This window comes from Podarcis raffonei, chromosome 6, assembly GCF_027172205.1.
Source record: "Podarcis raffonei isolate rPodRaf1 chromosome 6, rPodRaf1.pri, whole genome shotgun sequence".
NCBI lineage: Eukaryota > Metazoa > Chordata > Lepidosauria > Squamata > Lacertidae > Podarcis > Podarcis raffonei.
The window spans coordinates 70,030,474-70,318,831 of record NC_070607.1 but is presented as its reverse complement, the minus strand read 5'-3'; the positions used below and the strand labels follow the sequence as shown (position 1 = coordinate 70,318,831).

The following is a 288,358-nucleotide window of genomic DNA, read 5'->3' as shown; positions in this document are numbered from 1 at the left end:
GAACAAGAGCCAAAATTAAGTCACTCAGGAATGACAGTAGATTTCACTCTGTGTCTGCAATGCAAAGAAGTAAATGGGACACGTTTGACCATGAAGTTCTGGTGCCAGGCAGAGTAGACCACAGCAGGCAAGATGAACCAGTGGTCTGATCATGTCTACAGCAGCTTCCTAGGAAGATCATGGCAGGGGTGATCAACTGGAGGAGTGAACAGAGATTCAGGAGTGAAGAGGGGAAGAGGACCACCAGGTCTTGATCCAGCCTTCCCTAGCCTGGTGCACTGATGACATCTGGGTGTCATCAGACTGGGGAGGACAAAACCTTAATCAGTTTCAGAATTTAGTACTGGAGCCTAATTTTAGTACCAGGATTCATTTTTGGAATGGTTCAACTAAATAAAATAAAAATAATAAAAATCTCTGACAATGTACCAACTATGGTGTGTGTGTGTGTGTGTGTGTGTGTGTGTGTGTGTGTGTGTGTGTAAGTAAAAATGTCTTCCCTTGAAAAAAGAATCCAAGGTGTCTAATAACAGTGCTATACACATAGCACTAATCAAACCTATCCATTCTGAAAGAAATCAGCCCTGAGAGCTCACTGGAAGGACAGATCCTGAAGCTGAGGCTCCAATACTTTGGCCACCTCATGAGAAGAGAAGACTCCCTGGAAAAGACCCTGATGTTGGGAAAGATGGAGGGCACAAGGAGAAGGGGACAACAGAGGACGAGATGGTTGGACAGTGTTCTCGAAGCTACGAACATGAGTTTGACCAAACTGCGGGGGCGGTGGAAGACAGGAGTGCCTGGCATTCTCTGGTCCATGGGGTCCCGAAGAGTCGGACATGACTAAACAACAACAACATGCACATATTTAGGATTGTGCAACAGGATATCCTAGTGATGTAGCTCCCAGGCAGATTCCTGTTCTGTTCCCCTCTTTTTAGAAATTAACAGGGGGTACCAGGAGGTCTGGCATGGTGAAAAGAATGTGTGCAGAGCCCTAGACTGGAGATTGTTCTGGACATTGTCAGGTCAGGACTTTGATGCAGAAGTCCAGGTCCCACACAGCAGAACGAGCAGAAAGACCCCCAAATGCATCAGGGTTATCTTACCCTATGTTGAAGTATGTGAAGTCATGCACATTGGCATTTAAAGGAGAGAGGGGAAGGCTCTGCAATATCATTAAGCCCAGGGTCTAAAATTTCTTAGCCATGCCACTAACGGGAGACAAATTCTGTCCCTAAGAGTATGGGTGCAATGGCTGTGTTGGGCACTGGAGGGCAGCAAAGTGCCTATGGCAGGCCCTCAGAGAAAGAGACAATGAAATCTCTGATAAGGTTGTCCTGCGCTGTTTGCTTACTGCAGCAGTACAGCATTACCCTGGCAATATCACTTGTACTTTTCATTAGTCATTTGTGACCTTTTACTTCTGTAATCAAACAAGACAACCTAACACTTAAATCTGAGCATTTAGGCCTGACATTTACAATTGGTTCTCAAGTTAGGGAGAACCAAATGAAAATTTCCTAGCAGGCAGCACACAATGGGGGGAAGGAAGCGCCAAATAATTCATTTGCTGAGTAACATGTATGTCATCCCTATTCAATCATCTGTATCTGACTGAATAATATCAGTTGATATTTGTACTGGAGTGGCTGTCATTAAACAGTCAATATTCATCCGGAATTACTGGCACACCGAGGTATCCAAGATATCGCATCTCTGCTGCTGAGGACATGGAGATTGCATTTGATTAGTGTAAAGTGCGGCTGATATTACAGGGGCAATGGCATTATAGCACTAGGCAGAACATTTCCTTCTTTAAATTTATGGGAGCCGGAGAAGCAAAGGTATCATTCTCTGTGTTTCTGTAAAACAAGGTTTCACATTAGATCTGGAAAACAGCTCTTTCCCTGAAAACGAACAGTTCTCTCCTTCCTTTTGAAATGTTTTATTGTGGAAGGAAGAAGAGCTCTGCTGGACAAGCCAATGACCCATCAAGGCCGAGATCCTCTTCACAGAGTGGCCGCTCAGCTGCCTACGGGAAAACCCACAAACAGGAGCCAAGCACAAGAGGTTTCTGAGGTTTCTGGCAACTGGAATTCAGAAGCCTATTGCCTCAGAGCATAGCCACAATGGCTAGTAGCCACCGATAGCCTTTACCCTCCACGATTTTGCATTATGTTTTTAATCACTGGTGTTCTGTAATGTGTTTTTGATGTTGTACACCACTGGTCCTTCTGATAAAGGGTAGTAATATAAATTAAAGAAAGAAAGAAAGAAAGAAAGAAAGAAAGAAAGAAAGAAAGAAAGAAAGAATTTGCCCAGTCTTTTTTCAAAGTTTGTGGCCATTACTGCCCCCCTGCGGGAGCAAGTTCCACAGTTCAGCTATGTAAGGTAATGAAGAAGTACTTTCTTTTATCTGTCCTTCCAACTTTCAGCTTCAGTGAATGTCCACAGGCTTTATTGTTGTGAGGGAGAATTCCGCCCCCCCATCCACTTTCTCCATGCCATTAGTGAGCTACAATTCGTCTCTAAAAAGGTTATCGTTTTGCAGCCCAATTTTGTAGGTTATTGGGGTGGGACGTGGATGCATAGATGAAGCCCTAGATCCCAATCTGGACTCAGTGACACAGAGGAAACTGCTTTGAGACAGAGTCTAACCATTAATTCATGTAGCTCGGTATCACTAACATAGCAAGGCAAATGTAGAAACACCAGGTGCAAGATGAGGTGGGGTGAGGGACAAGACTGGTTGCTGATGCTGTTATGTATTTTAAAACCATAATAATAGCATGAATTTCATAGATTTAAAGGTGACTTACATATTTATTTCATTATCAACAAGGCAGAATTACCCACATGTAATTAATAAAACCATTATAAACAGTCAATAATAGCCTTATTAATCCTATGTGGGTAATTTTGATTTTTTGATAATGGAACAAATATGAAAATAATATTTAAATGTATGAAATTAGTTCAATTTAGATCTGGTTTACCATTAATTAGTAAACTGCATTAATGTGATTTTGCAGAATGCTGGGGTGTTTTTCGGAGCTTCAATTTAATTAGAATTAACTACCTTGCTTTCACAAAACATTAGCTGGATGTTGTAACCAGTGGGGGCTCGTCCACTTGAGCTACTGGGGCACAGCCCTCCCAATGAGAATGTCAAGCAATCTGAAAGTCACACACTCTTTCCTGTCCCCTACCCCTCTTTTTATACTTGCATGAGTTTGCAGAGGCTTGTGGAGGCGTTTCTTCAATCTCCTCTCCTCTCTATTGGGAAGGTTATCCTGTAGGCACCATCCCATATTAGGGAGAATTGCTGGAAGAACAGCCTTGCACCAAGTGGCAGCCTATTGGAATCACACACCAGTTCTGAGCATGCTCAGAACTGTTTCCTTGAAGGCTAGATTTCCTCATGGTTTGTAGCATGTCCTGGTAACCAGAGAAGCAACAGGGAATGTCTCCTACTTTGCGGAGAATTTTTTGTTGCTGTTCAGTATGTGTTTTGTGACCTTGCTAGAGAGTGAGAACAAGCAAGTGGCAGTGGACACAGTGTGAGTCTCTTTCTGTAATAAAAATCTACTTTTTTTTAACCTATTAATAAACTGGCTTGTGAGTGGGTGTACTTGAAACTAGAAGGTGGGGCCACGAGAGGATCTTGTCATGGATAAGTACCCCAGCCTGGCGCCTTTAAGCAGCAAGCTGGCACTCATACCTGCTAGCAGAATTGCCTTTCTGAGACAGTTCATTTCATTTGCGGTCTGCAAATATACACATATCAGCACATCCCAGAACTCTGAAGTGCAAGTTATAAAATGCTATCAGGCACTGCTTCAAGGCGGATTACCTAAAGTGAATTTCAGTTATGTATGTTGAATATTGGGTTGCCAACTTCTCAGTCAGCCTCTGTAGCTGTGGCAGCTGCTTTTTTTCTACAGCATTCAGCGCATAATGTATTTCTCTCCAGGTATCAAAAAGCTTCAGCTTCTAGTTCCTGCATGCCAAATTGCTGTTAAAGGCATAATTGCAAGAGTCGGTGGAAAATATTGGCAACCACTGCTGAATATTAGCCAGCTCACTGGTGGAGTGAGATTGGGAGCAAAGGATGGGATTGCTGCCCTAATTCAGCATAGGAAATATCACACCTGCTGTGGTATATTTGTCAACTCCCCAGTAATAGTTCCAGTTTTTAAAAAACGCAGCATCTGCTTGGCTGTCACTTGCCTCCGTTTCCATTTTCTTCCTTTGTTTACGAAAAATATTTGTTTTCTCTTTCTCCTTCTCCTCATCGCGCCTATCTGCTGTTGTATTAGACTTCCAGCTCCCATCTTACGTGTGTGACATTTCCATGGCAACAGCCTGTGATGTGAAATTGAATGGATAGACCAAGAAATGAGTCATGAATAAGCTTTTTGTCCTCTCCCTCTCCCCCCTCTCTCTTCCACCCACCCCCACCCAGCCTGATATTAAAGCTAAATCACATTTTGATGAAATGTGCTTTAACTGGGCGACAATGTTAAAAAAGAGATTCTAAAAAAGGTGTCACGTGTGGGATGAGACCGTTGCATCGCCAGTAGCCCCAAAATTGCTGGGAGCATCAAATGTCAGGGCAAAGGGTGTTCTTTGGATTAGAAATCAAATAAACTTCAGATTGATGGAAGTGTTGCCTACTGGTAGGAAACCAAGGCTAGTCACTCCTGCACCCGCTTTTATTGGGGATTGCTAACACCCCAAATCCCTGTCACTTAATTTGTCTTTTCCTATCAGTTACCTTTGTCTAGTTTCTCCACAGCTATGAATTCACATTTGTTAACCAATTGCAGTGACAAGAGGAAGCAGCTTCAGCAGCCTTCTACAGCCTGGAACTGTCCAGATGTTTTGGTCTACAATTCCCTGGTTCTGGGGATGTTGAGAGTAGCAGCAGAGGCTGGTCGATCAGGGAAAATGGGACACTGCCCTGCCAAGCTCAGTCTCTCCTCAGCCAGCCAGCCTGCACCTGCCTGCATTCTTACTTCCTGCTGGTTCATGTTAAGTATAATTGCTTAATCGTACATTGAAAAATAACTTTGTATATGCCTATATGTGTATTGCTAACTGGACAAATTCCATAAAGCAACTGGATAGCTCAGCTGGTTAAAGCATGGTGCTTGACAACGCAAAGGTTGCAGGTTTGATTCCCCATATGTGACAGCTGCATATTCCTGCATTGCAGGGGGTTCAGCTAGATGATCCTCAGGGTCCCTTCCAACAATACAATTCCATGAGCACCTCAATGGGTTGATAATTAACATAGGATGTTCTCTGCTGGCTCTCATGTGGTGTAACTTGAGATCAAGCATCCTCAACCTGCGGCCCTCCAGATGTTTTGGCCTACAACTCCCATGATCCCTAGCTAACAGGACCAGTGGTCAGGGATGATGAGAACTTTAGTCCAAAACATCTGGAGGGCTGAAGGTTGGGGATGCCTGATTTAGATCATGTGAGAGGTATTCAGTTGCACATGATGCTATACAACTATTTTGATGTATCATTATCTGTTTTTGTATCTGTTTGGAACAAGCTCAGCTAGTAAAGCTTTGTGTGTGTGTGTTGTTTTTTTTAAAGATATTTATTGAAATTTTCAAAAAAATAAAAACAAAACATAAAGGAAAAAAAACATTTAAACACACATACAACTTACATTTCTTACTGTCAATGACCAATTTCCTTGACTTCCCCACACCTCCCCTTCTTGTATTCCAGTTCCAATTTTTAGCTCAGCAAGTTCTTGTCCCCAAACTTTACCTTATTTTCTCTAATTCATTTTAGTTAACCAATTTTAACTTATAAACCTTAATCTTTATAAATCAATACTTATTCTTCAAAATCTTTTTCTAGGTTCACCCCCTCAATTTAATTAACCAATTTTAACTTATAAACCTCAATCTTTATACGTCAATACTTATTCTTAAAAGTCTTTTTCTAAGGTCGGCCCCAATTCCCTTCCCCGAAATCCCTATTTTTATGTTAGTGGCAAAACCAAATTAATTAAAACAGAATATAGTTATACACCCTTTGGATTCCCAAAGCCCCACCACCCCCTTTCCCGGTTTCGAACCCCAACAAAAAGTCCATCAGTCCATCTGCAGTCAGCCTGGCGACCTCACGTCCGAGGCTCTCAATTCTCTCTCAATTCCTTTCTGCTGGTTTTTTTGATAGTCCTTTATATTAAACTCCGAATCTCGAAGGAGCTCTGTCCCAATAAGGTCCATGTTTCTTCCAGCCAGGCCTCCGTATTTAAAAATGGAGCCAAAATCTTGTTTCCTACTTCTCTTAAGTCCAAATGTCCCAAAAGCTCCAGTTTCCACTTTAGCCAAGTTTGTATTCCATAGGTCTTCAGATCTCCACATAGGGAGATCTCTCCATTCTCCATTCTTCAGTTCAAACCAAATTTTCATCATCCTGATCTTATTTTCCTTTATATCCATCTTAACCGGCCTCTGGCTCTCCTCAATCATCTGTGGCATCATAGCTCCTCCTCCTTTTTCCTTCGAATCATCATGTTCCTCTTTCATCACATTCTCAGATTTCTCAAATTTCTTTTCATATTCAGCTGCAAAAGATTTTAAGTCAACTGCAAAACTTTCCTGTTCAACTGCAAAATCTTGAGTCAAGTCCCTCCCAGGCTCAGCAACTTTATTTACTGTTCCATTCAGTATTATCACATTTGTTGCCAAAACATCACTCTGTTCTTGCAACTTTCCCAAGAGAAAAAAAGTCTTCTCCAGTTCAGCCAGTATTTTTCCACTTACAGCCATTTTTGTAATGTCCTAAACCCCCTCTAGAGGGATTCTAGTTTCTTAATCTCTTCCAGTTCCAACCCAAAAGTCAAATTAGCCTTTTCTTCTTTATTTTTAACAATTTGTTACCAAATTGTAACGAGTATAACCAGCAAAGACAGCAGAAACAAAGTTCTCCTTTTTTCCCAACTTTGACAGCTAGTTTGACAGCTGTCAAAGTCTTTATGTCTCTTCCGCAGGCTCTCTCACCGATCGCTCCCGGGTCTTGGGGGAGGGGTGAATTCCGTTCTCAATGTTAGCTCTTATCCTCCAGCACAATCACTTAAATTGCCCCAACGTAGAGTTAATTGCTTTTCTCCACAAAGAAGAAAGGTATTCTCACAACCTTAGTAATAAAATCCTTGCTTTACGATGTTTACAAGGCGGGTAGGCGGACTTCCTCTTTACACCTTACCCGGTCATGCCTAATTCCCAAAGAAAATTTCCCTTTTAAGTCCAATTTCCGTGTTACTCACGGGTTGTTGCTTTTAATCCAAATGCTCAGAGAAAGAAGTCAGCGCTCTCCGTCCATGGCATGCGACTTCACTCAGCAGGGGAAGCAGTCGACTCACAGCACCGCACCGCTCTCCGTCCCCCGTTCCAGAGCCTTTAAAAAGGCTCCTTTGCGGGTCGGGGGGGCGCAAATGGTGCCCGCCGAGTCACCAGGTCCACAGGCTAAAGCTTTGAAACCATATTATGGGTCTGAACAACTTTTGACAGTTTTTATTTATCCGACTGCTTCAAGCTGCTCAATAATAATATCTGCAATAGTTTAGGGCGGGCATAGGCAAACTAGGCCCTCCAGAAGTACAATTCCCATCATCCCTGACCACTGGTCCTATTAACTAGGGATGATGGGATTTGTAGTCCCCAAACATCTGGAGGGCCGAGTTTGCCTGGTTTAGGGGGTGACACTGGCACTGCAGGGAGGAGGATGGGAATAAAAACAGGATTAGTTGGCTCTGCCAATCATTGGCTCCAGTGCAGGCATCCCAACCTGCAGCCCTCCAGATGTTTTGGCCTACAACTCCCATGATCCCTAGCTAACAGGACCAGTGGGATGATGGGAACTGTAGTCCAAAACATCTGGAGGGCTGAAGGTTGGGGATGCTTGCTCTAGTGCCACCAGCCATTGGGCTCAGGCTCCACCTACTATTAGCCACCCTGCCTTAAACCCTATCAGCCTCAACGGGTACTAGCTGCCATTAGAGGGTTGTGGTCTAAAATATTTGGAGGGCACCAGGTTCTGAAAGATATACCATATAATGTTCCATGAAATTTTATGCACTACCAGCAGAAGGAGCTTTGCATAAGGGCTTACCCACACCTCCTCTTGTCTGTATTTATTATCTTTCAACATTATATAATATGCTAATTCCTATGTAGGTCCCAATTTTATCATGCCATTCTTTGTGATCGATGCCCATCTCCATTTACTAGCGTAAAAAATTCCAGCAGCTTCTAAGATGTAAGAAATCATTTCCTCACATTCTCACTTTATTGAGCCTTCCAAATAACTCAATAAACATATGACTGGATGCAGAGAAACTTCATAACCTCATATTCTTACTAATTGGACATTAATTCCCCCCAGCCCCCAGAATTTTTCTGCACCATTTGCCACCCACATCACATGCAAAAGAAACCACCTTTATCCTTCTGGCATTTCCAACATATGGGGGAATATTTTTTGTTTATTTCCTTTCTCTTCTCAGGGGTGCTGCGCCACCTACTCACTATTCTGTAGCAGATTTCTCTCATCCCTGCATGTGGTAATTTAAACGTATAGATGTAAATTAAGTCACAACTGCCATAATTTAAATAGAAAAAACAGTGCTTCAGACCTTAGTGGAAAGACTGATCCGGGGATTTGTGTGTCTGCTCGCTCTGCTGTCCAGGCACTAATGGCTGATGGGTAACCTCAAGGCCTATAATGGATCTTTATCTTTGATGGGGCAGCCTGTCAAATTACAGGACCACCATCTTAAAAATAGGACGCATGGCCTCTCTACACCAGCTGTCTGTGATTTTGCTGGGCATGCACAGAAACTGATCTACAGGTAGTTTCGTTCTCTTGATAGTAATATTTTCTTGTTGTTGTTTAGTCGTTTAGTCGTGTCCAACTCTTCATAATCCCATGGACCAGAGCATGCCAGGCACTCCTGTCTTCCACTGCCTCCCACAGTTTGGTCAAACTCATGCTGGTAGCTTCGAGAACACTGTCCAACCATCTCGTCCTCTGTCATCCCCTTAGCCTTGTGCCCTCCATCTTTCCCAACATCAGGGTCTTTTCCAGGGAGTCTTCTCTTCTCATGAGGTGGCCAAAGTATTGGAGCCTCAGCTTCAGGATCTGTCCTTCCAGTGAGCACTCAGGGCTGATTTCCTTAAGAATGGATACGTTTGATCTTCTTGCAGTCCATGGGACTCTCAAGAGTCTCCTCCAGCACCATAATTCAAAAGCATCAATTCTTCGGCGATCAGCCTTCTTTATGGTTCAGCTCTCACTATTTTCTTATTATATTTTCTTATTATATTTTAGTTTGAGCTGTTGCTACCTGCCCTGAAATCGTTTATGATGAAGGGCAGGGAAACAAACAAGATATATTCCTTTTCATACTTTTTTTTTCTGGTCAAATGGCAAGTCGTTAGATTTAGTGATGAAACAAGAAAGCTGCTCTTGGGGAAGAGAAAACAGGTGGGCTGAACATGGGAAGATTCCTTACATGAAGTGAGACCACTGGTCCAACGTGCTCAATGCTGCCATCTCTGACTAACGGCTGACAGGGTTCTCAGGCACAGGCCTACTGCACAGCATTCCTCCCTGAAATTCATTTAGCCTCGAGGTGTCAGATTGAAACTGAGGCCTTGAGCCCCACTCTAGGAATGAGGTGGGATAGGTTGTTGTTGGCATCATCACCTGTCTGCCTCAGGAGAAAATGGAAGTGTGCCTTTGGGAGTGAGGTCAAACTGCTGGAAGGTTGCAGCACCTGCTGATGCAGTAGAGACCGAAGCGGAAAAGGCATATTTTGTTGCAGCTGGGGCAGATGAAGGTATCTGGTCGTACCAGATGCACCGTGACATTTCTTCTCTCTACTCTCCCTCCCAGTGGTCATTCCTCCTCTGGTCCTTGCTGTGGATACACAACTTAACTGATTGTCTCCAGGTGCTGCCATCATCTGCAAGGGTTAATGCTGCAAACTTTCTTGTCTCATTTGCAGACATCGTTGTAAGACAGGGTTGATCTGCCAATGGGTCTGGTGCCTGAAGCCAGCTCCCCATAGAGCACATCCTTGGGGTGGGATGGGATATTAATTAAGTAACTGATTCTTTGACTGACTGACTGATTGATTGATTAATAATAACAATAAATGGAGCCTTCCTACTTAGCAGAATTAAGATTAGGACTGCAATTGAATTATTTTAAAGGAGGTTAGGGTTGCCAACGTTTTTTCCTGACAAACCTCTTTTGTCTTTAACAACACACAATAAGAAACTCATAAGACTGAATCTGAGACAGGAGGTAAACATCAAATGCTGATTTTCTGCTTAGCACACTAGGCAAAAAGGTGGCAACCCAATATGGAACTGAATCGGCCACTCCTGCAATAAACAAACTGGCGCAATAAATAAATCCCATTGCACCAGTGGCAATCCTTGCTCTCGCACAACCATTCCGCCGACTGCCCCAAATGTGTGCCATTTCTTCAAATGCGCCCCCTCACCCAATTTTCAAAGGTTTTGAGAAGACTTGGCTCTACTTTAGAAAAATACCAAATGCTGTTGATTTCTTTCTTTTAAAAAAGCATTTGCTTTCCTCTTTAATGCACATAATAAATAAGTAAATTGCAAATAAGCACCTAGCTGCCTGTTGAGATGGCACAGTCTGGAAATTATAAAGTAAATAAATAAAGAGCAAATATATCCACCTCACTTTCTCTGCACTTCTAGATAGATTAAGGTTTAAAAAGGCTGTGGAACTGAAAGCAGACGGGCTGACAAGTGGAAGATAGAGGCTGGAAACCACAGAAATTGGAATTCATTTTATAACACCCATTCAAAAGTCTTGAAGTCTGGGGATAGGATTTAATGTATAATATATAGAGAGAAGAGAGACAGATGAGGCCCAGCTGGAGTTTCCCATTTATTACTATTTTTATGTTGTTGCTGTTTTTGTGTGCCTTCTCTCCTTCTCTCTCTCACCCTCCCTCCCTCCTTCTCTCTTGGTATTTTTGGGTATGTGTGTCTTATGTGTAAAATGAAAGGGGAGGGGTGTGTGGAAATAGCAGAATTTAAAACATCCAAAAACCTCCTATTCCAGCAGTGATGTAACTATGGCAACCAAGAGCCTCACTGTCATGATTTTATATATATATATATATATATATATATATATATATATATATATATATATAAATTTTCAAGAGCTCTCAAAGGAGAAATATACATTTTGTTGAGGTGTATGATGAAATATTGGGCAGCAGAAGGGGAAATGATGCTGAGAAGTCAGGAATGTAATCCCAGCAATTCTTCAGCTGGAGTAGGTGCTGAAAAGGAGCTTGTTGGTTCAAAGGCTACTGGGCAGATATAAAATTCATTCAAGTCTCAACACTTTTAGCTGCAATCAGAGTAAGCTGGCACCTGACCGCTGGGACATGGGTGCCAATCTCAGAAGGGTACTTTTCAATGAAATGAAATGAAGTGGAAATCTTGATTTGTTTGGACCATATTGTGTACAACACTAAAGGGAGAGAGTTGCCAACTGATCAGAAAAAGAATAGCTTAGGCTTACTTCTATGTTTTTAACAGCAACTCAGTTTACAGAACTCTAGTAGTTTTGGGGTTTTTTTCATGCTGTGAAGATAATTATCACCTGCTCATGTAATGTCTGCACATCAAACTAATGTTAAAGACAAAGAAGCAGGCTGGTTTAAAAGTTGGCAAACATTTCCGAGACTTCCAGGTTAGCGCCATCAACTAATGGCGGATTCCCTCTGAGCTCCGGAGGGAATCGGCTCTGCAGGATCAGGTCTTGCCGCTGCGGCAACGCGGGGACCCTCAGAAATCACAGGCGCTGAAGCCTGTGAACCTGGTGACTCGGCGGGCACCATTTGCGCCCCCCGACCCGCGAAGGAGCCTTTTTAAAGGCTTCGGAACGGGGGACGGGGTGAGCGGCGCGGTGCGGAGAGTCGACTGCTTCTCCTGTGGAGTGAAGCTGCATGCCATGGTCGGAGAGCCCTGACTTCTTCTTGTGAACAATTGGACTCTAAAAGTAACAACCCGTGAGTACTACAAAAATTGGTACTGTAAAGAAAATTTTGCTTTTAAGAATTAGGCACGATCGGGGAAGGTGTAAAAAGGAAGTCTGCCTCCCCGTCTTGTAAACAAGTTAAAGCAAAGACCTGCTAACTAAGGTCGAGAGAACCTTTTCTTCTTTCCTTCTTTGGTAAAAGACTTTAATTTCACGATTTGGCAGTATAAGAAATTTTGCTGGAGGATAAAGAGCTAATTTTGGGAACCGAAGTGCCACCCTCCCGGACCCGGGAGTGTTCCGCGAGAGAGCCTGTCGATGAGGTACTAAAGAGTTTGACAGCTGTCAAAGTAGCTGTCAAAATGGAAAAAGAGAACTTTGTTTCTGTTGCTTCTGCTGGTTATATATGTTACAATTTTTGTTATAATTTGTTGAAAACAAGGAAGAACTGATACAAACTAGTTGGATTTTTGGACCTGGATTGGAATGAACACTAAGAAACCAAAATCCCTCTAGAGGGGGATTTGGGACATTACAAGAATGGCTGGAGAAGGGAGAATTCAGGCTGAATTGGACAGAGTCTTTGTTCTCTTGGGAAAGTTGCAAGGCCAAATTGATGTTTTGGCTATAAATGTTACAACTCTGGACTCAACTGTAAACAATATCATTGAAACTGATAAGGAGTTGAATCTGGAAGTTTATTCAACTGAACAGAAAGAGAAACTTGACAACTTTGAGAATTTGGAGGAGGAGACATATGTTGTCCCTGAAGAGCTGCAGATGATGAAGGAGGACTTGAGGCCTGACATGATGGTAATGAAGGAAAATAAGAATTTGATGTGGAAAATCTGGCCTGAATTGGAGATTGAAGAAAGGAAAGATCTCCTTATGTGGAGATCCGAAGACCTAAGGATTATAAATTTGTTCAAGGTGGAGGTTGGAGCCTTGGGGACATTTGGACTTGAAAGGAGTAAGAAACAAGATTTGGGTTCCACCTTTAAGTATGGAGGACTGGTTGAAAGAAACATGGATCCTGAAGGGCCAGAGCTTCTCTGAGAGTTGGTGTTTAATTTTAAGGACTATCAAAAAGACCAGCAGAGAGGAAATGAGAGAGAATTAAGAGCCTCGGATGTGAGATCTCCAGGCTAAATATTAGATTAAGACTGATGGACATTTGTTGGGGACTGGAACCGGGAAAGGGGGGTGGGGTTTGGGAATCCAAAGGGTACATAAGTATAATGTGTTTTGCTTTTATTTTTGTTTTTGTAATGTTTATGGAATTTAGGAAATTCGTGGAAGGGAATTTGGGTCGACTTTAGAAAGAATGTTTTAAGAATATGTATTGATGTATAAGTATTGATGTTTAAGTTTGGATAAGGTAAAATTGGTTTTTTTTAAAAAAATGAACTAAATTAAAGGAAAATAAGGTTAGCAAAAATAAATTGAGGAAATGGATGAAAGAGTAAAAGTAAAATAATAACATGTTAATTTATTAGGTTAAGAATTATGGTTAAGGATTTGCTGAATCAATAACTTGAATTGGAATACAAAAAGGGGAGGTATGAGGAGGTCAGGAAAATATGTCAATGAAAGTAAATTTTGGTGAACTTAATGTGTTTTTAATTTTTATGTATTTTTTCTGTTTTTTCGTATTTCTTTTTCTTTTTCTTTTTGACTTTTTATATTCTTACTGTATTAATTTTGAAAATTTTAATAAATATCTTTAAAAAAAAAAAGTTGGCAAACATTTCCTTCCTGGAGAGTCACTGATTCCCTGAGACAAAAGTGAGAACATGCATGAACCTCCCCACCCTCCACTGGACAGATTTAGCTAATACAACTCAAAGAGAGAAGCCTCATTTTAACCATAGAGAAGCTAAGTGTTAAAAGATCCAGAAATCCCCCAGGGACACTTAAAAAAAATATCCATACACCAGTGGGGATTTTTGGTTAGGAAATTGACAGGGAAATGTCATGTAAAGTGTGGGATGGCTGACTGAATAATGGGAAGATGTATAAACACAGTACAAGCAAATCAGACTGAGGTCAGGATGGTGCTCATTGTTGTACAACCTCCCAGCAAACAAATAAGAATGAATGTTCAATATATGCCACATATAGCCTAACCCAATTTTAACCCAAACATGCATTTGGAGACTCACTTCTTAACCTTTTACCATATATTTGCATGGTGGCAGTGCTCCTGCTGTGACTCACCTTGGATCAGGTCATGACCCACTAGTGGTCCCAACCCACCAGTTGTAGATCAGAGATCTAACTTCATTGTAAGCCTTGCGCAAGCAAATCAGGATGAATGTGCAACAAACATTCATCCGGAAGAGCCATAAGGCACCCCATCATACGTTTAAAATACTGTAAGACTCTTGGCTGGTCTTGCAACAACACAACTCCTCTTCAATGTATTCATTTCCACTGCTAAGTGTAGAAGCCCTATGGGGTGAGAAGTGCAGGTGGGTTCCCACAAGTCAAGACATAGTGATAACAGCAAGAACCTTTATTGAACTACAGAACTGGACAACAGGGGCAAAGCACCTGCTTATATACATTTCTGGAGGCCTGGGCCACTCCCAACATGATTGGCTGTCTAAACTTCCAAGCTGCGAATCATAAGTCAGAGTTTAAGGGCCAATGGCCGAGGCCCAAATCCTGAAATGTTCTGTGATTGGATATCATGTATCGAATCAGAACACAGGGGTTCAGAATCCTTAGTTCAGATTCAAGCTCAGGCAACACAGACCACTGAATACATAACGGGGGTGTGGACAGGAAATGTCAAAGCTCTGAAGTCCTTGCTAGAGTTATGCAAATGCATTTCTCTCAGCAACCAAATATTGCTGTTTTGAGTCTTTGAATGATATGACATCCCAGAAACAGAAGTACTTTTACATCACATCTTTGCACACACACAAACACACGGTTTCTGGCAAGGTACTTAAAGTACTTGGCCTGCTTTTGCCTAGAGGCACCTGCTGCAGTGAAAGATTTGCCAGCCTTCTGACGTCTCATGGGCCCAGAGGAGGATTCCCTTGCTTGCAAAGATTGCGTGAATAATAAACACAAGGAGATCATGCAGTTAAACATGCGGTGTCCTGCTGCTCATTCTCATTCACAGCCAGATTAGAACTGCGGGAAGTTAATGACTTTCACCACTTCACACCACTTGGAACAAATCCAGCACTCTGAAACTCTGGCAAGTGGGGGGAAAGCAATTTTAACAGGAGATCTCCTCTCTCTTCCCCATCAACATCCAGCATACGCATTAATTCTAGAGTGAACCGATACACACAATGATGGCCCAGGATGTTACCAAGCAACGGACAATTCACATGATATCATGTAATATGGCACAATATTTAACTCCACAGTAAAGCACATGCATTTTGATATGATAATCACAGTGCGGTCTGCTTGAAACATGCATTATATGTCAGCCGGAAAAAAAGAAAAAGACTTTCATTGTATTAGTCCAAGCAGAGTATATTTTGAGAAACATAAGAACATACAAATTAAAATTAACATGCTGGTCCCTGGCCAATAATCAATCTTGCTTAGATGTCTATCAACAGGTTATAGCCACCCAAAAGCCTCTGTGAAGCTTTGTCTCTTTTTTTAATGAAGGAACAGCACCAGGAAAATGTGCAGTCAATTCAGCCTTCAGCCAATGTAACTTCTTCTGATGTACAAAAAGGAGCTTGCAGTGGATCCATCTCCATCTGCATCTGACACATTTCTCCCATGCAAGTTCTCTGAATAGCAAGAAGATGTATCTCCAGCCAGACAAGAAAGTTACTTTTGAATTTGGCTGGTGATGTATATGATAACATCCACAGCTGCTGTAAGGGAGGTTTACAACCACAACAAAATGACAATATCCATTTCCTTTAATCCCGGCATCTAGTAGGACTGCCAGCTGTTTCTTTTTTTTGCCAGGACTCATGTGTCTTTAACAGCTATATTGCAACAGAAGGATTTATTTTGGATTCTGACTTTGGCCTGGGGGTAATCGTGACTCTTCTTATTAAGATATGAAGAGCAGCATTTGCCTTATCAAATATTCTTGTCCATAAATATAGAAAGGGTAAGTCTAGATTTTCTCTTTAAATTCTTCTAAGTATAAGCCCTTTCTGTAGTGATTAGATTTCTGGGTGTCTTTGCAATACCTGCACTTCTAACAATTGCTTTTAAAAGTGCAGATGCAATTGCTGGAGATGATAAGTTGCAACTCTTTATGGAAGGACTCCCTAATAATTTTAAACTTATTTGAAAAAGAGAAGGACTGTAGTGGACTTTACTTCCTTGGTGAAGCTACAGTGGACATGAATTGGCCTATGTGTTTCCAATCCTAAAGTACTTCTTAGGGGTGTTTTCATCTGTTTTCATCTCTATGTGCTTGCCATCTCCAAACTACCATATGGCATAGCTTGACCACAGTTGGCCACGCATTGATAGCCTTGTCGCTGGATTACTGCAATGTGACCTATGTGTGGCTATCCTTGAAGTTAGTCTGGAGGTTCCAGATGGTGCAGAACATTGCATCTAGGTTGCTTATGGGAGCACCTAACACTAGCATAAAACATTTTGAATGTGGGGCTTGCACATGCGAACATGATGCCTGGATTTTCTTGTCTTCCTTCTTTTGGTCCCTTTTCATGCTTGGATTCCACCTATTGAGTTATAAGCCATTGTTTTAAAATGTGAACTATTGGCAGAAATATTGTAGGGGACGCGGGTGGCGCTGTGGGTAAAAGCCTCAGCGCCTAGGGTTTGCCGATCGAAAGGTCGCGGTTCGAATCCCCACGGCGGGGTGCACTCCCGTTGCTCGGTCCCAGCGCCTGCCAACCTAGCAGTTCGAAAGCACCCCCAGGTGCAAGTAGATAAATAGGGACCGCTTACTGGCGGGAAGCTAAACGGTGTTTCCGTGTGCTGCACTGGCTCGCCAGATGCAGCTTTGTCACGCTGGCCACGTGACCCGGAAGTGTCTCTGGACAGCGCTGGCCCTTGGCCTCTTAAGTGAGATGGGCGCACAACCCTAGAGTCTGTCAAGACTGGCCCGTATGGGCAGGGGTACCTTTACCTTTACTATTGGCAGAAAGGCGGCGAAAGAACAAAAACAAAATAATTCCGGGAAATATTCTGCATCCATTACAGATCTCCCTCCCTCCCTGCCCCCCCTCCCAACACTCTCCCTGCCTTGGCAAGGATTCTCTCCCTGTAACCATTTCCTGGCAAACATAAATTCAACAGGGGCACCATTGTGTCACTGCATCTTCATGCTGGGAAATGGATCTGCAGCCGTCAATGTACACCTATCGTGTATGCAACAACTGTTTTATGCTACTTAAAATATTTGTTAACCTCCCTTCATCAGAAGATTCTAGGTCAGGGTACAACAGTGGGGATAAATCTAATACACCCGCAGGATAAAAACACAATTTAAATTAAATTATAAACATTGTCCATGGGGGGTATTGCTGTCAATGGAGAGAGACAAAAAAACCCCTTTTACTTCAGCAGTTTTTGAATTCAGCGTCTACTCTGTTTTCCAATGATAAAAAGGTTATTCCATTCCAGGTGAAAATGAGAGCTGGGCTGCTATTGCACCTTCAATAGTCAGTATTTTTCCCCTGGGGGGGGCACAGGGGGACACATACCCCTAAACTTTTTGTGAATCTAATGGGAGAAGAAACTTTTTTTTTTAGTTTCTTCTCTAGCCGGTTGAATCATCAGTTTCATTGAATAGCACAGTGAATCGTCAGTTCCATTGCTACTCCCAATGGCGGCCTTATTTCCTGTCATGGTGTTTCCTGAGTCTCAGTACCCCTAAACATTTTAAAAGAAAATAAGCACTGTCAATAGTTATGTAGAAGAGGGAATTTCAGCAGGTGGAGTTTACATCTCACCCTACACCCAGAGCAGGGCTGGTACCAGTGGCTCTCAAATTTCCGCAGTGCCCAGTTTGATGCTAAAATTTGGCACCCTCGGCTCTCACACTCCACTCTGCAGCATTACTGTGGTGCCCCTTGCAGCATGCTGCCCAATGGAACCGAACCAGTCGCGCTACCCCAAAATCACCCTTGCTGACACAAAGTACTTCGTTCTCTGAAGAAAAGCAACAAAATCCCTCCTTCTAGCTCTGATTTTCTGAGATAAAGGCTGTGTACACACTCCCTTTTACTCTGCATCTATTGTGCTGCCACCACTGGTTTGGGAAGTGAAGGGTACACAGGACCTCTCTGCTTTTCTGCTTCTCCAGTCTCAACCAACCTGTTCTGAAGCAGAGTTCATCTCTCCAGCCACAAATAAAGATAGTCATGCTACCATTACAAGTGTCGTTTGGCCTTAAGACGTTCTTATTAAAGTAATCAGTGGGCCGTGGGTGTTTAATTTATTTAGTGTTAGATGTGACCTATTGATTTCTGTGTTGCTCCATGAATGTTAGGCTGCTTTGATTAACTTGCACCCTTGAGTTTGAGAAGAATTGGTGGGGATCAAATGAAATGGAACAGCCAGCTCTGTTTTCTCTTACCACTACAGTTCTCCAGAAAAGAAGCCCAAAGCTACCACAAAGCACAATTGCTGTGAAGTGCACTCTATTTCAAAAAGAAGGAGGAAAAAAGTACTAGTCTGCAATGAAATAGAAACTCCTGGAGCTATGAAGTTGCATGAAATAGACACTTGGACACAGGCACTTAAAATTTCCCCATTCTTCCAAAGACCGCTTTGTTGCACAAAAACACAGCACACACTCATCAGTACAGTATTGCTAAACTCTTAAGTGGCTAGCTTACAATCCTCCAAAAGTTTCTGGATTTCAGTTCCCATCATGCCTGATCATTGGCCATGCTGCATGGGGCTGATGGGAGTTGGAGTCCAACAACATCTGGAGAGCCACAGGTTCCCCATCCCTACTTTACGGAAATACAGTGGTACCTCGGGTTACAGACGCTTCAGGTTACAGAGTCCGCTAACCCAGAAATAGTACCTCAGGTTAAGAACTTTGCTTCAGGATGAGAACAGAAATCGTGCGGTGTCAGCGGGAGGCCCCATTAGCTAAAGTGGTACCTCAGGTTAAGAACAGTTTCAGGTTAAGAACGGACCTCCAGAACAAATTAAGTTCTTAACCCGGGGTACCACTGTATGTTCTTCCTTGTTGTTTCTAATCTAATTGACACTGTAAAAAACCTGCAGGAGGAAAGCGGTTCTCCAAAATGCGTCACTCACTCCTTAATGTTGAGCAACAGCTTCATTATCCCCTATGCTGACAAGTCAAAATATTATTCAGTGATATTTGAAATATCATCCAAGAATCAAACCCCAACAGCAAACCTCTTTCTGGCCTTTCTATCTAGGTGACTTTTCCTCAGCTTTGTTTTAATTGCAGTCACCACATTTCAATTTTGTTTCCTCTGTTAAAAGCGACCCCAGCTTTGTATTTTCCTTTTAAGCTGATTGAAATAAAGTATTTGAACAAATGTCACCAGCACTTAGAAATCTCTATTTACTCTGCCTCCTGCTTTTATCCTGTCTCGGTACTGCCGTGCCAGCTCTTAAGGCCCTGAGTGCTGTCAATCTAAATTAATGTACCTCGTAGCCAGGATACCATACAAAATCATTAATTGTTGTCTTTTCAAAATATGCCTTTATTAATTTTCTAAGCTTGTTCTTCTGGTTGTTGAACAGCAGAACCTTTTGTAAATCAGCTGCTGAGAGTTCAGAGCTCCTTGAGATCCATTAGGTACTTACCTCTGGGATTGTATTATTCATCTGACAAGTATTTACATTCATTAAAGGGAGAACAGGACTCAGTATCTCCTGGAAAATGGCTTGTTTTTCTTCCAAACTTCTTGGCATCTTATTATATGATGACTGTGATCATTATGAAAGATGGAAGACGATGTGAGCAGAGACTGATGATTTCTACCAGGGTTGGTCGAATCCAAAGCTAAGGACTTACAAGACAGTAAGTGTTAAGGAAGTGTGGCGAATTTGTGCATAATGCCAAGCCATAGTTAAAGCCCGCCAAGATTTGTAAGCAAACAACAGACCATTGCTTCAGACCATGCTTTGCCTTTTCTTGCAGAAAGGAGGCGGCATTCATCCTCTGCAAAGAGCTTTGGTTGCACATGCCTGTTCTCAGCAGGGAAACACACGAGTAGACAAACAGAACAGGGTTGCTCACCAGCTAGTGAGTGAAGGGTTTGAGCCTGCTGGCTGCAAGGATCTGCTGCGCAAGCATGTTCGCTTCAGGGAACACACTGGTGAAGCAGCACCCAGCAGAATTAAAACCTCTTGATCTCTCCAGGGTGGCTGGGATAGTTGGAAGGAAGAGTTGCAGTGGCTCCTCCTTCCCCTTCTCCTCCAGTGGTGCCAACTTGAATATTATTATTACAATATTTTAATATTTTTTGGGAAGCTGCCCAGAGTGGCTGGGGAAGCCCAGCCAGATGGACGGGGTATAAATAATAAATTATTATTATTATTATTAGGATAACTGTGCCGAGGGCCTTCTGGCAGTTCCCTCATTGCGAGAAGTGAGGCTACAGGGAACCAGACAGAGGGCCTTCTTGGTAGTGGCACCCACCCTGTGGAACACCCTCCCTTTAGATGTCAAGGAAATAAGCAGTTATCCTATTTTTAAAAGACATCTGAAAGCAGCCCTGTTTAGGGAAGTTTTTAATAGTTAATGCTGTATTGTTTTAAACATGTGATTGGGAGCCGCCCAGAGTGGCTGGGGAGACTCAGCCAGATGGGAGGGTTATAAATAATAAATTATTATTATTATTATTATTGAATAAAATATTTGAGGGGCCAGATAACCCCCCCACACACATAATTGATCACATGACGCAGTGCACGCACACCATTTGAATGGCAATGCCCATCAACTTTGGGAGGGCCCAACCCCCTCAAATATTTTTTTGGGGGGGGGCTGAAGACCCCTCAGCCCCAAGGGCTTCTATGTTCCCCTCTCAAACATATGTTTGATTTGGATTTTTAAAACTCTAATTAAACATCAGCTCCACCCCCCAATTGATTCCAGATCCACAGCAGGCGTTTCCTGGGTTGGCCAAGGTTGGGTTTGGGAGTGGGGCAGAGGGTGTACGCAGTCCTAATAGTGGTTTACTAATTATGTGGATAAATATCCAGGGCTGTTGCACTGGCATATTGCATTACAATGCAGTCAGCTTGCAGGTTCTTCCTTGACTGCCTGTTCACAGAGACATCGGATATTAGCAAAGAACATCAATAGTACAAACTGGTCTTGAAAGGGCGGTGGATTGGCGCGGGAGGGGGGTTACCTTGTACGTCTGTGATGTATTCATTTTATAATGTGCTTTTGTTTATTGAGTTTACACTTGCTCTTTCCGGAGGCGAGCTAATTTATTTCTGTCCTTTCATAAAAGTCATTGTATGACAGATGAAATGTCAGCTGTAATTAAACAGAATCGCTGGGGTATCCCCTGAAAGAAGCAGCGCAGAGAGGAGTCTGCACTGGAGGGAAGGGGGGGGAGCGGAAAATGAGCACATACTCAAAGGCTTCATGGCTGGCACTGCTTTCGCTTGCTTTGTTTCTCACTGTGCTTTAGTCACAGTGAGTGGACCCACTGCCACCCAACGCCGCAGCCATCTATCCAGCATCTCTGCCTGCACCAGGTTAGAATCAGAACCACCTTTGGAACTGCAGCCCAACCATAAACACTTGGCTGGGATGTAATACTGGCTGTATTAATGCAGGAAAGCGCTGATGATGAGGCACAGGGGACAGGGATAGTGGTAGCTTCCATTTAATGGGTCATGCTACATGTTCACCTAAGCCTGGTATGGGGAACTTGAGGTTGGGAGCTGAAGGCAGCCATCTAGGCCTCTCTACCTCAGATGTCTTCCCAGGCCACCCCCCTCACTTGCCCTCGTTCACACCCTGAGGGTTTGTACCTGGCTAGAATGCACCCTTGAATTGTGATATAACGCCTCATGTCGGCTGGATGGAGGATACAGAAGGATGTGCATAGAAACCAAGTACCAACTACCTACAGTACAGTGGTACCTCAGGTTAAAAACTTAATTCGTTCTGGAGGTCTGTTCTTAACCTGAAACTGTTCTTAACCTGAGGTACCACTTTAGCTAATGGAGCCTCCTGCCGCCACTGCCGCATGATTTCTGTTCTCATCTGAAGCAAAGTTCTTACCCTGAGGTACTATTTCTGGGTTAGTGGAGTCTGTAACCTGAAGCGTATGTAACCTGAAGCATCTGTAACCTGAGGTACCACTATTCCACTTTTGTCTCTGGCCCTGTCTGCCACTGGCATGTTGCGCAGAAGGGAATGGAGCCCTGCCTCAGGTCTACTCTCTCAGTCACTGTCTTGGGCCTCAATGGCAGAGGTCTCTTTCGCATCAACTGCTTCTACCTCATCCTTTTAAGTGGAGATGCTGGATTGAACCTGGGACCTACGGCATGCAAAGCTTGCGCTCTACCCATGAGCCATCGCAACAAGATATTGGGGCAAAGACGAAGGATATTGGGGCAGCCATAAACACCTTTAGAAAGAATTCCACCTCAACTCATATCTTCCAGTGTGGATTCCCTGACCACTTAAGTGGCTGTAATAAATTAATTGAAAACAGAAAGCCACATTGCACATGCTCCTGGGTGCTCTTATCTTCGTTATTATGTCATAGGCTCTGTGGCTGAACCTTAGTACTGAGCAGGGGCTGGTCCAGTGAAAGGAAAGCATTTTTGAAGACTCACTGATGTCAGTGGGCTATCTTAAAACACTTGTTTAATTAATCCTTGAAATCAGTGAGGCTTCTAAGTATATAGCTTTTGGCTGGGCCATGTCCTAAATGTGCATCTGCAAAAAGCAGTATTTTTATTATTATTCTGTGAAACGTTTCTTATAGACAAACCAGCTTTTATGCTTAATACATTGCATTTGTATTGTTAGCATCTGATACACGTGTGATCATTACAGTCTTGATTCCCCAACCCCTATGGAAATCATATTGCCATTTCTTGCAACACAGTGTAGACTTAACCTATTCATTTCTACCTTTTATTCCAGAAAGTGCTCCATAAATTCTTATTGTGTTTTAGTGGATTTTTCACAACAGCCATTTTAGAATTTTTTATGTGCAAAGACAACTTTATCTTAAATCTCTCATCTCCCATTGGTTGTAAATAGATAGAAAATGTGATCTTTTTAAAGGCATGTGTAAGCTGGCAGCATGGACTTGGTGCATCTACTGTTGTGCAGTAAAACCTGCTTATGATTTGAGGAAAAAGAAGACTTCTCAAAAGAACATTGAAACTGTAATAGAAGAAAAAGCAATTATTTCCAAATGGAGTTGGAGAGTCTATGAGCTGTATTCATGCTCATTGGAAACTCCGCAGCCTGCTTCTTTTATGAACGTGCAAATCAAAGCACTGAAATTGCTGGTAATATGTAGTCAAAACTTGCCTTGAATCTGCCTTAGTTTGCAGATTTCAATCACATTTATATTTCCAAAATAGAGGAGATAACACAGCTCAAGAGAACAGTTCTTCCTGTCAGAAAAATAGCAATATGCCTTTCAAATCATAGCAGTGGAGAGATGCCAGCTCCCTTCACATCCATAGCAGCTGATTTGCAGCTATCAGCAGGGTTAAGGCTTGCCAAGCCAAGCCAGCTAGCAGAGAAGACAGACACATTTTGTACAGAACTGGAGCTGTTCTGGAAGTGCCATCACTACGTTCAACACAAATGTACCTTTCTCTCTAGCATCAAGTGGTGGAAAAATATTGTTCTGCAAATGGGCAGCACCCATGATCAGGGAAGGCTGGTCGTTAGAGCAAGATGGGTCAGAATCCTAATGCACCCTAAAATCCAACACTAGCCCAGCAGCCCTGAATTCCTCCACAGTCACGTTCAGAAATATCCTCTCCTTCAGGCACTCCTAGGAGTCTTTTCCATCCCTCTTCTTTGATGGCCAGTCACAGTTATGGACAGTACAGTCAGTCACAAACTTCACAATGGCCAGCAGGTCCCACTCTCCACCCTTTTCTCCAGGGAGATTTAAACTCCTGGAAGAGGAGTCTCTCAGCCTCAGGATGGATGCTAACATGGGTGTATTGGGGGGGGCAGGGGAACAGCTGCCCTCCCCAAATCAATAAAAATAAATAAAAATACATAGCTAACTATGTATCCCCCTAACAAAAGGCCTGCCTCTCTCTCACAAAAATCCTGGCTACACCCTCACATTTTATTGTATTTTTAAAATAAGGCTGGCTGGTTGGTTGTTTTTTTTGAGGAGCACCTTGCTTTTCCCGTGTTTATTTGTTAGGGTACTAAATATTTTTTGGGATGCAGGTGGCGCTGTGGTCTAAACCACTGAGCCTCTTGGGCTTGCTGATCAGAAGTTTAGAGGTTCGAATCCCCGTGACGGGGTGAGCTCCTGCCCACCTAGCAGTTTGAAAGCACGCCAAAAAAAAGTGCAAGTAGATAAATAGGTACTGCTCCAGTGGGAAGGTAAACCGTGTTTCCATGTGCTGCTCTGGTGTCGGTGGCCACATGACCCGGAAAAACTGTCTGCGGACAAATGCCGGCTCCCTTGGCCTATAAAGAGAGATGAGCGCCACAACCCCAGAGTCATCTGCGACTGGACTTAACTGTCAGGGGTCTTTCACCTTTTTAAATATTTTTCATGGGCAGGGTTCTGAGCACCAGCATATTTCCTTCCATGAAACGGGTACGATAATTTCCTAGAAATCCAGAGACCCATCACCAAACTATTGTCCCGAACCCCTGGCTTACCTGGCAACAAGTCAGCAGGCCAAGTTCAAAGTCCACACAAGCGAAGTCCAAAAGCCAGGAAGCGAGGTTCAGGGTCAATCCAAGTAGCCAAAGTCTGCAAGACACAGTCCAGAGTCAAACTGGAAGCACAGTCCCATGGAGGTCCAGGAGCATCCAAGTCAAGGTCCATCAACATGGACAGTTGGGCAGACAGAGCACCTCAGCTCTGCTGCCCTGTTATTCTTTGCATGCTGATTGCAGCATCTGGGCTTGACGAGGCATGTGACCCTCACCTGTTCCAAGCTTACTTCAGCTGAGGAATCACACTCCTTCTCCCAGAGTTAGCGAGCTCCACCTGGCCAGTGAGGGAGCTGTGCTGTGGGCCCTTGCCTGTTTCAGTCTCCTAGTGCTCCCTATGCCCCAGAGCATGCCATGTTCATGGAGAAAGGGGCTCCTCTGGCTCTGGTGAAGAGTCCTGCTGCTCTGGTCACCCCGTGAGTACTTCCTACACCAACCTCTCTTTCCCCATCCCCAGTTTGCCCCCGTGTGTCCCAGTCCTGGCTGCACCCCTCACTGGGATCCTCCTCCCCGTTGCTCTGCCAGTTCATTACAACTATATAGAAACTGAATATATGCAAAACTATATACAAAACTGAAACTGCTAGTAAGACCATCTTAGCTTCTCTGCTGGTGTCACCCATAACTGATCCCCCCAATACAGCTATTTCTAAATCATGTTAGTTCCTGCTCACATTACAACCCCTATAAAAGGATAAACCTGTGCATATGACAGAATGGGTAGCCCATCTGAAGTGAAAACAAAGTCTGGGGGCTGTACATCTGTCATGCAAAATGTGAACCCTAGCAGGAAGCAGGGCTCACACTACAAGTAAAGAACTTGCTGGGGCTTCTCTTTCAAAATTGCATTTGTTGTGGTCCTATGGAACGAAGCCTCCAATCCAACACAATGGGGAGTAAGCCCATCAAATACAGAGGGACTTACAGCTAAGTAACCATGCACAAGAGTGTGCTGCACCAGAAGGAAATGGGCATATGAATTTAGCTGATCATCCTGCAGTAGATACTTATTCATTTTGTTAACACCATATTCTGGCATCCCTTAGACTGTTGCTGATGTCTGCAGCCAATTCCTTGCAGATCAAAGGATATTCATTATTAAGTGAGGTCTGTGAGGGGTAGAACTACCATTGCCACACTTGTGAAAGTGACCAGGTTGACTGAATGTGTAGCCTCCAGGGCATTAGACCCTTAATTATGGGCAGGGTTCCCCTAGCAAACCCTGTCAGCCCTGCACAAGGACTTTTGCCTGCACAGTGGATCTTCTCCCCTTCTCCACCCCCCGCCCCGCAATTGGTTCAGTGTGAGGCTAGGAGAACCCCTAAATAGCACACAGGGTAGAGGGGATTGTTTTCTTTGCCAAGCTGATATGCTTGCACAGACAAGGGCAATGATGAATTCCATGCTAAGTATTCAGAGCTATGATTCAGTGAATGCATTGACTGTAATCTTACACAGAGTAAGGTACATTGCAGAGTACTGGAATCAATAGGTTCAAGCATGCTTGTGCTGGATTATGATCATTGCATTATTACTGACTATTTTACTGCATTTGGTGTATATTCCATCTTGTGTTTTACATTAATTGTGTATTATATGTATTGTGTTTTGCATCTTTTTTTTTAGAAAAATGCCAAGGGCTTTGGCTTGTGCATTAATAAATTTGACTGACTTGCATCATAAACAAATGCTTTGGGTGAACCACAAGAGGGAGACAAACACCTGTGATCTTGGAATGTGAGAGACATACATAGCAACATTGCTACATTTTTCATGCACATATGCTTTGTGCCATAGAGAGCGAGATGTGTCAGTAAGATGAGTGATGAGAATTAATCACAACGAACAACAGGAAATGGTAAATGGGTATTTTCTAGAAAGCTGTATCTAGACTAACTGCAGCTCTGCACTGTACTGCAGTTAGGCAAAAATTCAAAAATAACAGAACTTACCTAACCCTCATCATACAGGCATTAATTCAAATTTCTAGCTTTAAAGTTGAAATAGAAGATTGTTTTTCACTTAGATCCCTACCTCTCAAGCTGTACACATGCGATTTGTAATTCATTATTGTGTACCTGCAAAATCCACTGATCTAGTGTATTCTTTGAGTGTTTACAGTTTACTGTACAAAATGCTGGTGTGTGGGAAACCCTGTGAAATAAGCAAGTTTAGGCTGAAAACTAGACACTAGGGCACACAATTATTATTTGCTTCCCAACTAAGCACTAGATTTTGTAGTCTCTAAGCTGTGTAGATCAAGGGCATCTTATAAAAAAGATTACTTGAAGGAATCCATGAAATGACCAGTTGTCAAGTGAATAGTCATCACTGGATCCCTTCTGAGAATATGCTTTGGGATTACAAAAGTGAATGCACATTGAAGAGGAATAAAGCTAGTTGTCTAAATCAGTACACATTCCACACTGGCTTGAGTGGAATGCATGATTTACCAGAGACCCATAGAGCATTTCACAAATCAAATAGATAAGCTAGCAATTGTTCCAATAGCCGACCCAAATCCATTTAAGATCATGAGATTTTTGCATTAACTGATGGTGTATTAAGAAGGTAGCCACAAGACGCTTCCTGTCACAATGTATAGATGGCCCCTCAAGCTGCACCATATGCTGGGGACCTCAGCCAACATACATTTGGCCAGCAGCTTGCCAAACATGTTGGGTACCTCCCACAGCCCAGTTCCATGGTGATCTCTACCGTGAGAGGACAGCAATTAATCATATGGCATATGGGTTGTGGGGAGAGGAAGCTGTTGTGAGTGCTGAACCTGTATTTCCTCTGAAGCCTTGTGTCAAAGGTGCTAAACAAGCAGTCAAAAATCACCCTCAGGTTTTTCCACTGCTATTCATCTTCTAATAGCCTGTTGCTACGTTGACATCTTTTATGTGGTTCCTCAAGTATAGGTATTGACCAGGGGGGAAATGAAGGTAGAAACAGAACACCCAGGAACATAAGAAGAGGTTGTTGGATCAGGTCAATGGTCCACCTTGTTCAGCATCCTCATTGTGGCCAACCAGGAAACATGCAAGCGGGGCCTGGGTTTCGCTCCAGAGGTTTCAAGCAGAAACATACTGCTTCTGGCAGTGGCCTCATAAAAAGCCAATGGCTGTTTTTGCACAAGACATTAAACTATAGTTAAGTTTAATTGTGGGTTGACATGAAGAAGCTGGATGCTGGTACGCTCTGCTCCGAAGTCCCCACTTTGTTCCTCCGCCATGCCTGGCTGTGTTGCAAGCCACAAAGCACATGCCTTAGCGTGCTGTGTTGTCAGAAATCAGTCATGTGCTTTAAAAGGTGAACTGACTCAAATTTCCTCCCCATTCGAACTCCTGGTTCCCAACTCCTGACTCCTTTTAGACAGCTGCCTACAGGCCAGGCCTAACAGACAAGTGGGGAGAGAAGGAGTTTCAGTACATTTTTAGGCGCATGCCAATGTGAAAGAGAAATCTGGATGGAAATCATGGAACGTGCTTCCTGATCACCCTTTAAAGACTTTGCAGGCTCTTTATCTTTGCAAACACCTACACTCTTCCTGTTTCCTTCAAAACCCCAACTGAATAAGTTACGTGAGTAAGTTATGTGAACGGCAAACCTCTGCAGACCTTTTTCAAGTGCAAATGATTCTGCAGCAATGGTTAAGGTGGTCTTTTACACCACCTCCAGCCCAACCCCCTTCCTTGAGAATGTCTTGCCGGAAGCTTGTGGCCTTCCTGTAAGGCAACCACAGTCCCTCCTAACACCTAAGAAATGTGTATTGAACAAGCAGAAGTTTCTTAAAGCTCTTGCCATTCATGGTCATTTTCTCCACCTAAGCTTCTGCAATCTCACTTATGTTTGGAGGCCCCAGCTGCTCAGCAGTCTTGGGCTGGCCTGGAGTTCCTTACAATTATCTCACGATGGCCTATTCTGAGAAAGAGAGAAACACCCCCTTTCAACTCTTCACTCCTGCTACATCTGCATAATGTACTTGCACATGATCAGCTGAAATAAAGGCCGTTGAAGAGCAGCTGAACTCCACCATCTATGCCAGTCTCTTTCAGACTTTCTCACATTCACAGCAACTAATCTTCTCAAGGCCTCCTGGACATCTTGCTCAGACCCTCTCCATGTTGCAAGGGGTCCATGGGTAGCCACCCCTCCCATCAGTTCCAGCCAACTTGGCCAGTGGCCAGTACAACAAAATCTCGAGGGCACCATAGTCTACAATAATATAATACTAAACTATTATAATATAAGAACATGCTGTTGCCCCATACTGTGGAATGCCCTCTTCTCTGCAATATAGGAAACAGCAACCATCACTTGCTTCAGTACCTTGTAAAGACTTTTTGCCCAGGCTTTTCCTTACCCGTAAGATTGGACGTTGTTTTGTGCATATCAACCCCCTGAATCTCTATTGTCTTTTATGGGCATTCATCTGTTCTGATTGACCGATGAAGCAATCTCCAGTCTCCTCCTCCTGCACACTGTTCTTGGGGTTCTCTGGACACCTTCCCCCACCAAGTGGATTTGGGGGAGACAGGGTTGCTCAGAGAAAATAGAGGGGAGAAGCCCCATTGCACTATTTGCAGTCTTTGTGTTGGCTTCTGCTAGCAGCACGGGATAGCTGAATCCATCCCTAAATGTTTCTATACTGTTTTATTGGTTTCAGGTTGTACTTCTGTTTTAATGGATGTTAAAAATGTTAAGTTTTTTAGAAATGTTTTTAAATAAATGCAGGCCTATCACCACTGACCTATGATGCCTCCTGTCAATGGTCATTGTTATTGTTTGTTTTGTTAGTACTTATCTCCTTTTCTACAATAAGTACCTAGAACAGTTTTTAAAAATTAAATTTTAAAAAACTATATGTAAATTCATGAGCTGGACCTAGAGTGAGTGAGTGAGTTTGTTTGTTTGTTTGTTTAACTGAGCATAACACTAAAGCAGTCTTGTAATAAGGACATCCTATCCAAATCTCAGTTTGCCATCAAGTTTTAAAGTAAAAAGTGCCTGTCATGGAGTTTGAATATATTATTCCCAAATGCCCCACTTTGATTGCCTGACTCCTTCACCAAGTGTTCATCAGCAGATGCGTCATAGTGGACTACAGAAAGCTGCTTCTCCATAATACCTGACTGCAACATCAGCTCACAGCCATCTCTTCTAACAAAAGTCACCTCTCATTTGCAGCCTATGTTGGATGCCTCTGCTGCTCACCCCAAACCAGGATGTTAAGTTCATTTCCTGCTTAGCTAATAAATCCTCACAGGGTTACATTGACCCACCCTCCTCTCCACAGAGGGTGGAGGAGGAGGAGGAGAAGAAGGAAAGGGCACTCACAGATTCTCCACCTCTCTGTGTTGTTCCGGCTGTAGGAGGTGCCTTAGAATTCAGCTGTACATCACAGGTGGATGCGGGGGGAAGCTATATCAGCCTTTTACAACACACCTGGTAGTCACAGGCAGCCAGGCATTCCATACAGGAGTTGGCAGAGAATGGAGGATATTCCTTCTTGACCAGCCCGCTTGGCTTCCATGCTGACTGCAAAAGAAGGAATATCTCTTCCTCCACAGTCAACGTGGAAATGCAGTAGGTTGGCAGAGGAGACACAGAGTGATCCACCCTTCTTCCCCCTGACTGCTTTAGAATAAGTCGTTTTAGCAAAAGAATTTCCATGCTGGCCATGCAACTTGCATAGAAATGCAGGCTTCTAGTCCCTGAGCAGGCTACTGAGATTTTGCAGGCTCGTAACTTCTGCAGACTGGATTACGATGCTGAATATATGCTGATATATCTATATCTATCTATATCTATATCTAGATACCTATATCTAGATCTAGGCCTATGCTGATAATATACTATAATATACTCTATGGCTGTTTGTTAATGGTCCCCATCAAAACATAGAAGCAGAGAATTATGCACCTGAAAGCATCAGAATTAAATTCAGCCACCAAGTTCCTGGGCATTGGGAGAAATTGGTCCTTTCTTTTTCTCACCTGCTGATGTTGTCATAAATATCAGATGCAAAAGTAGCCAAGTTTCAAGCAAATGTTTTTCTTTTCTTTTAAAAAGCAAAACATTGCTTCCACCTGTTTTAGGGAGATGTGCTAGGATCACTTGAGTGGGCAATAAGGGGCAAATCCAATTCGGAGCAGGAAGTTGGGGAAGTGAGATTAACCCTTTTGCTAATGTCATTTTCCTGAACAAAATTACTCACCAAGCTGCTCTTGGCATTGCCAAGAGAAAATGACAGGTGGTTACATAGCTTCCAGCAAACTTTCACCAATGGGGCAAACACCAACTTTCAGTAGGGGAATTTCAATCAGAAAAATGGGAGGTTCTACAGACCCAATCTGCCTCACCTCCAACTCTCATTGGTGCTATATATTTTTAAATAAAGGTGGTTCTAATCACAGACTTCACACATTCTACTTAGTTGCACCCAAACCATTGTGTATTTCTCATATGCTTTTTCTATAAACTGTGTACTTTATTAGCATTTAAATATGTAAATTTGAATTACATTCTGACTTTATATAAATAGTTTATTCTGTTTAAAGGGGGGGACACTGGAGTTGATTGTGATCAGGATTTGATATAATGAGTAGGCTATTTTCCTAGGATAAAATGTCAAATGGTTTTGGATGATTATATATAGTAAGCCTCATCTTAATTGTTTTTGGTCTGCATGCCATATTATGGAATAGAAAGCAGGTGCTTCTGTTCTGCTTTATCACAGCTTAGTGTGTCATGTAAACCCTTAACTGTGGTTAATCTAAACTATGATTAGTTGGAACAACACAGGTTCATATTCTATGGTTGTTTCTACTAATCAGAGTTGAGATTAATCACAGTTTGTCTATGTTTGGGCACCATGGCAAGCTATGGTTAATCTAAAACCCTTCCTTGAAGCCAACACATCATGTCAGCCACACAAAAGTCGCTGTGATCCAGCAGTTCTGTAGGCTAGCACAATAAGCTTGACAATCTGGAGGTTCCATGTTTTAGTGCAAAGTGTGGTTTAGGGTTACAAACCAGCTAACTGTGTCAGATGTGCTTGTCCATATAGATTTTGCAGAAAATAAAAGATCCATGAGAGAGAAAAGAACACACTGCCTATGTTCAGAAGCAGCCAGTGGGGCAGTGCAAGCAGAGCTCTGATGCTCTCACAGCTTCCTAACACCACAGGTCCCTGGCGCTTACTGAGAGGGAAAGGGTTGAGGTGCAGGGATCTGGGTGCATTAAGACACATGGTGGCAGGAATGTTGAATTGGCTCCACCACTACACACCAAGCTGCCTGTATTTTGTCCCTCCCCCTTTCAGGAAGCAGCAGTGACCCGCAGTGTTGGGAAACTGGGAGAGCAATGGAGCCACACCAGCCACTCCTGCTTGTGGATCTTTCCTGACAAATAATATGTAGCGTTTATATGCATCTACAGGATCATGAAAAAGGCGTTTGTGAATAGTTACCACAGTTCTGCGCAGCAATTTATACCAAGGGATCAAGGGGAAGATCACAGACTCTAGCCAGTTGCTGCTGTAGGCAGAAGAATCCAGTGTTTATTGCTACTCAGCACTGTGTGAGTTCCTTAGCCTCATGTCCGTAGATTATAAGGCACTTCAGCTTCAAAGCCCAGAACATATTTCATGACTAAAACATCATAATTAGGCAGAAGAGGGAGATGCAGCCTGCACAAAAGGCTCCCATGAATCTCCAGTAATTCTGCCAGCTGAACACAGGGAGTTCAGAGAGACAATATATTACTGCCGCTCTGAGGAGGCTCTTAACTTGGGTTTCTTCACACTGCAGGCCTGCTTAGCATCTGCATGGCCAGAATGAAGGGGATACAGAACATGGATGTGTTACAAACAGCCAAATTTATTTAGTTGTATTAAGTCAGGGGTAGCTGGCATTGTGCCCTCCAGACGTTGTTAGACTACAACTCCCATCAACCCCAGCAAGCATGGCAATGGCCAGGGTTGTTAGGAGTTGCAATCCAAAAAGATTGGGCTGTACAAACCAGCCTGACTTCAGTGTTCCATTTTTATGTCCTGTTTTCCTTTTTATCTCTCCTAGAATTAGTTCCCCGCCCCGTCTTCTTCTTCCCTTCCTCTGTTCACCTTTCTGTTATCATCTGTCTCTCCTTACCATCTCCTCCATAAAGGCCCTGGGTCTCTCCATCTCTCTCTTTGTGGAAACTCAAACACTCCTCCCTTGAGATCCATGCCTCCAGTCAAAGCATTTATTTCCTCTTGCATTATGGCCTCTGGCATGAATCATTTAAATATTTGCCTTTCATTATGACGTGGATGTAACTCGTTGCAATTGTGAGACTTCTGACCTACAACATGCAAGAGAGGAGGAAAGAGAGAGAGAGAGAAGTAATAGAAGAGACTACCAGCAACAGCATCCAACTGCAGTTCTTGCTTTCTGACTGCTTTTAGCAGTGTGGGGTGTGCGACTCTTAATTTTTGTTCTGTGCTGCTGACTCCATCTTGAAATAGTCATCCCATGAATTTTGATGATTATTTGCTACAGAATTGACAGGAACAGAGAAGCAGACTTTCTCAAATCTTATTATCCTGAAGCCATTAAGTAAAATTGCTTAGAGAGGGATGACATTTTAGGAAAATGTGCCAACAACAGGCACTCCCCCCCCCCAAGATCCTGCGTATTCAATAGGAATGTGGTTATACAAGTCTCTCTCCACCCCACCCCCCACTTCTTTTCACAGAACGGTTGCCGTACGTAATGGTGCTAAGTGTTTTGGAGGGGGAAGGGATCCCTCATGGCAGATGTTTATGATTCATTCTGCCATTTTGCTCTTGCTATTTTAAACCATTAATTTGAAAATAATGTACTTTAACTCAAAATAAAGCCATTCAGTTTTCCCTGAATGCAATTACGTTTGTCATGAGGAAGTGAAATCCTGATACAGTGATAAATAGATATAGTGATTCATATCCACTTCCACCCCCACAGCACACACTTTCCTATATTATCTCTGAATAGATCTCCACGCTTTCAGCATTGCTTCAGGCAGGCCCACTGATTTCAGTGAGAGAGCTCCTAGCCTGAGTCCAGGCTATTCTGCAATGCACCTGCTACCTTACCAGTGGCACATAGATCTAAACAGCATAGGCTAGTGGGTGTGTTCAGGAAAGGCTGTCAGGAACATCGATGGATGGCCAATCCTGCCTCGACAGGGGACAGGGCTCAATGGCCATTTGGTCCCTTCCAGTTCTGAGTCAAAAAGCCCAGTTTTATTTATTTTAAATGTTTTTAGTCCACACTTACATGAGAAGTATCACAAGGCAGTATACAACATACAAAATTATAGTAGAAGCATCAGGAGAAACATCAATAAAACATCAGTGAATATTGATTGGTTAAAAAGAAGAGAGAGAGAGAGAGCGCGCGCGCAAAGGCCTGTCTGAACAATATAGCTCTCAGAAGATTTCTAAAAGCATGCAGGGATCATTCCTGTCGAACCTCTATTTCGTAAGGAGTTCTGCAGGGCAGGCCCCCATCAGTGATCAAGGTGGAATACAAGGAATCAAACATTTCTTTGTTTATAAAGAACCAGGGCTGTCTTTAGCATATGTGCCCCCCGGGTACAAAGATCCGCCCAGCGCCCCCAAATTTAGTTTAGCAGCTCCCAAATTAACTTTTATTGAGCTTTTTTGGGGAGGGGGGTGAACTCAAAGTAGTTGAACAACGATGCAGTGGAAAGAACTGCTTTTGTTTCCTGACTTGTTGGGAATATATGATGCTACAGAGTAACAGAGCGATGGAGGAGGGGGGTAGGGACTTTCGCTCCATTGCTTATCACTACCACCGATTGAGAGGGACTGATAGGTATACATTTGCCGCCCCCCAGAATTCGGCGCCCGGGTGCCCCACACCCCTTGCACCCCCAAGTAAAGATGGTCCTGGAAAGAACTACTGGTAAATCCAAGTGATTTCAATGTCAAGAATTAGATGCAATACTAAGCATATTTACCGGAAGGTAAGTCTCACTGAAATTGGTGGGACTAACTTCTGGGTAAGCATTTACTCTGGTGAGCACATTTAGAAGCCTTCCCACATTCAAGAATCCTGATAATGCAAGGTTTCTGATTGCAGGAAGGCTTCTAAGTGGGTTCAACTCAACACACTTAGCACCTCCCTTCGGACCTTTGCATTAAACATGTGAAGGTCGGAAGTGGTGCTAGCATAGAGTTGCCATATTTCAAAAACGCCCCAAAACTGCGATTTTCTGATTGACTTGCCTAAGACCCAGGAGGTCAATTCCACCTTTGAAATCCCAGTAATGCCTGGACATATGACAGCCCTACGCCTGCATGCATGAGGGTGATGGGGATGTTGGGGCTGGGTGTTCTTGCATATGCTCTCCCCACTTTAAGCCCACATGTTTTCATCAGAGCAAAGGAACAGGACCAGAATGATAAATTTGGAAGGGACCATAACAAATCATCTAGTCCAGCTTTCTTCTCAATTTAGGATCTGCAAGGAAGGACACAGATATGGCATCCCTGTTAAATGATGGTTCAGCCACTGCCACTCCAAGCAAGGATGATGGTTCATTGTTCCCCATACCTCTGCTCCAACCAAGGCGAGCCCACCATCTCCCCACTCCATTGTTGAACAGGTCTTATTGTGAGGTGGTTTCTTGTTTGTGCCTCAGTGTGAGGAGGTGAAAGATGCTTAAAGGAGGGGGAACAAAGTCTCACAGTAGTCTGTGTTGCAGGACAAGGAGGACAAAATGGGATTAACACTCTTGAGCTGATCAAATATTCGCAAAACTTTAAAAATACATCATTTGCTCCAAAAGTGCAGAGTAACAAAAACCTTCCCTCTAATGTGCTTGAAGCATAATAAATGAGCCACAGTAGTAATCCAAGCAATTACTGTGCAAAGCAATATGCTGATTTATCAAATTGTGGTAGGAAGTCACAAAGAGCTGAGGATACAGCAATAAAACGTCTCATCTGAAAGCTGATACTAAATGACCCTCCATGGCCTGGGCAGTTTTTCTTCCAGAACAACTTATATGGCTCTGATCTCTTCTTTGCTGCAATTATCGCTAAACAGACAATTTTGCACTTCTCATAGATTTGAATGAGTATTTTATGTGCACTCACGGCTCTATAATTAGGTATTAAAGGGGAAACCCTGGGCCTTTTTTGGAGAACTGCGCCTGCAGGACAAGCAGCTGCCGAGTCAGAAAGTGAAAGCAAAACCAGCACATTTTGGATGTATGACTCTTGTTGGAAATGTCCTTGAACTCACACATAAGGGGGAAATGATTGGAAGAAGCAAAAAAAGATTGAAGCCGCCTTCTGCCTTATCAAACCACTGATCCATCTAGTTCAGTACTGTCAATAGTGAATGCCACAGCCTTGCCAGGAAACACCAGCGACTGAACCTGGGACCTTTTGTGGGCAAGTATCTGCTCTACTACTGAGTTATAGCCCTTTCTCCCAAATGATGTGATACTGATCAACAGCTCCATCAGCAGTTCAAAGGATGAATCAACAGGATCTCAGTTCTCATTGCATGACCAGGCCGCGACAGCCCCAGCCCCCAGGGATCATAAGGAAGGAATAAAGACTCTGACAATGTTATATGGAATTAAAATTAGGCCACAACATTATTAAACTTCCGAATGTAGGAAGACCTTGGCTTAGGCCTTGGGCGTGTATCCCTCAGCCGGGGGGAACTGGGGCTCATCAGGGTAAAGGGGATATGGGGGTGCTCTGCGAGATGTAAGTGTAGCAGGGAGCCAAGCCCATATCGCCGCACGCAGGGTAGTTCACTGACGACCTTTCAGTGTATGGCCAGTGACAGCCATATATAACCCCTTTAAGAGGGGGACCCTGGAATTGCCGCTGCAGGGGGGGTGAGTCACTACTTCATGCCCCCCCATATAGGGAAGAAAAGGCTAAAGGATTCTAACCAAGGCCATAACCCCCAAAATTGTGATGAATTGCTATGGGGAAGACAAAACCTGCCAATGCAGGAAAATTTCTTCCTGGTTCTTCAACAGCAACCAGTCAAAGACCATAGCAGTGCCCACTAAACAGGAAGAAAAAGTTAACCTGCAAGCAAGAAACATTACACTAAGGGAGGGTAGGGAGGGTGAATCTCCAGAGCAGACTACCTGTCTATTGTCGGCTCCACCCCCTATTTATAAATGGGGCTGGCCCCACCTCCCAGCAAGAAACTTGATTACTGAGGCTGGGCGTGAACCTCCAAAAATTAACACTGAGAGGCAAGCCAGCCCCTGTTTGCCAGTAAGCTCCTTGGGAACTGTAGCACCACACACGATCCCGCAAAGGGCACCCACAATATAAAGTGTGAGTGCTCACTGCGGTACAAAAATTGTCCAGCATGTTATCACCACAGACGTCATTTGGAGGAGGAATGATATGACTGAATGCTCTTTTGGGCAAAACAGTTCTCCCACATACAAAGGATAAGGTTTTTCATGCAGCCTTCTCCTTAATATGTTAGCTTTTAACATGTTTCTTTTATGTGCCGGGGGCAAGCATTTGTGAGGAGGAACGTTCCATTTTGCGAATCCCCAACTGGAATCTGGAATGGGGCAGCCCAAACGCATGTTTACCACCTCCATCATGAAAACTAAACCATAGTGGCAAGGTTGAGCATTTGTCAGTTCTCATTTACTGGTAAATCTGTTCAATTTGCAGTTTCCAAAATAATGAGGGTTGAAGCTCAGCCATCCCCCAAAGTTCACCCTTATATGAATTTAGCGGTGTAGTTTCCCAACCATCCAATATTTACAAAAATGCATATATTAGGGAAATGTGTGCATAAAAATGCATATATTAGGGAAAATAACCTACAAAATAAATAATAATGATGATAACAACAACAACAACAACAACAACAACAACAACAACAATAATAATAATAACAATAATAATAAATGCTATTTATATCCCGCCCTCCCCAGCCGAAGCCAGGCTCAGGGCGGCTAACAACAATAAAACAGTACAACAGTACAACACAACACAACACTGTAAAATCATTCATTATAAAATTAATTCAAATCAAACCAAAATGCATTATGTTAGGGGAAATAGCTTGCAAAATTGTCTGTGTATTCAAAACTGCATGCAAAAATGTATTTATTAGGAGAAATGTGGATGGATTTTCATGAAAGATCTTGCTGCAGAAATGTGGACAACTGAGGACTGGAAAAATGAGAAACAGAGAGAATCAAAATGGACAGATTCTTCCATCCCAAGCACTGATCAAGAAACCATATCCCACCTAATCATAGGTCATATTGATAGACTATGAATTGACTAATCTGGGTTATAAACTGGCAACTTGCCTCTCAAATAAATGGTTAATCAACAGCCACAACACACTATTGTATGTGTTAATGATGATGATGTTATGCACCCATAACATCCTAGCTTTGAGTTTTTTTAAAAAACCAATTAAAATCTCAGAAATATTTGCCGGTCAGCAGTCCAATCATATAATTCTTGAAATCAGAAAGTCACCCTATGTTGATTTTTCAGGGTATGAGGGTTTTCAGTCTTACCTCATGGAAGTACTTTCACAAGACCACTTCCCTCTGTTATGTTCAAGGGCAACCTGTGGTGACTCCCCACCACCACACAAAAACGTTGTACGAATCAAACTTTACATTGCCCTCAATTCTCTTCTTTGAGCCCTGTGTAATGTCCAGCTTCCAGGTGTTTAGAATTTATCAAATGAAGCTTCTTGTTTTTGGCCCTTTCTGCATAATATTTTCAATATGGCTTGTCAAGACAGTTTTCACTTCCGTTCCATCACTGTCAAAATAATAGCAGAAGCATAACAAAGACAAAACACTCCTCTATCAGGCAGAGATTACCCAGCTGCAAGTTCCCAGAGAAAGCTCTGTGGTAAATGCAAGACACAACATGGAAGAGAGCTCCCCAGTAGTAGGGCAAGAGCCAGAGAGAAAATCTTTTGGGGGTGATGTTTCTGGAAACTGGTGCCAGAAAGTGAAATATACTTGGAGTCCTGTAGTGATTTCATGCTCTTTATTGCAACTTGTAAAACAGTGATTTAATTCCCCCCACCCCCAAACCTCAGGCTTTTATATACATTATTTACACAATGAGTCCCATCTGATTGGTTGATTCTGCTTCCCTCCTGGAGCCTCATTGGTCTTTTCCTGCAGACCAATCAGTTGTTGCATTCTACGATCCTACCAGCCTAATAGGTTGATTAACTTCCTCCTGGAGCCTGATAGGTCTCCTGCAAGCCAATCAGTTGTTGCATTCTAGGATCCTAATTGCCTATTGTTCTGGGATCCAAGCTTAGTACATAACAGAAAGAAAGGGAGAAAATATGGAAGGACGGATGAGATAGACCAGCCTTCCCCAAGCAGAGGCTTCCCAGGTATTTTGGCCTGTAACACCCTTCAGCCCCAGTTTGCTTCTTCACATCTGGTAGCTATGTGTTACAGGATAATGGCTCCCATGCCATGTGTATATATTGTTGTTGTTAGTTTTATATGTTAATATATACGCTGCCTCTGACAGGAGCTCAAGGCAACTTACAGATATGTGAACTGCAGGAGGTGCCATTTCATATTTTGAAATAGAAGGTGGGGAGATTCTCAGAAACTTTGGAAGGCCCACTTCTGTATATATTTAAAATCAAACAACATTACCAAAACTGGGTTTTGAGAATGCTTCTTTTTCACACCTCATATTCAGTGCTATTTTATAGAAGAAGGGGTACTGGAACTCACCATGAACACCTCCCTTGTTCTACTGTAATAGCAATGGTGCCCACCTGAGATGTGCCGAAACTGAGTTCCGGCCGAAAAAGCCCTACTCACATGGGAAATGTTTGCCGTGTTTGTTAAAGCAAACCTACCTAGCATATTTTGGCCCATGCCACGTTGTATTATGATATTAATTCAGCATGCAGAACCCAAAAAGCTGCATCAGAAACATGGGTGCTCTCGAAATTGTACCTTCCAGCAGCCTTTCCATCTGGCTGCATCAGAGACAGACTTTCCCCCTTCACTGGTCTAGCTGGGACTATCTGCTGTTTGTTTCCTTCCCTCTCCAATCTGTGACATGGTTGCTAAATTTGTATATTTCCTTTTCTTTCCTGTCCCTTTTTCTATCACATCTCTTATTTTGTAAGACATTATTTTGAAATGTAAATTACCTTGAGTGCATTGGCAGAGTGGCAATATATAAATGCAGTTAGTGTGAAAGCAAACAAATACAGTGCCGGCCCTACCATTAGGTGACTTGGGGAGTCATGAAATTATTTAATGTCATTATTTAATGTCATTATTTAATGTATTATTGTTGTATTGTTATTTCAAGGAGAGGCACTTGAGGAATATTTATTCCTAAAGCAAGGCACTTTTCTCAGGTGCCAAAGTAATGGCTAGCTGTGGGCAATCTATGCACCTCCCTGACAGGAACAGTAGGGAAGTGCTATTTGCTGCTCTGCCTCGGGCAGCAAAATGTATTGCATGTGTCATGCATGCATGCATACATAAAGGTGGGTACATTAGGGGTAGTCAGTGTGGTGCCTTCCAGATGTTCTGGAGTACAACTCCCATCTTCTGGATTACAACCCCCAACATCCTTGTCCATTGGCCATGCTGGCTCAGGCTGCTGGGAGCTGTATTCCAAAACACCTGGTGGGCACCATGTTGGCTACCACTGTCATGCATGGTTTGGAGCAGGGAGGTGGGGTGAGTTTAAATGGTGCACCTGATCAATGAACTGCTGTCAGTGTAATGTTGCACACAATATGCCTCTAAGATCTGTGTAGTAGCATAATCAGGGCTGGAAGAACTCAGACACCCAGCAGCCAAAGCTGAATTCCACCCTGCCCTGGTGATCCTCACCTGTGCCCCCTGCAATCCCTGCTCAACAGGTGTGGTGTTCCCCCTTCTTTCTGTACCTGGCAATTAAGAACAGCTTGGAACAGGACAGCGCCACATTCTAATAAGGATGCTTCTGTCTGTTCAGGAGCAGCAGCTTGGTGAATAATGAGGAACCCAGCAATTCAGTGCACCGTGACTTAAACAGTTTACTTATTGCAGCAGAGCCAGCAATGAGAGTTGTTAAATCCTGCATGACATTTACCTTAATTCCACAATATAATTAATTAACTCTCCATAATCCAAATGCAATTAGCAAGATCTCCGACTGCGCCTCTTAATTGTTCTGTGTGCTATTAGCCAAGTGACTGCAAGTGACACTTTTCTTGCGCAGTGTCGTGCCCTGGTGTCCTCTGTGCTGCCGCCTTGCCTGGCTCTAGACTTTGCGCATGGACCTTTCTCCTAAGCCTACCATGTTGAAGGAAGCCTTATTGATTGTAGTGGGATTTATTTTCATGTAATGGTCTTAGGCAGGAGGCATAAGAAAGTGGTGGTCTGAAGCTAAGATGGGAGATGCTCTGCATCACATTGCCTAATTCTATACTTTACTAACTGCATTGCTAACATTGCTAACTGCAATTTTGTAAATTAAGCAAGCCAGGCTTTTGGAAGTGAGGTGGTGTGATTTGTTTGAGGTCAGTTTTGTATATGGTACCCATTGCTATTTTAGAGTTTTGTTGTTTTTATTTTAGTTTGTGCTGGGTTTGCTTTCTGCTGGTGCTCTAAGTGGTTGTAGAAATATGTCTTGGTAGGTTTTAATATATTCTGCACTCCCCCTGTCATGACTATATGGTGAAGGATAGCACAGAAATATCTAGCTAGATAAATAATTTTTAAATGCAGAATTTCTGTTGGTGTGTTTATACTGAGGCTGGGCCAAAATGCTCCCCCACCCCTTTGCAATTCTACCATTCCATTCCATATAGTCAAAATGCAGAGGAAAATGCTATATGTAGCAACATTTAAGGGGGATTCTATGGGGAGGGATGACCCAGAGGAATGCCACAGCAGCAAAAGTCAAGCAGGGGACAGTTTTGGCCCTTCTTTGTTGCTGTCTCAGCTCCTTACCTTTTGAGCCCTAGTAGATGCCATGACCACACTCTATTTTAAAATTCAGTTCAACAAGCAAACAGAAGCAAAATGCGCCATCATCATAGACAAACACAATGAAGGGAGAATATATTAATTCCAGCTGATAAATCCCTGGAGGTCAATATGACAAAACTAGTTTAAATCTGTATACTCCAGCTTTAGTGAAGCACACACAGCAAGGACGGTGCACCACTAAGTTAAGTTGAACTTAGTTCCCATTGAAATCAATGGAGCAAGTGATTTATGGCCTTAGTCCATTTGATTTCAGTGCAATAAACTTAATCTGGAGCTATGCCATTCGGATTTTCCAGTTACTTAATCCACCTTGAGCATCATTTTTAAAAGGTAAAGGTGCCCCTGACCGTTAGGTCCAGTCGCGGTCGACTCTGGGGTTGCGGCGCTCATCTTGCTTTACTGGCTGAGGGAGCCGCCATTTGTCCACAGACAGCTTCCGGGTCATGTGCCAACATGACTAAGCCGCTTCTGGCGAACCAGAGCAGCGTACGGAAACACTGTTTACCTTCCCGCCAGAGCGGTACCTATTCATCTAGTTGCACTTTGAAGAGCTATCTAACTGCTAGGTGGGCAGGAGCTGGGACCGAGCAACAGGAGCTCACCCCATTGTGGGGATTCGAACCACCAACCCTCCGATCGGCAAGCCCTAGGATCTGTGGTTAAAACCACAGCGCCACCCATGTCCCTTGAGCATCATTTACTCCCCTTTAATATTTTTTTTTTAATCCCGTTTTTTAGACAGCCATTTGGTACCTGCTGGTTACCAGGAGTTTCTTGCAAAGATTGCGCTGCTAGGTGGACCTTGACAAGACTGCCTATATTTTTAAGCAGGAGCTCATACAAACCACAGATGGTGGGCTACATAATTATTTTTTAATTGAGAATATTTAAATGCCTTTCAACAGAAAAGCAGCTTGCATAATAAAATTAATTGGGTAACCATTGACTCATCTTAAGTTTTTGCTAGTGCTTATCTACCATTATTTTCCTTGAGCAGGATGCTTCTTGAATCTCATGGACCTCACTGGGCAAATAGTTTCAACAGTTCTCAGCTCTGCAGCCCTCATCACAGAGTTTCAACTAAACTAATTCAGATTAACTAATTCATTGAATTAATTAAAAAAGCAACCCTCTGAATTACACATGAAAACAGTTCCTGTAATTTCCAGGTAAACTGAAAGTGGAGAAAGTCTCTTCCATGATGAAACTCTGGGCATTTTTAAATTCAATTTCAATTCAATAATCTTTATATGTAGGAATTTCATTGCACTGCACTTTGCTTGGTTGTGGCCACTGCATTTTACTATTTGTACCTATCAGAAAAGGGATGCTGTCTCTTAAGTTAAATATACATGTATCATAAATGCTGAAATAAATAAATATGAAACAATTGCTTTATTTGGCATCAGCCTGTGTAGGAGCTTTGATGTTCTCTTTTTCTTCTCACGTATATTTTTTACTTTAGATTTTAAAATCCTGAAAGCTGGGGGGAAATGCCACAGGCGACATGAATTAATTGTGAATTGAACTGTGAATGGAATTAGTTCCTTCTTGAAGGAGGTGAACTGGAATTGATTCATTTTTAAAATGTACTTTCCACATGCTGCTCATACTTGGGACTTGCTGTGGTGTACTTCCCAATAGCCACCATTGCAAGATTGCCTATTTCACAAGAACCACGAGCCTTCTAAGTCCTCTTTCCAGTACACATCCAAAGGTTTGGACATCATCCGTGGCTGTCAGCAAAGGTCAAAGCCATTTTATGGAATTTCCTTAATCAGTGCCTGCCTCTGTGGCCTGCCTGCTTTTCCATTCCCGAACAGCTAAGGATTCTTCTGTGCTATCCAATCTATAGCAGACTGATGAGTCAATCTATTGATTCATTCTACACCTGAATTCCTCCAAACTTGCTTGATTTGGCTTGGGTCTTGGCCAAATCCAGTACACAACTGCTGGGTATTGGAAATGGGGAAAGTGTTGTTACACTTAGGTCTGACTTGCATCTGGTTGGCCACTGTTAGAGCAGGATACTGAGCTAGATGGGCCTTTGGCCTGATCCTGCAGGGCATTTCTTATGTGATTGCCTTAAAAGCCTTAAATGGATTAGGACCTGGGTACCTTCTCTCTTATGTAACCCCATGTGTTGTGTTCAAACATCTGAGGCCCTTCTCCATATTCCCTTGATGACTGAAGTATGGTAGGTGTCCATGAGGACTAGGGACTTCTCGGTCATAGCATCAGTGCTCTCCAATGAAGCTTGAGCCTGAAAACTGAACTCTTCCAGATGCTTGGTGAACATCTGCTGATTTTTGTTTGTTTTGAAAGAGAGTAGGTATGGTATCATAGAATTACAGAATTGCAGAGTTGGAAGGGACCATGAGGAATATTTTGCCCAACATGGGCCTTGAACCCACAAGCCTGGGATTAAGAGTTTCATGCTCTACCAACTGAGGATCTATCAATCTCAGTTCTTTCAGTTTCTCATTTTTCCAGGCTAAAATTCAGTTCTCAGTATTTCTTCAACAACATCCTTTTTTTTAATCCTTGGGATAATCTTCAGCATTTTAGTGCAATCTTCTCCTAATAAACACATTTTTGTATGCAGTTTTGACTAACGTACACATTTTTACAAGCATTTTACCTTAATATAATGCATTTTAGTATGTTATTTTAACCAATGTTTTCATTTTCAATTCCACTTTCCCTTAATATATGGCTTTCCATGAAGAGATGCATGACAAAGTTCAGGTAAGTGTGAACTTCAAAGGGTAGTTGTAGTTTGGTTCTCAAATCATTTGGGAAAGTGAATTTGATAAATTCAGCTTCAAATGCAAACTGAATTTCTCTCCCATCCCTAAAGGAAAGGCCTTTATCAGTGACTGCTTTATGTTTGGTTTAGCTTCTCCTGCTTCTCTATTATTCCCATTTTCTACCGATCTGTTGCTGCTTCTTTCCTCTTTATTTAACTGATTGTCTAAACAGTTGCAGCCTGCTTTTGTTCACTGCTTGATAGATGTTTACTGTTTTTAATGGATTTTGTCATTAGCTGCTTTGAGTTCTTACAAAAGAAAAGGTGAGGGACATGCATTTTTACAATAATAAAATAAGATGCATCTCCATCAGATCATTTGGGTCACACTTTTTTTTAAAGGACGTAACAACCACTTGAATTAGAAACTAGTGGTGCCACTTTAGCCTAATTAATTGTATGTTCACAAGTTATTTTAAGTGCTTGAAACAAGCAAGCAAACAAATAACAATTCCTGTGAAAACAGCTAAAGAATCCACAACCCACTTCTCCTTTTTGGTTTAATTTTTTTAAAATACCACTTTCTATGCTGCCCCATAACATCAGGTTCTCTGGGAGGCGTACAATAAATATTGAAACACAAAGCCCTAAAATCAAAAGCAACATAAAGACATGGGTCTCATGCCATGAAAATCCCAAACTATGGGCTCCCATGAAGGAGCTTTTGTAGGGTGTTTTGAATGCTGCATTAAGCTGAGCTAAGCAGTAGTTTGGCTTAGTGCATCATCTGAACTGGAACTCATGGCTGCAGCCTATGGTTTATGAGGAGGGAGTTAAATCCCGAGTCTCCTTTTGGATGGTGTGCTAAGCCAAATTTTGCTTTAGCTCAGTGCAGTGTGGCAGTAAAAAGGAGCAGGGAGGAGCAAAGCTTGTATGAGTGTCACTCCAGAAGTGTGCATGTTTGCATTGTTTGACTCACTGCACTGTGCAAAACAGGACAAGAAAACAAAGCTAACTGGAACCCCAAAGTTATAGCACAGATTTACATGTTACATGGGATGTGCAATGAAGCCTAGCATCACAGAGATGGCACAGAATACTGTAGATGAGTGTGCCAAGCACTCAAAGCTATTCTTCAATAACATGGACACACTCATGGAAATAAAACAGTTTTAATAGGGTGGTCCATCATGCAGCCCAAGAGCCTCATGTGGCCCTCAGTGCCTTTTTGGCAGCCCTCAGCAACATTTGACATCCCCCTCCCCACCAGCCCTCGCTCTGCCTTCCCAAAACTGGATAAGCAAGGTGCTGGGCTTTGGGAAGGCGGCTTGATGGCTCTGACAGGGTCCTGGAGTCCTCCAGCCTCTTTCCCAAAGCCTAGTTAGCACTTTCTCAGCTTTGGGAAGAAGATGGGAGGGCCCTGGGACCCTGCCAGAGCCTTGCACCTCCTTAGGAAGGCAGTGTGAGGGCTGTGGGGCATAAGAGTTTGGCCTCCCTCCCTCGACAAGGTAACGTGTGGCCCACAGGTTCTGTGCTGAAAGTACTCTTGTAACCCACTTGGTATGAAAAGTTGGGCTGCCCTGAAACAGAAGATTTCACACATCTCTAAGGTGAATTGACTTCCTTCCATCTTTTTCTGAATCCTGCTTTTTCAGGGAGAAACACATCCTTGGTTAAGATTCATGTAGAAAATATACAAAAGAAGTTTCCTTTCTTCTTTTAAAACTTTACCATCCATTTGAGACATTCTAAGATGGTTCTGCTACAAAGAACATGACCACTTGACTTTCTACTTGTAGTTCAATATTCAGCAATCCTCACTTTGCAAATGGTATAGCAGAGTTTGTACTGAGTTATTCTTGAAAAGAAATTTAGATTGCAACAACCCATTTATCAATGCATATGGAATGCTGCTGCAGTAACAATAAGGATGTGCCCTACTGAATGTATCCATTGACCTTTATTGATGTTAATAATACAAGATATCCCATGTTATATAAAGGAAATCTTATGGGGTTAAAAACAACAACAACTAGGAAGCAAGAGCAGACAATGATAATAGATCACAGCTCAGCCTTGCTCTACTATGAAAAATAGCTGGACTCTATAGATATGTAATGATTTCTCCAAACCCTCTGTATAATCTGGATCTGCTTTTCTGGTGCTGAGCTCCATAGCAACAGAGCAGCCTAGGGACACAGACCAAAGCAGTCCATGTTGACAAGCTCCGTGTCAACTTTGTCCGCTGCTTTTTCTAATCCTTTGTTTGCAGCCTTTCTGTCAACTGGGACAAGGAAGCCAGGGGCCATCCAAACAAACCACCTTCACTTGAAGGTTGCAGAAGCAAGGGCTTTTCTTCTTTTGGAAATTGCATTGCTATAGAAATAATGCAGACTAGCATAAGAACGACACGGGTGGCGCTGTGAGTTAGACCACAGAGCCTAGGCTTTGCCGATCAGAACGTCGGTGCTTCGAATCCCCGCAACAGGTTGAGCTCTCATTGCTCGGTCCCTGCCCCTGCTGAAAGCACGTCAAAGTGCAAGTAGATAAATAGGTACCGCTCCGGCGGGAAGGTAAACGGCGTTTCTGTGAGCTGCTCTGGTTCACCAGAAGCGGCTTAGTCATGCTGGCCACATGACCTGGAAGCTGTACGCCGGCTCCCTCAGCCAATAAAGCAAGATGAGCGCCGCAACCCCAGAGTCGTCCACGACTGGACCTAATGGTCAGGGGTCCCTTTACCTTTAGCATAAGAACACAAGAAAGGTCCTATTGGAGATGGTCAAAGGCCCACCTAGTCCAGCATATGGTTATCAGAGTGGCCAGTTGACTCTAGGAAGCCCACAGGCAAGACCTTTCACCTGAATGATTCCCAGCAACTAGTATACAGTATAGACAGTATGCAACAATGGAGGCAGAACATTGCCTTTGTGGCTACTAGCCATTGATAGGCTTATCCTCCACAAATTGATCAAATATTCTGTTAAAGCCATCCAAGTTGGTGACCCTCTTGTTTGAGCAAATTCCACACTCTATGAATTGTTTGGAAAAGTGCTTTTCACTGTGTAAATAAGCAGCAAATGATGTCTGTTAAGTTGTGGGCGAACATATCAGATGACACAGCGATTCTTCCAAAGCAGCTCTTTATTTGTAAGCTGGAGCAGAACTGAACTGAGGAGCTCAGTCAGCCTGCTTATATAGAGCTCCAGAACAATGTAACTGTTGCCATTTTCTAAAACTATCCAATCACTGAACATCACTTTTCGATCCTTCATTTGCATACAAACTATCCAATCACTGAACGTCACTTTTGATCCTTCATTTGCGGGCCCAGGGTAAGAACTTCAGTACATAACAATGTCTGCTTAAAATATATGTATATACTCAAGGATTTCAGTTTTTTTGCCCTGGCTGCAATTCCATCCATCCTTGATGTTTAAGTTCATGGATTGCTTTGGCTTAATGATAAGTTCATTACCAGACCACACATCTCTATGTAGATTTTAACTTCATACCCATGTTTTACTTCAGTAAATAGACTCTGCAGTTAACACATTTAATTGCTAGATGCATGAAATTCTACTGCGTCTGAATGTAACTGCTCACAGTTTTGCGGTAGCATTTATTACCTTTCCAAGTTCCTGGGTTTTTTTAATTTAAAAAATGGGATTCGGATCAATAGCGGTAGAGGGAGGGGAGGTGTGATGCACAATTGCAAGCTTCACTGGCTATCATTTAGCATCCAAAGGGATTTATGCCTTTTTTGCTTAACAGCTTTGTCTTCTGCTTGCAAAGAATGGGGCTCCACTACATGGAGGATGCCCTTAAAAAAAGAGGCTCTGCTATGATGGTTCTGCTTGCCTGCTCTCCTGGGGCATGCAAGTGGATTTCAGCCACACAACACTGGCCAGTCTTCTAGGAAACTTGCTTTCTGGGGAAGCTTTGCTAATCTGAGATCTCTGCAGCATTTGAGTGCATGTGTGTGCTGTTGACTGCTAGCTATACCATTGGCCCCACTTATTTATTATGGAATTTGTATTGCCAGCTCTTAACCTATATATATGCTCTTTGAGTGGCTCACAGAGGCAGGCATTGTTTACCAGGTACTGATTCAATTTCTGTGGTGAATGAGTCATACGCCCCTCTTTTTTTGATGGAGGAAGTAATACCAGTTGCTAGGAATCACTGCTGTGCTCATGTTCAGCTGGCAGGATTCCCATAAGCATCTGATTGACCCTTGTGAGAACAAGATGCTAGATTAGATAAGTCTTTGGGCTGATTCAACAGGGCTCTACCTAATGTTGTTTGTAATGGGGACACTTGAGCCTGAGTTACTTATGAATCTCCTCTCTGGACTTTAAAATTCTTAAAAACATTGAAATAGATTTTTATATTGTTTTAACTCTAATATAGTTGATTACCTGTTAATGATTATACTTTGTATATGTTTGGCTTCCTGTGTTTTATCCATATTGTTTTAATTTTTGTCTCAGTTTTTTTGGGGGGGAGTGGGATATAAATAAATATAATAGTACAGCGGTACCTCGGGTTACATACACTTCAGGTTACATAAGCTTAGGTTACAGACTCCGCTAACCCAGAAACAGTACCTTGGGTTAAGAAGTTTGCTTCAGGATGAGAACAGAAATCGTGCTCTGGCGGCGCGGCTGCAGCGGGAGGCCCCATTAGCTAAAGTGGTGCTTCAGGTTAAGAACAGTTTCAGGTTAAGAATGGACCTCCAGAACGAATTAAGTACTTAACCCGAGGTACCACGGTAGTAGTAAATAAATAAATAAAAATTTGAGTGAATGAGCACCTGCATATTCAGATATTCATAGGTCATGGCTGTGTCACACATTGCATTAGCAATGTGGTTAGGTGAGGTGGTGACAGGTGCCTGGAACTGGATTACTCCTATGGAGGTATAACATGTCATTCAAAACAATGTTGATCTTAACAGTCAGGTGGATTTACTTGGATTTGCCTGTCGTGCATCATGCTTTATTGACAGGCCTCTTATGAGCAAAATGTTTGTTTGCTAATAATTATTTGAAATTAGGCTCAGAGCCTGGGAGCATATATTTTTGTGCTGTCAAAAGAAATGAAAAACAGAAATAAACGTTTCAGACAATTGTGAAAATAATACTCGGGTATGACCTCAGTGCTGCTTTTCTTTTTCCTTAGAAAGCCCAACTACGAAGGTTTCCAACATTGGCAAGAAAAAAAAAAAGAGGCTTGCAAGAAATTGATGTCAAAAAATCAGGATAACATTGATTTTATGTCAAAATGACAGCATGAACAGAGCTACTTAAAAGAAGGGGGCTCGGTTTAATTACATGTCTAAGACTGAAACCCTGTATAGACTAACCTTTGATTTAAGCCCCTTTGAACTCAATGGACTTACTTCTGAGTAAACATGTATAGAATTGCGCTGTAAACCCTTAGTTATACTGAAATGACTAATGAAGTGATTTTGATAGCTCTTGCTTTTGGAGAATGAGACACAACTTAGGCATGCTAAATTAACTGTAGTCAAGTGACTCTTATTCTGACTCCTAGAAGACTCTCATACATAAATTCATCTGCATCCCCAAAGTGCTGGAGGGAGTTCAGAAATTGGATTGTACCTCCACCCATAGTGAGGTTGTACTAGATTGCAAGAACTTTGGGCAATGGTATTCCGAGAAAGAAGTGCCACATTATACCAACTTCTCAATTACGTAGCACTTATCTATATGTATCAAGCATAACAAAAAATTGTATAATAAAGACTTGATAGTGCACCTGCTTATAGCAGCTAGAATTACCACCAGCTTTGGAAAAATGTAGACAGGGCCAATCTTACTACTCAGTACACTAAAGTGTGGGATACTGTCCTACCAGAAAAAAAACTAACTAATAAGCTGGGAGTCCTTAGGGGCTAAAGGAAAAAGGATGCTTTCATACCTGTTTGGTCTGACTTTATTTTGTTTGCAAGCAGGGAGAAACATGGCCAAGGAGCATCCCGTCCCTCCCCCCCGGCCATCAACCTATGACTGAATATGGCTCATAAAGTGACTCAGGACATTTGAATACTTTAATTACTTTCCCTCAGTATAATAGGGTTCATGTTTTGTAAGCGTGTCTTGTTTTACCATTATGTCCGTTATGAATAGTTCTAGTCACTACCTTTCTTGCACTCACATATCTGTTTATTTATTTTGGTTTTATTTTACGTCTGTATTTGTTCAACAGTGATCTATAATTGTATGTGGTATAGGTTTTTTTTTGTGTGTGCGCGCACGCACACACACCTCTTGTTCTGTTGAAATCAACAGGGCAGAACTGGCTTATATCCAATTACTTGAATCTAAAACATTACTGCTAAACTGAGAAAAGTGGGTTGTGTGGTAGCCGAAAAAAGACCAGGTACAGTGGTACCTCGGGTTACAAACACCTCAGGTTACAGACTCAGCTAGCCCAGAAATAGTACCTCAGGTTAAGAACTTTGCCCCAGGATGAGAACAGAAATCACATGGCGGCAGCGGGAAGCCCCATTAGCTAAAGTGGTACATCAGGTGAAGAACGGTTTCAGGTTAAGAATGGACCTCCGGAACCAATTAAGTTCGTAACCAGAGGTACCACAGTATAGGCATTATACTTTCTCCCTGATTTTGGCAGATAAGAACAGTGCATTATTCAGCAGATGACTATATCTATCAGTTCATGCTATGTAGAACACAAGTAAACAAGTAAACATTGAATTCTCCAACTTGTGAATAGTGCTTAATTTAGAGGCTTATCAAGTTGATAGTAAGATTGCAACACGAATGCCCTTTTGTTTGAAGTGTGAGAAGTATGCATTGCCACCACAAAATATCAGATAAAAGACTGGTTCTTTGCCAAAAGCATAGTGCCCCTAGATCTTTTTGTGTTTTGGATTCACTTGCATAGGATTCAGATCCTAAACAGACCCAACCATATGCAGAAATCATGTCTTCTCTCAATCCACCCTTTTCAGAAAATCCAAGGATGGCAGGTGTCAACAAAGGATTAATTCGCTGAATTACGGGAGGAGGAACACCATAGCTCCAAGATTTTACAATTATCAGGACATTGAAACTGCAATTAGAAAATGACCTCAAGTAAAAAAGGTAAAGATAAAGGACCCCTGGACAGTTAAGTCCAGTCAAAGGTGACTGTGGGGTTGCGGGGCTCATCTCACTTTCAGGCTGAGGGAGCCAGCATTTGTCCACAGAAAGTTTTCCGGGTCATGTGGCCAGCATGACTAAACTGCTACTGGCACACGGAGGACCATGATGAGTGCCAGAGCGCACAGAAATGCCATTTACCTTCCCGCCACAGTGGTACTAGAAAACTGTCTGTGGACAAGCGCCGGCTTCCTTGGCCTGAAAGCGAGATGAGCGGCGCAACCCCATAGTCACCTTTGACTGGACTTAACTATCCAGGGGTCCTTTACCTTTTTTACCTCAAGTACACTTTCCACACAATGGTTCCAACCAATAAATATTTGAGTGGACTCAAGGTTGCTTTGCCAATAGACAATAGTTGTAGTCCAGAATACATGAACTCCTGACTGAGCAAATGCATCATGCACCTGATGAAGTGGACTCTAGTCCATGAAAGCTTACAGTGGATGCTCGGGTTGCGAACGCGATCCGTGCGGGAGGCACGTTTGCAACCCGCAGCGCCACGTCTGCGCACACGCGGGTTGCGATTTGGCGCTTCTGCACACACGCAAGCGCCAAAACCCAGAAGTAACGGTATTTCTGGGTTCGGTGCAGTGCGCAACCCGAAAATACGCTACCTGAAGCGTCTGTATCCCGAGGTATGACTGTAAATGTGTTATTTTCAAAAGTCTAACAGGACGCTTCTGTTGGTTTCCCTGTTCACTTTCAGTCTGAAGGGCACTAGCTCCTTGCATGCATTTCCTTGTTTGGCATAGGGCTGCCCCTTCCACTGAGGTGAAAATGAAAATTTTCATTGGTAGAGGAACTCCACACATGCTTGGTCATCCATAAGCCATAAGCCCACGAAATTGGGGCAAGTAACTGCAGTAAGATCTCTTAAGGCAGAAAGCAAGTGTCTGTGACCTAAAGGAGGGGGTGGGAAACCATCAAAGTAAATGTGTGGAAGGGCACTCATGCGCATCTCCATAATTTCCCAAGTTTTCTCTTTTACTTTAACTATTTCCGTCCATCTGGGAACAAAACTCCATAGTTTTCTCCCTAGTTTGCATGTGTGTCTGTTTGTGACCTTTGGACCATGCCTTCGGCAGTCCATCCCTGGGACACCCCCCCTTCCAGTCCTACTACTGTTGGAGTAAGGGCAGATGGAGCACGTCAGCTTGGGAAGGTAGCCCCTCTATGATAAGGCAATGTTGATCCTGAACCTATGTTGCCTTGTGGGATATCTTCAGGAGAAGAAAAGGCTAAGGAGTAAACCCTACACAAATCCGGTGGAGTCCCCAGGACGGTTGGATGGTGTCTTGTATGCCTCCTCCTGGCAACTCCTACTGCCCAGCTGGTGCCAAACATATTGCTCTACTTTCATTTGGACCACATCAGTGAAGTTGGGGTGGGGTGGTGGTGGTCTGGTCGTCTGGGACAGCCCAGGACCTCCATACACACTGCCCAGGCTTGTGTCCCAGAGAGATCATTTTGGTGCTGCCAATTGGTTTGATTTGACTGGAGTGTCCCAGAGATGCGCTCCATTGTCTCGTGAGACAGGCAGATGCCAACAAAACAACAATATTGAAATTCCAACATCAGTAGGACGAGGGTTGCAGAACCTTCCAGCAGGGAGGGGATATCTGACATAGGATTTCCTTTCCAGTGTTTGACCTCTCAAGCCACCCACTGCACCATGCTTCCTATTTCCTCCTGGGATCACAGTATTGCAGGACCGCAGGATTGTAGGGCCCCAGCTAATGTAGCAAAGCACACTGGCTGTTCTTAAGCCTATGATCTTGCATTTCATTGTGCAGGTACATCATTAGCCACTCAGGACTTGGCAGCACATGAAATGTAACAGTATTTTGTGTCTCCGAACAGTTGGCACTTCCATCACGGAACCGACACAGAACAGCACCTGTGTGTGTTCCACAAAAGAATGAGGCTGCTTTGTTTCTACTTTTCATATGTTTTATTATAAAGAAAGGTAAGATAAGCATTGTGAGCCAAAATGTGCAGGTACTGCATAAACAGCACCACAAAGAAAATAAAAAAATAATAATTAAAAAAAAAACCATGGAAAACGCACTTTTCATAAACTGTAATCTGCTTTCTAATTTTTTCATAAATAGACAAAAATCCTTGTCAGCAATTTTAAATAGATGGACATATGGCTGAAAAAAATATAATAATGCCATATAACATGGATATAAACTGTCCATTTCTTGCTGTACAAATAATAGAAACGAGTTTGGCAGGGTGTTTTTTTTTGTTTGTTTCTTTTTATACACATCTCCATTCTATGTATAACTAAAAAAATGTGCTACAATTAATATAAAATGTTTTTACTATAAAGGAAACTACTAATTTCTTCCACAAAAAAATCTTAAAGATGTCTTTAGCACAGTTCTAAAACATTTATTAAGCTACTTACAACTATCCAACAAATTATATTTTTCATGGTCTTTTCACATTGTTTCCCTCTCATATTTGCACTTCTGCTTCCCATCTGCTCTGTCCACCTAACCTCCAAACAACAGGTTCTAATTTTTAATTTTTAAATTTAATTTTTTTTTTGCCAGACATCTGAGGCCTTTCGCATGTACAATATTCACAACAGACTTCACATTTGTCTTGCACAAAGGTTAGTGCCATTTAGCAAGTCATCGAAAGAGTGTCTCCTCCTGCTGAGCCAAGCCTAATGCCTCTGAGTGAGCGCGGCGCCTGGGTCTGTGCTGAATCTAAAAAGCAGTTCGCTAGGAAAATGGTCCATAGCTAAGCTGGTGGCAAGCAGAGAAAGGCGCGCGGGGCAGGCAGGTGGGGTTGGGGGGGTGGTCCTTTGTAAATTTTGTTCTTTGTGATTTATGCAAGGTTGGCTTCCATGTACAATAGGACTTCGGAGAAGAAGGAGAAAGGGAGGGAGGAGGAAGAGGAGAAGAGAAGAGAAGGAAAGGCATAAGCTGCTCTCAGAGCCAGGATATGAAGCCAAAGGCGAGGTGCTCTCTTGCCCTTGTGACTTGCTTGATGCCCATCTGGGTAGCCTGTATCACAGACCCTCTTAAATGTCCTTCCTTTTCACCTTTGCGGAATGGAGATGTCAGGGTTTAAGTGAGGTAGAGTGACTTGTCCCTTGGCAGCATGCTGTAAGAGAAACAGAAGGAAGAGGATGGGTGAGATTGTGAAAAATAATATTAATCATAATCATAATACAACCACCAGGCTAGCAGGCACATCTAGAATATATTCCATACTGGTATATAGGTTTATATATTCCCTACTTGCTATATACTGTAATTGCCACAAACTGGATTTTTAAAATGTGGGATACAACTATCCAAGCTTTTGATAGCAGCATTAGGATCGTCTGTGCTTGTAAATTACAAATAGATGGGAAGGCAGATTAAAGGGCAATCCTTCTTTCCTTGGCTTGAAATTCATAATGATTACAGAGATCTTAGGTGAAAAACACAATAATCAAAACCAATGGTATGTATGCTGTTGAATCTAATGCAAATTGAAGTGGCACACTATGACTTCGAAAAAGGATGTTTAAAAAAGTTGCCCTCTCAAAGAACAGAAACAATTTCTTTTTGCCAGATTATGAATAGCCAACTCAATCAAGGTGAGGCACAAACACAAATGTCAAAGTAATGAAAACCTGTTAGGTTAATTTAATGATATCTATCTGTCTGTCTGTCTGTCTATCTATCTATCTAATCTTTTTGCCAAACCATGAGAATGAGTTCAGCTCCTTAGGGGTAGGAGAAGAAGAGGCTACAAGGAAGTAAAAGACTGGAGATTTCAGGGCAATTTAAGCACCCCTCACTTGCATGGCTTCTTAGCTCTTTTGTTTTTAAACTGGACCCCTGCTCTCCATTACACAGCTTTAAATAGATTGGCCCACAACTGTCACCCCAAATTTGGCTCTCTGTGGTAGCAAATCTTTGCTGGTTTGTGCCCTGGAGATTAACTCTCCCTTCAAAAACACTGGAGTAGGAATAATGAGAACAGAGTGAAGCACTTCACTGATATATCTGTTTGCAAAAGAAGTCAGCATCCTATCATGTCCATCACATTCTCTCTTATAATTCACTTATCTGTACTTTTTTATAAGGAGCGTTTAAGATGTTCTGTCTTCCTATCCTCAGCAAAGATTTAATACGTAGACAAAGTAGTGAGGTCTTCTAGTACCAAAACTTCATTAATTTTACAAACTACTCTCCCAAACACATTACAGGCATTGCTATAAATAATTGAATCCAAACTAAGTGCGCTTACTATGTTTTATCTCTCCTTTCTTACGGTGTTTGTTCACTTACTCAAGTGATTTGGAAGACTGAATAATTTGGAATGAATCTTCCAGTCTCCATCATGAATTAGTGTAGTCTGTTTTTGTTTGGACAAACTGACTGTATGCAAGTCAGCAGGTCTGTGCGATTTGCTTCACAGACTAATGCTCTGTTCAAGCTGCTTATCCCAGGGTGCTCCCATGACCACTCTGGACTAAAAGGTTTAAAGAACACAGCCTAAATTACAAAGTTTGATTAAGATGGCCAGAGAGCAGATCATACATGGTGGCATGGAAGGGTAAACAATAATTAACTGTGAGAGATGAGAGCGGCTGACAATTATTCAGTGGTCTAATGTCTGATAAACAGAGAAGAAAAATAAACACAGCAGTAGCCTTTAATGAGAAAAACCCAGCGGTCATGACCATTATTAGGATGGAACAAGCCTGAGTAAAGTAACAGAGCAAATATTGATGGCAAGGTTCTAAGATCTGCTGCTCAGATGCTGCTGCACTTCAGATTTGGCACACAGTCCTGATAGTGCTGAAGCATTTTCACAAGAAGCTCTGAGGATGCAAAAAAGGAAACTGCATCGTATTGAACTCTCCATGTTCCTGTAACAAGCAACAATCTCAAGTAACAATGCATTCAATGCCCTTCCAAAGCCAATATCTGTGCCTCACCAGCTAGAGATGAGGTGCTACTGTTTAAGCCTTCAAAATGTCTGGAGCTTTATGGGTCTGGTTTGTTCCACTAGATAATCAAAATCTACAATAAGTAGAATAGTCAAAGCAACTTTTGTGCTATTTGTGCTCACAAATTATATGATAAACATGCTTCAAATCAAGGTTGCAAAAATTGCAAGGTGTGTGTGGATGGCTCAAAATTTCTGCAGACCATCCATACCACCTCTCTTTATATAAGTCTGCACTATGCTGGAGGTATATTGCAAAAAAAAAAAAACAACAACAACAACCACCAAACACCTCATCTTTCATCAACGTGATTTCTGTTTGTGAAGTTTACAACATGTTTTCCTGAAACTTTTTTTTGATGTGTCTAGATCCAGCCTAAGTCCCAGCCCCTACAGAATCTGAACAAACATATACTGTTTGAAAAAACACACAAAAAGAACACGAATTAGGAAGGAGGCTGGGTTTGCTAACTTTAGCAAGGTAGTATGGTCTAGGGCTATAGCATCCAAGAGCATATGAGAGGCATGTTGCCATTATAATATTTACTGAATAGCCAAGTGCATTTCCTACAATTATGGAATTAAACAATTGTACTATAGTGCCATTCATTTCCTCCTGAATCCCATTATCAAAGGATTACACTGTGCCTATCATCAGATTGACCCAAGACCACTGATTCTGTCCAAGGTGCACTGCCTATGTTAGACCTTCATAACAGATGTTTGAATTATGCTGACTTTAAAAGAACAACGGTGTGTTCATTGCAAGCATCAAATAGTACGAGAAGACTGTGAGCACGATTCGTCCAGGGATGACATTTGATGCAGACTGTCATACATTGTGAGGGAGGCCAGAATCATCAGCAACCCTCACCCACCCCCTGCCAAAAAATATATGCCCCACACTGAATTTTGCTGCAGAAGTTAGTTCACCTCATAATCTGCTTTAATGATTTTCTGTCATCCTTAGCCTAATCTGCATGGTTTAAATATGATTTTCCAGGAATATGAGATAAAACCATGAAATCTGACATTTTCACTGTGACAAAGGCATGAAATGTGAGCGCTTTGATCATGAATGGTATGGGGCACTGTGTACACAATACTGCATCTTGCCAGAATGCCAAGAGCTTGTTTTCCTTCCTTAGAGCGGCTACCTGCCTGCTGCATTCATGTTTCATTAAGGTACTCTAGCATTCTTCAGCATGCCAATACACCTAAATAATGCAACTTTTATATTGGGTTATATATTATTTTGATATTAAGCTATATAATGAAGCTGCACTTGAGAGGCTTCTAACCTACATCAGCCCCAAAACAGGTGTCTCATTACATAACCTGCCTTCTGAAGTGCGTATGTGTGTGAGAGAGAGACACAGAGAAACACAAACACACACACACACACACACACAGAGAGAGAGAGAGAGAGAGAGAGAGAGAGAGAGAGAGAGAGAGAGAGAGAGAGACTTACATGGAATGTTTAAAAATTAGCCCCTTTTTGCTGCAAACAGCATCACATAGAACCAATAGAAACAGCAATATTTTGGAAAGTCCTGAATGCCAAATATGCTTGAAATTGCTTATTTGCCTCCCACATTATTATAAAAATAACATACCACACCGTTTCTTCCTACTGCAAGGTACTATTTATTCCACAGCAAGTTCTGTGTGGATACGTGTAGTATGAAGGACCCAAACAAGCATTTCCTCTACACAAGTTCAAAAAGCATTAAGCACTGGCATTCCAAAACATTTATGCCTTCTCTTGAACTTTCCAGATTATTTAAGGAAGAGCACTTCCCCGCTCTCTCTTTGTAGGAAGGGGCCTTGAAGTCGGGCCTTGAATTTCCCAAATTCCATTTCCACCTAATGGAGGTGAAGGTGAGGCAGCCTTGTTGCAGAAAGGCAGCCTTGTCTCAGAAAAGCATCTTTTGCCACTTTACCTCTTTGTCTGGTCCTTTAATAATACAATAGATAAATGTGCACTCTGGTGCTGGAGGTGGGAAGGCATACAAATGGAACTTAAGAAAAGGAAAAGAAAGAAATTCCCGAGTCTTCTCCTCCACTCCCTTATCCTTTTCGGGAGGAAGCAGTTTGGAAAAGATAGAGGGGATGTGGGTTAGCTTTCTCACTTGTTTCTAGTCAATCAGAGTTGTGCTCAGCAGCTTTTGCTACAAACAGGAGAAATGCGTTTTTGGAAGAAGGATGTACGTCTGACCCAAACAGAGTTGGTATGCTTCCACAGCGGGCTTGTGGATGAAATGATGGACACCTGGATGGATGGAAGGCATTCTCTGACTAGCAGGGACAAGGTCACACCCACGTCATGCATTTAAAGCCATGGTTTCTCCCTCAAAGAATCCTAGGAACTACAATTTCCAGCATCCTTTGGGGGAAGCCATGTATTTTAAATGTGCATTAAATGTACATAGTGTGGCATGTCTTCAGCAAGAGTCTTTCTCAGTAATGCAAAATGAGACCTTTTAACTTGGGATCTTACATATGAAAAAAAACAAATAAAAATAGTTTGCCACTGGGAAAAGGCTGTAGCTGTTTGCCTCTAGCTAAGCACCTGCAATCCCTGGCTATAATTTAAAACGTTGGCCACTTTTTTTTTAAGGTCAGTATTTACCTAAAAAAATCACTTAAACAGTAAACATTTGAAAACAGGGTGCTCAGTTCCTCCTCTAAATGCCAACATTTAAGCACTATCAAAATTTACACAGCCAAGTTGTAACACTTTAGGCCTTATGTGTACAGAACTGTTTTGCCATGGTACTGGAGACAAGTTGTCTCAAAGGACAGCAAGAAAAACTTTTCAGGCTTCCCCTGGTGGCAGGGTGGGGAGGTAGGGTTTACATTCACAAAGAGGACACTGGGCGGGAAATCCCTGCAGCAAAGCAGCTTCAAAACAGACAGAAGTAATCCTCAGGGACCAGTACAATATTCACTTGTGCTACAGAAAGGATGGGAGATGCTCTCTATGCAGAAACTCCACTGGATGACCACAGAGAGTAGAGATGAATGTTGTATTTCTGGATGGAGTGATGCCATAGATAAAACTTGAAGTTTCAATAACATATTCCTGTCTTCTTAAACAAAACAAAGCCCAGTGCTTAATCCACATTGCAACTGACCTATCATGGCACCTCCCAGGGAACCCTGGGAATTGTGGGGCTTCCCCCCCACAAAGGTACTGAGAGATTATAAGACCAAACTGCCACAGAGAACTGTGGTTCTTAGGATCCTTTATGAGATTCTTTATTTGAAGCAGATGACATGTGCCAGTCAAACTGGTTTATGTTTGCAATGGATACAGGACTGAAGGGGGGAAAGGCTAAGCTTCCCCTTCTGTGCATTTCTACCCAGCAATATATAAAAACAGATGTGTAGCCAATCAGTGAGAAGAGCCTTATTCTTACAAATCAAAGATGAGATGATAAACATGGATTTTAGTTACACTGCTTTAGTGGACAGAACTGACTTATTCTTCATACATCAAAAAATGCTCTGTACATAGGAAGCAGGTATCAAGAAGAATGGTTCCTAACTGGCTTTCTTCATGCCATGCTAGTATTCATTATGCAAGGAACTTTTTTTTTTATCTAGAGGAGTATTCACATATCATGCTGTAAGCAATGCTTCATATTCTGACTCAGGTGTCTTGTGGGTAGGAAGCAATGGACTCAACATTTAGCTCAGCCCTACATTTTTTGCAAATCATAAAGAAAATTCACACTGCATATGCTCAGAACTAGATGAGCACCAGCAGGATGGTGGCACTTTGTATGGGGATTCTTGCTTGTATACTGAATGCATTGTTGATGCAATCATGTGCAATTGATTGCTTTAAAAAAAAGCCTAGGGTTGCAATGCATTTGTTCATGTGCATTACTTAAAGAAGGGACCCGCCTCCTACTATTGTAGGACTACAACTCCCATAATCCATTGTCACTGGCCCAGCATGCTAGGGCTGATGGGAGTTGGAGTAGAACAAATTCTAGAGGGCCACAGCTTCCTCACCTGATTTAGATGGAGGAGAAAATAATGGGAAAGAATGGAAGGTTGCAGCAAGAGCAAATGACCAGTTCTGATATTAATTCTAGAAACTATGAACATTTGGAAGGCAGGCAAGTAGAAGACTAGGCACAGCTGATCCACAGAAGATCTGGGAAATTCATTTGATTCAAAACGCTTGGGAAAGTACCTCCTACTTTCTAGTAAGAGTTTTCTTGTAACTCTAAAGAGTGAACTGAAAGCATTGAAAGCCAGCATGCACACGTGCCATTTGATAAAGGAAAAGATACAGATGTATTACTACTTTCAGCTAGCAGAAGTTATAGAAGGCTATGAGGAAATGCAAAAGCAAAAACCTCTGGGTGCAGACATGCTCAATCATCATGCCTTAATTATTCAATCCGACATAATCGGTTTAACTATCACATCACATATCCACGAGAGTTCTAACCATTTTATTGGTACACGTTCATAAGTACAAACTCATAAAAGAAAGGACAGGTAAAGAAAAAAGTTGAGTTTTTGTCAAGTTAACACTGGGCCACTTTAGTCTGAAAACACAATTGTTCTGAAGACAATATAGCATTATTCCTTGGAAAGGTATTGAATAAAAACGCTCATGCACAAAACAAGTATGAATGTTTTTGAAACATGGTGCTTTGATTACTTCCATCATTTAGACAGCCCTCTAAACATGCTGAAATTACTTATTTTGTCTACTGGCCTGCAGTGGTTAATTCCGCACTCTCTGCTGGGGTATTCATTGTCCCACTCGGTATTTCCTGGGGGGTTTGATGCAGCAGGTGATCGCGGCCCAACACTGTTCTGAAACTCAGATGAAATATGAGAGAAGTCCTAAACGTGGAAGAACAGCGGAAAAGAAAATGTTATAAAGCAGGATATGGGCAAAACTGTCTGGCTTTACCTATAACTTCCAAACAGAATCCCAGCTGAGCAAAGTGCTTTAATGTATGGATAGCAATATGTTCAAGAACTTCATTTAAATCAAGACCAAAGTGAAAATATACAACAGGATGTTTATTCTCTAAAGAAATCACCTGCTTTCTTTCTCTTCTTTGTTTTACAAGGTCATGTTTTGAGAAAAATTCCTTCCACATTTATTGCCCATATTATGCACAATGACACATAGATGCTTTTGCCTGCATCTATGTTTTTGTTTTGTTTCTTTGCAATCATAAACACTTTCCCCAAAAGAAATGCGTCTCTCACTGCTCTAAGGCATTAAAGTAGTTGAAGTAAAAGTAATGTGGTGAGGAGAATCTTTACAAGCACTGTTGCTTCATCTGATGACACCTTTTTGACTCCAAAAAAGCTTGAGAGACAGTCTAATGAGAGATGCTGTTGCAGATGCTGGTGTATGGTTTAATCATAATCAAATGAACAGCATCTATTAACTAGGAAAAGATGAGATCTGAACAAGGAATTCAAGCAACAAGGTTTATAAAAAATTTTGGACCAGTGATGCAAAATACTCCATTTCCAAGTTCACCTACTTTAGAGCTCTTCAACTGACTTTAATTAGTGTTAGTTCTACTTCACTATAATTATTTTGAAGCTGGTTTGAAGATTTTGATCTAAATTACTACGTTGCAAACTACCACAGTGATAAACCATGACAAAAATGTTCATATTTGCAGATCACTTCTCACTCTCAATTCCCAAAAGAAAGCTAGGAGCATTATGCTATTATAATATTCAGAATATGGATAACCATGATGTGACATTTCAGAAGGAAGACTTTCAATAAAGCTATTTCTCTCCACCCCCACCCCCAATTGACATCAACCAGGTGCAAATACAAGGCAGCTCAGAATCCAAGGAAAATACCAACTCTGAGAGTTCAGGAACATGGAAGGTTCTGCTCATATAAGTCCATGTATCCAATTACCTATATGACAGACGTCCTGAACACATAACCTGTGGGGAAACTGCACTGCAGATTCACCTTTGAACGCAAAATGATAAATTCACAGGATCCGTCTTGATGAACAAATCCACACACTTGAAAATGAGGGGCATAACTTTGAAATGCTTTTCAATATAAGAACTCCTGACTGCCGAAATCTCCATTAGTTAGCACAGCAGCAGCAATGCTGAGCTTTTGCCACCGGTGCTTTGGTGTGCCTGGCTAATATATTGCTCCATTTGGGGGCAGTATATAGAAACCTCCCACAACAAGGTGGTGCATTTTATTATAGGATTCAAATTATTCCAACCCAGAAAGTAATGACAGTTAATGGCCTTTACGTGCCATTTGAAAAAGTAGTCTTGGGTGTGCCAACTTGATGTGATTCAGGAGGCTCCTGATGGGTAGCCCCTTTGAAGATCAGGGAAATTATGCTCTGGGAGATGTTTAAGCCTTTCCTCCCATGCCTTTCCCCCAGTGTAAATCAGCCCACACTCACCAAAAATTGCTACTAGCTAAACAAGCGGAAAAGACAGCAAAAGATGCTATTCCTGTCTTTTACCCGTTTTGGAGCTAACAGCAGTTGGAGGAAGGGTAGCATTCACATGGGGGGAAAGCCATAGGAGGAAGGAAAGGCTGAAACAGTGGTCTTGTTCACACATTAATGGTTAATGGTTTGTCATGAATGTTTGTTATTTCACTATCTTTGCTCCTCCCATGGGAGAAACAAACCATGACCTTTGGCTTAGCGTCATGTCCAAATCAGGGATCATGTAACCAAGGTTTATTCTAGGGCTTGCTGACCATAGTTTGCTTGAGCAAAACGAAACCACAATTCTTGCCAGGGATCGTGGTTTGCTTTTCCAGAGTGTTAACAGGGACGAACAAAGAAGGTAAGATCAGCAGATTTGTGATAAATCGTTAACTGTAAGGGTGAAGTAGGGCACGCTCTTCCGAAGCACCATTTCCCCAGTGTTCAAAGCAGCCCAGTAGGGGCTGCTGATTAGCAAAACAAATAACCAAGGGACACTCCAATCATGGATCTTTTGAGGAGTGTGTCTAGTTCAGCCACAAGTTCGCAAAACCCAGATGTGCAGAATTGATGGTTAAGAATGGTAATTTAGGGCTCAAGCCACTCACCTGCTGGCCTGGTGGTGAAGAGTTCATTGGGGGCTGTACCTGTAGTGCCATGGAAGGAGACAAGATGGGTTGCTGTGGGACCTGCTGCATGCTGAGGGACTGGTTGAGGATGGAGCTCTGTGGGTGGTGCAAAGACAGCTGCTGATGGAGAGGGGGGCTGATCTGGAAAGAAGGGGGTGGCGAGGCACTGATGCTGGGCAACATGGGTTTGGAATTGAGGGTCCTGGAGAGGCCGGGGTGAGGGTGTCCACGGTAGCTCTGCAGGTCTGCTGGGGACAAGAAGGAGCCCAAGCCAGGATAGGGTGATGAGGCCTGTGGTGGCATCGTATACAAGGGCTGTTTCGGTGGGATCATTTTTGAAGGTTGGTTGGTTTGGGCACTTTTTGTCTCCCCTTGGTCAGCTGAGCTCTGCAAAACGGTGGGAGGAGGAACCACACAAACACATAGAACAGATTGCAAATGAAGGATAAGTCACTGAAATTAAGTACATGCAACTTCGACATCTGAATAACTCAAAGGCACAGTTCTCCTCCCCTTTTAAACTTTGCCCCTCCTATCAGATGATACTAAGAAAGGAAACCTAAGAACGAGTTGTAAAATGCATGATTTAACACATGTTTCCAGTGCTTGAAGTTCAATAACAGTTGGCCAAAATAAATAAATATCACAATGGAAATCAATATGGCATGGAGCAGTGGAGAGGAGGCAACATAGCTCAGTGGTAGAGCACATGTTATGCACGCAGAAGATCCCAGGACCAATCCTTAGCCACTCTACTTAAAGGATTCCCGGGACCCCCTAAAGCAACTGCCAGTCAGAGTAGCCAATAGAGCCCAGGATGGACAAATCTAAGGCTGCTTATTAAATTATGCTGCACTTGTCAGTTGTTTTACAATTATTGCCTTTTTCAAATTCACAACAATCACCATGGTGCTACTGACTGATTAGTTGCAAAATGGGCAGCAGCATCTCAATGGCTACCCAGTAAGTTCATGATGCATTGGAGAGATGAAATGAGGTCAAAACTATTAAAAAAACCAAAAAACTTTCTACTGAACTACAGTGGCTTCAGAGTTGAAAAATACAGGGCAGGGGGGAGGTATCTGGGCTGTGATGGAGATGGAATAAAATAGAGGGGAATATAGCAATTTCTAATTCTGGTGGCCTCAGCATCTAAGTAACTAATGAAGGTGCCCCAGTCCCAAACTGAAGGATTGTTGGTGTTTGCTATCTTCTATGCCACCTGCTCCACTCTGTACAGGGATTTTCTAACATTAAAAAATTACTTATTTATCTATCTAAAGCAATAGACAAGATTTTAAGGCATTTGCCAGCAAAGATAATTGGGTGATGGTGAGGGGTTTTTTTGCTCTCTCTCTCAAAGTCCTCATTCCAGATTTATTTAAATATGAAAGTCACCTTTTAAAACTCTTTTTTAAAAAAGCCCACAACAGTTATTATTGCTGCTTTGCTAAATGCGGCGAGATACTGCACCAATGAATTATATGCAGCATGAGCAGAATACCAATATCAAAATATCCAACCTTAAATACATTCAGCGCAGTTATGAATCTTTTTAAACACTTAAACCAATGAAAGGGACTCGGATTATTTCCTTTTTGACCTTTTTGCCACAGCTCTTAACCTTCAAGCATGGCTCTGTTAACTCCCCAGGCAACGTTCCTCAGTGCTCACTCCACAGCATGAAGTACATGTTTACCCCTATTTTAATTATACTGAAATTAAAATTATTTAATTTTTTTTCAAAGGGAAAAAGTAAATGTAATTCCGCACAATTTTAACTCACTTTAAAATGGCAGCCTTGGCTTGGCCGCTTGTATACTACTGATGCTGGGAGCTCTCCGTGGTTCTGAAGCAGTGTGCCTACCGCATAGGGGAAGAGTGGCGGCTCAGCGGTAGGACACATGCTTTGCAGACAGAAGGTCTCAGGTTCAATACCTGGTTGAAAGAGACTCCTGTCTGAAACCCTGGAGAGCTGCTGCCAGTCAGTGCAGACAGTTCTGAGCTAGATGGGCCAATGGCCTGACTCAGTGCAAGGTGGCTTCCTATGTTCTTGTTGAAGTAGGTTGGCTACCCATCCAGTTCTCTCCCTCACAGCTTCAGTCAGGAGTGCCAACAGGGTTTTCTGGGGCCAGTGGGCTTTCTGACCCACATGCAAGGATTTGCTCTGTGTCATAGGCAAATTTGTGTCCTCTTCTGCAGGTGGAGTGGAGGGTATGGAAGTAAATCAGTGGCCACACATAGAAACCATCTCTGTTTTTAGCCAGAGATTGGATGGCCATTTGTCATGGATGCTTTAGTTGAGATTCCTGCATTGCAAGACCAGATGACCCTCGGGATTCTATGAGATGTGTGTAGTGCATGAATGAGGGGTGGAATGAAAAGTTCTGGCTCTGCTCACTTTTGCTGACACCCACTTTCATTCTGGACCCTTCCATTGCTGACATGCAGCTCCTGGAGGCTTGGCCATGAGGCTGAAAAAAGTCCTTTGTCCCAATATATCTGTTATTCATAGAACACGGTGACAGTGGCCACTGAAGGAATATCTATGGATTACCAGCAGATTTTTTTTAAAAAAAATCATTATTATATCTCAGTGTCTCCTTTGTTGTAGCAGATAATAATTCTTATTTTCCTATTCCCATTGCCACCTGATCAGCCACACCATTACGCGTTATTGCTCCATCAGATGCTCTTTCTCATCTTGCTATAATGCATCTATGTGACATCAGGTAGTGATAGTTGCTGGCTCTGGTGCAGAATACTACTTCAGCACAGAAATGCTTCCATTACTATGGACAAGAAAAACAACCGCAAAGCAAATGAGCCACACTGTATACACGGCAACAGCCACCTACTGGATATATTCGGAAATACAAAAATATTTACAGAGTAAACCTGCCAATCTTAACCCTTCAAGGCCCACTCCCCAATTTCACTCAACTCTTTCCTTTGACACTCCATTTAATAGTGTCTTCTTCTTCTAAATAAATTTATATAAAATTCCAGCTACTTTTGCTTTGCTATGTCATTCATCAAAAGCTAGTGCCTAGTTTCCTTCCCTCTCTACAGTAGCAGAACTAGCCGCACACTTTTCTTCCTCACATCTAGATCCTATTCCTTTGAACAGCAGCAAATGTTGCATGGGCTCTTCAGAGGCAGCATCTTGCTCTCTCTGCCAAGCCCATGTTTTGGGATAGAAGGCATTCCTAACTTCTAATCCTATGAAATTTGAAAAATGAAGTCCTCCACTCAGTATATCAGATACTGAGAATTCACAATCTGCAGGTAGTACAAAATAATATGAAGCATATGTTGGGAAGGAGGGGCCAGTATCGCTTGGAAATTCTTTCTGGGTTTGAGGCAACATAGAGGTCCATGCTTGCCAGCTTTAAATGACCTTAATGATCACATGAACAATTTTACTATCATGACCGTAAGTGCACAAATGAACTGACAACCATGTACAAATATGTTTGATCAAAGATGTCAATCACAGCTGTACATTGATTGATCCCTTCCTCATCTTTGTTTCCTTAGATGTAGGATCCTGCCCAACCCATTTTAACAAAACAACTATTCAACATATATTTCCCACTGCTATGCCCTGGATCTAATGAAAGTCAACCTAGTGCACCATTCTCTTTTTAACAGTAGGCAAGCAGATGCATTTGGATGTCATGCAAAGACTAAGCCAGAGCTTTTCGAACTGTGTGTTGCGACACATTAGTGTGTTGGCTGCAGTGTGTAGGTGTGTCGCACAAATGCTCCCACCACTCCTCCCACAGCTGGAAAGGGGCTAGTTTATGCTCTGGTTTGCTAGTAAAATTGAATTACTGTGCCGTACTAAAAGATTCATGTCTAAAAGATGTGTCAACAACATGAAGAGTTTGGAAAGCTCTGGACTAAGCTATAAAAAGACCTGTAGTGAGCATTGGGCTCACGCACTCCCTCCATCACCCTAGCATGGCCACAAGGAGGAGATAGTAGTATGCTTTCGATTGCAATTAACTACAGTTTAGCATGCTGTCCAAATCAGCTTCATAAACTTGGTTGGTTGAAGTTTAGGATTAACCACAGTTTGTTGGGTTTGGAAGACAAAGCAAGCTGCAGTTAATGTACCTAAAAATCTTCTAAATTCTTCCTTGTGGAACAGAGAGCAAGTGGGCTGTAGTCGCTTCTTCTACAACCTCGTGCTTTCTTTTGTTTACCTTCTGGTACACCCCAGCTGAAGCTGTCTCTCCCTTTGAATCACCTGCTACTACCACTCCTGAATCTAACAAAAACACCAACATTCTACAGAGTAATGCAATATATAAAATGATGGTGATGGGATTTTGATATTATTATTATTATTATTATTATTATTATTATTATTATTATTATATTTAATGCAGAATTCTCTGGGCCCTAATCACCAGGGCTGATCCTCTGCTGCTGCAAATCAGTCTTGAAGGGGTAAATATGTATATCCAGCACATATCAGCTGCATGCAAAGTTCACGAAACCTGGCCTTGGCTCTTCCATGCCATAATGGTGCTTACAAAGAGCTGACAGCTTTGCGAAGAACACGAAACCTCCAGTATGGTTTGACTGTGGACAAAACCATCTAATGAAAGTTATGTTTTGTCTTGCTTTAAGGGGTTTGGGATCGCTCTGCCGATGATCCAATCTGTCTTTGATTATGTGAGTAAACAAGTATTAACCCAGACCTTCAAATCAAAGTTATGACTCTGGTGACAGCAGGGAGCAATCCCAGAAGTCCTGCCTCTAAACATTGCAATATACTACAGTAAACCAGGTGGGTTTTTTTGTTTTGTAAGAGGGGGAGACTGGCATCCCTACAATGTATCCTTGAGCCATGCCACAAAGTATTTCGCTTTGCTCTTGCAGAAGGTAGTTAACACTGAAATCAGTTTTGATAGCACGGTTACAGTGCATTTCTTATAAACTTGCTCCTCCCCAGAGACTTCCACGAGTTGCAACTAATTTATCATTGCCACATCCATAGCGATTCACGTATGAAACATAGTCTGGTTACCTTGGAAACCAAGCTGGCCCGGTAGGCTGCCAGAGCTTTTAGATACTCCTTCTTTGCTGCTTCGGTTTTCCTTTTATATGCCTGAAAAGCCCAAGAAAAGAATATTAATTAAACAAACAGAATAGGATGGTACTTTTCTGACTGTGCTGTGACTTACTCCTTGCATATTCCTGAAGGGGACTGTGACCTGCTTTGATTTGTTACAAGAGGAGACTTCATGTATGACTGATGTGAAACTGCAATTGGTCTGCAATTTCCAAAGACAGAACGCGGGCCTAAATCAAAACCACCATATCTAAACAATTAAAAAGAACCTGGAATCAATAAATAGTACCTGGTCTATTATAGATTGTGCTATCTTGTATTTCATCTGTATGCTTCTGCAGTGCATGAGATAGCTTAACTAGTTGTTTGAAGTGGTCAAGATTCTGGGTCTTGTTCAAAGTGTAAAAAAAATTATGGTCTGAAATGGTTACTGAAAGAACCATCCCCTATAAGTCTAACTGCATGCTGCAGTCATCAGGAGACGTCCTTTCCTATATCCAATCCACAACAGGTGGGTGGGTAAGTGGGGCAGGGCCTTCTTGATGGTGGCACCTGGGTTCTGGAAGAGCCTATCCAACAAAACTCCAGGAAATCCAGTTGACCTACAATCTCCCTGCCTTCTGTAGGAAGGTAAAAATGCTCTTTGCTATAGCTTCTAGTTTACATTAGATGAGTTTATTGTTGTTGATGCTAGAATTTCTTTATTCCTTTCTGTATTGTTTTACTGCTTAGTTGGTTTTTGCATAGTTTTTTATTTGTGATTTGCTTTATTATGTGAGTCATCCTGGGGCAGTTTGCAACATTTCAAGGGACAGGATTCTCTGTGTAACAACCATGATGTTCATAGTACTTGTCCTTCTGGTGTTTTCGAGGTAAGAAAATCTTTGGTGATAAGATAGATTCCTTAAAATACATAGCCTTATGTTTCATATGTCATGATGGCACTCGATTGACAGATAGAACGCCCACCCCATCCAAGACTTGGATTTATAGGCTTGGAGGCTGACAAGCTAGAAATCTCTGAGTGTGAACTTTTTGAATGTTTCTTTTTCAAATAGAGGAGTAAAGCCATCACAGAAATGAGCTATACTGCTTCATGTTGGCAATGATATGAACCCACTTCATTTGCCCTGAAATCAACCAGGGGGCTTCTAGAGGAGTTCCTAGAGAAGTGAAGAAGTAAACTTAACTTTGTAAAGTATGACAAACCATAATGTTACGCATCATTACCATTTCTGTAACTAGAACGGGTATGAATTTCTGTTTAAGCTCATAACTAATAAGGACCAGGTGAGTTAAGAGCTTACAATGTGAATGAAACATGAGCTCAACTTACTGCCTACACTTAAGTCAGATCTGCTTAAATAAATAGGACTAAATTATGTCACATTTATTTCAATGGGTCTACTCTAACTGTGACTAAGCCTGGATCCAAATCGCTTCGTTTTGGACAAATGTAGCTGCCTAATCCAAAGTCAGATACTTGTGATGTCAAATGCTGTACAGCATAACTACCAAGAGAGGAGTCCAACGAAAACTTGACTATTAACATTGGGCAGCAACCCAATGTTAATATTCATTCTGGGAAACCAGACTTTTTATTTAAAAAAAAACTCCTCCAGCTGTCCTCATCTTATTAGAACATCTCAGCAATTGGGATGTTTTCATTTGCATAAAAATTACATGAGATAAAAACTAGATTTAGGCCATTTATATGTAGCTGAAATGAAGGTTTCCAAACTTCTTAACAAGAAAAAAAACTGCTTTGTGGTTAACAAGTGAAGCCAATTTGAGCTTCAAAAACACACCCCAATTTCTTCAGAAGACTCCCAAGAGGATATCAGGTTTGTCAGTGAATAAATTTCCTACTTTTAAAAATTTACTTTAGTTACACTCAGACAGATTTAGCTCCAGGGAGAAGTTGCAGTTTTTTGTAGATAATGATCCTGTTTCTCAAGGTAAAATGTGAGAAGTAGCAGCTTAACAAACATTTGATCTTCATAATCTTAAATTGAATTGAAGTTTGTATGCAGCAAACTCTTAAATCCAGGACAAACAGGTAAATGAAATGATAGTGAGGAATCTATTAATCAGATTAATCATGCATTTCCTTGGGTTCCATGTGCAGTTGCCTCTGGAGAACATTCTCTCTCCTAGTGTAGATAATATTATGACTGTTCAAACATAACAGGGAAAGACAGTAAGAGCAGAGGAATGAATCCTGAACTCCACTGTCCTAAACTGAAACCTTTTGCTCATGTCCCAAATGTTGAAGGAGTAGTGAAACTGACAAGATCTGATCTCCCACAGCTTCTGGTTTATTTATTTATTGAATTTATACATCACTCTATACCTGGAGGTCTCAGGGCGGTTCAGTTTCACACAAAAGGGGATAGCCTTACTCTGGCACATGGGGAAGCTAAGGAGACCATTAAAAACAACAAAATAGGTTTGGTGTATAATGCTGAACAGGTATACTTAAGAAGCATAATGCACTGCCAAAAGAATTTTGTTTAAAAAAGTAAATTTAGAAAATATTATTGAGCTGGCAAGGAACTGGTGTGGGGAACAGACAACTTCAACTTTTGTCTTTTCTTTTCAAAGGGCTACATGAGCCACTCATATGGCTATGGATACTTATTTTCATGTACAAAACCTTCGTCCAAAGCCTTTTAAAGCTCTCAGGGCAAGGAAGGCAAGCATGCTATTAATCTTGATCAATATAAGTGCAGACACTAAACCATGCAAATATCTATATAAGAAGCATTGTTGCACATCTGCAAGTCAGATTTGGATTTTCAAGGGTACAGCTCAAACCACAAAGGGCTGGTTTAGTTCCTTGATATACTTCCAACCTGGAGCAGTCATGTAGATGCAGCTACATAGAGAAAGTAACGCCTACATTTCTTGCACAAGGTACAATACCACCAGCAAATGCTATTTCTTCCACCCAGAAGTGTGTGTATGTCTGTTGAAGGTGACGGGTGGAGGCTGAAAGTATATCGAGAGCCAGGGATGAAAGAGACAATACAAAAATCTTCACTGTTAAAGAATGATCATTTTACTTATTGATTTTTGTAGCAGGTTGATAGCATATTACTGCCAAAATCACATTTTCAACTCATAATCATTCATGTTGGCCTTACAAGAATGTTATGCAATTAACTGTTCATTGCTGTAATGAGCTGCAGAATATCAACTGTTCAGAGACAAAAATTATGATATTTGGTTACTGAAGGATGAAATATTAACAGCCAGCCAATTCAGCAGTTATTGACCTTCCCTTACCTAAGAGTAAGGTAAAGGTAAAGGGACCCCTGACATTTAAGTCCAGTTGCAAACGACTCTGGGGTTGTGGCGCTCATCTCGCTTTAAAGGCCAAGGAAGCCGGCTTTTGTCCGCTTCCACAGACAGTTTTTCCGGGTCATGTGGCCAGCATGACTAAGCCGCTTCTGGCAAAACCAGAACAGCTCACGGAAACACCATTTACCTTCCCGTCGGAGCGGTACCTATTTATCTACTTGCACTTTGACGTGCTTTCGAACTGCTAGGTTGGCAGGAGCAGGGACAGAGCAAAGGGAGCTCACACCATCGTGGGGATTCTAACCGCTGACCATTCGATCGGCAAGCCCAAGTGGTTTAACCCACAGTGGTTTAACCCACAGCGCCACCCGCATCCTGAGTGGCTGTGCAAAGGCTTCCTGATCTGTGGCCCCAGGAACAGGCCACTGCCCTGTGACATCCTGGGGGCCGACCGCCCTGAACCAGATCCATCCCCAAAGCAATTTAGGGGTAGGGCTAAGGCTTCTTAAAACCTTATTCTCAACCTATGATTGAGAGGCTGGGGTAGAGGCATCCTCGCCTCCCCTTTCCAGACGGAGGAATGGGTTGGTAAGCAGAAAGATTCAGCCCTGTGGGATTCTACTCCATTGTGAAGGGCTTCATTGCAGCTTGGCAAGGAAAAGCAACTGGCAGATCAAATTGTTTTGCTAACCAGCTGGGGTGGAAAGACGGAGAAGTCTGGTGGGGAGGAGAGGCTGGCTGAGAAAAGCATCCATTCCCCTCTCCCACGAAGATGCAGCTGCCTACTAGGTCCCTCCCTTTCGTGATTTCTCCTCCCTGCCCCATGCCTGCTTTTTCTTTCTCCATCAAGCCCCCTCCCCTTCAAGCTTTGCATCAATCTCAGAAGCCTAATGAGCCATGTTGACCTGGGGGTCTCTCAACCCAACTTGACCAATGCCCTGATTTCCTGAATCAGCCTTATTTGATTTGGGCCTTGGATGAATCTGATGCACAGCCCTATCTGGGAGTCCTCTTTTCTTCTTCAAGCAAACAGGAAGTGGGAGGGCGAGATTTGTGTTCCATACAGTCAAATAAATTGCAAGTGAGATGTTTATGTTGCACTTGCAAATGCCTCCTTTAGAACATATAGAGCAAAATCCCTAGTTCAGGCACAGAATATGGTGCTCAAGTCTATCCAAATGAATGAAGATCCCATGGAAGCTGTTTTTAAAGCATATCTTAGATTTCTCTAAAATTACTCATTTATCTGCTCCGTGCTGAGACCGAAATAATCAAGATTGGCAAAAGGAAAGTATGGAATTACTGGAATTTTCTGTCCCATAAAATTAATATGCCTTTTGCTCTAGTCATGCTTTTCTTGTGTGCAGGGGAACTGTGCAGTCACTGTAAAGTGAGGCCAACTGTTTAGCCTCATTCCCCAAGACACATCTCTGTCCTGAAATAAGCATGCCATGTGCATCATTGTCAGCAAGGTGTCCCAATTGCATGTAATCCCTACCCATGAGCAGGAGCTTGTCCATTTCACTTCATTTACAGGAAATTGTGAGCCACTCTCCATTTTCCCAGGAAGTGGCTGCAAAGCCAGGGGCAAGGCTGCCCTGCAGGCACTAAAGGAATGTGTGACTAGAACTTTTGTCAAAATAGTATCAGCAAAAATATATGCTTTAATACTCAATCAGTAGCACTGAACTGGGCTTGTAAAACTGAAGCCCTGATCTACAGATCTACTGAAAGACATGCATTTTGTTTCGGATATAAATAAAGTGTTTCTGTAATCTGTGTCCATCTGTAAAGTAAAAATAGAGCTATGAGTCATAAACCTGCCATGGAAGGTGATATGGTTTTAGCTACTAATTTTAGACCTTATAACTACATCCAGGCTGCTCTTAGCAGCTGAATTATATTTGGGATTTTGACCACATTCTCCTTGGGCCAAGTCTCATGACTGTCCATGGTGAGGCTGGCTCCTTTTGCAAATATGGAAGTTTACCATTTGTGTGCACAAGTCAGTCATGAAAACTCTGCACACACTGATTTTTGGCATGCCACTGGGAGTCTTCCACAAGTACCACTATCAGCAGCATTGTAAAAGAAAAGGTGTGCACATGCATGGCATCAACCTGCATGTGGTCACTGGCATGTGGTACCATTGGCTTCAAGCACCAGCTCCCATCCAAGAGGGATGCCCTTCCTGTCTCCATTTAAAAATTTCACTCAAGTAATATAAAACTCTTTTGTTTGACAAACGAGGCCTTTGGGCCTTAAGCTTCAATTGACAATTTTTTGATTAAAGTCCTGAACTATTGATCCTTGTACACAATTACTTACACACACACACACACACACACACACACACTGATCCCATTCTGGGCTGCAAAAAGGGAGAAAGGCAGGGCTAGATTCAGTCCCCACTCTATCCCTTAAAAGGTGGGTGGCACTATTAGAATTAACCGCGCAGACCATCTGTTAAGGGATATTGGTGCGGCCCCAATATATCAAGGATCACTGCTCTGGGATTTCTATTACGGGCAGATTACCTGGACTGCACTGGAACTTAATGCTATAAATATAAGCTAATTGGTGGAGCTAGCAAGAAGCGAAAGCTCCGTTCTCTTGAAGGACTTCATCTCACTCCAGGATACACAAGCACTCCTGTTCCCTCCTTCCTCCCACCAATAGGATGGAACTGAATGAATGTGTGTTGTTGTTGTTTTATTTTAATTGGTATTGAGGGCTACAAGACACTTTGCCTTCACATTTTACTCCTAACAACCATAATCATATGTTTGTGAGCAGGTGAATCTGACAATGCTAACCGTGAACAGCCCCTCAATATGAGTGTCAATATAAATGTCAATATATCTTTTAAACCCACAATACTGACAGGCCTTGATTTTTCTTAATACTGTTTCGACTCTTGCTTTGGTATGTAACTATAGTAGAGAATAAAAGGGGGCATGCACAATAACTCACAGTGGGCTGTGCATATATGTGCTCAGTAAAAGACTGCAACTGCACCAGCACACTCCACCTATTGCAAAAAATAAAATAGAAATGTTTGTGTGTATGTGCGTGCATGCACACACACACACGGTATGCTCTCAAATGCATACAAGTGTCATGCACAAAAAGAACACACAGTATGCATTACACACGAACACATGCGCAACTTGTGAAGGGACGGGGAGGAGGGAGTACGTGTACCCTCCTACCCCTTTTGTGCATGTGTGCACGTACCTCCCACTCTTTCCCTCCTACCATTTCTTCTTAATCTATCTGGCAACTAATGGCAAGAATTATAGGTAAGGAGGAGGTTGGCAGGCTTTCTATGACAAGCACAGCTTCCAGCAATCACCTCAAAGGTGGGGAAGGCATCCGCTGAGCATCTGCTCAGCCCAATCCAACCTCCCACTGCTAGTCTTTGGCAAGTGCTGCGTGGGCATCAGCTACGAGGCTGGCTTGATCCCTCATTATTTTTCTGCAAGTTAAGGGGGGACTCAACTATAGATAGAAATCTTCTCCAGTTTCTCTTCTTTGTTGTCCAAATGGATACAGATTCTGCATTTCAAACCATTAAAAGATTGCCTTCTGTTCCAATAGAACATGCTTTTTGTTTATAGCATTGCAAAATATCCTCTTTCCAGGATCCTCAAAAGGGCACACTCATTGTGGTTTTGTGGTACACTGATTTAAATGTAATTGATTGAGAGCCAGATGGTTAGTTCAAACTGGAATACCACATGAGTCTCTGCAGTACGAAAATGATTCAACATGCAGCACATAGTTTAGATTTTACCATGCACTCAACTGAAGAAAATGTTGAATGTTGTCCAGAGGACCTATATTTAAGGCTTGGAATGAATCAGTTAAGAGCTAGAACACAAGATTCTGAAAGGGACCTTTCCCCCTTTCTGCTTTTCCCCTTCCTGCTCAACCTGCTGAGGACATAAAAAGAGGTGGAGGATGTAGCTGGAGATCGAAAAGCCAGTTGGGTGGGTTTTCCCCACAACAGGCCCACCACCTTTCGCAGTTAAATAAAACAATAAAAACTTTGTTGACAATCTAGCAATGAATATTCTTGTTCTAAGAGTTAACATTCCACACTTCTTTTTTGATTACACAATGCATAAGACAGTTTTGCCACTTCGGATCATTTCATTTCTCCCCCACCCCTGTCTGGTAGATAAAAGTGAAATTTCCTTTCAAAGTCAAACTAAACCCCAGTCAACTGCAAGTTCTATTGCCTTCCTCTCTATTAATATTAGAATTCCAGACTCTAACAAATAAGATTGTTATTGCTTATATTTTTATTTCTATCGTTTTAACCCTTTATGCTATTATATCTCGTCCTTGCCTGTAAGACATATCTGGTAATTTGCTTATTTGACTTCTGTATATGAAAGCATAGTATCTACCTGTATGCCCTTTTAAAACAACTGTGCTGACTGACAAGCTTTCACTTGCAGAAAGACTTACTTGCTTTGTATGTGTTAACATCATTTACCTGTGGCCCTGTTTAGAAACTGTACTTACTGTGGCATCTTATTGACTCTAATAATGGGAAGTGTGTGGCTAAAATCCCACTTGACACCCTGAAAATCCAGGGCAAAATGTGAACAGCACTTCCTACCAGAGCTGCTTAAAAACCATCCGTGTTAAAAGAGCTTTGCAAGGAGATTCATTTAAATACTGACTGAACTAGCCTTCTTTCTAATTTAATCATCTATTCCCCTAGAGATATTAATTCCAGACATTTATCAGATTTAAAGATTTTTTTAAAAAAAATATTCTGCATGTTTCCCCAGATAATCTGCCATGCCAGTGGGTTTATTTTTCTATTCGTCAGCTGGAGCATTCATTAGTCATTAAGGGACTGGGTGGGTGTTGGGAAGGAGCAGAGGGGAGCAAATATGTTACTGATTATTGGGAGGAGGGAGAAATCAGAGTTGATGGAAGCATATGTCAGAGTCGCAATCCTGACGCCTCTGTATCTTAGCAAAGCAACTAGTAATTGTGCCATAATGAAATGTTCCGTTTTGATAACCAGTTAATTAGACAAGACAATTATTCCAAACCCCTCTGACGCCCACAGAACCGCTCTATGTCAAGCGCACATGCTGAACGACAGGAGTAGCTGTTATTGGTAAACTTTGGATTCCAGCCTGCTTGTTTCAAATAGAGCAATGCTGTATAGTGTAACTAATGAATGCTAAGCGAACTGGGCTTCTCACGTTAAAATTCTCCTCCTGTATCACAGGGATTAAGGCAGAACATAAGGTATGGCAGGACATAAATCCTGCCAGCAGCACCTACCAGCTACTGAAAACAAAAAGCTAATTATTGTCACTGACTTTCTAAGAGAACAGAGGACCAAACTAGATGTGATTATTAAATCTTCGCATTTAACATGCAGGTTTTAAAAAGACGCAAAAGAAGCATCAGATGGATAGAGCTAATAGCGATCAGGGTTACGGCAAGTGCAGAGAGTTGGATTTAATCCTTTCCTCCTGGGTTGTGACCTGGAAGTGAAAACGCCCTCCTCTTAAAAGTTCCATCCATGCTTGCTGAAGCCGCAATAATTATAAGCAGCTCTTAGCTGATGCCACATGCATTTTTTAAAACCTGCACATTGAATGGAAAGATGCATTTAACGTCCTGACTAGTTTGGACACGGGTGGCACTGTGGTCTAAACTACTGAGCCTAGGGCTTGCCGATCAGAAGGTTGGCAGTTCAAATCCCCGCGATGGGGTGAGCTCCCGTTGCTCGGTCCCTGCTCCTGCCAACCTAGCAGTTCAAAAGCACATCAAAGTGCAAGTAGATAAATAGGTACTGCTCCCACGGGAAGGTAAATGGCATTTCCGTGCGCTGCTCTGGTTTCGCCAGAAGCGGCTCAGTCATGCTGGCCACATGACCCGGGAAAACTGCGGACAAATGTTGGCTCCCTCGGCCAGTGAAGTGAGATGAGTGCCGCAACCCCAGAATCGTTTGCGACTGGACTTAACTGTCAGGGGTCCTTTACCGTTACCTAGTTTGGACTGCAGACTCTGCTTACAAGATAAATTAGAGGTGGGGATCCTCAAGTTCAGGGGCCAAAGGTATTGCTCCAAGCTTCTCTATCTGGCCCTCAGGATTTTATCCACCCTCTTCCCCTCATCAGCCCTGCTTCACGCCCTCCTTCCATGCTTTCCCCTGGCTGTAGCACATCCTTGAACTCTGGTAGTGATTTCTGCTTGTCCGAATGGAGAATAGAGGAGGATGTGCAACTGTTTGCAGAAACAAGCACACTGCACAAAGGTAAAATTTAATTTGTTGTTTCACCCACTTTTGCCTCTGGCCCCCCGCAACAGTGACATATGGCCCTCCAAAGGTTGTCCAGAAAAGACAGTGACCCTTAGGCTAAAGAAGGCTCTCCACCTCTATGATAAATGTAGTGGTAGCTTTTCTTGACCTCAGGCTTGGTTGTTCCTGCCCACAAACAGTTTCAGAAGGCAAGCTGCTCTGTCCCCAAATTACTTGTTATAAACACACACACCATGTAATATATATAAATTACTGCATATGGAATTGTTTTAACTGTTTTTACATATGTAACCGTTTTAGTGGTGCAGTAAAAAAAACTGCTTGCACATTTGCAAAGCTAAACAGGGTCCGGTCCGATTTCAAATTGGATAGGGGATGGAGTTTCCTGCATTGCAGGGGGTGGACTAGATGACCCTTGGGGTCCCTTCCAGCTCTATAATTTTATGATTCTGATATGCTATTGCTCTATTTTAAATAGCTCTGGAATGCCTCATGGGAAGTGAGACATTCATGAAATAAATAAACGTGACTCTCCTCTTTAACCTCGTCATGGCAGAGTACCTCACGCAGTGGTGGAGAGATGCTGGATAAGGAAGTAAACTTTCAGACATTTCCCCTTCTAGCATTTTGCACACAAGGGACAATTCAGAACCTTGGTTTGTTCCAAGAGAGAACGGAGGATCAAACTGAAGAGGGAGTAACAGCATTTAATTATCCTTAGAGATATTCAAAGAAGAGTGAACTCAAGAACAGTTCATGCTAATGTTGAACAAAGCAGAAGCTCTTCCACCTCTAAGTAGAAGTCAAAAGAAGTGCGGTGGATCCTTAGAGACTAACCACTCAATTGTGAATTTAGCTTTTGCAGGCAATTGCTAATCGTGATTAACATCTGCATCATCCCATGAATGCAAAGAGCGCACTTGGACAACAGGACTTCCCCCTATTCCTTCCCCCTGCCCCCATGTGCTCCCTAAACTTGTTCTGGCTTTCCCCCCAAGTCTCAGGAGCAGATCTGGGGAGGGCTGCAGAACACATGCAGGAAAAGCAGGGGGAATCCAATTGCACAAGTGGAAATCTTTACATGGATGGGACAGTTACTTAGCCCTACACTGGATACAAGCCCCAGTCTCTTAGCCATGACACTATAGCATGCATGATGTGGGATTCATAGAGGTATGCTCTTTCTGCTAACATGCATATTCCTCTGGAGTTCATCTACACAGAAAACTGAGGTGCACTCTGGGTTCTCGCTGGCGGAAGTGTACATAAGGGAGTCACTCAAGTCTAAACAGTACAGAAGCGAAGTGCTTACTTGGATGTACCCTGTTCAGTTTATATGAACACAGCAACAAACAATCGGACAGGGGGCTCAACCAGCCCAAAGTGAGAGATTGAATCTGGGGTCTTCAGCATGTAAAGCACACATTTGACCACTGAACTGCAGGCCTTGCCCTAAAGGGAAATAGGAAATCACCTTGTACCGCGTCAGATCATTTGTCCAGCTACCTCAGTATTGGATTTTTTTGATTGGCAGAAACTCTCTAGGCTCAGGCAGAAGTATTTTGTATCACTTGCTACCTGACCCTTTTATTAATTAGAGATACCATGTGTTGAACCTTCTGGGTCCTGAGTTATGGTGCCTCCCTGAGCATGAGTAATGGGCTCTTGTGTAAGTTTTAAGCAGTGGTTTCAGAGGGGACCATTTCCCAGCTCTACCTGCAGATGCCCAGGACTGAGACTGGGTTCTTCTACATGCACAGCATGCTGTCTACCATTGGGTTATGGATTTTTTCAGTAGCAATGGCCATATCTTTTGCAGCAATAGGGGAAAACCTATCAAGAAAAGCAGTATCAGCATAATTAAATGGCCTTGCATTGCTCCAGGCTACTTCGAGCTAGAAGTAATAAATTTGAGGCTTGCAAATGTAAAAATGAGTGGTATCTTGTAAATGGGAACCACTCTGAAGTTATCATTTAAATAAAACTAGCTGTCAGTAAGCATACCTAAAGGCACAACTGCAGAATGTGGTGATTGACAAGATACGCAGAATGGTTTAAGGATATTTCTGGGATATGCCCAGTAGTACCAGAGCCTTGGGAGAAGTAGTCTGGAAATGAATGGAAGAGTGCTGTCACAACTCGCAAACAATACTTTTCAATCAGCTATTATACAGTAATGGAAGAAACACTTAAAAAAAAGTAATAAATGTGCAAGCATTTCTCTTAGGTATCTTCCCCCAATAATTTCCCATTTAAGGTGCAATGGGAAAAACACCTGCCCGTTTAGTTCCCATTTATAGAACTTCGCATTCTCCATGGCTGCATTTAATGGGACAAACTATAGGTCTTGAATAACAAGCAGTGAGCAGAGGGGCAGGGTGGAAATACAGTGCCTTTGAATGAAACCTTTGGGACAGAGAAGAGGAGCTTGTGGTTCTCCAGATGTTGTTGGACTGCAACTTACATCATCCACAACCATTGTGCTGGCTGGGGCTGATGGCGGTTGAAATCCAACAACATCTGGAGAGCCACACTCCTCCACTTTGCATACTCCATTACTCCCTTGTGCACCCATCCATTAATGGTGTCATTTCAACCCTATATGACATATGCACAGACCCCAGTTCCTTCTATTCCTAGTTTAGTATTATAGCACACAGCTGGAAGCACGGAAAATGTTCAAGAAACATTTCTGATGCTACCCTTGCTTGGTAGTGGTGTGGGCCATGTTGCTGGCAATCATATGCTGAAGTTTTGGATTTCTCCACTGTTTTGTATGGGCAGAGGTGAGAACTGGTGGAGGGGGAAGAAAATAAAAGCTTTGGAAGGAAACAGGAAATTTAATTTCCAGACATTACAAGGGACAATTTGTAACTTAGTGTTCTTCTGCCTCTGTGAGTATGCCCAGGATCTCATTGTTCCCCTTTCATGTCAGTCACAGTAGTGACTTTCTTCATTAGCAAAGAACAATGGGGGGCAAGAGAAGGCTGGTTTCTCACTACACAGTTGGGCAGAATATTGCCTGCGGACTATATTTGTATCTTCAGCTCTCTGAGGGTATACACTGGGCTAAAAAGAAAATCAAATCAAACTGGGAACCAGGTGGCACATCCCAAATCCTGGCAAAATCCATATGGCAATGCTAATTTCAATGCAAATAAGTGGCTCCCAACCCTCTGCTTGCCTTGTAACATCAATACAGGGACATAGTAACTCCCTGACTTTAAGCACAAAGTCTGGAAATAGGCCTGGCTAGGAGAGGGAGAAGGATAACAATCCCTCACATTTCCTGCCAATTTTCCAATGACCCTCCCAATCTCCACATTTGTATTGCCTCAACAAACTTGGATCTAGGAACATGGGTTGAGGTGTCATCAAGTTGTAAACTAACTCTTATTTGTTAACAGACGGGAATCTCAAACCACAGTTCAATCTTAAAGGTAAAGGTAAAGGGACCCCTGACCATTAGGTCCAGTCGTGACCGACTCTGGGGTTGCGGTGCTCATCTCGCTTTATTGGCCGAGGGAGCCGGTGTACAGCTTCCGGGTCATGTGGCCAGCATGACTAAGCCACTTCTGGCGAACCAGAGCAGCGCACGGAAATGCCGTTTACCTTCCTGCTGGAGTGGTACCTATTTATCTACTTGCACTCTGATGTGTTTTTGAACTGCTAGGTTGGCAGGAGCAGGGACCAAGCAATGGGAGCTCACCCCGTCACGGGGATTCGAACCGCCAACCTTCTGATCAGCAATCCCTAGGCTCTGTGATTCAACCCACGTCCCTGTATATAATACTAGTTGGCTGCATTGCCCTTTTAGACACAGGTTTCCTTGGATAAAGTTTGTTACTTTGTGAGGGGTGTATGTGTGTGAGAGAGAGATCTGCAGATAAGATTGCCAACCTTCTGATCGGCAAGTCCTAGGCTCTGTGGTTTAACCCACAGCGCCACCCACGTCCCTTAGTTCAATCTTAGGTCGTTTCAAAATCGTGATACTTGCAACAAATCACAGTTTACATAGTTCAGATGTCACAGAGGACTGTGGTTAATTCTAAAGCTACTGGTCTCCCCCTTGCATATGTGGGGAAGAGGTGAGAGCTTGCAAGCACAAGGCATGTGCAAGCTCGTCTTTAAAGTGCTAAAATATGGTTGAGCATTATGTCCAAACTGAGCCATGATGTGCTTGCTGCATGGCCAGAACGGAGGCAGAAGCTAAACATTTCCCCTGCCCTCACCATTTACAGTAATGGTGGTTTTCTGTTTTTCACGGAAGTTAAGAGAGTTAACTAGAAAGACAGACCATATATGGGGGGGGGGGGAGCATAAAGTGTAAATGCCCTGGAGTTTTAATAATCTCATGTAAGTGATGCAGGATGAGCAGTGATGAACAATTGGAAGTTCAGTGTCAGGGTACACAGTTGGAGTGAGTTGGTTCACATTAAAGGAGAAAAATGAAATAGTCAGAAATGGTCGACTCCATCAATACAGATAAATAGCTCGGAGCCTTTAGGGGAAAAGGTGTCAAAGCAAGATGTGCCTGTCACTTGGTGAAAAGCATTAAGGAGAATCAAATCATCACATCTAGGTGTTGCCAAATATAAGAAATAGGCAGGCAAAGACTTGGGGACAGCTCCAGTTATTAAAGAAAGGGTGGGCTAAGAGACATTTGTCCCTATTTTTTTGCATATATAGGAAGTAATATTAGGAGAGGGTGAGAACTGTAGGCAGAAACCTCAGAATTACCAGAGAATTAAAAAGTTGATAAGTAATTAAATGACCACCAGGAGATCTTAAGGCTTGGGTTAGCAGATATTGGCGTCATCTATCCAATTTCAGTGAAATATACCCGTATATAATGGTGGACAGAGCTGTGGTCATTGCTATAAACTGAAGCCAAGCTAGTCAAGACTCCTTGGAACAGATTTGGACAGTCCCAGTTCCTCTAGATGGTGCTACTGTTAACCAGTTTTAAGCCTCTTGATTTCTGCTTACGACAGTTGGCACTAAAATAAATAAATAAAGTAAAATAAACCCCTATTTCTTGTCCAGAGCAGTGTCATCTTTGTCTGATTAGATGACTTTATTTCAATCTAGAATTAAGATCTGCTACAGCTAATGTCAAATCAGTCTACTTGGTATCATTGCGAATTTAGGGAGAGATTTGTTTTAAGGCAGAGAAAATACACATTGTGGCAAGGCATTCTGTGAGCTCTTAAAGAGGAAGCAGGGAGCTGAAAGCAGATTACTTGGGGCAGGTACTTCGCTGGATGATAACAGCTGAATTAGCATTTTATTTTTTAGTCAAATACAAACTATCTCTACAGGAACAGCTGCTAAACTATCTGCAAGGTTCAAAGAGTAATATAATAATAATTATTTTTTTTTTCTTCACTGGCACATCCTTTAGATTCCTGTGTAAGCCTCTTAGGAAAGGCTATGCCAGCTGGTAAAGAATGAAGATTATAATGTACTCAAAAGCACAGAGGCAGAGTAGTGAAGGCATTCAAAGTTGGGAGCTCCCCCCTCCTCCCACCCCGTCCCCATTTGTGCCGAGTAAGACTAATGCTTGAAAGGGTTAAGGCGAGGGAGGAAATTGTGCAACTTGCAGAACAGGTGTCCTTGTTGAAAACCCAAGGACGGGGAGATTGCTAATCCTGTATTCCACAGCATGATCAAATCACCAAGCAACAGATATAAATAAAAAAAGGCAGGAAATGAGGAATTTAGATATAAGTGTGTCAGCGAGAAAATGAAGATTCATTGTGAAGAGGCTGGGGAGAGAGAGAAGAAAAAGGAACAATATGACAGAAGGCACAACTGACAAACAAAAATATTGGAGAGACAATCTTGGCAAAAAGGCAGACAAAAGGCAGCAGCATCTACATTGAACACAGCCCTGTGTTATTATTGTTATTTTACACACACACACACCCTTTGCATTAGAAAAAAAGATGAGGTTTTCCTCTCTAGGTTTGCTTTGTCATAAATGTGAGCAAGAACTAAACCAAAATAATAAAGCTGCCATGAAAAAGAAGCCAGCTTCACTTTGTTTACTTTGTCACTGGGAGGAAAGTAAATTTGCTTTGTGGGAGCAGCAGCACCTGTTCCAAAGCACATAAACCTCTCTGGCTTTGATACTTCAAGTGTATGCAGCCATTTAGCAGCCCGCAAAAAACTTAACCCTCTGTGTGCTGAACAGTTTGTAGCAGTTTCCTGGCTTAGTGCACATCAAAATAATACGTATCTAACACCCAGCCAGCTGTAGGGAAATATTAAGTGCCCTGGCTTGCCAAGTTGTAGACTAATCATGGCTGCGAGAGGAAAGAGAGAACTCTATGGACTTTCCCTTTGTTAGCCTGTAGACAGTGAACAGTGTGAATAGTGCACTGCAGAGTGAAATTTATAGGGGGCTGCTTAAGAGACTGCCATGCCAAATGAAATTGTGCTGATGAAAAATCAGCTGACATCCAATATGCATGACTCGACAAGACACCAACTCTAGTCTTCTGCGTTCCAAGCCCTGGGTTCCTGACCACTTGTCTTTTTCTATCTTCATGACAATTAAGCAGAACTTCTACGACTGCTAATCCAGCAAACTAGGTACAATAAATTAGCAATTAATCTGCAAAGATTGCTCAGGTGATTAAACTTGTAGTGATTTAACTACAAACAAATAAATCTCAAAATAAATTTATAAAAGCATAAACCCAGCTGCTGAAATCAGCTGCTTCCAAAGGAAGTTCTTAAAACTGTTTTATATCAAGCCTTCCTAAACAAATGGATAATAGTTCAAGGTCTCTTCACTTATAAGGAAGCCAGTTTCCTGATCCGCTGAGGTTGGGTTTACCCATGTGGCAAATTCTCTGCTCATATGGCAAGAAACTGATTGACAGCTGCATGAAAAGCTACTTCATACGGAGCCAGACCACTGGCCCATGTATGGCACTATCATCTACTGGCAGTAGCTCTCAAAGGTCTCAGGTCTTCCATCTTTGTTACTATTTTATCACATTTTATCCCACCCTTCCTCCACAGTTTGTAGCAGTTTCCTGGCTTAGTGCACATCAAAATAATACGTATCTAACACCCAGCCAGCTGTAGGGAAATATTAAGCGCCCTGGCTTGCCAAGTTGTAGACTAATCATGGCTGCAAGAGGAAAGAGAGAACTCTATGGACTTTCCCTTTGTTAGCCTGTAGACAGTGAACAGTGTGAATAGTGCACTGCAGAGTGAAATTTATAGGGGGCTGCTTAAGAGACTGCCATGCCAAATGAAATTGTGCTGATGAAAAATCAGCTGACATCCAATATGCATGACTCGACAAGACACCAACTCTAGTCTTCTGCGTTCCAAGCCCTGGGTTCCTGACCACTTGTCTTTTTCTATCTTCATGACAATTAAGCAGAACTTCTACGACTGCTAATCCAGCAAACTAGGTACAATAAATTAGCAATTAATCTGCAAAGATTGCTCAGGTGATTAAACTTGTAGTGATTTAACTACAAACAAATAAATCTCAAAATAAATTTATAAAAGCAGAAACCCAGCTGCTGAAATCAGCTGCTTCCAAAGGAAGTTCTTAAAACTGTTTTATATCAAGCCTTCCTAAACAAATGGATAATAGTTCAAGGTCTCTTCACTTATAAGGAAGCCAGTTTCCTGATCCGCTGAGGTTGGGTTTACTCATGTGGCAAATTCTCTGCTCATATGGCAAGAAACTGATTGACAGCTGCATGAAAAGCTACTTCATACTGAGCCAGACCACTGGCCCATGTATGGCACTATCATCTACTGGCAGTAGCTCTCAAAGGTCTCAGGTCTTCCATCTTTGTTACTATTTTATCACATTTTATCCCACCCTTCCTCCACAGAGTTCAGGGTGACATAAATGTCCTGCTTTTATCCTAATAACATTCCCACAAGGTAGGTTTGGTTGAATAAAGGCCCCAGGTTACCCAATAAGCTTCAGGGCAAGAGCAGTTACAGGAACAGAGGTCTATGACCAATCCTCCAACTTCTACAACACACTGCCTCTGGCTCTTTTTAACTGGAGATGTGAGGACTGAACCTGGGATCTTCTGCATGCAAAGCACAACCTATCCTGTGATCAGTTGAGCTGTATGGTTATTGCATTTTACCATATGATGGACATGGTTGTGTGAATCAGGACTTGGACAAAACAAAGCAAGCCAGTGACTGCTCTGATTCCCAGCATGAGATGAAGAAGATCAAACAAACTCCCGGAAGAGTGATCTCAGGGAGACCTCCCATGAAAATAAGGAGATTGCCCACCTCCCACTAGTCATCAGCATCCCTTGCCACTCCAGCAAGGGCTGCGTGCATTTCCAGTGACTAAGGAATTGCAGGTAAACACTATGACTCCCAGCCCTACCAATAATCCCCTCTCCGCAAAAATGCAAAGGGGTTGGGAGGGGGCAGGATGAAGCTTCTATCTTGCCAACTTACAGAGATCCAACTATGAAACATATTCCGAGTCACAAGCTCATTGGTCCAGAAAGTCCAGAAAGGACTCTCGGTGTTTTGCCATCCTGTTATTCACTCCACATGATCAAGATTGTGGAGGGATAGAGAGAGAGAGAGCCCAGCCAAGCATGCTGCCTCCTGTCCACATTTGGAGCTTGCCTGCAAAAAGGAAAGCATTCTGAACATGCCCGTGCTCTTTCGTGGTTGGGAATTCTGCACAATCACACACATGGAAGATGGATCAAGCAAACCAAACGATTCAAATTACAAGAAAGGCGATTCTAACTATACATTACTAAGAACGTTGTAACAGTTACAGATAGGTAGCCGTGTTGGTCTGCCATAGTCAAAACAAAAAAATTTTTTCCCTTCCAGTAGCACCTTAAAGACCAACTAAGTTAGTTCTTGGTATGAGCTTTCGTGTGCATGCACACTTCTTCAGATACACTGAAACAGAAGTTGCCAGATCCTTCTATATAGTGAGAAGGTGGGGAGAGGTATTACTCAGAAGGGTGTAAGACCTATTGCAGTCGTTAAGAGTCGTCAACAGGCTCATCACAGCTATCTGCCAATCACCCATTCCCACCACCCTTCTGAGTAATACCCCTCCCCACCTTCTCACTATATAGAAGGATCTGGCAACTTCTGTTTCAGTGTATCTGAAGAAGTGTGCATGCACACGAAAGCTCATACCAAGAACTAACTTAGTTGGTCTTTAAGGTGCTACTGGAAGGAAAAAAATTTTTTTGTTTTAACGTTGTAACAGTAAGAGCTGTTCGGCGGTGGAATGGACTACTGCAGAAGATGGCAGACTCTTGTTCACTGGAGGTTTTAAAGCATACGTCAGAGATTACGTAGTTCTGATTCCTGCATTGCAGGGGGTTGGACTACATGACCCTTGAGGTTCCTTCCAACTCCATTTTCTAATTATTTTTGTATGCCACCTCTCATCCAAAGATCCCAGGGTTGGTCACAACAGAAAAACAATTCTATGACTTTATGGAGAGCTTTATGCATGCTTAGAAGGGTTTCTTTTGCGGACAAGCACAGAATGTATGGACAGGATGGTGGTGAGCTATACCTTGCCTGGGGACAGTGTGTACAGCACCACTCTTTCCATGTGAACTTAATTGTGTGGAGGGAATAATGTTGAATTAGGGATAGGATGAAGGGATCAAATGTCAAATGCTAATCCCAGACAAATCAAAAGCAAAGCCATCCAGGAACTAATCTATTATTCCTTCAACACAATCCAGATCTCAGTGTGCCAAAAGCAGAGATCAACCGCACTGCAGAAATATGGCCATGGAGTATATAGCTCTATATGACTTTAGCAAAAGAAGCAAGACAGACTAAAAGAGGGAATATATACAATACGTTCATAACTTTTACATGTGCTACTGTAAAACATGCACCTAAGATTGTTTTAGGGACTTAGACTGTGCCTCTGAAATGCTTAGTAACTACCATCTGCCATGTCTGAAGCAGCTTTTACAGCTTTTTAAAATTGTTTCGAAGCAGGTAAAAGGCATCTGCTTTCATGTAGCCTTTTATGCTTTCTTACTCTTCAAAAACCACTTTCCCTTGGACTATGCTCAATCTCTCCCGCCAGCAGATGGCACGGGAATCTGTGGTCCTCTATAAGTTGATGGACTACAACTCTGAAAACGGGAGGGGGGGCTAATGGAAGTCACAGACCAACAACCTTTGCTAGGTCACATTTTCCCCACCCCATTTCCTTCCAGCACATTCAATAATGAAACATTCAATAATTATTTTAGAAATTCACCAGACCCCGTGCAATCTGAGCTTTGCTTTAGTCTCTTTTCCTGCTTTGCTGACTTGCATTTCATATGACCATGGGAAGGGGTTGCAATTAGGAATCTAAAACAGGATTTATCCCCTGAAATGAGGTCCTCTCTGGTGTTTATAAGGTCATCGAGTTTCTAGTACTATATCAAAGGGTCTAGTGCCAAGGCATCAGTAAGCGGGGAGGCTAGCCCTACGCTGCTCTACACAAATAATTATCTGTACACAGGCAAAGAGTAACGGAGTAATCATCAATGCTCCATTCAAGTGAGCTATAAAAGTGCAGAAAGTTAGAAAACTACATCAGAATTAAAAAAGAAAGACATTGGCCTCATTAAAGTTAAACATATTCATGGTACTTGTCACCTACACAAAACAATATAAAATGCAGAACCATTTTCAAACACATTTTAATTTAAATTGGTTTCTCCACCTGCTTCTCCTTTCGTAGATCTAACCACCTGGAACTCTTCCAGTGGGAGGATCTAAACTGTCAGGAAGTATTTGACTCTCGTATGCCTGCTCTTTTTCTTTTGGCAGGCTTAAGTTCAGTGCAACCACCAGAGAGCACAAAAGTTGTCATTAAGGACAGTTGGTCTCTGAAACTAAATGGATGAAATTACCAATTAGAGACTTTCAGCCCAGAAATGCTGCTACCCATATCCATAGGGTGAGTGGAAGATTTCTCAAATAACCTGACTTTCAGATATTAAGACTCTCTAGCCTTGTTCAAAGCCTAAGCACAACTGGTGCATAGAGACAGTAGCTTCAGGGATAGGCAACGTGGTGCCCTTTAGATGTTGTTGGACTACCACTTTCATCAGCCCCTCTTAGTATGGCCAATAGTCAGAGATGATGAGAGAAGCTGTAGTTCAGCTGGAAGGTACCATGCTGCTACTCCTGCCATAGCTTATGTCCTCTCAAAATTGTGAATAAGCAAAACTAGGAAAAATACATTTAGATGATAATCACAACACGGTAATATGAAATAGATACGAAGTTATTCACTGCAAAGCAGGTGGGTGGAGATGGGCCTATTTCTCTGCACTAGTCATCCCTTCATCTTTGCACTTCCAGTAGCAGTTACTGGGGTGAACATCGGAGGTCTTTGAAACTTGAAGGAGAAACACTCCCACAGACTGCTGTGATCTACTGGGTGTATAAGGGATATATACTATATTTACTGATGTTTGCAATACCCTGAGTTTTAGTTGTTTTTTAGGCAAGCTTTTGTTGAAGTCCTAGCTTTGAAGAAGAAAAGGTAAATTGGTAATTTATTGTTAAAGAACACCTTGTATTTTTATGCATTGAACCGCCCTGAGATCTACGGATGAAGGGCGGTTATACCAATTTAATAAATACAAAAATAAAATAGACCAAAGCAAAATCGAACGAAAAACAGTGCAGATTTTTTTCTTTCAAAAAAGAAAAGAAAAGCATGGCATCATCAAGAAAAACAAACATACTAACTTTCAGCGGGAAGGTGGACAAGGAATTTACCTGTTTTTGTTCTTCTCCTAAACTGTCCCACATCGATGCAACAATTTTTGATACATCCCCAAAGGTAGCGTTGGGGTTTTGTCCTTTGATAGCGGCTTGTGTATCTCTGAAGAACAGGGCATAAGCTGACACTGGCTTCTGGGGTTCATTGGGGTCCTTCTTTTTCTTCTTCTTTTGGTTTTTGGGCTTTTTGCCCAAATCTGTTAGTGGTCTCTTCTCTCCAGTTACCTGTCAAAAGTCAAGATGGAATTGTTAATTATCACCATTCAGTTCAGTCCTGGTTCAGATTAAAAATTCAAGACAACTTGGAATGATAGGGAAGGTTAGCCAACAACTCAAGAAAACTAAGAACCCTTATAAGTAGCCTTCCGTATAGTTGCTTGTGATCTTCCGTTCTTAAGGAAGTATGATGCCACTGAGTCAAGATAGGCCCATGATTCCTTTTATAGATGCTCCATTCACAATTCTGAATTTTTGACATCTTTACTATCCCATACTTGATCTTTATACAAATTACTGCAAGTAGTTCTGAGTGCCACCACTTTTGCTGTTATGCTAAGGGTAGGTTCACACATGCATGAGTATTATTTGATTTATTGTGCAGCAGCTGGATTTATGAATTTGCTTTATTGGAAAGTCCTTATGGTTCATGTGGCATAAGATAAGAATATCCCTCTTCAGGTACCCTACAGCTGACTTTAGGAAATATGGGAGGGCAGTGGGGACCACCAAACTAGCTCCAACCCCCAGTCACCATTTTAAAGTGGGGAGTCTGCTGTACCCATAGAAACTCCCCATGTGTTTTAGAACCTGGGAAAACTAGGAAAACAATGAGCAGGGGAAGCTCCCTACTACTTCAGGTGTTCATCTTTCAATTCATGGAGGGTAACCAGGACAGGAGTGGGTGTGTAGCTCTTCCCTACATCCCCTCTCATACATTTCCTTGACTTTAGATGCAGAACATCTGAAAAGGGCTAATATAAACATTCTTTCTGAACAGTTTGGTCAGGGATGGCTCATTCATATACATAAGCCATCATTTAATGGCTGGAAGAAGTGGACCATTTGGATCCCTTCCAGTCAGGATTCAGGACTCATCATGGGACTGAAGCAGCCTTGGTCGCACTGGTCAATGATCTCCAGTGGGCTAGGGACAAATGTGAGAGCTGTTTCCTAGTTCTGCTGGATCTCTCAGCGGCTTTTGATACCATTGACCATAACATCCTTCTGGACCATCTAGAGGGGCTGGGAGCTGGGGGCACTGTCATACAGTGGTTCCGCTCCTTCCTCCTGGATTGTGTTCAGAAAGTGGTGGGGGGGGATGAGTGTTCAGACCCCTGGGCTCTCACTTGTGGGGTGCCTCAGGGTTCTGTCCTCTCCCCCATGCTTTTCAATATCTACATGCAGCTGCTGGGAGAGATCATCAGGGGGTTTGGGCTGGGTGTTCATCAATATGCGGATGATACCCAGCTCTACCTCTCTTTCAAATCAGAACCAGTGAAGGTGGTGAAGGTACTGTGTGAGTGTCTGGAGGTGGTTGGAGGATGGATGGCGGCTAACAGATTGAGGTTGAATCCTGACAAGACAGAAGTACTGTTTTTGGGGGACAGGAGGCTGGCAGGTGTGGAGGACTCCCTGGTCCTGAATGGGGTAACTGTGCCCCTGAAGGACCAGGTGCACAGCCTGGGAGTCATTCTGGACTCACAGCTATCCATGGAGGCACAGGTCAATTCTGTGTCTAGGGCAGCTGTTTACCAGCTCCATCTGGTACGCAGGCTGAGACCCTATCTGCCCGCGGACTGTCTCGCCAGAGTGGTGCATGCTCTAGTTATCTCTCACTTGGATTACTGCAATGCACTCTATGTGGGGCTACCTTTGAAGAAGACCTGGAAACTACAACTAATCCAGAATGTGGCAGCTAGACTGGTGCCTGGGAGTGGCCGCCAAGACCACATAACACCAGTATTGAAAGATCTACATTGGCTCCCAGTGCGTTTCCAATAACAATTCAAAGTGTTGGTGCTGACCTTTAAAGCCCTAAACAGCCTCGGTCCAGTATACCTGAAGGAGCATCTCCACCCCCATTGTTCTGCCCGGACACTAAGGACCAGTGCCAAGGGCCTTCTGGTGGTTCCCTCACTGAGAGAAGCCAAGTTACAGTGAACCAGGCAGAGGGCCTTCTCGGTAGTGGCACCTGCCCTGTGGAACACCCTCCCACCAAATGTCAAAGAGAAGAACAACTACCAGATTTTTAGAAGACATCTGAAGGCAGCCCTGTTTAGGGAAGCTTTTAATGTTTAACAGACCACTGTATTTTAATATTTTGTTGGAAGCCGCCCGGAGTGGCTGGGGAAACCCAGCCAGATGGGTGAGGTATAAATAATAAATTATTATTATTATTATTATTATTATTATTATTATTATTATTATTATTATTATTAATTTAATGAGACAGTCATCAAGTGGTAAATGTGCATCCAAGAAGGGGGGAAAGGAAGAACAACCTGCTGCCACAGCAACCAAGGAAGGGAAAAGGGAAATCATAGGTAAGTGAATGGCTAAAGGGGGTGAGTGAGTGAGTGAGTGAGTGAGTGAGTGAGTGAGGCATGGGAAGGAGGGAGTCATCTTCAGCTCATATTACAGTCCTAACTGGGGAAGAAACCTGAGTGATGTAAAGTTCAAATTCCAAGCCAAGGAATGGCAGACTTTTGTGGCATTGTAGGCACTGCCATATACCAAGTCAGACCATTGGTCTATCTAGTTCAATATTGTCTACACTGACTGGCAGAAACTCTTCAGAGTTTTCAGGCACGAATCATTCCCAGCCGTTTTTGGAGATGTTGGGCATCGTGTATGCAGAGTGTGCACTCTTATCACCAAGCTGTGGTCTTTCCCATTAGGTAATGGTGTGGACATTTTGGGAGAAAATGCCCAGTAATCTCCCCTCAAATCTAGCCTGCCTCTTTTGCCGGGCCCCTGCATTTTTAAAGGTCTTGCAGGCAGGGGCCTGTCTTTGTTGCCTGCGTTATTCTGCAACGAACATCTTGGACACTGAAACTGCTGTAGGAATAAATAATAATAATTCATATTGTACTATTAACCTTGCTCACATTTTTTAGAGCTGTATATCGTATCAAAGCCCTCCTGATTAATGGGTTTGCCGCACTCTTTGCTGCTCATATTGTCACTTCTCCAGAGACAGTAATGATTAGGTTAGCTGAGCATGTCCTCCCCACAGTGAAGCCCAGGCTCTGTTTACATGGCTCCCTGCAACAGCTATGTTAGGATTCTTCGCAGCCTGTGGGCTGAGAACTTGCACCGACACTCTGTGAATAAAGGGTGTGTTTGCGTGTGTGAGCAAAAGAGGGAGAGAGGCCCTTTCATTTCTCCTTTCTAAGCGGCAGTCAAAGAGTTCTATTCCAGCTACGCCTTGGCACTGAACTTTAACCTTCCCTGTTCTCTAGCTTCACTCTGCAGTTTCTTTCATTTGTCTCTATGTTGCCGAGATTTACAAATGTCAAAACTGCTTTCTGTGTGGGTGTAGCAATGCTTTCCTTCATTCTCTGTTGCGAACGTCAAGGCTAAAGATCAAAAGCAACAACGTTTGCAAGAAATATCAGATTCTTCTCCTCTGCTTTCCCCCACGGACCTGTAATCTCCCTCAGCGATTCTGGCAAAACATCTCCCTGGGGAGTTTCAAGTTTCTCTCACTAACCAACCCCTCTCACTCTTTTTCTGCCTGTGATCTCTGTAGTCATTTCCAAATCACTGCAGGTTCATTCAACAGTTCATACATTTCACCATAACCTACTGACAGAAGTTTAAACATCTTTCCCTTTTCTTTTTCCCAGACACATCAAGTCCAGCTTTGAGATCACTGAAATTTTCACCATCAGGCAGTCCTTTTTATAAGGTCCAGGAATACAGCAGGAGGAGGTGATAGAATCCTGAAGGGGTAAAACTGCACTGTGCTATGTCAGACTACAGGGGTGTGTGCACCATTTTTTAATGAGCAAACATATAAATATTCCCTGCCAAACAACAACACTAGCACACGAGGGAAAGGGGCTCTATTCCGGCCTGCTCCCTGTTGTGCCTAAATGCAGAACCTTACATTTGTCCCTATTGAAATTCATTTTGTTAGCTTGAGCCCAGTTCTCCAATCTATTAAGGTCGTTTTGAATTCTGATTCTGTCTTCTGCAGCGCTATCCCTCCCAGTTTGGTGTCATCTGCAAATTGGATGAGCACCCCCTCAATTCCTTCATCCAAGTCATTTATAAATATTTTGAATGACAATGGGCCTAGGAGAGAAACTCGTGGCACCCCACTTGACACTTTTCCCCAGGATGACAAGGAACCATGAATGAGTACTCTTTGGGTTTGGTCAGTCAACCAGCTACAAATCCACCTAACAGTGGCCTCATTCAACTCATATTTTACCAGCTTCCTTGCAAGAATATCATAGTGTATCAAAATATACTACGTCCACAGCATTCCCCTGATCCATCAACCTTGTAACTCCATTAAAAAAAAAGAAAAGAAATGGAAAGAGATGCCCACCACTACTGCAAGGTACATGGAGGAAGCCATCTTTTACTTTGTACAATTCCCCAGAAAAGGAAAGTGTATTATGATTTACAGTGGCTTCCTGGGAGTATTTTTATACACTTAGGAAAAGAAAACTGTGCACAGTCACAGAGGAGGTATTAGCTGCTGCAGGCAGTTGTAAAATCTTAAGAATGAAAGAGACAGCCCTTGGACCACCTTGTAAGCACTATAGTTTTTGCAAAACTGGGTGGATTATCCTAAAAGGTCTGCCTGCAAACAGGCAAGATGGTGCCAGTTCTATGAACATGTGAAACCAGCATGGGATGGAAATTGTTTGATCTAACCATCCCATCCCCATATCACTTAGAGGGAGGATTATTATTTCTTACTGATGATGGACAATTTACAAGCTTGCAGTGATACTTTTTAAAAATAAACCATCCATGAAAATCCAAAAGAGAAAACAAAAGGAGAGGGGAAAGAATCACAGAGGAAATCACTGGTAGGAGAGGTCGGAGCATTATGGTTGGTTCTCAGGCAGTTTGACTGACCTCATTTATATACCACCTTTATGCCAAGTCACTTTACAAGTTTAGCTCGCCTTGATCACATCATTTAAAGTATTCTGCAGCTGGCTGTATAGTTCTGTATAGATTATGCCTCCAGGTATTGGAACGCCCTCCTTGGAGACATACAATTGCCATTGCCGGCCTTTAGAATCTAGTGAGAGACTTGTTTATTCACCCAGGCCTTTGGGAATGAAGTGCCTTGGGACCCAGTAGCTGCACAGGTAGAACTAGAGTACCATAATGCCATGCTTTCCATTTTAAATGGAGTTTTTAATTTAAGCTGATGGTCTAATTATGCTGCACATGGCTCTGGGCTCTCAGCTGGGTGAAAGAGTGACTTAAAAATCAAATAGATCAAATAACTTTATTGCCTTGTGCTTATTTTTTTCCAGCTAGATTGTGGAAGGGATAATGCTGGAGGTGGGTGGGAACAGTCTTTGCACATGTGGAACTGCTGATTCGTTCTAGATGATCCCCGGGGTTCCTTCCAACTCTACAATTCTATGATAAATAAAGGAACCAATGAGTTCTAGTGCAGATCGTTATTAACCTGTGCTGTCAACATAAGAACACGGGAAGAGTGCTGCTGGGTCAGGTCAATGACCCATCTAATCTAGCATCCTATTCTTACTGTGGGCAACCAGTTGCCTATGGGAAGTCCAAAAGCAAGACCTGAGCACAACACTCTATTTACTAGAGGGACAACCTATCTCTGGCCCTTGACACAAATGTACATCCACAACCAAATCATGTATATAATACAGAAGGTAAAGGGACCCCTGACGGTTAGGTCCAGTCACGGACGACTCTGGGGTTGCAGTGCTCATCTCGCATTATTGGCTGAGGCAACCGGCATACAGCTTCTGGGTCATGTGGCCAGCATGACTAAGCCGCTTCTGGCGAACCAGAGCAGCACACAGAAATGCTGTTTACCTTTCCACCGGAGTGGTACCTATTTATCTACTTGCACTTTGACATGCTTTCGAACTGCTAGGTCAGCAGGAGCTGGGACCAAGCAACGGGAGCTCACCCCGTTGTGGGGATTCGAACTGCCGACCTTCTGATCAGCAGGCCCTAGACTCTGTGGTTTAACCCACGTCCCTGTATATAATACTAGTTGGCTGCATTGCCCTTTTAGACACAGGTTTCCTTGGATAAAGTTTGTTACTTTGTGAGGGGTGTATGTGTGTGTGAGAGAGATCTGCAGATAGATATAGATATAGATAGATAGAGATAGAGATAAGAGATATAGATAGATATATGCTTGAATATTGGATAGGTAACTAAACACCAAGGCCACACAGCACCACAATCCCCACTTCCCTAGAAAAATAACAGAGTAAAGTCAAATGATGCATTTGGAGTCAACTACTAAGCACACAATGCAACCTAAAACCATACATGCAAGAAGGCAGAGCCTGCTCTCAAAGGGCAGACAGGCTTCTCTGAATGAAGCTGGATTCATAACTGCTTCTGACACCTCGATGGCAGGTACTTTACGCACTTCAACAACTCTGCTGCGTACAGTGGATATAAACTTAAGCAAGAATATGCAATTTGAAAAAAGGAAGGCAAAAAAGCACTCTCAAAAGTTAGGACGCAATGAAATCTGAATACCAAACCATTAAGGGGGGGGGAGTAATCCAGTATGTCAGTCTGTCAGTCACTCAGCCAACAGGAGAAACTTCTGCAAGGGTGGTTTTTGCAAGTACTACTGCCAAAAGTGTTTGAAACCTGCCGAGTGTAAAAGAATTCATGTTTATTGGGAACAGTCCGAGAAAAGTGGGAGGGGCAGGAATAATAATGTTCTCCGCTCACCCAGTCCTGACTGGCCATTAAGCTCATTTTTAATGTGCTGGCATTCGTCAAATGGACGGCTGCCCACTAGTAACAAGACGCAAGAGTTCTCGCCCTCTTTCCTCCATCCCACCCACAATGCTATTAATCGAAAGAAAGAAACTGGATTGGTTTCTTAAAAGTGAAAGTTTCACCCTATTATTAGGGAAGGGTGGAGTTAATGTTGACGTTTTACTTTACAAAAATGTAGATGTATATTGCTTTTAATTGTATCTGTAGAAAATAAAAGGGGAGACAAAAGAAAGAAGATTTGGGTCTAAGAGAAAGCAGCATTCCAAGAAAAGAAGAAGCCAGAATTATCAGGGTCAGGAATATTTGGAACAAGTGTGGGCCCTTCTGAAATCATGGGTTTAGTTGTGGGGAGATGAGTTGAAGGAGGAAAAGAAGGGGGAGCAAAGAAAAAAAAGAGAATAATTTGTTCTCCTTCTTCCACAGTTCCCCCAGCAGGCCTGTCTAGCTCTCCCACTATCCCTCAGAGTAATTTGTCTTGATCAGCATTGGTTAATATTGGTTATACTGGCCAATGCTCCCCTCCCAATACAGTGTTTTCAGGGATGAAGGGAGGACTTACGCTCCCTGTTTTCCTGAGGTGGTTGATGAATAGAGGGACTAGCAGATTCTTGTGTAAGGCCCAACAAGGTTTTCCCAACAGCTTACAACAACTCACCACCTTGTTTAGGACAGCAAGGTAAACCAACCCAAACCCACTCTCACCAAAAACTTTGCAATGTTTCTCAAATGTGTTTTTCAGGCAGATTCTTTTCAATCCCATGCCACGCCACTCAATTTATGGGGAAATGCTGGGTTTGGGAATAGGAGCATTGAAGAGGGTATCTCAGAACCCTCCCTATGGGATCCGATGGAGGGAGTATCTGCCTTCAGTCATCCTCTTTAGGGTCTGGGAGGGGAGATCTCTTGGTTGCCAGTCTTCAAAGGGGGCTCCCCTCAAGATGCAGTTAAATCCCTAGTTTCAGGCTCTCCTCCCATGGTCTCCCAGTTCCTTGAATGCTGCAGGGTTTTTTAAGCCTGCTTCCTCTCTCCACCTGTCACTGGACCTCATGAAAACCAGCTGTGTCTGCCTGCTGGGCTGGCATCTGAGAGAGCCCTGTGCTGCCTGGTGCTTCTGGGCAGAGTCCTTTGTCAGTATCCCAGTTTTGCTGTCAGATCCAGCTGCAGCTACATTGGATCCCAGAAGATCTGGTTGGGGCAGTCATAAAGTCACAGGCAGCATGATGCTATTTGGGAAGGGGCAAGCCCTAGGGGCTCACTGCAGCCACCTTCACTGTTGTCAGCCCTGTTATCAGGGCAACCTGGCCAGCACCTCCCTGCTGCTCTAAATAGTTACTGACCTTGCACTGTGGTTGGATACTTTTGACCTGTGAAAAGCCATCGAAAAAAGGAGGCTCTTTTTGCAGTTACCAAATGTTTTCAAGAAGCCTCCCTCTTTCAGCTCAGCCCTCGTAATAATTTAATTAAGTAATTAGTAAAATACCAAACCAAGTGCATATTGCATTCGGTAATTAAGTATTAAATTATGTGGATGTTACTTATCGAACGTACCTTTTCAGTTCTGCAACCATTAATTAAAAACTGAATCTAAAGTCTTGAGTAATAAGAGAAAACTGGGACGAGGGAGGGGAAACAGTTTTCCTGTGAAAACAGGATTTCAAGTGGTAAAAGCCACAGGCAGAAAATACAGTGGCATTGGGGGTGGGGGGCTCATGCAGCTTTGTGGATAGATTCCCAGTTCTCCTACTGAAGGAGTAAATGCAACAGGGCTAATAGGACAAATTCAAATAAGAAAATGGATTTACGGCAATATTACTTTGGGTGTTCTTGTTAAAAGGTTTGGGCAGATTTGCCCAGGGAGCTTGCTTAGAAAGTCATGCTAACTTTGTAACCACAGTGGTCAACACTTATGTCACATGCAGAAATAAGTCATGTGATGGTATTCAGTGGTATCTGACCACCAAAAGATGGAATCTATCATTGGAACAGGAGAGGGAGGCATCACTGACAATTCCCCCACTGGACTTCTCTCACCCTGCTCAGAGCAGACAGTGAAATGCAGGGAGTTGCAGTAGGGTGATTGCTGAAAATTCTCTTCTTCCTCTGCTCCACTCATAGGGTTAGGTTCAATCAGTGGATGGACACCATTTGATACCACTAATACAGTCCAAATGGCTGTGACTGTGTATTCTGGCATCCTTACACAAATAATAGGGAGGGTATCTGTTCCCAACATGCACTCAGGAATGAAAAAATGCAAGTCCATGTTTCAAAATACACATGTCTTTGTATATGCAAGTGGTTCTGCATGTATAAAAACATAACATGGGGATGAGCCTTAACCATCAGTGTTGGTAGGAAGCTGCACATGTTCCAAAAGACTTGAAATTTTCAGTATCCTATACAGTGAATTAAGTGACTCCAAGTCAGGACCTTTTCTTGCACTGTGCTCCTCCTGTTCTTAGGTTCACATATACAAGACAATCTTGGATCCATTTTTTTGTGTACAACAAGTGTGAGAAAGGCAACTGCACAAGCATATGTCTGCCATGTTTTTAAAGCCTGACGTTAAGAGTATAGCAACAATTGTCAATTGCATGAAGCCATGCAGAGGGTAGGTCAGGTTCCCATCATTGCTGAAGCTTTACTGGGCTGGCAAGAGTTCACTCATCATTCAGTGTAGCCCAGACCTTAAAAGCCTTTATAGCACAAAGCACTCTCGTCATATTTGCTAATGCACTGAGTCCCTGATAACATGCCATGAACATCAAGCAATAATGGATTAAAGTTCACGCACTAGGCTGGCACACAACAAAAATAAAAAATGGACTTTTAGCAGCACTGTTAGTTCTGAACATAATCAAAATTGTTTCTATGTTTTAACTAAGAAGAATTGCCCATATTTTGTTTCAGCTAAGAAGACATACCCAAAACACAGAACAGGGTAATCTTATCAGGCTTGGCCTTAGCTACGAAGTCTAGAGAGGCTCTGCTCTGCTCTCCTGAGTGGCTCTGCATCTCCTTTGCCCTATATTCTACCAGACGGATATCCCCAGCTCCATTTCCCCATTAGTAACATCACTACTAGGACGCAGGTGGCGCTGTGGGTAAAACCTCAGCGCCTAGGACTTGCCGATCGCATGGTCGGCGGTTTGAATCCCCGTGGCGGGGTGCGCTCCCGTCGTTCGGTCCCAGCGCCTGCCAACCTAGCAGTTCGAAAGCACTCCCGGGTGCAAGTAGATAAATAGGGACCGCTTACCAGCGGGAAGGTAAACAGCGTTCCGTGTGCTGCGCTGGCTCGCCAGATGCAGCTTGTCACGCTGGCCACGTGACCCGGAAGTGTCTGCGGACAGCGCTGGCTCCCGGCCTATAGAGTGAGATGAGCGTGCAACTCTAGAGTCTGGCAAGACTGGCCCGTACGGGCAGGGGTACCTTTACCTTTACCTTTAACATCACTACAACCCCCTACACTGCAACTGGTTTCTCACAAGCATGGAGACCAGTAACACTGTGTATTCAGCTTCTTGCTGCAAGATTACTCTCCCAATATTTTTGCTAAACGTGTTCAAATCAAACATCTACTGCCATTCAAAGCAACTTACTGAAAACAAAAATGAAAGTTAAACTTAATTCAAATAGAGAATATTACCAATGCAGCAAACAAAGCAACAGTCACAGCTTGTTCTTTTCCTTCTAGACACCAGAGACCTACACAAATAGCACCTTTTTTCAGAAGGAAAACAAGAAGGAACATTGGTAGATCTGTCTGGAAGGCCATTAAAAGCCCCAGGACAAATGTCTCATCTGCCCAATGACTACAATTAATATTTTTCTCAAAGGAAAAACCATTCCAATATCAATAACCGAAGCAGTGCATTTTTAGAGGGAAAGGATTTTCACTGACAACATTTTACCACTTTATAGGACTAGGTGAGGGTAAACAGTTTTCACTGTTGACTATGGCAGCAATTCTAATTCCCACCTGGGAGCGGCAAGGCTGAGTGGAATGGCAGAGCCCCCACTGCACCCGATTGGCTGAATTTAAAAGAGGGCCTTGTGAAAGAGGTATCAAAATTCAATTCTTCTGCATTACAGTGGTTGGGGGGGGGGAATTATGATATGACAGATTTAAGCTCAGTGATGCTGCTGAGAAGATAGCACAAAAATGAATACAACATGTTGTTTAAACTAGAGGTGGGAAACTTGGGACCCCTCAGATGTTGCTAGGCTGCAACTGCCACAATTCCTAACCATTCCTCATGCTGTTTGCGAGTTGGCAGTCCAACCACATATAGAGAACCATAGGTTCTCCAACCCTGGTTTTGACTATCTGAACAACAAACTTTCACATAAGACACAAACAACACAAAATACAAATATAGAAATAGCAATGTCCAAAGGCTTAACTTGCAGTTTGTTCTCATTGGTACAATTCAGAAATGAAAGTAAAAAATGAACCACAAAGGAACAATAATACATTGAGCATGGTGTCTGAAGTATATTTCTGGAAACATCTGAGCACTGGGGCCATGTTGTTTTAGAATAAAAAGGGCTCTTGGGTCAGTTTATTGATCTTGCAAAGAAGAATTTAAAGGGTAAGGCACAGCGTCATCAGTACGTCATCAACTCCTGTGACATATGAAACAGGAGGTGCCTGACTCAGCAATGGACTGGGTGAAAGCCAATAAACTAAAATCAAATTCTAGCAAGACAGAGGCCAGTGTCAGAGTGGTTCATTAAAAGAGGTAAAATGCAAGGAGAGGGGGAAGCCATTGGGGTAGAGGGGCATATTGGAGCAGGGGAATGGTTGATGTGAAAGTGGTTCAGGGCCCTCTTCTGCTGCTTCTGTACTCCAATGGTCCCCAATGGAAACAGCCTTTTCTTCAGCCACATGAACCACTGGACTATAATGACATAGACTCATATATTATGTGTCTTCTGGATCTGAAGTTATAGGAAGGGAGCAAACTGCTTCGTTCTTCTAGCTCTCAACTAAATTTCCAGCAGGCTTCTTCCAATATGCTGTAGATGGTGCTAGAAGATCACTAGTTTTCATTTTTGTCGGAAGGGACACTTATTTCTCAGAAATATATGCCAAACTATCCTTTATTGTCACAAATTCAACTTTACTGTAGAAATTTACTTTAATACATACAGAAAATTTTCATTCTGCAGCCACTTGCAGTTCCCTACCCAGACTTTAAGGCAGGGTTAGACAACCCTGTGTTCTGGACTATAACTCCTATCAGTCATAGTAAGCATGGGCAATGATCAGGGTTTATGGGAGTTGTAGTACAGAACTTCTGCATGGCACCAAGTTGCCTATCCCTGCTTTAAAATCATGGAAGAGGAGACCTCAAAATACCTTCTAAACATTCAACTCGCCACCTCCTACTGACAAGCTTACTTTTGTCCAGGGGTATACTTTTTGATCATGTACAAGAGCCTCCTACAAACACTCTGACTAGTCACAAACTTCCTTTAAGACTTCTTTCTACTCTTTGGTCTGTCCTCTATTTCCCTCCACCCCGCTCTTTCATTGTTGCTTATAAAACAAAGAACGACCTCTTCTTTTTCTGTGCAGGTCGGATTGATTCTAAACAATGCTGGGGAGGCAAAAAGTCTCAGTGTGTCCTCTAGCATCATCACAGATAGTTTTCCATTATATCAAAGGTGCTACTTACAATGTAGGGTATCTGCCCAGGGCTTGTTTTGATACCCTAGATTGTGAGTAGCACTTGAACCGCAGTTTAACAAACCATATCTTCCTCAAAGCTGGGGTGGAAAGGGAGGGGCAAGGAGGGAGTAGCACAAGGCTAATTCTTGGTGTGATCAACTACAGTTTATACTATAAACTATGCACTGTAATAATTATATATGAACCAGGTAACATTGCATGAAGAATCCAAATGGAAATCTATCCCTCAATTATATTGCACACATTCTATGGACAACAATCTCCCTGCTTATAACAGGATACACAACTAAACATCCAAATCATCAAAGCAATGGGCACAATCTAGTCTAAGTTAAGCACTTCTATGTACCACAGAGGGACACGGGTGGCGCTGTTGTCTAAACTACTGAGCCTCTTGGGCTTGCCGATCAGGTCGGCGGTTCAAATCCCCGCGACGGGGTGAGCTCCCATTGCTCGGTCCCTGCTCCTGCCAACCTAGCAGTTCGAAAGCATGTCAAAAAGTGCAAGTAGATAAATAGGTACCACTCTGGCGGAAAGGTGGCCTTCTGATCCACAAACCCAAGAGGCTGACCATATATATTATGTAGATAAAAGCTACTCTTACAAAGGTTTGTTTCTCTAGGAAATGTGGAATAAAAAACAAGGCTGAGGATATGTATATATATTAGCATGACCTCACAGTCTAAAATACGAAGGGGATTTTTATTTCACAGAATCTTTCTATGTTACATATACTCATTCCATTTGTCTGCTCACTAACATCAACACATCCAGAATCTATTGACTGCTAGCCAAAGCAGAATGGCAAGAACTTCCCCTGAAGCCTAACAGACCTTCTGCTTTACCGACTAACTTAACAATTATTACATTAAAAAAATAAAAAAAAAAATCCAAACCTATCTGAGTTAAAATATAGTGAAAGCTTTCTCTGTTATTTCATTCTGGTGATGAGGTGGCAAACTGTTCAACTGAAACCCCAGCTGGATATCTGTGTTTTCCCATTTTCTTTCTCCAAACAAATATGAGAATTTTGTTTCTACAGAAAAAAATGTTTGCAACTAGCAAAAATTGTGTGTGAGGGGATACTAAGCCATGCATTTATTGTCATAGTCCTAACCTGGAAGGACAGTACAAAATGATACAGTTGGCATCTTCGGTGAGACAGAAAAAGATTTAGGGGGAAAAGACTCTTTCTGAATTAGCTACCTTAATTGCTCTATTTATTATATGCATCAATATAGCACTACTGTGCTTGATATAATTTGCAAATCTGACATGTCTTCCAATTTCTTAGCTTAGAAATATTCTTTGCAGACAGCCTTAGTTATCAAGAAAGTGTCTCTCTCTCTCTCCTTCTCTCTCTCTGAAGGAAAAACAAAATATCTTTGGTTTGACTGCTGCACATTATTTCCGCCATTGCAGGCTGGCTGCCACTGTCAAACACTATGTCTGTCAAAACAGGCATGGCTGCACGTACCTTATAATGTGATTCTGTCTCCTCTTCCTGAGTAGAACTGGAGGGAGATGGTGTAGCAGATTTGCTTCCGGGGGGTGATGGGGAACCATGGGTAACACCGCTCCTCAAACCCATCTGAGAAATCAGCTGTGACTGGCTGAGGGCACTCATGTGACCGGTATACATCCCTGCTCGATTGATCAGGGGAACTTGATGGTTGGACTCATAGGAAGTGGCTTCTGAGTGGACCATCTCCTGGATCTGAGTTAGGAGAATATTACTTTTTAATTAAAATTGTATTATATTTATTGTCTTATAAAAATTATATTATGATGCAGGCTGGGCATGGTTGTTACTGGGAAGTTAATCAACTGGCAAAAACTAATCTGTTCCATGCTGGGTAAAAGTTACTCCTAGTTTAAAGCACTGAGATCTTTCTTCAATTATTTGCTGTTCTCAGAATGGTTTCATTACACAGAACAATGCAATGGATTACACATATTTGTTTTCATTTTATTTTCAATTTGGAGAATATTTGGCAACATTTGGTTGCCAAATAAAAAGGTATACTATGTGGTTAATATTAATATGAAACTTATGGTATCTTAACAGCCTGGCAGTCCATGGGATTCAAATGCCATGCAACTCACAGGAAGCACTACAATGAGAGGTTGCTTGCAGCAGCGCTCCTCTGACAGTTGTCAGCAATGCTCACAGTTGTTGAATTGGGACGTGTCAGGTTTTGGGGGCAACACAAAGCCAAATTGTGTCAGCACAGTGCAGCAGGTTTGCCAATTGTGACATTACTGTTTCCTTTTCAAAATGGCATGCCTTTTTTTAAAAAATCAAACATGATATTGTTTTTATGTTAAGAAGCTAGAGTCAAAACATGTGCTTGTATGATTATAAACAGCAACAATGCAGGACTCTCTTCTTGAATGCTTAAGGAAGAAGAAGAAGAAGAGTTTGGATTTGATATCCCGCCTTTCACTCCCCTTCAGGAGTCTCAAAGCGGCTAACAATCTCCTTTCCCTTCCTCCCCCACAACAAACACTCTGTGAGGTGAGTGGGGCTGAGAGACTTCAAAGAAGTGTGACTGGCCCAAGGTCACCCAGCAGCTGCATGTGGAGGAGCGGAGACGCGAACCCGGTTCCCCAGATTACGTGACTACCGCTCTTAACCACTACACCACACTGGCTCTCTAAGGAAACATAAAGAGATGGAGACTCCAAATTTTGATCCAAAGGACCACAGAATATTTTGTAGTAACAGAATGTTAAACTTGATGTAGTAGAATAGTGAAGTCTGTTTTCTCAGTTGTGTGTGGATATTTAAAAAAAAAAGTTAAATAGTAATTTTAAATTTGATGAACTGGGGGCATGCTTTGAAAACAGAAAGTGAGAGGAGTCTGGAAAGAAGTTCCAAAATCATGGGTTAGAAAAGGGAAACATCAAATTCAATTTAAAGAATGACAATGAATGCCCTATACAATAATTTTTAGTATATGTGTATTCTTAAAAAATAAATTATTGAAGACCAAATTCAGTGATAATAATGTCAATACTAATATTAATTTTAAAAAATTCATTCACTTAATTCAGCTGAAAACATGGTTTTATTCTGTAAAATGAACAATCCTTGAAAATTGCATTGAAGAATTATAAACAACAACATCCCTACTCAAATTTGGAATTTCTGACCCATCCAGAGAATACTGTCTGCCTATGCAACCTATGCAAATACAACCTGCAACATTTAATATTTTAAAATGGGACCATTTTTGTAAAATGGAAATCTGCAGCCAAAGACCACAAAGGGCACTAGCACTTAAATAGCCTGAGGCTAAGCTGTATGAAGTGAACCGGGTGGTGTGGTTTTTTTTAATATTCTCACTGGTAACCGTGTTTCATTTGTATCAGATAGGAGAGAAAAAATAAGTTGGAAGTTATACACCATACCACCATAGGGTTGTCTCTAGCTGGCTTGCTTGGGAATGAGACTGTTCTATATCCAAAGTACTCAATATCTGCTCATTCTGGCTTTTCTTGTAATCCATTTGAAACACCTGGTACTGTCTGCTGTTATAGACTATGTACCAGATTGACTATAAAGTTCCCACCTTTGCTTTTCACAGCAAACTCTCTTGCCCCATTTACAGTCCTTAGTCATATCCACTCTAGTCACCTTCTAGTTTCCCAGGGGTGCCAACTTGAATAAAATATAGGGGGGGGGGCAGGTAAGCCCTTCCCTGCATAATCCATCACATGACACGGTACACGCACACTATTTGAATGGCAATGCACATCAACTTTGGGGGTGCCCAAACCCCTCAAATATTGAATTGGGGGGGCGAAGACTCCTTGACCCCATGGAGTTGGCTCCTTGTAGTTGCCATCTTCCCCTCAATCCATCATTATATCTCCTTTCCACCACATAAGCAGCCTGCTATTTCCCACAGCTCCTTCCTATTGCATTCAATCCTCGTTCTAAGAAAAAACCACCCAACCTTCAATCCATCCTGTCTCTCCCTTTCTTTTTGTGTGTCCTCAGATCGCAGGGGGTGGGGTGGTGAGGGAGAAGAGAAGTTCTATTATGTGATCAGAAGTCATTCTGCTCAGCCAATGGCTGTGTTGGATACAAGCTATGCTGCTTAAGACATCATACTTCTAATTCCACACCATGGCCCTCAAATGTGTGTGAGTGGGTAAGAAGGGTCAGGTACAGGACAATTCTAACAATGGCTAAAATGGAACCTCTATATTCAAAGTCAATTCACCTCTGATGGCCAACGAATACAATAAAATGGGAAATATTATCACCACATTTCTCTTTTCCTTGGGTCTATCTGGCCAACCACTCTCAGGGATAGAATGCTAGGCAACTAGAACTTTGGGTCTGGCTCAGAAGACAATTCTTTTAATTACACAGAATTGAAAATGTGTTGTGGAGCTTCTCTGCTTCCTGAATAACAAATGACGATCATATTCTGAGCTGCGGCAGATTTTGAAGGAGCCAGTGGAAGGAGCAAGATAGCTGCCTACCCAGATGTCTTCTCAAACACTAACAATGGGGATCACTATTTAGTCTGGTCCCTACTCTATAATAATGTTAGTATAAATGTCAATTCAGCTGTTTTCGGCTGCTTGGCCTCCTCCTTTTATTCATTGGGCAATTTTAAAGGAATTAACAGATGGAAATGAGCAACAGACATCTTCTTCCCAAGGATGAATGGGAAACCCTACAATAGACCTAAGATAGGCAGAGAAGAAGAGTGGCGTCAGATTTTGGAATACCCCAGGAATGAAGTATGGTCCCCCAAAATCCCAGAAAAACCCAGTTGTCCTAATTTTGGCTTTCTTTGCTGGAGACAAAACCCCAGAACAACAGAGATCTGTCATTCCCATACTACCTATAAAAGTAATATCAAATAATTCATTAGTTTAGTATGCCAATAGAGAGGCAATGGCATTGGGACAGCACAGTTTCTCTACTCATTTCAGAGATGGAATTAAGCCAGATACTTAGGTACAATCAGATTCTCACACAGTAGAAAACAGCAGGAGGGAAATCAAACACTGTCTTAAACATTTCCCAGACTTTTTTGTGCTTTTTATATTAATCTGATTAATGTTAACATGAGTTTAAAGACCCAGGGCTTTATTTATTAACAATTTTCGTTTCCGATAAGCCCACTGAGGTGCAATCTCTCATTAGCAGGGGACTCCTGCCAACTCCATTAGCAGCTCGTAAAGTAAGAGATGTAGGGAAGAGCTGAGAGGGCTCAGTAGGCTTCAACAGAAATAAATCCAAATGCAGAAGCAGATTTACTGCTACAGGTCGGGAATCAAGAGCTTTTCTACAACACTAGACAGCATGTTGGGCTTAGATATTTAAAAGGCACTGAAGGGGGGAGCTTAAGGAGAATGGGGAACAGGCGTGATTTTTACAAGAGCGGTTCTCATCTGTTCTGTTTAATAAACATGAGGATTCAGTTTACATTTTTAAAAATTGTTGCATTTATATTCCATTTCTACCTGGCTCCAAAGGAGCTGACGCAGCATTTCAGCCTCCTTCAGATTGAAATGACATTCACACTTGCTTCGCAGGGCTCGTTCACACATATCTGCTCATCACTTGGGGATTATTTCAATGAGAGGATGGGAAACCCACCACAGAGAGAACTTTTCTTACCAACTCACATCACACAATGCATTTCAACTGAGATAAGCTGTCAGCTGATAATCATCTGGAGAGAACTCAAGTGTGTACATACATGAGTCCAGAGTATATTATTATATCAACTTATTAGCAATGACTCTATCCTAATGTCTAGAGAAAATGGCAAATTGCTCAAGAGTTACTTTGGATTTTTACTGTTTAATAAAAGCTCTTAATGCTGAAGATGATGGGCCAGCTGCTAAGGAAAATAATGTATTTTCATTATTTTACATTTAAATTAAGGAAAGTTCATAAAATATGTATTTTATAATTGTAGAAATATATAATGTAGATTGTTGGGTTTTAAACAAATCTAAAATATCATTCCCATCTGCAGCTACATTAGTCTCTTGGGCAAATACTATATTAAGATATTTTTAAAAATTCTTATTATGGAGCCAGTAGACCACAACGGCTCCATTTATCCATTAAATATGTAATCATACATTTTTTCCCTTTAAAGTGCATATTATTTATGCAGCAGAGCAGAACCAGTCCATGAGTGTAATTATGGATATGAGACCTGTGCAGAAAATTTCTTATGAAAATTTGCAGAAATGAGTATGTGTTCCATCTAGCAACCATTAATAGCAATGGGGAGATTCCAGCTGAACACACTCAGTTTGGGATTGGGGCCTCACTGTGCTTTATGCCTCATGGTGGGTAGACATTGTTACCGACCCACTCCCCAAATCACTTCTGGAGGGGTAGGGGAAATCCCAGAACAGGTTTAGGAGAGGTGCCAAAGAAGAGAAGGAGGAAATTGTTCCGTTGTGCAAGCATAAATCCTTGCAGTAATGGAGTATGAGGCTTAGTGCTGCTTTGAATACAAGCCATAGCTGCACTAAATCATTTCCAGTTGGTCAAACCTACCAATGTGGAAAAAAATGTTGGGAGGGAGGTGGGAAAGCAGTTGCACCTGGAAATGACTGCAGATTAGAAAGAGTGAGAGAAGAGAAAGACAATGAATATTAACATGGCACCATGAGTACCAGGGTACTTTCTAGCATAGCATAAACAAAACTGCCAGATTGGGGCCCAAAGAGTTTACAAGTTAAATTTTAACCACGTTAAATAATGTCTCTTGGGGAGATAATTAGGGAAAAGTCAATGGTGGGGAAGGAAGGTATAATGAACAGTAGCAATGGAAAAGGTTATTAATGAACCAAGTATGAGTGGTTTGTGTTAAATATGTTTAGGCTCAATTTGGCTTCAGCTAAAGAAGTGGACATTTTGAAACCAGACAGATTTCCTGGTGCACCTACCTCACAAACATGGAGGGGGGGAAGTGTTATCAGATGTCACGTTGAAATGAATACTTGTGCAGCACGAGCACCATTAAACCCATATGTTAAGAAAGGAGAGCTGCATAGTCAAGTATACCAGGAAGTCATATTCTAGAAAATACATGAAGGTGTTAAGGGATTTCCTATGGGAGGTCTGCAATCATGCTTCCTGACTCTGGTGAATATGTGAAAAATCTGCTGAGCATTTTACCATGGGTGAACAGGAATTCTGACTCACTGTGATATCACCAAAGTAGTCCAGGATGATTTATTTCCTTTCCCTTGCAAGAAGGTAACTAACCAACAGAAAAAGTGGTGCCATTCTGCTAAGGCAGCCATTAATGTCTCTCCTCAGTATAGCACATGCTCTGCCCCTCCATTATTATTAGCTACTACTGCATTTCTCTGAAGAAAACATTCTGGCCTGTCAAGCTTGATCAAGCATTTTATATTTCTGCTTCTTTGGTGGACCAAAAGCTACTCTCACCTCCAATCAGCAGTTCACAGGAACAACTTCCTCAATGGTAACAAATCAGAAAAGATATTCTGAGATACCTAATCTATATCTGTCACTCCTCCTAAGATTCTCCTCAGACTTTGCTAGAAATTGATTGAATATATATATATATATATATATATATATATATATATATATACACATACACACACACACACACACACACACACACAGACAGACACACACACCCCTAATTACCACCCACTCCTCCTCCCAATTTGTAACTGTTTCTAATAAACTTTCATGGTGTATGGAAAATGCTTTGGAGAGGCGACAAATTTCTGGTGGAATTTGAGATGTCTTGTTCAGAGTAATAGCTATCTCACACAGGTGCCCAGCTGCTATTGTGAAATCAGTAAGCATTTAATTGAAACAAATGACTATAATAATAGTACATTATCCCTGCAGGCTCATAGCCATAACCGTTTTAATTATTGAGTTAAGAGTCAAACTAATTTATCCTTTAAAGTAACAGCCACCTTTTTGGTTCAACCGATCATCCTGTTATGAACACGAGGGGAACAGTAGGGAAGGATTTAGAGAGGGAGTAATTTATTTCTGTGGGGGTGCGTTTATCACACAGTAGAGGCTTCCTACAGCTATAGCTCTCAATCACTGGTTCATATACAGGCGCAGCTAGTTCACATTACTGTATTGTAATATGGTACTCTCGATGGAAAGCCTGCATTCTGCACAGTGCTGAGAACCTTGCCAAGCAGAATGCAAGGTGAAGTTATTGCAGCATGGCTTCCCCCCTTCATCTTGCATGATGAACATCTCTTCTGAATGTGCCTAATTTTGAGATTTGAGATATTCCATCTCCTAGAACATGTGGTAACTTATGACATTAAAACATTCACCATTAAGCCTGATTCTCACTTCTAAAGAAAGCAAGGCTACTTTAAATTAGGAAATTGCCTAATCTTAAAAACATTCATTATTAGGGCACTGCACACTTTGGAAGTCGAAGAACATCCCCATGCCCACGTTCCCCACAAGTCCGGTTACTTTTATTGCTTTCCCTCTCCGCTGCCACCCCATATTTGACACAAATCTGTTACTATTTTTTGGAGGATATTAGTACAGCAATCTGAATCCCGTGTTTTGACAGGCTATGATCTAGTGTTACGGCACACTATTATTACTGGGGAAAGAGTCATCCAAACACAATTAACACTTCATTATGAAGATGAATCTCCACAGCCTCTGTGTTAAGAAAAGCTGCTGGAAACAACGGAAAATGGTGTTTAACAAATGGGGAACGCCTCGTTAACGTACCAGGCTTCATCCATGTTTTAGAGCCGTAAATGAAACAAATGGCTTGGAGTTTGTTTTCACTGCAGATACCTGTAAATGTACATAAGGGGTGCAGTGATCTTTGATGTATCCCGGTTCCAAACTGTATGGGGCTTTATATACTCAGATTATCTGTATTCACACGCTAACATCAATACACACCAAATTTTTGACACGCAGCTGTAACATGCAATTTTCCCCCATTACTGGTTAGTCACCCTATCTCACCAGAGGAGAGTGTGCTTTGTTACCTATCACTTATTACCATTGAGGCCAGGGTGTGTGTTCTTTGCTTAACTGAATTATTAAGTACTGTAATTGTGATATTTTTATATTGATGTTTTATTCTTGTTACTATGAAACAGTTTCAGATTGTCTTATATGGGCAAGATGAATAGTCATGTGGTGTTGGTGTTGGTGTTTTTTGTCATGCTTCAATGTGAATAGCTTTGAGTGTAATGATGATGGACAAGTAGGGCACTAATGAAGTGACAGTGACTTTGCTTCAGTTTTTGCCTCTTGTGGGATAACCTCTCTTTTTTTCCTTTATGTTCTGTGCAGCCTATGGCATCGTGGAGCAGTGGTGCTCACCTGACCTCACAAAAGGGCATGGCTGCTGCTTACCAGGAAGCAGAGGGGCAAGGCAACAGGGTCAGTGCAGTGCAGATGTGCCAGTGGAGCCAATCTGGTGCTCCTGCTGGTGCATTTAAACTACATTGGCTTCCCTGCTGCCTTACCCCTCCCAGTAAGCGACAGTGACTCATCTGTCCAGAGGTCAGGTGAGTGGCAAACCTCCACCACACTGGCATACCCTTCAACATTTCTCTAATGAAAACAGGGATGTCTTATTCCATGATGGTGATAGTGATGGTGATGGTGATGATAATACCCCACCCAACTGACTGAGTTGCCTCAGCCACTCTGGGCAGCTTCCAACATACAGTGGTACCTCGGGTTACATACGCTTCAGGTTACATATGCTTCAGGTTACAGACTCCGCTAACCCAGAAATAGTACCTCAGGTTAAGAACTTTGCTTCAGGATGAGAACAGAAATTGTGTCCCAGCAGCAGCGGGAGGCCCCATTAGCTAAAGTGGTGCTTCAGGTTAAGAACAGTTTCAGTTAAGAACGGACCTCCGGAACGAATTAAGTACTTAACCCGAGGTACCACTGTACATAAAAACACAATAAAACATGAAACATTAAAAAACGTCCCTATACAGGGCTGCCTTCAGATGGCTCAAGGGTTGGATAACTCAATATCCTCCAACATTTCTCCAGTGAAAATAGGGACGTCCTAAGGAAAAGTGGGACATTCTGGGATCAAATCAGAAACCGGAACGGCTTCTGTCAATCTGGGACTGTCCCTGGAAAAAAGAGATACTTGGAAGGTCTACACTGGCTGCTACTGTGTGCAGCAGAACATAAATGCAACAAAACTCATACGGCACAATCTTAATGTTGAAACAGTTACACAATAGATTATTGCTGCCAGAAGAGATCTTGCTGGGAAGTGTCTGTGGCAAGGTAGTTTGCCCGTGCCCTGCCAATGTTTGTATCCACTCTGCAAAAAGATTTTTCTGCTGTTCCTTCCTTCTCTGTGCCACAAAGCAATAGTGACAAAGTTCATGATGTGTATCCAGAGCTCAGATACATTTTCCCACGTGAGCTTTTGTGTTTTATTGAGCTTTTTTGCAGAGTCCCATCCACCTTGTTTTATGCCTCTTCTGGCCTTTGCTAGACATTTTAGATATCGTGTTGCTATAAAGTGAAAGGCCCCCAAGTAATGACAGGCCTCTACAGTTTATTGCAGGGAGCATAAAATATAGTGATTTTAGAACAGGATAGGAAAAACAAGAAGACAATCTAGAAAAATCACTCTCTAGGGAGGAGCGCGGTGAATTAATTTTGAAAGCATTGTCCCTCACTGCAAAATTTGATCCAGCATTTAAAATTATTTTTTTTTAAAATCCACACCAGGCAGCCACACCAAGCCGAAATATGAAAATACCATTTTACAAATGTATCAGTAATAAATGTAATATTTATTTCTGACACCCCTCCTCCAAATATATCTTTTAAAAGGTATGTTAAGATCCATGCATATCACCCAGCACATATACTGAGGTAAAATCCTAGGTAACACCCTCATATTTTAAGAGAGCAGACAAATGTACAATTGACAATTAATTTGTCCAAGTCTGAGTGTTTTTCGGCATTGCATCTTCCTAGGATCCTTAACTGCTTTAGTGCTAAAACAGATGTGGCTATTATGTGCCTGGGATGAGACAATGCAAGTTCTTCCACTCATCTGAATTGAAGGTGGGAGCATCTGGGGGGCCATGTGGTGCTCAAATTACATCTCATGGATTCCATTCTGCCTTCTTATTTTAGGTTTAAAATGACACGCCAGAATTGTGTAAAAACCACCATATATGTAGAAACATTTATTATTGAAGAGACAGAGAAAGCTCTCTGATATGACAAAATCCATAGAAGGGTCTTGATCAGATGCTGCTTTGCCATTTGGATTTTTTATAAAAGAATAAATGTAAACTTGTGCTGTTTGTGCTGTTTAGGGAAGTTTTTAATGTTTTATGTTTTATCGTATTTTTAATATTCTGTTGGGAGCCACCCAGAGTGGCTGGGGAAACTCAGCCAGATGGAGAGGGTATAATAATAATAATAATAATAATAATAATAATAATAATAATAATAATAATAATTATTATTATTATTATTATTATTATTATTATTACTGCTACAAAAGTGTCGCTCCATTCAGGTTAAAACCAAGATCCTTCTGAACTAGTCCCAGCTTGAAACAGGGTTTGCATCTTAACACTGCTACATGCATATATGCCAGCTACTGCCATTGTGGCAGAAAGTTGGGCCAGTCTCATTGTGGTTGTGTTATACAGTCCACCATGCTATTACATGCACACATGTGGGTTGTGTGCCATTACATTTTAACATTCACACTGCAATATATCAAGGGAGTTTTGTTCAGAAATGTTAAAAGCGATAACGGGTTCCCTGGCCCTTGCAATTACATGTCACACAGTAACATTGGTCATTTAGAGTCTGGTCTTCCAAGTGCATTGTGCTATGGACACAAGTCTTCCTTATTTATGCCCTTCCATTGCTGACTCTGAAAAGTTACCTCCAGGCAGTTGGATCAATGCTACCTATATTGCTGTGTTCTGCTGGCAATTTCAATACCTTTATAGCACCATGTGGTTGTAGTCCTGTCTGGTTGTGGGACAGAATGTTTATGTGGAGGAACATTTGGATGGAAAGTAATACAGCACTGATCTACGACACGATGTAGAATTCAGCCATCGGAATCACTTTACTTCCAATGGATTCTACTTCAACTATCAATATGTATGACTGGTTCAAGGCAAGGGGATGTGGGCGCCTTTGCTCTGGCAACACAGGCACATTCATTCTCTCGTTCTTCTTCCCACACCTTGTGGTTCCTTTTGCAAAGGGGTGGGGTGGGGGAAATCACTGGATATGAAGGGAATATTAGCAACCCTTCACCCCCGTTCTGCCTCAGCAAAAAGTAAGGGAAGGATTGATTCATGCCATGTCTGCTTTGGTTACCAGCAGGTCTCCCAATACATCATGAATATGCTGGTCCTACATGAAAAGGAGCCAGTCATCAATCATGTAGATGCAGCACCTATGATTTTGCATTTAAATTATTCATTGCATGATCACTGACAATTTTGGTCTGCCAAGAACTAAATACTAGGCAGTATGATATTTGACCACATTGTCTTGATGTCCTAAAAAAATGTTGATTAGCTAGAACACATCTTCATCTTCACTTTCCATTACTTCTCTGGCCTGACTGATAACATGGCAGGGCCAACAAAGTTGTACCTCTGAAGTGCACTGGGATTGTTCGGGATATTCTGATGAAAAATTAACAAAATAATCCCTGATTAATCGAGGTGAAGATTGCTCCACCTGGGTCTCTGTCTCTTGTGTGCCAAATATGCAATTCCATCAAGAAAACCACTTAAGCATTTAAGATACAACTATCTACAATTTGCACTCCCTTGAAAGTCAAATATTTCAGCAAAACAAGGGAAAATAAAATACTTTTAATGCTCTACACCGTATCAATAAGTATTAACCAGACATTCTAGCTGATTAGGATTCTCTAAGAACATGGCCAAGCAAAATAAAATTTATTCCTCTGGGGCACTAGGGAAAAGAAAGTAACTTTTTATCTCTTCTCTCTCTGCACTTTACATTTTACAGCCAGCTGCCTATTTTCATATACCAGATGAATCTCAAAGAAAACAGCGCATATTTCAATTAAGCTTTTTCAAAAGCTGCCTCTCTTTGTCTCTGTGTCTGTGTCACCAAAATATTCCAGAAGGAACACTATGTTCAATGCAGCATTTGCATTTTTATCCAATCAGATCTTAAGGACATGTGCCAAGTCAATGTTTATATTACAGAACAAATCAAACATCAGCAAGATCTGATTAACCTAACGACCTGGAATTAAACAATACCACCTGGAAGGGGTGCTCCTTTATTCGCTGGAAACCAAGAGGCTCTTTCAGAATCTGAATGCCAAGGACAGATGTTCTCATGCACATCCGAAGATGTATACACTCTGAAATATTCCTCAATTTTCCCACTATCTAATGAGCTGCACTGTATATTCTAATTAAGACTGAAGTTCTGAAAGGGACATTTTATTTATTTCGGGTACAAAAGGGGTTCTTTGAATGAAGGGAGGTTTCAAAAAGGTTGCTCCCTTTCACACCCCTTTCACACCATTTTGGAACACTTGCCTGTAGACAGCTGAGTATATGGAAAGCTGAAGTGATAATCCAGAGATGACTAGGACTACAATTGGCCAGAGTGCTGGAGCAGATCCAGGGAGCCCATTACAGGCCAGAGTCTCAGCTGAGAAATCCGTCCAAATTGCTGCGGGAGCAAAGATGCAGGCAGGTGGAGGAAGCAGAGTAGGCAAGCAGGGAATAAAAGGTGGGAGGGATAGGCGCAGAAAGAGATAGCAGCCAAACAGCCTTGCAGGTCGGAAAAGGAGAGCTGTTCAGGAAAGGCCAACCTACACTATTCAAGCAAAGACCCAGGAGTAAAGCATTTATATGCCGTTCATGAAGAACCAATGGGATACCTGGGGTGTAGTGAAGCAATATTGGGATCTGGGCAAAACATTCTTCCATTGAAACCATATTTCCATCCTTCCTCCACCCTGAGCCCTAAAACAACTCACAAGGAAAGGGACCATTGCATATTCCACAGAGCATTATGTTCCCAATTGAATCCAAGGCTGACCCTGATAAGAACAGAACAGTCGCCTGCTGGATCAGAGCTTTCCAACAACCGGGATTCAACAGCATACATATCCTGAGAACCACCCTGAGACCTGCAGGTACAGGGCGGTATGTAAATTTAATTTAAAAATAAAAAATGCCACCTCCAGATGTAGAGGCAGGGCATAACAATCCACGTGTTTAGGCACCATGAATTTGTCTAATCTTCTAAAGCCATCCAAGATAGTGGCCATCCCTGTCTCTCATGAGAGCTATTTCCATTGTTTAGCTATGTGCTGTGGGAAGAAGAACTGTCTTTGCTCTGACCTGAATCCTCTAACATTCAGCCTGACAGGTTGTAGTACGATTACAGAGGGGGAAAAAACCTTTTCTCTAGCTGCTTTCTCCATGCCATTTATTATTTTATACACTTCCACCAGGTCCTTTCACGAACATTTTTTTTCCAAAACATAAAGTCTCAAATGCTGCAGCCTTACCCCAGAGGGGAGTTGCTCCACCCCCTTGATCATCCTGACTGCCCCCTTTCGTAACCTTTCCCAGCTTTACAATATCCTTGTGGAGGTTTGGCCAGAGAACTGTACAGAGCATCCCAAATGTGGCTGCGCCATATAACAGCATTTTGTTTTCAGTTCCTTTCTTAATGATCCCCTTTGCATGGAATTTGCCTTTTTCATGGCTGTTGCACACTGGGTCATTATTTTCATCAAGCCATTCTCTATGACCCCAAGGTCTCATTCCTGGTCAGTCACCGCAACTGCAAATGATCAAAAGTCTGGAAACCAGGACTTATGAGGAATGGTTGAGGCAGCTAAGTATGTTTAGCCTGGATAAGAGGAGACTGAGAGGAGATTTGATAGCCATCTTCAAATATCTAAACTAGGGTTGCCACATGGAAGAAGCAGCAAGCTTGTTTTCTCCTGCTCCAGGGGATAGGACCCAAACCCATGGATTCTAATAATAATAATAATAATAATAATAATCAGACTTAGAAAGTGAAAACCTAGAAAATGCCATGCAATTACAAAATTAAAATGGGGGGAATCATCACCTGGGAGGAAAGGGTTACTTTTTAGTTGAAAATTAATGCACTCTATTCCAAATTAACATGTGGGATAATTAAAACCATCTTTCCAATGAATTTATTATAGGATATACAAAGCTAATTATAAATTCTCTGTTGCTAATCCGTTGCAGTTTGCTAATGCAGCGTTGAAATCTCTTTGGCCACACTTGTTTAAATTATTCATTAGACACAGCAACAGTTGTGAACTGTAATTTAAATTGGCATCTCATGAATATTCAATTAATACAATAAACATTGGAATGTTTTACTGCACACTGCTCAATATTTTGCACTCTATCCGGTGTTTACATATTTTTATTAACTCTTTATAAAGGTGTTACCTATTTATGTCACTGATTACAACGAGAATAAAATGTCCCACTCATAAATATTTGTGTCATCTTAAGAGAGGGAATGTAATTAGGCAAAGCTTCAGAAGTCATAATTAATATAGAGCAGATATTATTCTTGTACTCTTTTGCTCGGAGCATGTGGCCTGGCACCATTTCAAATGGAATAAGCTTTCCATACAAGGCAACTACTACACTACAGTTTTTCAAAGTAACCAGGATCAAACCTGCCTGTCTTCTCCCACATTGAAGAAGGCGCTAATTGATGATGAACTGCTATTTCCCCCCTCCTTTTCCTTCAAAAACAGGCTCCAAAGGGACCTCACAGAAAAGTATCACATGTGCTACATTCTAGGGTTTGGGCAAACCTTAGTTTACACATTTCAGAAGTCTGGTCAAATTATGGTTAATGCAAGCCAGGAACTGAAGGAAGGAACCAGAGTATGTGAAGAGAGGATGGGAGCACGTGAGAGTGAGGTGTGGCCCCCAGGCCCATAATATTTATGAGACGCCTCATAAAATAAATTCTCTTGGAGCCATACAAATAAAATGTGAATAAAAGCATAAGGACATAAACCCACAATAAATTTAAAAGACAACTAGTATAAAACTTCAAATACAGAAACAGCACAATAAAAGACCATTAACAGCACAGAACTGAAACAGCCATCAAGTGCCTACATTAAAACCACCAGCTGTACTACAGCGGCTTAAAAGCAGATCTTAAAAGGCTTGAGGATAAAGGAAAACTCTTAATTTGGTGCTGAAAAGACAGCAATGTGGGCAGCAGGTGAGCTTCCCTAGGGACAGCATTGTATACGGTGGGGGGGGCAGACACCAATGTAAAGGCCCCCCTCTCTTTCTTGCATTCATTCTCCTAACTTTAGACTGAGGGAGCACATGGAAAAGGGCCTCTGTAGTTGACCTTATTGGTATGGGTAGGTACATACTGGAGGAGGCATAATGGAGCATGAAGCTGAACTGGATCTTACATGTTTCCTTTTTGTTCTTTTTGCTGTTTTATGAAACAACAATTTATTTTTAGAAGGAGGGGAGTGTAATTTTGGAAACTACATAAAACTGGTATCACCGATAGCCAAAGATTCCCCATTCTTGTTCTAAGCACTGCTGGTTACAAATTTCTCAACGGGAATGTCAAAAAACATAGGTGGAGGCGCCTGATTTTGGAACCCACAATTCCAAAGTGCCATAGAAAACAGTCACCACAGATCCAAATTTTCCCTTATTTCAGCTTTCACCAGCCTGGTGTCCTTCAGTTATTTTGGACTACAATTCCCATCAGACCCTGCTAACATGATTGTATTAGCTGGAGCTGTTGGAAGTTGTAGTCCAAAACATCTGGACGGTACTGGATTGACCAAAGCTGCCTTATTTGGGCAACTTTTTCTGCAGAGTGCCTGTTGCACTGAAGATAACATTTCCAACTGGCTTTAGCTTAAGAAACTCTGAATATCTTGGAAAAACGGATTCACAAAATTCAATTTAACTTGAAAACTGTAGTTGCTAGATACAACTGCAGTTGCCAGCTGAAGCTGGCTCAATCTGCAGATAATTAGTTCAAAAACAAGTAGTAGCTCTTCTGTTTTAAGATGTAATTATTCACTTCTCTTCTGAGGACCCAGCGGAACCAAAATTAATAAATAAAAATGCAGCAGAAAATAGAACTGCTGGAAAATGAAGAGCCTGCTGTATCAGGCATATGGCCCATGTAGTCCAACATCCTTTTCTCACAGTGACCAACCAGATGCCTATGGAAAGTCCAAAAGCAGGACATGAGAGGATTAGCACTCTCTCTACTTGTGATTTCCAGCAAATGGCATTCAAAGGCATAGTGCCTCCAACAGTGGAGGTAGAATATAGCCATAGTTAGTTGCCATTGATAGCCCTTTAATCTGTTTCATTCTCTTTTAAAGCCATCCAAGTTGATGACCTTCACCAATGGAGAATTCCATAGTTTAACTATGTGCTGCATGAACAAAATGATACTGAAACAACTTTTTAATGCCACAATTAAAAAACGAACATTAAAAAATTAAATGATTCTTTTGCCTCATGGTACAAATGTCTGCTTTGTTTTTTCCAACTATATGTTTTATATCCTTTGACACCAGAGTCCAACAAATATCCCTGCTTTATAGCACTGATCCATACAGCTCTGATCCATATTTCAGACAATTTTTAAAACCCCAATTCCATAATGTCCAACGTGGCTGAAATCCAATTTGGTTTAACCACGGTGTAGATTGGATTGCCATTTTTCACTTCTAGAAGTACAGGGGTTCAATTTGGGCACATTTCAGCATAAAAACGTGGGCCTCAGGCCATGTGCAGCAACACTGAGATTAAACTGTGAGGCAAAATCATGTCAGCCATTAACAGTGCTTCTGATGATGATAAATGAAGCCAACTCTTTACAAAATTTCCTACTCTCTTTCTCTTCTGCATATGGCTAACAGAAATAAAACACTGTTTAAAACTTATTTGTGCAAATTTGCAAACCTGATTCGGAGGCCTTCTTGTCAGTATAAAATTGCTTAGGATGGGTGTCTCAGCTGTTATGCCAGCAAGCCACCAAATCAATGTCACAGGTCGTATTGATATTGCTTACATGCACATCTCAGTGGTATCACAGGCTCACATGGCAGTGGAAATGTTTAGGACTGTAGAACGAATCCCAGGAGAACTCTATGTACTTTTCCACTGTCTTTACAAAACAAAGAACTACTTGACTACCATTTGAGTTGAACCAATATTGACTACTTTCAGTAAAAATCTGAAGAATGTGGTCACACCCATTTTTAATACAACTCAAGCAAGCCTAATATACTATCTGTTTCTAGAGTACTTTGATAGGAATGAAGCTAACAAGGGGTGGAGATTCTGTTGCTATATTGACAGTTGGCTGCCAGCCTTATTCAAATATATTTTATATTTCAATTAGGCATCAGGTAACTAACCTACAGTGTTAATTCTCTGAATGAGTATACAGTGGTACCTCGGATTACAAACACTTTGGGTTACAAACACTTTGGGTTACAAACTCTGCTAATCTGGAAGTAGTACCTCGGGTTGAGAACTTTGCCCCAGGAAGAGAATGGAAATCAGCGTGGCAGCAGCAGGGGGACCCATTAGCGAAAGTGCGCCTCAGGTTAAGAATGGTTTCAGGTTAAGAACAGACCTCCGGAACGAATTAAGTTCGTAAGCCAAGGTACCATTGTACCACATCAAAACAGAGATGTCCATAAAATCACAGGTAAACTAAACCTGGCATCCATCTCTCTTGCTCTCCAGTAAGACAAAATGTTGCATGATTCCACAGTAATTTCCAGATCACAGTTTCTTTTAAAATTGTAATCAGCCTATCTAACATGACATATTGTACCTCTTATACCTCTATATAGTACCTAAATGAGTCTGTTTCTTTACATTATAATACTCCACACATCAAACAGAAATATTTGATCTAAGAGGCCATACTCTCAATAATGACAACAAAGAGATTCATACATTGCTGAAGTAGGAATCCTTTTATCACATGCTGACTGAACATTTATTTTGGTTTTTTAAATAAGTACTACTCATGCTAGCATTATTGGATCCAAAATGGTGTCAACAGACATGAGTGCATATAACCAGATTTGCACAAGTGCAAAATAATATATTTTTTTTGGGGGGGGGAGGTAGCCTTAAGGGGAGGGATGTCCATCCCACTAAAGCCAAATGAGGACTGAGCATGTTCAGTGTTCAGACATACTGACTAGCTGTCTGAGGGTGGGAGTACGGTAAGGGGAACAGAAAACTGCATAAGGAATGGAATTGAGCAACCTGCAAAAGGGCCCATCTGTCTGTCTGTCAACCTGAACAGGAATGCTTCACACTGCAACACTTCATTACAGGTCTCAGTTGTAATATCTTCATATGTGTTTCCATATTTCATGTGCAAAATAGTGAGAAAACCACAACTGTTTGCCTGCCTTCTTGAAAAATTAAAGAGATCCGCTAATAAATGCCTGGATGACAGTGATGGCAATGAAGGGATTATGCATCTGGTAGCATCCCTCTCTTTTTAAATATGTTTGCTCAATTACTTGACTGAACAAATTCAAACAAATGCAAGCACCTTCTTGCCAAGTGTGCATGTATTGCCTCTGGTTATGCCTTGTATCTGGTATTCAAGCATGCATGCATCTGCTTGACTGAAATTCTCAATTTTCAACATTGCCATGGCATTGCTCTGTAGGTGGAAATGGCTCCTTTTCCCTCACTGTAAGTCTTCACATTTTGTTTTCCCATGCTTTTTTCATTAAAGCATTACTAGACAACTGGTGCTGTCTCATTAACATTGCCATAAGGAGTAATCTAGGGAAACTAGACAGTTCTATTGAGACTGTTTTCTTGTATCCCACCTTGATATCAGTAATTATGAAGAACAGGCTAGAAATATATTAAATAGTAAAATAAAAATAAAAATTAAACCGAAAGTCCTTCACTCTCATTGATTTCATGGCATCGCCTCAGGCACTTATTTCTGCACAGTTATAGACAGCTCTTCATTTTTAAAAATCACAGTGCAGTTTACAGTAGCAATTATCGATAAAATTGTATGTTATAGTTTTTATTGGTACATTAAAAACTATTATTATAATAATACATAATCGTAACATAGTAGCAAACAAGATTCAAATGGCCCAGCATTAGAAAGTGCCCAAAGACAAGATGAATAAATATACTGATGGCAAGACAAGCAGAGACTCTGTGGGTAAGCAGATCCCTGGTCTGGGAGTTGGGGGAGTTCTGGAGGGGACTGCACTTCCTCTGAAGGAACAGCCAGGTACCTTGAGGTGCTCCTAGATCAATCTTTGTCATTGGAGGCTTAACCTCTATGGTTAGAAGCACCTATTATCAGTTTAGGCTGGTTTTATGTAATCGCATAATATTTACCAGTCTGTGTCTATATATCTAAACATTAAATAGCAGCTTGAGAAGTGTATTTGGCAAACTACTTCCTATGGCTGAGTGGTTAAATATTAGGTAAGGTAAAGGTAAATGGACCCCTGGATGGTTAAGTCCAGTCAAAGGAGACTATGGGGTGTAGTGCTCATCTCACTTTTCAGGCTGAGGGAGCCAGCGTTTGCCAACAGATAGCTTTCCAGGCCATGTGGTCAGCATGACTAAACCACTACCAGTGCCCGGAGGACCAGGACAAGTGCCAGAGCACACAGAAACACAATTTACTTTCCTGCTGCAGTGGTACTTATTTATCTACTTGCACTGGTATGCTTTTGATGTGGGTAGCATGGTGGTCTAAACTACTGAACCTCTTGGGCTTGCAGATCAGAAGTTCAGCAGTTTGAATCCATGCAATGGAGTGAGCTCCCACTACTCTGTCCCAGCTTCTGCCAACCTAGCAGTTCAGTTAAATATAAAGCTGTTTTAGAAGACAATCAAGACTCCTTATTCTAAAACGGTGTCCTAAAAAAATGAAAATACATCTCACCAGTACATGAGTTTGGTTGTCTGGTATCAACTGAAGACTATACAGTACAACAATACCCGTTGCCAGGACTGTACCATTGCCAAATGGAGTGTTTTAGTTACTGACCTGAGAGGCAGAACCCAGACAAATTCCATCTGGGACCCCAAATAACAAACAGGCACTATAATATAGAAAATCAAAATTAGCTACGCAGAACATCACAAACTAGTTAGGCCTTCAAGAAGGGATCTCATATGAGTTGGTAATTTGTGCAGATACCACCCTAGTCTCTTATGTGGCTTTTATAAACAGGTTATTTTGAAGTGTTTTGCTTTCCAATGGCTATTTCTCACTATCTGTAGCATGGTTATATGAAAAATGTGCACTTGTTCACTATTATTAGGTGGAAGTCTGGAAGTTCCTAATACTGCAACCCTATGCAAAAGCAAGTCCCACTGAGTGAAGTAAGGCATAGTCTCACATAAGTGGGTACAAGCTTGTGCCATTGAAAACTAATAGTCCATAGCAGCAGCAGTATTTATTTGGGCAATGGGCTGCATTGGCACAGAGAGCTCTGAGACCAATCCTGCAAAAGACAGTAACAGCCTCTTTATCGCAGTGGAAACAAGAGGAGGTATTATTATAATCGTGTGTGTGTGTGCAAATATTCCTCACATAACTTGATTTTGGGGTTTACAGATTTTCTGTGAATCTGATCCTAAGGGACAGATTACAGGATTACCCTACATTACAAAGATGTCTAAGAATTCTGGTAGCTTTGCAGTATTTCAAGCCCCCAACAATTTCACATCTACTCAAATAATGGCTCACAAACTTCACCCAGCTTGCTGCATTTTTTAAAGACACCGCATCAACTTCTTCCACTGCCACTAAAATATTATGATATGCAAGAGTTTTAAAGGTATGATAATCACTCAGACAAGATGCTACATTAGCGTATTATGATTTTGTGGCAAGTGCTTTTTCTAACCAGGACAGCTGAATTCTTTTTTATTTCAGTGGAATGGCATCTTTGGTCCCATTGTGGTGTGCACTTTATTCTTTCTATCCATCTATCTATTTCAGACACATTCCATTTATAGCACTCCATCAATGTCTCTATCTTATCTATTTTCAGGCATTCAGTGTGATTTCTGTATTTCCCTTTTTACCATCTCAAGAGACCATCATTATACCTCAGAACTCCTAAAATCAATTGAGATTTATTTGCACAATGGGAATATGAAAGTAGGAAACTAGGGAATATAGAGGCTGCAAACTAGGAATAATCAGACTGAATTCTTTATTCCTTTTTTACATCGTGATTACTGACTGAAGCATTCACCCTTTATTTTCTCCTCTTTATGGCTCACCCATAGTGTGCCATGGTACATCATCACTCAATGCATCCATCCATCCACGAACTGACACTTTGTTCCTGGCTCATCAACTGTATGCTTGAGTCAAGAACTGTAAGACATGTTCTTTTCAGCATTGCTGGAGTTCTAACATGACATCTTGTTTGAGTCTTCAGTGCTTACAGGAACAGTACCCATATTATTGGTGGTAACTTTCCCTCATTGTGACTAGTGCTTTGGCCTCATTTTAAAAAAAAACTTATAACCAGAATGAACTTTCAGTAATTTATTCTGCCATAAATATATATATATTCTCTGCATACTGTCTCCTCTTACAATAAGTAACATGCATTACACTGGGGTAGCCAATTTGCTGCTCTCCACTGGCCATGCTGGCTAGGGCTGTTGGGAGTTGCAGTCCAACAATATCTCAAGAGCACCATGTTGCCTATCTATGCATTATGCAAATTATGGGCAGTCCTGAAAATGGCCCTAAAAACCAGTTAAGCACTACGACAATGGTCGTCAGTGTTGCCTCAAGTTGCTTACATTTCTTTCATGGTCTGAAATCTTGGCTGATTGAGATGGCGCCCTCAACAGCAAACTGTTCAAGACACATAATGAGTTCTAAGCACATCAACAATTAAACATAACTCATAGAATGTGAAAGTGGACTGAATGTGACAATGTTTATCCATCTTCTGGAATCAAGAAAAGGTAATGTAGACACTATGATATGTTAAAGTCGCAAGTGATTAATAAGTTATTTGACGCATTGCTCCAAATAAGAGTACTTAACAAAGGTGCTGATTGAGAGAGACTACAACAATGTATGCCTCTTAGATATGCTAGCTGTTCCAGCACCAAGGACAGTGTGCTGTGAATTTTTTTCTGGAGCTAAACACATGCCAGCAGCAATTTTCAAACTCACTATCTGCCAAACACTGCAGTGAAAATACAAATCTTGGCATCTTCTGAGCTTAGTAGAATCTGCCAAAATGCTGCCAATGAATCTAAAATGATGAAGAATTTTCTCCTGTCACTTCAGTATTTAGGTAAGTACTAATGTTTCCTCTTTAATGCTTTTGTCAGTCTCTTGAGGTTAATGCAAATCCAGAGACCTTTGTCCTTCTCCACCTCAAGTTAATAAGCAACGAACTCAATCCATAGGGTGCTGATTTAATGATACCTCCTGGCATGTTTTATGGCTTCTCTTCTTGGCTCTCAGTCAAGGTTTATGGTTTCTAGTAGGCATCACAACAATATAAGCTGACAACCCCCAAAATACAGTATTTCAGTAAACAGTAGATCACAGTATAAAACAGTCTTTGCACCTGTTCATTATCAAATTCAGTTATCAACTACATTCAGAGGGGTAGTCATATTAGTCTATTGCAGCAAGAATCTTTGTTGTTATCAACAGTAGTTTATTTTGAAATATTTTTCTGCACTCACACAACTCACTCATGCCCAGTTGTTGTCATGGAAAGATTGTGAACAACTCCATTGGACTTGTAGGATGGTAGCCAACTTTTTAGTAATTCTTGGCTATACCAGGATAATCACCCAGACATTCTGGCATACAGGACAGAGGAATACTGATTTTTGGTGTTGTTTCTGTACAAGGAATATCTGAACAAAGAATTGCAGCCTTAAATCAAAATAAAAAATCAGAGTCTAGACACAGTACTCTCAAGACACACTTCCTATTCAGACATACATAGATAGCAAAGAAATAATGAGCTCATTCTTAAACATGAGCAATATATAAACAATAATATATATTGTGGGGTTGTGTATATATACACAACATTATATACACAATCCTGACTTCGTGCACATATTGGTTTGTTAGAAGACCACTTTCTCACATATACTTCAAATCAGTGTAAGATGCATGCATCTTCCATTTTATAGAGCTGTGGACTACTAGAGTAACTCCTTTTGTTGAATGGAGGTTTGTTGCTTTCCAGGAATCGCTATCAAGGCAACCTTAAAAACACACCATGGGCCCACAGATGGTTCTGTTCCCTTTTCCAGTGAATCCCCAAGCTCTGGGCCCATCCACCAATTAACATCTATTGTGTCTTGCTTACACAAAGGCCCAGACCTTTTATTTCCAGATTTGGGGAAGCTCAATGTTGTAATAAAGTTTGAGAACCTTGCCTCTGCAGGTTGCCATCTCACTTCAACATCCAATTGAGAACGCCATCTTATTAGAAAAGTGTACCACACTACAGTCAGCTTTGAGGGCTACTTTATTCTTCTGTGGTATTGCCTACTATGGAAGATCTGCACAAAGGGCCTCTACCTCTAGTGTGAGAACTTCATAAACCGCCCTGAGACCTCCAGGTATAGGGCAGTATATAAATTCAATCCATCAGTCAATCAATCAATCAATCAATCAATCAATCAATAATAAATCTAATGTGTAGCAAGCTTTAGGCTATAATGAAAATGCTCACAGTTTCAGCAGAAATTAGAAGCTCCCCTCCTGCTCCACACTTTCAATTATTTGCCTTAAAGAAATTTCCTCATTCAGGAAGCATTGTTCTTGACTGGACTTACTTTGCTTTTCCTGGTATTAGCAAACAGCCATATCTGCTTGGCTACATCCCGTCATGCTCTTATTGTATTCCCTACTTCATTTTGAACTGTTTTAATATTGTGTTGTAAAACTCCCACCCTGGAAACTTAGGGTGAAGGGAGAGTAATTATTATTAACAATATTAATCTTTTTTCTTGCTAAGACAACCCATGTGGCTAATGCAAGAAGAACTACTTTCACTGACTTTATTTTCCTTCAGTAATGACAGGACATAACCAATTCTGATTTGCTACATAGAACTGTGATGCCATCATGGCCATTACATATTCTGTGATCACCTTTTATTGATTGATTGATTGATTGATTGATTGAATTTATATACCACCCTATACCCGCAGATCTCAGGGCAGTTCACACCCATGTTAGCAACCTGGAAGGAGAAAGAAGTTCTAGCTAGGAAAAAAGTGTCACAGAAGCAGCAAAGCTGTGGTGCTAAACAGGATTGAAAATGCTGAATATTCTCAAAAAAGCATTTTGGGAAAGCACCTGCTCCTAACTCATTTCTGTTCAAAAATTGAAGCAGAAGAATATTCAGTGCTGCCTTATAAGGTTTCAAGTTTTTTGTCTTATTCATTCATTCATTCATTCGTTCATTCATTCATTCATTTTCTATAACATCCTTCATCCAAAGATGACAGGGTGGTTTACAATATAAAAACATAAAATACATACCATAATAACAAACAAAAACAATACCCCTCCCCCAGTTTAAAAGGCCATAGATGGTTTAATCAACTAAAAGCCTTGGAGAAGATGAATGTTTTTGCCTGGCACCTAAAGATATGTTAGGAGCCAGGTGAGCTTCCCTAGAGGGAGCATTCTACAAGTGGGGAGCCACCCCAAAAAGGCCCCCTCTTCTGTTTCTGCCCTCTAGACCTCTTGTGGAGGAAGCACACAAAGATTTTAAATTATTTCCTCCACACAGAATTCCCTGGAAAAGACTAGACTACATACACAGCATACATATGTGGCTATCTAATAACCAATGTATATACAGTTAAAGTTTCCTGGGTTCTTAACAAAGTGTATTGCATTACATAATTAATATAAATTGTGAAAGGAACACTCCTATACCATCTAGATTAGTTCTTTTTTATTAGATGCCCATTCAGAACATTATTTACAGAGTCATGAAGTTGAATAAGTATTAAAAGACATTGCCCTCCCACAACGGCTCTGACCATCTCTCTCTAGTAAGCACTTGACCCATGAACAATATGAAGATCCCACATCCTAATTAAAATGTAGGTCACAAAGTGATCTGCCTCCTGGATTTTGGAATTAGCCTTCTGCTGTCTTGATATGCACACCCCCTGCAGAGAGCAAAATCATTCCCCAGATGCCTTCTGAGCATGACAAGAGCTGAAGCCTAGCTGCAATAACTAGGAAAAAATTCAATCATTCATAGATGACAAGCAAAATCAACATGAAAATGTAGCGGTTACTGAGCAGCAGCAAACCTAGATTTGAATGGTTCGGGATAAAGCAGCAGAGCTGAGCTCTTGCTAACTGAGTGAACTAAATTCATTGTACTCTGTGTGACTTTTCTACTTCACTGGAAAAGCAAAACAAAAGTGAATGAGGAAAACTGTCACTCAAGAAGATTCCAGCTCCTATCAACCATTATAGACAATGAAGTCTAAACCTTTAACGGGATCTGAACTTATCTTCTGATTTGTAAAGGCACAATCACATCTGTTTTCTATCACAGAGGAAGAAAACTTGCATGTAAAATGTGGATGGCTTTTTGGGGCCATGTGAGTTTTCTCATAGTGTTTTTTCATAGATGCTACAGAACTTGCCCATGCATAACTAAGTGAATTTAAATCAAGCTTCAATTGATGGAGTAGAAACTATTGTGGGCCTACAGATTAGAGGCCTGCTCAGTCAAATCCAAAGGCCTATCTGGTCCACCATTCTATTCTCATTTTGGCCAGCTAGATATCTGCCTATGGAAAACAAACAAGCATGTATTTGTCTAAACCCCTTCTAAAGCCATCCTACATCTTATAGGAGCAAATACCATGGTTTAAATTTAAACCAATTTAAATTTAAATTCTCTGTCCTGAATCTTCCAAAATTCAGCAGCATTGGATGACTCTGGGTTCCAGTATTACATACGAGGGATAAAAATATATTCCTATCCATTTTCTCCATATCTTGCACAATTCTATACATCTCTATCATGTTCCCCCTTGTCTCACCTGTTTTATAACAAAAAAAGCCCCAACCTTTCCTCACAGGGGAGTTTTCTGAGATTTCTCCAGCCCTACAATATGCTTTTTGAGGTGGCAACCAGAACTGGAAACAATATTTCTAGATTTCCCCTCATGGAGGAGGCACACGAAGGGTCTCAGATTATGATTGCAGGGTCTGGGGAAAAGTGGTCCTTGAGGTATTGCGGTCCTGAGCCTTTTAATGCTGTATAGGTCAAAACCAGCACTTTGAAATGAACCCAGAAAGTAATTGGCAGCCAGTGCAGTCAGGCCAGGATTGGTGTTACATGCTCAAATAGCCTTGGCCCAGTGACCAACCTAGATGCTGAATTCTGAACCAGCTGCAGCATATGAACTGTCTTCAGAGGCAGCCCCATGTATAACACATTGCAGTAATCTAACCTAGTGGTTACCAGAGGATAGACTACAGTGGTACCTCTGGATGCGAATGGGATCCGTTCCGGAGCCCCGTTTGCATCCGGAAGCGAACACAACTCGCGCCTGCGGGTTGCGATTTGCAGCTTCCGCGCATGCGTGTGATGTCATTTTGAGTGTCTGCACATGCGCGAGTGGCGAAACCCAGAAGTAACGCATTTCGTTACTTCCGGGTCGCTGTGGAGCGTAACCTGAAAACGCTCAACCTGAAGCATATTTAACCCGAGGTATGACTGTACATAGATCTCACTTGCCGTTTTGGTTTCCCTTCTGACTTTTGAATTCATAGTTCTTTATTTCTTACACTGAAATCTTTAATTCATCAAATCAGTCATCTCAGCCAATATATGATATGAAGCTGATAGCGGGGGGGGGGGAATCTTTCGCAGTTAGCATAGAAATTCATCAGTAAAAGAAAAGAGAAAAAGAAGCAGGCTTTATCTCAGAGTTAAATCCAAGAGTGCAAGGCACAGCGCACAAATGTGGGGGCAAAAGGATTCAACCATACGCTAGCCCCTCGACAGCCTCCACAAAGTTCTGGCTCACATGCAGCACCTGCGAACACAAGGAAGGGATGTTGGCGAGAGCTGTTTATCTCTAATGACACCAAAGGTGTATAACAGCTGGCTGGAGCAGGTTGCAGGCCAGTCTCCATCTATAATGAGAAATGCCCACTGCACTGAGAGATAAGTGAGAAGTATGACACTGGCAATTTTTATGGATGTTGAAGAATTGCAGCAATACAATTCCTCCCTTCTCAGTGACAAGCCAAACAATGTCCAAGGTGTAAAAGGAAGGTTAGTAATGGGATTCTGTAGAGCTGAGCCACAAAATATGGCACTGCATTAACCTTTATAAGCAGCAGGGCCAGGGAACAACATTTGGATGCATTTCATTACTGATTGGCTGCCTGTACGTGTTGCATGTGGAACATTTTCTCTCCCCGCTGCCACCTCTTCTCTATCTCACTTTCAATTTTTCTCTAAGAATCAATCATCCCAAAAAAATTTTGGGGGGTGCCGTCTCTTACTAGTCAAGACAGGAAGGTCCGGAGGAGATTTTAAAAATAAATAAATTAGAAAGTTTTCTTGTGTACATGTAAAATATGAACTATTATTCTTTTATTTATAAATACAAAATGATACCAGTTTTTTTTTAATATAACTGCAATCACAACATGAGCTAAATTATAGCGGTGCAGAGTTTAACCATCCCGGGGTGCATGCAAGTTGGATAGCCAGGAAGCCAATCAGGAAAACAATGACTTTTTTTTGCTGTGAAATTTATAAAAATTTGAAGATGTATTTCCCCTGAAAAGAAACTGGAATCCTGATGCTATTCTGTTTTCCATTGGTGCAATGCTTATTTTCCCCTGCCAATGTCCTCACTATGATAAATACAAAACAAATAATAGGGGGCAGGAGACTCGCTTCCCCCCCTGTTCCTTTGCTTCCCATTAGAACCATCTCTTCAGAACACCTAGAGCACATTCACAGGTGCTCACAGAGTCCTTTGAAGTACTCATTACATAAAGAAGCATTTTGCAGCCTATTATTTTTTATTGTGAGCACTATCTGTTATTTGCCTCTAAAATGGATCACATTTAAATAAAAAAGGCTTCTTCAGTGCACCTACACCTACATCTCTGTGTAGTCATCATAACCTCTATATCTGAAACAAAGACAAGGAAATTTCCATTCCTTTGAGCTCTTTTGCCCAAAGTGCATCTTAGCAGCCATTCAAAGGCATGGCACTCTGTCTGCTTTTCCATCAGGCACTATACCTAAACGAATGAAATTTTTCACTTTTTAATAGTTGCCTTATTTATGCAAAATGTTTTCAAAATGCAATGTTATTTCTGCATAAATTTCCATTAAAACAAGTCTAGGAGCTGTTGAAGCACAGCTTTTGAGCTGAAAAACTACAATTACGTATTATTTATTGCTAGATCCAAGTTGAAGAGGTGCTAAGAGTTGGCAATGTCAAGTAAAGGCATAAATAATCTTCAGTTGAAACAATTAAATACCAACTGCAGCATGCTTGCGGGGGGGGGGAATCTAAAATATAGTCCTTCTCTTTATTCAAAGATCACATACTCTTTATGAAGTGTATTCCAATATTTGAAATATTCTTTCTGGTCTGGATCCAGAAAACATGGAACAAAACTCTGCTTGTGTTATAGGACTTCCCTCGAGTTCTCCCCCCCCCCACCCTACTACTGCCCTTGGAACCCCCAAAGGTCACCCTCTGAATGGTGGGCAAACATTATTCAGTACATAATATTAACTGGGATTCTTTTATTCAAGACTCACGGATACAAGAATTGGAAAACTGCCAACAACGTAGCCAATGCCGTCGAGGTTGCTCAGATAAGCACCCACATTTGCTGCCTTTTCTAACTGGGAGTACCCTAAAACATGTTAAAAATATGTAGGAGCCACTCCTACATTTTGCTCCCAGTGATCTTCCATCTACTCAAAAATTGGGTCCTCACGTGGTCATTAGTTTCAGCCCTGGTTGTTGACAGCCTAACAACTTTTGCTGAAGGAGCAGAGAGTGGGAGTTCAGTAGCCAATTGGAGAGATCACCTGCAGGCAATTGTTTAGATAAGTTGGTTCCAAGCAATTTAGGTATACCAGCACCCTGAAGTAGGTCCCGAAAAAAATGGACAGCCAATGTAGCTTGCATAGAATAGGTACAATAGGATCAGAAGACCCAGCTCCTACAAGTATCCTTGCCGCTGTATTCTGTCCGAATTGAAGTTTCCAGACTGTCTTTAGAGGCTGCCATAGGTGGAACACATTGCAGTCATTGAGCCTGGAGACAACCAGTAAACAACCCAGATAAAGCTGACTAAAAGCATGGTTACTGCTGACACTTGTGTTTCCATGGCACAGGCTCCAGAAGCACTCCTAAGCTATAAACTTGTCCCTTGTCGGAAGTGCAACTCAGTCCAGAACGTGCAATAAACAACATCATCCAAAGCAGCATACTTTGGAACCTTAAAAAGAGCTTCTAGGGAAACTCTTGGGTCACTGGGTAGTGACAGTCTCTGCTGCCTCTCCAAATTTATTCTGAACTTTCCATCTCTAATTGTTTGTACCCCAAGGCATGTTGTTACACTGAACAACAGTACAAGCTGTCTCTATTAAAGTGAAAGGGTGTACACGTGTTAATTTGTACAGCTCAGCTGTTGCATACACAAATTGTGCCTTCATTGAACACTGCATCTGAATAACTGTTATGGATGTACCACTCAATTATCAGCGTACACAGACTATACACTCATTGAATAAACACCCCCCCATTCTTCCAAGGGGCATTTCAGCTACATGACACAAAACAGTGAGATAACTGATTTGCAAAAGGTTGGCAATTCCTGATATACATAGGTGCACAAGTATTTTAACATTAAAAAAAAAAAAAAAACACCAACCCAGATGGCTTCTATATGCCACAAACATACTGCACTGGACAGATTCACCATCCACTTTTTGCTGTTCTTCTAAAGCTCCACCATGTTGACTTTCCCCTGCTTTAGTAGTTATATTTGCTACAGCACTTGTAATTTATTTCCACTTTTATTTATATTACATCCTTTTATGAAAACCCAAATTTAAAACATGACATAAACACTGCACACATCAACTAGGATTGTTATTATCAGCCTGATGTAGAAGACAAAAAAAATGGATGACGAAAATAAATCTTCAGGCTCCTTTTGCCAAGATTAAGTGGCATTTTTCAGCAGTACAAAGCGTACATTAAAAAATAATTTTCAGAACACGATATCCAAGGAGCACTTGGGAGAGCAGAGCCATTACAGAGAGTTATACTGGAAATGTGCCTTAACAAATGCTATTATTATCTTGTACCAGTTCAGCTTCCCAGGATTGCATCGTGACTTCTGAGCAGATTTAGGAGTGATTAAGTTTACTGTGCACAAAAGCCAGCTATTTGGCAAACTGTCAACACAGCGTAATTGATATTTTAATTACGCTACTAATACATACATGCTGCTGTTCCCAATGAACCTCCTCATTGGTGTTAGACAAACAGCTTATTTACGGCTCTGATTATTGCTCCAAAGATGTTTTGCATTTATAATCAGTAATATTTTAAACTGCTGGGGGGGGGGGGAGAGAAACCCAACAACACCAAATTGTTTTGCAAATGTCTAATGGCAGGAAACACCAAGCACAATGCAAAGGAGAATTATTGTTCCACTTGACATGTGTTTGGTAGATGAGGCACCAGGCAACAATATCTACATTCACAGCACTCTGCAGTTGATTTGTTTACTCTGATCAAACCATATGTGGAAGCCCAGCTTTTAGTTCAGAAGACCAGAAGAAAAGTGACAGGCAAGGAAAAATGAGGAAGAAGAGCAAGAGGAATTATTAGTGCCTTAGTGTGATTCATGTATGATGGGAGATTGAAAGGGAGGCAATCCTTAGTTGGCATCCATCAACACTGCTGAACTGAAGACGTTAATTTGCCAGACATATGGCACCCCTTTGCATTACAAATGTGCAAGTCCATGAAAGAGAGACAGAGGGCAGCTTATGAAGAATGCTCATCTTGATCTTCACCATCCTCATTGTGCTAGAACAGATGAAGCAGCATATAGCTTTCCACGAACACTTTCACAAACATCCTGCAAATACAAAAAATAAGAAAATCCCCCTGCCAGTCATTTTAACACCCCTTTTTGAAAGGGCATAAATGCAGGGCTGGTCCTACATTTAGGCATAAGGTGAAACACATCCTGGGTGTGTGTGTGTCAGAAAACAGCACTGTGGAAGTTAGAGCAATATGGGCCATTTTGCCTGACCTGCCAAGTCTTCTTCAGACACTGAGTCGGGGCGCAGGGACATTTTGTCACTTGTCTCAGGTAAAAATATTGGCTCAGATTGATGTTCCCAGAGGGGTGGGTGCTGCAAGTAGTCTCACAGGTATGTGATGGGAAATTAAAAGCAATTAAACTGCCAAACAGAGAGCACCCGGCCTGGTTGTGTTATCATTCAGATGCCATCCCTCTTCCCTCTCCATCCAGGGTGAGGGCAATCTGATAGCATTGTTTGCCCTCAGGGATATCATCAGGTAGCCTAATTCTAGTGGTATGTGGCACATAATAGTCTTATATTCATTATGTGCTCTCTGATTCGCCTGACACTTTCATTATACTCCTTTAGGCACCAGGAAAAAATGTTCCTCTTTAACCAGGCCTTTGGTTGATTGACATTCAATGCCCTTTTAAAATGTGTGTGTGTGTGTGTGTGTGTGTGTGTGTGTGTGTGTTTTGGGTTGTTCTTGTTTTTATTTTGATTATGTATTCTGTATTTTTATATCGTGATTTTATCCTGTGAACTGCCCTGAGACCTGTAGGTATAGGGCAGCATACAAATTTAATAAATAATGATGATGATGATTGGCTGGGCTCATGCAGTGTAGATGAAAGCAGCTTTAACTGCAGCATCCTGGGGAATGCATGAGACTGCTAAGATAGGTTCTTTCCAATGGATTTTTCACACCTCTCGGGAGCCTGCTTTTTCTCATCAATTAACGTTCGAGTGGTAAAATTCAGCAAAGCACTAGGCATATATCCCACAGTTGCCTCTTGATTAAGTGTGGTTACAGAACCAAACAGTACAGAACAATTACAGAGAAATGTTTATCTTGTACCAAAAGTTTTATCAAGCTGAGTCAGATTCTCAGTGGATCCAAATATAAGAGTGTAGATATAGGCTCTATTTTTCTACCTCAATTGTTCTCAAATGGGGGCTGCAGGACACCAAAATAGAAGGGTAGAATTGTTATGTAGGCAGAGCACCCAGATCCCCATCCTCCAGCCAAGGTAAGACCTGGGAGGGTTAATTGCATTGTTAGGCTTGTTTCTACTGCCAATCTATTCTCTGCTCCCATTTCAGCACTGGTGCTCTCTCCAAGGACATCATAATGAATAGTCAAAGCTGTTTTAGCTGCCAGTATTAATGAGATCTTCCCTTTGTTTTTTGGCTGTCATTTGTCCTACAAGGGAAGCGTGATCTGGTCAGTATGCTACCTGCTGTTACTTTAAATCAATTCAGAGTTCACAGTGCAGCCCATTGCTGAATGATTCAAAGTGTATGGCATAGACATGTACTAAGGAGTACGTCTCACTGAACTCAGTGAGAAAGCTGTCCAGCTACCTCACTGCTCACCTCTAACTCCAGGTTACTTATGAACAAGTTTAAATTGGACCCTTCCAATACAGAGGATAGTATTCAACTAACACATCCCATGGGTGTAATGATTTCTCCTTCTCACTCTTAGCATGCCCCACACCTTCTCCAAATCTGCTCCAGAGGGTTGGGGGGACCCTAGAACAGTTTTAGGGGTGCATGGGGGAGCAATTAACATTGGATACAACCATGTGGAAGGTGAGGTGATCACCTCAGGTGGCAGGATCCACAAGAGCAGCAGATCCCCTTCTTCACGGTGTAAATTTTCACTCTCCTTCCTTGGAGGGGAGAGGGGTCATCTAATCCAAACCCCTGCGATGCAGGAATCTCAACTAAAGCATCAAAGACAGGTGACCACCCAACCTCTGTTTACAAACCTCCAGTGAATCAGAATCCACCACCGCCCAAGGAAGTCCATTCCACTGTTGAACAACTCTTACTGTCAGAAATTTCTTCCTGAGATTTAATCAGAATCTCCTTTCTTGTAACTTGAAGTCATTGGTTCAAGTCCTACCCACCCAGAGCAGGACAATCCCAACAGCAATGAATCTCAACAGCAAAGGGCATTCCTAGGCAGCATTCTGGTCTTAAGAGTGAGGCCTATAGAGCATCTTCTGTCACCAATCGGCATTCGCTACCACCAGGCAGAGCTCGCTGAGAAAGCTTTGAAGAACCAGGTAATAACAGAAGTGAGCTAAAGATTCTAGTATCATGTCCCATCGGTTCCTGGTAATATATTAAATGTGAACGTTTATGTGTGCTGGCTTTAGTATTTCAAAAATGAGGCTCTTTTTTTGTGCTAGGAAGCTGCCCACATGATGCATTTAAAACCTAAAGCCAAAATTGCTTGTGTTAGTCAAGGTTACAGGATATTGCAGAGAGGTTCTGATATAGAGAGAATAGTTGAATACTGTTATTTTCTTAATGCCAGGGGAGTCTATTGCATATCTTCCAATAACTAGACAGGCAACAGTGAACATTTTTGTCAGAGAGCTTTCCACCTTGCTGAGAAACGTAATAATTTTATTTTTATTATTCCAGTTTTTAAAACTGCTCTCTATCACATGAGATTTCTAAGGGAAAATTTAAGGATTCCAGGGCAATTCTCATCATAAGGGGAGTGTCCAAGCCGAGCTTGTTTGGTTCTGATGCAATCAAAACAGATGCAACAAGTTATTCTTTTTTCTTCTTCTTAAAATGCAAAATAATTTCTTCCTCTTGCGCCCTTGCGACAAGACAAGCTGCTAGGTCTCATCTCAACACACATGCTGGACAGTCATCATTAATGAAGGAAAAGGGTAAAATTCTATGATGTTCGGCATGGTTTTGCGTAGCACAATTTTGTTGTTCCTTGCCAACTTCCAAGGAATGTAAATTCAAACCAGTTGGTGTGTTGCTGTTTTTTTGTGGGGGTTTTTTGTGAGTGCAGATTTACTTATGGAAGAATTCTGTGAGGATCAAAAGTCTGCATCCATATTGATCCCATAAGTAATAACACTATACAGTACCTGTATTTTTCAAACAGCCCTGGCTCATACTCATTACATAAGGTAAAGGTAAAGGGACCCTTGACCATTAGGTCCAGTCGTGACCGACTCTGGGGTTGCGGCGCTCATCTCACTTTACAGGCCGAGGGAGCAGCCAGCATGACAAAGCCACTTCTGGCCAACCAGAGCAGCACACGGAAACGCCGTTTACCTTCCCGCTGGAGCGGTACCTATTTATCTACTTGCAGTTTGACGTGCTTTCGAACTGCTAGGTGGGCAGGAGCAGGGACATAGGGACACTCTAAAAACAGGCCCCAAATAATGTTGACAAAAGCCTACCTTGTAGTTTACGAAGTCAGAACTCTCTGAAAGGACACAAACACACACAGCTTGAATGCACAGCAAAGAATTTAGAAGTAGCTTCTTTCAGCCATGTATAGTTGTGGTTGAGAATAAGGATATATATTTTTAAAGGCCTTAAAAGCAATTGAATGTCATCTTGCAAATATCAGCCTGGAGAAAAATGTTATGAACAAGTCATTGTACACCCCTAGGATTTTTATTTTTAAAAAGAGGTTCCAAATGAATATGCCACATTCATTACAATGAGAACATGAGTGGGGGCTGTTCAATTAAATCTCATAAAGGAGGGGAGGAAGAAACTTAAGAGAGTTAGCAAAGGTAAAATAATGTTCATTAAAAACAGAAAAACAACCTGGAAAATCCTTTGTATTCAACTTCGCACTCGTACATCATAATGTTCCAGTAAAAGCCCATTTTCCCTTGAGATAATAAAAGAATTGAATTTTTCCTTATCGGTCATCTATTTTTCTAGCTATAGCTATTACTCCCTCTCTGCAGTTGCTAGGCAACAAGAAATATTAATAGCAGCTTTTATTAGCTTAGCTTTAGCAGCAGAGTACCAGAATGAGAAAATGGAAAACATAAATGTGTTACATAAATCTTTCAACCTTTCAGGGTTTGTGTTAGTCTCTGTTTTCATAATGATTTATTGAAGTGATGGTTCATTTATGAGAAAAAGGAGTGTGAAATAAGAAAACGGAACATTACCCTGAAGGACTGTTTGAAAATAAATAATTATAGGAGGTGAAGAAAAGCTGTTTAAAACCATTTCTCTGAGTTTTATAAAATTTAAAAAGACATATTTCTTTCATTTATTGCCTTTGAGAAAAACACTAGCAAAGGATTGCAAACAGGCCTCCGATTAATACGAAAAAAAGGCATCACATGTGATTGTATTTTGATTATTCCTCACCATGGACTTATATCAGGGAATTTAGTTTTTAAATAGAGACCCATTAATGAGCAGAATTTCAAGCAAGTCATAACCAAACGCATAAAGATTCTATTCAAATGGAGGGGAGCTAACTCCTGCCTTCATGGGAATTTGAGATGCTTCAAACTCCTGAACACTTTTCAAATTGCTTGCTTGTCCCCATGTCAACAATGTCTGCAGTTACGTCTGAAATGCTCCAATATTTACCTCTGTTTATTTTTGTAAGGCTGCTAATTTGGAATTCAATTTGTTTTGCAGCTTGATTTGAGTGGCTTTATGCTTTGCTTTATTGCGGCAGTCGCCAGCAATAGAGGCCTGGGAAGTGTACTGCTATATTTAAATGCTAATTTATTTCTCATTGCACTTCACAGGTGTTTTTAAACATTATAACTCAGGGAAGCAGCAACGTTTTGGTTTCTGCAGAAAGATGAGAATTGTTGTCAATGCTGCCTGGATGTTGTTCTTGGGATGTTCCGGTTTATTTTTTAATTTCGAAACACCAGCAAAATGTAAAAAAAAACATAGTAAGTAATGTGCCAAATTTTAAAAATGAGCATCGTAATAAATTGCTATTTACAACAAAAATATCCCAGGCACTGTAGAATGATAGGGGTGGACACAATTCCTTGCCAACCAGCTCATAATTTTAAGGAAAATGAAACAAGAGAAGAGGGGACAGAGGATTTGTTTACATGTGGCAGCTGTCACAGACACTGCTTAAAACTTGCCACAGTCTGATTCTTAACAAGCAGTAAGGTAGTCCTATGCAGCTGCACATGGACTGAACACCACCACAAACGTCTGAAAGGTCAGGTCTGTGACAGCAATCTAATGCACGTGAATGGCTTAAAACATGATAGCAACTGAGTGGCTTCTCTGTTGTCCGATAACATGCAAACTAGCCCTCTTCCCTGGGGAAGATACAATGCCAATGACAATTTTCTGATCAGAAATTACCCCTGAGGTTCCTTCCCACTATACCTCTCTCACCCCTGGGTTGGGAGATAAGTGTGACCTTCGTGAACCGTGGCTTTGTTTCTGGAGTTCAGAAGGCCCTTTAACCATGGTTCACAGTGATCCAATGTACCGTATTTTTTGCCCTATAAGACGCACTTTTCCCCCTCCAAAAATGAAGGGGAAATGTGTGTGCGTCCTATGGGGCGAATGCAGGCCTTCGCTGAAGCCTGGAGAGCGAAAGGCGTCGGTGCGCACCGACACCTCTTGCTCTCCAGGCTCCAGGAAGCTATCTGCAAGCCTTGCACGCCCAGGGGGTGTTCCCCCGGGTGTGCAAGGCTTGCAGGCGGCAGCCTGCAGCGCGGAGCACGGGGCGCCCTCCGGAGGATGCACCTTGCTTCACGCAGGTGTCTGCAAGCCTTGCGCGCCCGGGGGGAGATCCCCCAGGGTGCGCAAGGCTTGCGGACGGCAGCCTGCAGCGCGGAGCACGGGGCGCCCTCCGGAGGACGCCCCATGCTTCGCGCAGGTGTCGGCAAGCCTTGCGCGCCCGGGGGAACTCCCCCCTGGCGCGCACGGCTTGCGGGCGGCAGCCGGCAGCGCGGAACACGGGGCGCCCTTTGCTTCGCGCAGGTGTCGGCAAGCCTTGCGCGCCCGGGGGAACTCCCCCCTGGCGCGCCCAGCTTGCGGGCGGCAGCCTGCAGCGCGGAGCATGGGGCGCCCTTCGGAGGACGCCCCGTGCTTCGCGCAGGTGTCGGCAAGCCTTGCACGCCTGGGGGAACTCCCCCCTGGCGCGCACAGCTTGCAGGCGGCAGCCTGCAGCGCGGAGCATGGGGCGCCCTTCGGAGGATGCCCTGTGCTTCGCGCAGGTGTCGGCAAGCCTTGCGCACGGGGGGAACTCCCCCCGGGCGCGCAAGGTTTGCGGGCGGCAGCCTGCAGCACAGAGCGCCCTCCAGAGGACGCCCCGTGCTTCGCGCAGGTGTCCGCAGCCTGCCGCCCGGCGTGTGGGGTGCCCTGAAGCAGAGCGCCCCTCGCGCCAGGCAGACATCGGCCAGCCCCACAAGCTCGGGGGACAGCGGGGAGGCGCAGCGCCGCCATCCCACTGTTCCCCGACCTGGTTTTGGGGGGGAAATAAAGGAAAAAAATTTTTCCTTTATTTCCCCCCCAAAAAAGTAGGTGCGTCCTATGGGACAGAGCGTCCTATGGGACGAAAAATACGGTAGGCCTGGGTTGAGGGTGAAATCACAAGAGAGTGGCAGGAGACCTTCATCACGTGACTATCTTCAGACAATTCTACCTTTGAGTGCTGCTAGTTCACATAGAGGCATAAAATACTTTGATGTGAATTGGCCTATACACATATTTCACCCACACTGTTCAGCTGCCATTTTCCAATGATGGTGACACCATTTTCATTTGATACTTTGGGGGAAATGGCTGCTTGCTCCTACTAGGTGGAATCTAGGTACATGCAACCTGAGTGACATCATCTGTATGCTTCTCTCTACATTGGCTGAGGCTATGCTAGTGATGGACAGGTGTTTGGATAGGGTAGTGAAATGAAGGCTAATAAACTGAAGTTAAATCCTGACAAGATAAAGGCACTGTGGATGTCATGCCCGGGAACTAGTTGCATAGCCTGTTCCAGATGTGGTTCATAATATGAGGGTACTCTCCAATCCAGTGGTCACTAGGGGCTCAGGTGGCCTCAGTGGCATGGAGTGCCTTTTTCAACTTTGGCTTTTTCACCAGTAATTATTGTTCCTGGGCAAAGATAGTATGACCACAGTGGCCCATGGTCTGGTTACCTTCCATTTGGACTACTATAATGAGCAGTGTGTGGAGCTGTCCCTGAAGACAACACAGAGCTATTGTGGCAGAATACAGAATTTTAACCCAGTACAGGCTGATGGAATCATATCACACTGTTTCTTTTGCTGTTGTTAACATTACACTGACTCTAAAGGAATCACACTGTTTGTCTATTTGCTTCTAAGGTGAATTTAAGATGTTGGTGCTTACGTTTAAAGTCCTAAACAGCCCAAAATACTTAAAAGGAGCAACCTGTCCTTTTAAGACTAGACTATTCTAGAATGAGGAGGTTCTTCTCCATGATCCACCAGGCTAGAGTCTTCTCTGTGGTGGCACCCTGACTGTAGAATGCCCTCCCAAATATTACTGGTGCTTACATTGTTATCATTCCAGCACCAGGTTAAAAATTATTTATTTACTCACATATTGTAAATTGATGGTTATATAGCAATCTGTTGTTTTCAACTTCCTTGACTTATTCTGAGTTGTGTATTTTATTATTTTAGCATTGTTCATTTTACTATTTGATTTATGGAGGGACTGATTATATATATCTCAAAGTGCAAAGCAATAGATGAACTATAGAATAATCTCCTGAATTATTAAAGCCCATTAGTAGCAACATTGTAATCCTGAGTTCTACTCCCCACTCTTAATGGATGATTCACGTTACCTTTTACAAAAGTAGGATGACTGTAATGATTTATTCCTCTGCTTGGCTTCATGAGTGAAAGTATAGTGTAGCATGCACGGCACAATCCCTAACAAATCCATTAGCACTGGGAATGTTTGCTGTCTAAATGGTTTTGCTTGGGTTTGGGCAACATGGCTCAAAAACTTGCTGTTACAGACATGTTATTCTCTCTCAGTCTGAATTCTCGATCTAATATTACTGTCCTGCATTATAGAGATGTGAGGGTGAGCAATATAGCTTTTATGCATCAGTTGTGCTATGGATATGATCAACAACAACAAAAGTGATGTAAAAATTTAACATGCTAACTCCTGTGTCTTAGAGAGACAGCTGAACACCTGGTTTACTTGGAAGTAAGTATGCCAAGTTAGTTCTAATGAGAAATCTCCAAGGGAGACATTATCTTTATAATCACATTATTGTGTCAAGGCCTGAAATGTAACCAAGGTAATACTGATTTGTGAACCCAGCACTTTCGTATGTTAAGCAAAATGCAAATAATGGACAGAGAAAATCTGCAGTGAGGTCAAAATGGAAAGCGTGTCCCCAGTGTGCATGGGTGTCCCTGTCAAAGTTTCAATATATGTAGCATTTTGATCCACATTCAAATCCAACAGTAGAAATCCAAGAAACTCCATGAGTCTCACTGACAACAGTCAAAAGAAGGGTGACTGGCAAGAGCTACAAGTTTTTCCATCAGATGTCAGTCTGCATATCAATATTATGATTTGCACCAAGATCAAACCCTTAAAAGGATCTCAGGTAGTGTAACTGGCAGAAAGGCCTCTGCTACAGGCGTTGGAGAGCTACTGTGTCAAAGCATGCAGCACTGGTCTGATTATTATATGGTAAGTCCATATGGTTGGAAAGGCTAAGTGATGCCATTGCTCTGAATCTTGCCACACAGTCTGCCAGCTGCTTCCCACTTCCCTTTCTTCAAAGAGCCTGTCCCCACCAATGCAGATCCATTATTTGAACAGCAACGAAAATTTCAGAGGCTTTCATTGACATATGTGGATTTCTCAGCAGTTGCAGGTGTTTGAAATTGATTGCTTCAGAATCTTGTATGGGAGAAGTGAGAAAGATTCCCACAGCCACTAGTTTTCTATTGAATCCATCAATGGACAAATAGGATGAGCATGGGTGTGGGCTGTGCTGAGGTGCAGGGTTCACTGTTCAGAGAAGGTGCCCCCACCTGATTCCCTGCACCTCTCCTTTCAAGCCACAGCCCATCCCATTCAGCTGAGTCCTCATTCCTTGGGGGAGCCTTTTCAGGGAGCACAGGGTCTGCCGGGCAGAAGAGGCAGGAAATTCAGCTTCCACCCACCCTTTTCTGCAGGCATATCTCTAATCAAAAATTAAAATCAGATTAAATCATGTGCTTACCAAAAACACAATACCAGAAGGTCTTGCAAAATCTTGCAACATTAAAGAAGAATACCAGGTTTCAGCTTTATGTGCCTCTGGGGATTTATACCTGTAGGGCAGCCACCAGGAATGTTTCTCTATGCGCTCTTGTAGTCTGCCTTGCACTGTTACGGAATGAACACAGGAGTATGTGCATAGAATTCTGTTGTGCTCATGGGTTCTCTAAATAGGGCCACTGTCTCAAGACCAGCTTGGCCCACTATTGAGCATGACAGGAAAGCTGTTTGCACCACACTCAACGTTCTCTCATTCCGGCTGCAATCTGTCTTTTGTTTCTGACAAATGAATGTATTTCCAAATTCCCCTCTGAAAACCCATTTCTTGTTGACAGCTCTTTAACCCAGTCTGCTCAATAGATGCCCCCCACCACCTCGCCTTTCGCACAGTCTGTCTCTCAGTGCTGCTTCAAGTTCCTCGCCAAGATGCTGAAAAGATCTCCCTGCTGTATCAGTGCTAAAGATAACGCTCTGATGATATTATTCCTGTGAAATGAACAGCTAGAAAGTGCTCAGCAACCTTCTGGAGGCTTATATCTCTCTGCGTACTATGAAGGGGCTAGGGAAGGGAAGGGGGCGGGGGGGCTGCCTGCTCAACTGAAAAATAAAAGCAATCCATCACATTGGTATGCAGTTTGCTTTTTTCTTGCCCCGTTTTGTTAGCTACCCCTTCTTTTACCCACCTTCATATTTCTTATCCTCCATTCCTCCAACTCACTCTTCAATGCCTAGAAGATCTAACAAGTCTTCACCCTTTCCCCAACTAACTCCTGGTTTTAAGTCTTCTACCAGGGCAACTGAGGCTATTTCCATCTCAAAACCAGGCCAGAAATCAGACTGGAACAGATTCAATTCATCAGTCTCATCGAAAACTGCCTGGAGTTGAAATGCTACCACCCACTCCGACACCAACTCAATAATGGTTAACTGGCCACTAGGTGAAGGTCATCCAAAACAGTGAGTCCAAGCCAGATTTCTTCAGTAAAGGGTTAACCAATGCCTCTTTCAAAATGGACAGATTCTTCAGGCAACTCTTCCACCCAGTCTGAGATATTCTCAGCATCTACAACCTCTCCCCACCCTCACACCAAACAATGAGAAGTTGGAGTCCAGACTTCCGGGTTGGCGCCATTGTTTAATGGCGGATTCCCTCCGAGCTCCGGAGGGAATCGGCTCCGTAGCGTCTGGGTCTGGCCGCTGCGGCGAAGCGGGGACCCTTAAAATCACAGGCGCGGATGCCTGTGAACACAGAGACTCGGCGGGCACCATTTGCGCCCCCCCAATCCGCGACGGAGCCTTTTTAAAGGCTTCGGAACGGAGGCAGGGTGAGGCGTGGTGCTGAGAGTACTCCCTCGCCTACGGAGTGAAGCCGCAAGCCATTGACAGAGAGCGCCAACTTCTTCCAAGACCGATTGGACTCTAAAATATAAACCCGTGAGTAATACGGAGATTGGAACTTTAAAAATTTGTAATTTTGGATTTGGAACGAGCGGGAAGGGGCTAAAAAGGAAGTTCACCCCCCCCTTTGTAAACAATCTAAAGCAAAGGACTGGGCAGCTAAGGTCGAGAGAATTTGTTTTTTGTTTTTTTTAATGAAAGATCCTGACTTCACGGTTTTGATACTATAAGAAGATTTACTGGAGGATAAAAAGAATTTTGGGAGCTGAAATTTCACCCCCCCCCCCGAGACCCGGGAACGTCCTATGAGAAAGCCTGTTGCATTGAAGATTTTGACAGCTGTCAAGTGAGCTGCTAGTCAGCTAGCTGTCAGCTGGAAAAAGAGAACATTGTTTCTGCTGTTTTTGCTGGTTTACTTGGTATAACTTGTTGAAAATAAGGAGGGCTGATACAAAATAACTGGACTTTTGGTTTTGAGCTGAAAGGAACAACAAGGAACTAAAATCCCCCTAGAGGGGTAAAAGGGACATTACATCACAAAAATGGCTGGAGTATGTAAAATCCAAGCAGAATTGGACAGAGCACTCGTTCTCTTGGGAAACTTGCAAGATGAGTACAATGCTTTGTCTACAAAGGTATCACTACTACACTGGACGGTAAACAACAGTTTTGAGCCTGATAAGGACTTGAAACAGGAAGCCCATTCAACTGAACAAATAAATGAAACTGAAAGTGTAGATACGATGGAGCAATATGTTGCTTTTGAAGAAAATGAAGGAGGAGCAGGAGATTTGCAGGAGTCAAAGGAGAGTTACAATATGAGGCCTGACATGATGATAAAAAAGGATAATAAAAAGTGGATGTGGAAAGCCTGGTCTGAATGGGAGTCTGGAAAATGGAGAGATCCCTTTTGGAGGAGATCTGAAGACCTGAGGATTACAAATTTGTTGGTGAAAGCTGGAGCTTTGGGGACATCTGGATTTGAAAGAAATTTGAAACAAGAGTTGGAGCACCCCATAGGCTTTGCCTTTAAGTATGGAGGACTGGCTGGAAGCGACATGGACTCTGTTGGGCCGGAGCCCCTCCGAGACTTGGGGTTTAACATCAAGGACTATCAAAGAGACTGGCAGAAAGGAACTGAGAGAGATATAAGGGCCTCGGATGTGAGATCTCCAGGCTAAAAAAATAATAATATAAAGACTGATGGATATTGGTTGGGGACTGGAACCGGGAAAAGGGTGGGTGGAGGTTGGGAATCCAAAGGGTACATAAGGATAATTTGCTTTTTATATTTTTTGTTAGTGGTAAGGAAATTGGGTAAATCGTGGAAGGGAAATTTTGGTCGACTTTAGGAAAAAGGTTTAGGAATAATCAATGAGGTATAAGTATTGATGTGTAATTTTAATAAGGTAAAATTGGTTTCTTTTCTTTTTAAATTAATTGAAAATAAGGCTGTTAAAAATAAATTGAAGAAATGGAAAAAAGAAGTAAAGTAAAGCAATAGTATGTTGGAACAAATGTTTAAGCTAAGGTAAAGAAATAAGTTAAGGACTTGCTGAACTGACAATTTAAATTGGAACACAAGAAGGGGAGGTGTGAGGAAGTCTGAGAAATAAGGTTAAGAATAATAAGTATTAGAAACCTTATGTGTTTTTTCTATTTATTTTTTTTTTGTTTAGTTTTGAATGTTATGTATTTTTGTGTTTTTTGTTTCATTTATTTTTTGTTTTTGTTTGTAGTGTGTTTATTGGAAAATGCTAATAAATATTTAATAAAAAAAAAAAAGAGAAGTTGGAGTCCAGGGCAGGACATATTGCTAACCAGTGGTGTAGGAAGGGGGGTGCGGTGGGTGGGTGTGGGTCGCCCTGGGTGTCATCACTGAGGGGGGTTACAAAATGGCAAAAATATGTGTTTTTAAAATAACAATAAAAACTGGGCTCACAACACTAGGTGAGGTGGGGGGCACAGGGCGCCACACCGCGGGACCTGCAGATTGCCTGAGCCACGCATCTCTCCTGAGGGGAAGGCAGCGGGCAGACTGCCTGCAAGCTCCATGCTGCTTTTTCAAGCAGCCCACCGCCTTAGCTACCCTACAGCTGGGGGAGAGGCTGCAGAGAGGCTCCACACAGCGCACCCTGCCTTGGCTCGCCCCGCTCCCATGGGCAGCTTGCCCCACCCCCGGCTGCAAGACACACTGGAGCGGCTAGCTATGCCGTTGTTGCTAACCATATAAAGTGTTAGTAAAAGTCAAACAATGCCTGATCAAAGGAAGCATTTAAATTGGTGGGACATATTTCCATGTATCATGTTTATGATGGACTTCTGTCAGCCTTGAACTGCGGCTGAATATTCTGCCTTCTTAATTCTGCCCTAGCTAATAGCTTCTTAACACTGACTCAACTGCATGTTTCCTGTGCCTACTTATTTATTTATTTACATTTGTTTATTTATTTTCTTCCATTTACTTCTTCATGGGACCCAAAGAAGCATACAAGTTTCTAGGCAGTCACCCATCCAAGCTGTGACCAGACCCAACCCTTCAGCAAGGTGATTGCTTGGTGTGCCTTCAGAACATACCCTGTTTCTTTGACAAAGCAAACCAGTTCCTAACACTCATCAGATCCAGTAGTACACTGGCTTCCTCAACCTCGGCCCTCCAGATGTTTTTGGCCTACAACTCCCATGATCCCTAGCTAGCAGGACCAATGGTCAGGGATGATGGGAATTGTAGTCTCAAAACATCTGGAGGGCCAAGGTTGAGGAAGCCTGCAGTAGTAGCATCACTACTACTCACAGCTGCTTCCCACAGAGACCATTTGTCTACATGGTTGTAAAACATTTAGCATGGCATAGTTTCTAGTGTAGCATGTGAGGCTGTTCATAAAAAAAATTAAACATGTGTGGGCTCAAAATAGCCTCCTTGTCTCTGCAACAGCATCCTACATCAGCTAGACCCCAAGAAGAGAAAGGAACGCATCAACATCTGTGGTTATACCTCAACTGGTAAATTTCCTCCTCACTTTGTTCTTTCATAATGAGAACTTGGTGTATGCAGGTTATTTATAGAACCAAAGTTTATTTTATAACCAACGCAGCAGGATGTGGTCTAACTATTGGCCACACTCCCTTTGCTTTAGCGAAGAGAACATTAACTTTTTTCATATCTCACAATCAGTGGGGATGAAAGGAGAAAACGCTTGACAGGTGCAGAGAGGGCAGAAAAAAGGGAGTATGTAGAACCTTTAGCCTTCTAATGGAGTTTGAAAGTTTCAAACTCAAAAAAGCATTTCATCAAGTCATTCAGCAAAATATGCATTGGGTGCAATCCATCAAGCACTGTGGCTACATATTGACCAGTAACTTAGCTTAGGATTTATATGGGACCAGACACAACTTCAACTGAAGTGAGTTGGGGGGATGGAGTCACAACAATAATGCTTTGTGAATCCAATGAATCCACTGGATACTTAAAAACACAATCCTATGTTTGTTTACTCAGAAATAATTCCAACTTTATTCACTGTAGCTTTCTTGCAGATATATGTTTGTAGGGTTGCAACTTTAATTTAGCCATGAAATCACAGTCCTACAGAGGCTTATTTGAATCATTAATTTCTTATACTTGGACAAGCTTTGGTCAGTCACTGGAACTCAGTGGCTCCAACAAACAAAGATCACAACTGAATATCTAAAAGCAGTACAATTTTCAGTTCTGAGGAATTACCCATGACCCTGATACTGAGCTACTAAAAATTTGTCAGTTTCTTCCAAGCCATAGTTAAGCTTCCTTGATCATGTCATAACATAGTGTTTGGATTGAGCCACTGCCTTACTCTGCATTTCAGATGTTTTCCTTATGTGCTGCTAACTCTAAAGCAGAAAGTCGTAGTTCTGTTACAGGATACCGATATTTCATTGAGATTTTTTCCTCTATAAGGAGAAGAAGTTGTGACTTTCTATATATTTTAACAACAACAAGTTTTGTTCTGCTTTGTGCACTTCTAACTGCTTTCAGCTTTCTGTCACTAGACAAAAAAAAACTAAGAATAATACTGATTATCTAGTAATCGGAAGCGGTAACTCTTAACATCATGAAAAACAGACATCATGAAACGAAAATGGAGGTTAAGATTAATTCTCTGCATATGGGTATGTTAAATTAAACATAACTGCACATATGCATGGAGTTAAAAGCTCCATTTCTGAAAACACTTACCACATGCTGCAAATAGTTACTCCTGTGCAGTCCCATGGACCTCAGTGGAAGGCAATCTAATGACTAAAGCAACAGGGTTGGGAGTTAGGGGAAACAAAGAATCCATTCCATGCTTTGCCAGTGAATCATTTATTCATTTATTTATTTGTTCCCCAGCCCTTCCTACGTTTAGGGCCACTAGAGTCACATGGGCTCTCGCTGTCCTGAGAATTAGTTATTCATCTATATACAGTGTTCTGAAGATTCCTTGGATAAGAGGCAGTAATGAGCAGCTGCACTTGATCTCCTTATTTAAAAACATGACCGTACAAGATAATACCCTCTTGTTGATCCTAACTGATAACATATATTTGTGGGTGTAGTTTTTGTGTCAAATCACATTGGGACTGGGGGAGAATTCGGAGTACAGGAATACATTTCAATCACCTTGTCTTTGTCTCCTAAACTTCTAGCAATTAAGAAATTTCTCTTGCACTAAAAATATAAACCAGCATAATATTAGTATAACAAATGCTAGCAAAGTCTGGACAGAGACAGAGAGTACAGCACAAATTACCCTAAACAAAAAGGGATTGCCAGTTAACAGTCTAGGAATACCGTCTGTCACAAAAGGAGAGAGCAGCTACTGTTTCTCTTGCTATTCTCATCACCCTGCTTCTTTGCCCACCCACAATGTGACAGAACAAAACTCGTTCTTGTTTCACTAGGCAAAAGGGGAAGGTTTTCACAAGAAGTGGGTGGGTTGGGGGAGCAGGGCAGAAGAAACGTTGGCTGCATCCTCCTTATCAGCTATGGGGCTGTCAAAAGAGTCATGAAGTTCCCCCGGGTTGCAACCTGGCAACTCTACAAACAGAAACACACCAAGAGTTCTTCTACCTTTGGTTTGGATTGGTTATATGTGAGGTTTGACACGACAACATTTGCTTTTCTATGCTTTGGTTCACACCATCCAGCTTTTATATATTTTATAAACATATACACATGCCTTTTGGGGTATGTTCTGTGTATTTAATACTGACGTTTCTTATACCTGACTTGGGAAAATAGATTTTGACATATTGAATACTTTAGGATCTTTTGGGCAAGGGATTGGGCAACAATAAACTGGAGACAGTTCACTTCATTGTGGCATTGCACAAAGAATTAGGGTCTGGCAGGTATAAGCTGTTAACAGAGACAAATTTTGAAACCTGTTTGTTCTGCCCATAGGATTTCATTCTCCCTCCTGTGCATGCAGACCTTTCATTAATGCTAGTTGAAAACTGCAATGTATTTAACTGGGATAGATGCTATCAAGGCATGAACATATGGCAGAGGTACTGGGAGTACATGTCAATGGGAAATAATGCCTGAGTCGCTGCGACAGGAGAGGGCCTGAAGATCATTTTAATGGCAAATGGAAACTCGAATGTCTGACAAAAAGGTAGAAATGTTTATAATTTTGGCTTAAAACAGAAAGACAATTCACTTCCTCAGTGGCCTTTTTGCTGCTCAGAGCCTTGGGGATATATCATGCTTCCAGAGGCCTTCATTTAAAGTGAAACACCCTCCGTTGAGAAATGGATGAGAAACTCGTGACTTCTCCAGATTTTTCCTTTCTTTTCGTTTTTCATTTTCATTACAAGGGGGAAACAAATCTTAATATCCCTATTCTACGCTTACAGCACACTAAGCCCTCTTCTTATCTTCCTGCAGCTCAGTCCTGATTTATTGTCATGATGCTGCATTTGTAAAACAGAACCATAAAGTAAAGAAGAGAACATTTCCCAAGGACTACTCTAAAATAAATTATTTCAGATGTGTAGAAGCTGCTTAATAAATCCCGCTATTCTTGTTTCTTTGGGTATTTTAGAAACTGATTTATAAGTGCAATATCTCCTCTCAAAAATGAGACAATCAACGCAGGATAAAATTATCATGTTATGAAAATAGGGGTCAGGCATTGGGGCTGCACTTTAAATTAAACTGAGGGGGGAAATATCTTTCATATGAAATTGACTCTTTTGTCTCAGAAATGAATGTTTTAATCAACTCGGATGAAGAGGAGCCCTAAAGTAATGTTTGATTTCATACAAGGTGCCTGTTGGTTTTGAGATAGCCATGACAAGGAGAGGGATAAGGTGAATCCCCTCATATTAAACACACACAATAAAACACCCACCACAAATTTAGGGGATGAGGGTGAGAGGGTGGGGCTGAGCTTCCTCCACTTCATGCACTATTGTCTCCTATAAAGTCTACTTGCTTTCCAGAGTCTGAGCCCACACCAGAAAAAACAATTGGTTTTTAGATAAGAGGCTTGTATAATTGTCATTATATTAACTGAGCAAAAACGGTTACATCTGTATCCCACCTTTCCTCTAAAAAACAATGTTATCCTCACAAAGAGCTGGTTCAGATTTACCACTAAACCATCATCTGCATTACCCAAAACTTCAGCTCTAAGCCATGATTTGTGTTACAGATATACAGGCAAACCATGGTTTATGTAGTTTCCCTCTTCCCCTCCCACTTTCCTTGACAATCACAGGATGCCAACCGAATGACAACCTCCAAAGGCAAAGCAACAGCCCAAACGATGGTTTACTGATTTACATGTAACAACCAAACCACCATTTGCCCGAATTATGGGTTGACAAAGAGTTTCAAACCATGGTTTCAAGTTTGGGATTGGCAACAACTCGCAAACGATGGTTTGTCAAACGGTAATGATTCAAGCATCACAAACCACTGTTTGGCTTTGCGGAGCATGGTTTATAACATTATGTTTGAACCATCTCATAAAGTAATTATATAGGAAATTCAGCTGAGAGATAAGTGATTTATCCAAAGCCAAACAGTAAACTTCATAGTCTGGTAGGACTTTGAAGTTTCCACATTGAAGCCCAATACTGAAGCCACTACACTAAAACGCTCATCAGGTGTTAATGATATATATATTTTAAGGTGCCAAATAAACACTACCATTTATTCATAATTTGTTGGCTGATTTCCTCGTCCCTATTTCTATATACTTACTTTTTATTTCAATGGATAGCATTTTAAACATTTGTTGTAAGCTGCTTTGGGGCTAATATTGTTGGAAAGATGGGATATAAATGTTTAAGCAAATAAAATGATGCATCCAAGGAAGCTAATGATGAAGGAAATAATGCATAATCTAATAAAACTGCACAGTAATATCCATACTGCACATGAAACCGTAACTGAAATTAAGGCAACATGGATTTTTTATTTTCAATTTTTTGCTTCCCATTACAAATTCACCTTTGCTCTGTGCAAACACTTTAGACATTTTCTCCCAGATCTAGCTTTTACATACTTAAGGATTCCACCCCCTTCTGCTATTTTATGCAAAAGAGTAACATAGACCTGTTAAAGTAACACAATAAAAGGTAATAATTTAAACAATTCTGCATATGCAACAGGCTAGCAGACTGGAGACCAGACTCTGCTTCCTCAAGCAGGGTTTCCATCAGTTTAAATGTATTATTTGTTTACTTACTTATTTGTCTATCCTGCCTTTCCCTTCTAAAATTGACTCAGTGGAAGCTGGTGGTTTGAAAGGGGGCTAATGGGCAGCTCATTTGACTTTTCTCATTGATGACTTTCTTGTCTTTCTTTCTACTTTTCTACCTTTCCTCCTTCTACCTTTTTCTGGCTCCTAGGCTGACCGTACATCAGGGATGGAGGAGGACCATACAATAGACAATCATTTACAGGAAAAGCAAGTTACTCTTTGCTTGGGCCCATGGAGGCTCATCCATGTAGCACCAAACCATGGTTTGGGCATTACATGTGAACACTGCCTCTGTCACTGAGATTAGGTACCAAAAGTGGACAAGGTCAGGAGAAACCCCAATTTTGCTTCAGCCAGTTAGGTGTTACCAAATGAGAGATGACAGAATGAGTGCATGAGTTTTCCTGCCTAGACTGCTTCCCTCTTCCATATCCTTGTGTAAACAAAAGGTGAGCTAGAGGAAAAGATCAAGGACAGACTCTCTCAAAAGGGTTTTTTATATAAAAAAAATTAAGCTATATGGATGATCGCAGACATAAAGCTTGGTGGTCTAACACTGGGCATTTACTTTAACGTACAGTGATGTTCACTTCCCCAAGCATAAAGTAATGTGGAAGGATGTGGTGGTATTTATATTTCCACTAAACATATCAACAAAGCAATGAATGGGAGACTGTGGAAGATCTCTCCCTGTTTCTACAGATCAAGCCACAACACACAAGAAGAATAAAGCACGTACATGCAAGTCCCTAAAGGCCCAAATCAATATGTATGGCATTATATACACAAAGAGTGAAACATAAAACCACCACATGAATACATCTTAGTCATTAGCAGGGCTTAATAAAAAAAAAGCAAGAGAATTTCAAGCCAAAAAAGTGAATAGAAAAGAATTATGAGCGTGACCAAATTGCTATAAAGGAGTCAACTGTAGAACTTTCAATTCTGGTATCTAGTTCCCTAAGGTTGAAAAATGATTGGTGGTAACTCACTTTATTTGATTCCCCTGTAAGTCATGCTTACCCATGAATGTGCTTCTAAATTCAGTCTTTTCATAATGAAAAATAAGTGATACAAAACAGGAAAAGAAAGTGTATTTTTAGTAGGCCAGCAGAATTGAAAGGCTCAATTATATAATGTAGGTTATTAACATATATCACAAGACTCTGCCTACAAATAAGCATTTTTATTCTGCATAGTCAAGAGTATTATGAATTCTAAAGCTATCAATTCAGAAGGAGAAGCTGACCTAGTAAAAGCTATTCCAGGTATTCCATGACCTGGAACCAGCCTAACAGGACTTCAGGTACCAACAGGATGCTAATAGAACACACCCAAGGTGTAAAATGAAACACAAGTAGAAAAGGAAAGGTTACTCACAGTAGGTAGCTGACTAGAAAGAAGGTGTCCATCTTGGCTCAACATGTTAGATACCATAATGGCTGGGAGGTCCATATTCTGGTAGGAGTATGCTGGTATCAGGCTATTTGGAGGGAGACTGTGGCACAGTGAATGATATCCAGTTTCATGATCCACCAAGTGAAGGAGGGAAGGGTCCGGGAGGTTAGGAGGAGTAATAGGAGGGATTTCATAATCTTCATTATTCTCATTCTGACCATTGTATGTCTAAAACAAAATTGAAAAAAGACATTCTTATAAAGCAGATCTTGCATTACATTTATCCAAAGCCTTAACTGATAGCCACAGTTATACAGTCTGCCTACCTTCTGCAAAAGCTATTTTAAGAGCATAAATAATTTGAATGAACTCTTTACATGAATAAATTTATTTTTTAAAAAACCACAACATACAAGAATAGAGAATTTGTGTGGTAAAGGGCAAACTCACACATTGCCTATTTACGGGATAGTAAGTCTCACAGAATTCAGCGGGGCTTATTGTCAAGTAAGCATGAAGAGAACTACAGCCTAAAAAGAAGAAATGTGTGTAGACGAAGAAAACTTCTTATAAAAGAATGCAAAACACTACAGGCACATTCATTCACAACCAGTCAGATGACAGTAAGGCCGGTTTGGTGATATATCTATGCTTTACATTTTGAAAATTGAGCTGGTATTGCACCACTGGAATCCTCATGGTAATACAAATGCACTTTAGCACCGGGGAACGAATACTGAAGGAAGTTGTGGCAAGGGAACAAATTATGACAATATTAAAAACAATTAAAAACAACTTGTATAACTGCATGCAAGATGGCATCTCATTGCCCCCATCAATAGCACTATAGCTTCTCCAATATGGATACAAAATATAAGCACATAAAGATTGCCCTGTCCCTTTCAAATGAGGTAGCAGATGCACATGACATGAGGATCTACTACATTCATTTAAAAATAAACACAGCACCATCTTCAGGCGGAATAACTCAGCTTGCACATCAAAGCTCTTGTGCCCATAAAATATTGCTGGATGAGTATACTTGTGTTCAGCAGGGAACCATAATGATCATGATGCAAAGCAACTTCTTTTTGACGTGTTTGTTTCCCACACAGCGTGGATCAAACTCCTGTACACAAATTAATGATTCCATCCAAAATTAAAGCAATCCCATTTTGACTCCACCCCACATGCACTGCCACAGGTTTAGGTTGCATCTTAATTTTTGCCTAAGTTGCATTCCTCTTCATAATATAGTAGATTATACATTACAAGCTACATTTTAATTTACTCACACTCCAGTGAGAACCTCTGTCTTCATTCCCACACATACACCAAGCTTCTACATAGGCGAGCTTCTCTACTGACTACAATGTTGGCGACCTGAGGTGGCAGCAGCAGAAAAGCAACTGAGGTGGTGGAGAAATTTCCCCCTATGCTTCAGAAGCACCAGGAGATATGCAAGCATTGAGCAAGAACATGATTGTTTACCAGACAGTCTCCTTAGCACTGATGTCAGCAGGGCTAGCCATCCAAAGAGCAAATATGCGCAAGCACAGTGTGATGGGATGATGAGCTGCTTGTGCGTGAAATTCCTAGTCCCTCAGAGTTTGGCTAAGTCCACAAACCTCTGTCTGTAACGGAGCTCCTTAAGCATGGCTCCGTCAGTCGCTTGTAGAATCCGACAGTGGGCGTTTACGGAACTTCTTCCAGCATAAAAGTTCCTTAACGGAAACGCGTCTTCTGGACTCTCGGCGCGACAGTTTCCGGCGAGGAGTGGGTGTCCCTATAGGAGGTCCTGAAACCTCCCCACTGTTTTCGCTGGAAGTATCTCTGAGCCCTCCCTCCGACTCACTTTCCCTTGGAGCTCCTCCTCTCCCCCTGCTGGTTCCCTCCCCAGCTGATAAGTCTCTCTCAGCCTCTGTGAGCCCTTTCACCTCCTGTTTTTCCGATGGCAGTTCCCTGACACACAGCACTGGCAGCAATGCCCACTTCCCCCATTGGTATGGAGGAATTCCCAGTCTCCTTTGATCACCAACCAGCAGTTGCCAGCACTTTCACTTAGCAAACTATATCACCAGCCATTGCTGCTTGGACATATTCAAATGCCATGCGAATGGAAGGGAAAGGAAACTGTTTCATACTTGGAAGCTCATTGTATGGATTCTGTATACCTAAGGCAGCCATAGATCTCTTACCCTTCCCTTTTTCGGTATCCTTATTGCTTATTTCATCATAGAGGAAGAGACTGTATGAAAAATATTTACAGAGGGAACAGAGAACACTTGCACATAATGATTGGATACATAAAGTTGTGTTGATGCCCCCAGTCAAGAGCAAACTTTTGTATTTCTGTAAGGGCAATGGGGAAACCAACAGCATGATTTTAACCTACATAAGTCAAATGAAATAATGGATTTACCATCTATTTCTCCCCCAAAGCTATTTGCTCTGGCATCTTAACGCATATTACAATCCCTCATAAGCCTGATCCTGCCTTTCCTTTTGATCTGCTGCCCTTACATTGATGATGAGAATGAAGAACGCAAGCTGAATCCTCAGTTTATCTTGACATTCGGAAAGGGTTGAACTGCTATTTTATGACAGATTTTGAAAACCCTTGCTACAGAGCACCACAGCCCACTGATTCAGTTAGTGTTTTTATAAAGCACAAGAACAAAGATGCAAGAAATGGCCATTTTGTTGCTGTTGTCATTGTTTAATTAATGTAGGGGGTCATTCTAAATATGCTTCCTTGCTATTCAATGACTTGGACTGGGGCTGTGATACACTAGGAAAAATACCTGGCTTTCTTAACCTCCAGGGGGAAAAATAAAACAAAACCATAATAAAATATAATAAAAAAACCTGTAGGTAAGATACAAGGGGTCTTATCTGCTTAGTATCTTTTACTTGTACAATGTCCAAACACTATCCAATCCAACTATAACAGGATGCTACTCTTGTTCTGCAGCAATTACTGAATCACAAGTGTATTACAAGCCAGAGGGTCATGCCAATTTTGTACATTTCTTTGCATGTACATCAACTTAACTAGATACATGATAATAATGTGCCAACTCTATGTCAAACTATAGAATCCAATCCTATGAGATGCATAAGGTTGTATCCAATACTACTCTAGTAATTTCCGACCTTATGTTGGTCTATGATTCTTTACTCTTTATATGTTTTCATATAAGGTGGAGAAAAGAAGGGGAAAGAGAGGGTAAGAAAGACAGATTATTTTTTGAAAAGTTCCAGCATCTTAATTACCAAGAGTTAAATGCCTTTACTGTAAATTTAGCTTCAATCTTTGTGTCCAAAATTCAGGGCAGCATTCAGATGGCACATGGATACCAAAGTATCTGACAGGCAGATCACAACTGAATATTTAAGATACCCAGTGTAAGCAAAGTTAAACAGCTTCTGAAAATAGCTATAATCTCAAATATACAGGCCAGTTCCTTTCCCGTAAAAATCTGGAAGCCAGCAATGAGCAAGTTGCAAGCAGCACTGAGCATTTTCCATGTAAATGTCCACCACTGCTTAAGTCTATATTTGACAAAGGAACAGAGCTGTGTTTGCCACATCCAGTAGGCTGGAGTGAAACAATTGCCTCTCTGTTCTGGTCTTATCAGAGGGCTGCACAATGCCACTCAGTTCATGGAGTCAGACACACAGGAGATGCATTGGAATCACCTCCCTTTTCCTTCTGCAGAATGAACTTGCAAAAAAGAAAAGAAAAGAAAAAAAGAGGGATGCATAAAGTGTGGGTCAGAAAATTTTTGAAAATGGATTTTCCTCCTAAAGCTTTATTTTTCCTTGGAAATTTTTCCATTTCATTAGTAGTAACGAAGAGATTCCACGCAGACGAATGGTTATCAGCATATGGCGCACAGTTCTTTGAGTTGATTGTCAAGAGTTATCAATACTTTTTTTATTTCTTAAATGTAAACATATCTAAGCACATGCTGTTGTCTTAATTTTTTTCCCAATTATTCCAATAACAATTTCTACACAATTTAACATTTCAGTCACATTATGTGTGCTTTCATTCTTTACCTCAAATATTTCTGGTCAAATACCCACAAAAGATGAATGTGGGTTGCTTTCTTTAGCTTTGTTTGCTCAATGCAAATAAAATAAACAGGGTAAATTATATCATGCTCTCTAGGGTATCAGAATTTTCCCCAACATAAATTACCATATGAAAATCACCCTAAAAACATTTTCCCTAGGAAAAAAACCCTAAGGAAAATTTTGAATCCAGAGTTTTCCAGAAAACCCACAACACTGGTATACAATAGAAAAACCATTGGAGGGGGAAGGAATTACGTTACTAATCAAGGCTCCCTTTTTGCCCACCCCCCACCCCCAAGACAAAAAGCAATGAGACAGAAAGATGAACAGTTCCCACAGTGTTCTTCTGGTGGATCTTCAGTGCGGGTCTTGTATGCTTGATGTCTCCACTTTCTTCATTCAGACACAAGTGTAAGGTCACTAGTTCCAATCACTAGGGCTGGATGATGTCAACTTTTCCACATCGTGATGAAAAGCAGAGGGAGGAACAAGCTGCATTGGCCCCAGCCCCGCAAGGCACTGGGGTGAAACCACCTCGGCTCCCTTGGCAGGAATAGTGGTCATTTCACCCTGGCGCCTCACAGGGCCAGGGCCAACACAGCCTGTTCCTCCCTCTGCACACTGGGTGCTGGCAGCAAAGGGGATCAGGTGCAAGCAAGCTCCACCCATGATATACCACCAAGTGAGGGCACCATCACACTCTGGCCCTTAAACTGCTACTGGGTGATGTATCGATACATTACCCATGTCTACCAATGACATCAGAGGGATACCATGTCAGTTTCTTTTCAATGGGGTGGCTCCATGTTTATCTATTCATGGAATACCAAGACATACAAGTAATGGCAGCCACACACATATACACCTGTATGTATTTTGGGAGGGGTGTGCTATGCACACACAAGAGTCCAGAGACTCTCATTTATTAAAAATGCCTCTATGTCGCCTCTCTGAGGCTCAAGGCACCTTTCAACAATAATTAAAACCATAAACCATAAAAATGCAATAAAATAAATACCAAACAATAAAACAACCATTTCTGGTAGCAGCAGCAGTGCAAAGCCTTAGCAACAAATCTTAGCAGTAGCAGTACAAAACCTCATTAAAACTCAGCCACCAAAAGCCTTCCAGAAAAGATGGATTTTACATCCTCTCCAAATGGCTATCAGGCACCCTTGACCTCAGTCTTATTTGGTACAAATCCCTTTTTACACCAGCTTCGGAAGCCTTTTCTGCATACGATTACAGACCTTAACAGTTTCCTCCAGAAGGAAGAAGAGTAGTTAGAACCTGCTCAGAGTAGCTCATTGCTCACAGAGCTTGTTGCTCAGACTCTAGGCTTCTTGCTGTAACAGCAGATGACAGATCTGATCCTGGAAATTGGGAAAGAAGTCTGCTCTGCTCTGCTCAGCGGCAGCCATAACTGCAGCAGAGAAAGTCTTGGCAACCAGGGTTTGCCAGGAACTCTCAGTGAAATTTCCCTCAGTTCCTCTCAGTTGAGGTGGGGATAGGTAACTCTTTGCAACACCTGTTAAGACATTTGAGAAACAGAACCAAGCCAGTCATTAGGGTGCTCAGCTGCAAAGGTGGATGAAGCTCTTATGCCTATTGTGTTTTGCATAAAAGGGGAGCTGCTGCAGACTGTCCTATCTACAGAGGAAAGAACAGCTGCTCTTGCTGAAATGTCCCATTCTAAGTAACTGCTAATGGTACAGGAGCCTGTCCTGCTTTGCATCTGAACACTCCAGATACCATGCAGACAGAATCTTGCCCAGATCTTGCTGTTACTCAACATCTTTGAAAACAAACCCTTTTCTTGTGCCTCAGTTCTCCACACATGTAAAATGAGTTGTAAATGAAAAGTGTTTTCAATTCTATAGAGAAGCAGCTCAGTCAAGACATTGTGTGCAATTGTTAATCACAAAGAACATTACTGGCAGAGCAAGAATCCAGGGAAAATGCTTTCCTTAGAAACCTGACAAATATTAAGTGACCCCAATTCTCTGTCAAGTCATGTTCTCTGTGATTATCTGCTGGGATCCTGGAAGCTTCAGACAAACATTGATTCAAAGAATGTTATTCACAGTTAGCAGGATGGAGATTTTCATCATTATTGGAGGTAAATATTGGTCCGGTCAAATAACATTTAGAGGCAAACATAAGTTTAAGAGAGAAAGCAGGAGAGAAATTGTTTCTGGTGAACAGCAAGGAAAACAGGCAGAGCAATATAAATTTATCTGTCAATGCAAAATGGGACAGGCTGGGCTTTTGCATCCTATCTTAGTACATCTTCTGATAGAGCAGCTGCTCACACAAAATGCTACACATCCACTACTGTCAGGGTTTCAAATACAGCAGTCCCCCACTATTTTACTAACCTATGGCCACACAGCCAAGCCCTCTTCAGCACATATTGCTGCATTGTCCACAACTAAGAACTCACCGTTGCTCGTTTGCCAACCTTCCACACAGTAGGAGAATGCCGTTTGTGAAACTTTATCATTTGTGATTCTAATACACAATTCCAGTACTGTGTGATGCCTTCTTTAACTTGCTAGGCCCTCTACTTGCCCACAAGGAATAGGGGTCAATACACTTTGATGGGTTTAAGTAAGACACCAAGAGGGAGCGAGAAAAGCTGTACACACAAGAGACGACACCTTCTCGGCAGTATTTCTGATCCAGGTTTCCCCCTATGGAATCTGTGGCAAGCACAGGTGTAATAGGATCATATGACAGTGAGCCAGGACAAGGAGCAGCAGCAAAATATTATTCTTCCAGTAGCAGTATATGGTTGGGATTGAGCGTTCTCACTCGGGTGACCATCTGCAAAGGACAACTGGACTCCCATGGCTTCAGTAGTAGGGCAGAAATGAGAATATTGGTCAGGGTAGCTTTTCTCACCACTGCATGATGCAGCCTTGTGCTCCTGCCACCCTCAAAGTAAACAGAGGGTCCTGGGAGAAGCACAGCGATCACCATCAGACCCCTTCAAAGTTACTTTCAGTACAACTTCAACAGGAAACCTGGAGTGCATATTTGTCACATGACATCTGTAGCAAAATTAAGTAAATTGTAGGCTTTTAAACAGCTTCGCAATCCCCTCTCCCCAGTCTCCCTTTTCTTCTCCTTTTCCAGAGCTGAAATCCTGTCAAATATAGTGGATAGCACAGGGCTATAACTTCTTATTATGTGTACAGCGATTTTATGAATTCAGTGGGGAATGAAATGCAATTTTGTCAGACTTGTCTGTGTTCATAATGACCGAGTCAAATTAATCATTGCGGATAATACTCCCGTGTCAGCCATTCAAGAGATTTTTTAATAGAATTTTTCTGATTCATGTCTTGCAGTACATCAGATCTGTAGTATTGCACCACTTCTTAAAATCAGGGCAATTATAGCTTCTTGTTGGCTTGTCATTTTCCTAGAATAAAAATGTCTCTGCAAAAGTCACACACTGTACATAAACCAAAATGAAAAACCAAACTATCATTACAATTAGGCTGGATCTAAGATTTAATGTCTTTTAGAGACTATTATTTACAGGCAATACATAAAGTATAAGGTGCAGCGGTGAAGATAGGCTGGTTTATCACACCACATGCCGATTGTGCATAAGGGTTGTCAGGTCTATCCTTTCATTGTTCTGGGTTGGTTCTGGATCTAGAAATGGCTAGCCAGCAAAGCAAACACAAGGCAGGCAATAGGTTTGCAATCAAATGGTCCCTTAAATGCATTCATAAAAAAGGCATCCAGAAAAGCCCACAAAAGTCCCAAAGGACTCTTGCTCAGGAAATCTACAGTTCAATGAACTATAACCATCATGGCAAATCTTCATGCCTGGAAGTAACATCTTGTGCCATACAATCTATACAGTGGTGGCCAAACGTGGGCCCTCCAGCTGTTTTTGGACTACAACTCCCATCATCCCTAGCTATCAGGACCATTGGCCAGGGATAATGGGAATTGTAGTCCCAAAACATGCATTCTTTGCATGCAAAAGGTCCCCCAGCATCTAAAGGTATGCCTGGGAAAGTCCAGTTTCTGAAACCATGGGAAACCACTGTTAGTGAGTGTAGACGATACTGGGGAAGATGGACTGGCTGCTCTAACTTTATATAAGGCAGCTCCCTATGCTCCTGGTCCTAACCAGAATTACCTATTATAACCCAAACTGAAAACCCTGGCTTAATGACAGTTTATTCATAAGGAACTTAACTCAGGATCAAACCATGGTTTAAGCGCCTTATTAGCTGACATGAAGCCAAGTTTCTCATTTCAGTTATAACCAGGAACTCTGATTTAAAACACACACACAATCACAGTGCTAAAGCTGAATTGGGATGGCATGAAGAGAAAGATATTATTATTATTATTATTATTATTATTATTATTATTATTATTATTATTATATCCCAACCTCCCTGGCCAGAACCAGGCTTAGGGAAGTTAACATCAAAACATATAATACATTGAGATATAAAATTCAGCAACTGACTGAAATACAGCTTAAAATCGGATTAAAATAAAAATAAGATCAGATGGCTACCTGCAAATTATAACTATAACTATAGGTGTTATTCTTAACTCGCTGAACCATTATTTAGCAAGCAAAGGTTGGTGTGTGTGAACTGGCCCGTTCTTAAATTAAGGATAGAAAGTAAGGCCAAGCAAGTTTAGAAGAGTTCCTGTAGCAGTGGTGTCCAAACTTTTTTCAAAGAGGGCCAGATTTAATGAAGTGAAGGACATGCCTTCTGTAGGGAGTATAAATTAGCCCTCTCAAAGTTCCAATCTTTCTCTCAGAACACTATATAACCAACTTCCACGATTAGCTGTATTTGAGAAAACCAAGCATGAAACACTCTTGGGATTCTTGAAACAGTTCCCTACATCTTTGAATTATTTATAAAATGTACAAAAATGCTATTTCTAAGTATCATTTATATATCACTTTTAATTCGGAAACAAAAACTTTACAAGATTGCTTTCATTGTCACAATAAATATATAAGATAGGTGGGCTCACTGTTACTGCTGTTTTTTGCCTAAATGGAATTGGGACAGAAAACCTAACACAATGGAACCATGGCAAGGATGGGAGTTGAGGCTGTATCTAATTCCAGCTCTCCAGACAGTGGGAAACACATTAAAGCTAATTTGTTTTTACAGAAAATTCAGACAAAATAATCGTAATAACAACAACAACAACAAACAATAATAATAATAATATTTATGTCCCACCCTCCCTGGCCAAAGCTGGGCTCAGAGCGGCTAACAACAACAGTAAAATACAACAACCATGCACCAAAACTTCCTCTTTTGCCTAAAACAAGGACAGTAAGAGAGGGGAGATTTTTGGGCCACCACTGCCCTTAAGTCTGTGACAGTGCTGCTGCAATTAACTCAGGGAAGATCCACACCATATGTTTAAAGCATATCCAACAGACATTTAAAGAACATGACTTCCCTCAAAGAATCCTGGGAACTACAATTTTCCCTTCACAAAATTCCCACCACCCTTAACAAGCTACAGTTCCCAGGATTTGGAGGCAGACATGTGCTTTAAATACATGTTGCATGTGCTTTAAAAGTATGGTTTGAGTTTGCCCACACTGTCTCTTTCCCTTGCTGTATAGGCTGTTGGGAATTCTTCGCAAGCCAAATAAATACATTTCAAGGCACATGTAGCTTGCAAAGATCAGAAACAATGACAGAGTGCATTTGACCCTCAAGGGAAGTCCCATGCAAACATGCGCTTGCACAAGGCCTTATTATTCTGCTCCAAAGGAAACCCACACCATCTGCTTTTAAGACAAACTTCCATTTTCCCAGATAGTGAGCAATCAGAGCTCCTATAGACAGTGTCTCTGTCAGCCCAAATGCAAACATGAGCAGCCTTTAACCAAGTGTGTGGTTTGGAAACATTTGTAAGCCGCGAGTTATCTTAATGTGGCTCCTGTAGCGTGATGTTTTCCAACCACAGTGCAGAATAATTCCTGCGGTAGCATATATGTGAAAACTCTTAATCCATCTTCTATGCCACTTCACTCTAAAGATGAATCTCGTTAGATTTAGTTCTCAGAAATGTATTTGAACAAGCTGTATGTGATACATTCCGCGAGAATCATTCCAAAAAGACCCCCTGAATGCATGCAGAACGGTACACTGAAATTGGCTCTGAGTTATCATATAACTACTATGGAACTGTTAATGAGTGGCAACTTTATTGCAGAGGTGCACTATATTTACTGTAGTTTTGTTTGTTACTTTTCTTACAAGGAAGAAGGGTAACACAGAATTAAATAAAGTGACCCAGGAGGCTTTAATCTATACGCTATTTAAAAACAGTCTTAAGGGCCAGTGGTTTGTGACATGTCTCCAAAGAATGTTCACACGATTCTGCCACTTTTGACACATGCCTTGGTTTTATGCCCACATCTGTTTGCTGAAATCTTATCCTCTTTTTTCTGTATTATGACTGCTTGTGGTTGAGAGGGTCTGTCAAAGTTCATTCTCAACTGCCGGCTGTATCTCCATAATCATGTAGCATCCATGACCAAGAATAGTCTTCATCCTCATGCTTAATGAAAAAAGGATTAACCCTTTCTTAAGCCTAAATTGCTTTACTTTTCCTTCCTTAGCTCCCTGGCCCACCCCCACCCTTACAGGAAACAAGGGCACCATGGCAATGTACAAAACTCTCGGACCAGTGCCTATTCTGCCCTTCTCCTCTGCTTCTGGACATTATTTCCCTTAATGCTTCCCCATTCATCTTTCTAGTCCTTTAGGCCTCCTGTTTACCATCATGCTCAGGCCTCTGTCCCTGCTTCCTGATGAGCTGCCACTTCTGATCATTCCTCGTGCACCTAGGATTTTGCTGGTGTCTAATTCCAATAGGTTCATTCCATTTTCAGTGGCATTTATTTTATGTATTATGTTTTTACTGCTGAATTAGATTTTTATTGTTTTACAACTGCCTCAAGACTGATGCGGTAGGCTGTATAAAAAATGCTTCAACTAATTAATTAATTTCTCTCCCTTCCTTTTTTCCCCCAGCACTGTTTCAACACCAGAAATGAGCCTGGCCTGGAAGAAAAACAGCCAGAGGGAGTTGGAAGAGTCGTGGTGGGCAAAAGAGGATCTTACCTGCCTGGTGCTTTTCAGCTAGAAACTACCCACTCTACAGTTTCACTGCAAAGTGCATTTGATGACATCCCTCTGCCGTCATTAATTGCAGTTCCAACCTGAAATCCACCGATCAAATGTGCATGGGAGTGAATGGAAACAATAAAGTTCCTGTATGGAAGAACAACAAAGGCTGCCGTTCTTCATGCATTATTGAAATGGAGACCAGACCAGAATGCAGCATAGCTTCAGATTCAGGAACTTTCAATAAATGCTTCAGGAACATGGCCATAATCCAAGATGCCTCTTTTCAAGCACACACAAAAGTGTGTAAGGTCCCAGTGAGACCTCAAGTGCTTGCTCTCGCTCTCTCATGCACGTGCACACACACACACACATACACACACCAGCAGCTGCTTCTGAAATGCATTGCAAACAGCTTTTGAAGCTCTCTTAGTTTTATGAAGTAGTTTCGAATGCGATCCAAAAGGGCCAGTGTAAGTGGAGGGAGAGAGAAAGAAAAAATTGTCTCTGGGCCACAATAGTAGCAAAATGCTTCCTTGGATTGCGGCCCATAAGTGGTCAGACTCTTCATTCCATATTCCATCCTCCTAACACATGTAACACGGTTCACGATAACCAATATAAAGGTAAAAGACAAGGAATCCCCCCACCTTCAAAAAAAAAAAAGGTTCTTAATTCCCATGGGTATCGTTTAGGAGTGAAGCAAAACATGTCCATCCTCTTGGAAACTTTCGTAATGTGTTGTTTTTTCAAAGGGCATGTGAACATATTTTTGCATTATTTTATGATCAATCAAAAAAAGAAACAATTAAGGGTGAGATTTTCAGGGAGCTTCAAGGGCTTAGCTGCACAGGAACTCCCACAAGCTGCTACACTTAACGCATTAGCACAAAACAAGAAAGTGCAGGAAGTTGGAAAAGCAAGTACCTCCCTCCATGCTGTCACTCCTGTTGCGAAGAGGGAATATAGTACTGAGTACAGGCACCCATCTACAAATGGAACAGGTGGGGAAACTGACAGACCATGCAGGCTGAAATTGCCAGTGCTAGTGGATTGTGCTGCTCAGGTGTGCTTGCGAATCACTTCTCTTCAAGCCCATCATAAAGAAGTGCCTTGTGAACCAGATATCCTAAACCCTTTTCCAGAGAGGAATTGTCCAAAGATCTGACTGTCCTTTGCATTATCCCACAGTTAGGCATTATAGCTGAACTCGTCCTTCCTTTCAAAAGTTGGCAACATTTTCAAAGCAAGCAACTTCTGCGTTTCTCTAGAAGACAATTGCAGCTTTCCTCCCACCTCCACACTGTATCCCTTTCCCCTAAAAGCTGATGGTGTCTGTTTAGCACTGTGTAGCAGATCTCAGAGGAAGCTTGCATAATGTGGCAGAATCTAGCACCTCCCCCAGGGTGCCCAGCTGCTGCAGAAGCAATTTCACAGCTCATCATCCATTATGAGATTAAAATAATTTTTTCCTCCCGTGAAGTATTAATAAATTGTGCAGGCAGCCCAGAGTTAGTGCCATTTACACAAATGGTAGTGAATCACCCACCTAGTTATTTCTTAATGGATTGTGTCTCTGCAGCTCTCCTTATCCTGTAATTTAAGAAACCAAATTTACAAACCATTGCAGATTGGTGTTTGTTTACATACATTTCTCTACGTTACCACAAGGTGGCTCTGATTGTAGGGGGACTGGGCTGGACAGGAGTACACAAATAGGTCTATTCATATAGAGAGAAAATATGACTTAGCAGAGCCCCACAGTCAGTAAATAAATCCATGGCATTTACTATAGAACGACACCAAAATTCATGTCAATCGATACAAGAGGGGAAGTGCACTTATAAAATGAAGTCCAAGTCCATGTTCAAATCCCTTCAAGAATTCACTTACATTCCCTTCTGGGGGCAAAACTCACTGAAGCAGCACTGATGCAATACAGGCTCTTTTGAACATACAGGGGAGATAGGAAGCTCAGCTCAGAGCTCTGCTAATGACTCCTGGAACATCTCTGCTTTGTTAAAATGTTACATAAAGCCCCTATCTTTAATGTTCCAACTTGCACCAGCTAATGCCTCCAGCCAAAAGAAAAGAAAAGAAAAACATGCTTTTCACCACACCTGCTGCCTTTGTAGGTATAAGGTAGGTACGACTTTTTTTAAAAAAAGAAGGATGTGTTTAAAAAGTACAACTATGAGCAATTTGGTGTAACCTTAACAAAAGGCTCTCAACAGCTGTTGAACTGTTGAACTCAACTTCAGAACACTAGAGAGGAGCTGGGGAGTTCAAAAGTAACCAACTTTTGAATGGCGCTACGGCAAATCTTAAAAAAAACAAAAAAACAAGAAAAAACAGGAAGTTAATTTCAAGCTGCAACTGTAAATGCAAAGAAGAGTAGATGCCAAAGATCTCTGGACCTTCGCAGACACTAAACTTTTCCTGGCCAGACTGTACACACACACACACACACACACACATACCATTTACACATAACGTTACTCCAACTAGGGGCAGATCCACACCTTTTAATGTTCATTCAACACACATTTCAATCCCACAGATTCCCCCAAAGAATTCTGGGAACTGAAGTTGGTTAAGGGCAAAGAGAACTGTAGCTCTATGAAGTTCCCAGGATTCTTTGGGAGAAGTCACGTGCACTGAATGTGCTTTGAATGTATGGTTTGGACCTCTTATTTTCTTTTGTCTCCTGCTCTGAGTTAACTACCACTTCCCAACAACCCTACATACCCTATACATGTCTAGTAAATCCCACTGAGTACAGCTGGATTAATCCCCGGCAAGTGTGTACAGGACTGCAGCCCTTACAGCATTTGTGCTCTTAGCCTCCCCAGAGAGACTGTATGTATAACCATATGGCAAGGTTATGAACACCTATTAGTCTATGCTGGCATCACCTCCCCCAGGCACACGACGACCACCCCCTCCTCACCTACCCATGAAATTTTCAAACAGCTTGCCAACATTTTGGCTACTTCTCATTTTATTCCTCATTCTCAGCTACTCTCAGGCTCAAGTGCTATGTTTATAACCATTCAACAACCAGGGGAACAGATGAGATTTCTCTTCTCTTGTGTGCTCTACGTCTTTCTGGTACATAGGGATAGGGGATATCACCTCAAATATACAGTGATAGCACAACACAAATAGGAGGGCACAATACCCATTCAGAAGAAAATGAGTGTCTTGAAAGGCCAGTGACAATACAAGAGAGTATTTTTGAATGGGCATGAAACTGGATTAATTTTACACTGGCAGCACTGCATTGTGCAATCTGTCAACAGCTGTAAGGGATCAAGAATAGTGTTAATGTCAGGTTGTTCCTTGTCACACTTTCTCATGTTTCAGAAGTACAAAACATCTAGCAGGCCTTCCTGCCATTTTCAGGAAGGAAGCTGTTGGCCGTTATAGGAGCATAGGACACATGAACAGCCTTAGAGAGCATCACTGGCAGCAAGTCTAAGCAATATGCTGAATCATTTATATTTAGCCATTAGCGCAGCAGAATCTTTGGGCAAAGCATAGCCAATGTTCCTCTAAAGATCACTTGTGAGGCTGTAGGATAGAAAAATCAACAAAAATGTTCTTGTTGGGTGCCACAAATGGGGGGGGGCATTTTTGACTGACCTAAAAATGAAACCAAAACTGACTGACTGGTTCACTTCAGCCTTTGTGAAGACTGCTTAAACTGTGTTAGTGGGAAATCAATTCATCTAAATGAATTGTGCAGTCATTAACAGAAATATAGCAATTAGGAAAACACTGAGTGAATTGTATAGTTATATCCAGAGTGTCTAGCAACTTAAGTTTCATGATCATATTTAACACATTAGTTCTGAGCATAGTTTGCTTCAACAAACTTTCCTGATAATATGCATCTTTAGTGCTTACTAGAACACTTTAAGCCTGTTCATTTCCTTCTCCAGTGCCAATCTCTGACACACTTGTTTCCACCCTTATATGAGCAGCCCAAAAGCCTTTGGGTAAGGAAACTTTAGCATGAACTAACTAGGCAGTTCAAGAACAACATAAGGGGCAATTTTCATAACTGCAACAGTTACTCTTTCCAGCTCCTACAGTTGCAAGAAATATTGCAACTGTATCTGCGTATACTCTAGTTGGACTTTATTCTGCATGAGTGTGAAGAAGAAGAAAAAGAAGAAGAGTTTGGATTTGATATCCCGCTTTATCACTACCGTAAGGAGTCTCAAAGCGGCTAACATTCTCCTTTCCCTTCCTCCCCCACAACAAACACTCTGTTTGTGAGGTGAGTGGGGCTGAGAGACTTCAGAGAAGTGTGACTAGCCCAAGGTCACCCAGCAGCTGCATGTGGAGGAGCGGGGAAGCGAACCCTGTTCACCAGATTACGAGTCCACCGCTCTTAACCATTACACCACACTGGCCTGTGTGTGTGCCTAAGAAAAGCTGTTAAAGTATAGGAGAAAGTACTTGAGTGAACATGTCTGCAAATATGTGTTGTAAGCAAGTGTCAGAAAATGAAATATGTACTTACTATCTTATCAATTCTAAACTTATTTTACTGCTTTAATAACATAAAATGTATAATTTATAACTAACCTAAAATTATACGGTTTGGCATATTTATGAAGAGTAAAACTATAAATGATCCTAGTTTTGTACAAGCAAAATTGTGGATGTAACCAATTATAGACCACTTCCTTTTATATACCTTGGTCAGAGCTCAGTTTTCACCCAAACTTAAGATATATATTTTTATTTTTGGCACCCACAACAGGTTTTTCACAGCTTCGGATTTGATTTGAGTGTTGTATATTTCATAATTATCATCCTCTAATGCTAGATTGTCTTCCTTTAAAAAAAAAACCAAAAAAATTTAAAGCATTTTCCATGTTCTAAAAGAGACAATATTTTATACCCTCCTGCCCCACTCCTGGATTTTTTAAAAGCAGTCTTCAAGAAAGCAACAGGGAAAGCAGTTTAAACATTAAAAAGCAGTTTCGACATTCCCCTGTTCCCACCCCCAAACCCTCTCATCTCTTTGACCTTGGCCAGTATCCAAAGAGACCTCTGTAAACATGCAAAGTGCAAAAAGTTGCCAATTTCCACCTCCAGCAACAGCAGCAGCAGCCCCTCATGGATCCAGCTCTGGAGGATCTCCCAACATTACATTATTTTGTCTCTGAAGCCCAAGTTTCCTTCTTCTCACAAGTGTTTGTGTGTGTGTGTAAAAGAGAAAGATTTAAAACAGTAAAACAGAGGGAGAGAGTATCTTAGCTTATGTTAACCCAAGTCTTTCATGTGTGAATTATTAAATTGACTACTGGGGATGGATGACAGAATTAGAACAGAAATGAATTTATTTGGTCATTATTAGTTTTAACTGTTTCTCTCTCTCTCAAACAAAAAAAGGGGGGAGGGAAGAGAAGCATAAACACACGCTTCCTTCTGAGCAACCCTTGTCAGATGTGTATCACTCTCCTTTGTATAATAAGGGGTGGGATTTATCATTGCTATAGGAGCAAAAGTAAACACAGCACAGCTGTGCCTCCCAAATGGCTAGCCAAAAGCTTTACATTATTCACAAAGAAACACCTCGTGCTAAATTTAATTACCATTTACAAAATCAAGATCAACCTGCATTGCTCTTACACAAATAATACACGGAAAATGCTCTTTGGAATCTTGTCAGCGGTGTCCCCCAACGCAGAGCATCCCAGCTCCATGCTTCATAGGCAGAGCTGCAGGGGAAATGTTCAATCTTTAATCACTACATGAGGATATGCTTTGTTTATAAGCCATCTAAAGTTCTTTAAATAAATGTACTAAACTGTCTTTCAAAGACTAATGGCGCTCCCCAAACGCTATCCGCCGCCTCCTCCTCTACCCACTCCATAAACTTTTCAGGGGTATCTTTATTGTTATTTCTAATTTTGGAGAAAAGTAACATTTCCTGAGATTCAATTTCACTCATAATTGTTGGAAGGAAACTAAATTGTCCACTGTAAACAGTCTCTGTATTGTGTGAAAAGAATCTTTATTATAGCCCACTGGGAATTCTAATAAAATTTCCAGTTTAAGTCTTCCCTCCTCCTCCTTCTCCCCCTCCCCCAGTTTGCTCCTTTCCCCCCTCACAGGCCTATTAAAATCAGTTCAAACAGGCTGCAGACCAGATATGAGAACTCTCCACAGATATACCAGTAGTTATATTTTAACAATCAATTACAGCCTTCTCCCCCTCACCCACAGCCCCATTCCTTTCCTTTGCAGCTTTCTGTTCTGAAAATGAGAGCAGCTATTCCATTTGCTTGAGTGCATGCTTAAAGTCAATGACAAAAAAAAAAAACCTCATTAGTTTAGTCTGGCAAATGCAATACAGCCCAAGTACATTCATCCCCTCCCATTTTATTCTGCAGCTACAAAATGGATGCTAAATTTCATCAGACTGGAATGGAACTATGGTCTTGGAACATTTTATTTTATTTTTTTAATTTCAGGGGTCTTCTATTTAATTCAAAATTCATGAATCATTTCCTGGTAATACTACTATAATTATTCTTAGACTGTTAGGTTTGAAGGTTTAATACGAAATACTTGCAAAAGTCCTTTTTCGCTTTGATAGTCGGTAATCTTCATGGTAATCAGATCACTTGGCTCCCTAACAACAGCAGCCAGAAAAATATAATTTAATATTAACTTTGCACTCTTCACTCTGATTTGAATTCTAGTAATGAAAACCAAGTCATATTTTTCCCATTACAATGTATACAAACCAGAGTTATATATAAACAACCTTTTTTTTAAATGACTGGTGAAGCGCTCATAGCAAAGAAGTAAACCCAACTTGGAATTTTTTTTTAAAGCTTTTTGGCATGAAGAGAGGGATCAGTAAGAACTCCAGCACCACTGCAAGGATGGCTAACACAACCCCCTCAACTCAAAGTTGCAATGGCTCGGCTTGGACCTTTAAGCTGTTATATCCAAACCTTCCCACACCACCCACTTTCCTCTTCCCTTCTTGACACACTGGATTAATGGCCTATTGTTTCACATTAGAACAAGGAAACTCTGGCTCCAGGGCACTCCCACCGCTGGTTTTGAAGCCCTGTACATGTGGTATTAGCCCCAATCCATATGTCTCCTGTTGCTTCTTGATAAATATTGCTGCGTGATGTATTTCCCCCAAAAAACCAGCGCCAATCCACTTTCAAAATGGAAGCTGCCAATAAGCTGAAGTCTGTACATTTAAGACCTCCATTGTGCATGCACAGATGACAGCTTCACTGAATAGGCATCTGTTGGGGGTTGCATGCATGGGGAACAAATCAGGTAATATGGAGCAGGTGAAGACATTTCCTCCCCACGTCCCTTCTCTGCTGTATACAGAAACTTAAAAATGTGAGTTGAAACAATCACCATCTGAAAGACAACCCAATCTTCCCCAAAGCCTCAATGAGTAAGAGATGACTACTGACAGCAAATGATCCATGTTCTTGTAGGGAAACAAATATGCCTATTAAATGCTTTTTATGTGCTTCCTCTCAGGAGAAGTTATAAATAATACAGAGGTAAAATCAACAAGTGGTCAATACGGATGCACATGTTTATTGTAATGTTCAGAGTATTCAGATCCTGGGGAAAACACAGGGAACGTGGTGAATTAATGTGATACGGAACCCAGAGTGTTCTATCAATTTAAATGGCCTCTGGCGATGCCTTTCTGGAAACAGACAGTGGACCCCAATCCATTTGTGAAGTGGAAAATCATCAAGAAATTAAAACTAAACTGCAGGTTACATATACTTCTAGCTTCCCCCACCCCTAATTCATTAGTTCATGTTTTATGATTAGAGCAGGTGAGATGGAAGATAGTCTAGGGTTTTTAATTGTATATGTTTGTAAAAGTTAAATACAATTAAAAAGTGCACCTCTCTCTCTTCAAGCCATTTGTCTGCTCAAAATCAGCCCCCAATATGGGTCCCAAATATTTTCTTCCAAATGCAGTTTTGAGCAGAAAATGGTTAAACAGCGCCTTCTTAGAATTAAAGCCTCCCAATGATATTTTTCCACAAAGCAGGGGGAAGCAGTTGGGGGGGGTTAATCTTAGAGCTACATGTAATTGTGCATTCCCTTGGTCAATTTTGCTCTGCTACATCTTCTTCCTGTTTGCACAGGCCTTCATCCAAACACTGAAGTGGAAAATAATGCTTTCCTGCTTAAAGTAAATGGCTCCCAAGTAACCTTTTCTGAGAGCTAAGCTTCCTGTTGTGAAGATGGCGTAAACACACATTCAGTTATGGCTCCGTCATCCAGGACTCAGGAAGGTATGAGCAGGCTATAGCAAGATCTGGGAGGAAGGGCAGAGAATCCAAATAAATACTCTTCTAAAACTTACTGAAATGACAACATTTGAACTGAAAGATCCAACTTCGAGCAACACAAGGGAATAAAATTCTGCTGTCCAATGTCATCACAGATCTCACAGCCAATTCTTGGACAACTTATGGCCATATGCAGCCCCCACAAACATTTGAACATGGACCCTCAAGATTTACATAAAAATGGCTTAAAAAAATAAAAACAAACATATTTTCTACTTGCTCCTTACAAGTCACACCCCTGCTCCACATACACGTAACATTAAAACAGACCCATGTGTGATGATGGCGACTGAGACACAAGCAACCACTTCAAGAAGTACAGGAAGGTGAGGGAGTAATGTTGAGAGCAGGGAGAATGGAAGAGGCAAAGGCTCACAGACTTGCATGTAAAAGCTTTGGTTCTTAAACACCCTGAAAAACAGTCTGTTCCTAATGCTAATTCATCCAGTGGGATGTTCTTGAAACTCATCTTCATTACAGCAATATTCTCTTGTTCCTGGAAGATTGTGTTTCTATTGAACACTATCTGATTAGATTCACTTCAAATTCCCAACTAAGATCTGGCACAATTTCCTCCCTACATTTTACCCAGAATTCACTGACAGGTTCATTCAGCTCTGCTTTGTTTTTGCTGCAAAGAATTAACAAGTGAAAAACCTATTTTTTATTTTAGTTCCGGCTAATAATAAGCTTGAGGATTCTGTAAGTTTCTGCAAGAAATGCAAGTGGGTTCCCCTTGGCTCACTTCACCAGCACTGTTTAAATTTAAAATTCTGTCTCCATCTGAGCCATTCCTGATTTATTGGTGGGGGGGGGGGAACCCTCAAGATTTCTACTACATCATAGAGTGTTTCACTTCTACAGCTATTGCTCCTGTTATTGAAGCAAAATATATACAGCCTACGTATAAAGAAGAAACCTCCGAAAAATTGTCACCACAGTGGCCCCATTTAGATGTATTTATCTCAGCTTAATAAAACAATGAACAGGCCTTCTGGTTGCATGCATTGTCCCTTCCTTCTTCTCTTGTTGGTGAACTTTACCTAACTCCAGCTTTCAGTTAACGATAACTTCCTGTTATGGCTGAAAGGCTCCCCTTCAGCATTGGGCATTCAGCTCCTAGCCAGGCCTTGCACACAGGGCAGCATAGTTCCTGCCTGCCTGCTGGCCTCCCAGTTGTCTGTCCATTCCCAACACCAAGGGCTGGTGGACTGGCTGGCTGGGCTCCCTCGCTCGCTCACTTGCTTACTCCAAGGCTGCCTCAGTACCTGGCAACCAGCACCCAATGGCCAGCCCCAGAGGCACCATTTGCCTGTGGACTGCTGCAACAAACAGCCACACAAGCCTTTGGGAGGCAGAGACATGAGAGGGCATCAGAGAAGGGAGGGAAGGAAAGAGGGGCAGACCAGTGTTGTCCGCAGCACCCCTGACCATCATTCAAGACACCCCAGGGTGCCACAACACACTGGTTGAAAACCACTTACCGGTATCTAAATTGCTATAACCCTCTCTCTGAGACACTGTGGTGAAGAAATAAAAATATAATCAATAGCCCATTTCAAATGGATGAGGAGAATTTGCCTATCACTAAGGTGCTCAGAGTTATAGTAGGAATCATAAGTTACTTCGTGAGAGAACTGCTTCTCATCAGAGTTACCGCAATTCAAGGCAGAATGAGCCAGCTCACCAGTAGCATTTTTACCTAGCATCTACAAATGTAGTAGCCAGCTCACCAGTGGTAAATGTATCTTTTATTCTAGGGAAAATATTTATGGCCATTGTCCAACCCCAAAGCAAAAGGAGGCCTAGCCTCTGATTCCACGCTAGGTTTCAGAGGCACTCCAGAGAAGCAATCTCCCTCGGCTTGGCATGAGTCCTCACCCACTTGGCTGAGCAGGCAAGACTTTTTCATGGCTTCCAAGTGCCTCTCAAGCTCAACTTCTGATTACAAACTTTGTGAATTTGTGGGTCCATATTTTAGTTTAAACAAGACCTTTCATATTAAAGCTGCCTGAATAATTTTGCAGCAAGATCATCAATGGTAATAAAGATTGCTATGTTTTGGTGCCAGCTGAAATTTTTGCTTCATTCCATTCTCACCAAAATGTAGGCCCCCTCTCCACACCCCCACAGCAAGCCTCACTTCTTACTCACATCTGATTTTGCATGAAGCTTTTTCAACTGTAGCTTATGGATTCATATACAGAATTCAGCTCTTTGGAACAATCTGCATCCACAAAGGAATTCAAAGTACCATCGAATGCTGCTTCTTAAGTCATACCCAACTGTGTAAGATGCTATTTTGCTACACCACAACAAACACAGAAGAGAAACTGTACAGTTAGGCTCTAGGAGCCATTCAGTTATATAATCTACATTTCTAAGTTTTTCCGTAATACTGTTTGAAAGAACCACTAGGAGTCATCATGGGAAAACAACATTCATTCTCCTTTCATACTAAAAGTATCTTTTTGCCCTATTTAAACAATATAGCAGCCTTGCACTCAAGCCATGCATGCTTCTACTAACAAGACCTTCGTTACTCTCAAACTAAATTACAATAATGCCTCCTTGGCTGGGTGCTTTAAAAATTCCATTGTCAGATAAGAGCTCATGCAAAATTCAGGTGCTTGGATCTTCACTGGCACTCACATTCAGCTCAGTATCACTCTTGTTTTGGTGGGGAGGGGATGATGTATGCTGGCTCTTTATTCCATTAAAATGAATATAACATTATACTGCTCATTTTTTAAATGGTACATGATAGCATCAATGTGCATCATGCTGAGAAAGGTTTTTAATATTAATCAGCATGTCCCCTGTAGTCCACTGATACCGGTCCCCTCTGTATTTGCTCTTTTAACATTGCATATACATTATATATATTAAAGTGTCATTTGAGAAAAGCCTACAATGAGGGGAAAGGATATCTTAATGCATGAGTACAAGAGAAAGCGGCAAGGCTGCTCCTTCATCCTTATCTTTTGCATTTCCCGGTTTAGGCTTGGCTTTACTTTGTGTAAATATGAGTATTAGTGAGCTTTTTAAAAAAATATCTGGTTTTCCATCTTTTCTATTATCTATACAACAAAATAACAAATTAAACTTTGCACAAATATTAGATTGTTGGTTATCTTAGACTAGGAATGGGAATCCCGTTGGGAATCTAGATGTTGATGAGCTATAATTCCAATTATCCCTAACTGTTGGGCACACTGCCTACAGCTGACTGGAGTCCAGCAATGTCTAGAGCAGCCTTTCTCAACCTGTGGGTCCCCGGATGTTGTTGAACTACAACTCCCATCACCCCTAGCTAGCAAGGCCAGAGCTCAGGGATGATGGGAGTTGTAGTCCAACAACATCTGGGGACCCACAGGTTGAGAACCGCTGGTCTAGAGGGTCACAGGTTACCCAACATTATCTTAGAAAATCACCAAATGTAGGGTATGTGCATGCATGTGTGGGGCTGGAACATATCCGATTGCTATTTACAGCAGCGGCCAGTGAGGTGGTGGGGGTGGGGGCACCATTGCTCTCCCAGTTTCCCAACGAAGTGGGGAGGAGACCCCCAACTCAGGTCCATGGTGGTGGAGCCCATCTAATACTCCTGCATACAATGCACCACAGTGGGCCGAATTTCCCAGCCCTTGCCTTTCCCTCTCAGTAAGCGTCTGCAACCTACTGTGTTGAGAAAGTGGGAGGACAATGGTGCCCCACACCTGCCATCTCCCTGGAAACTAAAGGCTCTTTTTCTGAAGTTAAATTGTTGTTGATGATGCACTTCACTTAAATGGATACTTGTTGCAATAAACCTAAAAATGCTCTTAATCAAGCAAAGGTTGGTTGTTTACTTGCAATTAGGAATCTTTGACTTTGTTAACTGTACACAAATGGATTCTGCACCTTTTCAGCTTTCGGAACATTCTACTGCTGTGAAAGTGAGCAGCTGGCACTCCTGCCCCTCCCATAAGAGGTCTTCTTCAAAAGCTTTGAGAGACAAGGCATGGGAACCACCTTCCAGCTTTGTTCCTTCACAAGCTTCGTAGAGGTATGTGCTCTCAACACCAACAGCACTCAAATAATGTACACTGTGTACCAGCACAGATGCTTCAGTTAGGCAAAGCAGCCTGTGTTCCTTCTCTGCAGAATAACCTAAGGGTGATGGGCTAAATGGCATAACTAGTAGAAGCAGCAGGTGCCCCAAGAAGAACAGATAGTGAAGAACTGCTCCGCCTATAACTACATCACATCTTGTACACCCAGGCAAGGCATCATGTGCTTCTAAACATGGAAGGTCTAAACTGCCTGTGACCTGGACCCTGCAATCAACATTTGAGCCCTTCTTCGTGTGCCTCCTCCACGAGAGGTCCAGAGGGAATGATCATGAGAAAGGGCCTCTTCTGTGGTGGCTCCCCATTAGTGAAATGCTCTCTCCAGACCTGGCACCTCCATTGCACATTTTTAGGCACCAGGTGAAGACATTTCTCTTTAGCCAGGCCTCTGGCTGATTAACATTCAATGTCCTTTTACATGTTTTGTTTGGGAACGGTGGTGTTATGGGTTTATTGGTTTAGAGGTTTTATTGTTTTATTATGTGTTTTGTGTCCTCATTTTGCATTTTTCTGTTGTGAACTGCCCTGTGATCTTTGGATGAAGGGTAGTATACTAAATAAATAAATAAATAAAGCCAGGTAGCTGCTCTGCAGTTAGGCAACAGATATCAGCATTGCTCTGACAGAAGGCCTTTGAGCCCAAAAGGAACAGATCACTTGGACAGTCTCCCTGCTCCAAAACAAAAACAAAAACAAAAGGAGTGACAGCTGAAAATAGTCACCAGGCTAATCTTTGAAAATATGTTACAAGGCTGGGATAGGCAATGAAAATATGTTTGTCTTTCCGGAATATTCAGTTCTGTTAAGGCAGAAGGCTACTGCCTTGCATGCATATAGAGTGTGTAAACCTCATGCCCACTCCCCCAAATACTGTGGCTCAAGGAAGAAGACAGGAATGTTAGTATCTTAGTAGATGAAAATCAACATCTGCAGTTGTGTTGGCTCCCATTGTCTCAGAATCAGTAACAAACTCAGTTTCTTCTAATGCGCTGTTTTGGCCTCTGGGTGCCTCTCCTCCATCTGTCTCAGTTTGAGCATCCCTCTTCGGAAACTGCACACTCTGGGTGGAGGACAACAGGCCCAGAGGTGACAGCTGCAACATCCAATGTGTAGGATTGTCACCCAAACATTTTTATTTTTAGAGGACACCTAAGCTGGCATGAGGAAATCTGTCCTACCTCAGTGTAATGATTCCATAACAAGATGCATCGTGATCCCAACCAATTCATGTGGAGAAAGTAGCAGCTACAACTAAGGAGAGAATGCCGCAGTGAATTATGCAGTAGCTGCCCTACATTTTACTCCGCTCAGACTAACCCTGCCGTTATGTCAAGCCGCACTCAGGGGAAAGGAACATGCATCTTTGTTAGGCATCCTATGAAATGCCTAAGCACTTTTATTCTTGACTTGTTCCAAGTCTTAACAGCCAAATTCCCATTCTGAAGAAACTACTGCACAGTCACACAACAGATGCTGCATTTATTCAATTACATAATCACGCACCAACATCCTGTACTACCCAATTTGCTCCTTCTCAGCAGGAGTCCTAAACTGTAAAGGGGGGTTTGCATTTCCTCATAAGTGGCATCCTGGTGACATCTGGAGAGGTGGCAACAAGCTCAGAGGACTGTGCCATCCCCCTGCAGGGAATATACATGGGTCAGTTCACTTCCACTCACTGAAACTTTATTAAGCCAAATTTCTGACATAGACAGATCTTATTAGACACAGACACTAACAGAGTCAATGTGGCAAATCCTCTTTAGTCCTGGCAATGCCTAATGCTTGGCTTTTCCTCTTTTCTTCCTCAGTTTGACTACCTGCTTCTTTCAGAAGTCTAAAGTACTTTCTTGTTTCTCCAATATTTGAAGAATCTCAGACTGTCAGATTTTTACAGCGACTCTTTCCTCAGTTCCCCCCTTCACAAAGAATGGGGCTTCAAAACTAGTCATCAGACGCTGCTTTGACCTTTATCCATCTGACATGGTTATGTTACTTAAAATGTATGAGAGTTGAACTTTTGAGGATTTCTCAGAACATGTCCCCAATTCATGTTATGCGTTTTTATTTTAATATTATGTTGCCATCAGTATTCTTCACTGTTTGTTTGCTGTATACAATGAGATAACCAAAAGAATAGTTTCCAACACAGAACACCACACTAAAACAATTCCCAGATGTTGTTAGTGCACACGGCGGATGGAGGAGAATTTTGTTTGGTCTGCATTTTAAAGAGAAACTGACCAAAGTTGCACCTCCCGGACCAATACACAAAGTAGACCAAAATTATCCTTCAGATTTCACACTTCTCCAAATTTTGCAATACAGTTCTTTGCTTTAAACAAACAAATAAACAAAAAACCCACCAGCATATCAAAATGCACAAAAACTGCATGTTTTAGCATAAAATGTGTTTAGAAACACATTTGCATTCATTTGAAATAATGCATACACTGAATTAAAATAGTATTTAAATCCATATTTAAATATGAACTCCCAAGCAGATATTTTTTTTAAATCACAGATTAATGTGGAGAAAGGACAGAATGTATGAATAAGCACTTGCAAAATTGATATGATCTGGAAATAGGCTGATCTGTTCATTCCTAGTGTAGACTATGCCTATCAGATACTTGGGGTTGCAGAAAAAGCAGATGAGATTCAAGTCAGAGATGTCATAAATCGCCACGGATTCAGATAAATTACTACAGACAAGCCCTTACAGCAGACAAATGAACTTACCATTGTTTGCTTGTCAAACTTTAAGACTGCCCTTCATCAATCTAGACCCCACAGCTATCTACAAAACAGTCACATAAAAAGCAGTAACAAAAACATTCTTAAAAACTAAACCAAAAACATTATATGTAGCAAAATACTTCAAATACTTAAATAATGACACTAATATTCATACACAGACTTGAATTCTCCATTAACTTCCAAATGCCTGAATGAATAAATACGCCTTAAGTTGATGCTGAAAGGCAGCCACTGTGGGAAATGACTGTACTTGCAGAGGGAGGGCATTCCACCGCCAAAGTGCCACTGTAAAGAAGGCCCTGTTCTCGCACCACCGCCAAACAGGTAGCACCACCTATTGGCAGGCTCACTAGCAGGGTCTCCCAGGCTAACCTCAGGGCATGCATGGGGGGGGGGGCTGTCCTTCAGATATTTGTGTAGGGCTTAATATGCTAAAGTCAGCACCTTAATTTTGGCCCCTAGATGATCAGTGTTACATTATGGGGCACCATAAAGCAACCTTGTTGCCCCATTATGCATCGGCTGTAGCTTCCAGATTGTGTTTATGGGTAGCCTCATGTAAAGCATATTGCAGTAACCCAACTTGGGAGGTTACGAGGACATGGTTAGGTGTGATGAAGATGTTCCAGTCTCAGAACATTTGGAGCTGGAGCTTAGAACAGGTGCTCCTCACCACTGAAGTCATCTACGCTTCAAGTGACAACTTTGAATCTAGGAATGCCCCCAACTACATAATTCCTCTTCAGGGTGAGTGTAATCTACTGTCCAATTGTGAGACACCTATCATCAGCACCTCCATTTTGTCAAAATTCAGCTTATACCGTATGTAAATACAGTGGTATCTTGGGTTAAGTACTTAATTTGTTCCGGAGGTCCGTTCTTAACCTGAAACTGTTTTTAACCTGAAGCACCACTTTAGCTAATGGGGCCTCCTGCTGCCACGCGCCACCCTGTTCTAATCCTGAAGCAAAGTTCTTAACTCGAGGTACTATTTCTGAGTTAGCAGAGTCTGAAGTGTCTGTAACCTGAAGTGTATGTAACCCAAGGCACCACTGTAATAACGAAAGAAAAGCTACAGCACCACATAAGATTTTTGTCATAGGAAGAGTGTATTTAACAGATAACATACAATGAGAATGTTTGGAAATCTTCTTTAAAATCTCAACTATTTTTTCTTCTTCTTTATTTTATTTTTATTTATTTATTTAATTTTTTTCATAAATTGTAGTGTCATGTATATTGTGAGGTATACAAAGATCTTCACTTCAGTTGCCATCATTTTCTTTTTTGTTACAAACAAAAACAGAGAGTGTTGTATAAATGTGTATTTTAAAAAATAATAAAGATTGAATACAAAATGGGGGGGGGGAGAGGAAATTCCTCCCGCTTCTGGTTGGCCTGATTCAGCTGCCTGAAATGGTTGTTTTAGAATTAAAATGGGTAGGACAAAGCAAGGAAGCAATTACTCTCCCTTTCAATTCGTCTGTCTTTGCCACAATGCGACTTCTCACATACTCCACCCTGCTGAACTAAATACTACAGCCCATATTTGTCTCCTTTCTGTACACACTAACTTGCTAAATCTCTTTCTTGCTCTTTCTCAGAAATGACTCAAACTATGAATCAGCACAATACATTCACAGGGACCGCTGTCCAGCTATAGGGCAATTCCTGAAGACATGTAGGTTGATATGGACGCATGCTGCTCATAGTACTCTCCTCTATTTAATGCCACCTCAAACCTTGACTATACAAAAATTGTCTATGACGTTGCCCTCTTCTGAACAAAAATACTGCCAAAGAAGGGATGCTATAATAATTTCCGTGCGAGTAAACTCCACTGAATTCAACGCAGCCTTCCTTTGCAGTATACCTGTAAAGGAATACACAGCAAAGGCAATCCAGTGCACTTACATTTGGAGTACATACTGGAGGATACTTTTTACTTTGAGTAAAATATAAATAGGCCTACAAAAGTGATACGCATCTAATCACCATGATAAATATGGACTTTTCCTCCAGAACTCTTAAAAGCAGGTGGTGATAGGGTATAATGAATGAATGACTGAATCTTTATTTGCGTCAGCCATTGGCCATAGCAATAAAACAACAATATGATATACAAATATTTTTTAAAAAGTCAATTACAGTATATAAAATACATTTTAGGGTTTTGAATCAATAGTCAAATAGTGGATCTTACTCTAATTGCCCCAGCTAAAAACTTTGCAAGGTATAATTGAATGTTAAGGGTATAAAGGTAAAGGCACCCCTGACCGTTAAGTCCAGTCGCAGACGACTCGGGTTGCAGTGCTCATCTCGCTTTACTAGCCGCATGACTGAGCCGCTTCTGGAGAACCAGAGCAGCGCACGGAAATGCCGTTTACCTTCCCGCCGGAGCGGTACCTATTTATCTACTTGCACTTTGATGTGCTTTCGAACTGCTAGGTTGGCAGGAGCAGGGACCGAGCAATGGGAGCTCACCCTGTTGTGGGGATTCGAATCGCCGACCTTCTGATTGGCAAGCCCTAAGGCTCTGTGGTTTAGACCACAGTGCCACCCGCATCCCTCAAGGGTATAAACTGTGGCTATTATAAAACTTAGAGATAAATGATAGTTAAAATCCTCCTGCATAGATACTATTTTAAAAAAACTGATGTCAATTGATTTTTCAATATCAGTATGTGCCAATTTTGGGGTGAGAGGGAGGTTTTTTGTGGGCATTGTAGCTAAAAAATAAAGGATTGAGCTTCTACTCCCCACATGCTGCAGTGGAGACTGGGTTTCCAAGCTTACCTTTTATCAAGTATGTACTTGAAAAAAGTACATGCACAGACCCTGAAAATTGAGATATGTGGAAAACCTGCTCTTGGTGCCCCTGACTTTAGAGGAAAGCCATATGCTGACAGGAGACGGGGCCTTCTCTGCACAGGCACCCTAGTTGTGGAACTTCTTCTCCAGAAAGGTCAATTGGGTGCCTTGTCTATGAAGTGGTAAGTAATAGATTTAAGCTTTTTTGTTTGCTTATTTCCCCAGGCATTTTAGTTCCTAGCTTACTGACTAAACATTAGAATCATACTGACCAGTTAACCAAGCATATTCCGCATGCCTGCTCAAAAATAAGTCCTGTTGAATTCAACAGCATGTACTCCCAGTTAAGAGTGTACATGAACACTGGAATGTTCCTCAACTGTTCCTCAACTGAGGAAGTCCTGCTGATCACATGCTGCTGCATAGACTTGCACAGGACTGCACAGTTAATTGCTGTTTTTACTAGGATAATTTTGTTTAATGCTACTTCTTACGCTTTTACGTTTTTTATCAGTTGTTGTTTGGGTTTTATTTTACTGATCATGGTATTTAAATGATTTTATCATTATCCAATTTGGAAATTGTGCATCTAGCTGACAATTGGGTTGTAATATTTTGAAATAACATAATAGTAAAAAAGATCCCTGCTCCAGAGGTTAGGACCTGATTCAAGTTACAAGAAAAGAGATTCTGACTAAACATCAGGAATAACTTTCTGAAACTGAGAACTGTTCAACAGTGGAACAGACTCCCACAAGAGGTGATGGATTCTCCTTCCTTGGAGGTTTTTAAGCAGAAGTTAGATGGCCATCTGTCATGTATGCTCTTGTTGAGATTCCTGCATTGCAGGGGGTTGGACTAGATGATCCTTGAGGTCCCTTCCAATTTACAATTATATGATTTTGTGAAATTGCTTCTAGATCCCACTTGTCATCAAAATCTCTCTGGACTTAATTCCCCACAGTTCATCTATGGATCTGATCCATGGCGAAAAGTGACAGATTTCCTATGGATTCCAAAATCTTGTCTAAAAGAGACTGCATTCTAAACAGAGCATGAAGACCTACTGATGTGCCTCTCTTCTCTCCTCCTCCCTGATCTCTTAAGCAAAACCCTACCTGTTGTTCAAAACCTGGTGGGCATAGATATGCATGCGAGCCACATACATATATTTTTTGATGGTTTTATCCCTGAGCCCCCAAGCACGACGTAATGGCTTGGTGTGGTTATTCATCTTTTCCCCAATATGTATACAGTCATACCTCGGGGTACAGATGCTTTGGGTTGCGCACCACGCCAAACCTGGAAGTATCGGAACGGGTTACTTCTGGGTTTCAGCACTTGCACGGGCGCAGAAGCGCTAGATCGCGCTTTGCACATGCTCAGAAGCACCAAATAGTGACCCACGCATGCGCAGACACAACGCTGCGGGTTGCGAATGCTGCAGGTTGAGAACATGCTTCCCACATGGATCACTTTCACAACCCGAGCGTCCACTGTACCATGGAACCACTTCGGGAAGGTGGGGTAATCACACCTCCACACAGAGTGATCATCCCATGGCATACATGCACTATAAACCACACACAGAGAGAGAGAGAGAGAGAGAGAGAGAGAGAGAGAGAGAGAGAGAGAGAGAGGTTTGCAGGGACCTTTCAGGTCATCTAGTTCAGCCCTCCTGATCAATGCAGAAAATGCTCTGCAAGATGCAACTAAAGCATCTCTGACAGATGGCATAAATACCTCCAGCAAAGGTGGAGCAACAAATAACAAATGCTCTCTGTCTTTCGTCACTCTCCTCTGGACATGCTTCAGTTCATCAATGCCCTTCTTAAAATGTGTTGCCCAAAACTTCACACAGTGCTCTACGTGAAGCCTGGCCAAGAGCAGAATAAAATGGTCACTAGGCTTCTGTTCACACTGCCTAAGATTCCATTTGTAGCAGTCACATCACAGTACTGCCTCGAGTTAAAAAAAACCAGTACTTTTTTAATGTGTTCAAACCAGTACATTCTGTGTTGCTGCTTCCTTGTTTCACAAGCAAAGAATGAGAGGTAACTGAATTTCACCACCTCTTTGAGACCTGTAGCCCATGAAGTCAATGACACTATCCAGCACAAACTTTGGTCTAGGTTCTCCAAACAGCAAAGTGAAAAATACTTTTGTTTGTTTGTTTTCAAAGCATCACTCCCTAGCTCTTTATGCAGGCTACATTGTTCCAAAACTATCACAGTTCTAAATGCATTTTGTTGCTATGATATAGGCTTTGTCTTAGTCCTTGATGTGGTGGGTGGACCACTTTAATAGTGCTATATTTATCTGCCCGCAGTCCTGTTCTATTTTATAACCAAATCTTTACTGACGTCTTATTGCAAAACATTATCAAATGAAAAATTAGGGAGATGGAGCATACAGTATCTCCCAACTTATTTAAAATGTTTATAGCACTTCTTATAATCTGGAGTGCTAAGAAAAAAAGCTTTGTCTGGTTTGCAACAAACACACAGTCATTTCCAGCATCCTCATTAGGTCTTAATTATGCCATTATTTATTTTTACGTTATTGGTTGTTTACCAAACATAGTTCTATTGTAATGGCCCATGCTTCATAACTAGCAAAACTATTGTGATTACAAAATGAGTGCCCTAAATGCTATTTATTAACAGATAAACCTTGTGTAACCCTGGAATGAGGACATTTAATAGCAAGAACACTACTTCAAAATCCCATTCTAAATAAGTCACCCAGACAGCTGTGCCTTTATAAAACACATTACAGCAGCACTCAGAGCCCATATGGCTCAGGGATATATACAAATTATACAATTTCTGCCATCTGATCAAATGAGGAGGACATTTTGACCCTAGAAATGAGTCAAATGCAAGTCGTAATTCAGCACCAACAGAGGACATGGTAGTAATGCATCTTGACATCTGATCAAGAAACCTGGCCATTTGACCTCATCCACAGCCCCCAAGAGCTGCAAAGCACTGTATGTACCGTGGCTCCCTGAAAACCAAAATGCAAAGGAGGTGAAGATAAGAGATGCTGTGATACACATGCTGATGTGTCTGTAAGCATGCAGCATACAAATCTATACATGAATACACAAAAATGCATGGCTGTTCAATTCTCCTTCAAACCTGACCTAAGCATACTTTGCCTGTGCTAGGGAAGCTGTCCACACAATTCCCCTGATGTCTTGAATTTATTTTGTGTTTAAGGCTGCTTTGACACAGTGAAGACAAGAATCACCTCTGCCTAGAGCAGAAAGCTCTGAACTGACAGTTTTGACTGGACTTATAGCCTGCTCCTTCTCAAAATTCAAAACCATTGACATAGGGACTATGAAGTACTGCAGAAGATCCCAAGTTCAATGCTCAACATCTCCAGGTAGGGCTATGAGAGACCTCAAAGTGAAACCCTGGGAACTCGATGCCAGCCAGTATATACAATGTTTAGCCTAGAAGGATGCAGTCCAGCACCACGGATGCTGCATTTATCTGAGCAGACCAGGCTGAGTGGTGTGCAAGCAGTGGCAAGGTCTCAGGAGGACAGACTTCAGCTATGTGTGCTCTGGGATGCTTTCTAGCCCAGTTAGCGTCTGAACATGGAAGTGGGATCCAATCTTCTCCTTTGCCTCATTCAACAAAATGTCTCAGGGCTGGGAGTGAGGGCTGGAGTGACACGATCATATATTCCAAATATTTCTACCATGGAGGGGGGCAGAGAATGGGTTAAACTTACAATTGCAACTGTACATTTTAAAAAGCAAGGGTGGTGGAGGAGTAGGAAAACCAACAGCTAAGTTCCTAGTACTTTGCCATCTGTTTAGAGGATGGCTTAAAAACCACTAAGAATGCAGAATTTTAAACACTGACACAAACAGTGCTTAACTCTTGCTGTTGGGAAATAACTATTTTTGCCTGACAGTAAAAAATATTTTTTCTCTCAAAAAAGATTAAAGTGCCATTAAGGTTGAAGCTGATCTATTTGGAGGAGCATTGAATTGCCATTGTATAGTCAGTTCCTTTTCGTGCCGACCAGAAGAAGATTCACGAAACAGAGACTAAAATCTCGTTGGAGTTCTGTAGGGATTGCACCAGCACACGTATACACATAGAGGGTTGTTCTCATGGACTTATTTCAGGAATATTTGGATCATTTAGTTTTGAGATACTGAGGTGCGCATGTCATAATTATTTTGGCATTGTATATAATATTTAAGACTTCATGTATTAGAAGCTGTTGAAATGTTGTAGAATATTGTTAATGAATTTTTGTAAACCACATTCATAGTTGTTTGGTTTGTGATTTATCAACAAAGACAGCAAAAAAAAAAGTGAGTGCCGTGTCCAACTTGCAGGGTAAAACCAAATTCAGTGTATGAACAGTAAAAAAAAACCCTCGCCAGTTTTGCCTAATCTCACTTGCCATGTTTTGTTTCTTCTTCTTCACATTCTCTCTTCCCACCCTTTTTCTTTTCTCTCTGGTGGGGTGAACTTAGTCATGGTGGTTGGTGGGGAGATTACTGCTGTTGTATTGCAGTAAACCGGCTCACCACAGTAATACTGTACACTGTCTTGGTTTCTACCTTACTATCATGTTTAACAACTGCACAAAATGCATGAATACTAGTATCCAATCTACATTATTTGAATTCTCCTCTGAGCGTGTGTGTGTGAGAGAGAGAGAAAGAAAGAGAAAGAAAGAGAAAAGAAAGAAAGAAAGAAAGAAAGAAAGAAAGAAAGAAAGAAAGAAAGAAAGAAAGAAAGTGATTAGGGTGACGAATGACACCCTGCCAACTTTATTAGACACAATAGATCTCTCACTCATCTCCGGGGTCAAATGGCCATGGCCGTTTGATCACATGTCAAGTTTCATTAATACTGATGCTCCTGTTGGGGATTGCATTACATTTTGTATTTGACTCATTGTGAGGGTCAAATGCCCTTCTGATTCAATTGAACAACAGGAATTATTTTCATGCAGCAGTTGTGTGCCGCTGTGACTAAGAGTCTGTCAGCATTTCTATTATGCTATATGCCTTTGGTGTTCACAGGATTATTTCTCAGTTCAGACAGACTGTTGTTGGCGACTGAGCTAGACATTTATAGTCCAGAACCACACATTTTAAAATAATTCCAGTGGAAATGGAAGATTTGTTGTCTTGCAGCCTGGTCTTTAAAAGCTTATCAGAGTGTAAATTCTCCTTCTTTCAGTGTAACTTACTTGCAAGGAAATGCCCTTATCAGTTCACAGCCTTCAAATGCACATTTTTCAAATAAAGGTTTCTGCATCATCAGCTAATGTATCATACTGTCCACAAAGAGGAATTCAGTTGGCCAGAAAAGGGGTACAGGATATTTCAGAAAGCTAGGGCTTCTTTCAGCGAAGACATAGAAAGACCTATTCCTACCTGTGTCACAATGTGGATGAGAAAAAGCATCCCCAACTTCTATACCAGGAGTAGATGTCCAAATATTTGTTGGACTAAAATTCCCATGACCCCAACCATTGGCTATGCTGGCTGAGGCTGATGGGAGTTGTAGTCTAATAACATCTGGAGAGCATCACATTAGCTCTTGTTGTTCTATACCATGCAATGGTAATGAAGTTTGTATTGGCTTCATCACATTTGATCATGGATGTGCAGCTGACCTCAATGCCCACTGGACACTGTACCATTTTTTATCCAATGCCAGTAGCCACATGTGCAGCCCCAATTACTATATGAAGGCACCCCTCTACCCTCCCCACCATGCCACAGTATGTAGACTCTTGATACAGAAAATAGACCTATATGCAGAACTATACATGAGTTGATCTCCCCTATTGGATCAGTAATAGAGAACATTGTTTGTATGAAAATCTCAAGTGCAATTTCTGGCATCTTCAGGTAGGGCTAAGAAGACCCCTGTCACAAATCCTGCAAACCCACTGTCAGTCCAGGTAGACAATGCTGAATGACATGATCTTTGTCATTCCAGGCTGTTTCCTGTGCTCCTATGCATCCTATCAGTATTTATATGTTCGGTATTTATCTGCTTACCCCAAGAAAATGGTTTCAAGAATCAAATAATTTCAACCTTGCAGAATTAGCATGAAGAAATGTAACATATATAAGACACAAATTGTGATCAGCATAAGAGGAATAATCAGGGAGTGAGGTGATTTGCCCACTGAACTGTATTAGAAAAACTTAGCTCATCACCGCTAGACATCCAAGCTTGTCAATTTATTTAATTCTCCACCACATCTTTAGCTACATTAGCAGTGGGGAGTGTGCAACATTTTCTGACTAAAAGGAAAGAAAGCACACCACATTGATGAACTGCTGGGTAAAGAGTTAGCAATATGTTAAAACCCTCTGGGAAAACTGAGTGATATTCTTGTGTGTGCTATAGAGTCATAGCTGTCATGATTATTTACTCCCCTCTCAAATGAGATTCTGAAGATGTGTTCCTGATGTTTTAATGCACTTACGTAGGGTTAGACAAGGTTCAACAAACAACAAATGATATATAGAGTGCTTGTTTTAATACAATGTGTATGTGATTAGCAATGATGATGACCAATGCAATAAAAGGTGCTTTGGTAAATAAACAGCAATGTCAAAGTAAATATTGGCAAGATTGCAAACTAATGAGGGTGAGAACAGGAAGCCAAAGCAAATTTTATCATACATTGCTGCTATTAAAATAAAAGGAAACACACTTTTATGTGGGCGGATGGGGGGGCAAGTGCTAAGAGATCTAAACAATATACCTTTTTAAAATGATATAGTTTCTATTAGAATCAAAAGTAATATTTTAAAGGCAGTTTAAAGAAGATGAGTCATTCTAATACTTGATTCATATTATCATAATAGTCACCTGCAATTTTATCCTGCTGTTAAGCCCAAAAAAGAAAAAAATAAAGGCATCCCACAAAGGAGTAAGAAGTTCCTGGTGTTTCAGCAGAGCTAATGGAGAGACCTTGCAGTTCCATCACTCTCCTTCTCACACATCCTGATGGAATGGCTGCTATAGATCACAGCTGAGGCTGCAACCTAATGCATCTACTGGTTTGCAAGCCAACTATCCTAGCAACCTTGCTGCTGATCTCACATATGAATTAGCTCTTAGAACAGTTATTGATGCACCAAAACCAGAGATTCCACTGTGCCTCTACATTTCACAGTCCAGTGGATGCATCATCCTTGTGCTCTACCTGCAGCTAAGGAAGAGATGGCAAAAACCCATACACACCAGGTTGTGGACAGGCCTATCAAACCGTTCTCCCCTTACATCTGTGATGGTATGGTTAACATTGCTTCACTGCAAGGTAAAGAAAGTCTATTCACACAAACAACTTGTCAGTTGTGTTTCAAGCAGCAACCAGGCTATTGATCAGATATATTAACAGTCTAAAGTTAGGGAATATAAGACTGCGTTGTTTTGGTGTGGGACAGTGCTCTTCTTTTTATACATTCTGATGTCTTTTTAGCTGATTACTTTGTGTGTTTACTCCACTTGTTTTCAAACTTGAGGGATATAATATAAACTTAAACAATAAACTAGTTAAGTTCAGCCACACACACTCTTATGTCCACATGGGTTCATAGAACTGTGTGTTGGCATCTGTCTGTCTTGTCTCCCGAGACAGAAAGATACCAATGCACAGTTATATGACCCCATGCACCAGCATTCAGTGGACATCACAAATGATCAGATTGCAAACTTAGAATAAACGCATTGGGAACTTATCTGTGGAAGTCTTATTTCTACCTGATTTCTACCACAGCCTCTCTTCATAAGCATTAATCTTGATCCACAAATTCAAAACAGTTCTGTTAATGGTTATTAGCCATGTCAAGTGGGACTTGCAACAAAATGTTGTGGCCTGGAGTGCTCCTGCTCCAGGTTTCAGCCAGTCAGCATTTCTTCTAGGAAATGTCCCCATGCCCCCAATTGATTCCAGCCCCTCCACACTTCAACAGTCAGAGATCATTCTGTCTACTGAGCATCCAAAGTTCTCACTGGATTATTTTAGCCAACCATCCACCTTGGGTTTCCCAGACCTTCCATCTTATATATGGAGGGTGCTGCTTGTTGTTGTTGTTTTTTTAAGTAAAAAAAGGTGTTAAAAGGAGGAAGTTCAAATCTTAGTTATTAATTGATTTTTTAAAAAAATAAACATCTTGGGTTCTACAAGAGTGTACAGCTTCCTCAGATTTTGCCCCCCCCCTTTGAAATAAATCTTCATACAGTAATACTACAAGCTTTCCAAACAGAGGAGAATAGATTTTCACTTCCCCAAGGCATCTAGAGACTGAGCAGAAGAGATTAATGAAAAACAGAATCACAACGTTTTATCACGGAAAAAAGCAAGCGTATTGTAACTATATAGTATGTTAGCTACATCAAGCATTCTTGCATGGTGTACATGTCATAGACTTGTTGTTAACCAGTTATTCCTTTCTCCCTTGTTGTCATTTTCTGCCTGCATATATTAAAAATAAATTTATGTAACCCCCCCATATATTATTATCATTTTACTACCCTTGTTAATTTTTTAGACAGTTTACATTTCCCCATTTCAATTCTTTGTTGTTGTTGGTTGCACTTACTTACTACAAAGCACTCATAAGCACAGTAATTTCTGCCTATAGCACAGAAAAGAAGAGATAGAGGGCAATTGTGGAGGAGATTGAAACAATGCACAACCTCACTAACAGCAATTCTTAGCAAACAAGATGGTGGAGTACCACACGTGGCAGCCTCAAAGCCAATTGCTGAGTACTGTACAATGATGTGGACAACTGGCAGACAACAAACCTGAATCAATAGCTAATGCCTGTAGCCACACCTAAAGTGGCTAACCCTGTGGTAAGACCATCTACAGCACATAAAGCCCTCCTCAAGGAGTGGAGGGAGGGGAATCTGGAGAAGCCTGCAAGACTTTTTAAGGAGCATTTTCCCCATCCGATATTTGTCCTATCCATGTCAAAGCCCTTATGAGATGCAGAAGAGCAGGATGCAACAGTGTGGTACAGAAGGCAAAGACCCTCAGAGCAGGGCTTTTATGGTGGCTGCCCCACAGAGATACGTCGAGATATGACTGGCACCCACTATCAGCACTTCCTAGAAACAACTGCAGACATTTTTGTTCTGACAGGATTTCCCATCTGGATAAATGTCTCTTTTCCACAAATGTTTATTTTGTTTAGTTTTAGTTTTGTTTCAAATGTATCTTCTGGATTACCGGTACATATTTTTAACTGGGTTTCCCACCCCCACCCCATTTTATTGAGATAATTTCCTGTATTTAATGAGATAATTATGCAGAAGATGGTTTTTAGTGTGTTATTATTATTGTCCCCAGTAAGAGAACTCAGAAAAAAATAATTTCTAATGCATAATGCTCATACCCATTACAATTTTGGTCCATAAGAAATCCTGGGCGAACTGTTATTAACTGAAAGGTGAGGCAAGGGAGTTGAGAAGATGCTTCTCTCCTTTCTTAATGTGGTAATGTGCTGTAAGCAAAAAGCTGAAATGGAGGGACATCCGCACAAAGTCCCTTGGTGTATGTCTCCATTGCTTCCCCATGCACAACAAAGCCTTCCGCTTAAGACAAGCTCCTACATATAAAAATAATGGAAGCATCGATGACAAAAGTAAAAATATCTAGTTCGTTCAAAGAACAGGCTAGGCACCATCTGTAATTATCCATGGAAAAATTATCAGATTAGATTTATTTGAATTAATAATACAAATAATGCAGGTGACCTTCATAAAAATCATACCTTCTAAGAAAAATGCTAGGAGAAACAATTTTTTGTAGCTTCTGAACCAGTAACAAACGTTAGAAAATGAATATATTGAAGATAAATTTTATGTTTCAACATTTTCCAATTATAATACCCAACAATGCAGTATGATATGGCAAAGGCTATTAATGAGTTGTATTTCAGATTAAAAAAAAAAAACCCAACCAGAATAAAACTTATCTTATCACAAGTTTATAAGGATTCTTGGCTGTGCTGAACATCAAGTGGTACCATAACTGACAGATCAGTTGACTGACATAAAAATTCAAACTTACTCATGTATGAAAAAAGTAGCAATAACATAATGTATCATTTATGCCCTGTTTTAATAAGGTGATGAACATTAATGACAACTCTGGGTGCAATCCTGCTTGCTCCACGCAGAAGGTGCAAGGGTCTATCATTGCCCTCCATTCCCACATGACAGCCCATGTTGTCCATGTCTGAGCATTTCCTTCCAGCAGGAGATGCCCTGGAATTTTACTCAAACTTTCAACACAAAGTCACTCTTGTCAGATATGGGAGCAGGGCCTTGTGTCTGGACCTGGACAGGAGGTGGTGGTTGCTCAGTGCTTTCGTGTGAGGCTTATGCTTGACGTGAACACTTCATCCATGACAAAACTCACAGCAGTGATGACTGGGGACCCAACCAGAAATCATGATAGAGAAGGGGGAGCGATATTGGACTCTTAACTGAGCTCCTTTTTGCCCTGAGCTCCATGCTTGAGGCAAGTGAGATTGTGCTTTCTTAATGCCACACTTTATATTTCAAGAAAGTGTAAGAATTCTGGCTTTGAACTTAATGTTAACTTTAAAAAAAAAAATTGGCACAGGGATTTTCACATACCTAGGAAGAGCTCTCCATAGACATGTCAATTTAACCAGTAATGATCCTGTTACCTCATAGGAAGAAATTGCTTTTAAAATAAATGATGAAAATGTTGGGCATGTGGAGCCCAGAAGGGTGAATTTTTCCACACGTGGCAAATACATTCAAAAGGGCTACAATTTTATTTTTTTTAATGACTGCAGAAAGCATAAAGGAGATGGCAGGGTATACTTTACTCCTAGACCCTTTAATTTACCTTCCCAATTACATTAAGAAAAATATTACTAAAGAGGATAAAGAATTAATTCTCAGTAGGGCCGTCACAGCACGAATAATTTTGGTCCAATATTGGAAGTCTCAGAAGTGCCTGTCTGAGGCAGAATGGCTATCCAAATTATGATATACTGCTGTGCTAGCTAAATTAGGATCTTAATCAAGGGGTAGAGAACAAAGCAGAATACAAGACACTTGGGCTGCTTTTCTTTACTTATGGAGAAAAAAAAATAGGTGTCCAGAAAGGATAAAAAAAATAGTTTCATTAATTTAGAATATTAGAATTATTCCTAAATGCATATATTTTCTGGAGCTTTTAGAAATGATAAATTATTATATCCATCATTGGGTGTTTCTTTAGATGCTGCATATTTCCTTCTGTCTTTGGACATGTACTGTAGGAGGGTTATCATTTTGCTTGTTGCTATGTTTTGCTTCCCAAGTTTTTTGCTGCTGTTCTATTGGGTCTATTCAATGAAGGTCTGCCAGGCTTGCATGTTGAGCATGCTGCTTTATGATAGTGAGTCTTGGACAACTTACACCCATCAGGAGCGATGCCTCAATGCCTTCCACATGTGCTGCATCAGGAAGATTTTGGGCATCACATGGCAGGATAGAGTCTCAAGCAAAGGTGTGCTCTCCCAAGCCCACATTCCCAGCAGGTTCGCACTCCTGTCTCAGCAACATCTACGCTGGTTTCGTCATGTCTACTGAATGGAAGATGGCAGGATCCCCAAGGATGTACTCTATGGGGAACTAGCTTCAGGCACCAGGCCCATTGACAGACCAACTCTGTGTTACAAAGATGTTTGCAAATGAGACATGGAGGCTGGCAGCATTAACCCTGTCATGTGGGAATCCCTTGCAGATGACCACAGCACCGAAAGACAATCAGTCAAGTTGTGTACCCCAGCAGTGACCAAAGGAGGAATGGCTGCTGGGAGGAGCACAGAAAGCAGATACACAGTACACCAGCATCAGCACAACCAGACACCTTCATCTGCCCCAGACGCAACAAAACATGTCTCTTCTGTATCGGTCTCTACAGCCCCAGCAGGAGCTTTAACTCTCCAGTGGTTTGACTTCATGCCTGAAGGAGAATTCTTCCCTTGTCTCCCAAAAAAGATGGATGCCAGCAACTATAGAATTTTGGATGGTTCTTCTTCTAATATAAATCATCTTGATAGCAATTAAGGCTTGCATATAATTCTACCTTTAAAAAAAAGAAGACGACTGCAGTTCGGTCAGTAAAAATGATGATTTCAGAATTAGTCTAGCCTAGCCTAGCCTTCTCCTGCTTTGCATGCACAGGGAATGTTTTATACTGAATATCATTTGGTCCTGCTTTTTCTGATTGTTTGAATAAGCTCAAACAATCATAAGCATAACGTCATTATATGGTTTGGTCAGTAGGTGGCACTGGTTTTGCCTAGTTTCCTGACCCATAGTTTAAACAAACCACAGTTCCCAGGTTTTGACACCATGGGGATTGGAGAACTGTGGTTCATTCAGAATCAGAATAGAAAGCTTCTGATCTCTTTCTCACCGGCAAAATGAAAAGAGTGACAGGGGACCACATGAGCCTTAAATTCGCTGCAGCTCATTTGCACAGTGGGAAATTAGCTTTTCTGCTGACAGAATGTAAGGCAGATGGCCTTAATTTTTTATGGAGTCTGTAGAATTAAACACAAGCCTTAATTTCTCCAAAAGGAAGAAATTACTCTGAGATTTAGAAGGAAAAGCCAGCAGGTTGCTCCTACTGCTCATGACCATCTTCCACCTATGGGGGTTGCCTCACTTTGCCAAATGGTAGAGCCAGCCCTGGCCTAGAGTCCAAATGAGACCTTAGTTTGAGCCCTCTGTATTATTGCCACCAGGTAAGTTTAGAGAGAGAGAGAAAGAGAAGAGGGTAAGAGTAGAATGGCAGTCCTGCAAGTGTTTGTTTCTTTAAGAGTGGGGAAAGATAGTTTAAGCAGTTATGAGCCAGGCTTAGGCACCAAAGGCATCAAGGCCCAATTCATAATAGGCCCAGTTAAACAAATTTACTGTTCAAATCCCATGGAAAACCAAGCTCACACTTATCACTAGTTGTTCTTTCTGGGTTAGTTTAGTTGAACGCTGTAAGCCCAGTCTTTCTGCCTCAACAATGGTACCGAATGGTAGCAAAATCAGCAGCAGCAGCAATATAAAGCTGGTTGAACAAGCTAACAAAGTAAACACCATAAAAAAATACAGCAGTAACGAAACGACCAAGTGGAGACCAAATTAAAACCAACATCTTAAAAGCAAAACCTCAATGGAAAGCAGCCTTTTCACTTTCCATTGGAAGGTAGAGGGAAAGGGGGTCCACCATGTTACTGAGAAGATAACTGCCCTTTAGGCCCTCACGTATGCGTGCATGCTTTGTGTACAACATTTATACACGCTCTGTTTTTACAGAAAAATTAAGCGTGATGAATACTTAACAATAATCACAAAACCATAAAAAGCAGCAGACAATTTCAGCATCAGAGAATAAAACAGCACAGAAAAATGCAGACTATCACTGAAAATATGCAAAAGATCTAAGATTCAGTGTGTATTCAAAAGCATTGTAAAATAAAACAGTCCTAACATGGTGCCAGCAGCCCCTCTTGGGAGGCATTCGATAACCAGGGTGCAAACGTGGAAAAGTCCCTGTAACATTCAAAAAGTGTGAGAGAGCACCCATACTGTTTCCTGTTTCAGAAGACCATTCAACAAAAAGATGTGCGGGTGCAGCCATGAGAACAAGAAGTGCAAAACACTGTTTCAACATTTACAACAATAAAAAACACATCATTTGTCTTGTGTTATTTTCCCAGCCTTATACTGACTTGGGATCTTTAGTGCTATACAGATATGAAAAGGAAGAGGCAATGGCTTCTGTGATGGGCAGGTGTGAAATCATTTTATAATCATAGAACTCATGAGCCCAAACAGCCAAAAAAAGCCATTGGTAACAGCCCTGATAGGACTGCAACCTTTAAGCAAAAGGGCCCTTTCCCCAGCAATTTTGGATTCTGATACTCAGGTGCAAGATAAACATATATTTCATCAAATTTGAAGAAGAGATATGGATATAAATTGCATTTCCATCTTTAAAATTACATTAGTGGTAAATGGGGAAGAATCATGTCCTCGTATATTTTAAAAGTGGTCATTTACACGTTTGAGTGTGTACGTGCTCTTTGTATCCAAGGTGCAACCCCTGAATTTTGTGCAAAAATTATTGCATTCTAAGTAGTGATCCCAAACTACCACATGGAATATCACCACACTTGTTATTTGAATCCCTTCATAGTTTTCTTTTGTCTATCTTGCTTCTCCATATTATATTCGGCATGGCTAGATGAGTCATCCTGGCCCTTGGACTGGGATTCTTTGACCTTTCTTCATGCATTAGTATGTAAAATTATTGCTTACGTTTTCCCAACAAAGAATACTCTGAGCATCTAGCTGCTTTCATTATTCATGCTCTATTAATAATACACTTTGAGTTTCATTCAGAGGTGTACTAGGAAACTTCTGTTCCCAGTGACCTAAGCAGTTTCAGTTCAGATGCTAATGAACTTCTTTTATTTGGCCTGACCTTGATAAGCAACAAAACAAAGAGTTGACTAGCTGTACCAAGCCCGGTGTTTAGACATTGGAGTTTTTCAGTATTTCTCTAGATCAGATCTTTTGTGTGGTGACAAAATAGAATTCCTACAAAAGAAACATGGAAATGTGCACCAGTTTTTAGGAATAATTATCAGCATATTGTTTCACCCTCATATCCAACACCAACCCCACTTGGGCAACCATGTGCTTAAAAATAAGATTTAAAAGGCTAGCCTGTCTGCTGAGGGCAGATTATCTTTGGCAATCACTCATAGCCAAGTAAGATTGTCTTCCATGAACAGTCTTAACAGTGAGTCCGTAAGTGACTGTGGAATACAATTCTGGATGCACACGTCCTTCCACAGTGGGGACATAGGTTTCCAGGTGGAGTTGATCATGGTGAGGGTTTGCCAAATGTGCCTTCCTCTTAGCACGTTTCTCCATTTCCTGAGTTCGAGCATCTTCAAAGTCCATGACACCTTTGGTAAAGGCTGTTCTCCAGTTGGAGCACTCGCAGGCCAGTGTTTCCCAATTGTTGGTGTTTTTACTATTTTTTTTAGATTTGCCTTGAGAGAGTCCTTAAACCCTTTTTGTTGACCACCAGCAGTCCACTTTCCATTTTTAAGTTCAGAATAGAGTAGTTGCTTTGGAAGACGATAATCAGGCATCCGAACAACATGACCAGTCCAATGAAGTTGATGTTGAAGAATCATTGCTTCATACACCCAAATTGAAGTAAATGGGATTGTGTCCATGTTTAAAGCACAGTATGTAGCTGGAGGAATTGACCTAGTGGTAGATATCCTTGTATCCTTTGGAATCCCCTCCAATGAAAAACCTATGTAGCTACCACTTTTTTTCTTTTCCATTTGTGCTTTCAGAAGTTGAATCTGTAAACATGCTCTGCTGTGTGTTTATTTTGCTTTCATTGAGTTTTTCATGTTTCATTACATTAGGATCTTTTATGATCTGGATGTTTCTCATGTTTATTGTGAACCATTTTGGAAATTTACATGGAAAAGTGGTATTAAAAAATACCACAAATAGGTAAATGAAACCATGAGGACAAACAACATTAGCAAACCTCTTTTTCATAGTGTGGGGAAGGGTACTAAACTGATCCCTTCTGTACCCTTGCCTGAGTTTGCAGACTGTAAGTCAGAAGAGATGCTACCTCTTTATCTGGGAGTAGGCACCACTGAATTCAGCAAAACTTACTTCCGAGTAGACATGGTTAGGATTGTATGGTTAGGATTGTGTGGTAAGGAAGGAGATCTGCACATACACAGGCAAAGGAGTGACAGGGGCAAACGCTGCTAATAATTTGGTTTATAGGTGTTAGAAGTTTCTAGCTTCACCTGAAATACTAAATTATCCTTCAAGTCCTTTCCCTGTTGTTTTTATTTAGACTGTGTGTGAGTACTATGCTGTTTTATTTACATACAGCACCCATGTCATTTAGGCATTTTGACAAATATTAAACCATTATGATGATAACTCCAGAAGAAGCTTGGAAAGAGCAGTCAATGATAAAAAGATTTGAAAAGTATTGGATGTGACACGCCCTGAACAGATGGAAAGGGCTTGTGTCCCTTAACCTGCTCAACTGCTTATGCCTAGGGCTCCCTTATGCACACATAACTGACGTTAGGTAGAAAAAAATGTTTTGTATAGCCAAGGTAATGGGTATTTTATTGCATGTGCTAATCATTAACTTAGGGAATGTAGAATGCAGGTTTTTGTTTTGAACACTTTATTATGGTGTTATGACTTTACAATTAATAGTTAACTTTGTCACTTTGTTTCTTGCCCTTTGAAAAATTAAAACGTTTTCTTCTGGCAGCAACTGGAGTTTATCCAATCTCTAGAAACTTCTGACTGGATATATGTCTCACTTCACCATATCTGACAAGCTCACATATTGTACGTCTGAAGGTGAGCACTCGTTTTTCTTCTTGTCTTTGGTTTAACATTACTTTTACATCATGGTCAATCTCTGATCTACATGTGAAGCAAACACTTCACTTAAGAATTCAGATATATGGCCAAGACAAGATGCCTGCCAGAGTAGTCAAGAACATATTGCAACCTTGCCCCAGAAAGCAGATATCAGCATCCAAGAAAGAAAGATTACAGCAGTCTTTGCCTAGATATAAATCCTTTGTGCAGGATTATACTCTGCAATGTTTATTGCTGTGCATTTCTGTGACACAGACTGATAACTTACAATATGCACTGAGTACTACATTATGCGGAATGCAGTTTGTAGTCTTTTCTCAAACCTCCGGTGGAGCAATCAAATTTACTGAAGACAGTGAAGCACGCTTGCAAAGATTTGCTGCCTATTTACTCAGCTAAGCCAGATGCATAGGAACACAGGGTGGTGCTGCGTAAAAGAAAACCAATCATAGGATTGGAAAGCACTTCAAGGGTCATCTAGGGATGCAGGAAGCTGCCTTACACAAGCTCAGTATTGCCTACACTGGCAGTGACTCTCCAGGGTTTCAGGAAAGGGGACAATCCCATCCCTACCTGAATTGTACCTGAGACTTTCTGCATGCAAAGCAGATGCTCTACTACTGAGCTATGGCCCTCCCCCATCACAAATGTATCTGGGCCTGATTCCAGTACCTTGAATAACTTTTGCAGGAGGGGAGTCTGAGGAACTGAGACATATAGCGGTGACGAGAAATGAAGTTTCTGGCCTAATGGACAAAATAAAAACTGAAAAATCACTGGGACTATGAGAGTTCTCAAAGAATTCAAATGTGGAATTGCTTATCTTCTCACAAAAATATGTGACTTGCCCCTCAAAGAAGCCTCCATATCTGATGACTGGAAAGTTACCTATTATTTTAAAAGGGGGAGAGTCCAGGGCAGGTCCTGGCCATTAACAGGCCAGTTAGATTAACATCCGTCCTGGGAAAACTGGAGTAAAGTATTGTTAAAGATAAAATAGCCAAGCATATTAGAGAAGAACAAGCTGGGGGTCATCCGGCAAAGCTGAATGTTGGGAGATTCAGGACAAACAAAAGTAAGGACTTCTTCACAGACAAAAACTGTGGAAGCCTCTACCACAAGATGTCCTGGTGCCTGCCAACCAGTATAGCTTTAAAATGAGATGGTGAATGAGGCTACCGCTGGATTCTGGTCATTATGGCTATATGCTGCCAAGGAATACTAGCCATTGTTGGGGGAAGGCTGGGACAGCAGGAGGGGTTTATTCACTGATGTCATGCTTTCAGCATCATAGAGGCATCTCATTGGCCACTGAGGGGAAGAATGTTGGACTATACGGGCATCTGGTCTGATCCAGCAGAGCTGCTCTTATGTTCTTAGTAAGGTGCCACAAGGCCAAAAGAGCATCACAAATGAGTGCAATGAAAATGATGTCAAGCAAGCCGACCGGTCTCAAATCGTGAATCCTCATTTGAAATGAATTTCAAAGCCAACCCTGTGTGAGAGATCAAATGTATAACATGAGAAGTATGAGTGTGCCTTTCCTCCAGTATGCGCCGGCTTTTCATAAGGTGGTAAAGGTTAAAAATGAAACGAGTCTTCCTCTATAAACGCTGTTCTGAAATGGTAGAAAACTTTGCACAGCCTTTGCAGACATTTACGGGGAAGGTGACATCTGAGATGCTATTTGACACCTCTGCACAACTCTGCACTACGCCGTGTCCTTAGTAATGCACAAGCAATTCAATTACAACTAATACAGGACAGCACACAAGCAAATAATGAGCGTTGTTTGATAGCCTGCATATACACACAGCCCACAAAGATTGTTACGTTTTACCTGATTTGCTGAGAGGAACTCCTGGTTATTGTCATTCATTCCCATATACATGTTCTCTCCGTCAAACTGGAAAGACAGAAGAAACCAGTGGTTATCACTGTAGCCAGGAGAGCTAGGTTCTGCTGCTATTTTAGGCATTTTCCAAGCACTTTCATTCCAAAAAGTTCCATTTTGCCTGAAAAGCGTGAGCTCATACTGACTCTCCTGCCCAAAGCAAATTGGGTTGTATACACCAACTTTCCCATGGGTGCTCTTCATTAACATGGACAAGGACATGACCCCACACATTATGCACCTATAGAGAGGCATCCTGAGATTGCATGTCCAGTGTAATCAAGGCTCAGTTTGCATCTACTGAATGAGACTCATAAGAAATTTAAAAAAATAAGACACACTAGAAGAAGTTCTGTAGATCCCACTTTCAGAAAAACAGAGTACTCCACCACCTTTTATCACCCATCAGGATTTGGGGTGATGGTCAAGGAAGCTTTACTCAGAGTAGACCCATTGAAATTAATTAACAAAACTGAGGTCCACAAATTTCAATAGGTCTACTCTGCATGATTTTACACCCTTGGATTTTACACCCAAGGATGCACACTGTCCCCTCCCCCACATGTTGCACCAGACATTGTGGGGTAGTTATTTTTGTTCTTCTCCCTTTGCTCCCCCCTCCACTGGGTCCCTGGAAACCTGAACCTTTAAGAAAGGATTCTACTTAAACAAGGGTATTCCCACCCCCTTCATTTTGCCTGCTCTATTCTTGTATTGGATTGCAAAAGGGGTTCATTCAACTCAGCGAGTGTTAGAGGCACAGTCTCTCCCATCTAACTTGATTATAGGTTTTCCTGTCATGGCTCCCCTGAGCCAGTTTGGAGCTGGTTGTAGGTGAACCAAATCATCTGCAGTGAGTTGTCCTAGCAGGTTATGGTAGCCTATGGAGGGAAAGTACACTGCAACTTCCCACCTAGGAAAAAAATATACCTGTATCTTAGAGTGTGTTCATATTATTGCTTTTGAGTACAGTGAGCTTGTTGTCTTCTGCTGCGTTTCACAGCCCCCCCCCCAGCTGCTCACATCAGCAAAGCTTCAATTCTTTTATGTCTGAGCGCACACCAAGGGATGTTGAGCGGTGGGGGTGTTTCACACCATCGCTAGAGTTGGATTAGGAACAGCTTTAGGGCTACAATCAATGTGAAGCTGGTTTGTGAAACAACACAACGCACAGTGGTACCTTGGTTTGCATACGTCTTGGTTTGCATACATTTTTGATTACAAACACATCAAACCCAGAAGTGTGTGTCCCGGTTTTCAACCTTTTTTTGGATTATAGCCCTATTATTATTATTTTTGAATACGAACAAAAAAAATTTGGAGGCCCCATTGGTGAAAGTGTACCTTGGGTTACAACCTGTTTTGGTTTACAAACGGACCTCCGGAACGGATTATGGTTGTAAACCAAGGTACCACTGTACAGGATACAGATGCATTTTGGAAATTATAATGTGAACACGGATGAAAAACCAACACTGGAAATGAGAGAACAGTAAATGGGAATGTGAACACTTCCTTGATCTCCTCTATACAACTTATTTTCTGACTTCTAAAGATTTTACCCATGCCACTTGGAGAATGGCACTATTTACATCTCGGATTGTGTGTATGTCTGTGTTTCTGCTTGCCAATCCTTCCCTGCTACTTGATACTTTGGGTTATCCTCCAACCAATATCTCTTGCAAAGTCATTTGGAAACAGAAGCAGCAGGCTTCCAACAGAAAACTGATCTTACAATTAACAAGAGTCCCTGCCCAAGACACAAAGTCTCAGGTGACCCTTGCCTCCCGAATGAAGGAAAGGCCCTTTGGCATACAAGGCTTTCTCAATCTAGCAGCTGATACTCAAATAGCTCTACTACAGGCACAAGATGCTGGGTGTAAACCCTTGTAATTATACAAGCTATATTAGACTATTTCTTACAAATTGTACTTTCTGCATTAATTACAGTATTAAAAAACATGTAAACCTAAAAGGAACTGTGACAAAGATTAACCTGTGCTCCAGTTTTCTCTCCTGCTCACCTTTACTTATTTCTTTTGTCTCCCTCCTTTATTCAGCATCTTATCAGCATGAATCTGTCAAAACTGCTCGAGTGAAATCTTACTCATCTGTATTGCTATGGGGCAACGTAGCAAAAATTATGCACAGGTGGTGAAATATCACGTAAGAGTGCTTTGAACCGCAGAGACTGAGAATCTGAAGGAAATCACCAAACTTGTTCTGATTTCTTTCTCTGGTGCACATTCTTACAGGGAAGGCCCCAATCTTACCTTCAGAACTGTGCAATGTAATAAAGCTTCTACAGTAAGCTCAAGCCAGACTTAAAGAACCCCTTTCTTGGTTACTTTATCTGAGCACCAGAAAAGGACTGGATGCCACGGCACAGCTAGAGGTAGCTGATATTTTGCATTATTATTCAAATTATCTGGGATTTTGAACAAACAAAAATATAAAACAGGTCAATGAAACTTTTTTAGTACATCAGCATCACTGGTTGAAATCTGTAAGCTTCAGGCTTTAAACAGAATTCTTCTGTTTAAATGATTTTGAACAAAGGCTGAAAGGCTGGAGCTATATGAAATGCTGGCAAACATGGGATCCTGCAACATGATTGCAGGTGCTGGGTGGTCGTTGCAGGGGGAAATACTTGGGAGAAGTAGGAATGCTTATCTCGTCCACCACATAACACTTCTCCCCATCCCCCAGGTACCATTTGCTGGAAATGTTGGGATGCAACCTAGCTTGTAGTAAGTATGGTGGTTTTGCATGGGGAGAATGCAGATAAAGCGAGGAAACTCCAAGCTTCCTAGACTGTTTTTCCGAACTAACATGCGCTAAACTGATACTTTTAGGGTTGCTAACCTCACTTCCTCCATCCCTTCCTTCTCCATTCATCCCACAATGAGAGAGAAGACATCTTGTGTGTCTCTACTGAAATGAAAGAATAAGTATGGTTCTTTGTACCTCCAACTTTGATAGAATTAAACTAGGAACGACCTAAATATGCATTTTCTTTAATAAACTTAGCTTTACTGTCTTCCACACTAAAAATCACAATGAGACTGCATCTAAGGGTAAACATGTTCCTCTAAGATATTTCAGTGCAAAAGTTCAAACTTCTTCTGATGCATATAAACTCAATATGCCATCAGCTTTCCCATCAGCTGGACACAGAGCCTGGAAACAAATCTGTTTGGAGTGAGGGGTGGTAGCAAAAGAACAGAAGAAGGGGTTGTAGGAGGGCATTGGCAGGCAAGGAAAGGATAATAATCCCCTTCCTCCCCATCTCCCTTGATAAACATCCCCAACCCTGTTATTTAATAAAATACAGAACTGAAGACCCCTGTTTTACAGCTTCATATATAGTCCCTACCTAGCAAGGCATAAACTGAAAATAACTGAAGAATTTTAACCACACTGGAGAAAACCAGAAACAATAGCTTTGATAAATAGGTACATCAATGACACCTTAATTTACATGTCATAAAATAAAGTGCAAGACTCAAAGACCTGCTCAGTTCCTTTGATGACACAACTACTATGTCATCATGCACTGAATTGAGTTTATGTAAGGATGGCCACCACACTGCACACAATGAAAGGTAAAGTAATAGTGACCTGGGTGTGACTTAGGGTGTGGAGAGGCTGGCCACAAACGGTATTGCATCTGTTACACAACATGAAATCAACTCATGCTATGTACACCATATGACCTACACAGGGTCAGCAATGGTTAGGGCAGGATTCCCCTACTCCATCATTCCAAATAAGCACCAGAAAGCTTAGTGTTAAATTGTGTTGTACAAAAATGTACAAGCAATAATGTATATCACTCAGTCACCTTTTAATTCTTTTAAAGTAAGAAAGAACAAGAGACAAACTCCCACTCTTCCCCCTCAAAAATATGAAACATATGGATTTTCAAGTTTTGGCCTACTAGATGAATTGCCCTAATATGAGTTATGGAGGAATGTGGATGCTTTTAATTACCCTACAAAAAGCCTCTGAACTGATTTGTCTGCAATTTGGCAGGCTTGCTTCACCCTGGAAAAGCTCCTGTGCTTGTAAATTTCATCCACTTTGGCCAAATGGGGAAAAAGTTATAGCTATTTTAGATTCCCAATTATAGTGAATGGGGAACACACAGTTTCATTTTATACAGAACCACTTAGAACTCGAATTTACAGCCTGATGCAGATCTTAGGGCTGATGTGGAGCCCTAATATATACACATGTGACTTCAATATTACAAGCATGTTCCTATTTTCTTCTGTGAAATGTTAGAACGTACGCTGTTTCAGATATTGTTGCACCATATCTAGTCTGCCATAATCTCAATAATTTGCAACTACATTAAGTGGTCCAGATTCCAGATCAGTAGAGCTAATTCCCACAATGATGCAACTAGAAAACAAAGGTTGCAGCTTTGAAACCATGATTACAAAACACAAATCAACAGGAGGTGAATTTAGCATTGCACCAAATATTGCATATCTTCTATTCCAGATGTACACTCCTGCAAGCAGTATTAATCTACATCTCTCATAAAATGCACGCTCATTTCTATATCCATTCAAAACCCATTATTTTCCATCTCCAGGATGAAGCCCTAATTGTATCAGCTCCATTCTAGAACTAGGCAAGAAATTGAGTTCATCTTCATATCTGCCTTTTTAAAAGGTGCTATTTCCTTGGAAGCAAATGCAGACTCTCCCGTTATGTAATTCCAATTTGGTAAAACATACTTGTTTTATTGCTTTATATACTATACTTGTCGCCAACTCAGTAACTGTAATGAAGCCTGTCTTGAAAATTACTGTGCTTCTGATTGCCAACCAGTGAGGCTGAAAATCAACCCTCAAAATTCAGGGGAAACTTCAGAACTTCCTTACTGCAGATTAGATTTTTTTTTTTTACCCCTCCAGGCAGTAAGGGCACAAACAAATTTATTATAAAAATTCTCCTGCCAGGGTATTTTTTCAATTAAATGTTTGCCACTTATGCTATAGCCAGGTATAGGAAATAAATAATGTGTGCTGCATTCTCATTCTCATTGCACTGCGCAACGAAATTGAAGACAATCGGCTTCATCATTCCACACTGATTTACGGTTGGAACAAAATATTTTAATATTTTCCTTTTGTTAGGATGGTTTTCTCCCAGTTTCGATTAGAAGTATCTCCTCATGCATGTCGAGATACTAATCAATTTCCAGATATAAGGACATACATTCATCATACTCTATTTCCGATAAAAAAAAATCGATCTGATTTATCCTTAATTACCTAAACATCCTGAACAATGGAAACAGTTTTCTTCCTTGTTCTGTTTATTTGAGAGAGAAAATAGCCCGGAACTACTGTCTTAATTATTCTTCTGTCCCCATGCAATTGATTTAAAATACATATTTTACTTTGGATGCCCAATAAACAAAGAAGAATTTTAGAGCAGAAAAAGAAAAACAAGCATGGGTGATGTCTAATTCTTGCAAAGCTCTGAAATATTTTATCTATTCTATTTAAATTGGATATTAACACTACCATCATTTTATTTGCATGCTGACTTTCCATAGTTAAAACCATGCTCAAGGTGTCTTCCAACATGAAATTTTTCTACCTAACTACAAATATAACAAAAGTAGTCACAAACCATTAATAAAACACATTAGAAAGTACTCAGCCAAACTGAACAATTTCCACACAAATCGTAAGATTGAAAAATAAAGATTTTATTATTATTATTTTTAACCCTAAATCATACCCCAAACAGAAGAGTCTGTTCAGCAGTCTTGGCTTTTGCAGGTGGAATCAATCAGGTCCCTGCCCTCCCAGGCCAGTTGTAAAAAGGCATGCAAGGCAGGGAGCAGGTCTCACAGCCAAAATGGTCTATCTATATTAATACTCAGTTGGTTAGAGTGTGGTGCTGATAACACCAAGGTTGCAGGTTCAATCCCCCTGCATTGAGGGGTTGGACTAGATGATCCTCAGGGTCCCTTCTAACTCCAGAATTCTATGATTCTATATATAATACATATAGGGTATATAGGGCATCTATACACACCACCACTAAAAGGAGGAGGAGGTAAACAAGTGGGCATTGTTACTACCAGGGACCAAGTTATGTTTTTTAAATGGACAGGAGGATTTTAAAAAAAATATTAATTTGGTTCTTCAACAAGTAATCCCCCCCCCCTTCAGATTACAGGCAAGTTTGTTGAAGAACAGAGTTAGGAATTTTAGTTTAATATTCATTCATGAGCAGTGTACCAGCTTAAAAAACATCAGGATTTGGTAGTTTGCATTAAACTATTTTTGATACCCACTTACTGAATTTCAGCTGTTGCTTTTGACACTTGGGTCTCTCCTTTTGGCTTATCTGCTATCAGATTTTAATTGAATTGGTTCTCTTCATATTATATTACACACACACACACACACACACACACACACACACACACACACACGTATTATATTCCTCTGTTTGTTCTCTAGCGCACTGTTCTTCTGTGTTGTTGTTACTGTTTGCTGGTTACATAATTTGAAGTAGGGTGGGACTGTGTGAGAAATAACACCACGCCTAGGATTAACTGACAACCAGCCATGGAGGTGTCAAGCTGAATTCAATGGCTTAATCGAAACAAAAAACAACAAAATTCCTCCAAGTAGCACCTTAGAGACCAACTAAGTTTGTTATTGGTATGAGCTTTCGTGTGCATGCACACTTCTTCAGATACACTAAAACAGAAGAAGAAACAATCTGAAGAAGTGTGCATGCACACGAAAGCTCATACCAATAACAAACTTAGTTGGTTTCTAAGGTGCTACTGGAAGGAATTTTTTATTATTATTTTGTTTCGACTACGGCAGACCAACACGGCTACCTACCTGTAACTAGATCAATGGCTTGATGTTTGTTGAGTGTGGTATCTGCAATGAGCTATGGTAAAAAAAGCAACTAAGTGTCTTTAACCTTTTCGTTCAAAGTTCAAATTTAGCAAAATACCACCCTCCACGTTGCTTAGGTAGCAACTACAAAACAGATTCCCATAAATTTGTTTCTTCTTCAGTTTGCAATTTTAGGTCATTTGTTCTAGATAAAAAGCAACGGAAGGCAGCTTTTTAACATTTTTAAAGGTAACATTGGCATGCACTACAAATACTATAAGCACTATAAAAATAGTAAAAAGAAAGCTGTAAGAATTGGGATTTTTTGTTTGTAAATAATCTTTAAAAAATACAAACATCTTGTCTGGAATCGGAACAGGAAAGCACTGTCAACAAAGCAGCAAATTTCACAGACATTGCTGGGAAAGCCTGAGAGCAGTCTGGGCGTGTTCCTGGAGTTGGTTTTGCTCCTAAACTGTCTGGTGGCACCTGAGCTCAAAGATGTTTTTGCAGTTTTGCCAGATGCTGTAGTTATACCAGCCAGTGGAGAAAGAAGATCTGGCCACTTTCACACATCTTGTTCCCAGTCAGTATAGACAACTGCAAAGCACTCTGTGTGGGGCTGCCCTTAAAAAGTGTTTAGCCCCACACAGTTGTAGCAGCCAGAGTGTTAAATGGGGCCCATTTTTCTGAGTACTGTATGCTTCTCTGGTTCTAATTTGCATTGGCTTCCAGTTCATTTCTAGGAACAACTTCACAATCCAAATTCTGGTTAGAATCATAGAACTGTAGAGTTGGAAGGAACCTCAGGGTCATCTAGTCCAACCCCCTGAAATGCAGGAATCTCAGCTAAAGCATCCATGACAGATGGCCATCCAGACTCTGCTTACAAACCTCCAAGGAAGGAGTATCCACCACCTTCTGAAGGAGTCTGTTCCGCTGTCAAACAGCTCTTAGAATCAGAAAGTTCTTCCTGATGTTTAGTCAGAATCTCCACTCTTGAATCCATTGGTTGGTGTCCTAGCCACTATAGCAGGAAAAAACAAGCTCGCTCTATTCTCCATGTGACAACCCTTTAGATATTTGAAGATGGCTATCATATCTCCTCTCAGTCTCCTCTTTTCCAAGCTAAACATACCCAACTCCCTCAACTGTTCACTTGTACGGTTTCTCCTCTGTGTTTGTAGATGTACGGTCAGTTTCGAATCTTCGCTGATGCACTTTCCGCACTCCGTACATTCAAATGAATAAAAGTATAAATGTATGTTTTACTTACAAAGCAGTAAACCAGGGATCGCTAATCCAGCAGCTTTAGACATCCTGGTTGGTGGTCCTGTTTTGTGGGTGGTTTGTTGGGTGTGTGTGGAATTGGGGTTTGTTTGTGAAAGGGCCTTTCTGATGGGAGGTGGATGGAAGGCTCAAGTATGTTCCGTATGTGTTCTATTGAGAGACTTTCTCTAATTCTGTGCTATACCACCACCCTCAAAGCAGTTGTTTTGTAACTGGCACCCACAGCACTTTCTCAAAATTCAGGATATGCCTGCTGACCCAAAATGGTTGTTAATCCTTGCCCTAAACAGTTTGGGATGTTGCAAACCGCTTGATGAAGTGGTTGTTTGTTTATTAAATCTGTATACTGCCCTTTATCTGAAGATCCCAGGGCAGTTCACAACAGAAAGAAGCTGTGTATCATTAACAGTGATATCAAAATCCCAATCTGCAAATGCTACTATTTTGATTGAACTATATTGAGCTTTTAAATACTGAAGTGCTATGGGATTTTTTAAAGATATGGCTATGTCGTGTCACATACTTTTGCACAGAATGGATGAGTGAGCCCATAGGCTCCAATGCTACCAAAATAAACATGCTTAAAATAAAGGGGGCGGGATCGAGAGAGCTCCTGGGTAGTTAATATTCAATATCCAATGAAAACAAAGGGAGCTTTTGCATGGGTTTGTCTGACAATCTTAAAGTCTTGAGTCTTAACCAATCTTAAAGATTATGTCTACCAGGGATGTACAGGAAATACCCTTTTATTTGTTAATTAAAGCAGTGTGTGTGTGTGTGTGTGTGTGTGTGTGTGTGAATAGCAATGCTCTTGTGTCAATACTCATTAAATTTATACTGCCATGCGGGTTGAGATATAATAACATACACACCTGCTTTTATTATTTATTTATTTGTAAATAAAACTTCTAACTTCATTATAAAAAATTACATTTCCTACGTCACTGGTGTCCAAACTTTTTTCAAAGAGGGCCAGATTTGATGAAGTGAAGGGTCCTGAGGGCCGATCAAAGGGCCAACCAAAGTTGTTGATTTTTAAGGGTTTTTAATAATAATAATAATAATAATAATAATAATAATAATTTATTATTTGTACCCCACCCATCTGACTGGGTTTCCCCAGTCACTCTGGGCAGCTTCCAACAAAGATTAAAAAGACATCTTTAATTTCAGTATTTTACCCCAAGAAATAAGCTGCCACTGGGGCCAGGTTAAACCCACCAGTGGGCCGGATTAGGCCCCCAAAACAGACTTTGGACATGCCTGTCCTACAGGCTTTAAGAATCGAAATACTGTAGTTTTTCCTTCATCTTTTTTCTCCTTCCATCTTAGCTGTAATATTAATCCCTGTGCTAGTTCCTTCCTTGTAAAGTTCCAAGTCCTTGTGGCAGATCAGAAGCCATATGTACAATCTGCAGGGTTAATACTAAAACAAACACCTCAGAATGCTGCCATGCCTGCTTTGTCAATGCTCATTTCTGTCAAGTCCCAGGGATGTAAAATGTCTTCCTCTGGCCTGCTGCCATCGAAATCTCCTACCCACAGGGCCACCAGTGTGTTTTCCTAAAAGAATTATTAAGCATCGGCTCCCTTCTGGGAACATATACCACTAAGGTTAGCCTAATCTCTTTTAACTGCAGTTTTCCCATTAAGACCTTTATACAAACTCTTGCCCACAGTGATCCACTTAGCATTATTCATTTGACCACTGAAATGCATGGATTTCCCCTGAGTTGGTAATGTCAAAGAGGGTCAATAGTTCAGCAACAGATTTATTTAAACCCTCAGAAAACTATAGGGAACTAAGTAGCAACAGTTCTATTTCTCACTGCTGCACACACTATGTGACAGGGCTGACCACCGACTTTGTTTTCATCGCTACAGCATGCATTGTTATTTCTCACGCTATTTAGGTGGTTACAGAAGCAAAGCTACTGCAAAAGTGATTTGGCATTTACTAAGGAATGGTTTTCAAGCTGCTGTGAGATTCTGTTTTGGATTTAATGCCACATTTGGATTTAAAGCCGGTGAGGTAGTTTTTCTTTCAAAGGATTCTTTCTTTCTACTTTTATTTTATTATTGCAAGAGAGAGAAAGAGGGACAAAATCAAGATGAAAGTGGCAATTCTGACCTTTTGGAAGCAAATGCTTTTGAAACAAACAGGACCTCCTGCTCAGTAAACAACTTCAAGGAGTGTCAATGAAAGATGTGTGCTCCTCATCCCAGTCGTTTCAAGCCTAATAACGCATGTAGTTCATGTACATTTGCTTAAAAATAATTCCCACTGGACTACAGTCTAAGGGTGCTTTATGGGTTGTACTGTTAATCATCAACAATAGTAAGGAATTTGGAGGTACTGCTGTACATTAAATAATACAGCTACTCCTTAGTGGGCATAATTCATATAATAATTCACACAGTTTATTCAAGAACTTGCTAAACAGTTCAGATCCTTCCCATATAACCCTCAGCTTCAGTAAGAGAAAGTTAGTTTTTAGACTGAAATGGAAGCACATTAATATTTTTCTCTATTTCAAAGTCTAATTACAATTCTTCTCCCTCTCTCCCCACTTTGCCCCTGCCATTTTCTCTTCCCATTATAGCCCTCAAATTGGCCTGCAAATTTTGTTCCTTATTCTGTCCCTCCTACAATCTTTGTCATGGAAATTAGAAACAGAATGTGAAAACACTGCAGAGATCAAACTCCTGAGCTAACCCTTTCAGGGCTGAATGTATAAGAAAAAGGAAAGTGTTATAAAGAACAGAGATTACTTTGCAGCCATTTTTTTGTTCAGCTATTCCTTCTATGTGCTTTTTCCTAAAAGACCCCAATAAGGAAAGGCTATAAAGATTTCTATATTTCTACAAAACCATGGGTTGGGTCCAATAGAATTTCTTCTCTGTTTAACAAAGGTCAATACTTTTCTCTTAAATCGTGGAGATGTACTGCTGCTGTTGCTTCCCTTTTTCCAACTTTCCCCAGTAGTCTATAGATGCCTAAAACCCAGGGATTACTATACGAGAGCCAATTAAATTACTCTCTACAGGGCAAAAGAGAAAAATCTCAACCACACATTTTACTTCCCCAAGCATCACACTGCAGCCACCTTACTGAAGCTAAGCAGATTTGGGTCTTCTTGGTTCAAATATTGAAGATTCCTGGAAACCCTAAATACACTGCCTTGAATTCATTGATAGAAAGATAGAATCCATGTAAATTCCAGGGCAGCTTTAAAGTCTCTCCTTTTGAGAATGAACTGACAATATTTTCTTAATAAATGTCCATTATTAAATATGCAAATAGAGCTGGTGGGAAGAAAGCAGCTTTTGCCACTGAACAGTATCCAAAAGATGTTCCTGGTGTATCTGAGACTTCGGAAACATTTCAACAGCAAGCAGAATATACTGCTCTAAAACATGTTGGCAAAGATTTACCCAGTAAGATATGCACAGGATGGCAGAAGATCTGTCAAATTTGGCTTTCATTTGACCCTCAGAAAATACCTTTCTCAGCAATATTGCCACAATTATGTTGGAATAAATAAGTCCTACTGCAAGTAATCAAAGCCTACTCTTAATATACGACCCTTCTCTTTAAGTTACTCCGGGCATTAGCCCAGGAAATGAATACAGGCTCTAAATGCAAGACTGAGAGAGAAAAAATAGTTATGAAATATGTACAGGAACATTTAAACTTAACCCAGTGTGAGTTTTCAAAAGCCAGCAGGCAAAAAACCCCACCATCACTACCCAGAAACATAGATCCCACTGATCTATCTGAACATATCCCAGGATGTTTCAGTAACTAGACTTGAAGTGGCTTTACTTGCTAGTGACTTAATTTGCACCACTGCAATGCAAAACGGGCTTTGGAGCATTTTTATAGGATCCACACACACCCCTTTACTGCATTAAAACATCTGGTGATTTTTTTTTTATTTTTTTAAATCAAATGTAGGTCCCTTTTCAACATTGCAGCTTTCTTTCACAGGGCATTTCCTGCAACTGATTCTGTGACACCTTTGAAAAGCATGCAGAATGAAATAAATTTTAATACAGCTTTCCCATTTGGTCATTTTCATAGTAGGAGTGACAAGCTCTGGTGAAGAGCAATCATGATATAGAAACTGACTAATAACTTTGGGGCTAAAGTTTTCCCTAGGGATAGGAAACCCATAGTTAAGTTTACTGATATTCAACTGCTTGTCACATCTGCAGTTTTACATAATCATAACATTCCTCTTATCCAGGCATGTTTTGTGAACTCACTTCATCAGATACGTACTGCAACAATGGAGTTAAAATGGCAGATAAATGCAAAAACCACAGCCTGTGTTGATTCAATTTAAAATAAGCATAATGACCACTCCCAACAAAAGTAACTGTATCCTTGTAATGTTAAGTAAATCAGCACTTGTACTGGGACAGGAAACCATTATCTATTCAAGTCTCAAGGAATATCAAATAGAACTTTGCTATTAACTTTGTTTTTCCAATTAGAGCTCCCCTTTGAAACTGCTCTGTTGGAAAACAGCCACTTTCAGCACAGCAGCAAAATGCCCAGGTGCTACAAGATGCTTTGCTGTTAACCCGGCTTTATTTTAACCCTTGACTAGATTAGACCAATTGTCCCTGCAGAAGAGTCACATGACATGAAATGCACTGTACCAAATGCATCGCTTTCAGGGTTTCATTTGTTAAGTCACAGATTGTGCAGGCCTGGCTGGTATTTCTTTAACAAAGGAGCAAACAAGTTTTGCATGTCCCCACACATTGAGTTGAGATGTATACACAACTCGAAACAAACAAGGTTAACCGATAATGGTACTGATTTCATATCCTACTCACACAAAGACACCTTGTTATGTAACTCACAGGAAATGGAGAGTACATTTGCACAGAGAGAGATGTTACATACAAAGAATCCACAGAGATTGCCAGCAGTTAATATAACAGTAAAAGATAACCAGAAACACTGCCTTGTTTTTATTTTCTTTCAAGATAAATCAGGGTTTCAGATAAAAATAGAGAATAAGTGCCTGGTTCACAACATGCTAAATGATTCTCATAATTGAATGTCAGTTAAAAGAATGCCGGGCCCTCAGTTGGTAAGAGAATGAGACTCTTAATCCCAGGGTTGTGGGTTCAAGCCCCATGCTGGGCAAAAGATTCCTGTATTGCAGAGGGTTGGACTAGATGACCCTTGGGTTCCCTACCAACTCTACAATTTTATTATTCTATGAACAAAGGGGAAACGGTGCTTTCTTTTTATTTCCCCATGGCTGTACTCAAAGCAACAGACAAAGCAGCACCAGGCAGGATGATCAGCCATCTAGTGGTGGCTCAGCACTGCCTTCTTGTTGCTGCTTTTTCTTCTGTGCTTAGGGCATCACCACCTCTGTTGGTCCCTTCGCCAACCCTGCTGGTTGTTGGAAGGCCTCCCCACCTACTCACCTGCCAATAGGGCAGGAGGAGGAGAGAGGATCCAGGGCCACCCGTCAGCCATGGCATAGCAGGCCAGTCCCAAGGGCCCATAGGAACCTGGATCTAGACCTGCAAAGCAGTTTATGGTGGACTTTAAATTCTGCCTGTACACAGCTGCACACTCAGGCCCAGTTGGTACACAAGCTACATTAAACCATGGTTTTCCTGGCTTAATTATGGATTGTTTTTAACATCAAAACGCAACCTGACTCCCTAAACATGGGTTGTTTGGAGCCCAGAAACCTGCACCAGAAATCTTGGTTTGAGGCTGGTTTATGAAACTCAGTTTGCACTATCATTTACCATCTCATCCAAACTCAAGCGCCCAGCGGAACCCACCCACTTTCTATCAAAGCAAATGCAGCACACACTGTATTACAGCCAAATAGTATAAATTATTCTTGTGTGAGGGAAATATTCCTGAAGTATGATGCCTTTTTCAGGGGCCTATACAAGTCTCATATCCATCACTTAAGTTGCACTTAAAATTCTAGAATACTACAGAATACAGTTTGCAGTAACATAAATCATTCCAGAATAAAGTTTGCCGAAACCTAAATGCAGGCAAGGCTGAAGGATGTTTCTTACCATTAAAAGTTCAGGTTTATTTTTAATGTGGAAGTTTTTCTCTACCCCTAACCTTTCCGTATTCCCCCTCCCCAAATAAGTTCTCTCACTGATCAGCCCTAATATGAATAATTTCTTCTGAAAGCCTACATCTGTGCCAATTTTCTTCATGTTTCTGTTCAGACAGACTTTATGCTTATGAGAAAAATATGGAGTATGCTCATTAGTCTGATCAACAAACCTTAAAAGAAACTTAAAGCAGGATGATTTATTTAAATAAACATATTTGTCTATCTAAAAGGGATCTAAATTGAGGAGAGCATAGCCAAGTTAACAGAACTTAAAATGAAATAATTGGAAATACATTTGAATGCCGGATGCTTCTAAGAATAATGTTCCTCTGAAATATGAAATGGGTTGAACCTTCCCAGAAGCAGCTGTGCAAATCTGTAAACAAACATACTTGCACCAACACCAGCTTAATTTATAGGAGGGAGGAACCTGATACAGTCGGACTTCCAGCTCCCATCAGCCCTAGCCAAAATGGGCAATGGTAAAAAATTATGGGATGTTTTGGCCCACCCTTGCATGGTGCTTTAGGTACAATCCTATAAGCATTTACTCGGAAATTCAGGGAATTTTCTTTCTTTAAATGTGCATGGATTTGCAGCTGGTTTAATAAGTATTCTACATACAATATTATTATTAATAATAATATTATTATAGCACCATCAATGTGCATGGTGCTTTACAGCATACAAGAGGACAAGTCCTTGGCAGAGGAAATTACAATCTAAAATTCAAAGGAGAAACAAGGAAGGAAGTGTAAGGAAGTAGAGAAAGCAGAGAAAAAAATGTGTGATTATTTCAGTTACATGTACCGTATTTAAAGCACACGCCTCCCCCTCCATATACACAAAGAATTTTGGGAACTGTAGTTTGTTAAGGGTGCCTAGATAAACCGACTTCCCCACCCTAGCCATTAAATGGTTGAAATGAAGACAGGTGAACCAAGCTTACCACTGTTGTGCTCATATCCCGTTTGCAGGCTTCCTACAGGCCTCTGGTTGGCCACTGTGAGAACAGGATGCTGTAGATTGGCTTGATCCAGCAGGCTCATTTAATGTTTTTAAGCCCATGAGTGGAGAGTGGGAAGTAACCAGGAATAGGTCTACGCATGGAAGCACTGTGAGCTTCGTTCAGTTTTGGTATTCAAAACACAAGAGCCTGAAGTGTGTCCACCCATGATCTAAAGGAGAACCTTTTTTAGTGTGAACTGCCTGCCAATTAATAACTCCTGCAGAGACTCTTCTCTGGGAATCCCCTGGTGACTCAGGAACTTCTGTGTGGTGGTGCTCAAATTATGAAATTCAGTCCCTAGGCACATTGGCTCCTTATCTTTTAGATACTGGGCAAAGTTTCTTGCTCTCTCGTGTCTTTAATGGCATTAGTGATTATTTTAATTGCATTTTTGCTGCATTTTTAAAATTAGCTGGTTCTGTTGTTTCATGGCATCATCTACTTAAGTTTATGCACTTTAGTGTCCTATTCCAAGCAGCCTAAAGGTGACTTTGATGAAAGGCAGGATATGCATGCTAGAAAGAAAGGAATAACTATTACAATAGCCTCCATGCAGCTTTACAAGTAGGAGGTTGTGTAAAAGTTTGAAGTTCTTATCTGGCCTTTTCATGAATGATTCATGAAGGGGCAGAATGAGGAAGTGTTTAAAAAAAAACATTCGGCCCCATACAAAGACAATGCAAGTTTAAAACATTTGAACATTTACAACTTATTCCATCTTCTAATCATTACTCTACAAACCTTGCGTGGAACAATGAGAGCTTCAGATGGTGCATTATCATCATTATGGCCAACAATAAGTTTAAAACACGTTGATGAGACAGTGTAAAAAGCAGCTTTGTCCAACTAATTAATAGCTTAGAGGAAAACCCAAATTGAATCTGTGCTTGTTTCAGAGAAATTGTGCGGCTCTAATAAACAGTTAAAAGTGGGACTGACAGCTTCAAAGATAGGCAAACAGGCAGATAAGATAAACCTGCACAATGCATACCTGCCCAATACTTTCCCCTTCATTTTCCTCAACACTTCCAAGCTCAATTCAATTACAGTATTACTAGATTTGCGACAAAATTACCTTTCATCTCAGCTTCTTTTAAAGCTATTTGGCATTTGCTAGTATTTTCTATTATAAATCTAATTGCAGATTCCAAACAGACAAGGGCTCATTAAGCCTTAATTATGCACATGTTGTTTTCAACAAACATTTTCATTTGGACTGCTGTGAGCTGTAATTGTTCAGAAGGCACCACAGCCTCAGAATTTAATGCTCTGCTGGGATGGCAGAAGCTACGATGACTGGGTTCTTACCTCAGCGGCATGGAAGCTACAGCAACACCACTCTTGCCAAAGCAGCCAGGGAAACCTAAGAAGCCCCAAACAGTGCAGGAGGAGACTGTGCCTTGCCTCCTCCCCATTCCAGCATTATGGGTTTGTGTTGGCCTGGGAAGAAACAGGAACGTGTGCATGCTTGGTGATGCATTATTTCAGGCTTGCATCTAAGGCTGACCTTCCACTCACACAGCATATGCACACTGGAGCTTCTAATTCCTGCCCCCTGCAGCTCTCCTTACCACGCACCCTCAACATCTACTCCATCAGGGGATCCTCCGGAGCAGATTTGGGGGATGTGCGGGAAAAGGAGAGAAGTCATGTTGTTCAAGGAGAAGTCTGCTCATGTAGCACTGGAGGCAGCCCAAAATATCTTCCATTCAACTGCTCTGTCCAAAAGTGCAACCCAACACTGCAAAAAAGATGTTTGCGGAAGGATGATCTTAAATGTGTCGTATCCTTTTATTTATTCAAAACCAAATCGCGCTTAGGTCAATGGGGTTACTCTCCAGTAAGTGTGCACAGGATAGCAGCTCAAGACTCTTGTGGAGGATCTACAAGACATATGTCAGATAATGGTATGGGAAGGAAGGAAGGAACAATTATGCTAAGAAATGAAAATCAGGTTTATTTTCCTCCAAGGGCATGATATAAGCTCTCAGACATCTTTTTCAGGCTCTGTGCTGCATTGTTGAAACAAAAACAGAAAAAATGTTGGGGTAAGCATAAAATTGCATGGCCTTGCCCTTGGAGGCGGTGGGGCGGGGGAGGCAGGGGGGCTGATGGAAGAAGGAAGCCCAACTACTTGCTTTTCCATAGTTTGACCTAGAAAGGTTTTCTAGGTCACTTCTACTTGGCATCCCAGCATCTGACCCACTAAATCTAATGCAATAAAACCGTAGGGTTCATTTTAGCCTGTCAGTGTCAGATCATTCTTAAAGTTTCAGATGCAACATTTACAAAACCACTATTCATATATTCATAAATAAGATCTTATTAGGCTTCTCTTCAGAAGGGAACATATATTTGCTTGCTTCACACTGACTCATGCTGACAAAGGGAAATGTAAAAGCTGTTCTCTCAAACTAAGCTCATATATTCATACACACACACACACACACTTGTTATACCCAAGTCACACGGGAGTTGTTTATACTAAGTTCACCACAAACCTCCCTGTTCTCAGATCTGGCTGTAGAAGCGCAGAGGAAAAGAGGGGACTATGCCACCAAGCTTCACTAATACTGACATGAACCTGCTGCTTTCAAGGGGGTTGTAAATAGTGACATACCAAGGCATCTGGATAAGAAAGTGGGTTGCAGAATCCAAAGTAGACTCAATTGCAGAGTCTATAAAAGCTATTTAAAATACTAACTTCCATCTGTCTTTTGAGTAATCCTTGACATGTGCAGAACTTGCTTTCAGTTGAGCTTGTATCTCTTGACAGTTTCACCTCTAAAGAAAAGGGTGCTTCCCCCAACCTTGCCACTCTCATCACTGACCTTTGCAATGCAAATAATTGATTTAAATCACCAAGAAAAAAATGCTGTTCTAACTCGTTGATTTAAATCAACTCTCCAGCTTTCTAACTAACATAGTTCCTGAATAAACATGAAGAGTGGCTGGTTCTACAACAAATAAAACATGCTGTTTAAAATGAAATCACTCAGGAACATAATCCCAAACTTGTTCTAGCAGCCCCAGTAACTTTTGCACTATATATGATACAACTGCTTAGCAGAGCAATTATGGAATAAATTGTCTCATAAGAACACTAAGAGATAACTTCCTTGAGGTTAGGTTTGAAAACCTTTCAGACCCAGTGACTACCACTTATTTGGGAACTATTTCACCATGACATGGAAAGTAAATAGTTATGAAGTTCATTGGCAGAGTCTAAATATTTATTGTTTGAAAATTATATGTAGCAATACACGATCTATTCCTGTCATGTTTATGCTTCTTAAGCTCAACTGTAACATATTTTTCATCCCTGGTTAATTCTTCTAAAAAGAAATGTAGGCTTTGATTATTAAGGCCTAGTTTTCATGTCACATTAAACCATAGTTGAAAACAATGAGAAGAGCTCTGTTGTTTCGACACCCCACCAATCCAATTTGGGGGGGCATGGGGGTACAAGGGGGGGAGGGGGACCATCGCTGAACTAGCAGAAGTCCTAGCCCTATTGTTTGGATGTGAGTATGCAGTTTGGCTTTCATTTATTTTGAACTATCATTTAGTGTAGCATGTGAACCAGGCCTACTGTGTGACAAAGGGAATTGAATTAAGCTTTAAGACATTATGAACAATAGAATCTTAGAGTTGGAAGGGACTCAAGGGTCATCTAGTCCAATGCAGGAATCTCAGCTAAAGCATCCATAACAGAAGAGTGCAGTATGCATCCCATTCAAACATAATTCATTATTTTACAGACATTTAGCAGAGTGGACTTTTTTAAAATTAAGAAATCCCATTTATTTTTACCTTTAAATTATTGATTTTATCCATCTTAGCAGAAATGTATTTTGGCATGTCAGCATTTTGTGTTCCTCACAAATTTCTTGGTAAACTTTTTTGAGTCCCAGAAAATCCTCTAAAGATCACTGGGTTTTGTAGCATGAGATGGATCCACCTTCTTATAAAGATTCACATACCTTACAGAGGTATGACTACCTAAGATTTTGCTGTCTGACTGTTCTTTTGTTCTAAACAGAGTATTGCACCTGTTTCCCTAGATACCCTAAACAAACATAACCTGAGGTCCTTTAAAGCTATGCACACTGCACCTTTCTTCACCCAAGATTACAACTTCCATTGTGCCACATAATTTGGTACAAGAGAAGCTTTAGTAGGATTCTGCCAGGCCTTTCTTTTTTTCTGAGAGTGCTCACAATAAGGAAAAACTAATCACCATCTATGTAACAGTTCATGGAGGTGCTCTCCTTCAGTGCTGTATGAACAGTGATTTAGCTGAGCTCTCCAAAGCAAAGCACAATGCAGGACATAAAGGGGGGAAATTCACATCACCTTCATCTTTAAAAATACAATTCTCGCAACCCAGGCAGCAGCTTTATACAACATCCTCATTTGCTTCTGGAGGACTCACTCTAATAGTAGGGTATACATGCTCTCAGAAACAGAATACCAAATATTCAAACTGTTTCTTTTTACATAACACGGTTCTACTGTTTCCATTGTTGTTCATGTTTGCTTTTTTAAAAGCACAGTGTCAAACCACACTCTACTACTTTGGAGAACTGGCCTTTTGATTAGGCAACTGCAAACAGTCCCCCTGTTCTAGGGTGGGTTATCCTATAGATCATACCACACCCTATTCTCTCCCCCAGTATTCCTCTGTGGTGCCTCACCTCCTCTACCCACAAGGAATACACCAGGGAAGGACAGACCTATGGGATCTACTCTGTGTTGTATCAGGACACTGAGAAGGGTTCCGACTGAAGTCAGGTGTAAAAGACACTCACTTATAATTAAAGAATACAGTGCCTCTGAGCTGCTGTAGGGTGCTTTCTGAGTACCAGAACTGACATTAGTTCACTGTTCTTCACATAAAAATCCATAACTTATTATTCATATTTATTTATTAAACTTTTTATTCATTCCAGTAGTCTAATTGTGAAGGGGCTCCTTTCATTTATTGCTGTTGTCATGTGGAAGTCAGAAAACTTAGCTGATCTGCTGCAAATCACCCAGAGATTGACCAGTAGAACCAGATCTCAATTCTGTCCATCCCTTCTCAACTCTATCTGCAGTATTGTCCTGACATGGGAAGAACTTGAATGTACATTCCATAATACTGTGAAATACAGTATTTCATATTATTGGCATAAGTCACAAACCCTCAAATTAAATCATCAAGGCTGCAATACTACCCACACTTGGAAATAAAACCAATTGAACACAGTGGAACTTACTTCTAAGTAAGCATGCATAGGATTTAGTTTCTCAAGACTACTACCTTGGAGAAGGGTTAGGAGAATGAAAATTCATGGGCCCCAGGAAATAATGGACTTAAGTATCTGAACAAATGGCAAGGAATGCTCTGCCTACAACATTTATTAACATTCATGGCCAAATTGTTAAGACCTCTAATTCTGCCTCTGCTTGGCTCTGCTGCTGAATTCACAGCCTGCTTTGTGCTAAGTCTTTAATAGAAGCATTTGGAATAGACTGTTCTGCTTGAATTTGAATTAAAATAAATTCAGAATGAAGAAATGCCAAGTTAACAGATCACCCAACCTTGCAAGAGATTAAAGAACAGTACTGCCAAATGTACATTTCCAAAAATACTGCTCATCCAAATGTTATTTAAAAGTGAATGAATATATCAACCAATAATCTCCATTGCGGGATTCAAACAACAAATATTCTGAGCTTCAGTTCTGTGACCAAGAATGCATTTGCAAGGCAACAATGCTGCAGCAGCCCTGAAAGAAGCCTTTGCAAGAGTAAATGAGGTTATTTTGGCAGGAAAGCGGATGTAACAAACAAGCGAATTTAACTGAATATGGTAAACAGAGATGGAGCGATTATAGCAGGAGTAAATGTAATAGGGTTCTGAGTTGCATTGTATTGCTTCGACTGACCACAATATCTGATAAAAGCAGTGGAAAAAAAGTTCTGGTTTCCTCTCCCACATAATTGATTATCTTAATGCAATCTGCAGTTTTTCTTTCTTTCTCTTACACACGCACACACAAAAAGTAAATCCCCTTAAGTTCAGTATGTCAGTCACACTCACAGCAAAGGTGGCTGGATGGTCTTGATATTTCGATTGATACACTTCATGACTGAGAGAGAAGCAAAGCTGCCTTCCTATGTAAACACCTGGCATGGTTATATTTATTACAATCCACACACAACCAACAGAGATCGCAGCAGGCTTGCCTTTTCAGGTTATGGGCAGATATTTCACAGAGGGGTGTGCTGTATGTTATACCCTATTAAGCAGAGCTACTCCAGGGCACCGTTCCTCGACAAAAGAAACACTGTTTTCAGTTTGCTAAAAACAATGCTAATGTGACAGTAGGATCTCATCAGCCTGCTGCAAGTGGAAAACCAGGCTATGTCTCTCAGATTGCAATGCAGGAAAGGGTAAACAGTGCAGATCACCCATTGCTAGAAAACAAAGTGCAAAAATTACAGCAAGCTACAGGAGGGAGTAAACAAGTTAATTCATAATTCCCTCCATTATCACCACCAAATTACTCCCCTTATTCTCAAGAGAACACACAACTGTGCAAGCAACTACTGCAAAATCCCCTGAACAGTCAGCACTGTTTCATGCAGGTAGTTGAGCTCAGTCCGCTTCAAAGAGTGGCAATGTTGGGGATTTACCAGCATCCCAAGACTAACGGGGGCAGAGGGTCCTTCACTGTAAGAGTGATACCATTTCTACTTTGCACAGAGTAAGCGCAAATATCAAATGCAACCCAAGAGAATTCTCAGTTTGAATGCCCCACCTCTTCCAGCTTAGGAGGCCCTGTTGAGGATGGCATGCGCAAAGGACCCCAGAATCCATGACGAGGGGTAGAATGATAGAATTGTAGAGTTGGAAGGGACCACAAGGATCATCTCGTTCAACCCCCTGCAATGCAAGAATCTTTCATCCAACATGGAGATCGAACCCACAACCCTGAGATTAAGACTCTCATGCTTTGCTGGCTGTTTACTTACAGTTTACTTATATTAACTTAAGAGTCACAGGAAAAGACTCAGATAAATTTAAGTGTGCAAAATTACAAGCCCATCATAACTGCTGCTTAGAAAGTAGCTTGCTTGTTAGCATGCTACAAGCTTTAATTAATGTAATAGTTACCAAGGAAAATAACAGCTCGCTCTATGCCCTAGTTTGTATATCATAAAAGAATTGATATAAGTTTGAACCATTTTTAGCAGACCATATACTGACATTGTCTATATCCTGAGAAGTAAAAATAATATATTTCTGTTTTTTTTATTTTGTCCTAGAACTTGTGTAATCCTTTTGTTCAAAGCTTGTGCATTTGTGTCTGTGTGCGCACACACACCCCCTCTACCCTTTAAACTGGGGCTGAACAATTGAACAGAGGCAAGTCACAGCCAGCACATTCTCTCACACAGAGAGACACAAAGTGATAAACACAAATTAAATTGTCTCAGTGAGGGAATGACTGTTTTGTAGAAACATTCCATGCATGTCCTGTCCTTGCTGAAAACAAGGCAACCTATTCTTCAATAATTCAGCAGGGTGCATGGTCTAGATCCAAAATACTAATTTTGAACTCACTACCCAATACTACCAACATATTTTTTACACTAAAAAAATAAAAAGTCATGAAAAGTAAGCACCTGTCTGAGCTTCCTAACTGTAAGGAAATTTGCAAAGGGAGGCTGAAAAAAAAATGTTTTTGCTAGAATGAGTTTATTTATTAAAGCTCTATCCTGCCTTTACTGCAAGGAGCTGAGTAGTGCAAAAGGTTCTCTCACACTCTCCATTTTATCCTCACAGCAACCTTGTGAGGTAGGTGACGCTGGGAGAGCATGGCGGGTCCAAGGTCACCCAGTGAGCTTCATGGCTCCTAACCCAACCTTTGGGTCTTTGCTGTCTTTGCCAACCTTGTGCGCTCCAGATGTTTTAGACAACAATTTCATATTAAATTAATTACCAGCAATTTACATAATGACACGTCATATCCTTAAGGTAGGAGCTTTGGAAACTAACTTCCCATCAGAGAAGTCTGGATCACAATTTAAAATAATGTGGCTTTGGTTGTGGACTACTTCATCATAGTAATAAATCTGTGCTCCTGAAGAGCATTTTCATTTTTCATTCTGATTAGGCAGTTTGGGGGCTACTGATGCAATCTTTACCTATACATGGATTCTCCACCCTCCTTTGTATTTAACTGTCACTTTGATTTGGCCGTTTTATTCAAATACTTTTCCCATTTAAGAATGGCAAGTTACTGCATTTGGTGCTCTGACAGTGTTGGGTGATTTTAACTTTGAACTGCTTTTATTCCTATTTGTTTTGCTAGCAAAAAACACTTTGACAGGCGATCCTTTCCCAGCCGTGGCTCAAACATGTTTTGAAGGCACACGTCACTATTTATACACATGCATGCATGCCAAAATTCAAGTTTATTTCATACATGAGGACCAATTCAAGAGCCCCAAATGAATCGTAAGGAGGCCTTCAATTAAGAAGGGAAAATAAATGGGAAAACCCCGAACACGCGCAGGGTCTCTGCTTAGAATCAATCAGTTTACTCAGACACTGTACTTAGCGGCACCTGTGATTAAGATTTTTCCTTCCTGTACCAGTAATGTGACAAAACAATAATTAATGAAATATGAAACCAAAACTGAATCCCTGCATGTGTGAAAATATTGTTGTTTCTTTCAGTCCTTGTTCCCATCATTACTCCTGAAGGTGGGAGACAGGTAATAATGTGGGTGAGACAGATGAATTTGCCATAACTAGCTTCCTCCAGTGCTCACTGTAATTGCTTTAATTAAAAATGTCACGAGCATGCATCTGTTTTACAGCTCACGCTTCTAGATACCATGGCATGTATTTCTAAAACAGTAACATGGGGAAAGGAGGGAGGAGTCAAAACGACACTGAAAAGCCAACAATACTCCCACGCCCATTTTAGTGACCTTTGTTCTCAAGCCTGCGCTGGTGTGCGCACATTTGTGGCCAAGATTTACAGTAAAGTGGAAGAGGCTGGCAAGCTCTGGTTTAGAAACACTGCACCCATATGAGAAAGTGTGTATCCTATCAGGGAACAATTCTTGCTGAGTCACTGGCACAAGTGGCTTGCTATCTCATCCCAATTGTCCTCTAATAACATGGAACACTCTTCCATCAAGTTTCAAGGAAATAAACAACTACCTGACTTTCATTAGACATCTTTGATGTTTTACTGCTGTTTTATTATTTGTTGGAAGCCGCTCAGAGTGGCTCGGGCAACCCAGTCAGATGGGCGGCATGTAAACAAATTATTATTATTATTATTATTCAAAACAAACAAACAAACAAATTTCTTTCCAGTAGCACCTTAAAGACCAACTAAGTTAGTTCTTGGTATGAGCTTTCGTGTGCATGCACACTTCTTCAGATACGAAGAAGAAGTGTGCATGCACACGAAAGCTCATACCAAGAACTAACTTAGTTGGTCTTTAAGGTGCTACTGGAAAGAAATTTGTTTGTTTGTTTGTTTTGAGTATGGCAGACCAACACGGCTACCTTTCTGTAACTATTATTATTATTATTATTATTATTAGGCAAAGGAGAGAATGGCTGAACTGAATTTTAATACCTTATGCACCAAACTCCTCAAATGGCAGGCTTAGCTAATAAAAGGAGTTACGTGTTCCTTATGTGGCGATAACAATGTTTAAATTTATTAATCACTTGATAAATAAGGTTTCCAGGTGAGTAACATTTAACAACGGGGGGGGGGGGAGAGTAATCTAAAACAGTAACACTATCTAATTGATTAGTTAACAATTAACTAATTAACTAATTGATTAGTTAACCAAGGTCAGCTGGAATGCACTGTGCACATAGGGAGAAGTAACAGCCAGATCCTAAATGTTGTTATCCTGCTAAGGCCAAACCAACTCACTGTTGGTAAGCAGACCATATAACACCAGACCATATAACACCGGTCTTGAAAGACCTACACTGGCTCCCAGTACATTTCCGAGCACAATTCAAAGTGTTGGTGCTGACCTTTAAAGCCCTAAACGGCCTCGGTCCAGTATATCTGAAGGACCGTCTCCACCTCCATCATTCTGCCCGGACACTGAGGTCCAGCGCCGATGGCCTTCTGGTGGTTCCCTCGCTACGAGAAGCCAAGTTACAGGGAACCAGGCAGAGGGCCTTCTCAGTAGTGGCACCCACCCTGTGGAATGCCCTCCCATCAGATGTCAAAGAGAAAAATACCGTATTTTTCGCTCTATAACACGCACCCGACCATAACACACACGTAGTTTTTAGAGGAGGAAAATCCGTAGGCATGCCACCCGTAGGCATTCCCTCCATAACACGCACAGCCATTTCCCCTTACTTTTTAGGAGGAAAAAAGTGAGTGTTATGGTGCAAAAAATACGGTAACTACCAAACTTTTAGCAGACATCTGAAGGCAGCCCTGTTTAGGGAAGCTTTTAATGTTTAATAGGTTATTGTATTTTAGTGTTTTGTTGGAAGCAGCCCAGAGTGGCTGGGGAAACCCAGCCAGATGGGCGTGGTATAAATAATAAATTATTATTATAAATTATTATTCTTTGCCTTCAGAGGGTGCCAGGGAACTACGCACCAACAGAAGCCGAATCGTAAAGCAGGAGAGATCACCCACTTTCCCCATGATATACAGTATATAAACAAAGCATTTTTTTTTACTTCTGCCCATTATGTAGGAAACAGAAGCATGGAGAGCTGAAGTCAAGGGGTGAATGAATAAAATAAAATATTGTTGACGTGGTTGATGGACTCATCTAAAGAATGTTTAGGAATTCCTACCACTCTTAGCACCAGAAAGGATCATATCTGCAGCTTGACCAGATCTAGGCCTACTCAGATAAGTGTCCTGTTGATTCCAATGTGACTTACTCTCAGGTCAGTAGTCACAAAATGCAGTTAGAAATGTGAGTCTTCTGCTTAAGCGAAGGAACATATTCCAGTTGTGGGGGGATGGTGTTGATGAGATGGAGTAGAAATAAAGCTCATTACAGAATATTTTTCCTAACTTGCTGCATTGGTAGGAAAAGCCTCAAGGAAAGCCTCCAAACCATTTTATATTTTACTCCTTACCCTGAAAGAACAACTGTTATACAGCACAGATCTGCACTGAGAACAAACATGCTTATTCAGTGTGTGAAAAGCTTACTCCCCACAGGAAACCAATAGGATGTGTTGCATAATGAAGCTGTTTATTTGCGGGTGGAGACTTTAAGGTAACTCTCACTGGAAATGCAGCAAATGAAAGAAAGCAAATGCAGAAAGAAAGCAAATGCAGTCTCACCACTGGGCAGCACTCTACAGTGATGGGGGGGGTGCAGCCAGACAAGCATTATTTGAACTAGAACGAGACTGTCTAATCAAATGGTCTTTGGCAAAATAATAGTTTGGGAGCCAGGCCTATGATTAGAGTGGCTAGATGCAAAAGAGGAAGGCCTCCTGTATCCCTAAGAGATATGCAGAAGAGGGTTAATGGTGTGAAACGCCAAAATGGCAAGGCATATGGCTAGATAATTTATTTATATCTGTGAAATAATATAGAAAGGTCACATGTGCCAATGCACTCCTACATATTGACAAATACCTAATCACCAACCGAGAAAAGACATGAACTAGGGACCTCCTGTATTCTGGCTCAAACTCAGATTACCCACTAAAATACACCAGTTCTAAGCTGTTTTCAGACCTATCAGGACTCTTCTGAAGCTCATCCATATTTTTGTATAAAATATAGGGAGGCAGATCTAATACATATCAGCAAACTACCAAGAGTCTTCCAGAGAGCATCAGTTCATGGCTATGTCAAGAAGTCATTGTGTGTCCCCCTCCCCACATGTAATACTAATAGTTACAAGACAAGTTCACATACCTTCAGAAACAGAAGTAGCTTGTGGGAATTATTCCCATGTCTGCACAAGTAAAATGAAAAATCAGGCATAAAATAAATGAGTCCTTTGGGAACTCTGCTCATGACCTTGTAGGTGCTAGCTGAAAGTTTCCTCTCCTCTTCTCAGCTAACATTCCTGAATGCTAACTATTTGAGCTTCGGCCTCGTCTACATTTTCTACAAAGATCCTGGCTGCTAATGCAATTGGAAGACCACTGGTTGAAAGTCCAAAGATGTTGTAAAAACTTGTTCTGTGTTATTGTAGAAGAGGCCCTTCATCACACAGGGTGCTGTTCTCTGAAATGCAGATAATGATCTGCAGGACTACATCTTGCAACTCTTTGGCAAAGATGAACTACCAGAGCTGCAGGTAACTCGAGTCTTCCCAAGTCAAGACCAAAAGAAAGGTTTGAAGCCTTGTACCCAGATGTGTGGGAACACGAAATGGTAACTAACTTGTGAAACAGGGAAACTCTCATGATCTGTATTATTTTATATACCCCAGGGCTAAATCCTGGCATTGCTAACAGGTTGTGGGGATGGGCTTGAGTGAGCACTAGTCCAAGTTTAACCCACTCCTAATTCACTGGTGGATGTTCCTGTTGCTGAAGCATGAGGGGTATATGGAATCTGACCTTCCTCTGGGTTTTAACTGGTCTCTAGTTTAGTTCTTTTATTTGCAAGGCAGACCAGCCCTAGGCATCCTATATATTTCTCCATCAGAACTCACTTGGCTCCTGCTCCCTCTACATAACCTTGCTTGGCTCTGCAGTAAATGCCTGGTCCTTATTGCTTCCCTGAAATATGGTTGACCTCCCCAGCCAAGGATTCCTCTTCTCCCAAGGCCACATCCCTCACCATTCTTGTTTTGCACCCTCCTTGAGTGTTTTTGGCTGACTGGAATGCATCTTTGAACTTACTGCTTAGAAGCCATCTATCAGCAACAACTTTGATAACACTTCTTGCTTGCCTGAAGGGAGGACAGAGAGGAGTGTGTGTAGAAAGTAGCTTACTGTACAATGATAAAAATTACATTTATTGCTCTGTTCATTCTTGCTTCTGGCCCTGCCTACCATTTTAGCCAACCCTCATCTAAAGTAAATGTTACAGAGCACCCCAATATAAAACATAACCTTACTCTCCATGCCATGCAAAAACACTGGACTGACTGACAAGTACCGTACTTTCTGCTTTGGAAAGATCCTAGAAAATATTGTTACTAGATACTAACTAAATTCAGTGGATAAAAATCTGGAGGTGCTAACATATAATTTATCAAGCAAGCAAGCAAACCAAGTAACCTAAATGCACTTTGCTTTGAAAGTAACGTATTTTTCTGTGTATAAGACTAGGTTTTTTCCCTAAAAAATAATGTCCAAGATTTGAGGGTGTCTTATACACAGGTAGATCCCCCCCCCCATTTTCTTAAATCAGAGTCCACCAAAATAGGGGGCATCTTATACATGGGGGCATCTTATAGACGGAAAAATACGGTAATTCAACTACAAAATAGTAAGTTTTATAGGAGACTGCAGACTAAATACATTCAGTTAAACATGGAGGCAGAGCAATCATATGCATGCCTATTTGGAAGCAAGTCCCGCTGAATTCAATGATACTTAATCCTGAGTAAGTGTGCCTAGGACTCTTGTCTTTAGAGTAGAATCTTATGCCAAACACATGCTGGATGGAGAGCTTTAAAGATACAGATAAAAGTACTGGTGTACACTTCTGGCGCAGAGGAGTCTTTAAAGGTGCATTGCCATAGTTGGAACTTAGCTGGTATCCTAAGGTTCCCTCATACCTCCATCACACTCTCAGCTTGATGTTAGGCCAGTAAAAGAGATGGCTTAGGTTAAAAGACTCTCAGTGAACTAAGTAGAGAGCAAAAAATCACTGTCTCCGCTTTCCTCCCAGTTGACCTACAGAGCCACAAAAGAACACATGATTTCAAGTAACAGCCAGTAACAGTTCATCTACATCTAAGCCCTTAGAATTCTCCCAGGCACCAAGCACAGGACTGCCAGAATGCTTTGAACAGCACTTTCCAATGATAGTGGCAAAGCCCCTTTCAGCAAGTCCTGACTTTACCTGCCCCATAGGCCAAATGGGGGTTTCCCACCCCTGACTTAGATGATAAGGCTATGATCATCCTTACCTCATGCTATGCACAATGGGGAACTTTGTTAATGGGAGCTATGGCAAAAGGGCCCTTTGCATGAAGGAATACTGCATACACAGAACAGATGCAGAGCAGCATCTTGCTAACAACATTGGCCTTTTATTTGGAGGGCTCCAAACATACACACAACCATTCCCAGTTCCTGAACTTTGTCTCTGTGAAAACCACATCAGTGGACTTCAGGATGGGATTCTAACACCTCTCTAAAGGTATCCCTGGAGAAGCTCTAGTGCTTGGTTCCTGCTGCCTACACCAGCACTGCAGAAGCAAAAGTAAGAGGCCTTTATAAGACCAAAATCATAAAGCCACTGAATATTATTGCAAAGGGTCTGAAACTACTGTACAAATCAGAAGGTGAACACCAAGTTTCTAAAAATAAACTTGCATGTTTCATCTTAAAGTTAATGATTTCATTAACTGGATGTCATACGAAACACACCATTAACAACCATGTCTATGTTTGTTTAAAATAGGCGAGTAGGAATGATAGTTTTCACTGAGCCTGCAGTGCACCCTGGAGCAGGGGGCTGGTTTTATCAGGACTGGCACAGCAAGACTAAATCACCTCTGCCTTAGCACTATGATCCCAGTGAAAATTGTGCTTTACCATGGTTGCTTTTTATTCTAAATAAAACACAGACATGGTTGCTAATGGCATGCTTAGCATCACAACTTTTTTTTGGCCCTGAGCCATTACTCACACCTTACTTTTCCCTGTTCAGAGTCTTAAAGAACACATGGAGGTATGTGACTGTTAAACATGCCATTTTCTAAATGTCTCAGGTGAAAGTGCAGCTTTGCACTTAGCATTTAAAAGCTGCTTGTTTTCACCAGGAATGCTAGTATACTTCTTACATGTCACAGAATACCCAAAGATAACACATGGTGCTTGGTGTCTTCCAGCTGGTGCCAGTTAGTAATGCAAACAAAGCTATTCTGGGACTAAATGTTGGTCTCTATAGGTTTCGTCATCCCCATAGCAAGTAACTTCTGCCTGGAAAGCTTTTCACCCTGCCCAAACATGGTTCGCCATCTGGTTCCTCTAGAAAGTTTCTAGGTACATCAGGTGCATGACTGCATGAGCCATGAATAGTCACATCAGGTGTTACCAGTGGGCAAGAAGAGTCCTGATACAGAAAGGGTTTGTCATAGGAATAAAGCAATGCATAGTGTGGTCCTCCAGACATGCCAGAATATTTCTTGAAGAGCTTTGCTTCATAAAAAAGAGTATCTCACAGGTGCATTTGGCTACCTGCATTTCCACCTCTTTCTGGACACTCAGTTGCACAGATTTTAAGGTTAAAGTATCCATAGAGCATCTCACATTCCCTTTAAAGGGGGTTGAGGGAGCAAGCACACATATTTTTTTAAAAAATAAAAACATCCCTGTATTTGCTTCAGGAATGCACACATTCCCACTGGTGTAATGTTAAAACAAGAAGCAGCACAACCCATAATACGCTGCAACCCCTGGGCAAGATTGCTTAATGAACACAGTTCATGTCAGGTGATAAATCAGATGCCCTTTATCTTGTGTGTCACAGCTGCATACACTGCAATACTGACAGCAACAGCAACTATAACCAACATTTTTACTGACAGGTGATAAATCAGGTGCCCTTTAACTCATGTGTATCAGTTGCAAATTTAGTTAATTAGAAATTCATGCTCACTTCTTTTTATGTATTATTTCCCAGAAGGTTTACCATGAGCTGTCATATTTGACTACTCCTCAGGATTAAGGTTCTCAGATGTTTAGTACACCCATAAGAAAGTACAGCACTTCACTAGAGAGCACTAAGTCCTTGGATGTTTTGCAAACTAGAGAAGCTATTCTGAGAAGAGAGAGGATCAGCTGCCATTCTGCAGTAGATGAGGGTTACTGAAATGTTTCACAGATATCTGGCAGGGGATTTGCAGCTCTGCTGCAAATAGCAATGCACACATGGATATTACATCCACAAGAGTCTATGGTATCTAATTGGTACAGGGATGGAAAAGCTCCACCTAAACTAGTCATTGCTTTAAAGCAGGGATGGGGAGCCTGATGCCCCCCAGATGTTGTTGGACTACAACTCCCATCATCCAGTACAAGTGGCCATGCTGCCTGAGGCTCATGGGAGTTAGGAGTGCAACAGCCTCTGGAGGGCTATAGGTTCCCCAGCCCTACTTTAAAATAAACTGAGCTTAGATATGGCCCAACAAAATTGGGACTTGGGATCTAACTTAGGACCTACCCATTTACCTGGGTAGACATGTATAGGATTGTGCTGTTAGCCTTATAATTAGACATGCCTAGTTTCCTTTAGTGAGCAATAACTACCTTTAAGGTTACTAGGTACAGGTCTAGACCCACTGCATTCAATTCCCCCTTTTCTGTGAATACAGACTCTGATTAAAGGTCATGCATTCAGTAGCATTTTAAAAAATAAACTTGCACATTTCTTCTTTCATCACCAAATATCCTCAGTAATTGCTGATTCTACCTCTTCACTGTGTTAAGTCAAATCAAATTAAATTCTAGTTCACAAACTACCATCGTGAACTGTTGTGGCAGCTTTAAAATCAGGTTTTTTCCCAAGAAAGAAAAATCTAGGCAGCAAGATGCCAATGATGCTGAATCGCAACTATTTTTCAGAAGGCAAATGTATATATGCCATCATCATAAAAATAATTTTGGTGAGCCAAGATTAGGGAAGGCTGTGGGCTATTTTGGAGGGTCTTTCTGAAATGAAATGAATGTCAGTGCTTTGACAGATGAAATGCAGAATATCTGTAAAACGTAGGCTTGTTGAAGGTGTCTAAATTAACTGTATGCACCCAGGAAATGATTGAGCACTTGAAAGAAAAGGGGGGGGACTTTATTTGTGAAAAGGCATATTAAAATTTAGCAGGTGTAATAAATATCATGAAACAAGAAAAACAATTTATGTAACGTGAGAGACAAGGAGACAGGTGGCAAAACAGAGAGAAGGTTAAAATTAATTAATTAAACATTTTGGCTTGTGTCAAAACACAGCTAGATTTCCATCGAGGGAATAGGAATTAAACAATAGTTCTAAGAATACTGTGGGTGGAGAGAGCATGACACGCTATAAAAGGGCAAAAGAGGTTTTAAAACACAGGTAAAATAGTAATCACTTTTGTCCAGTCAGTTTATCCAAAAATACTGCTTCTAGTGACCCAGGTATTTCTACTGGAAATATTACTGTGTCTGAAAGGTTGTGACTATTTAAATTAAAATGTCTTTCCACAAGTGACATGTGACATACAGTCATCCACAAAAGCAATGCATGTGAAGGCTGTGTACACCCCAGTGTTACAGTGCACACATGTACACAATTGTATAACATGTGATTTTACATTGGATTTTTTTTCTTAATGCATTACCCTTGGATTGGGACAATCTGAATTAAATGAGCAGGGAGTGCAGGCTACTGCTTGCATGTGGACTATGCAAAAAACATGCATACTTGAAGTGCATCAAATCCACTTTAAACCGCTGTGTGTACACATCAATACTAGGAATTTTCTCAACAAAGGCTACAACCATTCTTAAGTCACTCAAATTGTAAAACATATAGGTTTTACACAGTTACTTATAATCAAAGCTTCCTCTTTTGGTTAAAAATAACAATCTTCCACACAGAACTAATTGCAGAAAGATGCCAGAGTTATCTCCAATGCCAAGTACGTCCTTACTTTTCTCCCTTGATACATTTCAATAATTAATTATGGATACATTTTCCACCATCGGTTGTTTTGTTTCCATGATGGTAGAAATCAATTGCCAGTAACCTCAACTGATTAAAATGTAATATGTCCAAGCTTAGTTTCCACTGTTGCTCATGACAACATGCAGTGATCTAGGGGTCCCCCCCTTTTCTCCGAAAGCTGTTCTCTTACTTAAACAGATGTCAAGCCACGATGTGTCCCCACAGCAGGTCAATGTTGTAGATCTCAATGCTATAAATGTCACCAAAATTAACTGGAACTTCTAATAGGTCACTCAATGAGCTTTACAATGCACAGAGGGCAAAATCAGACTGTCTAGGCACTTGTGATTAATGACACCAAAAATTACCAAGTACATAGAGTTTGTGAGTTAGGCTGGATAAAAAAAGAGCCTTCATGAATCATGCATACAGATATCTTGTCTTGCCCTGGGGAAAGCATAGTTGGATACAGAAGATTTTAAAACATTCCTATTATTAAATATTATAAAAGTTGAAATTTGAAAGAGAGAATGGAGAAGAGAGAGAGAGAATGGAAGAGAAAGAGAGAAAGAGAGAAAGAGAGAAAGAGAGAAAGAGAGAAAGAGAGAAAGAAAGAAAGAAAGAAAGAAAGAAAGAAAGAAAGAAAGAAAGAAGGTCTTCTACCAGCAGGATGCAGTGATGACAAATTTCTGGCCTGAAACCCCAACCTATCAGAAAAGACCTTTGACAATATTATGACATTTTCCCAATACTGGAATCATTCTTTCTAATAGCAAACTCAGGTGATGAACACCAATAGAAATGGAGCCAAAACCAGGTCCACTGAGAAAAATGAGCATTATTTCCCTCATTTTACTTCAAACTCCAATCCGTTGTTGGACTCCAATCCCAGCTATACCTGACCACTGGTCATACTGGCTGGAGCTAATGGAGGTTCAAGTCCAACAGCAACAGAAGGGCCACAGGTTCCCCAGTCCTGATATACAGTGAGTAAAATTCATAACAACAGGCTGGGAATAGCAGTAGGTTGTTTTGGGCTAGCTAAGAGTGATGTGCACTTGTCGTGAGAACTTATGCTGCCCATCCACTTACCATCAAGATCCACAAACTCCCTTAAGTTACTTGGAGATTAATTTAAAGAGCAATATTGGCTATGACTCCCTTCATGGATCACTGCCTTGTCATGGCAAAGGGGCTTGAATAACTCCAAGGAGCTATGAGTTATGCCGTGCAGGGCCACCCAAGACGGACAGGTCATAGCCGAGAGTTTAGACTAAATGTGATCCACCTGGAGAAGGAACTGACAACCCCTCCAGTATTTTGCCAAGAAAGTTCCATGAACATAAAAAAGGAGAAGCTTTGAGAAGAAAGTGAGAGTTTCTAAGGCATGCTCTGGTTCATGGGGTCACGGAGAGTCAAACATGACCAAGACAACTAAACAACAACAATTGGCTATGAGCATTTTAACAGGAGCATATGCACACATGCACCTCCCATGACTTATTAAAATCTGATTACAGATTTCTCAAACTTCATTTTAAAAATATAGATTTTTGCCCCACCCTGCTAAAGACTTTGATAATTGGCAAGAGTTTGGCCAAGAGAAATACACTGACTTATCAAGTGGAGTACCAGAGCAAAATAAACAACAGAAAATACTATGGCTTGCCCTATATAAGCCATAAAAGACACACCTTTCCTCTGCTGATTAAGAAACAAGAAATGCATGTTGCCCATACATGTAGTGAACTACATAGACATTGATGTGTGGTGCTGTGCACATATAATTGTAAAATCATTGCCCAGTTTCTTCCTTAGCCTACAATTGCTTCAAGTCTGTTCTGAACATATTTTAATACACATTATATCTGTCCCTGGTGGCTTCATGATACATCTGCTTTCAGCTACTATAAAGCTAACCACCATGGATGGAACTCTAATGCAGTCAGTGCCAAAGGAATACTTAAGGCAAGGTGAATCTCCAAGTATGTATTATTGTATTTAAAAAGATACATGTACATTCATGATGTGCATGGTGTATTCACAATTCTGTACCCATACTCTCACATGATACATAATCAGAAGCAGTTGCTCTATTGTGAGTGGCAGATACACAGAAACAGCATGTCTACTACCCCCAGTTATTCACTGAGCAAAATAATATTCACTAAGCAAAATAATAGTAACACCCAAGGAAACAGGAATAGTCCCCATAGGGAAAACAGCAGCCACCAAATTCAACTCATTAGGAATGGTAGAACTTCATTTCATCTGAGTTTATCAAAAGGCCACAAACCTGACTGCCTTCAAAACACAGTGAGAAAGTAAGTACCCATGAATTTTCATGGAGCGCACCAACAGCACAGTTGAATTACTTCCGACTTTGGTAATGTGCAAAAAGACAACAGCGCCTTTTGATGCATGGCAGAAGTTCAAATGATATGATCTAAACTCCAACCATTCTCAACCTCTGCTACAGAAGCCGACACTAAACCACTGGGGAGTGCATTAGAAACTGTTTAACATCTCTCCTCATTATTCAGGCTAAACAGTGAAAAACGTAGGATTTTTCTCAGATATCTTAATGGCAAACCTACATAGTGTCTTGCAGTGCACTGCAAAAGGAATCCCAGTGTGAATTCCAGTAGTTAGTCTGGTTGTACCAGTGTTAAACTAGAAATTGGTGACCAACACAACAGCGGCAATAGGAACACAGACGTGAATCTCACAGACAAGTATTCCAGTACAACACAATTTCAGTTCAATCAAAACACAAGCTGGCTCCTCATCTAAAAGGGAAAGAAGAACATTCCACTTCAGCTCTGAACAACAGCCTTCCTTTAAGAGCAGATTAGACTGTAATCTCTTCCATGCCGTGTTCCAGCTGTGCAACATCCTCTGCCTCAAGGCTCAATATTCACATCTACCTAAGATGCAATCAAGACAATCTTCATTTTTCCATAAGGCAAAGCAGTGGCATCAGCATACATGGCAACTGCAACACTTGACCCAGATAACAGAACTAAGTTGTAATAACAGAAATCTGAAGTGGAAAACACTTGAGTATATGAGTAAATTCTTTCAGAGACTTTTGGGTTTTTTTTACCTAAAGTGAAACAATGAAATGAACTGATCAGGCATGGTTTCAAAATTGCAAAATGGCAGTAACAAATGAAGATATGTGATAATGTATCATGTCAGAAAGAGAAAGCTGGCTTTCCATTCCTCCTCTATGCTTTAGAGGAAGAGGAAGCAGTTGTTGCCCTGAACTTGCTCAGACCAGGGTCTTCCTAGGTTGGCAGGCTTGTAGCAATGGTGGCAGAACCCTCTGTGAGGCTTTTTCATGAAGGTAAAATAAACAAAAATACAGCAGGTGCCACTGCCTCAAGTGCACATAGCATTTTCACCTTTAACCTTTTTTAATAATAATAAAAAACCCAGACAAACAAAAAGCTAAGTGTACTGTGCTAAGTACAGCTATCTGCATAGCCACCTCAGGGTCTTCCCCCTAATAATATACAATTACAAAAGTTGATTCAGCCTTGACAGACAGCACATCTGAACTCAGCTAGGATTAGCCAAGTGCAACAAAACCCTGAATCTACTCCAGTCAATACAGAGCAAGCACTATGTGGGATGCGTGGTCTCTATAACATCCAATCAGTTCAAAATGCAAATTTTCAGGCATTCCATTTGGGGCTGAAACAAAGAAAGATCCCATTAAAAGCAGGAGAAGGGGCACTCAGGCTCCCCCAGAAGATCGTTCTGGTGGCTGTTTACTCTCTTTCAACCACTTCAAACCCCAATGCACAGTAGCATCACTAAACACTCTCCTGAGGGTGACATAATTGCAGTAATTATGCCAAGTATGATATTAAATAACACAATTAAATAACACAATCATCCCACTGGGAGACAATTCACACTTAACACAGCACTGCAGGTACATTAGTCCTTGACCACTCTTTGCTGTGAGAAACATGGTAGGTTGTACCCACACTAAGTTAGTTGCACTTATGTCTCCACTGAAATCAAATGGAACTTAAGTCATGACCGACTTGCCCCATTAATTGCAATGGTGCCCAAGTTCAGTTTACTTAGCCTGGCTCCAACTTGTTGAAGCATGCTTTTTCATAGCGTGGAGAAGCCCATCACAGCTCCCTAGTACATGTTTAGTCTGTGTCCAAATGAATCACATATCTCCCATTTATGTGACCAGTGAAATACTGATGTAATATATGCATTGCGTACTTCATTCAAAACAAATTCTTACAGTACAACTGCTTATGTGAAGGAAGTCCCTATTGCTTTCAATAAGACTCACTTTCACATATCAACACCTAGAATTGCAGTCCTAGGTAGCAAAAGTTCACATATTTTATTTATCGATTCCCTATAAAATGTTTATACTGCTTAATATAATAAAAAAAATCTAAGCATATAAGTGCATAAGATAATTTTAAAATGCAATAATGAATGATAGTGGAAGCGATAGGAGACTGCATGGCCTGGCAATCCTATTCTCTGTAGGTTTATTCAGAAGTAGTTTCTAATGAGTTCGACAGGACTTACTCCAAAGTAAGAATGCACAGGGTTGCAGACAACCTCTTGCTGGGATCAATCTATTACCCCTCTTTTTTCTCACCAGTGCATCTGCACTGCACATTTTAGGGAAAGAGTTGGTCTCTTTCATATACTATTAGTCCAGATTTTCATTGTAAGTTGTATTGAGAAAATAAAATGTTTTCCAAACCCTCATGCAATTGCAAAAAGAGAAGAGCAGTGAGAAACAAACCTGCAAACACGGGCATCTACTTTTAATTTGCTTCATTGGGCAATAAATATGAAGTCCAGCCGCCACTCAAAAGTTTAATTTATCTAGGCAGTTGGCACAATGACAACATTTCAAGCTCCCTCCTGGGAAAGCCTCACTGGAAACTAGAGCTAAAACCTCAAGCCCCAGGCAAGCTAGGACACTACAGAGATGATGCGTTGTGGGAATGATGCCAGATGTCTCACTTTCTCAGCATTGCCACTGGCAGGTTGACAGAGCAGTGCTGGTGTCACCTCTAGGAAATGGGAAACATCACAAAATCTAGTCCACAGGGAGATGTCTCAGTAACAGAACACAGGCACATCCCATCTAGAGGCAAACTGACATCACCGAGCAACATTCCAATACCTGTAAAGCAAAACAGAAAAAAAAGGGGAAGGGGGAAGCTGACCTTCAACGAATAGCAAACTGCATTATTAGAGCAGAAGGGGGAAAGGGTTAACAGCCTTATCTTAGGCCACCAGAAAACAAAAATACACAATACCCAGGTTTCCTGCTTTCTAATCCAGTGCCCTATTTATACCACTCTTTTCACAATGCCAATGACAGCTTTTTCCTGGCTACAGGCATACTTCCTGCTTCTTGAATAGTGATTTCTCACGTTCCGCTCATTTATGATACCTTCTACATTTTTTCCTTCAAACTATTGGATAGTCTTTTAGCCATATTATATGTTATTTAAGCTGCAAAGAAGGGGGAGGGAACTAAATAGCTGAAAACAATGGAAAATCAGAAAGCTTCAGCCCTTTGTCAGAATACCCACATATTTATCTACGCCTAATAAAAGCAATCAGCCCTGAGTGCTCACTGGAAGGACAGATCCTGAAGCTGAGGCCCCAATACTTTGGCCACCTCATGAGAAGAGAAGACTCCCTGGAAAAGACCCTGATGTTGGGAAAGATGGAGGGCACTAGGAGAAGGGGATGACAGAGGACGAGATGGTTGGACAGTGTTCTCGAAGCTACGAACATGAGTTTGACCAAGCTGCGGGGGGCAGTGGAAGACAGAAGTGCCTGGCGTGCTCTGGTCCATGGGGTCACGAAGAGTCGGAAACGACTAAACGACTAAACAACAACAATAAAAGCAATGGCATTTTACTCACTGGCAAATTATAGATCAGTCTTTCAGAAGGAAAAGATTCCTAATAAACAAATACATAAAACTTGCCTATTCTGCAAAGTCTGAGAGCTTCAGAAGTCACAATCTGTAGTCAAACAATACAGTCAGTTACATAGTCTACTACAAGTCTCACCAGTAATGGCATCTTTGCTATTTTGGATCCTGATCTGCAATGTTAATCCTTCCACCTAGGGTTTCCCAAAGTGGTTACTATTAACCCCTGGGGGTTGGTGGGACTATGCAGTGGGTGGATAAATACCTGGGGGTTAAAAAAGGCCCAGGGGGCAGAAAAGAAATTTATGAGGAACGATAATCCTCAGAAATAAACAGCATGGGTGTGTACCTCCCTTACCATTTGGAATGGAAATGAAAAATGTAAATAGTGTATTTAACAAACCACATCTTGCTTAAGCTGGATATTACACCCTCTTCCTTAAGCACATTTATATAATTTATATAATTGGACTTGCTTCTGGGAACACATGGTTAGGCTTGTGCCATGAATACACTTAGGATTGCTCCATTAATTTATTTTCCTATATTTTTATTCAGGGCTTTTTGGGGGAATTCCTGCACCTATTTTTCTAGAAAAAAAAACCACTGGTTTTTATTTATTATAAAAAGAAAGGAGCCAGGTGATTTTGACACACAGAGAGGATCCGGTAGAAAATAGAAGAATAAATAAGCTATTCTTCCTATATCTTGCATGGCCCTGAGGAAGCTATAGCTGCATGGCATTTGAGGCTGGGAAAGAATTCCACCTTTGCTTGCATCAAAATTTGCAGTACTAGGATGTTTCCCATACCTATACCTTGAATACAGACACATGAATGAATTCTTTTGCAAAGACCTTCTTCCATCATATGCCAAATCTTGAAGCTCATTTCATTCTAAGCTGAGAATCTTAAGAATGGGGGGAAACGTCCATAAAGGATATTAAGCATTCAGAATATTAGATATGAAGTGCTGCCTCCTACTGTGGCCAGGCCATTTGTCTATCTAGCCAATAATTTCTATTGAAACTCAGCCAACATTTTCCAAGGAGTGGAGGGGGATTCTGAGATTTCTTTTTTCTCCCCACCCCCCTTAGATAAAGCAGCAGTTTTCCAAATATTTGGCACTGGGGTTTTTTGTTTTTTGTTTTTGCAGGTGCAAAATGCACACACAATGCTCTGGAATGATGTTAGGCCCGGGGCATGGTTGAGGATGCAAAATGATTGCTGTTGTTGCTAATTGCTGTGGCAGCAAAATAAAGACACATGTACACACACACACACTTTAGGAGAAAAGAAAGAAGCTGTACCACTGCCATTGGTGATGGTGAGCTTCCCCCCTCCAAAAAAACTGTTGGGATAATTTCTCCCCTCTGCAAACTAATTCAGTGAAATGGTCGTTCCAATTTCTCTGCTCACAAATTGGGTGGAGAATTTTGCCTTTCCCATGCCTTACTTTCCACTCTGCCTTGGGACAGCTTTCTGGGGTCCGGACAGAAGTTCCTCTCTGTTCCGCCACCCAAAATCTTTTAAGCATAGATGCCAGGGTTTGAACATGAAGTCTTAAACATGCAAATCATGTGGCCTATTGCTAAGCTATTGTTAGACCTCACTGCACAATAAGGTCTGCTACAGAAACCTTTGTTGGCACCCTCAAAACTCTCCTCCTGCATGAACCTAAGACCTCCTGCTGGGGTGTGCTTAAGCGATTTACGTTAAACCTGTATTTCAAACACTCTACGCCGTTCACTTTTATAACGCTTCAGCATATGCCAACGCTAGCAGAGTTAATAGTAACAGACTAATTTTAAACCCTATGATTACTGGGGCTGATTTATATAGTAGCTTCACTTCACAATACTGTGAATCATGCCATGTGGTAATTGCCAAGTCCAATTTTAGTTCTGTCATACTGAAGCCTTGGTTTTTATGCCTCAGCTGCTGCCTCCTCTATTCTACAGAGCTAAGTTGATAATGCAATGGGTTTCTGCAGCTTAATATCAAAATATTATGATACCCAGTGTCAGAGCCTTGCACGTTATGAGTCATCTGTGAACTAAACACTTTATAAAATAAGACACATGATTGAAAAGCTATTTAATGTTTCAGTTTGCTTTCCCTGTAGATGGCACACTTTAAAAATTTTAATTTAGCACTTAAGTAATGTACAGAACTGATTTGCTTAACAGTGCCGCAATACAGTCACACAGATTCATCAAGGCAGTGCCGCAAAAGGTATGGAATCAACAAGGTTGTTAAAACAAAATATTTCAGGTCTCTTGTAAGAGGCAGGTACAAGCTAATTGTCAAAAAGCAAATTATTCAGTCTTTCGCAGATTTATAAGATTTTAAGGTAGCTTAGCATGATTCATGGAAAATAATTAAAAATATTTCCCCTCCATGTATGCTTTTGCATAAATAGGTCTACAGCCATGAAAAAGTAATGGAGGCCTCCCTAAAAAAAGAAATAGGTTGTTGAGATGCACTGCAAGACTTATTCCACCCAGTGCACCAGGGGTTCAGCAGAAGCTGTGGGCCCTTTGGTTGCCCATAATATCTTTCTTTTGAGGAGAGAGTCTCCCTCCTGAGTTGCTGTGTTGTCCCCATTCAGGAACCTTCTGCGCTCCTTCTCCTTTCACAAACAAAAGGAGGGCCAGCTTCACACATGAGATTAAGTTTCCTTCTGCCCATCAACTTTTGTGTGGGAAGGAGAACTAAAGTCAACAGATGAAATGATGGACGACAGAGGAGAGATGTACGGTAATACAAGCCTGTGTCTTCTTTTGCAGATTTTCCATTAGTTAAAATGGCGGGCTTGATTCTAATATTAGTATTCTTTCTAATATTTTGTTTATAATGTTGTATTTTAAATGGCTGGAACCCATCCTGGAACCTGAGTGAAGGGTGGGTAATTAATGAGTACAATACTAATAATATCAACAACATTTGCCCCATTGTGTACCACAGCTGAAACCCTTGCCTAGGACCAAAACCATGAATTATAGTTCTTCTGCACCATATTCATGTTTGGGGAAGCTAGATGGATACAAAACAATCTCCAGAAAGCAACACAAGAGAGGCTTATTAGATTATGCATTACAGTTGTTTACATTCCTATGGTGGCTCACACTACATACATTTCAGTAACGAAGCCAAATGCATGCCTGTGTGGGTTCTTGTTTCATTTTTTAACATATCAACATCAGTTTCCTACTTCACTGCTCATGGTTACAAATAATGTATGGGGGAAGAAATCCAGGCTGTTTGTTTATTTTACTTGATAAGCAACTTTAAAGATATACTTTTAGAGGTATCAAATGATGGCTATGAGTTAAAAAAATCAGGCTAAGGCAAAGGAAACAAAGGTTCAAGCATCCATGCGGTTTGCTTTGGCTTTGGGGAAGGAATTACTGCCTGTATATGAGTCATGCTTTGAGCACTGAGTTGGTGCCTGCATCAAAGTTCCGCCAGATTTTAGGAGTCTAGAGTTTGTAGTGATGCAGCAGTCTTGTGACCTTTGTACTTGCAGACAATTTACATCTCCTGGCTGCAGGTGCAGTAGAGACACAGCTGCTGCTACAATTGTTTTAACTCTTTTTAATCTGTGTGGGGTCTGTTGTTGTTTGGTTTTATTGAGGGGAGAGGAGATGTGTCTGGGGGGAGAGCAGGGGTGCTCAATCGCAGTGGTTCAGGATATGGGGAGGTCAGGTAGTTAGTGACTGTGCCATGTGCAATTCCTCTAACCTGGGGAATTGTGGTTGTCCTATCAGCCAGCCCTTTGGGCCTGCAGTTGCTGTTACTGAATGCCAGGTGGACTCTGAGTAAGACCTCCCTTATCCATTATCCGATTATGGAGGAGGAAGGCAATCTGGTCTATATCACTGAGACCTGGGTGGGTGAGCAGGTGAAGTTGGTCTCCTCCAGCTGTGTCAACCTGGGTACTCAGTGCAGCATCAGGAAAACCTGAAGGTAGGAGAAAGGGAGTTGCTGTGGTTACAAAATTTGCTGTGGTTACAAAATCAGTTTTTAAGAGGTAAAGGAGAGTATTTTATTCTTCCTTTTTAAATGGCAATTGAAGGGTTACTACTACTACTACTACTACTACTAATTTATAAATGAGGAAAAAGAGGGGGCAAAGAAAGTAAAACACTTTTCAGCCGACAATGAACATTCAATAAACATCACTACATCTTAATTTACACATATAAGCTGACATATGCCATCCAAATAGGTCAAGACAGTAATCCAATTGAAATTTAGGTTTACAAAAAGTATGTTCAACCAAATTTGGAGTAGTTATAACTGGAGGTTTTATTGCATATTTCTGTTTTGACACCCACCTAACCCCCTCCCACAATGAAACACTTTGATTCATCTCAAAGTATAGGCAGGCAAATATAAATTCAACTGAGCTTCATTCTTACACTTGACAACGATCTTTCCCAAAATGTTTTCATTAAATTATAATCATTTCCATATTGTCAGCATTTCTTTTTCTGAGATTATGAGATCTTAAGTACCTCACCCTGTAGACAATAGGGCTACATATCAAAATCCCATGGGACACCCAAGGAAACATATACTATATGAGATCATTACACGCCAGAGCAGCTCTGTTAAAATTGGCACATCAGTACTAAGTCAAAATCTTCACATTCCTCTGTTTATTTACTATTTCACAGAAAGAAAAGCCTTCTAAACAGAAAAAAAAAAAATTTCCAGCAGGGTAGTAGCCATGCTTATTTGTTTAAGTAAAAGCAACAATTCTATAGTATTAAAACCTAACAGCTTTATAGTGGCATAGGCTTTGAGGGGCTAGAGCATGGGTAGCCAAACTAAGGACCAGGGGCCGGATCCGGACCAATCACCTTCTAAATCCGGCCCGCAGACGGTTCGGGAATCAGTGTGTTTTTACATGAGTAGAATGTGTCCTTTTATTTAAAATGCATCTCTGGGTTATTTGTGGGGCCTGCCGGGTGTTTTTACATGAGTAGAATGTGTGCTTTTATTTAGAATGAATCTCTGGGTTATTTGTGGAGCATAGAAATTCATTCAAATTTTTCAACAAAATATAGTCCAGTCCCCCACAAGGTCTGAGAGACAGTGGACCGACCCCCTGCTGAAAAGGTTTGCTGACCCCTGGGCTAGAGACAGTCCTCTTCAGCAAATGCATACATATCACATTTTAAATATGTGAACCTTTAAGGTGCCACAAGTCTCTGTGTTGTTTTCCATAGATACAAATAATTTCGGGGAGGGAGGACTGTCTTCTGAAATTCTGTATCCATAACCATTTGGTGTGGGACCTTTGTTTGCAGCTGCTCGCATCACAATGCTCATCCAAAAATCCTACCACCACCAGACTGGTATTTTGATAAGCATGTGGATGTGCATCCCCCATACAGGTTACAAGTTGTTCCACAAGTAGAGCTGGGGCTGAATGTGGTTTTGCATGGGTGGAACTGTTCAAATACAACATAATGACTCTTGCTTGTCTGATAGGAAGATGTTCGTGTTTGTTTTGGTTTTTGCCTACTGCTTATTTTTTAATGCAGAGTCAAATACCTTGCTCTACCCTCTTTCACCTCTGACCCCCACCCCCACCGGCATGTGTCCCCAGAAGGTTGCCTAAGCAGCAATGTGTCCCTGATGAAAAAGGTTCCCAACTCCTAGACTGCAAACTCCAGAAGGAACTATGCCTGTGGAACACTGAGCATCTAGCTCAAACACTGGCACTTCTTTCCTATATGCTTCATCCATTTTTACCTGCATTTACTAATAGCAGCACAAAATTTGCCCACTGCACCATTTCGTGGAAATCTTTGTTTCTCCAAAACTAAAGTGACAAAGAGTCCATGGCAAAATGTAATGGTGTGAAGTCCAAACTTGGAAGTTTCTTCCCAGGAGACCACTGCATCCATATATAAAGGGGGTAACAGGAGAAGCACGAAAGGCTGCAGGCTTCCCTGCAGACATACCTGGTTAATTCTGGGTATGCATGAAAATGTACCTACACTGAGGAGCATATAATATACCACCTTCCATTGCTCAGTGAGTGGGGAATGTGATGAGGAACAGAGTGTGGAAACCAGAAAGGACAAAAAAATTCCACTTGGCCTCTAGAGATCTGCTTTTAATGTTAATCCTAACCCAACTGTCAGTTCCTAGCATTATGTTTGATGGGGTTTTGTATTTGCTCCAGAGAACAAATGAGCTCCGCACTCAAATAATAATAATAACAACCCAAAGTGCATTAAAGCAAGATTCACTAGTACGGAGAATTACAATGCCATTATTTTTCTTGCCTCAGATTATTAATATTAACAAGCAGATATAATGGCCATACTCATTATAAAGGAAACAACACCAGTGACAAAAGTGAATAATAAATATACTCCCAAAGACCATTTCCAGCTCCCCTTCTGCAAGAGAGTATATCTATTTGCAAAGGATTTTAAAAACAGCAATACCAATTCCGAAGACTACCTGTAAAAGATCTCCACAATAACAGTACTGTACAACAGAAAATTCCTCCCAGCAAACTATGCTTAATTCCAAACTGCCTTTTCCATGTTCTAGGAAAGACAAATTATAATGACCGTCTAAAAATAGCATTATTTATAAATTATACAGCAAGAAGTGCTTTAAAAGAACATTCATATTCTGCCTTGAAAAATCACGAAGCTTCTCATTCTTTTTCCAAATTGAAATCATTTTGGCTAGATTCTGATCACAATCACAAACTAAGTAGCTGTTTTATTTCCATATATTATAAAAAGATACTTTGTAATGGGCATGTATTTTTGTATAACTTTGAATAAGTGTGTGTGTGTGTGTAAAATATATATTAAAAAATCACAAACATCCACCTAGTGCAACTTGAATAGAACCTGTAACTCCATTGTGACATAACCTTCCCATTTAAATCCAGTGTTCAGAAACCCTAGAAGTCGAAGCAATCAAGTTTAATCCTAGTTTTCAACACTTGTAAATTCGCCTTGCTTTCAGGATAACTGCACCTGATTCTAGCACTAATTAGCAGCTCTTTCTGTCATGGAAAATGTAATACATCAAAGGATAGAAAGCATGGAACACAACAGTAGTAGCCAACTTTTGCTGGAATCCTTTTAGCAAGTGTGTTGTAACTGACTTCAAAGTGGATCATACCACATGTAAACATATTGTACTGAGTCAGACAACATCTAGTCCAAAATCTTTCTGACTGGCAGAGGTTCTCCAATAGGCCTTTTCCAGCACCGCTACCCACAATAATTTCAACTGGGAGATGCCAGAGTTTGGAACCTTTTGCAGGCAAAGAACAACCATTTTCCTGATGCTTAAGACTGAAGGAATTTCAATAAATGAAAAAGCATGAGAATCAATATTGTGCAATCCATCTTTAAGAACAATTTCGGCTCGCCTCCAGGAAATTTCGCTTAAAATTATCTTTTGGTGGCATTGGACCCCCACATGCCTTGCAAAGATAAATCCTTTAAGCTCACCATTATGTTGGAAAATAAGTGGAGAACTAGGTTTCTATATTCATGTTTGGTGGGAGTGTACCATGGTCCCCACCTTTTGAGGAAAAGTTTTTAATCTGACCTCCAAAATCACTAAACAATCTATCCCCCCTAATTTGGCACTTGCCTTATTATCATTAGATTAGACCCCAAATTCTACCCTTAAATCTAAGAATTTATTTCCTTCCTTTTCACAGCAGCTTGACTAGTTATTGTCCAATGATGGAAGGAAATTTCTAATATACCAATAGAGGCTTGGGTTAATAACAACTGGAGTATTGCTCTATCAGAACGCCTCACATACCATTGGCGACTAATCAAAGGCATCTCCAAAAAAGATACCTTTGACATGATCTGGTCTCCCTTTTTCTCTTTTATTGAAAAAGAACAGGATATTTTAATGCCAACATCATCATAGAGGTTTCTGTGGAGAGGATATATTGATTGAAAATCTATTGTATAATCCAAAATTTATTAAAGGAGGCGGGGAGAAACACTCAGCATCCAAAAATAGACCCGAAAGGGAATCAATCAACAACAAAGAAAAAGAAAATCTTGTATTATCAGAGAGCTCTGCAGTTTGTTTCAATTTTGCGTTCTGGCCCCTAAGAAGGCCTAAAATATAGAAGCCTGAAATACATTAGGCTTCTTTCTAAAAAAATTTAAAAATTTAAAAGACACTGCACTCTGAGAGCCAGTGTGGTGTAGTGGTTAAGAGAGGTGGACTCGTAATCTGGTGAACCGGGTTCGCTTCCCTGCTCCTCCACATGCAGCTGCTGGGTGACCTTGGGCTAGTCACACTTCTCTGAAGTGTCTCAGCCTCACTCACCTCACAGAGTGTTTGTTGTGGGGGAGGAAGGGAAAGGAGAATGTTAGCTGCTTTGAGACTCCTTAGGGTAGTGATAAAGCAGGATATCAAATCCAAACTCTTCTTCCTCTGAAAACTCTGAAACTTTTATTCCTTGGTATATAATGTTTACACTTACGTCATGCAACCCAATTTCCCTGACTGTCATCCTTAAGTTTATCACTTATGGAGAACACAACCAAAGACCAGCACTTCCTCCATAGGTATAGTCTAGCTTAATCTTTACCAAAAAAAATTCCCTGTGTACAATGTGATATGAATAATAGGCCTTGGTCTTCTATTTACATAGGCAAAGGCACTGGGAATCCAAATCTGACACAAAAACTAAGGAACAGATTTTTCCTTCAAATGGGTATAAATGACATTGGGGACAGACCTGTCAAATTTATAGCTGCCAGGCCTTGCACAACATGGTACACATACATTGCAGCCCACCAGGCGCTTGATTAAGTCCCTGTTTCTTTTTTGCCCAAGAAAGGCTGCAGACACGTGGTTTATCAAGCATCTGGCAGGCCAATTACACAGCTGGCAAGCTGCACACAGCCCAGGGGGGCCAAGCTTGGCAAACACAGGGTAGAGAATGGTCCCCTTCGATTACACCACAGCAGCTCTCAAAGCTCTACTGGCCAGCCTATTTAGCCAAATCATAACTGCTAAATAAGACACAAATGGGACTATTTATACTTGCAAGGGTGACTCTCCAAACATCTTTGTTTTAAAAAAATTAGACACAGATTTTTTGGTGTAAGGAAAGCTAGCTAATAAAATAACCCCCATCATTAAAGCTTCAAGCGAAATCAGCTTGTAGAGAGCTAGATGGTACAGCTTTGAGCTGATGGAACTACTGTATTTGCTAACCTCTGCCAATAGCTATCCCATTGTTTTTAAGGGGCAGAGCAATTCTAACCTCAGCTAGGCAGCAATGAGGCTTGACGGAGCAGCATAGCCGCCACATCTGTAGCTCCATCAATCATGCCAGCCAGGGCAGAAAATGAGGGACAGATGGGGGGCCACTAGGGGGCACATTGGAAGATGGCTGACAATAACATCTCTCCGACCCACACGAGGTAATTTGGAGGCTATGATGGGAGTAATTAGCCTCCCTAACCCCCCCCCCCAGGATGGGGGGGGACGGCCCTTGCCTGCTGTGCCCTATACCGCCCCCGAATTTGTGGGGATGGGGGCACTAGGTACAAAGCCCTCCTGTGGGATCTCGGCACTCCTGGACGCCGTCCCTGATTCACGCCACTAGCTGCAAGAACTTCAAAAGAAACAATTTGGAGGAAGCGAATGCACATATTTCAAGGAAGAAGGGGGAGTAAAGACTGCTAACAGAAGAGATCTCTGATAAAACAAGACAAGAATAAAACATGAGAAGATACGCCAAGAGATGGTACGGCAAATGACTGATGGGGGGGGGACTTTCCTTTCTTTTTTTATGTGATTAAACAAGAATCCCCTCCCCTCACGAGTCAGAAATGTCGTTTTAAGGACTTAAGCTGTGGATTTAAGACTGTGTGGAGATAAACTTTCGAACCAAAGCATGTTTTAAGAAGAGCGTGGAATGTATAAGAGCTTTGGAATGACGCAGTTAAAAATGCTGTCGCCATATTGGGAAGTTCTGTCGGAGGTCTTGAGTCTGGGAGGAGAAAGAGAGAAATAGAGCTGTTTATATATTGTGGGTTAAACTCCTCAGTGGGACTTAAGAGCGACAGTTTTGCGAGATTATGATGGAAAGAGCGATGTTATCTATGAAGGAGATGATATATGGAAACCATCTCGATTTGAGGATTGGAAGAACGGAAAATTCACACAGGATTATTATTACTATTGGTGTTTATCGGCTTAAGGAGACTATCAGAAGAGATCATAAAGAAAAAAGAGAAAATATATGAACAAGATGTGATGTGGAAACAGCAAGATAAGATGGGATAGAATTATGAACTCTGTTTGGACTGATTTGGACTGATTTGGACATTAACGCAGCAGCAAGAAGATGATCAGAATTCCCCTTCGGATCTTGAAATATGGGTCCCACCAACAAAATTTAAAATTTGGCTTTGTAATTCGGAATTTATGTGATGTGATTTAATTTGATGTGATTGGCCAGTTAATAAAAATTATTAAAAAAAAGAAAAAGAAAATGAGGGACAGACAAAACCCTGCTCTGTCCTACCCCAGCCTGAAGGTGAAATATCAACCTAGCCCAATGCTGTCATGTGTTGGCAGAGTGGCTAGCTTAGCCCCTCCATGGAGCCTCCTGTTTTGGGACTTTCTACCAGTGAGAATCCCATAGGTGGGTGGCATGGTGAGTTTGGCACCAGGTTGGTGCTAGTGGAGCATTCTGGGGCTGGGTAGAGGGACACTACCTCCTCCAGCACAACAGATTGGGGGTTTGGATTGCAGCCTGAACGAACTGTCTCCCTTCTGAGTTATGGATGTATATTCAGCATCTGTATTAACACACTGTTTTAGTATCAGTGATGCAAAACTTGATGAGCAAAGGCAGGGTGCTGTCAAGCCGTTACTCCAAAATATACTCTAGTCAGCAACCAATCAAGTTCAAAGATATGAGTATGAATGTCCATGGATTGTCATACTGTCCAAGTCTAAAAACTCTCACTGACGACAATACTCAGAGGCCCAGCTATCTTAAATAGAACTATTCAGAAATCAAACAGCTTAAGCAGTGAAGGGGCTTGCTGAAGCTCTGATGGAGTCAAGGGTAGTACAGTCTGAAGTAATGGGACCATCAGGTGCAAAGGCACATCTGAGGCAAGCTGGTTTATGAGGAAGGAGATCTGACTGCCCCCTTCCATTAGAAAAAAGTCACACAACTGTTAGCTCACAGCTCTAACTTTCAAAAGTTGATTTTTGACTGAGCAGTTGAGAATCGTTCTAAAGATAATTTTGAAATACAAGATGAATCACAATGAAGTCAATTTGTGTTGATCTATTTTACTTATGGCTATCATTTCTCTTGATTTAAACTTTATTCTTCAGATCTGTGTCTAAAGGGAAAAAAGAACCTGAAAGGGCTCATTCATAAGTAAGCTTGCAGAGTAAACATCATTTTCATGAATTATATAGTTGTCATTATCTCAGAGAGAGGGTCGTTGGCTTTTTAATGGCCCCACTCCCACATTTCAGGCACTCTCACTCCAAATTTAGCAGTTATTCCCAGCTAGTCCAGACAAACAATCCTAATGGGGCAACTTCAAAAACAAGGAAAATGTATGCAGGATGCAACAGCCATGATCTTTTGTAGAAATGCATAAGTACACAAAGCTGTATGTCCAATAGAGAAGTCTCATGGAAATAGAAGAAAATGGGGATAACACAGAGAGAAGCGGAGCTCAATAATCACAAGCCCAAGTTTTGTGTTACAACTTTAGTTAGAAGAATGAGTGCAAAAATAAAATCTCTTTTCAGTGAGCAAGTCACTGACCAGTACAGAGCTCTGATTAGCATGCAACACCCACAAGTAATCAGATTAAGTACCGTATCTGAATCTCTGATTTCCAATAAAGATAAACATTAAAGAAGAAAAACTTCACTAGTGTTATTCATAAACTTTCTGGCTGTCTTTCTCAGAGTAAGGAAAAGGAGGCCAAATTGCAGGCATTATAATGGCAACGAATTTTTATTTTTTTTTAAAAAAAAGTTGTAGGCTTGAAGCAGCTGCAAAGATTATACTTCTCTTCCTCCTCAGAGCCCATTACCAAAATGAAATATTGATTGATAATAATTCTCAAAAGGCCAACATTTCCATCTGATTTAAATTGGATATTGGAAAGCCACTACACGCAGTACTGCCAGGCAGTGGTATACATACCCAATTTTCAAACAGATGGTCTCCCACAATTAATTTGCCACCTTGAAGTCGGAACACAGGATGTCAATTAAATTAATAGAAAATGCAGTGTTAGACTATGCAGTCTTAAAGTAAACTGAAGACTCTTTTTTTCTCCCCTCTGGGCATAAAAACTTGTACCATCTAGTGAAAGCACAGCTTTAGTTTTCTTGGCACCCAGTCAATCTTGCCCTTGGTTTTAAATAATTTGTCAGGTTCAAAAGCAACATGTCACTGCTATGCAGCTGCTAGAGGGAACTGAAGGCTGAATAATCTCACTGGGTAGTTTCAGAGTTCATAAATGACGAATTTTGGGGACACACACACACACACACACACACACACACACACATATATATATATATATATATATATATATATATATATATATATATATATTATTGTGCTGTTTGATCTTCAAACCAACACCTTTTATTATCAGTCCTGAGTTTTGCCAGGCACTGCTGCTTCTCAAAGTTTAATATCTTCATTTTACATTCTAACACTTGCTTTTGTAGGTAACAGACTATATTATCATTAAGGCAATACCATCCAACAGTGACAACAACCTATTGGGGGAAATCAGTTTTTAAGAGGTAAAGGAGAGTATTTTATTCTTCCTTTTTAAATGGCAATTGAAGGGTTACTACTACTACTACTACTACTACTAATTTATAAATGAGGAAAAAGAGGGGGCAAAGAAAGTAAAACACTTTTCAGCCGACAATGAACATTCAATAAACATCACTACATCTTAATTTACACATATAAGCTGACATATGCCATCCAAATAGGTCAAGACAGTAATCCAATTGAAATTTAGGTTTACAAAAAGTATGTTCAACCAAATTTGGAGTAGTTATAACTGGAGGTTTTATTGCATATTTCTGTTTTGACACCCACCTAACCCCCTCCCACAATGAAACACTTTGATTCATCTCAAAGTATAGGCAGGCAAATATAAATTCAACTGAGCTTCATTCTTACACTTGACAACGATCTTTCCCAAAATGTTTTCATTAAATTATAATCATTTCCATATTGTCAGCATTTCTTTTTCTGAGATTATGAGATCTTAAGTACCTCACCCTGTAGACAATAGGGCTACATATCAAAATCCCATGGGACACCCAAGGAAACATATACTATATGAGATCATTACACGCCAGAGCAGCTCTGTTAAAATTGGCACATCAGTACTAAGTCAAAATCTTCACATTCCTCTGTTTATTTACTATTTCACAGAAAGAAAAGCCTTCTAAACAGAAAAAAAAAAAATTTCCAGCAGGGTAGTAGCCATGCTTATTTGTTTAAGTAAAAGCAACAATTCTATAGTATTAAAACCTAACAGCTTTATAGTGGCATAGGCTTTGAGGGGCTAGAGCATGGGTAGCCAAACTAAGGACCAGGGGCCGGATCCGGACCAATCACCTTCTAAATCCGGCCCGCAGACGGTTCGGGAATCAGTGTGTTTTTACATGAGTAGAATGTGTCCTTTTATTTAAAATGCATCTCTGGGTTATTTGTGGGGCCTGCCGGGTGTTTTTACATGAGTAGAATGTGTGCTTTTATTTAGAATGAATCTCTGGGTTATTTGTGGAGCATAGAAATTCATTCAAATTTTTCAACAAAATATAGTCCAGTCCCCCACAAGGTCTGAGAGACAGTGGACCGACCCCCTGCTGAAAAGGTTTGCTGACCCCTGGGCTAGAGACAGTCCTCTTCAGCAAATGCATACATATCACATTTTAAATATGTGAACCTTTAAGGTGCCACAAGTCTCTGTGTTGTTTTCCATAGATACAAATAATTTCGGGGAGGGAGGACTGTCTTCTGAAATTCTGTATCCATAACCATTTGGTGTGGGACCTTTGTTTGCAGCTGCTCGCATCACAATGCTCATCCAAAAATCCTACCACCACCAGACTGGTATTTTGATAAGCATGTGGATGTGCATCCCCCATACAGGTTACAAGTTGTTCCACAAGTAGAGCTGGGGCTGAATGTGGTTTTGCATGGGTGGAACTGTTCAAATACAACATAATGACTCTTGCTTGTCTGATAGGAAGATGTTCGTGTTTGTTTTGGTTTTTGCCTACTGCTTATTTTTTAATGCAGAGTCAAATACCTTGCTCTACCCTCTTTCACCTCTGACCCCCACCCCCACCGGCATGTGTCCCCAGAAGGTTGCCTAAGCAGCAATGTGTCCCTGATGAAAAAGGTTCCCAACTCCTAGACTGCAAACTCCAGAAGGAACTATGCCTGTGGAACACTGAGCATCTAGCTCAAACACTGGCACTTCTTTCCTATATGCTTCATCCATTTTTACCTGCATTTACTAATAAAGTACATAAACATAAAAACAAGTTTCCGCAGCACTACCAGAACTAAAACCAATATTTCTTCACCCTGACAACCCAATGACCTAGAGGCAGAAAGAACCATGAAAGCTTTCAGAAAGATAATGAATTCTTCTGGAGGGTAGAAAAACAGGTTTGGACTAAGGATGCACGCATCACTTCAATAATAGACCTTCCTACTTCGCTTTAGTATTTGTCTGGTTCACAAAAATAAGGTTAATGCAAAGGGGGGGGTTGTAAACCTTCATATACTCATGAAAAGATAGTAGCTGCAAAGGAGAGGGTTGTGGTTTTTTTGTGGTTTTTTACGTAGCAGTAGCTGGACTATGCAACCAGACAACAGCAAACAACCCTGGGGCATGCCTGATTTTGACCAGATGGAACGGTGTGAGATTGGAGCATGGAACTTGTTGAATTAATAATTCAATCTTAAAAGGACCCTTAAGCCAGATATCTTTCCCGACACCAGTTTTCTTCCCAAGAGGGGAAACATTTTTATATTGTATTGGGGGGGAAGCACCCAACGACTTCCCATTAAAAAGAAATATGGCCCTGCAAATGCATACCTGCACAATTTATACCAGCACCTTGGGTTACATAAATCCAGCTCTGGGAAACAGCACAATAAAAGCAAACCAAGATTCTCCATGGTCAAGAAGGAGAAACATATAGGAATAGAGGAAGGTGCCTTATACTAAGTCACTAGTCCATCTAGCTCAGCACTGTCTACACCACTGGTCTTCAACTGGTGGGTCACAGTAGTGGGTCACAGCCTGATCCAAGGTGGGTTGCAACAGGGGCACTACCACCATGCAAATATGTGGTAAGAGATTAAGAAAAGGGTCCCCTGTGTGTTTTGGTTAAAAGTGGGTCCTAAGTCTGAAAAGGTTGAAGATACTTGGTCTACACTGACTGGCAATGGCTCCTCAAGGTTACAGACAAGGAGTCTTTCCCAGCTCTATCTGAAGGGGATGGGGATTGAGCCTGGGACCTTCAGCATGCAAAGTTCTACTACTGAGCTACAGCCCTTCACTGGAGGAGGTTGAAACTCCTATTTCAAGCAACTATTAAAAGAGAAGGCCAGCTTTCTGCATCTAGTCAGACTAGTAGCATAAGCATGAAGTGTAGGTCTGCATGCAGTCAAAATAAAACCATTCATGCACAAAAGGGAGGTGTCAATAAGCATGGGGGAGCACAAAGGTGCACAGAAATAAAAAATATTTAGGAGAGGGGGAAATGAACCCTAAAACAGGAAAGGGGAAAACAGAAAACCCAAAGGGGAAATGGAGTATTTAGGGAGGAAAGCTTTCCTTTGGGGGATGCTTCTAAAGAAGGGCCAAAAAACGACAACAAAGCCAAAATAATCCATTGAGGGTGATACACATCCCGTGGTACAGGGGGAAAGCATGAGGGCAGGGGAGAGAAGGACAATGTAATGGAGTATCCTGTGAAGGAGCATGGCTGGCTGACAGCAACACAATGCAGCATTTTGTTGCAGGTCTCCACTTGTACTATTATTATTATTATTATATCTAAGAAAGACTGAATTTTTAAGCAGCAGAGAAAAAAGAGCTTTGTTTTTTATAGAGCACTCAGACAATCCAGCCTTCTTGTGATCTAGCTATAATTAGAGGTCAAGAAACCACCTCAGACTAAAAGTCACCTGATTTCCTCTGATGAGGCTACTCAGAAATAGCTTGCAGTACTGGGCTACGCAAACCAATTTTCAAGTAATCTCTTCACAACAATAATTACTGGTACTGGACTGGACCCTAATTTAGCATTTACCTAATAGATACATAATGTATAAAGCAGACATGAAATCATACAGCAGCTCTTTTAAAAGTTTAATTATATATGCAGAAGTAATCCAATCTATGAAAAATGTTATAGCTGTGGGTGGTTTGCGATGCAATATGAAGATTTAGACTGCAAGCTAGGCAGACTCCATTCCTATTTTGAAGGAAAATAACACACATCTTTACAAACACTGCAAAACCAATAATAAATGGAGGGGGTCACATGAATGAAATTTTTAACCCTGGACACGTAACAGTTAAGGGAAAAGGTGGTTTTAATATTTCTTCAATCAATCTCACCACTGCTAATGTCAGATTTTAAGGCTTAAAATTTAAGGGCTTGTCCACTTTATCAGTTCACCACTCACCAACAACAAGCTGAATGCAAATTTTACATGCAGCTGACAAGCAGTATCTACATTTTTAAAAATCTAAGCAAATGTTTTTAAGTCACAATAGAAACCTGGACTGGAACAAGTCTTCTCCTTGAAGGTGAACAGTTGTTCCAAAAAGTGATTAATGGAAGCTGTATATACAGAAATCCTGTAGTACCTACCAATTAAGCAATCATACCCTTATAAACCCCTTTTTCTTTTGCTAGCCCCATCCCTCCATTCTCCAGAATATGGGCATCTTTCTGTACCTAGTCCATTTTTAAGTCTACTTTACTCTGGGGCAAGGCAAGGAGACATAACTCAATTGCATTTTTCTATGGTAGGAATGCACATGCACAATTGTAATTTTCTACCAGCAAATTGATTGGGAGAGAAGAATGAAATAGAGGAGTGTTACTCAAATTATGGAGAGAACCAGCTCATCCCCTGTCTGTTGCCTCAGGTGCAGTTATTCTGTTGGCTGTTGACTACCATGTTGCTTGTAGTCCTTGTGAAAGTGCAGATAATATACATGGTAGCCAACCTTGAATACTTATGGCTATCTGGGAATGACTCAATGAACAATACAATTCCAAGCAAAATGCTCCAATTGCATGGGAAGCCTCTCTCTTCCAGTTCTCTGTTACTTTGTTTTATCGTTCATCTCCTTCCCTTTTCCCTTGTGGGTCTTTTTTCCATTACTATTTAGGTTGTGGTGGGTTAGGAAGCAGAGTGGACAGAAAATCTGAATTTGTTATGGGCCAACCAATGGACAAAAAAATGTAAGGCTACCTTTTAAAATTCTGCAGATTAAATGTGGCAATCAGAATAACTGGCCAGTGGCCACAAGGAACAGCAGAAAAAGATGCCCGCACATAAGGAGATAGTAATAACAGAGACTGTGACACTAGATGGGCCAGATGTGGTCCACAGGTGACCTTCTAGACTCAAGAGGGTAGGAAAGAAGGAATCTGCTACCTATAAATCCAGATACTCCAGTTCTCTAAGAACAGAAGAACACAGAATGATTGAAAGTAACTAAAGATATGTCAGCATAGCTGTTCCCAAAACAATCCTTGTTAGATACTATGTATGCTCCTCAAAAGTAAGTGATGCATCCCAAAACACAGAACTATTGCTATATTAAAAGTTGCATTCTGAAAGCAAAGAAAATGAAAGCCTGAATACCAAACCTCCAGATATCATTTGATGGAGTATGAAAGCTGGAATCACAACAACACTTCAGTCCTGCTTAAGGAATATCACACAAAGAACACCTCAAAAATATACACAATAGAAACAAATGCATGATCAACAAGATATAAAAATTTCTAGGAAAACACCATTACCAGCAAAATAACTTATTTTTAATGCAGAGCTGTTAGGAAAACACAATTATAAGCTTCATTTATGCTAGAAGATATAATCCAAACCCTGGTTTAAAAAAACAACAACCCAACAAACATTTGGAGCTTTATTTGTAAGAAGATGAATACAAAAGGTAAATGGAGAGAAAAACTCATTCCATGCACATTAGCCCTCCCAGTGAGTTCACAATAAAATGCTACTGTTAGAATAATCTAAATATAGTTTCAGAATGGTCTGTGCACACATTTTATGTAGATTAATACAGACACATAATAAAAGCATTGGTTGAATAGGCATGGGCTCTAGATCTCACTATAGAAAAGTCTTTAAAAGTACATGGAGTTTAATAAAAATAAACAGTGCAAAAAGAAAGCAGCATGGATCAAAAGCATCATATTCATCAACAACAGCCCCCTGAACAGAAACCATGTTCATGTGGCTACAACTAAGGCAATGGAATGGCCTTTACACATAGGAAGCAAAAAGGCTTTCCCACCAGCAATGCTTTTCAGAATGCAAAAGAAATGCTGATCTATGCTGTACCAGTATAAACAAGAATTAGCACTACCAACAGTAATTCAGATAATTCAGGTTTACATTACAGCAGAAGTCGGCTGCATATAACTTCTTTATTAATTTCTTTTTTGTTTAACTTTTTATCGGGTTGTTTTTTTAAAAAAGAAAATACAGATAATATTAGTAATACAAATAAGCAGACCATGGCAGGCTCGTACCATTCATATATGACAAGGTGAAGCATGTTAGGTTTACTGTAACATCCTAGCCATCTGGTTCATTACCTATAGCCAGTGTGTGCATCTTAATTTACAAACAAAATTAAAAGAGAACAGCAAAATCAACAGTTAACATTCAACTTTGTACAGTCAGATATCCTTGATTTAGTCCAAACATAGCATCTCAACTATATCAGGCAAGTATCGATTGTATTGAAGCTAATTTAGTGATCATATTCCTATTATGCTGCAGGTAAAGCAAAGTGGAGTGTCTATGAATGGAATTGTGGGGGGTGGGCTGGGCATCTGCTTAAATCAACCAAATCATACTAAAGGCTGGAGTGGGGGAGATTGTTCATTCTGTAGAATGCTAGCATATATTATAAAATCAAACCACACTGGGGTAAAGCCATCCTTCTTGATCTGTCTGTGTGACCATCATGGACTTATTTGTTAATCGCTCTAAAAGGGCTATTTCGCAGACCATTTTGTACTATCAATCAATTTTTTATTGTATAAAGCCAAAGGCCTTTACAATGGACGACAGGGAATAAAAGGAAACTTTCATCTAAAATCGTACATGTAACCTGTAGCAGTTTACAACTTTTAAAGAAATTTACAACATTAAGACTTAAAACTGGAGTGCATTCACATAGCTAGAATGGAGCTTCTTGGCTGCCAGCGCAAATTTGGCTACCTGGTGTGTAATATATAGATGTTTATCAGCTAGGAGTTCAACTGTTACTTCCTGTACGGATCGACTAGGAAGCCAATTAAGAATTGGAGATATAAATTTTCCTCTGGGCTTTGTATACAGGGGGCAAATCAGCAGATAATGTGTATTGTCCTCTACCTGATTGCATCTATGTATACATTTGTGATCCATAGGGGGAATTCCCCAGTATCTCCCCTCTAAATATGCTGAGGGCATCTGTTGAAATCTTAGTTCTTTAAAGGCCCTGAGTAGTTGTGGGAAGGTCAGAGTTTCAAGGTAACGGGGTCTTGAGTGATTGGTCTTAATTTGGGGGTACCAAGTAGAGTAGTGGGCAGCAATGATGGATGCTCTGTCTTGGCTGGCATCCTGATCAAAACTCCAATTTCTAAGGTCACGTGGTCTAAGGGCCAAGTAGTTCTCCATTTGGAGATTATAAACCCTAAATTTATCTTGGCACTTTTTGTGCACAGCCCCCTGTCCTTAGTTGCTCTAACCAGAAGAGCTTAGTAAGAGTATGATCCTCGTAGGCATTTAGCCTGTGCCAGTATCTCAGATAGGCTAGATCAATTCTGGCTGCTAGTAAGGGAAGGCCCAACTTGGCTCTGAGGTGGGCTTCTGGTGTCCCAAAGGGAAGCTCCAAAATCTGCCTCAAAAGTTTATTTTCCAGGATCTCATATTTCATATTTGACACCAGTTCCCCATATCTCAGTCCCGTAGAGCATTTGGGCGATGATTTTAAAGACAAAGATCTTAATAGCTGGGTTGATTAACTGTTTTCCCTTTGAATGGAAGAACCTAGTAGAACAACCAGATATTAGCTTAATTGTTTCCAGATGGAGTTTCCATAATGACTTTCCATCGATAAGTAATCCTAGATATTTAAATCTGGGTACTTGCTCAAGGGTGTGAGCAGGTTGTTCCCAAGCTCTGAAGTTTCAAAGAGTTTATCTCCATTAGCCATGTCTCCTGTAGGCATACTATATCAAATGTTTGCAAGCACCTTTTGAAGTCCAGGTCAGCTAGTTTGTCCCTCCAGCCTGCAATGTTCCAAGAAACTAGTTTTAAGGGGTAGGCTAGTTCCTTATCAGTTCTCAGCCAGTCTGCCATGGAGTCTGTCAATAAGGCATATCTATTCCCTGCACATCAGTCAGAGGTCGGCAAGTGGAAGATTTTATTTATGCCTTTTGACATTACGTTCCTTCGTACCTTGGAAAGTTCATTGAATTTAGCATAAGAATGTCAGGTCTGGGCTTTGGTGCTTGGTGATACCCTATAGGGATGTTGTTAGGGGATGATATATAAAAGGGGCAGTGATAGATTTGCCAGGTGATGGGCTGTAAATATAATGATGCCCTTTGGGCCCAAATTTGGCCCTATATGTCCATGCAAATACCCTGCCCAGACCATTTGGTACCAATTGTCTACTGGTACACTAGAGAGAGCCTTCCAGTGTCTGATTATGTTACATCTGGCTGCCTGTACAAGATGGCTTATCAATTATTTATTATGTAAATCGTAAGTTGTTATCCTGAAATATATTTTAAAAGCTAGTTCTAGTTTGACTTCTAGTTGTTGCCCTCCTATTTTGTTAACTTCCGGGAGTACTGAAAGCCTGGATTTTTGCACATTCCCACCACATATGGAGGTAGGTACCAGGTGCAGGCCCCTGCCAACCTAGCAGTTTGAAAGCACATCAAAATGCAAGTAGATAAATAGGTACCGCTCCGGTGGGAAGGTAAATGGCATTTCCATGCGCTGCTCTGCTTCGCCAGAAGAAGCTTAGTCATGCTGGCCACATGACCCGGAAAAACTGTCTGCAGAAGCTGACAAACGCCGGCTCCCTTGGCCATTAAAGCGAGATGAGTACCGCAACCCCAGAGTCGTCAGTGAATGAACCTAACGGTCAGGGGTCCCTTTACCTTTTACCAGGTGCAGGACAACATCGCCAACACCTTGGCAAGGTGCCAGAGTGAAACATACATGGACTTCTAAAGTGGAAATATGCAGCCTAAACGTGATTCAGAGAATCCTGGGGTCTGAGGTTTAGTTGTTATGTTTAAGTATGTTTTAAGGCCTCATGGCTGCAGAAATGCTACAAGGGCAAAAACTAATATGGAAGTGGCAATGTCTAGGCTGATTTAATTGATTTTCCATTTTTAAGACCACATTTCAAGGTTCTATAGAGGTCGATTCAGACTGTTCAAATGAGTAGCAAAATCATATCAAAACTTCTGTAGAGCATAAGTAGAACATGTCCACTAATTTCATCATCCACCAAGATCAGGAGAATGATATGCAAGTTATGTTGCTCCCATGCATCTAAAATACCCGGATTAGCCTTGGTCTTCTGATTCGTTTCATTTTTTCCATGTAGCACGCAAAGCTAAACAAGTTACTCTTCCCTGCACAACGAGCCACAGAACACGTTCTAGAGATATATGCGTAATTGGTTTTAAAAGGTAAAGGGACCCCTGACCATTAGGTCCAGTCGTGACCGACTCTGGGGTTGCGGCGCTCATCTCGCTTTATTGGCCGAGGGAGCCGGCGTACAGCTTCTGGGTCATGTGGCCAGCATGACTAAGCCGCTTCTGGTGAACCACAGCTGCACACGGAAAGGACGTTTACCTTCCCTCTGGAGTGGTACCTATTTATCTACTTGCACTTTGACGTGCTTTCGAACTGCTAGGTTGGCAGGAGCAGGAACCGAGCAACGGGAGCTCACCCCATCGCGGGGATTCGAACTGCCAACCTTCTGATCGGCAAGTCCTAGGCTCTGTGGTTTAACCCACAGCACCACCCGTATCGTACTTGGTTTTAAATATCATATAAAAATAAACAGGCAACTTTTTAAATTTACCATCTGTTCTTCTGCAATCTTCTTTTCTTATTCATCAAACGTCCAAGCAACTTTAGTGCATTTAAGGGAATTAATTAGAAATGGCCATGGAAGCCATATTGTCTAGCAGTGTTCAAAATACCTCTATTATTCCAAAAGTAACTACGCTGAAGAACCCCTCTCTCTGCGCATGGAGCTAGAACAACATTTTCTATGAATGAATGGGTATTCATTATTTAGTTCTGAATCCCTGATTTAATAAAGCCTTCGGCAAAAGAGAGCTTCAAACACTTCCCATTATGCAGATGGAATGCGCACAGCATCAAAGCTTATGCCGCAGGAAACAGAGATGGTGCATCAAGTGACTCACACAATTCCAGAATGTAAATATTTTTAATGGTAAGTTTTTACCCTATTTAGCAATATTCGAAATCAGAAACCAAATGAGCGGCCCCCAAAATAAAATAAATAAATAAATAAATAAATATAGGGAATTGTATTCCCTTTTCAAACCAAAATTAGCAGAAGAATAGAATTACATTTCTTCAAAACCGAGTTGGCTCAGGAGAGTGAAAAAGGAAATATTTTATCTCCCAGCATGCCAAAGCTGTAAAAGAAGAGTAGGGGGAAAGGCAAGTGTTTACTGCTGCAATTTACTGTGCACGTAAAAGTCAAAAGAAAACAGAATGTTCCATAAAAATTTATTCATTACATTGACCCTCCCTTATACCGATAGGTCAAAACCAATTTCTGATGAGTTCTGTTTTAAAAAACAAACACACAACAACAAATATTGCTAAGATTTAGCATCTCTCTGAACTCTAGTGACTTGCAGCACAATCTATCCTATTCATGTCTACTTAGAAATAAGTACCAGCGAATTCAATGGGGTTTACTCCCAGGTAAGTGTGTATAAGATTGCAGCCTAAATCCTTTTTGCCTGTGGAAAAAATGTACAATTTTTTAAAAACAGAGAATAGAAAAAACAGGGTTATAAATTATTATTAGTTTTAAAGTAACAGCTGTTTAAAAGATTGGTTTGGCATATCATATGCCCTTTGCTTGTGTACATACAAATGTATCAGCAACTTAATCTGATTAAGACCATACGCTCTAAAGACTTCCTGGGATTCTTCCTTTAGGATATGGATATATTGTCATGTATGGGTGGTGCCAAAATTCCCTCCTTCTGAATTTACCACTAGATTTATCAGTCCCGTTTACCTTGTGCTGGTTGTGGAAGAACAGCAATGCATTTGTTTTCCAACATTCTTTTTAGCTTAGTTTTCTTGAATTTGTAAAAGTCACCGGGAATGCACAATTTGCTCCCACCATACTTTTCTATTTCTTCCATTTATTGCAGCTTTTCCCTTTACCCTAAGCCACACGCACAATCACTCATGTGCATTCAAATATCATGCAGTTATACATACAATCCCATTAAGTTTTTCTTTCACCCAGTCTTTCAACTGACCACCTTGCTAGCTATCATCAGTTCCCCATCACCATTGCCTTACGCACACAATCACAATTCAGGAACAAAACAAGGTGTGTAACATTTTAATATCTGCAAGTACATGACAGTGGTAATGGGAACCGTAAGTGCTAGCAATTAGGGAGGGCTTTAAACAGAGAACTGAAGTAAATCAGCAAGTTGATCAACTAAAAGACTGGACCAAATAGAAGCTGCTGAGGAAAGCTGACATGATCGTGCACAAAATCCAAGAAAGAAAGATAGATAGATAGATAGATAGATAGATAGATAGATAGATAGATAGAAAGAAAGAAAGAAAGAAAGAGTTTAATTCACCCTGTCACACATGCACATGATTTTGCTGAAGGGACATAAAACAATGACTAGGAGAAATAGAAAGCAGCAGCAAGTACGAAGTATGCACGTGCCAATTCCGTGCATAGTTAATTAGAGAAAATCTCTATGAACAATTGGAAGGCAGGCAGAGTGAAACTCTGGGCACAACCAACCTGCAGAAAACTTGCAAGTCAGAGCAGGGAAAATCCATCCACCCCTAACTGGTAGTCAAATACTACATACTGAATGAATTAAATCTCCACAATTTGTACCAAACCATTAGAATTCTTTGAAGAGTACAAGAACGTAAGATGAACTTTGTTGGATCAGAACAAAGGAGAACTGCCTGGCCCAGCATCTTGTTTCCCACAGCAACCAAGCAAATGTCTAAGGGAAGTCCAAAAGCAGGACATGAAGGCAATAGGCCTCTTTTGTTGCTGCTCCGGAGAAGTTGCCTCTGATCCTGTACAGTAGGGTAGGCAACCTAAGGCCCATGGGCCACAAACGGCCCACAGGGGTCGCTTAAGCGGTCCACGAGCTGCCCCCGAACTGAGCCGCCCGCTTAGCGAGTCCCCACGCACTGCGCTAAACCAGCACAGTGTGGCGTGGGGATTCGCTTCCATGGTGCTGGAAATCACGTCTACGCAGATGCCAGAAATCGTGGGTGCACGCACAATCCGGCCCACAGAGGGATCTCCGCTCGAGTGAGCCGGCCCAGGCGAGGCAAACCTTGCCAACCTCTGCTGTAGAGACAGTAGCCACCATAGTCACCTTTAATTTTCAACATAAGAAAAAAATATTTCTTACAATAAATGGATAGTTTTTAATCACACAGGAGCACACTGCCAGTGACCCCACCCCACCTTGTGACCTTAATATACCTAAGTGTTGCCCATGCACCATGTCCAACCAAGCTGGGCCCAAGCTGATGATGCAATGAAACAAAAGTTACACAGAGAGGTTGGATTTATTCTAGCCATACTCATTTTCAAAGCAAGCCCTATGATACAGTTCGTTCCTGTTTAGACAGCAGTGCAACATACCTGCAGAGGAAGCTTCACATGCTACATACAACTCAATGTGGGCAGATTCTTCACATAATCAGCAGGACTGAACAAAAACATCCTCCCCAGATTCTCCATCGTGTCTGACTGAATATTCAAGGGGAGGTGTAATCCCTCCAAGAATATTCAAGGGGAGGTGTAATCCCTCCAAGAATTTTGTTGGGGTCAAACAATAACATTCTCCAATAAAAAATGGGGGGGTCACAGTTGAATGAAACACTATTAGTGCATATAATAGAACCACAGAATCACAGAGTTGGAAGGGACCACAAGGGTCATCTAGTCGAATCCCCTGCAATGAAGGAATCTTTTTGTCCGACATCAGGCTCAAACCCATGACCCTGAGATTAAACGTCTCATGCTGTACTGACTGAGCTATATAGGCGGATGGCAGGAAGCAATGGGCTAAGAGAGAAGAATGGAAAGGAGTAGGGGCCAAGCCCATTGCTTCCTTAAATATATTATTAGGTTGGATCCACAGTTGTGCTCGAAATTCCCCACCATATTGCCAGGCCCATTGAATCTAATATTTGGGGAGTGTGGGCTATAATTCTCCAACAGTTGCGGGAGGGAACCAGAAAAGGGAAACTTCTCAAAAGGTTGTTCTCAGGCAAATTTTAGCTTGGCGTATTTATCAGGGACTTTGAAAATGTAATTAAAGCTACTTACTGATGAAGAACAAAAAGTCTCTGTTTACATCTACACAGTTGAAAAACCAGAGACTTTACGTCTACTTTTACAAGTTTTCTGTAGAAAAAAAAAACAGAGCACAAGCAATAATACATTTATCACCATTCCCTGACCCTGCATTCCTCAATCACACAGGAATCCTTCTATATTGCTTTTCTTCAATGGCACCTTTGGCCGAGTAAGGAATTTAGAACTGGGCCTTTCTGTTGTATAAACATTCAAACTCACCATAAGTATCTGATGCAGAATTTGCTTGCCACAGTCATAAGATTTGTGGGGTTGTTTTTAAAAGGCTTTTTGAAGCTGCTGTTTTTCTTTTAACTTTCTGAACATATTCATTTGAGAATCTTTTCTTTTCTTGACAGGGGATGGAAATTTAACGTAAATTCATATATATCGTAATTTTTATCTGACATATTGGGAGGCGGACTTCTTTCAATGTGGAATATGCACAATTAAGAGTTAGAGAATCTAAAAAGAGTCCCAGTTAGAGTCCTAAGCTTTCACACAAAAGCAGCAGTTTTGGGAACTTAAAATTTGCATAAAACAGCAGATCATCCTGGGAAGAATAAAGGCCACTTTACACCTGATATTGTTAATACACTGAGATCATCTACACATAGGAAACAAGACATCCAAATTATACGTAGCAAGAGTATCTATTTGTTTTAAATAGATAATAACACACACACACACACACACAATTTTTTTCCAACAACAAAGTTGAAAGATAATGATCTCCAATTAAATTGTGATAATAAAAAAGAGTCAGCCTTAACACACACACAAAAAGTTGATAACTCAAATGCCTGGGGGAAAGTAAAGTTTTAACTCCAACATCTAAATGCCCAAAGTGTTGGCACATAGCTACTGTATTTTTCCATGTATAAGACTAGGTTTTTTTCCTAATAAATTATGTCAAAAATTAGGGGGCATCTTATACACAGATAGTACCAAGGCCATTTTCTTAAATCTGAGTCCCCCAAAATAGGGGGTGTCTTATACATGGGGGCGTCTTATAGACGGAAAAATACGGTAATTATATTGGAGTTGGAACTCCACAGTCAAGGTGCTACCACAGAGATGGCTGCATCCCCAGAAGCCTCCAACTTCACTTCTAAAGGGGGGAAAGCAGCAGATCTTAATAAATTGGCAGGTTCGTATGGAAACAGGTGGTCCTGCAGATACTCTGGTCCCAGACCATTACAGCTTTATGGATCAGAACCTGTGCTTTCAATTGGCTCAGAAATCAGCTGGAAGCCAACACAAATCTTTAAGCAATGGTAAAATATTGTCAGGCCTATTGTTTTGCTACAAGATAAGCTGGCATGGAAGTACCGAATGCCAATGTAAGAACCAATATTCAGGCCATAAGCAGCAACTTGCTTGGTTTCCTGTGGTGAGTTACTACTGCCTCCAGTTACAAATATGAGGGGAAGCTTTGTTATATCAGGAGTGAGTTCTTTTACATATTTTGGCTACTACTGTAATGTATGGACAAGCGGACTAGTAGACATTTTGCAGGCTAATCACATTTTTGCTTTTTTCAAGGTCACTCTCAATATATAGAGACCTAATAACAAGAACATAGCATTTATATATCCACTTTTCAGTGTTCAAAGTACTTCACATAGCCCAGTAATCCTCACAAGAATCCTGTAAGGTAGGCTAGAATTACTGGCAGTGTTTGCAGTATATTGCATACTGAGTGCTAAGATTGAGAGAATAGTTGCTTGTCTAAGGCAACTTAGTGACTTTATGGGTAAGGTGCCATTTGAACAAGAACTTAATATTGAGTTTTGCAAGCCATTCCAATAGCCTTTTTGGCTAAAGGGAATGGTATAAATGCCATAAATAAACAAACTTCTTGGACCATGGCTTACATTATTGGCCACCACACTATGCCAGCTCTCAACAGATAATTCCAAACAAACAACTGGACGATACCCCAGAGCACAGCAAATGGCGTTTAACTGGGTATTCATGTAGACATTAGACAAGCCCTACTACAAACATCCCTATCCTATTAAAACGGTAATGCTGGTGTATAACAGGGATTTCAGTGACTGCAAAGAGAAACTGTTGCTGCAGTGCACAAATGTAATAGGAAATCTCATGATGACAATATTGTGTTCAATAAATACACAAAACATTAGTACTTCAAGATGCTTTGAGCTAAACAGTGTTTCTACAGAAAGCTCGAGGGCCATATCAGAAGCACCTATTGGCTCAGGGGTATGAAAACACAGAGCTATGAAATACTATGTCCTTCACTTCTATTTCTACACCCGGTACACAATACACACTACACAATCCTTCCTCCTGCAGAGTTTCCCTGCCCACCCACTCCTCTGGAAGGAAAAACATTTCAATCATGGAGCTTTAAAGCTTGTTTGGCAAAATCCCACCCTTTTTCGTGTTTGAGCTCCTGAGGAAACCTCAGAAAATCAGTACCACACACTGTCAAATTCCCTGTTTTTGGGGGTGGGGGGCAGAGAAGAGAAGCAATAACTAGGCCTCACAATATCAGTCTCCTCCAAGCTAGCATTCTCCTTTAATTACAGAAAGCAGAAGCTTCATTCTAAAACCTCAACTAAGGAAGGGCAGAGTTAGTAATCCCAAACACATCTTTGTCTATTCCCCTTTCTCCCATTCAAACCCCATTGAAACTTTTGCTTCATTCATAACATTCACCTGGAGGAGCTGCTGAATTCCCTGATTGTCCCACCTACGCAAACAATCCCCTTGCAATGTGTATTCTTTGAGGCTCTCAAATTGTGCAACCTTTGAGGAAAGAACCACCTGTTAACCTTCTCTACAGCATTGAGCAAAATGACAATGTTTATCACTGTAAGAGAAAAATCCACATACATTGTTCTATATATGTACTTTGGGGGAAGAGACATTTTAGAGCCCATGGTAACATCTTTTAAGGAAAGAGGCTGAACATGGGCCTCTGGGATACTGCAACTGCAATCCTACTTTCTTTGCACGAAGATGATTTACTGCACATGTCCATTTGGCCCATTCTGACTATGTAAATAGCAATTGACAGCAGTGGGATATTTATATTGGTTGCTAGTTACATATTTAACATTTTCTCTTCTTTCCTCTCTCTCTTTTTAAGATCCTGGTAACAGTGACAACAGCAGCACCTGGTGGCAGTGGTCAGTATTTTGTATGTGCTCCTTTTCATCACCTCTTCTGGACTATTTATCAATCAAACTTGAAGTTATTTGCTTTATCAGAGAAACTGACGAAGAACTATTACAGCACTCTGTCACTCTCTGCGTGTTGCTTTTCCCCAGGATTGTTAGAAACAGCACTTTTGTAAAAAGATGCATTAACAGCAAGTGATGCATTAACAGCAAGTCAACTAACTGCAGCCAAAAACACCTGCCCAACATGTGCAATAATTCCTCCGAGGAGTGTTTTCCCCTTGGCCTACCTATGATCAAAGTTTATGGCAAAGTAGTCATGCTGTAACTTTCCATTTTACTCTAAAGTTGCTACAGATCTCTTGCATTCACCCCTTTTAATGGCTAATTACAAGTTGTAATGCTTTATATTTCAACTTTCCAGATGAAGAAAAAACACCATGGATTTACTTCTGACATTTTTCAATATTTGTAAAAAAAAACCAGACAAAATTCCAAAACTCATTTATTTTTCTTTAAAGACTGGTATTAGATATATATTCCAAGTCATCCAACATGTCTTGTATGTTAGCAGTTGGTTCTTTGATAATAATGAAAATTTTAAATTTCTTCCTGCAAGAATAAACAACACTTTGTGTTTTGGAAGCCATGGTTGTTACATGAATAAAACGATATGAATTGGAAAATACTTGCATTTCGGAAAGAAATTTTCAAATTAGATTTGACAGCCCAGACAGCTGTGGATAGACATACTATAGATTTTAAAATGTTTATATAAAACCATATGCAAATATATCACAATTGCAATAGTCTGAAACTGTGATGAATGTTTAAAGGCACATATCAGTGTAGGAAGGGGAAAGCTTCAGAATTTAAAACAAATCTGTATTAGAAAACTCAATATACCACAAAAACAAAACCAACAGACCATGTAGCTTTTGCTCTGCAACTTCCATTACTTTATAAAATTGCAAGCATCTCATAATATGAAACAAATACATATTCGTGCATGATTAAATAATCCAAAGTTTCAAATTCTTTCATTAAAATGTTGAAGTTTTGCTGTTCTCAAGCCTGAAATGGATAGTACTCACAGATAAAGACCGGCAATATCTGTGCTTTACTCTCTTACTCATCTCAGTTAAAGTCATTGGCCAAAACACCATGCACTCTTAAATATCTTCTAACAAATTTCTCTCTCTCTTACACACACACACACACACACACACACACACACACACACAGAGTGCACTTTCTTGCAGTAGTAAATAGACAAATCTAGGTTAGAAAGATTTTCATGTTGTGCTGTAGATCTTATGAATTATACATAATCCATGGCTCTCAGTTGCATTTAACAGAAGTAACTGTATTGTGGGGAGGGGGAGGAGAGGGAAGCGGTTGACAACTAAGGGACAAGAACCTGCAGCCTGAGTTAGAGAAATGCTAAAAAAAAACCATAAGGGCTGTTAAGTTCTAACCACTGCATATAAGGCTAAATCCAGGTGTGCACAGTCTATATCATATATAGATTCCTCTGAGAAAGACATTAAAGAATTGGAGGGGGGGTTATAATATACTCACCCTAAAGCATTTCTCCCCTAGCCTGTACATTGTCCAACAGAAACCATAGCCGGGCATGCAAGAAATACATTTCCAACCAAGCAGCCTCTTGAGCCCATACAATTCCACTCCTCCCCCAAACAAAACACATACACTTTTCTGCGTTCAGATTTTGTTTTTCTTCCAGTCTATAATAATGTTTACCAAAACTGAGAGGTCTAATCCGGGGTCTGAAGTGACGACGCAACTGATAACCAACTGCCTCTCTCCCACTCCTCTCACCCCCCCACCCTTCCCCGCATATCCCCCATCCACCCTAAACAACCCTCCCCTCCTGTTCCGCTTTTGCTTCGAAGATGGGAAAGAGAACTGCGTCGCAGCTTTCAGGCAAGCAGCCTGGGTGCTGGGAAACCAAATAGTTTTGAAATTCCCTCCTGCAGGATGCAGCCGCTCTCTTGCTACCTTCCACACTCTTGCTCCCCAGAGGAGGAGGAGGAGGAGGAGGAGAAGGAGAAGAAGTTTCAGCCTCGTTCGTTTGTTTGTTTTTCCCCGTCCCGGTTTTTAAAGCGCTTGCTTCTTTTCCCTTTGCTGCTAGCAAGCAAGCAGGCGATCTGGACATGGGACTTTGGGGCGATTTGCGAGAGAGGCAGAAAGCTTTCCCTCCCCAGTTTTTGCGGAGCCTTCGCAACTGGACCAAAGTGCGTGGGGCGGTGGGGGGGGGGGAGGTGAGAGAGAGAGAGAGAGAGAGAGAGAGAGAGAGAGAGAGAGAGCGCTTTTGCTCAGGGGTGCCATTGAATCAACTCCTTGCGCTGCCCCGTGCGGGGAGCGCTGACAAGTCCCGCGCAGCGCCGTGCGCGCGCCATCGCTGTTAGTGTGGGGCAAAGGGGGCAGCATCCCAGAGGGGGGAAGAGGAGGAGGAGGAGGCGCGACGTGGGGGAATTAGGGGAGGTGGGGTGGGGTAGGGGGCTGAGACTTGAGCGCACGTCCTCCTCGGTCGCTTGCATCCTCTCCACCCTTGCCCGGCCACTTGCGCCCGTCCCTCCTCGCCTCACCCGCCCCCCCCACGCCGTCCGCCCCTCTCTCATCCCTCCCCCTTGTTACCTTGTTGCAATGGTAATAGTCCAGGGGGCCCAAGCAAGTGGGGTCGGCCCCAGGCAAGGAACCAACGGCGGTGGGGGCGGAAGGGTAAAACCTAACGTCCATGCCGGGGCTGCGCGCTGAGGGGGAGAACGAGGCGGCGGCGGCGGCAGCAGCGGCGAGAGGAGGCTCCAGCGGGCATGGAACCGGCTCCTCCGGCGGCGGCTGCTCTGCCTCTGGCTCAGGGCGGGCGGGCGGGAGGGGAGGGGAGGAGAGGCGGGGAGAGGGAGAAGGGGAGGGAGCGCAGCCCAGAGCCGGCTCCACTCGCACTCTATTGTTCCAGGCACCGAGGCGAGGGGGGGGGGAGAGAGCGGAGGAGGAGGAGGATGGGGGGAGGGGAGAGCGCCTGGGACCTGCCTGGGCTGGGCTCCCACAACAACCTCTCTCAGGCGGGCGCTGGGACCGCCACAGGGCGGGAGGGTGTCGCCAGCACACCCCGCGCCGGAGAGCGGGCCTGCCCCGAATGCCGACCCACCGAGGGACGGCGAGGGCCTGGCATGTGCCGAGCGAGCAGGGAGCGGAGCCGCCGCTGCACTCTCTCGCGGAAGGGGCTTGGGGCAGGTTCTTCGCCGACGCCCCTCCGGGCTTCTTCTTCTTCTTCTCGCTTCCACCCTCCTTCCCAGCCCTCAGGTTAATTCGCGGGAAGGTACCGCCTGGGGCTCTATAGTCACCCTTGGCCACGGGGGAATGGGTCCCACAGAAAGAAGAGGCGGGGGACTCTGTAAGGGAGTCGCAGCAGAGGGGCTCGTCCGGGCAGACTTTTCACTTTGTGGACCTGCTTGCTCTCCGCAAAACCCTGCGGTAGGAGGGGGGCGCCTGGAAGAGCTCCCCTACCTACCAACCAACCCCCCCCCCCAAGTCTCCAGGTATGCCTCTTGGGCGTGTTTTCGCTCGCACACAAGGGCTTGAGCTAAACTCTCAACTTGGGGCTGAGATCCGCTCCCAAAGAAACCAGCACTTTGCCCTACCTGAGAAAGACTGGGCTGGGACCTGCCCCCACCCCAAAAAGAAACAGAGAAGAGGCAGCTCAAGAGGCGATTTGATAGCCATATTCACATATTTGAAGGGCTGTCGCAGAGGTGGATTTGTTTTCTGTGCCTACAAGGGGTAAAAGCACAACCCATGGGTTCGAATGGCAAGAAGTTTAGACTAAACACAAGGAGGAACTTCCTGACTACAAACTGTTCCGCCAGAGGGACAAACTGCCCAAAATGTGGTTCGAGGCTTTTATGAAGAGGCAGGATGGCTACCTCTCAGAGATGTTGTAATAGTGGTTTCTAGGAAGCATAGAGTGATAAACAACCTGTTTTTGTCCCACTTAACTGTCTGGAGCAAATCTTCTAAGATCTATCAGAAGGCACTCTTGGCTAGAACACATAAGTCATTTCAATTTTTGAAGGAAAGTTTCTACCAGGTAATGTTCTGCCCTGGAGGAGTAGGCTCCAAACCACCAATAAATAGTTGACAGCTTTGTGAAGAGAGGCTTCTGTGATACCTTGATGCTGCTGGGTTAACTCCTTTGTTTTTTCACATGTGAAAACAGACAATGTGTTAAGCACTGAAGTACAAGCTGAAGAGCTACACAAAGCTAGCAGAGAAGCGGAATGGGGGTGGGGGGAATAATGATGTTGTATGGAACCCACTCATTATTTCCATTTTCTTATGTTTCTAGGAATGGAATATAACACGACAACCAAAGTTCAGAAGAAAAAGTGCATGTGGGGTAGACTATTAATGTCCCAAACCAAAAGAAAGAACAGTTTAAAAATGGAGTGGACCTGAAATGGTTCCCAACTGATCATATTTCAAATAAAGACTAAATTAAAATAAGATAGGGAAAAGACAGGGGGGAAGAATTGCTTGTAGAATATGGAATTAAGAATCTCAGAACATTCACTGTTCAGTTTAGGCTCATCAGAAAATTGTAGAGTCATACTGGGAGGCCTGGACCTAGTAATGGATTTCTACAGGAAGTGAAAGAGGAAGAAGGTAGTATTGATGAAGTAAGAGCCACATTCTGCAGTTGGATAACCAGCTTTACAATTGGCACGTCCGGGACATTGTTCAGGTTTGTGTCGTGGTCTTCGCTTCCTCTCCAAGTGTTTCAAAACATTTGTTTTGAGGAACACCACACCAAAAAATATACTTTGGGAGAAGGTTGTCATTTGAGGAAAAGCAACGGAATGAATAACCATTTATGGTTGGGTATATGGCATGAATCATCTAGTGCCTGCATTTTAATTATGAACGGCAGTATTTTTATATACCTTGCTACAAAAGGACCAGATCATGGTGCTTAGTTATACAGTCCATACAGGGCATTATACAGTGTTTGGCTCTGAGGCAGCTATGGAAAAGTGAGGTGGGAATGGCTGAAGGACTTTGGGGCAGTTAATGGGCAAAGATATTGTGGGAAGAATGTAGAATACTGTTAAATACCTCCCCAATCTCCAAGTGATGCAAGATTCCATGGCTCCAAGCATCTACCCAGGGTTCATGTTTCCTTTGGAAATGAGGCTGTGGTGTTTTTATGATATATTGTTTATTTACACACATGTTCATCCTGAGCCTACAATGGAGGGGTTCAAAGCATTACACTCCTGTCTCTCCCATTGCTGCAGCTTCCGATACAGGGAGCCCACATTGTGTTCTCCAGCTTGCAACATTTTACAGACTGACCCCTTTTACCCATGACTGAAATCCTAAAACTTCCTCCTAACAAAAACTCTGGCATTGTCTTTAGATTCATTAGCTCAGAGCTTAGGGTGGGGCTTCACCCATCTGCTGGCTGGCCGAGAGTCATTGCTTTATCAATCCCTTTCTTGATGGCTCCCTATCTTCTCTTTGTCCTCTTTTAATGATCCATCTCCCCGGGAGATTTACCTGACACAGGAAGCTGTTTTGACCTGAATTTCAATATGCTAAATCCAGCATCTGGCAGCGCATTTTAATACTCCAAGCATTGATTAAATCCTAAAATTTACTAAATCCAGGAATTATGAGTGCCTTGCACCCACAAACTCTAGCACCCAAACTTGTAACAGTATCATGGTGAAGAAATAAAGCTGAAAGCCTACTAAGAGGAAAATAAATTCTGTCTCATAGATAAGGAAATCAAAATATATACTATTGGGCAGCAACAGAAGAAGGCATGGGTGAAATGGGTGTTTGTTTAGGAAAAGGAAGCCAAAATATATACCATGGGAAGGAGTAGAAGAAGGAACTGGCCGTATCAGTGACAGAAAATATGCACACAAGGAAACCATAGGATTGGTTAAAGGAAGTCCAAATGGCCTTTATTATTCTATGAGATGCTCTGTTTCCCCCCAAAAGGGCTGAATTTTAGGTCTCTCTTTCACAAACACACTCCAGATTAGAGGGTGAAGGGAAACTAATCTCAATAACTTGCATCATATTTACTAATTTGTTTCAAGCCTGAACTATCTCATAACTGGGTTAAGGACAAGCTGTCATACTTGAAAGTATGTTTCTCACTGTTACTGTAACTTCCAAGACATTTCTCACAGGTGAAAGTGTAACGTTCCTCTCTGAAACTGTTAGATTAATATCTCAATATTAATTTGAAGTAAATTTAAGTTGCTTTGAAGTAAATCTCCTAGAAGTCTTTTCACAATAAGAATGCTTAGGATTATTATTATTTGATTTTTTATTTATTTATTTATTTTGGTCTGGTTGATTTTAAACTGCATAAAGAAAATGTGAGAGGAATTGCCAGTGTAACCACCTTTGTAAAACAGAATTCTAAAAGGATTCTCTTCAACAATTAAGGTGAATGGATTCAGAGTAGGGTGGACAGCATGATCCCACTTGTAGTTTCCCTGGATCTATGGTAGTACAGTGGTACCTCGGGTTAAGTACTTAATTCATTCTGGAGGTCCGTTCTTAACCTGAAACTGTTCTTAACCTGACGCACCACTTTAGCTAATGGGCCTCCTGCTGCCGCTGCGCTGCCAGAGCACGATTTCTGTTCTCATCCTGAAGCAAAGTTATTAACCTGAGATACTATTTCTGGGTTAGCGGAGTCTGTAACCTGAAGCATATGTAACCCGAGGTACCACTGTACACAATAATAAGCAAGCTCAGAATGGCATATTTTCCGATTTAAAATGGTTGTTTTCACTTACAAAATGAACTTTCCACACTCTGTGCAACACATTCTTTACATCATAGGTCTTTTTTAGTTTAACCCATCCACTATTGTGTTGCCCCTGTGATGTTTAGTGTCAGCTGCTGTCTCTTCTTACAACTGGAATCTCCTTCAATAATCAGGTTGAAACATCTCCCTCATACTTGAAACACAATAGCCCTTTTAATATGTTATTCTATGCATACAGTTAATTGCATGAGGGGGGATGGCAATGTGGCAGCAGCTCTGCTCCAATGTACACACGATCATTGTTCTGTAAAAAGAGGAAAGGAAGGAAAAAAAGGACTCTGCACATACAACTGTAGATGTGGAGGGCTTTTCCCTGCCTGTTTGGGGACCCTGTTTTCCCAGTTGTATGAATGGGGTCCTCTTCAGGCAATACAATGAATGTGTGTATGTTAGGGGCACAGCCTGCTGCCCACCCAGCCCCTCACATATTTATTGTATATGTGAATAATGTATGATAAGGGCTTGCATTACAAGCAAATAAACTAGGCCTCAGGTCATGTTGCTCCTGTTGTTCTCCTGAGGTAAAGCTTTCTGTCAGCCTGCAATCTCCAGCTCTGACGCTTTTAACCACTGAATGCCCAGTTTTTATATCATAATTTTTGAAACTATGATGCTATTTAGACTATAATTACAGTAATGAAGACTTAGCAATGAAATGGGATAGTTGAAGCATAATCAGTTCTTCAGCATCCTTATCTATTAAAAATCAGGTTATTAAGAACACCCAAACTCAGCAGTACTTCAAACCTGAAGCGAACCCAACACCTGGCTTTGTCTTAATACATTTACCTCAGAAAGAACCATTAACGCCTTTAGATTTTCAACATTTTGAAGTGGGGATGACATCTTCCCCTGTGAAACTACTGCCCCCTTCAACAGTCCACTGGGTCACAGGCTTTCCTAAACAAAACACAGCAACAGCAATAAAGTCTTCAACTCATTGGGTGGTTAATCTTTTTCTTCAATAGATAAGGATGTTGAGGTTGATTGCACTTCAACCATACCCTCTCATAGCCAGTTACTGTCTTCATTACAAATACTATAGTACAGTATCTGTCTCTGTAGAAGATACTTGATGTTGGTTCTTCTGTTTTCTGCACCCTGACATCTCTCCTACTGATGCTGGAGAGTCATCAATTGGTGAACCTGAGGTGAATATTCTATAGCCTCTGCATTGAGATTTGAATCTAGTGTATTTCCTGGCCCCTTGTTCAATAAAATGACCACTAGAGTTCATTTATAAGCAACTTCCTTTGCTTAGAAATAATTTCACACATATAGCATGACTCTGTAAAAAATACTCCTTGGATCATTCCCAAATTCTGGCTTTTTTACATTTAGAAGTTACTGAGCCTTAATACAGGAACTTGTGGCTCAGATTATGACAGGAGGGGCTGTTATTTGTGATTATTGTAATCTTTGAGCTATAGAGATAGTCACAAAATGTTACTTCTCTGGTCCATTTGAGAAGTAAAAAGTTGAACTTTATGGAAAACGATCTTCTTTCACTGGGTCTTAAACCTCTGCCCATTAAACCTTTTCCCTCATGCCTTCTAGAAAGTTGTTCCAAGCTTTATGCAAGTGGCATAAGTAGGTGAAACATACAGAAACTTTCAGTGTGCAATTTCCAGTACTAGAATTCTTGTGAGAATTTCAAAGGTGCTCTGACACTCCTCTGTCTACTGGTCTTCTAACAGTGTTGAGCATTTTCTCCATTTCAGCTTCTTCCTTGTAAGAAGGACATTTAGAAGTCTGGCCAATAATGTGTGTTGCTTAACAAACATTCTGTGGAATGTTGTGAAGCACAGAACAAATTTTAAGTCCTACCATACTCTGTAGCCTAAGCCAGCCCTTGGGAGCTGAACTCTTCTCTACATCACAACGTACAAGATGGAAATGATACAGCACAAGTACCTTAGGAAAAATTACATCTACATACAAGCCAATAACTGGACACCATTGTCAACAAACCTTTGTAGAACAGCTAGAATACTAGGCATTCTTCAGCTGATTCTTTATCTCTACATCACTGGTGGCACCACCTGTCAATCACCTGACAGTGAGCTTTGGCTGCAAGTTCTGCTCCTTGCTGAACTGAGCAGGATTTAACCCCTGCTTATCAGTTGATGAGCAGGAGTTAAATCCTGTTGCTCCAGCTATGTACACCAGTTCCCAGTAGGGGAACTGGCATGCGCAGCCAATGTAAAATCAAACCCTCTTATCAGCTGGTTTTTAAATATAGATTTTTATTTCATAACATTTATATACCGCTTGATTGTTGTAGGCTTAAAAAAAACACCCAAAACCTTCAAAGTGGTTTACAAAAAGAAGGTATAGATAAACAAGAATAAATAAATGATGAATATAAGGCCTGATGTGAGGCTTGATTTATGGCATCTACAGCTGAAATGACTTCAGATAGCAGGGCAAGGGGAAAAGTCCCTTCCTGGGGCTGCAGACAGCCACTGCCAGGCACCTTTCTAGCAACAATTCTCAATTGCAAAGGACAGCATAATGGAGTCACCTTAGTGTCTCATGTATCTGAGAATTGTTGCTGGAAACATGCCCCTGGGGAAAGGGTCGGGCTTGGAACAAATCATGTTTCTAGCACCTGGATATTTCCCCACCCCCTCTATTTTTGCCTGTCAGTCAGAAGCACTACTCCTGCTTTTGTGGTTGGTTTACTGCTCGGGCCCTTGAGTGTTCCTAAAGTAGCTCTTTGGACCCTTGCCAATATTTCCTGATAAACAGCCCAGCCTTTCTACACATGCATTTTCTATACAAGCCAGACATTCTCTATCAGTATTTCATACAGGTTTAGGATCCTTCTAGGAAAATGCACAACAGAATACATATTTTTGCTCTGCTTTTAAGTTATTCACCAAATGGTATTGGCCAATATTTCTGGGCGACGTTATATGGAGATGCCATAATACTTATATTTTTATTTATAGAGCCAATCCAAATGCCTTGGCTAATACATTATGGGGGAAAATAGTAATTAAAACTAAGCTAGAGTATTCAAAATAATTGAGCAAAATGCATTTTCTGATTCACTAGGCAAGTTTGTTTTTCTATATAATGTTAATTAGCGATGAATCAGTATTTAGCAACATTCTGCAATATTGTTATCTTAATTAATTATGGTGATGATTATATTACATATATTGTTGTAGGTGCCACTAAAAACTACATATGTAAAGATATGCATTTCCCCCTGTTTACAACAGGATTCAGTCCTTTTATAAACCATGAAAATTAACTCATTTTATCACCAGGAATAGAGCATCTCCCCCACAGCCAATACAAAATGACTCTTCTAAACATTTGCTAGATTGAATTGGTCTCTTTCTGAACATTTAATTATTGCTTCCTTTAAATATGTACAAAAAGTTTGCCTTCTCTCCACCCCACTTTGAGAGCATAAACAACATCAGCCATCACTCGTATATTTCTATAGATAAGCATATCATTATCATTAGGTCTCCTATACAAAATGATGTGAAGAAGTTAGGTAATGAAAAATAAAAACATAGGGTACAAATCATCCAAAGATAAGCAATTTGAGTCCCACTGAGTTTAATGGGAGAATTGGATGTGTGTTTAATTCTCTCTAAATGAAATTAATGGAACATTAAAATGCTTACTGGTGTCTAGATTATATTCTTACTTTTTTATTATCACTAATATCCCAAAGGCCAAAGTAGATGTTATGTTGCCAATGAATTTTACTCTCGAATGGCAGATTATTATTATTTTTAATAGGCAGAAAAAAGGGGAGGGGAGACCAATCAGGACTGTGGCATGGGGGCAGAGGCACCAATGGAACCAATCGGAGCTTTCCTCCCATTGGAAATAGGAAGCAAAGGGGCAGTTCCAATTTGGACTCTGAGAGCAAAGCATTAAAACCCTCTCCTCACATGCTAGTCCCAAGATGAGTCTCTGCTAAGCCAGCAATTTAAAATCAAGCATGTGAGGGCTAAAGACATGAATAGTATGATGTCTAGTTCACCCCTGCAATACTAAGGGATAGAATGCTGATCTGCTTCGGCCTTTGACTGTTCCAAAGACCACAAAGGAATATACCTGTGCTGGTATGTATCCTATGATTTAGTACAGTGGTACCTCTCGTTACCAACTTAATTCGTTCCAGGGGTCCGTTCTTAACCTGAAACCGTTCTTAACCTGAGGTACCACTTTAGCTAATGGGGCCTCCCACTGCGATTTCTGTTCTTATCCTGAGGCAAAGTTCTCAACTCGAGGTACTACTTCTGGGTTAGCAGAGTCTGTAACCCGAAGTGTTTGTAACCCAAGTAATTACCACTGTAATATTCATATTTATGATGGTATTCAGTTACCACACCCCGCCAGCGCAAGGACTTCCACTTGCACAAAGGGACTTCTCTCCCTTCCCCCCATGTGTGTCTCACATCCTCCCCAAATCTCACCAGGTTTAAGCAGGCATGATAGGAGGAGAGGGAGGTGAATATTCCATGGTGTAACCAGAAATAATTGAGCTGATTATTTACAGCACAATCCTAACTCCCTGTTCAGCACTACTTGGGGCAGGTAGGATGGCGATGGTGATGGTGAAACAAATTTATAGAATGATTAGGTGGTGGTGTCCCTCCACCAGATCCTGCCAAATGCACAGGTGGTGGAACAGCTACTACCAGCAGTGTAAGGTAAAGGTAAAGGGACCCCTGACCATTAGGTCCAGTTGTAGACGACTCTGGGGTTGCAGCACTCATCTTGCTTTATTGGCCAAGGGAGCCGGCGTACAGCTTCCGGGTCATGTGGCCAGCATGACTAAGCCGCTTCTGGCGAACCAGAGCAGCACACGGAAACGCCATTTACCTTCCCGCTGGAGCGGTACCTATTTATCTACTTGCACTTTGACATGCTTTCGAACTGCTAGGTTGGCAGGAGCAGGGACCGAGCAACGGGAGCTCACCCCGTTGCAAGGATTCGAACAGCCGACCTTCTGATCGGCAAGCCCTAGGCTCAGTAGTTTAAGCCACAGTGTCGTACGCCAGCAGTGTACTCACCAACAATAGCCTCCTTACCTGAGCCCCAAAACAAGGCGCTGGGAGGGAGGTATGATTGGAGCAGAGCCAACCACAGATCTGCAGAATCCAGAACTGTTCTACTCCTTGAAAAATATATGTTCTGGGCCCCTCTGCTGCAGCCACCTGGAGTTGGTGCAACAAAAAAAAAATCCCAGCCACCACCCTGCCTCTCCTGCCCCCTTTGCACTGATTGGTCGGAGCCAGCAGGGTTTTGAATGCAGTGGTAAACCTATGACTCCCCATTCAGACTGCTCTGCCCATATTATTATTTAGTCAGTATATGATATTTCACTCCACCTTGGAAGCTTGGGGCACCAGGCAACAGGGAGAACCCCCCCCTCAAAATAGCCCCCCTCAAAGCACCTAGCCTTTTTTGTTTGGCCATTTCCTCCGTGTGATTTACAGCACAAAAATATTATGCATGCTTCATCAGAAATAAGTTGCAGAGAGCTCAACGGGACATTTTTTGACAAGTATGTTTAGGATTGCAACCTTAAACTCTGTGACACGCATACCCTAATCCAAATCATGCTCTAATATATTGATAGAGTTCTTGTACATGTTGGCTATTTTTCTGTTCACTTTAATGGAAGAAGCAAGTCCTTTTCCCATTGAAATGAATCATAAGCCGAGTTCAGATGTAATGCTAAAGCATAATGTTTTGAGAATGAGCTGGACTACAATTAATAGCATAAGATATTTTATTTATTTATTAACCAACGGTCACTCAAGCATCTTAATTATAGTTATCAAAGTTCAAACTGCTTAAGCTGATGGTGTAACTTGATAACATAATTTTTTAGGTTTTTTTGTTTTGCTTTGTTTTTTAAAAAACAACTAACTGCCACACATGAGATGTTTTACATATTAGAAGCAAAGCTGAGGTTAATTTGAGAAAGGCTGTTAAGAGATCTTCTAAGACTGAGCTGCTTGTTTTGTTTGGGTGCTTTGACTGCCTAAACCTACTAGTAACATTAATTACAAGCAATTGTCTTTCCTTCCCTTGGTTTTGTGAGAGAAATTTCCTTTCTTTGTTTAAACAGATTTCCACACAATAGGTGAGTGCCGTTGTGTGTGGGTTATACTGCTTGTGTTGTGAGATAATATGTAGACAAAATAATGTTTTTCCTGTCAAATATTGAGTAGGCATCAATGGCAAAGTGACAGGTGGTTAAATAGCTGGCACTTATAATGATTTCATGAAGATGTTTTCCCTTTTTGGACAGGATTTAAAAAAACAAAAAACACAAAAACACCCTGATTTGAAAAGAGGAGACTGACGCAATCTGTTTTGGAGACATTGTGCAATTTTAGATTCAATTTTAGCTTGTAGAAGGACATGAAAATGCAAGAATAGCTTTACTATGTCAAATCAATGGTCCCTCTGGAGTATTATATTATGTGTGGTTTAAGATTGCCATTCTTCTTTTAGTACCTATGCTCCTGTGCATATTTTTTAAAAGTGGCATGCAGGGCAATTAACCTTAGTGGAACTGCTTCTTTTTGTTGTTGTTGTCATCTATCAGTCTCAGGAGACAATGGAGGAGTGTGCCTTTGGGAGTGTTAGAAGGTTGCAGCGCCTGCCATGGCTGTATAAGACCAATATAGGAGAGACATGTTTTGTTGCAGCTGGGGCAGATAAGGCGTCTGGTTATGCTGCTGAAGATGCGCCACGGTGTTTCTTTCTAACGTGGAAATAAAGTGACAGAAAAACTTCACCAGCTGTGAGGTAAAATATGGCAATCCTATTCTTGCTGGAACCACTTCAAAATATCACAGAGGCTAGAATCTCAGGTCCAGAGTAGAAATCCACCCCATATTCTGTAGCATTTTAAACCCTCAGTTGGGGTAGCTAAGATTTTCTTATAAACAAACAAAAGGCTTTGCAATCACTTTGCTCAAAATTCATATGAAATATACTGTATTTGGTGGCATCCAGCAGTGTCAAAGCTGCTTCTACAACTGACTACCACTCACATAAAAGGACCTCCTCTTCCTCTCCCTCCCCCGCAACTCCCTTGCAACCCAAAATCTGCTATATAGAGTTGGGTGGCCCTCCAAAAGCTAATGGGGGGGGCATACAAATGGTTGCAGAGGGAGAAGGGAAAGTCTCATCTGGTCCACTTACATAGCCATGGCTCTTGCCCATAGTGTGATATTTCAGAATCTACTAAACAACAGAATAAATTTGTATTTTTAAAAGTTAAAAAACAAATTATAATCCCCACCCCCACCGTGATAGAAAATAGAATATTTCATCAGGAAAATATATCCATTTTTTAAAGTAAAGCATAGTTACAGGTGGGCAGTTTAATTGAAACTACTACTTCAGGCCTGTATGTTTGTTTGGTTTTTTTGTTCTTGAAATATCCAGCAGCAATAGGCAAATCAAAAGTCTCTCATCCTTATTTGTTATTCAAATGCAATCAAAACTCCCAATATATATATAGATATATAAGTTGTTGTTTGATCACAAACTGCTTTTTTCTTGAAAACATGATTTGATAATCAAAATTTAGGATGCACAATTGAAAGTGGTCAGACCAGTCACATGATGGTTTCTCTGTTGCTGGACCAAATTCTCACACAAGTGCCAGTGCAAATATTTGCATTGTTTTAAATTCAACTTTTGTGAAAATTCATGCTAGGATCTTTGAAGTTCACTTTCTGGTCTGTGAGTATGGGGAATCCATAGATAATTTAAGCACAGTTATTTCGCATTGCATTAGGTATCAACTACCCTTGTATGTCTTGTACAGAATTTATCTGGGCAACCAGACTTTATCCACTAAGGATGCTAAGATTTGACAACCTCATTGCTGTTTCAGGTGACAGCCTCCTATAACTGCTTTTCAGGCTCTGGGTTCAGATTTCAAAGGCAATCCACTTCATTGGGATGAAACCAAATAAAGCATAAATGTCCACAACTTTGTAGGATGGTTTCTTGATTGTATATAATATACCAAAAATAGTATGCTATTATTTTTTGGAACTCTCATTCTTGCTCAGAACTCACACATATCAACAATAAGAACTTGCAGACAAATCATTTCTTATCAAAATCGCCACCCCTCCATCTAATACTGAGCTCAGGTGGTGAATGCCAAAAGAATGGGAGCCAAGAGGGGATATTGTAAGGAGCGTGGTGGAGCTGTGCCATACTACCATTTCAGACCCACTCACAGTGACCCCTGCTGCAGGGAGTGAAGGCCTAGACATAAATAGGTGTAACAAACTAGACAAGACAATGTTCTAGAATTTAAAATCAGCCACAACTTTTATGGATTACAGTTGTGGGCAGGCTTTGGTTCAGGCATTGGGTATATCCATTCTCATTGAGTATTCTCATTGAGTATATCCATTCTCAGTCTCCAAATGGAGGGCAGATGCTGGAACAGGGTCATGATGGGATTGTGAGACCTTCTCAAGATGCAGGTCTACCAAGGTGGCCCTCCCAGGCTGCTGCTGGAAGGCCTATAGCCCATCTGCCCCACACTTGGCTTCTCGACAGAGACTTCCATCTAGAGCCCTCTCACAGAGTACCCTGAGATAACACCTGTTTGGGGCTCAGCTGCCCTATATATTCAGAGGTGGACTACTCCACTCTGGTCTACCATCCAAGCCATGCCCCCTGCCTGCCAGAATTGGGTGGCTTGAAATCTACAGATGGCGGGCTTTCTCACCCTCCCTAGCAGCCAGCCGGGAGGAATTATCCAACTGTCAGCCCATGATGGAGTGGCTTCACTCCATGGTGCCGAGGGCCTGCTGCAACAGACCACTGCTGTTACCCACCCAGGGACTAGGCAAGCGGCCATTTTCTCAACAGCTGTGTTGATGTGGCTTATTGGGGCAGGGCAGCATCAAGGTCAGTGCTGTGCAGGCACATCACTGGGAGAGCCAGATTGGATCCTACCACTGCATCTATATGTCCCCAACCTTGCCACTGCCCTGTCCAACTGCTTTCAGGAAACCGATGGCATGGCACTGCCCCCATCATGCTGGCTCCTCCTGGGTGCCACATACGCACAGGAATCCCAAGTTGTAGAAGTACCAATTTTTTTAAAAAAACATGCATTAAAAATAGCTCAGGAATGACTGATCATGCTCAATAGCCACAGATCGTTGAGTGTTAGATAAACAGAAATAGTGATGTCTGGGCTGCATGTTTGCCCTGGTGGGTACAGCAAATGGACCAGTGACAGTACTACTATTGCTGCACTGTGGTCCCAACCTCAGTGTATCACCACCACCACCCCCCCACACACACTGTCATCTAGGTAAGCTGCAATGATTCGCGTGTTGGAGAGTGGGCCTATCCCACCACCTGTGCTGCTAGTGCTTTAAGCTCAGTTGAAAGCATCAGGACTTAAATTAGCAGCAAATATCTTGCTATCTGTTTCATATGTGGGGAACCTTTGGCCCTCCAGGTGTTGCTGTATTAGAATTCCGGTTCTCTTTAGTCATTGGCTGTGATTGCTGGGGCTGACGAGAGTCGCAGTTCAGCAATATCTAAAGGGCCAAAGGTTTCACCCCCCTTTGTTGGTTTCAATGGCTTGTGAGTCAACTGGATTGGGGTCCATATCTGCATGCCTTTGCTATACCAACCGGTCAGATATTTTTGTATTCAATCCATAATATGTTGCTCAAAAAGAAAACATAATTCAGTAACTCTCAAGACAGTGTAAGAAGACAAATGAAGAGAAACAATAATTTGAACCTCAACTATTAATTTTGTGTATGTTCAAGAGCAAATCATTTTAATAGATGCTTCACTTTCTTCATTTGTAAAATGGAAATCATTAACTTTTTATTTTCTTTTGTTGTTAACACATTAGTGTTTGTATACAGCTTGGGGAAAGAGTCAAAAGAATTGATATTAATAGGGGCAAGGCACAAATACTTTAAGGGGGAAATGCAATATTTGATGGATTCATGGTGCACCCAGATTTCCAGCACATCTGAGCATCAACCAAGTTTGTCAAATGGCTGCTAGTTTTGGAATAATGATGGAGGCATCTTAAGGGAACTTGATGACCACCTACAGATCAGCTTTGCTGAAGGCAAATGGGCTGGAATATTACACCTGTAACTGTCTTCTTCATGGGGTTATCATAGAAAGCAGGTGAAATTGCAAGTTTTCCTAAGTATGATCTTCCTGCAAACCTGCCTCTTTTTCCAGCCTCTCCACATCAGACATGATATAGATGTGGCTCACGGTTTTTTCTTTTCTGCTATCAGAAGCATAGAAGTGA

General features: G+C 41.4%; 1 protein-coding gene across 10 annotated transcripts; it reads right to left on the bottom strand.

The window, feature by feature from the left end:
• Positions 1-53,865: 53,865 nt before the first annotated feature.
• Positions 53,866-274,063, bottom strand: TOX2 (TOX high mobility group box family member 2). Of its 10 annotated transcripts, XM_053393919.1 has the most exons (11): positions 272,745-272,883; positions 202,846-202,911; positions 181,681-181,738; positions 155,197-155,442; positions 150,297-150,359; positions 104,644-104,883; positions 90,485-90,712; positions 69,046-69,126; positions 63,984-64,391; positions 61,641-61,771; positions 53,866-55,057 (listed from the first exon to the last, which is right to left on the bottom strand). In XM_053393919.1, the coding sequence occupies exons 3-11, from the start codon at positions 181,681-181,683 to the stop codon at positions 55,021-55,023; spliced, it is 1,437 nt and encodes a 478-aa protein (XP_053249894.1). In that variant the 5' UTR covers positions 181,684-181,738; positions 202,846-202,911; positions 272,745-272,883; the 3' UTR covers positions 53,866-55,020. The 10 variants fall into 10 exon arrangements, with proteins under 10 accessions (XP_053249894.1, XP_053249887.1, XP_053249892.1 ...); XM_053393912.1 differs by lacking the exons at positions 181,681-181,738; positions 272,745-272,883 and adding an exon at positions 273,825-274,061; XM_053393917.1 differs by lacking the exons at positions 181,681-181,738; positions 272,745-272,883 and adding an exon at positions 272,928-272,981.
• Between the last annotated feature and the right edge of the window lie 14,295 nt (positions 274,064-288,358).

What these genes read in the sequence shown, in the direction of transcription:
- TOX2 (XM_053393911.1), bottom strand. Translation starts at nt 273,926, where the DNA reads ATGGACGTTAGGTTTTACCCTTCCGCCCCCACCGCCGTTGGTTCCTTG. An exon ending in TAGGAGAAGAACAAAAACAG is followed by an intron (nt 69,127 to 90,484) that starts GTAAATTCCTTG and finishes TGGGCTTTTCAG; the next exon opens with GCATATAAAAGGAAAACCGA. An exon ending in CTTCACCACCAGGCCAGCAG is followed by an intron (nt 61,772 to 63,983) that starts GTGAGTGGCTTG and finishes TTCCACGTTTAG; the next exon opens with GACTTCTCTCATATTTCATC.